Source organism: Delphinapterus leucas, chromosome 4 (genome assembly GCF_059928025.1).
Source record: "Delphinapterus leucas isolate spDelLeu-1000000601 "Yukka" chromosome 4, BTC_Dleu_Yukka2, whole genome shotgun sequence".
Classification (NCBI taxonomy): Eukaryota; Metazoa; Chordata; class Mammalia; order Artiodactyla; family Monodontidae; genus Delphinapterus; species Delphinapterus leucas.
This window is the reverse complement of record NC_143132.1, coordinates 2,108,865-2,393,730: the sequence shown is the minus strand read 5'-3', so window position 1 is coordinate 2,393,730 and position 284,866 is coordinate 2,108,865. Positions and strand designations below refer to the sequence as shown.

Sequence of the window (284,866 nt, the reverse complement as noted above, 5' to 3'; positions counted from 1 at the left end):
GGGATCTTCCCGGATCAGGGCTCGAACTCGTGTCCCCTGCATTGGCAGGTGGATTCTTAACCACTGCGCCACTAGGGAAGTCCACTTGTAGGTTCTAACAGAAAACAGAAGCCAGTTTATTTTGTGAAATTCATGTGTCCCCAGACAGCGCGCCTTGCGTAATTCGTGCCGTGTTTTAATCTCTGCAAAGCTCAGCATTTATTTCCAAACAGTGGCTGGTGTTTGTGTGTATGGGGCAGAAGGAGGGGAGGGTCCCCCCACATTCCAAAGACCCCCAGCAGCCGTGTCCCAGAGCAGAGAGAGCATGAGGTGGAACTAGGTTCGTGTCCAAGTCAGGACAGGAAAGAAGAGGCAGGGACAGGAGGCCCCTCCGCTCAGCCTGCCCCACCCTGCCCGCCCGCTCTTCACCCACCGTGAGCCTGTGGCGATGCTTATTTCCACGACCAACGTGGAAATTCTGCCCCCAAGTGTAGCATCAGCGTCTTTCTGCTCTTGGGGTGCCAAGTTGTCACCTGCCTGGCTCTCAGTGGCACTTGGTGGGAGGTGATGGAGAAGGATCCACCAGGATGGAAGTTGCCGCGGGGTTAACAGGTCAGACGTGAGCTCTCAGGATGGGGCTGTGCACACGCATCTGTGGGTTTGGAGGGTGCTGGGCCCCCGGCTGAGGGTCACGTGCCGACTGTGCCCTTCCCGTCCAGACCTCCCACACCCTTCCCTGCCCGAGGGCAGCCGAGAGATGGTGAAGGAGAAAAAGTAGGCGAAGCTGGGAGGGTAGAACCCAGGCACCACCGCGCAGCTGCCGATGAATTAAGTGATGCAGGCGATGGAAACCGGTGCGTGTGACATCACAAAAAAGGAGAGACAAGCAGCCTTATGTGCCTCTCAGCGGAGACCCCACCGCTGCCTGCGAGGAGGTCTTGCAAGAAAAAAGAAAAAGAACCCAAGATGGATTAAGCCTGCAGAGCTGATGCCAGTTTACAGAAATGCGTCCTTTAGTCCAGGGGAAACTCCACAGGACAAACAGCCTGGTTCAACAGAAACTCTGTAAAAGGAATTCCCTGGCGGTCCAGTGGCGCTTTCACTTCTGTGGGCCTGGGTTCAATCCCTGGCTGAGGAACTAAGATCCTGCAAGCCACTCGGCATGGCCAAAAAAAAAAGAAACTAAACAATAAAAAAAACTCTGTAGAAAAAGAAGAGGTGGGGGCAGGGACCTACGGAAACAGAACCGAGACACCAGCTAGTCTCCATCTGTAGATGGAATTTGTTGTCCCAGGAGACAAACTAGGAGAACGCAGACGTTGCCAGGACAGTGCGGGAAGTGTGATGATCTCATGTATCCGACGGTTTAGGAGCTGTGATTTGGGGTGTGAGAAGGATGTTTATAAGGGGTGTCCAGTGACCCAATTCTGAGCCGGGCAGTTTGCTCCCAAGGATGTCACAGGACCCGGAGAACTAGAGTGGGAATGAGGGCTGGACACCACGTGCGCCATGTCCCCTGACCTCCAGGCTGTGCAGCGGAGGTGGGAGAGCATCCTTGTGGGAAGGACACACTCAAGGGTTCAAGGGTGGGAACCATTGAGGTTGTCAGGGGTTTATCCTATGATTCTTCTTTCATCTGTTTGAGATGTCACCTACTTCTCTGTGAGAAGTAAAAGAAAAGTAAAAGAAATCTTTGGAAAACATATTTTCATGATTTCTGTTTTACTGCCACCTTTAGGGCTTTAGAAATGGGATGTGTTTAAAAAGCCAGGCATTTATATGAGAACAAAGTAATCAATTGGTTATATTATGTTGTAAAATTGAAATCATTTTGCTTTAAATTACCCTGTCCTGATTTATACGCAGAGTCTAAATCTAGACGCAGCATTTGTGTGCTGTGTGGGTCCGGCCCCTCGCTTACTCCCGAACCTACCGTCCACACACGTGGGGCCCTCCTGGGGGTACAGGCTGAGGGGTCCCCTGGGGACAGGGACCTACCCTGGCAGGCAGCCTCCTCCTTGCAAACCTGCCCTGGAGGTAAATGTGTGCGTTCTCATGTTTAACCATTGTAGCTCCCCGCTCCCCCTCGTCCCTTCTTGCCTCACCGCGGTCACCCCAATGCTCAGTATCAGCACCACAGTCACGGCCTCGACGGCCGCCGCTCACCCTGACCCTTGCACTGGACGCCCTGCCACCGCGACACCCACGTGGGAGCCAGGGGGCCGGGGTGCTGAGGGACTGGCCAGGCTCTGGGCATAGCCCAGTGTTCCCCACCCTCCCCTGCCTGGCTGTCCCCCACTCCCGGCCCCCGCCCTGTGTCCTCAGCTCCATACCCACAGGAGGGCAGGGGCCTCTGAAGGCCTCCCAGTCCTTCCTCACCAGCCACTTCCTGCTGCCTCTGCACACAGGAACCCACAGACACGGGAGGCTGGGAGCAGGGGCTGGGCCGCCTCCTCCCGTTTCCAGTAGCGTCGGGGGGCTCAGGCGCCAGCTGGCCATGCCCCTGGGGGTCACACAGCCACTTAGCGGCACCCATGGTTGGGCAAGTCCTCGGGGGAGCCGGGGGAGGGAGCAGGTGAGGGACAAGCAGCCGCCCTGTGCAATGTTCAGGGCCATCAGGGCACGTCCGAAAGTCTTTTGTCCCAGAAACCAGATGATGCAGAGACCACGCAAAAGCTGGTGGTGAAGAGGGAAGCCCACCCAGGTCAGGCAGGAGCACCAAGCAGCCCCCCAGAGGCCCCTCCACGTGCCCCTCCCAGTCACACAGGTAACCACCATCCTGGCTTCTTGAGGTCCATGAAAATTCAGTTAACAATCAAGTTAAGAATCAAAAAGGGAATTTTATTCCAAACTGAGGATTCTAACCCGGGAAGCAGATTCTCAGAAGCTCTGAGCACTGCTCTGCATGCTGGAAGTCCAAGGCACAGCCATATACATTTTCGAGACAAAGGATCGTATGTCAAAAGGACATGCTGGTATCTTGCATAAAGTTCACCAGGGGTACACAGTCCCTGTAGCACGTACCCAGCGAGCAGCAGGTCACCATCACTTCCTAGAGTTCGGAAAGACACCATCCTTCTGAGACGTTACAGTGGCAGCGTCAGAAGGGGGAAGACACATTGATCTTTGCGGTGAGCAGGGCTTCCCACCTTTGAGGAGGTCAGCCTCATGTGCAATGCGGAGGTCCCAACAAACACACAGAGAGGATCTTGCGTTTACTTTTTCTTGTCCTGCCTTCACATATAAATTTTATTTCATCATAGTGACCACCGCCTGTGTGTTTAAATAGGGTCACCACCCAAGTGTGCTTCCCTAGAGCCTGTGGTTTACTCTGGTCTGTTTCTTGTTTTTCTACGTGGTTTTTATTGTGGTAAAATACACATAACATGAACTTTACCATTAGTGGCATTTAGTCCACCCCCAGTGCGGTGCAGCCATCATGTCTACATAGTTCCAGAATATTCTCACCACCCCAAAAAGAGCCCTGCACCATTACCCGTCACTTCCACCCCCAGCCTCAGCCCCTGACACCCAACGAAGCTGCTTCTGTCTCTGTGGGTTTGTTTTTCTGGGTATTTCCTCTAAATGGGAGCGTACAGTATGTGGCCTTCTGTGTCTGGCTTCTTTCACTGCGCAGAATGTTTTCAAGGCCCATCCCTGTTGTCCCATGTGTCAGTACTTCCTTCCTTTTTGTGGTGGAACACCGTTCCACTGAGCCGAGGGGGGGCCACGTTGTGTTTATCCATCAACTGCAGATGGACGCTTGGGTTGTTCCTACATTTTCCTGTTGTGCCCCATGCTGCTGGAGTGTGTTCTTTTCTTCCAGTTTTATTGAGATGCAGTTGACGTACGACACCATACAAGTTTAAGGTGGACGGCGTGATGATTTGACGTACATCCGTCATGAAATGACACGATGAGGTTCGTGAACATCCTTCGTCTCATGTAGATACAGCATTAAAGAAGTAGAAAGAAAATATTTTTCCTTATGATGCGAACTCTGAGGATTTATCCTCAGAGTTGCGAACTCTGAGGATTTATCCTCTGAACAAGTTTCATGTATAGCGTACGGCAGCGTAAGTTATATTTATCATGTTGTACATTATATGCCTGGTACTTATAATGGGAGTTTGTACCTTTTGACCACTTTCATCCAATTCCCCTGCCCCTTCCCACCCCTGGTCACCACAAATCTGACCTCTTTTTCTATGAGTTTGTTTGTTTCTGAAGTATAATTGAGCGACAACACTATGTTAGTTCCTGTTACACAACGTAGTGATTCGATATTTCTGTACATTCCAAAATGATCACCACACTGAGTCTAGTTCCTCTCTGTCACCACACAAAGATGGTCCGTAGGAATTGACTCTGTTCCCCACACTGAGCGTCTCATACCTGTGACTCCTTTGTTTTGCGACTGGAAGTTTGTACCTCTTAACCTCCCTCACGATCTCTCTCCTCCTCTCTACCGGCCCCCCTCCCTCGGCAAGTGGTTTGTTCTCTGTATCTACAACTCTGTATCTCATAAGTTTGTTATGTGTGTTCATTTGTTTTTTAGATTCCACGTGTGAGTGAAATCACACGGTATTTGTCTCTCTCTGTCTGACTTACTTCACTCAGCATAATACCCTCTTGGTTCATCCATGTTGTCGCAAATGGCGGGATTTCATTCTTTTCTGTGGCTAAGCAGTAGTCTGCTGTATATCTATGGGCAGCATATACACGGCTCTTGTTTTGGGATCCATTTAGCCACTCACTTTAACGTCACGCCGCTCCCTTCAGGCCTGCGGAGTTTCTCCTGAAAAGTCAGCTGATAGCCTTGTGGGAGTTTCCCTTGTATGTTATTTGTTGCTTTTCCCCGATGCCTTTTTTTTTTAATTAATTTATTTTATTATTTATTTATTTTTGGCAGTGTTGGGTCTTCGTTGCTGCGCGTGGGCTTTCTCTAGTTGCAGTGAGCGGGGGCTACTCTTCGTTGTGGTGCGTGGGCTTCTCATTGCGGTGGCTTCTCTTGTTGCGGAGCACGGGCTCTAGGTGCACGGGCTTCGGTAGCTGTGGGGCATGGGCCAGCTGCTTGGCCTGAGGTGCCCCGATGCTGTTGTCCACAGGCTGCTGGGCGGGGCCGGGTCCCTGCACTGGTAACTAGAGGGAGGGCTCCACAGGGGTGCCTGCCAAGCACCAGTGCCCACGTGGCAGAACCACCTCCCCTGCTTGCTGTCAGCGCTGTCTGTGTCCCCAGGGTGAGGTCCAGTTACCTCCTGCTTCCCCAAGACTGGCAGGCGGTCTGACCCAGGCTTTTTTCAAATTCCTGCTTCTGCTCTGCATTCCTGAGTGTGTGAGGTTCTGTGGGCCCTTTAAGAGCGGGGTCTCTATTTCCCCCAGCCCTCTGGGTCCCCTGAAATTAAGCGCTCAGTGTTCTGGGGGCTTGTCTTCTCAGTACAGGACCCCCGGGCTGGGGAGTCTGATATGGGGCTCAGACCCCTTGCTCTCTGGGGAGAACCTCTGCCACTGTAGAGATCCTCCCGGTTGCGGGTCGCCCCCCCCCCCACTCCGTCAGGGGATATGGGACTTGACTAAACCACAGCTCTGCCCGCCTCCCGTCTCGTTGTGGTTCCTTCTATGTCTTTAGTTTTAGGAGATCTTTTCTGCTCGTCTCCCGGTCTTTCCCACCGATAGTCGCCCTGTGACCAGCTGTGATCTGGGGGCGCCCGTGGGGCCGGTGACTTCAGGGCCGTCCTGCTCTGCCATCCTTGCCCCTCTCCTGGGAGGACAAGTTTTTGCTTGAACACCTATTTTCAATTCTGTTTAACTATTTCAGGACTGCCAAACTTCTCCCTTTGTTTTCAGATTGAAATGTTTAAGTCCCTCTTCACCCAGAGCCGCCCCCTTCCATCCCTTTCTTTTCCCTACGACTTGTCTCTGGGGGAATCTGGGCTCTGACCCTCAGACTCCCACAGTCAGACTTTGCTGGCTGGTCCTTAGGTGCGGGGCCGTCTGTTGGGTCCATGGACACATCGTTGTGCTGGGGCTTCATCCCTCCTCCACTGTTTGCCCCTGCGCTGTCTGTGAGGCTTCCCATGCGTGTCGGGGACATCTCTTCCTCCGTGGCTCATGGACACATGGAGCCGCGCCCCCGGGGGAGCCCCTTGGCCGTCCTGGGCTGCCCATACCCCCGACCACAGTGCCAGGAACATCCTGGGACACATCTTCACTGGACCAGCACCGTGTGTGTGTGTGTTTGTGTGTGTGTGTGCGCACGCGCATGCACGTGTGTGTGGCATCAGGGCCTCAACCTGGGCCCTGATGGCCTGGTAAACACCCTGGCTGTTGTCTTGGGGTCCTCACAGTGTGACCCTGCTGGGGTGGGACTGTTACTCGTGTCACCATGCATTCTTGTGTTCATACTTTGCATGGGTCACAGGACCATAATACAGTTCAGGTTCAGGGAAACACGTGTGCTTGCGAGTGTGTATCTGTGGTGTGTGTGCATGTGTCTGTGGTGTGTGTGTGCTATGAGTGTATGCATGTGAGTGTGAATGTGTGTGTGTGTGTTTATAGGAAAGCTGGCCTGTCTGTCCTGGAGGTAGGAGGTGGGCGCGTGGGCCCTGCTCCCCCGCCCTCATCTCATGTGCCCTCTCTCGGGATTTTGACACTTGCCATCCGCTGGCCTGGGTGTCTGCCAGCCCCTTCCTGGAGCGGGCCGGGCCTGCAGGGAAGCCGCCCGCCGACCCCCGGTTCAGGCGAGGGTGCCCGTCTCCCCAGCTCCTCGGGCGCTGGGCCCTGGCTGGCTGGCGCGCAGCCTCAGGAGGTCCGCTTGGCGCCTCTGGTGTCTGCACGGGCGGGAGAGCTGCTGGCGGCCCGACGCTTCCTCACGCCATCTGCCTGGCTTCTCAGCAGCCTGATCGCAGCCCGATACCGCCTGGATCACACATGCCGGCGACAGCATCCGGCAGCCGCTGTGACCCGGAGGGAGGGGGAGACCCGCTGATGGGGGGGCTCCCGTTGGACCCGGCGTGAAGGCCCCGGCCGAGAGGCCAGGTGGGCGGCTACCAGCTCTGCCTGGGGTTCCTCCGGGGGCGGCGACTCCTCTTGGGTGGGTGCGGTGGGGTGACGCAGAGCCCCCCTTCTCCAGGCCCTGCCCCGGCGCCCAGGGCGTCTGAATCCCTTCCAGCTGTCTCCCCACAGGCTTCCCGGGGCTGGGTTACTTGACCTCGTGCTGCCCCCGCGCGGGTCTGGCTGGAGAGTTCTCATCTTGCTGCCCTCCAGCTCTCGGGGCCTGGGGCCCCCGGGCCCATGTTTCCTCTGCTGTGTTAGAAACGGCAGGAGAGGGGGGAACGCACACCCCGCAAGGGCGGAGGAGGGGGCGCCGGGGTGAGTCACCGCCAGGCCCAGCGTCCCACGCAGCGGCTCCCCCGGGGCTGGAATGGAGTCCGTGGGCCACGTCCTGAACGGGCTCACGTCCTGAACAGGCTCTGACCCCTCCAGTGGGCTTGGCGGGTTTGGGTTTGAGTGGCCGAGGGCTGTCTGCAGGTGGAGCGAACCCCAAGGGCTCTCAGAACTCATCACCCCAAGTCCGAAGGCAGCGCTGGGTAACTGCTCAGCCCGACCTGGGTCCCAGCACCAGCGCCCTCTCCTCTGTGGGCCGGAGTGGGGCTTTTCCCAGCTACACCTCCTTCTGCCTCATGGGCCAGAGAGGCAACCGTCGGCCCTAAATCCTGTGGGCGTTCAGCGTGACTCGGCTGTAGGCTCGTGACCTTCCCCAGCCAGCGGCCCCCAGGAGGCGGGAGTCTGTCTCCCAGCACTGCTGCCCCATCCCTCCCCACGCTTTACGCATGCGCCCGTCCGGTAACCCCAGGCCCCAGGGCTTCCTAACTAGCAGCTCGGGGCAGGCAGGGCTCGGGCCCAGGAGCCCCCGCAGGACCGTCGGGGCCCAGAGCAGCATCGTGATGCCGGCGCAGCGACAGCCAGACCTGTCTCCCCGTCTCTCGCCTGGGATTGGCAACGGCGCCGGCCTCCGAGGTCGTCTGAGGATTCAGTGAACTAATACGTGTAAAGCACTTAGAAGCACACGGGGTCCAGAGCAGCTGTGGGCAGGTGTCAGCGATTTGATTTTTTATCATTTTTTTCACTCTGCTTGTGCTGAATGGAGGCCGACCTCCGAGCTTGGGGAGGACGCGGGAGGGGCCGTGGAATTGGGAACTGGGGCCACGTGGGAACGTCTGGGACCTTCCTAAACCCCAGTGTGGAAGACGGCCTTTCTCCCAGGGACGGCGGGTTAGGAGAGCGGGGTGATCGGGCAGTTTATTTAAAGGAAGGTGTGTTTCTGGAGAAGCCTCTTGCAACGTGAAAGGACACTCATCGCTGAAGAGAAGAGAGTCAGTTTTACTGCTCCCCCGCCAGAGACGCGAAGTCCATTGGCAAACGTTTCAGCCCACTGTCTTCAACGAAATTTAAAGGCCATGTCCCAGTAGTCTTTTGTGTCTCTGAAATAGTCAGCTATAAATAGTGGGACTGACAGAGCTGGAAGCAGCAAGGAGGGGATGAAGGTGCTCGGAATAGCAATTAACGTGCACGGTGGGTCAGGGCAGAAGGGTCACTGCTGCGAGGGAAGAAAGGACAGAACCTCGTCTCTACTGGCCGCAGGACTCAGGCTCCTAGCCTGCCCAGTGTAGATGGGACTCTCTGTACTGTGCCCTCCCTGGGGCCGGTGGGGGCCGCACCTCTGCCCCCGAGCCCACCTGCCCTCCCCACGGCCCTGAAGAGCTATGTGGCTGACACGTGGCCTGTCGAGCCTGCACCAGACCACGGTCCACCCTACAGCATGGGGGCTTCACAGGATGGGCTGCACAGCAAAAGGACACCCCCTGCTGAGCTAAGCGCAGTGCTTCCCCGCCCACGTCATTTGTTCATTCATTCATTCATTCATTCACTCTAGCAGAACGAGTCAAGGGGTGGATGGTGTGGCAGGGCTGTGCCCTGTGGAGGTGACGTCCAGCCGGGGAAGTAGGTGCTGAGCGCACACGCACATGCGCGGAGGTGCCACGGCCAGAGGGCCGGTGCTGCCCGGCTGGGGCCCGGGTCAGGGAGCATCATCGACTCAGCCCCGTGGGGCGCCTGGGCCTCCGCCAGCTTTTGCCCAGGTGGCCTTTGACCCGGATTCAGTTGCTGGTGAGGACTCTGCAGCCACTGCTCCGGCCCGTGGGCAGTGGGGAGGGGCTCCATGGAGGCTGGCTGCTGTGCACACACATGTGCGTGTATGGACGTGAGTGTGTGCACACGTGTGCGTGTGTGTCAGGGACGCCCAGAGGCAAGAGCTATGGGACTCCAGGGAAAGACCCCATCTCACTTCTCAAAGCCCCCCTGCCACATGCACAGAGAGCTCTGAGCCACGGAGGGACCCCTGACCCCTACTTCCTTCCCTGCTTTGGGGCCTGAGTTGCCCACGGGTAGGGCCGGGGTCGGGGGAGGTGAGTGAAAAGAGCCGGCGAGTCCAGGGCCAGATTCTGCCTTTATTTAAAAATTTCATATTTTGTTTATTGTTGATTTGGGGGCATCCATTTGGATTTATTAAAATATTGAAATAAACATTTATCTCACTGCTGAGTTTTTGGCACCTCCTTAAGTACTTCACCCAAGTAGGCACAGCTCTCCTGCCCGGCCCCGCCCTGCCTGCAGGATCCCTGGGGGACCCTGGCCAGCCTCCCCTGCCCGCATCCCCCCTGCCAGCATCTGGGGGCTTTGTCCTTTATACTCCCAGCCTGGGATGACCTGGTAACGCCCTTGGGCCTAGTGGGATGTGAGGACAAGAGGAGAGGACCCTGCGGTGGGGCCTGGACTGCCAGGGCGGGCAGGGCGCGAGGCCTGAAGTCACCCCCACCCCCGACCCCGGCTGGAGGAGGGTGAGGGCCGGGCCTCCTGCCCTCAGATGCCTGCCCGGCTCCATCAGTTCATTTCCTGAGAAGTAGAAACGAAACGAAACGAGTGCCTCGCCGGGGTAGCAGAAGACAGGGCGCTGAAGCAGCTCAGCAGCTGGCGGACCGCGGGTTGTGTTTTCTCTTTTTCTCCTGCTTCAAGCTCATATTTGAGTTCAAAGACCGGGGCACACAAAGGCCCCAGCAAGTGAACTCAGACCTTAAATGGGAGCGCGAGCGTGAGCGTGTGTGGGCGCACGAGTGTCGGATATAAGCGTGCAAACGTGTGTGCGCGTGGTTGTGAGCATGCGTGTGCAACGGTGCGTGCAGGCGTGAGCGTGTATGAGAGCGTGTGTGGGCGGGGGAGGGCAGAGAAAGGAGCCCAGGAGGAGACTCCGTCGGCCCGACCTGCTGTGAGATGAGGTCTCCTCGGGAAACCGCTCCTCCTCCGTTCCAGTGACGGCCTCGCAGCCAGACCTGGGGCTCTCGTCCACTAAACAGAGATGTTGGCCGTGACAGGCGTTGTGTGATATGAGTCGGCTTCCAGCCGAGGAGACTGAGACCCAGGAGCCGGGGGTGTGACCGTTGCACATCTGGGCTGGACTCCTTACCCCGGGTGGGCTCGTGCGGGCGTGTGGGGCTCCGTCCCCAGCCATGCATTCAGGGCTGGCAGGGCCTGGTGCCCCGTCTCACCTCCGGAGAAGAGGGTTCCTCAGTTGGGGTCCTCGGTTGACAGCTCACCTGCACCTGGAAACACACATGTCAAGTGCTGACACCGCCCCCCACCCCTCATCAGTCTGAAGCCTCAACTGGTGCATCCGGGCTGGGTCGGGCTGCTGGGGGTGGAGAGGGAGCTCTGGCTCCTACACCAGGGTGCCAATGACCTGGCGCTTCCCCGAATACAGATGGGCCCTTCAAAAGACACCGGTGACCAAAAGGAAGAGCCTTGACAAAGAGCCAGCTGGACGAATCGCCGGAAAATTAAGCTGAGCAGAAAAGCCCAATTCCAAAAGGTTACGTGCCTACGATTCCTTTTAGAGAGCGTCCTTAAAATGACCAAATTACAGAACCTTTTAGAGAGCATCCTTAAAATGACCAAATTACGGAAACGGGGAAGGTTGGCGGTTGGTGGGGTTCGGGGGGGCGAGAGTGAAGAGGTGAGGCTACAGAAGGGCAGCAGGAGGGACCTCGCGGGGACGGGAGGTTCTGTGTCTGCGTCAGCGTCACCGTCCTGCTGTGACACTCTTCTACAGTTTGCAACATGTTACCGTGGGGGAAACGGAATAAAGGATCTCTCTGTATTGTTTCTTGCAACTGCATGTGAATCTACTATTATCTTAAAATTAAAAGTTTTATAATAATAAAAAAACAACAAGCAGCCAGGACCACTGCATGTGGGTACCTAGACCCTTCCTGGAGCCCGTGCCCAAGGCTTTCACGGGGCAGGCTCTCAGTCCTGCTCAGAAACTCGCAGACCAAAAAAAAAAAAGAAGAAAACAGTCCTCATTCTTCCATGAAAAAAAAAGAAAGAAAAGAAACTCTCAGGCCTGAGATGCAGGCTGGGCTGCTTGAGACTTGCCCCCAGCAGACGTCTCTTTGGGCAGTGATTGCGGGGGCATCGCAGGGAAGATGAGCTTTTCCTGGCTCTCACCATGTCGCCTGACGTATTTCAATGTCGCCTTCTGTGTGGCGGAGCAATGCAATCAAAAAAAGATCACAGCTGTGCCTCTTGTGCACATCAGAAGAATTCCACAGCTCTGGAGACAAAGCACTGGATCTTTTCTTTTTAATTTTGTCTCCCCTTCGGTTTGTTTCATGTCGACGTCCTGTGCACTTTAAGTGCGTTTGCAAAGACGAGTGAGCATCTGATTCCTGGTTAAGAGCGAGTCAGAAATGGTGCTGGAGGAGAAAACGCATCCCTTCGCTGACTTGGCCATGAACTTGGTGTTCCGCCACCCCGCTTAGCTTGGGGTCTGCCTGGGGCTGCTCCCTGTGGGACCCTCACCTGCAGGAATGTGGCGCCACTAAACACAGACCATCGAGGTGACCACATGTCTCCTGATTTGTCTCACTCTACGGACTCAGCATCCCAAGCAGACTGGAAAGTGCAGAGGAGGTTCCAGAGCACGCTGTTCTGCATGGTCACCTCGGATTCAGCTGACGTGAGAAGGGGATGGAGCCAGAGACTCACGGGGGACCATACGCAGCAGATGCAGAGCACAGAGAATTCCAGCCACGGTGCTGGCAGGACGCAAGAAAAAGCAACCAAGCAAATTCCACCCTCTAATTTCTCCCGGTGGCTTACAGCTTAATCTGCTGGTTTCTCCCCATTTATTTTCTTCTATTTATAAGTTGCTGGCACTGTGTAATTCTATCTGGTGTAGTCACAGAGGAGAATTGGGAATTTGATTTTAGAGCTCTCAGTAGAACAAGAATTGCTGTCATCTGGTCTGTCTGCTTCCTCTGCTTGAGGCCGAACTCACATGGGCAAGAACTTTCCCTGCAGTCATAAGAGGCTTCCATCCCACAAGAAGGTCTCCTTAACATGGAAAGGCTCCCCCTGTTTTCCATCTTAGGGGTGTGTGTGTGTGTGTGTGTGTGTGTGTGTGTTAGAGGGAAGGGGTTGGAGAGGGTGAGGAATATAGGTTTTAGAATCAAAAGTCCAATGCTGGGCTTCCCTGGTGGCGCAGTGGTTGAGAGTCCGCCTGCCAATGCAGGGGACACGGGTTCGTGCCCCGGTCTGGGAAGATCCCACATGCCGCAGAGCGGCTGGACCCGTGAGCCATGGCCGCTGAGCCTGCGCGTCCGGAGCCTGTGCTCCGCAACAGGAGAGGCCACAACAGTGAGAGGCCTGCGTACCGCAAAATAAAATAAAATAAAATAAAAAAGTCCAATGCTTGGCTCTAGAACTTACCTGCTGTTTAAACTTTGGATTCCCAAACACTGTTTGAGAAGGTCACTTCATGTCACAAAATGGCCGCTGGGGCTCCAACCATCACAACCATATTTCAGGCAGGAAGAAGAAGAATGGAGCAAGGAAGAGAGCATTTCTTAGTGGAGGCCACCCTCTATAAGGAACTTTTCTGGAAGTCTCAGCCTGTCATTTATATCTCATTGGCAAACCCCATTGCCGGGGGAAATGAGGAACATTTTCGGAGCTGTGCTCATGGCTGCACCACCAATACTGGAGTTGTGTTAAAAGGGAGGAGAAGAGAATGGATATTGGACAGGCTGCGAGGGGCAAGTTTCCTCACTTGCACATTGAAGGAGGTGCCCCAAGCTTCATCTGTTTTTCTCGGCCCCTATTTGCTTTGTTCACAGCACTAACCACAGCCTGTAACTATGTCTCCCCATAAAAGTGCAAACTCCCTGAGGGTGGGGGCTGGGCTGATCTGTCCCCCGAATTCCGGCCCTGGTCCTGCTTGGCCCACGGAGGAGTGCAGTGTGAGTGTTTGCTGGAGGATGGGTCTGAGCCCTGCCGGCATCCTACCTGATTCAGACCTGCACACGCCCGCCCTCCCCAGTCTGGGTCTGGTTTCCAGCTGGGCTCAGTCTCTGTGGCCACAGAAGTTGAGGTGAAGGAGAGCAGAGCTCTCCGAAACCCACTGACCATCACAAACTCATACTTCGGCAAAGATTTGTATTTAGCCCAAGTGACCACAGCTCTCGAGGAGGAGGGGGCTGGAATAAAGTGGGATCCATCACTGCGGACTAGTTTAGGCTGAGATCCTCCTGGGGAGTGGGCCCCCCTGCACGAGATAAGCAGACTTGGAGATAAGCATTGTCTTTGGTCGCAGATTTAATTTCACATTTCAAATGATGTCAGTGGAAGGCATGAGGGTTTTTAAGGTTTTTTGAAAGTCAGTTAACACACATTTATTTAAAAAAACTACCCACTCTTCACTCCCGACACCCCACACCTCTTCTCAATTTCTTTCTCTTTGGCCGTGCCGCACGGCATGTGGGGGTCTCAGTTCCCCGACCAGGGATGGAATCCAGGCCCCCGGCAGTGGAATCGCAGAGTCCTAACCACTGGACCACCAGGGAAGTCCCACCTTTTCTCAGTTTCCAAGAGTAACCACTGTTTTTTTTTTAAATGGACACTTTCATTTTGCTTTAATCGCCTGTTTGTCCACTGTAGTCTGAGCATGGCCCCTGTTTGTCCTCTGTAGTCTGAGCATAGCCCCGGCTCCGTGCTGTGTGCCGGGATACAGGGGACTGGGATGTAAGCCCCCTCCTCAGGGGCATGGCTGGTTGGGGCGTCCCACACCCTGGAGCAAGAGGAGAAGGGGGAGGCTATCGGGACCACCCAGCAGGGCAGGGGGCGGGGGAAGTTTCTTTGAGGGGGCAATGCCTGCAGGCTGGCAGGAGAGAGCTGAAGTGGGAAGGGAGGAAGCCTTGTTGGAAGCTGTTGGAGAGAGAGGCTGCTGGGCACGGCGGGGGTAAGCAGGGGAGTGTGGGGTGTGACCCGGCAGAGCTCTGTCACCGGGCAGAGCTGCAGCTGTTCACATAGCAGCCAGGCCAGGGAGTCGGGGGAGCTGAGAACAGAAGGACACAGGACTGTCCCAGTTTCCCAGCACAGGCTCTGGTGACAGCAGGGGCCCCAGTGGGGGGACCCCGTTCCCGCCTGGTGCTGAGTCCCTGTGGCCCCGAGCTTCTGGCCGTGAGACAACCCCTAACCCACGCAGCGGGGCATCCTCACCGTGGGTCCGGGCGCGATAACGCCACAGTCAGGAATGGGGAAGATGCACTGCTGATGGCAGTTTCTACCATGAGAACACAGGCTTCTAGAACCCACTACACACCCGGGTGGATCCGGGACGCAGGGGTCCATCCTCCCTCGAGGCCCCAGGCCCGCCGGCTCCAGCTTGGGGCCAGCAGGAGGTGTTTCCCGCACACAGTCCGTTGAGAGCTGTTGTGTTTGGGCCTAAGAATGTCTCCAGAAGCAGTTGCTCCCCACTTTCAGACATGCCCAGCACCCCTGTCCCTGGCAGATCTGTTTTTAGGTTGTTTGGGGCAGAATCAGCTCTTTTGTTCCGAGGACGGACGTCTGGAAAGCAGGCACCAGGAGGTGACCTGCTCACTGTAATGGGGTCTGAGCCCTTAGGATGCAGATGGAAGCTGGGGGGCCGGCCTCAGTCCCGAGGTTTCAGGTTCCACTGCCCCTGTCCAGACCTCCATCGCAGAGGCTCCTGTGGTGAATCTTCTAGAATCCTCCCAAGTTCCTCTTGCTGCTTCCTTTTATGCAAATGAAGAAAGGGGCCCAGAGAGAGACGCTGACCCATCTCCTTTCCCTCAGGCCCCCTCCAGGCTGGGTCTGCCGCCCACAGTGGAGGCGGGGATCCTCTGCTCTGAGGCCTCCTGACTGTGTGTCTGTCCCCCGGTGACCTCGGCCCGCTTCATCTTGGAGAACACGCTGCGATCTGCAGAGAGGGCTGCGGAGATCCCCACAGAGACCCCGGTGGGGAGAGCATCCTGGTCAGAGCCACGCAGAACCCTTAGAAGTGCACCCCCCAAAAGATCCCCGTCTCCCTTGGGGTCCTTTCGTGATCGCGTCGTGAGCCCAAACACAAACAGAGGCCTGAAGCGGTTGTGTGAGGAACCCTAGTCCCCGGGCCCCCAGGATGGAAGGAGGGCTCAGCCCCCTCCGCGGCCCCCCCTGAGCTCGGCTCTGAGGGCTGCTTCTCTCCGTCCTTGGTACACGACGGCCCAGTCAAACTCCTCTTTAGAAACCGCTCTCCAAAGGAGCCCAGAATATCTGTTTCTGGAAGTGTGGGCATCAGGAACTGCCGATGACTCACGGCCCGGCCAGCGTCTCCCTCCTCGGGCTGGCTATTCCTGGCCAGCTTGGTGGTGTGCAGTGTTCAGAAAACCTGGTCAGCCGGGTCCCCTTCTCAACAGGGCTGGCCGTCGGTCAGGTTGTCCTGAGTTCAAGGCGGGCCTCTCGCAACCATGTCCCTGACGGCCAGTGTGTTTCGCGTGATCAAACACACGTTCCCTTTATGGCCAGCATCCTTTGCCCTTATATTTTATGTGTGTTTAGTTGTGTCCCGGAGATTTTTTGAAACGGGGAATTGGAGTACGGAGGTCGTAATAGTAATAGCAGCCTGTTGGTTTGCACTGTCTTCGGGGGCTGTGAGCGCGCTGGGTTCAGCACTTTCGCAGGACTACAGTCGTTGCGGTCATTTCTATCTCAGAGACGAGGGAACTGAGGGTCAGAGTACTCACCTGGCTCTAGGGAGTAGGGGTCTTCAGCCCCTTCGTTCAATCTATTCCAGTGTTCTCACCAATGCGATACAGACAAGAATACCGTAACATACTAATGCTTACCTTTGGGATTGTTCTGAAGGGACTGTTTGAAGGTGACTCACTGAGGGCACACAGAGGCGCTCAGGTGTGCAGGCCCCCCAACACACCCGGGCATTTGAGTGCCTCCCAGGTGTGTGCCCGGTGCTGACTCCGCTGGGATAGTGGCTCCACTCTTCTCTCTGGGGCTCAGGAAGGTCCCCCTGAGCTCAGCTCTTCACCGGATGTGGGGATGGAATGGCGCTGACGGCCGACGGCTGGGAGCATCGGCTCACCCACCGCCGGCCCCCCAGTCACGGGCCTGCAAGGCGGGCGGGACACGTGCAGGCAGGCGGCTGTGCCTGAATATTTGAGTCATAAGCGAGCCACAAAGAGCGGGACCGGGTCGGACCTGGGAATCGGGCTGCTCTGAGGGGCTCTGGAAGGTGGTGCTGGGGGCACCGGCCTGCTCCCCCTGCCCCCCTGCCCCCCTGCCCTTCCGGCCTGGGCCCCTCCTGCCCCCCTGCCCTTCCAGCCTGGGTCCCTGCTCCACCCGCCCCCACAGCAAGCAGCACCTCGGGCCTGGGGTGGTTCTCCCCCGCAGGATGCAGACCCCGGAGGTGGCCCCTGGGCAAGAAATCCAGGTCCCGGTGACTGGACCAGGGTCAGGAAGGCCGGGAGGGGCTCTGGTCATCTCTTCGGCCTGCGAACGCCTCGCCCTCTGGGGCAGGGCTCAGCCTCTAACGGGAGGGGCCCCCTTCCCCGCCTGGGGGTCCTGACCTCCCCTGTGCCCTCTCAGAGCCTCTCAGTCTCTGGCCCTTTGGCCACTTGTCCCCGCAGTGGCCACGCGGAGACCAGCGCTGCAAAAGCAGCCCCTCACTCCTGTCCCTCCTCTCTGGAGGCCGGGGGGGAGGGTCACCCCAGCACGGGGGCCGGGGGTCGGGGCTGAACTTTGTCCTTCAGGCAGAGGGCATCAGAGGTTGTAGTCCCCCCTCCTGGGGCCCACTCAGCCTCTCGGAGGTCTTCTCACGTGGAGGTGTCCCCCTTCCCACCTGCTTGCTCACCTGGGCGGCCCCTCCAGGTGAGGTGTGAGCACGCGGCAGCCACCCCAGCTCTGATGGCTGAGAGCTGGCCACGGCAGACAGCGAACACACTAGCGGGGAGAGAGGAACATCAAATGGTCCTGACTCACAGGAAGCCTCCATCAAGTTAGTTTCTGCTCTGACGTTACGGCCCCAGGCCGCGTATGCTGAACATTCGCGCTCCATCCCCTCCACAGAGGCGGGTTCCACGATGGAAGGAAAGGCTAAGGAAGCAGAAGACGCACCAGGATGGATGACTTTGTTCCTTTAGGACTGAGCGGGCGCCCCCCCTCCCCGTGCCCCTACAGCACCAAGTTCAGGGGAGACCCAGGCCCCCGGCAGGGCTGCAGTGGGGGCCCTGGAGGCGCTGAGGGCTGCGAGGGGAGAACGGAGAGCTGCAGGGAAGGAGATGTGGCCGCGACGGCTACAGGGATGATGGAGCGATGCAGCGGCATCCGCCCAGCGCCAGGGGTGCAGAGCCGGGGGCCTGGATCCTGTGCTGGGCCGACCTGACCCACAGGAGGGGGTGATGCTGGGCCAACGCTGGGGTGTGGGGGCATGGGGAGGGGCCTCGGCATGGGCAGCAAGGCCAGGGAGGGCCCCGGCCAGCTCTGCTGGCACCTCAGGCCCCATCAGAACAGACTCAAATCATCGAGACCTGATCCCTGCGAGGCGGAGACAGGACTGGCTGTGCGGTTTGGGACCCAGTGTGACGTGACATCGCCTGCACGGTGGCATCTCGAGGCCTGCACGTAGTGGAGGGATTATCCTCGTCCTCCAGGCCTCCGGAAGTGGGGGAACTTCAGTCCAGCAGTGCTGGCCACTTCCCACCGGGCCCGAAGGGGGGCGAGGCCCCGTGGCAGCTTCTGAGACTGTGGTGTGCTGAGGTTTTGCAGTGGCAGCAGGTACAGCCAAGCTGACAACCATGGGCTTGTCAACTCCAAATCCAAACTCTCACCTGTGGCTGAGGAGAAAACCCGAGCTCACCACGCAGGTGAGCACCGAGAGGACACGCAGGTCCCCAGGCTGGGGCACCTTCCGCTGGCCCTGCGTCATCCTGACTGGCCTGTCCAGGCCGCCTTGTGAGTGTGCTCCACGACTTCCCAAAGAGGCGACGGTTAATCCACCTGCGTACCGTATACGGAGATGCTGAGCAGAGGTGAATTGCCCAGACTTTCCCTTGGAGTGCTAACAGGTGCCATCATACGTGAGTTTCATTCATTAACCAGTCTTTCTAAAATAGTAATCTTATCGTACACAGTAACTGTTTAAATTGCTGGAACATTAAAAAAGCTAAAACACAGAAGACGATCTTCATCTCGCAATTTAAATCATTTAGTCAATTTCAATCATTTGCTGAGTGAATTCTCCCTGTGATTTCATTCACCTTTTGGTTGACGAGGTACCGCACTGAGGCAGGTTGTCACCAGACGTGGCACCAGAAAGTCAGAAAGGACAATAAAACAGATCAACACCACCAATCCCATCCTGGCTCTTGAAAAGCCACTCAAGAAAAAATGAAAATCCTTCAGCAAAGAACGACCAAGGAAAAAAAATACCCCAAAAGTTTCAAATAGATGATATAAATAAAAAACATTTAGAGAACAAGAACAAGAGAACTTTATGAACAACTTTATACCAACATATTAAAACATTTGAGTGAAAAGGCCAATTCCTAAATAAAACAAAACTCAGATTTACCAGAATTGATACAAGAGGAAGAGAAAGTCTGGAAACTCTGATTGCCGTCAGACATGGGCTCAGCAGTTTCCAAGAAAGCAGCAACATTAAAACTGGCCAGGGCTTGCCTGGTGACACAGCGGTTAAGAATCCACCTGCCAAGGCCGGGGACACGGGTTTGAGCCCTGGTCCGGGAAGATCCCACATGCCGCGGAGCAACTAAGCCCGTGCGCCACAACTACTGAGCCTGCGCTCTAGAGCCCGCGAGCCACATCTACTGAGCCTGTGTGCCACAACTACTGAAGCCTGCGCGCCTAGAGTCCATGCTCTGCAACAAGAGAAGCCACCACAATGAGAAGCCCGCGCACCACAACGAAGAGTAGCCCCCATTCACCGAAACTAGAGAAAGCCCATGCACAGCAGCGAAGACCCAATACAGCCAAAAATTAAATAAATGAATAAAATTAAATAAATTTTTAAAAAGTAAAAAAAATATAAAACTGGCCAGCCAACAACAGAACAGCCCCGGACAGGCTCAGCTGGCTTTGCAGGTGGGTTCTGTCCCACTGGAGGGCTGGGGGACACATGTGCAGACGCACCGGGACAACGAGGGGAGCCCAAGGGACAGCACATCTTTCACAATTTAAAGCTTATTTTTTAAAAGAGAAGAACAGAAATTAAGTCAAGGTATCGGCAGTGTGATGCATGTTTCAGCCTCCCCTAAATGGCCCTGAGCTGGCAGGAATAGTGACCACCACGCTTTGCACACAGTAGGTGCTTAATGTTGCTTTATTGACCAGCTAAAGGAATCAAATTGGAACTGTGGGCAGCGGTCCCCTGTGAACACGACCACGTGGACATGAGACAGCACTGAGACCCACGGAAGGACTCACAGCAAAAGCACAACCTGGGCTCCTCTCCTCCCCCCACGGGAGAGGACAGATGCATCCCTGAGGATGGACTTGGGAGAGGAGCGTCTGCACCAGTACCCTCCAACGAGTGGTGCGACCATGTACACCTGAAGCCCAGTAACGGAGCCAATGGGCAATGTCTTGGAGTAAAGGTGTCCATTTTATCTTTTGTAAAAAAATATTTATTTATTTATTTGGCTGCGCCGGGTCTTAGTTGCGGCATGCAGGCTCTTAGTTGCGGCATGCGGGATCTAGTTCCCTGACCAGGAATCAAACCCAGGCCCCCTGCCCTGGGAGCAGGGAGTCTTAACTGTTGGACCACCAGGGAAGTCCCTCCATTTTAGAATTAACTTTTCTCCTAAATTTACTGCTAGTTTTTACTATCTGACCCCATTTCCCCCCACTCTGTTTGCACAGAGAGGGGTTGCTGGGGGCTTCTGTCTCGGGTCGGTGGTCTCTGGGCAGGTTCTGCAGAGTTGCTGTGTCTGGGAAGCTGGTTGAGTTTTTTTTTTTTTAAATTGAAGTATAGTTAATTTACAATGTTGTGTTAGTTTCAAGTGTAGAGAAAAGTGATTCAGTTATACATACGTACATTCTTTTTCAGATTCTTTTCCATTAGAGTTCATTACAAGATACTGAGTGTCGTTCTCTGTGCCATACAGTAGGTCCTTGTTGTTCATCTGTTTTATACATAGTCGTGTGTATCTGTTAATCCCAATCTCCTAATTTACCTCTCCTCACCCCTGCTTTCCCCTTTGGTAACCATAAGTTTGTTTTCTATGTCTGTGAGTCTATTTCTGTTTCGTAAATAAGTTCATTTGTATCATTTTTTTAGATTCCACATGTAAGTGATATATATTATATGATATTTGTCTTTCTCTTTCTGAATTACTTCACGTAGTATGATCATATCTAGGTCTATCCATGTTGGAGTTTTTAAAAAAGTAATTATTACTCTGCTGGACATTTTAAGAAAGTGGTATTTCTAGGAGAGGTTTTCCCATCGAGACGTGTTTGTGAGGGTCTTCGATAATCTGGAGAGCAGAAAGTAGCGGCAGTAGTTTTCTGTGGCTGCAGAACAAATAAATGACCACAAACGTAGTGGCTTAAAACAACGCAGATTTATTATCTTATGGTTCTGGAGGTCCTAAAGGCAAGGTTTGGGCAAGGCTGTCTTCCTCCTAGAGGTTCCGGGGGACGAGCCCCTTCTTGCCTTTCCTGGCTTCTACAGGCGCCAACCTCCTGGGCTCGTGGCCCCTCCACGGCCAGCAGCCTAGCTTGACCCGCTTGCACCACGTCTCTTCTCTTACACCGACCCTCTGCCTCCCTCTCTCAGAACCCTTGTGATTACATGGAGTCCCCCCTGCCCCCTCCAGCATCTCCCCATCTTTAACTTAACCCCATCTGCAAAGTCCCTTTTGCCCTGCAAGGTGACATTCTCACGTTCTGAGGTCAGGATGTGGACCTCTTTGGGGGGCGTTATTCTGTTCACCATGGAAACCAATTAAACGTGAAGTCAAGTCTCGCTCATCCAGGATGAGGTCGATGCCAAGAGACTGACTCTCTGGGAATTCTTTGGAGACCAAATGAAGAGCTAGTTTTCAATAATCTGTTCTTCCTAAACCACATTTCTCAGCTACACACGTTTTCTCACATTACGTTTCTTCAGCCAAATGAAAGAATACCTGAAAAACGAAAAAGCAATTTGTGCTCAAATCCTGGTGCTCGGTGAGGCGTCCTTGGGTTGCTCCGAATGTAGGACAGACCCGACTCACGGCCCAGAAGCTGTTACCTTTGTGGGTGCTGCTGCCCCCCCTTCCGGGGGTGTTCTGACCAGCACCTCCTGATAAAAATAATAGCTATTTTCTGCACAAGAGAAACATAGGAGGAAGCTGTAGCAATCAGTGGTGTGTCTGTTTTCTTCCTGAATCACCTGAAATGGAAAAATATCACTTAGATTAAAAAATTTTTCCATTGCACAAACTAGGAGGAGATGCTAATTCCTCTTAGAAGGTATGGGCCACTTAGCATATGATGAAACAGACACTTTTATATCCTACTGGGAAGACTCTAAATTGGTTTAATTTTTCAGAAGAGCATCTTGGCAGAACGAATTCAGAGCCTTAAAAAGAAAAAAATTCCTGTTCCAAGAAACGATCCCAAAGAAATTACTCTAGATACCAAAAAAGCATCATGTACAACTTTTGAGAGTGAAAAGCTCACCAAAAAGAAGGAAGGGTTGAGAAAACAATGGTCAATATATTGGATGGAATATTAGGCAGTGACTGGAACTGATGTTTCCAGAGAATTAAGACTAACCCTAACCCAGGGAAATGCATCTTAGTGTGGGTTCCCACCAAAGCTGGCCCAAGGCTCAGGGTGGTCCCCTTGAGGCGGGACGGGAGAGATGGCAGGGAACACTCCACCGAGGTTCGTGCAGCATCCCGTCTCTGTGTTGGAGGGTTGCTCCTGTGACATCAACTCCCCAGTGCTTCTGGCAGCTCCGTGCACCACCCAAGCAGCCTCCAGGGCTGGAGACACCTCAGGCAGAGATGTAAGAAACAGGTGTTGGAACCATCTTTGGGGAAGACCCAGGGCACGTGGGCAGGCACCAACAGGGTTTGCTACAGCATGCTTGAGTCATAAATGCAAGGCTCACAACTTTCTATACACTACTAACAAGCCATGTGAAACAAACAAAAGCTATGCATAGAAAGGGGAGTGGGAAAAAACACACCAGACTGTTAGCAGTGGGGGTCTCTGAGCGACAGCACAGACTGTGGGGGTTTTTCTTTTCTGTTTGTTGTGTCTACTTTTCTGTACTTTCCATTTTTTTTTACAATGAAATTTTATGAGTTTAATAATGAATAAGCTGCACACATGTACACATACATACACACACACAATGACATGGTGTGAGAAATTAAGGGAGACCTAAATATATACCAGGATATATCATGTCCAATGATTTGGAAGACCCAATATTGTTGAGAGGTCAGTTCTTCCCAAATTGATCTACTGCTTTAATGCAAAATCCCAACCCTAATCCCAGCAAGCTTTGGTTGGAGCAGTTGATGAACTGGTTTAAAATGTGTATGGAGGGACTTCCCTGGTGGTCCAGTGGTTAAGAATCCGTCTTGCAATGCAGGGGACGCTGGTTTGATTCCTGGTTGGGCAACTAAGCCTGCGTGCTGCAACGAAAGATCTCGTGTGCTGCAACTAAGACCTGACACAGCCAATAAATAAATAAATATTTTTTAAAAAATAAGGGCTTGCCAATGAATCTTCCAGTCCTGGAACGTGTTATTAAAACAATTAATAAATAAAATGTGGAAATGCAAAGGACATAGAATATCCAAAGCTCTCTTGAAAAAGAACAGTTGGAAGACTCAGTGTTACTGGGTTTCAAGTTTTATGGTTTCACCATAAAACTCCAGCAATCAGACTGCTTAGTATTGGCAAACAATAGACAAATATATCATTGGGGCAAAATGGAGAACCCAGAACTAGACCCCCATTTATACTACACTTGATTTTCAACAAAGGCACTAAAGTGATCTAATGCAGGTAAGAAAGTCTACAACAAACAGTTCTGCAATTACTAGATACCCATGTGAAAAATAATGAACCTTGGTCCCTACCTCACACCTTACACAAAATTAAATTGAGATGGAGCCTAGACATAAATGTAAAACTAAAACTATAAACCTTCTAGGAGTAAAAATAGAAAAATATCTTGTTGACTTGGGGGTAGGCAAAGATTTCTTAGAAAGTACACAGAAAGCAATAGCCATTAAAGAAAATTCAACTTCATTAAAATTAAGAAGTTCTGCTCATCAAAATGCTTCATTAAAAAAATAAATAAGGGGCTTCCCTGGTGGCACAGTGGTTAAGAATCTGCCTGTCAATGCAGGGGTCATGGGTTAGAGCCCTGGTCCGGGAAGATCCCACATGCCGTGGAGCAACTAAGCCTGTGCGCCACAACTACTGAGCCTGCGAGCCACAACTGCTGAGCCCGTGAGCCACAACTACTGAAGCCCGTGTGCCTAGAGCCCGTGCTCCGCAACAAGAGAAACCACTGCAATGAGAAGCTTGCGTGCCACAACTAGAGAAAGCCTGCATGCAGCAACAAAGACCCAAAGCAGCAAAAAATAAATAAATAGATAAATTTATAAAAAAAGAAAAGAAGGAAGCCACAGATTGCGAGAACATATTCGTAAAATGCAAATCTGTCAAAAGACTGGGGTCCAGAATATGTAAAGAACTCCTAAAATTCAACAATATAAAAACAACTTAGTTAAGAAATGGGCAAATGAGGGACTTCCCTGGTGGTCCAGTGGTAAAGAATCTGCCTTCCAATGCAGGGGACACGGTTTGATCCCTGGTCAGGGAACTGAGATCCCACATGCTGAGGGGCAACTAAGCCCACGCACCACAAATATTGAGCTCGTGCACCCCAACAAGAGAGACTGCGTGCCACAAACTACAGAGTCCATGCAACCTGGAGCCTGCGTGCCACAACTAGAGAGAGAAAACCTACACGCCACAATTAGAGAGAAGCCCTCGCACTGCAACGAAGACCCAACACGGCCAAAAAAATAAAGAAAATAAATCAATTAAAAACAGAGAAAGAAATGGGCAAATGATTTGAACAGACACTTCACAAAAGAAGAATACAAATGGTCAACAAACATATGAAAAATTGTTCAGCATCATTAGACATCAAGGAAATAAAAGTGCAAACCACAATGAGCTACCATTACAACACTTGTCAGAATGTCTAAAACTAATGAGATGGAGTTTAGGCAACATCATAGCAACTGCTGATGGGCATGTAAAATGCTACAACTCCTTGGTCAAAGAGCTGGGAGTTTCTTATAAAACTAAATATACCACTCCCCTATAAGCCAGCAATTGCTCTTTTAGGTTTTTTACCAAGAAAAACATGAAAAGATATGTTCACAAAAAGACTCTTGCAGGAATCTTCATAGCAGCTTGTCTGGTCAGTTCGGGCTGCTGTAACAAAGTACCAAAGACAGGGGGTGGAGGTGAGTGGCGCTTATCAACAACAGACCTTTATTTCTCTCGGTTCTGGAGGCAGGGTGTCTGAAGCCAGGTCACGTTCTGTGAGAGCCCTCCGCTGGGCTGAATTCTCACATGGAAAGAGGCCTCTTCCTATAAGGGCGCTGATCCCATCCGTGAGGGCTGCACCCTCATGACCTCATCATCTCCCAAAGATCCCACCTCCAAGTACCATCACACTGGAGATTAGATTTCAACATATGAACTTTGGGAGCTACAGAAACATTCAGTCCACAGCACAGCTTTATTCATAATAACTTCAAATTAGAAAAAGCCCAGGTGTTCATCAACAGGAAAATGGATAAACTCTGCTATATGCATACCATGGAATTCAACTGAGCAAAAAAAAGGAAAGAAGTGTTAATGCATGCAGCAACACTGATGAATCTAAAACCTCTTATACCTTACCCAGAAGTACACCTACGGTATCATTTCATTCATATGAAGTTCTAAGAAGGCAAACAGGCAAAACTAAGCTGCAGTAGAGGAGAAGCAGAACAACGGTGGCCTCTGGTGGGGTGGGTGGGCGCATGAAGGAACCTTTTGGAATAATGATCACATTCTGTACCTTAACTGGGACTTGGGTGGCACAGATGTGTGGATTTGCCAGGAATCAGCAAATTCCATGCATTTTGTTGTGTGTAAGTTTTACTTCAGAAGAACCATTAAACTCTAGTTAATGAAATGCATGCTGAAGTCTTTTGTGGGGAGAAATGTACTGGTATTTGTAACTTACTTTGAGATTCATAAAAATAAGATAGATTGACAGGTAGAAGTTGGGTAGGTAGCTGGCTGGCTATGTGCAATGATCGTTGTGGAATCAAGACAGTAGGTACCCAGTGTGTAATTCTTTCAACTTTTCTATTAAAGTTTAAACTTTTCATACAAAAATGTTAAAGAAAAAAAATGAGACGACAGACGCAGAATACATTACAAGAACCATTTTTAGAAGTTCTATTCCTTGACTGGGAATTAATCGCATGGGAGTGATTTAACTGAGATAAAACCCTTTGGCACAAGAAAATTCTTTGCAGTGTATCAACAATGGCAAAATCTAAAATAACCCAATGTCATTAAAAAAGCATTGTTTAGTACGTAAAATTTCCTCAGCACAGTACAGACCGTGGCAAACACTGTTCTAAATCAGGATCACAAAGACTGTGTAGGAAAAGGAAAAAAATCTTTGTTGTCCTGCAGCCTCGAAAAATCAGGATACAAAATAATTTTCACACAGGTAATTCTATTCTCTTCTGATGTGATGACTAACTTTAGTGTTGTATTTCGATTCCTTTTTCTTTTTTGTGTGTGTACCTATTGTAGATTTTCGGTTTGTGATTACCATGATGTTTCAATATAGCAGTCTCTATATAAACAAGATTGTTTTAAGTTGGTGGTCTTTTAATTTCAAATGCGTTTCCAATATCCTGCGTTTGTGTTCTCCCCTTCTCACAATTGCTGGTTTTGATATCATATTTGTGCGTGGATGATTTCCTACCTTTACTGTGTGTTTGCCTTTACTGGTGAGCTTTTCCATGTGTTATTTTCTTGTTTCTAGTTGTAGCCTTTTCTTTTCAACTTAAAGAAGTTCCTGTAGCATTTGTTGCAAAGCTGGTCTAGTGGTGCTGAATTCTCTTAGCTTTTGCTTGTCTGTAAAGCTTTTGATTTCTCCATTGAATCTGAATGAGAGCCTTGCCAGATAGAGTATTCTTGGTTGTAGGTTCTTCCCTTTCATCACTTTAAATATATTGTCACACAGGTAATTCTAAAATGTGTGTTGATATAAGCAGATTATACAAAAGTGAAAATAGTGTTATATTAGGATAGCATCATTTTTCTTTTTAATGCTGTGACATCACCTTTTCAATAAGAGTATTTTTAAAAAGTAAATATAAGGGGGGCTTCCCTGGTGGCGCAGTGGTTGCGAGTCTGCCTGCCGATGCAGGGGACACGGGTTCGTGCCCCGGTCCGGGAAGATCCCACATGCCGCGGAGTGGCTGGGCCCGTGAGCCATGACCGCTGAGCCTGCGCGTCCGGAGCCTGTGCTCCCTACGGGAGAGGCCACAACGGTGAGAGGCCCGCATACCACAGGAAAAAAAAAAAAGTAAATATAAGGACCAAACGGAAGGCTATACCAGAAAATTATCATTAAATTACACACTAATAGGGAGTTCCCTGCCGGTCCAGTGGTTAGGACTCCGAGTTTTCACTGTCAAGGGCGCGGGTTAAATTCCTGGTTGGGGAACTAAGATCCTGCGAGCTGCACCGGGTGGCCTGAAAAAAGATACATTACACACTAATAGTATTTAAAGGGCGATACTGGACTTCCCTGGTGGGGCAGTGGTTAAGAATCCACCTGCCAATGCAGGGGACATGAGTTCGAGCCCTGGTCCTGGAAGATCCCACTTGCCACGGAGCAATTAAGCCCGTGCTCCGCAACTACTGAGCCCGCGCTCTAGAGCCCATGAGCCACAACTACTGAGCCTGTGCGCCACAGCTACTGAAGCCCGCGCACCTAGAGCCTGTGCTCCACAACAAGAGAAGCCACCGCAATGAGAAGCCCGCGCAGTGCAACGAAGAGTAGTCCCCACTTGCCACAACTAGAGAAAGCCTGCGTGCAGCAACAAAGACTCAGCACGGCCAAAAATAAATACATTTATTTATTTAAAAAAATAAAAGGCAATACTAACCACCCTGTGTGGTCTGTGTGTCGTGTGCCCGTCCCAGCCCATCCATAACCAATGCTGTGGCTGCGCTGGCCCTTATGGTTCTTATGATTGTAAGACACCGTCAGCAACAAGCTCTGGGAAACTTTGAAAGAGACAAGGGTTATCACTTACAGGCCCTGGAAGTACGGGGCCCGTCTGGGGGCTCACAGCGAGGTCTCGGGTGGTAGGGAGAGAGAAGGTTTCTCTAGGTTCCCTCTTTTATTGGGTCAGGATGGGGGGTCTCTCGGGCGCACTCTTCACTGGCGAATTTAAAACACAAGAGCAGGAATTTGAAGCAGGGAAGAGAAAAAACAAGAGGCCCAAATGGTCAGCAATTGAAACCAACCGAGATCTCTAAAACAAAGGGGCCTTGGTACAGGAGGCGCCTGGCTCTTCACCTGGGCGTGTGGCTGGCCAGGTGTTTACACAGATGGCTGTCTGTGAAGCGGATTCCTCGGAAATCCAGGCTTAAATGGGGCACCCTCATCACACAAAAGAAAAGCCAACAGTCAGGGCTGCTCTGCGGTTCCTTCCTGTGAATCTGTGCACAGGCAGTCTCTCAGCAGCAAGGGTGGGTGGCCGTGGTGGTGAAGTGCTCAAACTCAAGGCTAGACAGCCTGGGTTTGGACCCATCTGCCGGCTGTGTGACCTTGGGCAAGTTGCTCAACCTCCCTGTGTCTGTCTTTCACCTGTAAGATGGGAATAACATTCATAATAACACCTACATTAAAGGCGGTCCTGACAGTTAAGCTGACGAACCCCTGCACATGCCTGGCAAATGCTGTGGGTACCCGTTCACTATTAAAGTATTGCATTTGTTTTTGGACTGGGGACGAGATGGAGATTGTTAACGTCCAGGGTCTGATGAACCTGAACCTGATCTGCATTCTCTCCCCTCATGTAACTCAATGCTCTTTCTCCCAAACGTTTTCTTTTTTGGCCATGCCACGCGGCATGCGGGATCTTAGTTCCTCAACAAGGGATCAAGCCTGCGCCCCCTGCAGTGGAAACACAGAGCCCTAACCATTGGACCGCCAGGGAATTCCCTCCCAAACTTTTTTTTTTGTAATAATTTTTTTTAATTAATTAATTTATTTTTGGCTGTGTTGGGTCTTTGTTGCTGTGTGTGGGCTTTCTCTAGTTGCGGCGAGTGGGGGCTACTCTTCATTGCGGTGCTCGGGCTTCTTATTGCGGTGGCTTCTCTTGTTGCGGAGTACGGGCTCTAGGTGCGCAGGCTTCAGTAGTTGCAGCACGCAGGCTCAGTAGTTGTGGCGCATGGGCTTAGTTGCTCTGCGGCGTCATGTGGGATCTTCCTGGACCAGGGCTCGAACCCGTGTCCCCTGCGGTGGCAGGCAGATTCTTAACCACTGTGCCACCAGGGAAGCCCCCCACCCCAAACTTTTAAATTATAAAACATTTCAAAAACGGAAGAGTTAAAAGAATAGTACAGTAAACTGTTGAAACCAGCGGTTCTCAAACCTTTTGGTCTCAGGATCTTTTTAACTCGTAAACATCTTTGAGAACCCCAAAGAGCTTTTGTTTATGTGAATTATATCTCTTGGCATTTACTGTAGTCACAATTAAAACTGGGGAGACTTCAACCTATGTTTACTGGTTGTGCTAAAATAACAACGAAAAACTCATTTCATGTTGATATAAGTAACACGTTTTCATGGAAAATAATTATATGCTCCCAATGAGAAAAACATTAAATAAGTGTGACATTGTTTTACATTTTGTGACCCCCCGCCTCTGCGTTCTGCCTGTTGTAGAATTGTTACTGAACTTGGGTTCGGCTGCTCGTCACTCAAGAATCCAATACTGAGAGACAAGTGTTGGGTAAAAGGAAAGACAGCTTTATTGAGGAAGCTGGCAGTCCTGGGGAGAAAACGAACTCATGTCCCAAAGAACCAAGTCCTCACTCTCCAGGTTTTGCTCAGAGATTCTACAGGGAAAAGAGGAAGGGCCTACGTGCTGGGGAGAGGCATGTGGGGGCGTGGTCAGCTCATGGACCTTCTTCTGATTGGCTGGTGGTGAGGTCATCGGGAGCCAGCATCATCAACCTTCTGGTTCCAACCGGTCTGGGGTCTCCGTGCTGGTGGGCAGCATGCAGTGAACTTCTCCACCTGGTGGGAGTTTCAATGTCTGCAAAATAGCTCAAAGGACGTGGCGCAGAGTATCATCTATAGCCCTTGAGGAGGAACGAAAGGCCCTTGATTTTGTTTAACGGCTAAACTATTATTACTTTGTCTTGCTTGACTGAATTTTCTACATTTTCTCACTTCTCTGATTAAATTCATTCTTTGGAACTCAGGGGAAGGCCTAGGAGGCTAAAGTTTTTTCTACAGACAAGAGGCAGGCGGAGGACATGGTGGGAGGGTCTGTCCCGGGAAGGCCCCATAGGGTCCTCGGTTCCAGTATGTTTTGGTTGAAGTGTATGAAGGGAATCTTGCCTTCCATAGATATGTCATTGGAAAAGGGAGTATTTAAACGCCTTTTCAGATGCCCCTGGGTGTTCTTCCTTGACGTTACACCAGAAGTCCACAAAGTTTCCTTGTAATGTGGAATCTGAAACCACACAATGAATGGTTCATTTTCATGTTCTGTTACGTTAAATCCGTTGGCCTGTCGTACATTCTGAGTGGGCCTTTTATCTGAGCATGATGGTACGAGGCCATTTGGAAAATAGGGGTTCCCTGAAGTGCGCACACCTTCCCAGTGCTGCCACACTCATAATGTAATATCAAATGCCACACTCATTAGTACCCGTGCCCTCCTCGTCAAGAACGTCCCTGAGTGTCAGAAGCTGTCAAGCTCCTAGCGGTAGATCCAGATTTTCTAAATTTTACATTTTTGCTTGAAAGTTTGAATCGTATCATCAACAACAAAAACTCAGTTTTTTCCCTTGAAGTGACCGGTTCACAATTTATTTTTCAGAAAATGTCTCCCCAATACCTAAGTCTGAAAAACCAGCCGTTCTTTCAAGCAAAGCTGATTTCCCTGAGAGCAGAGCCTGGTTCAGCTCACAGTACACACACACACACACACACACACACACACACACACACACACGGCTCTTTTGAGCCAACACAGCCCTTCAGTCTGAAGCAGAAATGCTTTTTTTAAAAAATTGAAGTATCGTTGATATACAGTATCAGTATATGAGTTATGGGTGTACAATATAGTGATTCATAATTTTTGAAGGTTTTATTCCATTTAGAGTTATTATAAAATACTTGCTATATTCCCTGTGTTGTACAATCAGCAGTAGTGCTTTCTGCATTAAGTATTAAAGATGTGTGTTCAAGGGCTTCCCTGGTGGCGCAGTGGTTGAGAATCCGCCTGCCGATGCAGGGGACACGGGTTCGTGCCCCGGTCCGGGAAGATCCCACGTGCCGAGGAGCGGCTGGGCCCGTGAGCCATGGCCGCTGAGCCTGCGCGTCCGGAGCCTGTGCTCCGCAACGGGAGAGGCCACAACAGTGAGAGGCCCGCGTACCGCAAAAAAAAAAACAAAAACAAACAAACAAAAAAAGATGTGTGTTTAAGATTTAATAAACTAATCATTTATCTGCTTCATCAAGCCCTCAAATGCATGGTGGTGAAGAGCCCAGTGTGTACTGGCAGAGTTTGGGGTCATGGCCTTGACTTGTGCTAAATCACCAGCAGTTTAAAAAAGTTATGGTAAAATATACGTAACATAAAATTTACCATTTTAACCGTTTTTTTTTTTTTTTTGCGGTACGCGGGCCTCTCACTGTTGTGGCCTCTCCCGTTGCGGAGCACAGGCTCCGGACGCGCAGGCTCAGCGGCCACGGCTCACGGGCCCAGCCGCTCCGCGGCATGTGGGATCTTCCCGGACCGGGGCACGAACCCGCGTCCCCTGCATCGGCAGGCGGACTCTCAAGCACTGCGCCACCAGGGAAGCCCATTTTATCCATTTTGAAGTGTAGTTCGGTGGCATTACGTACATTCACAATGTTGTGTAAACATCACCACTATTTCCAGAACTTTTTCGTCTTGCCAAGCAGGGACTCTGTCCCCATGAAACACTAACTCCGCATTCCTCCCGCTCCCCAGCCCCGGCCCCCACTCTTCTACCTTCTGCCTTCATGAATCTGTTTTGGTTATTGTAGCTTCGTAGCAAGTTGTGTGTGGGTTCCTTAGCATTTTCCAGACACAAGGTTACGTCATCTGTGAACGGGTGCCTTTTACTTCTTTTCTTGCCTAAACGCCCTGGCTGGAATCCCCAGTACAGGGCTGAATAGAAGGGCTGGGGGTGGGCGTCCTCGTCCTATTCCTAATCCCAGGAGAGAAAGCGTTCCGTTTTTCATCAAGTATGATTTTAGTTGTGGGTTTTCATAGATGTCCATTGTCATATTGAGGAAATTCCCTTCTATTCCTAGTTTGTTAGAGTTTTTTTTTTTTAATAGATCTTTATATATCGGAGTATAATTGCTTCAGAATACCGTGTTAGTTTCTGTTGCACAACAAAGTGAATCAGCCACATGCACACACGTGTCCCCATATCCCCTCCCTCTTGAGCCTCCCTCCCACCCTCCCTATCCCACCCCTCCAGGTGGTCACAAAGCACGGAGCCGATCTCCCTGTGCTATGCGGCTGCTTCCCACCAGCCAACTGTTTACATTCACTAGTGTACATATGTCGATGCTACTGTCACTTTGTCCCAGCTTAACCTTCCCCCAACCCCGTATCCTCAAGTCCACTCTCTATGTCTATCTCTTTATTCCTGTCCTGCAACTAGGTTCGTCAGGACCATTTTTTTTTTTTTTTTTAGATTCCATATATATGCGTTAGCATACGGTATTTGTTTTTCTCTTTCTGACTTACTTCACTCTGTATGACATACCCTAGGTCCATCCACCTCACTACAAATAACTCAGTTTCACTCCTTTTTATGGCTAACATTCCATTGTATATATGTGCCACATCTTCTTTATCCATTCGTCTGTCGGTGGACATTTAGGTTGGTTCCATGTCCCGGCTATTGTAAATAGAGCTGCAGTGAACATTGTGGTACATGACTCTTTTTGAATTATGGATTTCTCAGGGTATATGTGCAGTAGTGGGATTACTGGGTCGTATGGTAGCTCTATTTTCAGTTTTTTAAGGAACCTCCATACTGTTCTCCATAGTGGCTGCACCAATTTACATTCCCACCAACAGTGCAAGAGGATTCCCTTTTCTTCATACCCTCTCCAGCATTTATTGTGTCTACATTTTTTGATAAAGGCCATTCTGACCGGTATGAGGTGACACCTCATTGTAGTTTTGATTTGCATTTCTCTAATAATTTGTGATGTTGAGCATCTTTTCGTGGGCCTCTTGGCCACCTGTATGTCTTCTTTGGTGAAATGTCTATTTAGGTCTTCCACCCATTTTTTAACTGGATTGGTTGTTTTTTTGATATTGAGCTGCATGAGCTGTTTGTATATTTTAGAGATTAATCCTTTGTTGTTTCATTTGCAAATATTTTCTCCCATTCTGAGGATTGTCTTTTTGTCTTGTTTATGGCTTCCTTTGCTGTGCAAAAGCTTTTAAGTTTAATTAAGTCCCATTTTTTCATTTTTGTTTTTATTTCCATTACTCTAGGAGGTGGGTCAAAAAAGATCTTGCTGTGGTTTATGGCATCGAGTGTTTTCCTCGAAGAATTTTATAGTGTCTGGTCTTACATTTAAGTCTTTAATCTATTTGGAGTTTATTTTGGTGTATGGTGTTACGTAGTGTTCTATTTTCATTCTTTTACATGTAGCTGTCCAGTTTAGCACCACTTATTGAAGAGCCTGTCTTTCCTCCATTGTATGTTCTTGCCTCCTTTGTTGTAAATTAGGTGCCCATATGTGCATGGGTTTATCTCTGGGCTTTCTATCCTGTACCATTGATCTATATTTCTGTTTTTGTGCCAGTGCCATACTGTCTTGATTACTGTATCTTTGTGGTATAGTTTGAAGTTGGGGAGCCTGATTCCTCCAGCTCCATTTTTCTTTCTCAAGATTGCTTTTGCTATTCGGGGTCTTTTGTGTTTCCATATGAATTGTAAAATTTTTTGTTCTAATTCTGTGAAGAATGCCATTGGTAGCTTGATAAGGATTGCATTGAATCTGTGGATTGCTTTGTGTAGTATAGTCATTTTCACAAAATTGATTCTTCCAATCCAAGAACATGGTACATTTCTCCATCTGTTTATGTCATCTTTGATTTCTTTCATCTGTGTTTTATAGTTTTCTGAGTACAAGTCTTTCACCTCCTTAGGCAGGTTTATTCCTAGGTATTTTATCCTTTTTGTTGCAATGGTAAATGGAAGTGTTTCCTTAATTTCTCTTTCTGATTTTTCATTGTTGGTGTATAGGAATGCTAGAGATTTCTGTGCATTAATTTTGTATCCTGCAACCTTACCAGATTCACTGATTAGTTCTAGTAGTTTTCTGGTGACATCTTTAGGATTTTCTATGTATACTATCATGTTTGGCAAACAGTGACAGTTTTACTTCTTCTTTTCCTATTTGTCTTCCTTTTATTTCTTTTTCTTCTCTGAATGCTGTGGCTAGGACTTCCAAAACTATGTTAATAAGAGTGGCGAGAGTGGACATCCTTTGTCTGGTTCCTGATCTTAGTGGAAATGCTTTCAGTTTTTCACCATTGAGTATGATGCTTGCTGTGGGTTTGTCATATATATGACCTTTATTATGTTGAGGTAGGTTCCCTCTATACCCCTTTTCTGGAGAGTTTTTTTAATCATAAATAGGTGTTGAATTTTGTCAAAAGCTTTTTCTGCATCTACTGAGATGATCATATGGTTTTTATTCCTTAATTTATTAATGTGATGTATCACATTGATTGATTTGCATATATTGAAGAACCCTTGAATCCCTGGGATAAACCCCACTTGATCATGGTGTATGATCCTTCTAATGTGCTGTTGGATTCTGTTTGCTAGTATTTTATTCAGGATTTTTGCATCTATGTTCATCAGTGATATTGGTCTATAATTTTCTTTTTTGTGATATCTTTTTCTGGTTTTGGTATCAGGGTGATGGTGGCTTCACAGAATGAATTTGGGAGTGTTTCTCCCTCTGCTATATTTTGGAAGAGTTTGAGAAGGATAGGTGTTAGCTCTTCTCTAAATGTTTGATAGATTCGCCTGTGAAGCCATCTGTTCCTGGACTTTTGTTTCTTGGAAGATTTTTAATTATGGTTTCAATTTCATTACTTGCGATAGATCTGTTTATATTTTCTAATTCTTCCTGGTTCACTCTTCGAAAATTGTACCTTTCCAAGAATTTGTCCATTTCTTCCAGGTTGTCCATTTTATTGGCATATAGTTGTTTGTAGTAGTCTCTTATAATCCTTTGTATTTCTGCAGTGCCAGTTGTGATTTCTCCTTTTTCATTTCTAATTTTATTGATTTGCGTCATCTCCCTTTTTTCTTGATGAGTCAGGCTAAGGGTTTATCAATTTTGTTTATCTTCTCAAACAACCAGCTTTTAGTTTTATTGATCTTTGCTATTGTTTTCTTCATTTCTATTTCATTTATTTCTGCTCTGGTCTTTATGATTTCTTTCCTTCTAGTGACTTTGGGTATTCTTTGTTCTTCTTTTTTTTGTTGTTTTAAGTGTAGGGTTAGAATGTTTATTTGAGATTTTTCTTGTTTCTTGAGGTGAGATTGATATGCTATAAACATTCTTCTTAGAACTGCTTTTGCTGACTCCCATTGGTATGGGGTCGTCCTGTTTTCATTGCCATTTGTTTCTGTGTATTTTTTAAATTTCTTCGTTGATTTCTTCAGTGATCTGTTGCTTATTTAGTAGTGCATTGTTTAGCCTCCGTGTATCTGTGTTTTTTACAGTTTCTTTTTCCTGTAATTGATTTCCAATCTCATAACGTTGTGGTCAGAAAAGATGCTTGATGTGATTTCAATTTTCTTAAATTTTCCAAGGCTTGATTTTTGACCCAAGATGTGATCTATCTTGGAGAATGTTCCTTGTGCACTTGAGAAGAAAGTGTATCCTGCCACTTTTGGGTGGAATGTTCTATAAATATCAATTAAATCTATCTGGTCTCTTGTGTCATTTAAAGCTTGTGTTTCCTTATTTATTTTCTGTTTGGATGATCTGTCCATTGGTGTAAGTGGGGTGTTAAAGTCCCCTACTGTTATTGTGTTACTGTCAGTTTCTCCTTTCATGGTTGTTAGCGTTTGCCTTATGTATTAAGGTGCTCCTATGTTGGGTGCATAAACATTTATAATTGTTATATCTTCTTCTTGGATTCATCCTTTGATCATTATGTAGTGTCCCTCCTTATCTCTTGTAACAGTCTTTATTTTAAAGTCTATTTTATCTGATACGAGTATTGCTACTCCAGCTTTCTTTTGATTTCCATTTGAATGGAATATCTTTTTCCATCCCTTCACTTTCAATCTATATGTGTCCCTAGGTCTGAAGTGGGTCTCTTGTAGACAGCATATATACGGGTCTTGTTTTTGTATCCATTCAGCCAGTCTGTGTCATTTGGTTGGGGCATTTAATTCATTTACATTCAAGGTTATTATCCATATGTATGTCCCTATTACCATTTTCTTAATTGTTTTAGGTTTGTTATTGTAGGTCTTTTCCTTCTCTTGTGTTTCCTGCCTAGAGAAGTTTCTTTAGCATTTGTTGTAAAGCTGGTTTGGTGGTGCTGAATTCTCTTAGCTTTTGCTTGTCTGAAAATCTTTTGACTTCACCAAATCTGAATGAGATCCTTGCTGGGTAGAGTAATCTTTGTCATAGGTTTTTCTCTTTCATCACTTTAACTATATCCTGCCACTCCCTTCTGGCCTGCAGAGTTTCCCTGGAAAAATCAGCTGATAACCTTATGGGGATTCCTTTGTATGTTATTTTTTGTTTCTTCCTTGCAGCTTTCAATATTTTTTCTTTGAATTTAATTTTTGTTAGTTTGATTAATATGTGTCTTGGTGTGCTTTTCCTAGGGTTTATCCTGTTTGGGACTCTCTGTGCTTCCTGGACTTGGGTGACTATTCCTTTCCCATGTTAGGGAAGCTTTCCACTATAATCTCTTCAAATATTTTCTCAGACCCTTTCTTTTTCTCTTCTTCTTTTGGGACCCCTATAATTCGAATGTTGTTGAGTTTAGTGTTGTTGCAGGGGTCTCTGAGACTGTCTTCAATTCTTTTCATTTTTTTTTCTTTATTCTGATCCTCAGAAGTTATTTCCACCATTTTGTCTTCCAGCTCATTTATTCATTCTTCTGCCCCAGTTATTCTGTTATTGATTCCTTCTAGTGTATTTTTCATTTCAGTTATTGTGTTGTTCCTCTCTGTTTGTTTGTTCTTTAGTTCTTCTAGATCTTTGTTAAATATTTCTTGTATTTTCTCAATCCGTGCCTCCATTCTATATCTGAGATTCTGGATCGTCTTTACTATCATTACTCTGAATTCTTTTTCACATAGATTGCCTATTTCCTCTTCATTTATTTGGTCTTGTAGGTTTTTACCTTGCTCCTTCATCTGTGACATATTTTTTTGCTGTGTCTCTCTCTTTTTTTTTTTTAATGAGTGGGATTGTGTTCCTGTCTTACTGGTTGTTTGGCCTGAGGCTTCCAACACTGGAGTTTGTAGGCTGTTGGGTAGAGCTGGGTCTTGGTGCCGAGATGAGGATCTCAGGGAGACCTTACTCAGGTGAATATTCCCTGGGGTCTGAGGTTCTCTGTTACTCCAGTGGTTCAGACTCAGAGCTCCCACCACAGGAACTTTGGCCTGACCCTGGGCTCATGAACCAAGATCCCACAAGCCACGTGGGGTGGCCAAAAAAAAAAAAGAACAATAACGAAGTAAAATTAGACTAGGAAAATAACAGATATGTTAGAAAGAATATGAAAATAAAAATATAGACGAGTCAACAACTGGAAAGTACATCAGTAGCACAACAGTAAAAAAAAGAGAAGGGAAAAGAAAAAGAAAAAAAAAAGGCCTTGGCTGTGGGGGCGTGGCCTAAGCGAGGGTGAGGTTTGGGTGGTGGGCAGGGCCAATGCTCAGGACCCACAGGGCTGGAAAAGGCGCTGGGGGCTGTTCGGGGTGGGGCTTAGGCTCAAGGAACAGACGGGGCTGAGGTGTGCCCCCCACCCCTGGTCTCAGAGGGCAGGGACCTCACCTGGGAGCCCAGCAGGCTTCCTGGGCTCGAGTGGGCAGGGCAAATGCCCTCCTCTCCTCTCCTGCTCCTCCGGTCTGGGAGGGCCCCTCCCTCCTGCCTCTCCTGATCTCCCCGGCCTCCCTCCTATGTCGCCAGGACCCACGTGGCCTGGAGGGGGCTTTGGAGGGCAGGGGACTGTCTTGGGAACTCAGCAGTCTCCCTGGCCCAGTGGGCCAGGTGATGGCCCATTCCCGCTCCTCTCTCGCTCTTCCAGAGAGTCCCTCCCGCCTGCCTCTCCTGATCTCCCTGGCCTCAGGGGTGCCGGCCCCATCTGGCCTTCACCTCTCCTCCCCCCTCTGTCCCCCAACATCCTACCGGTTCACTTGGGGGTTCCTCCCGTCTCATTGGGCGTCACAGTTCCCCACCAGCGGCTGGCAGGCGCCCTAGTTGTGGGGAGACGCCAACTCTGCTTCTTCCCACACTGCCTTCTTGACTCCACCTTGTTAGAGTTTTTAATCATGAAAGTTGTTAGATTTAGCCAAATGGTTTTTCTGAATCTATTGAGATTATCACATGGTTTTTATCATTTATTCTATTAATATGGTGTCTTACATTGATTAACATGTGTGCTTTGAGCTAACCATACATTCCTGGGATAGCTGCCATTTGGTCATGGTATAGAATCCTTTTTCTATGTTGCTGGATTGATATGATAGTATTTTGTCAAGGAATTTTGTATGTATATTCATAAGGGATATTAGTCTATAGTTTTCTTGTGATACTTTTGTCTGGTTTGGTTTCAGGGTAGGAATGGCTTCGTAAAATGAGTTGGGAAGTGTTCACTACCCTTTTGGTTTTTTTTGGAAGAGTTTGTGAAGGATTAGCGTTCATTATTCCTTAAATGTTTGGTAGAATTTACTAGTGTAGCCATCTTGGCTTGTCTTTTCTTTGGGGTTAGTTTAAAAAAATTACTAATTCAATATCTTTAACTTGTTATAGTTCTACTGACATTGTCTGTTTCTTCTTGAGTCAGTTTTGGTAGTTTGTGTCTTTTTAGGAGTTGTCTGTTTCATCTAACTTATCTAATTTGTTGACATACAATTGTTCATGTATTTCATAATTCTTTTTGAATTATTTCTACAAGGTCAGTAACAATATCTCCTCTTTCATTCCTTATTCTAGTAATTTTTTTAAAATTTTCATTAGAGTATAGTTGCTTTATAATGTTGTGTTAGCTTCTACTGCACAGCAAAATGAATCAGCCATACACGTACATAGATCCCCTCACTTTGGGATTTCCCTCCCATTTAGGACACCACAGTGCATTAGGTAGAGTTCCCTGTGCTATACAGTGTGTTCCCCCCAGTTCTCTATTTTATACATAGTATCAATAGTGTATATGTGTCAACCCCAGTCTCCCAATTCCTCCCATCCCACCACTTTTATCCTAGTAATTTGGATCTTCTCTCTCTCTCTCTCTTTCTCTTTTTTTGTTCACTCTAGCTAAAAGCTTATCAAAGGGTTGATCTTTTCAAAGAGCCAACTTTTGGTTTTGTTAATTTTCTCTATTATTTTTCTATTTTATATGCTTTCATTTATTTCTTCTCTAATCTTGATTGTTTCCTTCTTCTTGCTATGGCTTGCTTTTGTCTTTCTTGTTTCTTAAGGTAGAAAGTTAAGTTATTGACTTGAGATATTCTTTCTAATGTGGGTATTTACAGGTATAAACTTCCTCTTAGCACTATTTCATTGCATCTCATAAATTTTAGAATGTTGTATTTTCATTCATTTGAAGGTATTTTCTAATTTATCTTGTGATTTCTCCTTTGACCCATTGGTGATTTAGGAGTGGGTTATTTAATTTCCACCTATTTGTGAATCTCCTAAATGTCCTTCTATTAGTGATGTTCAATTTCTACATTCCCAGGACTCTGCCAGAGCATTTCAAAGCCCCCTGTGGGCATCTCATTCCCCAGCTTTTCCTTTTATGTTTCTGTCAACTTCTTGTTTGTCTCAACTGGAAACACTGTCTCAGGCAGCTGTGATGTTAAACAGTTGCCACTGATTCTTTCCAACTTGTTGAAGATAAGTAAGGTCTGATTCAGGTCAAATAAAGACAAGCCCTGCAAGTGGGGGTTTCCAGGGGGCTACCACACAGGTCAAATGATGACACGTCAGGAGTTGGGGTTCTGGTGAGCCCCAAACCGAGTGTGACCCCTCCAGTGGGTGCTAGGCTGCTGGCTTTCATGGCTACTGTGATTTTGAAGGTGTTGGTTTTCAAGCTACTGCAGAGATGAATGGGGGAATGGGACTAGGGCAAGCTGACATAGTACAAAGCTCACTGTTCTCTCTGAGATTCAGCTGTTTTCTTGAATAAATGTTTCTCAGATTGTTGCAAGCATTTGGTTAATTTCCACAGTTCTGAAAAAGTTCATTTTCATAATTTTTTTTGGCCAGTGTTCTCATTGCCTTTATGGAGGAACAGTGTTTTGAAAGTCCTTACTCAGCCATTCTGAAAGCAGCTATTCCTGCTAAAATCTTCTCTTTCTCTAATTTTGATGCAAGGCCAGCTCTCCCTGTCAATAGCCCAGCTCTGGTGGGGTGCTAGCTCAGCTCTATTTGTATGACCAATAGCGGTTGGCCTTGTGGAGTTGGGGGAGGGGACCTGGGGAAGGAAATGGTCCATGGCTGTGTGTCTAGAGGTTGTAGGTCTTTCTGGCACCTCCTGACCGTGCCATCTTCTCAGCTGGTGGATGGTGGCCCATGAGAGTGTGGTTGGGCCATGGTCCTGACGATTTTGTGTCTGTCTGTAAGGTGCCCCTTTCTGATTCCCTTAATGAAATCAAACCCTGGTGCTCAAGGCTGGCCTGGGAAGGAGCATATGTCCAGGAGGTCCATCTCTCGTGCACCTTGCCCTTTTGGGAGCAGGGTGTCTCGAATTTAGCCCACAACAAGCAAAGGAAAGGCATCTGCTAGTGTCACCATTTATTGAAGACAGTGAAGGAAACCCATCGCCAACCTTGGAATGAGGGACCATCATTTCATTAGGGAAGCCAGAAGATTCCCTGTCTTATTCAGAATGGGCGGAGAGCTGGAGCAGAGCAGTGGTGTTTTCAATACTTTCTTCTTATATGGAATGTGTCCCAAAGGACCTGCCATTCGTTTTATCATCAGATCAATTAACCCGAGATGAATTTCTCATGCAGTGTCTTTTCCTCCCTACGCGCATATGTAAGGCTTGAGTCTGACCTGAAACCAGTCTGCTACCCCCTCCTGTGTTTCAGGGAGATAGAGAAGATACAAACACAGCACTTTCTTTCTTCCTCTGGCTGGAAGTCACGCTGCTTTGGAGCATCTTGAGTGTGTCCCTCAGCGGACAGGTGCCACCCAGCACCTGGAGTTAGAAATCAGGCCCAGGACCCTCTGTGGTGCTGCTGGTGGAGCAGCTCTCTGCCATCATGTTGAATGTCACCCACGGGAAAATGCTTAGTGACAGGCCATACCTCTCGGTCCAGGTGTGGAGTGTGGTCTTCCTATGTTTTGCGGACCAGTTCCCCTAGCACTGCTCCTGAGATGGTGTGGAAGTCCCACAGAACCCCATGGAGATGAAACATACCCTTACGGCCAGATGTTTATTTGGCAAACACGTTTTTCAGAAGTTCAATCCAGTGAAAGGTTAATTTAACCCCCTTCCCCACAGGGTTAGGTTAGTAGGAACAGAGGGCTACAGGAGTAGTCAGAGAGCTGTTACTTCTATCTTTGATGGTCAACCTCTAAATAACAACTTGACCTATGGGCTCACCTATGGAAGAGCGCGTCCTATGGCCCTTCACCACCACGTAAGGGGAAAGGCCAGAGCCTTCCTCCCGGTCCGGGGCACGAGTGTGCTCCCCGCCCAATAATGATCTCACTTCTGATGCCTGCTTCCCTCGCCAGCTCCTTCCCCTGAGAGTGGGCAGCTCACAGCAGGAGTGAAGGGAGGGCTCTGAACAAGGCTGTGGCCCCAGCAGGCAACGGACTCGAGCTTATTCACTCGCACTCAAGAATTCAGTTGTGTTTTTCCGAAATGATCGTGAACCAAAGCCGCGTGTTAGGAGACCTCTGCCTCTGTCAGGGCCTGTGGGGTGGAGCCGGGGGAGGGGGGAGCCCACAGAGGTGCGTCGTGTCAGGCCACACTGTGGGGTGCCCTCTCCCTCCCCTGTTTCACCCTTCCCGGCCCCCCACCCCTGTGCTCTCCCAAGCTGCCATGTGTATACAGTGTACATCTTTACTTCACACATTCTACCTTCAAATGATTTGGTTCTACTTCACACACATTGTGAGAACCCTACGACTGTCCCTTCCCCCTTCCTGTTTACAGGAAGCCAGAAGAACAGCCCTACCTCGTGTTCCCTCCCAGAGGGAGAAGGGGGATGATTGGCAGGTAGCACCAAAGACTCCCACAAAAAAGAAGGAATATTTGGGAAAGGTCCTAAGGATTAGAGCTAACGCCAAGCCCAGGAGACACAAATGTACAGCAAACCTCAGCTTAGACTTCCTGACAATAAAATACACATCTATAGAGACTGTATCACCACATCTTTTTATCTTCTGTGTCTGATGCTTTGACATACTGGGGCCTTGTTGACAGTGGAGGGATGGCCCCTCCCAGGTTAGCTAATTCATAGAGATAGTAAACAACTCACCTTCAAATTCTTTCATATATAGACCAACCAATCCAGAGCCCACATCCCAATACCATCCTCTATGGAGCCCTCACTCTGGGCCGCTGTCCACCTGCCCTAATCACCCAGGGCAGGTGCCAGATACCTGGGGACAGCCTCTGCGCCCAGTATCTGCTGGAATGATTCAGACCAGCCAGTCCCAAGCCTGCTGACCCTGCTCACCCATCCTTCCTGTGGAAACCACCATCTAACACTTGCCCACATTTTCCTCTCACTCCCTCTGCCTCCAGACCGACCCTGGTGCTTCTTCATGTGGCCCTGCGTGGTGAGATGTGTCTCCTGATTCTAGGGATCTGTGTGAACAAACAGGCAGACATCATGTCCATGTCTGTGTGTCTTAACATACCTCATTAAAACAAATCCTGAGTGTGCTTAAAACAGAGGCAATGAGTGACCACAAATATCCAAGCACAGTGCCCGGTATGTGTTGTGCTGGGCGCTGGATATGGGGTGAGCTGGAAGGACATGGTCCCCACTGCCACGGGGCTCACATACCATGGGCACAGCTGATAAGCGAGAGGATGGTGAACACTGGGATTTCAGGTCCGAGGTGGCCGGAGAGTTCCCTGAAACCAGGGATTCTTCCCCTGCAGAACTCTGTCCTCACTGAAGGATGCTGAAGGACCCACCTCAGGTCTTTAAAGGGGGATGTTCACAAGCTCCAGGGGACGTTTGAACAGACTTGCTCTATGCCTTCACTTCTCACCCATGGCAGAGCTGCAGTCCCCAGTGTTAGGGGAGAATCTGATCTAGTTAGATATAAACTGCAGTCTCCTCACCCTGTTTAGGATTTAGGAAGTGTACACCAGGCCCTGCTCCAGCGTGTGAGCTCCCAGCCTTCGAACCGGGCTTTAATTTCCTCCTGGGTACCTTCCCATCTACCTTCTGGTTGATTTTCACCTACATGACTGCGAGGTGGATGGAAGGTTAATCACTGAGGCTATAATTAATAACTGTCATTTCCTGTTTCATGGTACATAATTATCATCCTTTCCTTGTTGACCCCAAACCATTTGTGCACATCACTGGAATTGTGGGTGGGAGCTAATTTCATTATGTGTTAGGAGCCACATCTCAGAAATGGGGTAACTGGCATGGAAGCATATTTCTAAATTAAAATATAAAATTTTAATTAAATGAAATTGGAGAAATTCAGAAAACTAAAAAAAGAAAGTAGGTCCGTCTGACCACATGAAGACAATAATTGTGAATATTTTAGCTGATACTCCTTCAATCTTTCCCCCAGATCATAGAATTTTTTGTATTGTTGTAAGCAATTATGTTTACAGATTTTAGCCTTCCTTTAGCATTTGAGATTTTCTGGTAAGCACGGTAATATTAATAATTCTAATGACTGCACGTATTTTATCAAATTGATCAAACCATTCCCTTTTGATACGTACTGTTTTCAATTTAAATTCTGTGACAAACATCTTTGTGTATAGTTTTTTTGGGGAAGCAGAGAATTGCCTTTAGGCAGAATCACAGAGATTTGCTCAAATAGAGCATTTTATTGCTTTTGACACATATCAAACAATTTTTCCAAAAAAATATGCCACATATAGGAACGTTTGAAAATACTTTGTACCAAGTAAAAGGGGTGCAGGTGCTGTTACCAAACTCAGTTTCGGCTGCTCGTCACTCAAGAATCCAATACTGAGAGACAAGTGTTGGGTAAAAGGCAAGACAGCTTTACTGAGGAAGCTGGCAGTCCTGGGGAGAAGGTGGACTCATGTCCTAAAGAACCAACCCCCCACTCCCCGAGTTTTGCTCTGAGATTCTATAGGGAAAAGAGGAAGGGGCTACGTGCTGGGGAGAGGCATGTGGGGGGCGTGGTCAGCTCATGGACCTTCTTCTGATTGGCTGGTGGTGAGGTCATCGGGAGTCAGCATCATCAACCTTCTGGTTCCAACCGGTCTGGGGTCTCCGTGCTGGTGGGCAGCGTGCAGTGAACTTCTTCCACCTGGTGGGAGTTTCCGTATCTGCAAAAGAGCTCAAAGGACATGGCTCAGAATAGTATCTATAGCTCTTGAGGAGGGACTAAAGGTCCTTGACTTTATTTAATGGCTAACCTAATATTATTTCATCTTGCTTGACTAGTTTCCTTTGTTTCTGCATTTCCTTACTTCTCTGATTAATTTATTCTTTGGCTAAAGTTTTTCTACAAAAAAAGAGGCAGGCGGAGGACATGGGGGAGAGGGGTCTGCTCCATAGGGTCCTGCTGGGTTACAGTGCCCCAAGAGGATGGCTGACAGGAAAGGGGAGATGACTCTCCCTGATTCAGAAGAAATGGGACAGTTTGTCTCAGGATGAAGAAACACAATGGACAATATTAAATGTTGCCTGTTTTTTATTTTATTATTTATTTATTTATTTTTGGCCACACCACACGACATGCGGGATCTTAGTTCTCCGACCAGGGATCAAACCCATACCCCCTGCAGTGGAAGCACAGGGTCTTAACCACTGGCCCACCAGGGAAGTCCCATGGCGGACAATGTTAGAAGGAGAAGCAAAAACACAAAAGAAAGAACAAGCAGTGAGGCAGAGGTGTGGGAAAACTTTCTCTGGAGCCTGCCCTGCACCCCAGTCTTGGGGACGAGTTCAGACTACGCTAGAAGTGACGCAGTCAGGATGCTGCAAAATCCAGCCATGCTGGAAGTCTCTCTGAAGGTTGGCTGCGGGCACAGGCAGTGTAGGGAGCTCTGGGAACAGACAGACCCCAGGGTTCCACCTCCCATCTCTCCCGTGTGTCCTGAAACCTTCCAGAAGAAGAAAGCAGCCTCAGGCCAGCCCCGTGTGGCCTGCATAGTCCCAGGCACCAGTTGGGACCCTGCCTGCAAGTGTGGGAAACCCAACTCCAAACGGCCAAGGGGACCTGCTGATGGGCGGACCCAGGGCTGGCAGGCTCTCTCTTCCCGTCTTGGCCTCTGTCTTTCCATCGTTCTTCTCTCCCCTCGCTCTCTCTGTTTCTGTTTTGCTTTCCTCCATGTGGGCTTCACGGTCCTGCCATGTGAACATGTGACAGCCCCAGGAGCAGCCAGCTTCCACTCCTTGCAGCTGGGAACCCAGCGAAAAGAGAGCTCCGACTTGCTGAGACGTCCAACGAAAGTCCCGGAATTGTGTCCCACAGGGCTGGCTTGAGTCCCTGCCCCTTGGCTGCCTTCCCGGTCTGAGCATCGGTGGGAGTGAGTTGACACCAAGTGCACCACGTGGCCTGGGAGTGGGGAGGGTGGCTCCCCCAAATCAGGGACTTTTTCCCCAAGGGATGGGGACAGGACAGCCGTCACCTGGTGTAGCTGCCAAGAGAATGAGCATAGAGATTTTCATCTCTAGGTGCTGAAGACCTAGCCCACGTGTGGGGCTATTACAGTGGGAAGGAGAGCCACGCTTGTTGACCCCTGTTGGCCCTTCTCTCTCTCTTCCCCTCCTCCGGTCGGGGTCCCTATGGCTGGCGTCCGGAACCCTCTCTTAGGCCCTGCCTGGTTCCCAGCCTCTGGACCTCATCTCACAACAGCTTGACCTGTAGCTCCAGGCTCTGCCCCTCTGCATCCAGCAGTCAGTATCTCCTGGGGCCCTGGCCTCAGACAGGCCTGCTTTCGTTGCCCGGCCTGCTCTTTTTTCTTTTAGACTTTATTTTATTTTTAAAAATATCTATTTATTTTCTTTATTTTTGGCTCCATCGGGTCTTAGTTGCGGGTCTTAGTTACAGCACGTGGGGTCTTCATTGCGGCATGTGGGATCTTCATTGAGGCACGTGGGATCTTGTTGTGGCAGGTGGGCTTCTCTCTCTCTAGTTGAGGCATGTGGGCTTAGCTGCCCCGCAGCCTGTGGGATCTTAGTTCCCCTCCCAGGGATCGAACCTGCATCCCCTGCGTTGGAAGGTGGATTCTTTACCACTGGACCACCAGGGAAGTCCCTGGCCTGCTCTTGACGTCCCATCCACGAGCCTGTCTGCTGACCCTGGACCCTGAGCCTGGTGCTGGGGCTCTGTGACCTGCTGCTGCCAGCCTGCCTGCTGCATCCCGGCTGTTTGACCTTGAGTCCCCTTGCTGCTGTGGTACGTGAATGATGACCTCCATCCTGGGCAGGTTCTGCTGCCTTTCTGTCCCTGACAAGCATTTGGTCACAGCTGTGGGGACCCAAGGCCCAGGACTCTCCCGTTGGTGCCAGCCTCACCCCCAGACTCCTTTCCCCAGAGCATCTACTGGGACTGTCTTGTTCATTCCCTGGTGCCCATACCTGGCCACGGTGAGCACAGAGCTAGCTCAGCAAACACGCAGCGTGAATAAATGTCGCAGGATCCGGGGGAGGGACAGCAAGCATGGGGTGAGTTATCTGGAGAGAGAGGGCAGGTCAGAGTGACGTCCAGGCTGACGCTACACGAGCTCTTTGAGGACCAGGCAGCGGAGGGACGGCTGAGGCCCTGGGACTGATCTAGCCCTGTAACTGCCCCACCTAAACGAACCTGGTCCCCAAAGCCCCTCACATTGCAGGGTATTTGACCTCCTGTCTAACGATGTGAGTTGGATGTGAGTTGGGAAGACGTGGGAACAGAACAAAAGATCTGGGCTGAGCGGGGCAGGAAGCTTCTCCCCAAAGGGGAGAGTCCGGAGCTGGCCGTGGTGCTGAAGCCAGGGCTCCCACGCCACCAAGGGGGAGCGTGGAGTGGAGTCCGCAGTAGAAATGCCCTGGGGTCAGGCCAGGCCAGGGCAAAGAGGAGTCACATCTGAGGTCCCAGCCCCGAGGAAGCGTCACTAATCGGGGTCTTCTTCCTCCCGCTGACGTCCTGGTGGGCTTACAAGTTTACTTATATCACAGGTGCTGGCACCAAATCTCACTACAGGAAAACTCACCAGCTAAGAGATGATCAAATTTAACAGCAGCCCGCTGGAGCAGGTACTATTCACAGCTGCTTTTTTCAGAGAAGGATAAAAATTAGACCTTGGATTTAAGTAGCCCCTTCCCAGCTTGCCCTGATGGAGCATCACATGGAATTAACTAAACTAGTTAAACTTTTCTGAGCTGCACAGTAATTTGGGAGAACAGCTCAGAGGCACCCTTGTGTTCCTGACATCTGATTTTCCGAGACTGCCCTATTATAAGGGAGGGAATAAAAAGGGAAGATCCAGCTTAAAAGAAACCACAAAATCTCTTCTTTTTTTATTTTTTTTTAGATATGATAATGGCATCATGTCCATTTTTTTTAACAGAAACTGTTTATTTTTTTAGTCATTATTTATTTATTTATTTATTTTTGGCTGTGTTGGGTCTTTCTAGAAAGCGTGGGCTTTCTCTAGTTGTGGTGAGCAGGGGCTACTCTTCATTGCAGTGCGCGGGCTTCTCATTGCGGTGGCTTCTCTTGTTGTGGCTCGCGGGCTCTAGGTGCACAGGCTTCAGTAGTTGTGGCACATGGGCTCAGTAGTTGTGGCTCGTGGGCTCTAGAGCACAGGCTCAGTAGTTACAGTGCACAGGCTTAGTTGCTCCGCGGCATGTGGGATATTCCTGGACCAGGGCTTGAACCCGTGTCCCCTACATTGGCAGGTGGATTCTTAACCACTGCACCACCAGGGAAGCCCCACACAAAATCTCTTCTATCCAGCAGAATCATTCCAATGTGACTTGAACCTCAGGAGGAGTCTACAGACCCCTCAGCCACCGCAGGAGTGAGGCTCCCCTGTGGGATCCCCCAGGGTAGAGAGCAGTGCTTTATGGTTAGTCCTGACCCAGGCCCACTGGGAGGGGGCCAGGCTGGGACTTTGGCCCTCGGTCAGGACCGAAGTCGAGGGAGAGATGTGATGTCACAGTGTGTCTGAGGAGCGTGGATTTCTGATCGGCCCCTGGTGGGGTCGTGGTAGACCCCCCAGCTGACCTCCTGCCCGTCCACTGTTGCCGAGCGCTGCCAGGTGCCGTGGGCTCAGGGCTGGGATGGGGACATAATGGCAGCTCTGACCTGTCCCCCTCCTTGTCACTCATTATGGGCCGGAGTTAGGACACACGATGCGGGAAGCCACCTCGGGTGAAAGAGAAGCAGGTGGAGGTTTTGCGACCTACAGTTCAGACCACCCCGCGCAGCCCTGTGCGGCCCGAGCTCACAGCGTCCTGTGGACACGGGGACCCACGTGCTCAGGTGCCAAAGCCCTGGCCCAGCAGGCCTGCTGTGAAAGCCCTGGGGCAGTCAACCCTCGTAGGCCGGATGAAGCCCCATTCCAAATTCAGCTCTGAGGCGGAGGCCAATGACGCCACAGGTGCACCCGCGGTGGGGGAAGGGTCATTAGTGCCCAGGCTTTCGGAGGAGAGCAGGGCAGGCTCCTTAGCGGGTTGGATCGCAGCTCAGAGCTGGGAGGGCGCCAGCTGGGTTTTTACTGCTCGTGGGACTGGGGTTGGGGGAGGGTCCCGCTTGTGGGCAGGGGCTTGCACTCTTTCAGCCTCCAGTGCCCAGGGAAGGAGCCCCCAAGGGGCAGTGGGTTGGGGCCGTGGGCGGGCACGGGGACCGCCACAGCTGGAGCCTGGGGACAGACCCTCGGCCCGCAGGATCTGAGGAACCCGCTCCCCTTCTGGGTTTCAGACCAAACGATTCACTTCCTGCTGTCTGCTCCTAGTTTCCTTTTTAAAGATCTTTTGGAAAATGTTAGCAGAAATGAATCACAGCCCCTGTGGAAAACAGTATGGCAGTTCCTTAAAAAATTAAACATAGAAATACCATATGATCCAGCAATTCCACTTCTGGGCATGAACCCAAAAGAAGTGAAAGTGGAGTCTCAAACAGATATTTGTACGCCCATATGCTCACAGCAGCTCTACTGACCATAGCCAAGGGGCGGAAACAACCCAGTGTCCATCAAGGGATAGATGGACAGAGAAAAAGTGCCATCCACACAATGGAATATTATTGCAGCCTGAAAAAGGAAGGACATTCTGATACCTGCCACGACATGGATGAACCTCGAGGACATTATGCTAATGACATAAGCCAGACACAGAAAGACAAATGCTCTCTGATCCACTTACATGAGGTCCCGGGAGGAGTCAGATTCATAGGGACAGACAGCAGGACGGTGGGGGCCAGGGGCTGGGGGAGGGGATGGGAGGGAGTGTTTCATGGGGGCGGAGTTTCAGTTTGGGAAGATGGAAAGTTCTGGAGATGGACAGTGGTGATCGTTACACAGCAATGTGAATGTACTGAATGCCACTGAGCTGGACAGACCTTGAAGTGGGTAGAAAGGTAAATGTCGTGTTAGGTTGTTTTTACCACAGTAATACCGTATGCTAACACATATATATGGAATTTAAGAAAAAAAAATGTCATGAAGAACCTAGGGGTAAGACAGGAATAAAGACACAGACCTACTGGAGAACGGACTTGAGGATATGGGGAGGGGGAAGGGTAAGCTGTGACAAAGTGAGAGAGAGGCGTGGACATATATACACTACCAAACGTAAGGTAGATAGCTAGTGGGAAGCAGCCACATAGCACAGGGAGATCAGCTCGGTGCTTTGTGACCACCTAGAGGGGTGGGATAGGGAGGGTGGGAGGGAGGGAGACGCAAGAGGGAGGAGATATGGGAACATATGTATATGTATAACTGATTCACTTTGTTATAAAGCAGAAACTAACACACCATTGTAAAGCAATTATACCCCAATAAAGATGTTAAAAAAAATAAAAAATAAAAAAAACCAATCAACAGGTGTGTGGGAGGGTTTTCCCGTTTCCAGGGCTGCAGGGTTTCTTACTGTCCCCAACCACCATGTACAGGGAGGCTTGGGGGCCCCGACTCCTGCCCACGGTCACACCAGCCGAGGGGACACCAGCAGGCTTCGGACGAAGGCTGTCTGAGGAAGAGGCCAAAGTCCGGACCCTTGCCCCGGCCCCACCAGCAGGATCGTGGTATCCTTTGGATGGAATCGACCCTGGACCTCCTGGAACTAGCTTTCTGGGGATCAGCCCTGGGAGCTTGTTAGGTGGCACCAGGCTGAGGCCATTTGCATTACAGCCGAGGCACGAGGACTGACTCTGGCCTAAACAGTGGGAGAGAAATTAGCACTTCTGATTTCTGACATTCGCGCCTCCATTCTGTCGTTTAATTCAAGGTTCGCAGGGCGCTTTCCTGCCCGGCCTCACACGCCTTCCCTGACCCAGGCCCTGAGGTCACTCCGCCCTGTGCTAGGACCTTCCTAGGCGTGAGGGCCACGCAGCCCTGAAGTTCTGGGCAAGAGGGAGGGAGGCCTGGCCTGGAATAAGTTCTAAACTCACACAGGCCACATTGTCAGAAACTGTGATGGTGACAGGGAAACAAACAACACGTAGACGTATCTCCTCTGTGCACGCCGGGGACTGCTGGCCCCCCCTCCAGGTAAAGAGTGATTCATGCAGCCGCGCGGCCAGCACCCCAGAAGCCACGGTCTCAGACGGGGCACAGCCCTGGAAATGGGCACAGCGAACGTTGGCGGCTGAGGGGCGCACAGACGGCAGAGAGGCTTCACCGTGGCCTTGGGTCAGGGGATCAGAAGGGTCTGGCCAAGGGCAAACCTGGTCACTGTAGGGGGGCCACCGGGAGGACCAGAGGACGTGGTCGAGCAGCTTCAGCACCTTTCACGCAACCAGTGTTGCCCTGAGTGACTCGTTTTCAGCGGTGGGAAGGAGGGTCTGGGAGGTCCTGACAACCAGAGAGGGAAGCGCCTCTAATTCCCCAGGGTGTCTGAGTCGGAGCTGCCAACTCAGGCCTCACCTCAGAGAAGGAAGCAGCTCGATGCCACTGAGGCCACCGCTAGTCAGTTGGTCACAAGTTCCCGTCAGGCACCTGCTCTGACCGCCTCCCTTCCCCAACGCGCACAGCCAGGCGTCTGTCCTGCCCACCTGATCTTGGCAGCGCCCGTGTCCCCTCCTGGCTACACCTGGCCCAGTCCGTCAGCCTCCCCGTTCCTCACCTGTGCCTGTGTTGGCTAGCTGGGCTAGGTGACAAATGACATGAGCATGGTCACCGCACAGTGTCTGCGGTCAGGGGCCCGGGGTCTCCTGAGCTGAGGTCTAGGTGCGGGCTGGCTGCCTTCTCATCCAGACCCCGGTCTCCTTCCCAGCTCACACGGCTGTTGGCAGAATCCAGCTCCTCGTGGGCCGTTGGCCAAGTTCCCTGCCGCGTGGCCCCTCCCTCTTCAACAGCAGAGCACCGGTCCCTCCTCGAATCCCTCTTACCCTTCCATCTCTCTGACCCTCTGCTGTGGCCTCTGGATCCAGATTTAAAGTCTCCTGTGCTCAGGTCAGGCCCGTGTCCCCATCTTGAGGCCAATAGTTCGGGACCTTGGTTTCATCGGGAGAGACCCCCTCCTAGCAGCCCCCAGGCGAGGCTTTGATGGAGTAGCTGGGAGAAGGGACGTGCAGCCCAGGGTGGGAATCTTGGGGTCCAGATTCAAAGACATGGATTTGAGCTGGCCGATGGGGGCACGCCCACCCTGTCTGCATCGGAAGGAAGGCTGGACCTCCTCATGTGGTTCCCAAGCCTGCACTCGACACGCCCAAGAGCCCCGGGGCTTCATCAGCCCAGAGGTCAGTCCTGTCCCCAACACGACACCCATCACAGCACGTGTGGTCAGACCGGGTCCCATATGCTCTGCCAGGTGTTTGCCCCACAGCTGTGCCTTGGCAGCTCTGGTTTCAGCACCAGCCTTGGGTCAGAACCAGGTCTCTGCAAACATCCGGACCACAGTCCGGGCACCACCTGCCCTGGGTCTTCCCAGCCAGCAGCCTCGCCAGGACCACGCCTGCATCCGACCAGCTCAGCGGCCCTGACCTCAGAGGGAAATGAACGGGAACAGAGTACGGCCCCGACCCTGTCCTGCCAGCAGCCTCTCTGGCCCGGGAGCAATGGTCCTACCCTGCTCGGTCCCCAGACGGGCTCTGCCTACCCTTGGGCCCAGGCTCACCTGTGTCCTACGCTGGCCTTTCCAGGGGCTCTTGCAGACTGAGAAGTCCTCCGCGAGGGGTGGGGACACCTGGCTCCACCTTCCAGAGAAAGGCCGACTCCTCTTTGTAAAATGCTCAGTTTTGTCAAACCAGAGTGTCATGGTATATGCAGCGGCCAAAGCGACAGAACCACAGCAAACTAACGAATCTCTATTCACAGGACTTGGTCCGTGTTGTGGGCTATTCACGCAGGAATATTCCTCACCAGCCACAGGCATTGCCACGGAAAATCTACAGCGTATTGTCAACCCTACAAACAAAACCCAGAGGTTCCACGACACGGATGGTACAATCCTATAGATGATAAAGATGCGAAATTACATCTAAAAGGTCTGAGGGCTGGATATCAAAATTATATTTTCTATTGGTTATGTTTGGGGGCCGAGTTTGGGAAGACTCGTGTTCTTTCACACACTTCTACCTTCCTGGGATTGGGATCGAGAACGGCGAGAACTCTTGACAGGAGCCATCCACTCAGACCCTGGCACTAAGGGACTCAGGCAGCCCTCGCTCGCCCCCAGCAAACTGACAGCCTCTCTCTGCGGGTGTGTGTTTGCTCCTTGTGGATTCTCCCTGCAGCCATAGTTGGGGCTGCCTGGAGCGTGGAAGACCTTCGTCTTCCTTCACCCGCATGATGGTGGTCGCTGGTGTGGATTTGAGTCCACGAATGTTGCTTGAGACCCTCTCGTGGGCTGGCCCTGGTCTAGACACGGCCGTGAAGACCCGCCTTCCCGAATCTCCAGTCCGACAAGGGAGCTGTGGACTCGCACAGCTACGAGGTACCCTGGGGAGGGAGGCCTCCCAGGGGGCTAACCCCCAACGGCTGCGTGGTTACAAGTGCCCCAAGCATGGACGGAAAGAGGCGTGTGTGTGTGTGTGTGTGTGTATTTGTGGAAAATGTATTCCTTGGAGAAGCATGGAGTCCTGGCATCAAAGGACTGGGTCCAAATGATCCCCGTTTTGGTGCTTACTGGTTGCAAAATTTTAGGCAAGTTATATGTACGTGCTTTGGGCCTCCGTTTTCTCGGCTGTCAAACGGGAGTATGATAGTAATAAGTAATATCTACTCACAGAGCTTTTCTGAGAGGCCTGTGCTCAGGTCCATCACCCTCGGCCCACGAGTCTGGATCAACGGTCCTGTCCTCACGTGGGGCAGGCCCTGGGGTGTGGGAAGCACCTCTGCGTCTCCTCCCCAAACTCCCACTGTCACACAGCGCAGGTGGGACCTGGGGAGGAGCTGGTCACAGTCACCGGTGGGGAGGGTCCTCGGCGTCTGCAGGAGCCCCTCATTTCACAAACGGGACCGAGACCCCCAGTGGAACTTCCGACTTTCCTCCAAGGACCCTCAAGGCGAATTCCTGCCGATTCAATTCCAGGAGAAAATTTTTTTCTCGTTAGATGTACGTGTTTCCTTTAAATAGTTAGAAAGCAAAATCCGTGCAGCTGTTGGTGTTTCTCTTCTACCTTAGCTGCCGGGAAAGGCACAGCCAAGGTAAATGCCCTATCGTTTCAACTCAGATCCCCCAGGCTGTCTTTACTAGAAACACTTACTTTCTATGCTTTTCTAGCACTTTTTCTTTTTCTTTTTCTTTTTACAGTTGTTGAAGTGTTTCACTCTTGAAAATGCTATGGCTTTTTAAAAAACTAATTTTTTGTTACCTAAGTGGTATAGAAATTTATTCTCCTTGTAAAAGTTTCAGAATGAACAATGACAGATCAGGGGGCTTCCTGCTTGGTGAAGGCACCCACATGCCGGAGGGGGATGGCACCCCAACTCCTCAGGGACAGAAACTCCACACTCAGGGCGCTAGGACCTCGTCCTGTGTGCCTTCTTGTCTGGCTGTTCATTTGTACCCTCTGTAATAAAGTGATAAATGTGAAAATACCCCAGCAATTACACAGCAGGTTTCCAGTCCCTTTATCACCCCCAAACCCGGTCTCTTCCCTCCAACATTTGAGAGCTTGGGTGTATCTTTCCAGGTCCTTTTCTAAGGGTTGATGTAAGGATGGATACACACAGTATGTACAGTATCCTGCAGGATGAGTTTTTTTTCTTTTTCCATAAATGGCATCGTATAGCCCATATCATTCCGATATTCTATGTAACTCCGTGCCTTGGAGATCGTTTGAGGTATGAGTATCAAACATCACTTTATCAAGTGATGTTTGAACTGACGTCAACAGGTTCAACCCAGAGTCGAAGCCTCCGCCCTCCCCAGCTTCCCCACTGCTGCTCCCATCCCTGCTGTGTACACAGCTGGCTCTCTCAAGGGTAATGTAATCCAGCCAGCGTTTCTATTTTGTCTGTTGCCCTGTGTGCGTTCCTGTGCGATCATACTCTCTGAGGACCAGAACTGTCCCTAAATCCAGTCACTCTCCTTGGACCTAAAAGGAACATTCGATCGAAACAAGCAGCAGGAGAAAGGCGACGCTCTCTGTTAAATTCCCAGCTGAACTCGAAGGGCCTTGTGGTTCCCCAGGAAAGAACAAGTGTCCCCATCCAGCCGCGTGGGTGTCCCTCCCAGGGCCCCGAGTCAGGCGCTGCAGGACCAGCCCCTGCTGGCCGTCTCTGCTTGCATTACCTGTGTCTGAGGATGACCTGGGACGCCCGGACTCGGGGGGGGGCTGTGAGCGAACCGGCGATGCCTGGGGGACTGACACTCAGCAGGGCCGGGACCTGGGGGTTGGGGCCAGAGACCCCAGGGGTGGGGAGCCCTCTGAGTGTCAGGCACAGGTGAGGGGCTGGACCAGGAGAGGGGGCGGGAAGACCTCTCACCCCCGTGGGGACGGTGCTGGGGGGAGGTCAGCGGGATGGAGAAAAGGAGCATGGGAGCAGGTGTGAGAACCACGCTCCCGAGGGACTCCCAGTACAGAGGCCCGGTTCTGGGGGTCATCTGGCCTATGTGGGTTTCACCTGGCGCCCCTCTTTTGGGACAGGTGTGGGAGGGTCTGAGGAGCTGGGCCCCAGCCAGCCCTGGCCCCCGCTGAGGACTGCTTCAGCTGCTTGGCCGGGAGATCTGGGACAGCGACCTTGCAGGCCTGTCACCCTGGGGTTCTGTGTCCTGCGTGTGTGCTTGTCAGCACCTACGAGCAGAGACAGGCCCCGGACAGCGAGGCCCAGGCCGGGGTGAGGCTCACGTGTCCTGCGTCTGTGATCTGTTAGGTGCTGTGGTTGAATGGTGTCCCCCAAAACATGTGTTGAAGTCCTGCCCTCTGTACCTGTGACTGTGACCTTATTTGGAAACTGGGTTGTTGCAGGTGTGATTAGTTAAGATGAGGTCACACTGGGGCAGGGTGGGCCCTAATCCAAGGACACGTGACGGGCCTCCTTAAAGGAGGCTGTAAGAAGACGCAGACGTAGGGAGAAGCCACGTGATGATGGGGGCAGAGCCTGGGGTGACGTGGCCATGAGCCAGGGGATGCCTGGAGCCCCCGGAGCTGGGAGAGGCAGGAAGGACCCTTCCCTGGAGCCTCTGACGGGAGTGCGGCCCTGGGACACCTTGATCCCAGACTATAGCCCCAGACCTGGGGAGGATGGGTCTGGGTTCTAAGCCGCAGTTGGTGGTGCTTTGTTACAGCCCCGCTAGGAGACTCATACCTCAGGTAACTAGTCTCGTGGAAATGGCTGTTCTGCCATATCCTGACCCCGTTCCCACCCCCCAAACATTCCTGGGAATGTTGAAGCACCAGATGGACTTATCCTGTAAACCTGTCCTCAAGGCCACCAGAGTCTAAAACGGACTGAACTGGAGATGGCCGAGGAAACAGGCAGCCGGCGGTGTAGACGCAGGCCCGTTCCCAGAAGAGCCCACCCTGCGGAGGCCTTCCTCCTGCTTTGCCAGCGGGACTCCGAGAGGCCCCCAGTCAGTGACCTTCTCTGGCCTCAGGGGGCCCAGGCCCGGCGGACCCAGCTCCCGCCTGCTTCTGCAGCCCCCTGCAGCCTGGCGTTCATATGGCTCAGCTCTAGTGGAGGGGACCGACCAAGCCCTTTGTCTACATTGGGGGCTGGGTCCTTGCTGGGTCACATGTGTCTTATCAGGAAACTCTCCTGGGCCTCCAGGAGAGTGTGCTGCTGGGGCTACCTCACCCCAAGGTTGGCTGGGGGCTGCAGAGATGGGACAGACTCCTCTGAGGCCTCCCCAGTTGGTGCCAAGGCTCCAGGCCCTCGGGGTGGCCCTGGAAGGGGGTCTGGGTGCGAAAGTGGCCTGCCAGTGGCAGAGGGGAGGACAGAGTCAACTTGAAGCTCAGACAAGGGGGCTTTTGCCAGAAGCCACGTCCTAGCTGAGGGGCCACCCTGGGGAGGGGCTTTACTTATTTGTTTCCCCCTGTGAACCTGGAACCCTGGCCTCCTCCTTCCTGAAACAGACCCCACGTGCAACACACAACTCAACTCCCTACAGAGCTTAGGTGAGACCAGAGGACCGTGACCCCAACATGGTCGCAGGACATCTGAGCCACTCTGACCTTGAACAGCCGCCAGGCCCAGCCGCCCTAGGACGTGAGCCCTCACTCACCTCCAGAAACCGGTCCTTCCAGCGTCTCATGTCCATAGATGCCATGATGCACACACAGGGGTGAGAGCAAGGCTGGATGTGGCACAGCCATAGAGAAAGGCATGTGGTACTAGTTACTTCTGTACCTGAGTCCTTCTCTGATTTCACAAGCGGCATTAATTACTTTAAAAAAATAATGATGTTCGTGAGAGCAAATATTTAGCAGATATCTGTCATTTTATTTAGCTAAAGCCTGTCTGTAAGTTTTTTGTGTTCTAAGTTCTGTAAAACAAACATCATGTTCACATTGGATTCTGTGATAAAATGACACATGCAACAACCCCCACAGGGGCACACAGTCATGTGAGGCTATGGGGCAAGAAGCCAGGGCAGATCAGCGCTGAGTCAGGGTATAGCCCGCAGCGTACGTGGGTGTGCTGTTACCTGCTCACGGCGAGCCAGGTGCAGATGGAAGTCAGGTCGCTCCCAGGCCGCGTGCCCGCCCAGGGGTGGGAGGGACGTCATGCCCAGCACGCGCCCAGGCCCAGGAGCAGAGCCCTTCTCAACAGGCAGCGCGTCCCTCATAGTCAGCTCCAGGGTCAGAAAGTCTAAGCGATCAGCCTCTGATCCCTTCTACAAATCAGAAATCCTGGAAAGCTCACTCATAAATGAGTGAGGCCTGTGTACAGTCTCTGTCTAGACACCAGACAGAAGGGTGGGTTTTACTGGGTGTTTTGGGTTGAACTGTGTCCTCTCACAACTCATATGCTGCAGTTCTAACCCCCAGTACCTCACAGTGTGACCTTATTTGGATATAGGGTCCTTGCAGATGTAATGAGTAAAGACGAGGTCATCCCGGGATAGGGTGACTCTAATCCAGTATGACTGGTGTCCTTATAAAAAGGGGAAATTTGGACACAGAGACAGGAGTACACACACAGATAACTCCATGTAAAGATGGAGGCAGAGATTGGGTTGATGCTTCTATAAGCCAAGGAACCCCCAGCAAGAATTACCAGCGACCCCCAGAAGCTAGGAGAGAGGCCTGGAACAGATCATTCCCTGGCACCTCCTGAGGGAACCAACCCTCACGACACCTTGACCACAGACTGCTAGCCTCCAGACTGTGAGAGAATCAAGTTCTGCTGTCTCTGCACCCCAGTCTATGGTACTTGGTTATGGCAGCCGCAGGACACACACCCTGGGCTTGGTTGGGGGCTCAGCGTCAGAGCGGGGCTGAGTGTGGCCTCCGTGATAATAAAGAAATCATCATGTTTTGTGCAGGAAAAGAAAGAACAGACATGTTTTTCTGTTTTCTTGTGCAACTCTGCAACCTAGGATACTGAATTTATTTTTATTTACTTTTTAAGATAGAGCCTTTAGAGCAGCGGCTCTCAAAACTTGAGCTTGCATCGAATTCCCTGGTAGGCTTGTTGAAATGAGGTGGCCAGACCCCATCCCAGGATCTCTGCTTCAGCGGGTCTGGGATGAGGTCAGAGAATTGCTTAGGGCCCAGCTGTTGCTGTCAAGGCTGGTCTGGAGTCCACCTTTTTAGAACGATCAATGCATACATAATTCAGATCATAAGAGTAATCCCTGACCTTCCCAATGAATGGAGGGAGAAAGGGCAGATAGAGACGGTCATCACCCCCCCACACACACATCCTCAGCGTTATCAACACAGCTGATTTTGTGTAGCACTTACCCCACGCCAGGTGCTGCGTAAGGCCCTATCGACCTTATCTTTTTTGATCTTCATAACTCTCCTATGAGGCAGGTACTTTTATTATTCCCATCGGAATTGAGAAAACTGAGGCACAGAGAGGTTAAGAAACCTGCCTAAGGTCACACAGCTGTAAGTTACAAAGTCAGAACTCAAACCCAGGAGACTGGTCCAGACAGGGTGGAAGCAGGTTGTTAATGCTCTCAGGAGCACATTTCAGAGGGGGTGCCAGAGCCAGGAGGGAGGAGAGGACAGAGGGTGGAGGCTGCTGGGAGGAGCCGGGAGGAGGCCTGCCTGAATTTGAGGCTGGCTCACCCTCTCCGCCGGGTGGCTGGGGAATGCAGTTTTCTTATTCCAGATGCCAACAGAAGCTCAGACCAGTATAATAGTGTTGATTATCTTAGTAAATAGATCATAATTATTTATAATTAGCATTTCAATTTCTGTGAGAAGATTGCTTCTAAATTGCTCGAAAATACTCCTCGAGTATTTTAAACATTCCCTCAGCAATTTTATTTACTCTCTTAATTTGCAGTATGCTGCAACAAGTACAGAAAAGGGTGTATAAAGTAGAAGTAATCAGCCCCGTACCCCGGTGAATGATGACAAGACCTCCAGCCTCTAGCCCTGATCAGTGGTGCCGGGCTGTAACGTTGAACAGTGAGGGGCTGGGTTCAGCTGGGGAGAGCATTTGGGGTCTGTCCATAAACTTCAGGTCACAGAGCAGGCGTCACAGAGAGCGGGCCTGGTCCTGTCCCTCTGCCTATCCGTCGGTGGGGCCCCAGCTCCCCATCACGGCCCCAGCTCAGGGTCCAGCCCCCAGTGGGCGCTCAGCAGAGAAGTGAGGGGACACCCTGGGGGACGTTGCCCACTAGCCACAGTGAGGGATAGCAGGCTGCCTGCCAAGCTGGGGGGCAGAGCCACCCAACGGGGCAGGGAGGGCAGGGGTGCTGCCAGGCAAAGCACCCCAGGCTGGGGGCTCAGACAACAGACATGGATTCTCTCAGTCTGGAGGCTGGATGTCCAAGAACCAGGGGCCGCAGGGCTGGTCCCTCCCGAGGCCTCTCTCCTGGGCGTGTGGACGGCCACCCTCTCCCTATGTCCTTGCATGGTCGTCCCTCTGTGCGTGTCTGTGTCCTGATTCCCTGTTCTCCCCAAGCTGGGCTGGGCTGACCGAGCTCACCCCATCGCCCAGTCCCGGGAAACAGCAAGACCTCAGCAAGGGCCTCAGCCGCTGAGGTCAAACCCCAGGAGCTGACAGCCGGGGCGTCTGCTTTGGGGGACAGGAAGGGGCCCATGGGTCAATGCCCTCTTCTGCCTGCCTCTGGGGACGGCCTCCAGGCACAAGCTCTCCATCTATCCCGTCTGAGGCAACCTGACCTGGGAGCTGAGACACAGTGGACTGCACCCCACATTCCTCCTGTCCCCCCGGCCTCACTTCCTTTTCCCTCCATCCAGCTGCCTGGGGATGGAAGCTCCCGGACAAAGCATCACACCCAAGCCTGTCTCAGCTCTGTGATCCAACAGGACGAGAAAGAGCCAGCCTGGAGAGCCTGGACCACCAGAGCGAGGTGTTTCGCCTAACGCCACAGGCCCGGGGCTCCTGAGGCTTTGGGGCTTGGAGGGACACAGCCGTCACCTTGGGAAGATGAATCAAGATGAGTCCAGCAGCAGCGGGTGGGCTGGACACGACTGGCTGAAATGGAAGGGGCAGGAGGCGCGAACGGCCGCAGTTACAGGAACAGGCAGCAGTGATGACAGTGGGAGGGACGGGGAGAAGGGTGGACGGCGCTCTGGAGGGAGGTGCCACATGATGGACCGTCTGAAGCAGAACTAATAGGTGCATTTAACTTGGACCCACTTCCAGCTGGGGCCCCGGGCCGTCCTCGTGGGCCACACCCTCATCTGCCTGCGTCCTCAGGGGCAGAAAATGACGACACGTTTGCTGTGTCTTGGGGACGCGTGATGAGTCCTGCGAGAGCTTATCTGCGGATAAAGCGCAAGGAGATCAAACCGCTCACAGCGCCCCTCCTTCTCAGCAGCAGCCTGAGGTTTGAACCTGGGTATCGCTGTGGTGCCTCTTTGTCACCCCAAGAGGCAGGGTGGCCCTGTGGTCTGTGGGTGGCCCCTGCAGCCGAGCTCAGCCTCGGGTCGCGCTCAGGAGAAGCGCCTGGCCTCCTCCACCCCAGGCTCCCAGGGTCGAGCTCCGAGCAGTCGGACGTGGACCCCCGCCTGCCAGGGAAGGCCTGCTGAGGCCGCGAGGGCCGTGGCACTCACGCTGAGCTCTGGGAGCCTGAGAGGACCTCGGGGGGCCGAGGGGGAAGCGGGCCACAGCACTGGGAAGGGCCCTGGCTCCCCTTCCTCCCCCCTCCCCCGGGGTTAGCCTGGCGGGTGGGGCGCGTCCTTTACCTGCAGATGCTCCCCCAGGGGCAATGAGAAGAGGGGAGGAAGGGAAGTGGCTCCTGCCTGCAGCTGAGCCTGAGGTTCCAAATGCCAAATGTAGGCGGCAGTTGACACGAAGCGTTCAGAGTAGGCAAATCTACGCAGACGGAGAGCAGATTAGAGGTTGCCCGGGGTGGTGGTGACCCAACAGGATCAATAATAAATGGCCAAGAAGGGTCCCATTGGAGTGATGGGGAGGTTTCACAGCTCGCCTGTGAAGGGTTCCCGCCTCAGGAAGTTCCTTAAAAACCACGGAGCTGTACACTTGACACGGGGGAATTGTATGATATATAAATGTACATCTTAATAAAATTATAAACAATAACTTTTAAAAAATGAGGCTACAGGTTTCAGTCCCAAACTCTCAGTCAACAAGGTTGGACTCAGTGGGACAATGTTTCCTCTGTGTCCTTTTCTATCTCAGTGTTGACCTCACATGAAGCTTCTTCAAACCCGGTCCTTAGCTGTGAGGACAGGAGCCTGCTTGTCAGCCTCTGCCGGCCTTACTTGCCTCATCTGTGAAATGGGACTAGTGTTACGGCCCTCACAGGATGGAAGCGAAGCAGGCCGGCGGGGTAGCGGGGGGAGGGTTGCCGGCCTGGATCCCAGGACCTGGAGCAGACTCAGCGGCTCAGTGAACAGCAGCTGTTGCTGGTGTCGTGACTGTCGGCGGGGGTAGGAGGACCCCACTTGGACGGCACCTGGGGGCTGGCTCCTTGGACCTTCCTGGTACCGTCTGCAAGAGCAGCGTGTGCGCGTGTTTGTATGTGGGGGGTCAGATGGCCGGGGCTGGGGTGATGCAGAGGTGGGCACAGACCTCGAGTTTGCTGTCCCTTCCACCGGCCGTTCTGCACGTTCCCAGCCATCCTTCGCAGCCCTGGTACAGGCCACATTTCCAGCAAGAGGAGACCTCCTCTGCCCTGTGCACTGTGTCCACCTCTCTGTGCCCCTTCCCCACACTTCTTGGATGGATGGATGGTGCACGCGCCCCGGACGGACTGGGCCTCTTGACCCAGTTCCTGGCTTGGTGCTGGGCAGCCAGCACATGATCACTGAGAGCTCCATCCCTCACACCGAGCGGGGGCTCGGGGGAGGGGGGAGGCAGGCTTCTGTCTGCAGCGGGTCGGGGCAGGAGCCGTGTGGGCTGGAAGGGCGCCTGGGGCCCAGCTGTGCTGTACAAGAGCTAGAAGCCCCACCCGGGTCCTGAGCTTAGTCCCACTGATGCATAACTGGAAAGGAGTTAGGGCAGTTTAGTTTAGCAAGTTCTGAGAATCTAGCCCAGTCGGATGTCCCCTATATTATATCCTATAAAACTGAAATTCTTGGAGCAGTGATTCAAGCAGCTTCCTGGTGGAATCAGGATAAATGAACACCACTGGTTTTCATTTCTTTTTAGATCAACGTTAAGGTAGCTCAAATGCTTACAGCACTTTGAAATACATCAGCTGATCACAGCTGTAAAGTAACAAGGAAACATAAGGCATTAGTTATATCTTTCCATCCGTTTTTGAAAGGAGAGTATGCTGAGACCTCTCTTGGTGTGAGCTGGCAGAGGGAGGGTGACGAGCTGGTGTATTGGTTAGCTACAGCCTTGTAACAAACCACCACAAAACTTAGGGGCTTCAAATAACCATCTATTTAGCCCATGATTCTGTGGGTTGGCAGTTAGGCTGGGCTCAGCTGGGCGATTCTTCTGCTGGTTTTGGCTGAGTTCACCAGCATCTGAAGTCAACTGGCAGTCAGTGGCCTTGTGACCGGTGGTTGGCTGGCAGTCCCCTGGGGGCACGGTGGTGACTGGGCTGTGTGCCTCAGTACCCAGAGGCCAGCCATTCATATACGGTAGGATCACAGGGGTGCCAAAAGCAGCAGGACAAGGAGCCCCACATGCAGGTCCTTTTAGAGCCACTTCTTCAGAAAAAAATCATTTATTTTATTTTATTATTTATTTATTTTTAATATTTTATTTGTTTATTTGGTTGTACCAGGTCTTAGCTGCGGCAGGCGGCCTCCTTAGTTGTGGCTCACCTGCTCCTTAGCTGTGACACGTGAACTCTTAGTTGTGGCATGCATGTGGGAATCTAGTTCCCTGACCAGGGATCGAACCCGGGCCTTCTGCATTGGGAGCTCGAAGTCTTAACCACTGTGCCACCAGAGAAGTCCCCATTTATTTTTAATTGTGGTATAGTATACATAACACAAATTTTATCATTTTAGCCCTTTTAAAACTTAGTTCGGTGTCATCATTTAGAGACATCTTGCACTGCCTTTGCTGGAGTCCCACAGCCAAAGCAACTCTCAAGAGCAGCCCAGGTTGAAGGTCATTGAGGAGCAGCCCAGGTTCAAGGTCATGGAGGAGCTGAGCATGATTGCTGCTGTTTGTGCCAAGGGCCACAGCTGGGCCATGGCAGTGCTAAGTGGGGCTGTGCAGCTAGCTCCCAAGGGGGTGGGTGGGCCAGATACCTGAAGGCCACCTTGAGGAAACGTGGCACAGGGTGGCCCTTGTGTCTGATAGGGACAGGGCAACAGGGACCCTGGGGAGTGGCAGGTAGATGGCAGGTGCTTGGATATAGAGGTTTCAGCCAGGGGCTGGAAGCATGGACCTTGGTGCAGTGTCCTAGGGAACAGGCCCAGCAAGGCCGGTGGTCAGGGTGCCACCGGCTGGCCTGGCACTGGCAGGGCACTCCAGCCTGCCTGGGGGTAGACGCTTCATAGGCACTTGGTGAACACCAGCCACAGCCCAGGGCAAAGCCCAGCGTGTGCTGGGGTGGATGGAAGGAGAGGGGCAGAGGCAGTCACTGTGCCGACCCCCACCATGGCGCCCAGGCAGGGCTCAGAGTGGCGGATGAAGGTACCCCCCGTGGGGCAGGAGTCCTACCTTGTGGGCAGGCTCCACGTTCCCTGGTCCAAGGGAGCTGGCAGACGCACAGGCATCAGGTATGTACGGGCAGCTGGGCCACAGGGGGATCTTACATGCAAACCTAATCTTCGAAAGGCAGAAATGTCACTGAAACCACGACCTCCCTCTTACACAGGCTATAACAAAGGCCCGCAGGGTCTGCTATAAGATGGCTGAGCGCTCAGCGGGTGCTGGTGTGGCCCCAGCGGGTTTGGTGCTCACAGTGACAGTCGTCCACGCCTAGGGGCCTGGTGGACCCCCTGGGGGACCTTCCTCTGCAGACATACAGCCCACTTTCACTTCTGCGGGGCCCAGGCAGGGGGCTGGGGGCTGCTGTTCGCTCAGGTCTCTGGGCAGCGACAGCAGTAGATGCTTTGCACTCTTCGACCTCATGACGACTCTGCTCCAGGAATTCTGATTTCTGTGTTCCTCCAGAGGTCAAATATGCCCAGGTCATAAGCTGTGAAACTGGGGGGCCTGGCAGGGGTCTGGCACTGGGGGAGGGGCTGCAGAAGGGGAGAGGCCTGTCCCCAGAGAGATGGCACTCCATCCGAGCAGGCATCCTGCTTGTGGACCAGCTCTCCCTGGAGGGCTGAGAGGGGCGTGGAGACATCCAGGCCGACCCCCCGCCCGCTGGGGGGCTTCCATTCCTGACCCCCTCATTACTCTGCTGAAAGTCTCCGTGGCCAGCTCTAACTGGGGGAAGATTTTTCATCAAAGGGGGGAGTTTCTGTCCCTTTTACTTTTATTGAAATTATTCACAAGGGGTTGAACAAACAAGATCTCCAGCCAAGGGACTTGGCTTCCACACTTCTGGCTGTGTGACCTCACACAAATTACTTAGCCTCTCTGTGCCTCAGTTTCCTCACGTGAAAACAGGGAACAACAACAGTCCCTGCCTCACAGTGATGTTGGGGGACGAAGTGAAAACACGTAGAATAGTGCTGCCCGTTGAGGGGCTGCCGTCAGCGTCAGCATCGTTGTTATTATTACCACACGGCTCTGATTACTCCTGGCCCTGACTCCGACTCGCTGGGTCGGCAGGGGCTGGGACTCTTCCTGTCGAAGGTGATCCCAGGACAGTGTCAGAGGGATGCCCTGGGACTCAAATCGTCATTACTTGTGTTCCCATCTTCTCTTTCCTACCAGATCCCAAATTCCCTTTAGATTCTGTTCCCCGAAGGGTGGCGGTCCCAGCTGAGCCTGGCTGCGGTGGACGGCAGGGAAGGCAGGGATGGAACAGAGGCGCGAACTGACCCGGCCAATTAGCATCTCCGTTTCTGCACGTGAGCCCACTTCTGCTTTCACAACGGCAGCTCCGGGTACAGCTCGTCTTCCCCGGGCATCTTTGTATTTATAAGACACAGGTTACTTTAAAATACGTTTCAGCGTTACATAAGCAATACATGTGTATTGCAAAAAATAAAAATCAAGAGAGAGAACACTCATATTATGGGCTGAGTGTCTGGGGGGCTATGTCCCCCCAGGTTCATACACTGAAGTTGTGTAGTCAGCATGTGTTGAATGTGACTGTTTGAGGCCTTTTAAGAAGTGATTAAGGTAAAATGAGGTCACGGGGCGGCCCTAATCCAATATGACAGGTGTCCTTATGCGAAGAGAAGATGAGGACACAGACACACACAGAGGGATGGCCGTGTGGGGACACAGGGAGAAGACGGCCATCTACATCCCCAGGAGAGAGGCCTCGGGAGGAACAGGCCTGCTGACACCTTGATCTTGGGCGTCCAGTTTACGGAATCGTGAGACAACGAGTATCTGTCATTTGAGCCACCGAGGCTGTGGTACTTTGTCACTGCAGCCCTAACAAACTCAGAGAAGATGTGAAGTGAAGAGAACGCTCATCCCTGCGGACCCCCGTCCAGAGGTCTCTGGGGAAGGCCTCGCGGCAGAGCCTCCCAAGCATGCAAGCAGGTTTGCATCTGCTCACACAGACAGGGCACAGATGCTGGCAGGAGCCGCCCCTGTCCCCCAGCTGAACCGTCCCTGTGACACAGGCTCAAGTGTCCTTCCGGGACCACCACGCCCCTCTGCACCAGCTCTGACAGAAGTCATTCCACTTTAGGGGCAGGAGGCACCAGAGGACTCAGCCGTACCGCCCCCCTCGAAGCCTACCAGCCCTGAAGAAAAAGAACAGAAACTGACTCATTTTGCTTCTACCCAGTTCCTCAGGCTACAGCCCATCCTGATGCTGAAGGTTGGGCTTATTTTCTGATGTGATGTCGTAACTGATGACGGTAGCAACTTAGCCAGAGAGACCTGACACAGAAGGGCGGATCCGGGAAGTGACCCAGACCTTGTCTTCAATGCCCAGGGTGCTGTGCAGACCAGCTCTTTCCCGGTAGCTGAGGGCACTTATCCACACCTCTCTTTTTTATTTCCAGAAACAACCCTTCTTCTGTTATTCTGAATATTTGGGTTTTTAGAATATTGTGTTCCCAGTAAAATCATGTCATGATCTTGTATCTATGCCTAAATCTCTAAGCTTAAGGCATTCCATAGCCTCTCCCCACCTCCCCACACCCATCGAGGTTCACCTCCTCTTATACCAACACAGTGGATGACTTTTTCTGGAACGATTTCCTTGAACCCACTAAAAACAGCACTCGAGTGGTCCCTTCTCCTACTTCTCAGGAATTAGGCGGCATGTTGGGACTGTGAGATGAGTTAGTTTTCCTACATGTATTAGAAACACCAAATCTGAACAGGTGAATTTTTAGAAACAGCATGCACTTTTTTTTTTCTTAACCCCAGAGAACAATTTGAAAAACAATTTGGTGCAAAGGCAAAAATGAAAGTTTCTGCTTGAGTGTGTGTGTCCAGGTAGGGGGAGCGTGGGGGGGGGGAGTGAGACCTTCCTTTGAGAGGCCCTGCCCGCCCATCCTGTGGACTAGCCTGCCCAGGGCGGCAGCTCCCACCTTCACAAGGAGCCCCCCGACTGTATAGATTTGGAGACCCACGGCCTCAGGTCAGAAGAACGTGAGTGTACACATGACGCCACCTTTGTCTTGGTCTCGAACACAATCAATAAACAATCTAGGGACTTCCCTGGCAGTCCAGTGGTTAAGACTCCGCACTTCCAATGCAGGGGACATGGACTCGATCCCTGGTCAGGGAACTAAGATCCCATGCCGCGTGGCGCGGTCAAAACAAAACAAACACAATCTATATGGCCAACAGGCGCGTGAAAAAATGCTTCACATCACTAATTATTAGAGAAATGCAAATCAGAACCACAGTGAGGGGGCTTCCCTGGTGGCGCAGTGGTTGAGAGTCTGCCTGCCGATTCAGGGGACACGGCTTTGTGCCCCGGTCCGGGAAGATCCCACATGCCGTGGAGCAGCTGGGCCCGTGAGCCATGGCCGCTGAGCCTGCGCATCTGGAGCCTGTGCTCCGCAACGGGAGAGGCCACAACAGTGAGAGGCCCGCGTACCGCAAAACAAACAAACAAACAAAAAAAAACCACAGTGAGGTATCACCTCACACCAGTCAGAATGGCCAGCATCAAATAATAAATGCTGGAGAGGGTGTGGAGAAAAGAGAACCCTCCTGCACTGTTGGTGGGAATGTAAATTGATACAGCCACTATGGAGAACAGTATGGCGGTTCCTCAAAAAACTTAAAATAGAGTTACCATATGATCCTGCAATCCCACTCTTGGTCATATATCCGGAGAAAACCATAATTAGAAAAGATACACACACCCCGATGTTTATTGCAGCTCTATTTACAATAGCCAAGGCATGGAAGCAACCTAAGTGTCCATCGACAGATGAGTGGATAAAGAAGATGTGATATATCTATATCTATATCTATCTATCTATCTATCTATCTATCTATCTATCTATCTATCTATATAATCGAATATTACTCAGCCATAAAAAAGAATGAAATAATGTCATTTGCAGCAACATGGATGGACCTAGACATTATAATACTAAACAAAGTCAGACAAAGACAAATATTATATGGTATCACTCACACATGGAATCTAAAATATAATACAAATGAATCTATATACAAAACAGAAACAGACTCACAGACATAAAAAACAAACTGATGGTTACCAAAGGGGAAAGGGGGTGCGTAGGGATAAATTAGGAGTGTGGGATTAACAGATACGCACCACTGTATATAAAATAAATAAACAACAAGGATCGACTGTACAGCACTGGGAACTATATTCAGTATGTTGTAATAACCTACAATGGGAAAGAGTCTGGAAAAGAATAGATATATTCTCATTATATATATATATGTACATCCAAATCACTTTGTTGTACACCTGAAACTAACATACTATTGTAGATCAACTCGACTACAATAAAATTTAAAAAAATAATAAAAATAAATGACAGCTAATAAAAAATAAGCAATCTATAATAAGAATGGAAGAGAAGGGACTTCCCTGGCGGTCCAGTGGTTAAGACTTCACCTTCCCATGCAGGGGGAGCGGGTTTGATCCCTGGTCGGGGAGCTAAGATCCTACAGGCCTTGTGGCCAAAAAAAAAAAAAAAAAAATCCAAAACATAAAACAGAAGCAATATTGTAACAAATTCAATAAAGACTTTAAAAATGGTCCACATCAAAAAAATATATATATATATAAAAAAATTCTTAACAACAACAACAAAAAAGAACGGAAGAGAGTTTTATTCAAGCCAAGGACTCTAGCCTGGGAGTGTAGTCTCCACCGAGGAGGAAAGCATGGCCTTCAGCAGTTGTATGTTGTTTTTGCCAGAATGGAGAACAAACATCAAACATTACAGGGGTATATTCCTTCAGGGTTTCAGAAGAGACACATTAGCACATACACAGCGAGTCAGTATGGCCTTGGCATCTGGGAGGGAAACTTATCTTTGAAAGAGGACCAGCATTCATCCCTGTCTTCAAAGTGGACATTCTTATTTCTGGATAATGCATTGTTTTCTTTAATGGTTAGAGCAGAGGTAATGCATGTTTGCCAGGCCATAAGACAGGTTGCTCTAGTTCACATAAAGTACAGGCCAAGTCCTGTATAAGCCAGGATGGCTTCCCCATACCCCAATCAGTCTGCAGACTTGAGTGCCTATCCGGAGTGCCCTGGTCAAGTAGCACTTCTAAGCAAGGTGTGGGGGGCAAGGTCTCTGTGTCAAGTGGGGTCTCCAGGCAGAACACAGAGCAGGGTTAGGGTGCAAGGGGCTTGGGTGGGGCCACTGTAACATCTGTGAAAGATAAAGGGGGGCAGGACTGGGGGGGGGAAGCCTCAGACCTCCATGCAGCTGACTGAGGTTCAGAGCAAACATTGCCTGGTAGGGGCATCGGGCCACAGGCAGACATGCCCCAGTGCCCCAGCCACTGACTGGTTGGGGCCTGGGGAGCCCCGATCTGCCCCTTGGCCTGCCCTCTGGCCCAGCTGTCCTTCCTCTGGCGCCTTGATTCTCCCATGGGACTCTACAAGGGTATTGATGACCATCCACAGCTAACAGCTCAGCAGGCCCTGTGCTCAGGTTACAGGGCCTCGGTCCCCAGGACAGGATGACCACACACAGAAGCCACTGTCATCGCCACTTGGCCGAGCAGCTAGTACAATGTGCAACCAGATTTGAACCCAGGGCTTCACCCCTGCATGCACAGCTTCCCTGTGTGCTGGAGGTTTGCCGGAGATCTCTCCTGGGCCGGGCACTGGCTTCACCGCTCTTGTGACCTTGACTTTGACCTGCATGCTGGTCAGGCCAGGCATCTCCCCAGAGCCCCCTCTGCATTATATTCTCCACTGACACTCGGATGTCTGATGGGTGTCGACATTCTTGTCTGACTCCGCACCTCTAGGCCCAACTCAGTTTCTCGACAGTCACCTGGAGGGTGGGGCTTGGTGTGTCCTGGGGCTTCTAGTCTCTCTGCTGAGAAAAACCCTCGTGTAATTTTTGCCCTTGAAGAAGCCTATGTTTAAAATTTTAGGGACTTCCCTGGTGGCGCAGTGGTTAAGAATCCGCCTGCCAATGCAGGGGACACAGTTTCGATCCCCGGGCTGGGAAGATCCCACATGCCGCGGAGCAACTGAGCCGGCGAGCCGCAACTACTGAGTCCACATGCCACAACTACTGAAGCCCGTGCGCCTAGAGCCCGTGCTCCGCAACAAGAGAAGCCACCGCAATGAGAAGCCCCCGAGCCGCAAGGAAGAGCAGCCCCCTCTCCCCGCGACTAGAGAAAGCCCGCGCTCAGCAACAAAGACCCAACGCAGCCAAAAATAAATAAATAAAAATAAAAAATTATATATATATATATACACACACACAATTTATTTATGTAAAATAATTTGTCTCCCGAAAACTTTGCATTTATCAACGTTTTCCTATTATGTATTGAAAACCTGTACCGTCTACCCATTTCAGATTAGTATTAACGTGCTGGGGTTAATACATTTCCAGCAAAGTTATTATCTTTGGTGTTGGTTAATTTTTGCATCTTGAGTAAATATAAAGTTTTGTCTTAGACTTTTAAAAATGCCTGAATTAGCCCCAGGGCCTGTGGCTCTCCTGGCACACCCTTGGAATCACAGAAGTCCTGGTGGGAATCTCCTCGCTTTACAGAAAAGGAAACTAAGACTCCAAAGGGCAATGTCCTTGTCCAAAATCACAGTCCAAGGCTGGCTCCAAGCCTCAGCTCTCAGTTCCCCGGTAGGATGTCCAGCTGCTCCAGGAGCCCTCCGCCAGCCAGGCTGGCCCCTCCCCAGACCCGCCTGGACCCCTCACTTTTGCTCCAGGCACCTGAGCTGGTCTTGTCAGGAAAGTTCCCAATGAGAGTGTTTCAGAGCTGGAAAGACTCCTTCTGGGCTTGGGGTGGGCAGCAGTCTGCCGTTTGATTTGGGACCACCTCTCAGTCTCTGGTTTACTTATTTGTGAAATGGGATGCCAGCAAGCTCGTTCTGAGAATTAGAACAAATAATGAACAGAGAAGTCCCTCTCCCAGGGCTTAGCTCACACCTATTTTTGGTACTCAGATCCTACTTTTCCTTGGCTCATTCACGGCAGAAATGCCCTCTGTCTACATACCTGTGCCAAATAATATTCTAGGTGAGACTTTTCCTTTCCCCATTTCAATTCAGCAGGCTAGGGGCCAGAGTTTCTCTCTTAGCAAGACAGCATCCTTACTGGGGTCATGAGAAGCTCCATCCTTGTGGCCGAGTCAGGGCCTGGAGCCAGGCTGCTGGCTCTGCCGCCAGCCGTATACCGGTGGAACAGATGTGGAGCTTTGCTGGGCCTCAGTTTCCACAACTGTAAAATGGGATGCTAGCAGTCTCTACCTCACGGCCTTGCTTTGATAAGTAGGTGAAATAATAGCTTTCAGTAAATCTTAGCGATGGCCACATCTCCTGTCAACATGAACACGTGCACTGCACACGGCCTAGTCAGGAGCTAAGGGCTGCTTGGCTGACTTCCAAGTTCCCTTCATATGTTTACTCTGTTCATATGTTCAGGGGAGATTTTCCAGAGGCAAATTCCTGCTCAGCTGAGGTCTGAGTGATCATAGATTCACAATGACTATAGGTTAGATTGCTCACAATTTATGCTGTTGAGACAAACACGGTCTTACTGAGCTGATCTCAAAGCTCAAAGTAACTATTAAGGGGCCATCGAATGCCTAAATGATGAGATGCCTTTTAATTAGTTTTTTTAAAAAAGTAATTATAAAATGTGTGGGTATGATGCATTTAAACTTTACCACTTAGCATACAATAAAGTTTCCTCACCCCAGCCCAGCCAATGACAGTCTCATGTTTATCCTTCCAGAAGTTTTCTGGACGTGTATATTGCTTTTTGATACAGAAAAGGGATCATTGGATAGAAGATGCTCTGTATCTTCTCTTTATTTTTTTATTTTAACTTAATCTTAGAGATTATGTACTATCAGCATGTATAGAATTACTACAATCTTTGTTTTAAAATAAAAAAATATTAGGGGCTTCCCTGGTGGCGCAGTGGTTAAGAATCCGCCTGCCAATGTAGGGGACGCGGGTTCGTGCCCCGGTCTGGGAAGATCCCACATGCCGCGGAGCGGCTAGGCCCGTGAGCCACAACTACTGAGCCTGCGCGTCTGGAGCCTGTGCTTCGCAACGGGAGACGCCGCAACAGTGAGAGGCCTGCGCACCGCGATGAAGAGTGGCTCTCGCTCGCCTCAACTGGAGAAAGCCTTTGCACAGAAACAAGACCCAACACAGCCAAAAATAAATATAATAAATAAATAATTATTAAATGAATATTCCAGAGTTTATTTAACAAGGTGTCTTGTTGGTTGTTTCTGTTTCTGTTTTTGTTTTTTCCCGTAAATATATGCTGTGTCAGAACCTCCTGTATAGACATCTGCAGATGCCTGTGGGGATTTATCTATAGGATCCATGACTGAAGTAGCAGTGCCGGGCCCAAGGCTTTACAATATTACATTTACATGAACATTGCCAACCATACTTTCTTTTTCAAGGATAAGGGGATTGTGAGTAGAACAGGTGCAGGTATGTTTATTTTAGTCAGGGTGTTTTCTGAAATTATTCGAGGTGGCTTAAAATAAGGCACAGCAGACAGCAACAGCACCTGGTATTGTAAATAGTTTTCGAAGGAAGCTCCTCCAAGCTCAGGAGGTCCACCTTGGACCTGAGGACCCGAGCAGGGGGCTGGCCACACGGAGGTACGGAGTACAGACTGGAGGTGACCCTCCACCCTTGTGTACAGCCCAGCGCCAGACAGCCCCGCCTGGACGCTCCCTCAGGCCCGGGGCCTGGCAGGGGACACAGGCAGCCCTTCTTCCAGGAGAGGACATTGTCAGGGACCGCGGGCGACGGGTGGGGCTAGCGAGGCCGGTTCAGGGCGGCCGCCTCCCACCACCCCAATTCGGGGAGGCTTCCTCCAGGGTCAAATACGGATACAACGTTGCCAGCCGAGGGCCAACTGTAAAGAAGTCAAAGGGCGCTTTACTTGGGTCTGAAACACGACCTCGCGCGGACCAGCGGCTCCCAGGACGTTCCCCACGGCGACCCCCGCGACCCCCCTCCCCGCCCCACGGCGGTAACCGTGGCCTGGGGGGAGTCTCATGCCTGGAAACACCCCTAGTGCGCGCAGCAGGGCCCCTGGGGAGATGGGGGCAGTCCAGGAGGTCCGCACTGTCCGTGGTGCTGCCTGCCGCCCCCCCCGCCCCCCCCCCCCCCCGCCTCCACCGCCACGTATGCCGGCCCACCATGCAGTTCCCCCAGCCCTGGGTCCAGCCTCCAGGCGGTCTGTGCCCCCGACGGATCCCCTCCCTCCACCCCCAATCCAGCCCTCCACCGACCTCGCTGTCCCGCCCCCAAAGTGTCCCGCCGGCCCCAAGCCCTCCGGGTGCTCCAGCCGCGTGCGTTACTGGACACGGGCCGTCCCTTCGCAGCCGGCGCCCCGCCAGGCCGCCCACCCCGGTGTCCCCCTGTCTCCCCACGTGTCTCATGTTTCCCCCGCTGTGCCCCTGTACCTCCCTGTCCCCTTGGCTTATCCCCCCTTGTGTCCCCCCCTTGTGTCCCCCCCAACCCGTATTCCCTCCCCACTGCTCCCCTGTACTCCCGCGTCCCCGGCATGTCTCCCCGCTGTGTCCCCCCCGCACGTCCCGTGTCCCCTCCCCGCGTGTCCCCGCCGCCCCGCGCGCCGGCGGAACTGTGGGATCGCCGCGCACAGGAAGTGGCGGGGCGGCGCGGCCGAGGGCGGAGGGCGGCGGGCCGGGCGGGGCGGGATGGGGGCCGGGGGCGGCGGGCGCCGCACTCGCTGAGGCCCGACGCAGGGCCGGGCGCGCCCAGGGCCGGAGCGCAGCGGCCGGAACGGCCCGGAGGCGACGCCGGGGCCGAGCGCGCGACGAGCAGGTGGCGGCGGCTGCAGGTGAGCGGCGCTGCCCCCAGGTCGGCCCCCCGCCCGGCCCGCCGCCCGAGGTCGGGGCTGCCTCCACCGCCGTCCCAGGTCGCCCCCGACCCGGGCCCCGCGCCGCAGTGGGCCGGCTGCGCTCCGCCCGGCGCGGGGCCTGCGGGAGGACCGGGACTGGGGCCCGCGGGCCCCGGGTCCCCTCCCGGCCTCCCCGGGGCCTCGTCCGGCCAGGCCCAGGCCCCGTCCCGGCCCCGTCCCCTCCCCGTCCCCGCGGGCCCGCCTGCGGCGCTGCAGCCGGGCGCGCCGGTCCGGGCTGGCGCGCGGCCAGGGCCGGGGCACCCCAGGAGGGGCGGGCGACCCGGCTGGGCAAGGGCACGACACCCCCGCCCCTCTCCCCGCGGGGCTTCTCGGGCCCCTCTGCTCCCCGCGGACGCGACGTGCCCCCCCGCCCCCGGTTTCTGGGCGCTGGGGACCCGGGCCCCGAGCGCTCCCCCGACCCTGCGCTCTATCTACGGCCAGGGGTTAGTTTCACTTTTTGCTCGGCCAGGAGGGAGGGCTGCAGGTGGGAATGCGCAGCAGTGGTGGGTGCTGAGTGTTCACATTTGACTTTGGCGCTTGGACCAAAGGCCGTCTGTGAATTTCCACGGTTCCAGTCAGGTGATGGGGTCGGTCAGTAATCCAAGAGCCATTTGGGAAGAAAACCACCGGCACCCCAGGGCTGCCCAGAGCACCCAGGTTGGTTGATCCTGCCCGAGGGTCTCAGGAAGGGAGGCTGTGACTAGCAGTTGAAGCTACCTTGAAAGTATTGTGCTGGTTCCTCTCTTTCTTTCTTCCAACTTTTTTTTTTTTTTGGCTGTGTTGGGTCTTCGTTGCGGTGCACGGCCTTCTCACTGCGGTGGCTTCTCTTGTTGCAGAGCACTGGCTCTAGGTGCGGGCTTCAGTAGTTGTGGCATGCGGGCTCAGTAGTTGTGGCTCATGGGCTCTAGAGTGCAGGCTCAGTGGTTGTGGCGCTCGGGCTTGGTTGCTCTGTGGCATGTGGGATCTTCCCGGACCAGGGCTCGAACCCACGTCCCCTGCATTGGCAGGGGGATTCTTAACCACTGTGCCACCAGGGAAACCCCACACCCCAGACTTTTTTTTAAAGCACACTATATACAGTCTCCTCTAAGAGAATACTAGAGCAGTTAGGTTCCTTTTCATAGGAAATATGATCTCATGAGAAGGAAAAATGAGGTGGGCCGTTGGCCGTGAGATAGACTGGAATGAGAACTGCCAGCCATATTAAGGGTGGAAACCACCCAGAGATCCCAAACCCCGAGCGGTGTGTGGTGGCCTGGCGATGGCTGTGTTTTGAGGGGCCCAGTGATGCTGGACTAAGCCGGGGGGATCCCCTACGTGTTCTAAATTACGGCTCTGCTGGCTGACTGTGCTCATTTAGGGACTGCTAATCAACGTTTTCTCTGTTTAAAAGCTTCATAAGGGACCTCAGTGAGATTCTGAACGTTCTCTAATTTGATCATTTCCTTATTGCTTTCCCTCCCCCTTCTTTGGATCATCCTAACTCCACCCTCGTCTCCTTCAAAGTTGCAGAGTTGGCCTGTTACAACTCACTTCCGTATCCCTTTCTCAGCCACTCTGAGGGAATCTTCCTGATTACATTGTTTAAAAACAGGTGCTCCATGTGATTGGCATTCAGAACGCCTGCACACGTGGCTGAGGGTCAGCATACACAGGGCCTCCTCTGGGCCTTGGAAGGCGCGGGCCTTGGAAAGCGCAGGCCTTGATGTTCCGAACCACACTTCACGGGCACGCAGACTGGCTGTGTTGGCCGGAGCATGCTGTTCACCCCATCTGCATGGGGCCTGCGGGGGCATGTCTGCCAAGAGGGCTGAGGCCGAGCAGTAGCCTGGAGAAGGTGCGGGAGCAGAGGGTTAAAGTCCCTGTCGTAGGAGGTGAAGGGAGGTGCAGGAAGGACACTTGCATTGCCAGGGTGTGGACTCCAGAAGCCGCCTCCTGGGAGGCAGGGCCGGCAGGCTGATGTTCCATGTGCCTGTCCCACGTCTAGGTGCCAGGGCCAGGGAAGCACACTGAAAGCAGTTGTTTATTTTGGAAGTTAGAAAAAGTGCCTCCACCGAAGTGATCTGGGCTGTCCGTTTTTACTCCAGCGTCCCACGTTAACTAGCGTGGGTCCTGATACACAGGGTTAGCCCTTTACATGTGACAACTCTGATGGCACTTCCACCTTGGAAAAGAGTGGTCTGAGAAAACCCAGAGGTTGGGTTACCCCCCGAAGGTTGGGTCGCAAATCGGCGTGGCCAGAATTTAAACTAAGATCCATGGACTCCCACCTTCTCAGCCCCATCTGTCTGCTAAAAGTCTGGAAACACTTTTATCTCTGGTCAAATCAGAGGTAGGAGAGAAATGTTGAAATCAATATAAACAAGGAAAATGAGAAACAGAAATTGTGTTTGAGAAGAGCCAATTTACTGGGTTTTCCGGGGCGGGGTGGAGGGGAGGGTGTGGTCAACGCTTCCAATCGCATTGGACCCCCAAAACACACATCTTCCCCTGGCTTTCAGCCTGACCTAGCGTGGGAGACACGAGAGGGGGCTTCAGTGGAGATCAGTGGCGGCCCCTTGCTGTTAGCAGTTAGCCCCCCCATCAAAGTCCACCTGGGGCAGAAGCAGTGGCTTCTGCTTCCATCTTTTTCTTCCCTCTCTTGGGCCTCATCAGAAACTAATATTTTACTGTTACAAGTTGTGGCGGATTGATATTTATAGAGCAAAGCACTGGATACAATTGGCTACATTTGCCTGTTCCTTTCTTAATGATTTGACTGTATGACATAAGATCTTTAGTTACTCAGTCTTCTCATTGAGAAATGTATGTTACAGTCAGATTGGACTGAATTTTGTAAAACAATTGCTTGGAAATTTCATGGATTTTACTTTTGGTTAACCAAGGAATGCTTGAGGTTTTAAATGAGTTGATTCACATTGTAATGCGAAATGACTCTGACTTAATCTGTTGTTTCTAAAACCACTTCATAATAATCTTAAACTAATCCTAAATTACTGATTTCAAAATGCTGGATTTTAGGCAAACACATGAGTGGTCCAGCCTGGGACAGTCTCTCATTTACTTATTGAGAAGAATTCAGCATGTCCTGTTTATCTTTGTGGAGCAAAGTGCTAGAAACCGAAACACGGATCATCTGGGGGCAGCATCTGTGTTTCTCTTTGGAGGCAGAGGAGCAGATGCCCGGGGAAAGTTGGCCCAAGTCCCCGCTGCAGGGCTGGAGCCTTTGGCCCTGGACGCTGTGCTTTAATTCGCCATGTCTTTCCGCAAGTGCAGCCAGAAGGTCACAGATAGGATACATTTTAAATATTAGTGTTGAAAGAAACTATCCTTCAGTATGTGACAGGCAGACGTCTTCTTCCAGGCAGAAGTGCTTCGCATCACGCAGGACTAAAAACCGAAGCTGAAGCTGGGCGCTCCTGGTGGGAGCTGCCTGCCAGCAGCCGAGAGGCCTGTCCTCAGGTGGCCCCAGGAGGCCATGCATCATTGATGTGGCTCTTCTCAGTTCCCTCTGAAAGTGGGTGGGGAATGAAAGCAGCGATAAGAAGGGTGGTAGTGAGTTCTACCCTGAGCAGCGTTGAGAAGCTGCAGTGAGGAACACCTTTACCCGATCTGCTCTCACGGAGCCTGTGAGCCCCGCTGGCTACATCCCCGGGGGCGGGCGTGGGGTGGGGGGCTGAATTCCAGAGCTCCAGCAATGGGGGTTCTTTTTCTCTTCATCACTCGGTTTGCTGACCTGAAAACTTTATAAGTATATGCTGACGTTCAGTGTGTCCCTGCTTTGCGTCTAGTCTGATGACAATAGCTCCAATTATTGCATCTCCATGAGGCATCTTATGGGCTCATTATGTTGTTTCTGTGAGGACAGGTATTGCCCCATTACACAGCTGGAGGAACTGGGTGGGAGAGCTTGGCCACAGTCCCTCGGCTGGCAAGCGATGCATCTGGATTTCCAACAAGGTCTCATTGAATCCAAACCAACGCGGTGCTCAGAAAACTCAGTCTATGAAAATCTGCATTTTTGAAGCAGAAACTCAGTGACTGGCTTCACAGAAGTGTTCATTTAAAAAAACCTTTTCGCTTGTAGGAGGCGAGACTTGGTGGACTGGGGCCCGGAAACCCCCATTGAAGATGATAGAAACAGGTACACGCTAGAAATGATGTTGCCTGGGGAAGAAAGACATTCCATTTATGCAGATTCATCTGTGCTCAGCTTTTCATTTTCCGCTCAGTAGCGGTAAAGTGAAGAGCTGCCTGTTGGCTCTTGCCATAAGGGATGTGCTGGTGATCGGGTTATGCTTTTCATACATTGACTTCTAATTAGACCATCGCCCCAGGCTAATTGGAGTGACTGATTGAATGAATGAATGAGGATACACATCCTCATGTTCAGAGAGAAATTAATCAGTCGGTATACCTTCCAAAGTATGGCTTGCTAGGAGTGATTTTTGCCAAAATAAGACAAGTCAGATTGTTAGATGAAGCCGTCACCTGTTTGGGTTCCGCGTGAGGAGGACGCCAAGATGGGACGTGCAGGAGGTTCGGGGGGGGGGGGACGCTGTGGGGGCTGAAGGGAGGGGCTGGAGGGGGTGATCCGACCCCTGAGTGAGGGGACAGGGAGCGGGGAGGCCTGGGAAGATGTGGCTCTGAGAAAGTCAGCCTGGGGTCCTCTGGCCCCGCCCTTCGGGCAGTCAGGTCCGGCAGGCACCCCCCAACCCCCAGAGGCAGGTTCTCTCCCGAGGGGAGTCTGAGTGTCAAAGCACCCTGACAGCCTCCACGTTTAGTGACTTGGAGTCCACAAAAGTAGAAATAAATAATCGCAACAGTAAAAGTAATCCCAAACCGTGAATAGTCCCTTGGCCCCCGGCAGTGTTTTGGTTTAGTTTTAGGAAAAGCCCTGCAGTCTGGCAGGTCCCCTTGAGCCGTTATTTGGGCTCCTTTGCTGTAACTAGTGGTGAGCTGGTACACAAAAGTGAGTGTCCAGCGATGAAAGGAAGCAGAGTGCTTCCAGACGGGGGACAGAGGTCAGAGCACACGCTATGTTAGCGCACGACAGCTATTTTCGGCTTCCTAAATCGAGGTGCTAACTACCGTAACTTCAGTTCTAGAACATTTGTTAGAAAATGCTTTGGTGGCCTGCGGTCCAGTTCTAGCTCCAAGCCAGCAGGGTGTTTTCCTGGGGTCCCAACTGCTTTGTACCTGGCACTTCTTTAAATTTTAATGAGTTATTGGGTATAAATGTTTCTACCACTTTGGTAAACAAAGCTATACGTGAAAACTGTACACACAGATCTAACAAGTGCCAGGTAGGGGTGGCCGTGCCAATGAGTGATGACTGTACGTCTCTTCTCTCGGATGTGCCGTGCCTGACCCCCGGCCTCTGACCCCTCTGACCCCCAGCCTCGGACCCCTAGCAGACATGCCAGGCAGGTACGGGACCAAAGTCACTAGCTCTTCGATCTGCTGAGACAAGACAAAAATCTAGATCTTTCTATGCAATTATTTATTTTTAACAAGCTGCAGGCAAACGAAAAAATGTTCCTGCCTGAATTTATCCTCTGGGCCACTATTTTTACAACCTCTGGTCTACACTATTTGTTTAATTTTCAAAATAAAGTAAGTGAGCCAATTAAATGAGGACTAAATGAGCACTTTCAAAATGCATGCAAGAGAAGCAAAACAAGAATAAGAGAAACCCAAGACTTTATGTACAGATGAAAACCAAAAGAATTGTCTTTCTTATCTCAACCATGGCTGCTGGAAACAGGATGGGTTAAGTGATGCTTTGTAGAGGCAAAGAGAAGATGGTACCCAGAGAGGTGTCAGTCTGGGAACAGAGGAACTCCGTGTGTCTCCGAGTGCGTGCAGGAGGCCCTCCTGAGGTCCATGTAAAGACGAAGTAATGTTTACAAAATGCATCCGGACTTTTACCAGAAGGCACTCCTCATCCTGCTCTGTTTTGATGGCATGTTGTGTCCACGCCTCTTGTTACACGTGTAGAATGGGACCACTGGGCGGGGAAGTCCAGGCAGGTTAAAATTTACACAGTGATATTTACACTGGGCTGTTTCCCAGAGTGATGGGAAAGAGACTAAGGGTGTGAGTGGACCCACATACTCCATAGCACGTGGTATTGTCATTAAGTTTTGCAAACAGATTGGATGCAAAATGCTCCTGTCTGATTGTGGCCTGATGTGTGTTTCCTGGTAGATGGAGTTGATACTCTCCTTATATTTACTGGTAGACGTGTTTCCTCCCCTGTGAATTCCTTCACCCATTTTCCTGTTAGGTGATAACTTTCTCGTGCGTATTCCTTACATATAATTCTATATGATGTGTTTCCTTATGTATTCAGGATAGTGATCCTTCGTTGTCATGTGTTCATTAGGTACCTTTCCTAGCCGTGTCTTGTCTTTTTACTTTATTTTGATGAATAGAAATTCTTAATTCAATGTGGAGTTTATCCATCTTTTCTTTTGTGGCCTTTCGAGTGTCGCTGAGAAGTCTTTCCCAGCCCTGGGGTCACTCGTGTGTTCTCCTGCATTTTCTCGTAGAAGTTGTAACGTTTGCTTTCCACGCTGAAACCCTTGGTCCCTCGGGAGTGGACTCTGTGGTGACGAATAGGGAGCTCTGTCCCCATGTGGAGAACAGTTGTCCTGACACCAGCCTCGGCCGGTCGGTCCTCTTTCCCTGCTGACCTGTTGCGCCATGGCGGCCGTGTGTGCAGTCCCCTCGGTTGGCTTCTCTGTCCTGCCGGTCCGTGTGTCTGCGTGAGTGGCACCTGCCCCCGTAGCTGTCTGGACATCCCCCCCTCTACGCCCCCTGCCCCCTGGGTTCTCCAGAGCGCCTGGTTATTCGTGTTCTTTGTTTCTCTGTGTTAAAATCAGCTTGTCAAGTTTCATGAAAAACTTGGTCAGGATTTAGATAGAAATTGCACCAATTCCATAGATCAGTTGAGGGGAATTTCTGTTTTATGGTATTAAGAATACCTGCTGTAAACGTGGTGTGTCTCAACTAATGTAGATCTTCTTAAACGGCTTTTAATAAGGCCCTGTATATACTATAAGTGTACTGTCTTAGACTCTGTGGTTAAATTTATTCCCAGGTGTCCTTATTATTTTTTGTTACTTTCATAAGTGGTATTTTTAAATTTTATTTTTTTATTAAAAATATGTCTAACTCTTGTCGGTGTTGAACAGAAATGCAGTTGATCTTGGATATTGATTTTATATCCAGTCACCTTGCCAATCTCTATTTCTTATAATTTACCTGTAGATTTCGGGGATTTTCTGCGTAGACAGGGAACGGTGATGGCTTCGTTTCTTCCTTATGCCTTAATACTTTTCCATCCTGTTTCACTGCCTGGGCCAGCGCCGTCAGGACCGTATCGAACAGAGGTGCGATGGGGCGTTTCTGTCCTATTTCCTGATTTTCAGGAAATGCTGCTCAGTTTTCCCGTTTGGTGTTGGTACAAACACGGAGACTGCTTAGTTCAGAATCTTCCTATGGCTCCTCCTGGGAACAAAGGAGCAAACAGACGGAAGGAAATAAGAGGAGAAGAGATTCAAGACTTACCTTCACGGGTCATCAGGGAGACGCAAAAATAAAAGCACAGTGAGAAGCCGGCCTGCCGCACCCGGGGAGCCAGAATGTAGAGAGAGTGCCTGGGCCGGTGTGGTCACAGACGTGAGTCAACGGAGCACAGGTGTGGGTGTGGACCGGTGGGCCGTGTCTGCACAGGGGGCTTTCACCTCTAGGCGTACCTGGCGCGTGGTCCCCGGCACGTCTGGGCGCCCGCAGTACGGGCAAGGTGTCCCCAGCGGCACTGCTTACTAACGGCCTCGGGGACACTGCTGGGGGAGAGGCAGGGGTTAGGGTTAAGTGTAAGGCATGGGGGGCGGTGAGAACGCCTTTTCAAATTTCTTGTATTGAAGTGACGACGTACTGGGAGGAGACTCAAGACTTCATGTAAGGGGTGGGAAGGTGCAGCAGGGAGGGGCCACGGTGTGTTACTTATCTCCTTGGATTATGTTTACCTGTTTACAATAACGAAATTATAAAAAAAAGAGAGAGAGAGAGAGAATGTTTATCTTTCTTTAGATGCCCCCTTTCCGGTTAAGACAGTTGTCTTGTTTATACAAATATTTGACTGAAAATGCTTCATCAGAGACTTTTTCTGCATTTATTAAGCTGATTGTATAAGATTTTCTCCTTTGATAGGTTGATTTGGTGAAGTAGATTTTCTGGAAATGTCCCATCTCGGCCATGATATATTATTCTGTATTGCATTACCACGTTCGGTTTGTTAATATTTTGTTTAGAATTTGTTGCACCTTTGTTTAGAAGTGTGCATGGCTTGTAGTTGTCCTTTATTATACTGTCCCCGTCTTGTCTGGGTTTGGTGCTGGCTTATACTGGTTTCGTCATATGAGTGGACAGTATTGCCTCCTTTTCTGTGGTATAAAAGAGCTTCTGTGAGACTGAGGTTATGCGTTTCTTACATAATTTCTTGGTCTGGGCCTGGCTCTCGCGCAGACAGATTTTTACATCCTGGTCGATTACTTTAATAGTACAGATCTGTTCAGCTTTTCCAGCCTTTTGAAAATAAGGTTGGGTATTATTTTCTAGGGAGTGATCTGCATTAGTTATCTGTTGCTATGTAACAAATGACCCCAACACTTACTGGCTGTCAGCAGCACTTAACCATCTCACCGTTTCTGTGGTCCAGGAATCCAGGCTCAGCTTAGCTGGGTCCTCAGGCCCGGGGTCCCTCACAGGCGGTGACCAAGGTGCCGCCTGGGGCTGCAGTCTTATCTGATGGCGCCACGGGGCAAGGATCCCTCTTCAAGTTCATTCATGTTTCTGTCAGGATCCAGGTCCTTGCCAGTTGTTCTGAGGGCTCCCCAACCTGGCAACTTGTCCGTCAGAGTGAGACTGAGAGGGGGAGAGGGAGGGGGAGACACCAGCTAGATGCAGTCTCAGTGTTGTAAACCACATCTCGGATGCCACCTTCCACTACTTTTCTCGTCCACTTTTTGTTGGAAGCCAGTCAGTAGGTCCAGCCCGCCCTCAAGGGTGTGGGTTACACAAGGGTGTGAACCATGGGGGTCATCTTAGACCTGTCTACCCCAGTATCCGTGTCAGTTACGTTGTCAGTTTCTTGGTACAAAAGTCATAATACTTTCTTAATTTTTAAATCTCTACTGTATCTGACATTAAGCTCCCCCTTTCATTCCTAAAATGTTTTTGCTTTTCTTTGTTCTTGATTCATCTTAGCAGAGGCTTCTCTGTTTCATTGCCATTCGCAAAGAGCTGACTTCCAGTTTTATAGATCTTGTCCAACACATCTTTGGTTCCCGTGTCATTAATTTATCCTTTCGTTGTACACTCCCTGGGTTGTTTTTTTTTTTTTCTTTCCTGGTGTTCCCTTTACAGGTTATTGAGTTGAAAGCTTAACTTCTTTTTTAAATTTTTTCTAAGCATAGTTTCTTAATTTTCAGACTTTATTTCCATCGTAAGCATTTAAGGCTATAACCTTCCTTCCTGGTTCTGCTGTCCTGTGTCCTGTATATTTTGGTGTGCAGTAATGTCATTGCTCAGTATTTGAGTTTTTGAGCATTTAAAAATCCTTTATTCTTCTTCTATGACCCATGAGCGATACAGAGGTACTTTTATTTTCTAAATGCACTGGGATTTTAGGTTATATATTTACTGTTGACTTCACCTCAGAAGCCTCGTGGGCAGAGGACATGGTCTGTGTGGCACTGACTGGCATTCTCTGAGACATGGATTACACCCTGTCACCTCCTCCTGGCTCAGGGACCCGCTGTCAGTTCCGCTGTCCTTCCTGCATCAGTAATGTTTCCTCTCTGCTGTGTTTGTGGTCCCTTTTACATCCAGTATTCTTCAATTTTTTTTTTTTTTTTTTTTGCAGTACGCGGGCCTCTCACTGTTGTGGCCTCTCCCGTTGCGGAGCACAGGCTCCGGACGCGCAGGCTCAGCGGCCATGGCTCACGGGCCCAGCCGCTCCGTGGCACGTGGGATCTTCCCAGACCGGGGCACGAACCTGCGTCCCCTGCATTGGCAGGCGGACTCTCAACCACTGCGCCACCAGGGAAGCCCGAGTATTCTTCAATTTCATGGTGGCATCTCTGGAGTGGATTTCTTCTTATTTTCCTGCTTTGGAGTCAATGTGCTTCCTGAGGATAAAGTTTTGTGTCTCTCAGTAATTCTGGAAAAATTTCAGCCATTCTTTTGTTGAATTTTGTTTCTACCTTATGCTTGACTTTCTCACACCATCTTCCAAGCCTCTTCAACTCTTGTTCATGTCTGTCTTTTAGTCTTTTTTTTTTTTTTTTTTTGCCACATTCTGGGTGATTTCCTCAGCTTTCCTTTCCAGTTTTCCAGCTCCATCTTCATCTCTGTCTAACCTGCTGCTTAACCTGCTCATTTCTGTGATTATAGTTTTCATCCTCGAACGTTCTCTGTGGTTCTTTCCAAACCATGCCTCTTCTCTTGCATGGTGTTCTTTTCTTTGCACATATTTCAATTTCCTGTTTTATCTCTAAGCATATTATTCTATATGCTCAAAGAATAATGCCAAAGTAATAAGAGCGCCCCAAATAATACTGAAGTCTAAATGTCTTGGGGGTTGAATTCCGCTGTTTGTTATGCTGCCTCTCACTCCCTGAAGCTAGTTTCTCGTGTGCCTTGTAGCTTGGACTGTGCTCTTGTATTCAGGAGGACTTTGTCTGCAGGTTCCCTGGAGCACATCTCCCTGGACAGGTTCTGCCTTCAGGAGTTCTGCCTGCTTCTGCCAGGAGCCCAGGAGGGGGACTGATCTGGAACCATTATAGGTTAATTTTCTGGACTCATAAAAGGGAACTTCTGAAGACATCATTGACAAAGAAGGAAAATGATCCCAAAACAAAACTCTGAGCTCGAAGAGATTGCTGAGGTGAACCGACACAAATGGTGATGAATAAACAATAATGCAAGTTAAGGAATGCCGTAGGTTCGAGTATACCTACGTGACTGAGCTAACTTGGGGTAAATTTTATCCTGGCCTACAACTGCCTGGTGGAAGACAGTTGTGGTGTCCGGGGAGCTTAAAGCCGGGGTCCCCTCCCTCCCAGTGCACACCTTTATCAAGCGCTTTCACCAGTTTGGGACACAACTGCAAAACCTGTCTCAGATTTTGTCTTCAGTGAACTTAACTTCCCGTCAACTTCTCTGTCATCCGTACAACTGAGGTGGTATCTGCTTTTTTAGAACTGGAGACTAAGCCACCATCCAAACAGTTTTCTTCAAATGACATTTTTGGTAGCTGGAAAACTACCATACATGTGCGGTGTGCAGTATATGCCAGTAACAGTGAAAGGGCGTGTCTTTAAGATGGTTCATACGTTTTAGCGCGTCCGATTTCAAAACTGGAAAATAAATGTCGGGACTTCCCTGGTGCTCCAGTGGGTAAAACTCTGCGCTCCCAGTACAGGGGGCCTGGGTTCGATCCCTGCTTGGGGAACTGATCCCCGCATGGAGGCCGCAACCAAGGAGTCTGCACGCAGCAACTAAAGATCCCGTGTGCTGCAGTGAAGATCCCGCGTGCGACAACTAAGACCCGGTGCAGCCAAAATAAATAAATAAGTAAATAGATATTTTAAAAAAGGAAACTAAATGTGAAGGGAAAGACCATTAAGCATCTGGAATGGTGTTATCTGGGGGGCTCTGCCTGAGGTCGTGTCTGCCAGGGGCCTCCCGTCACTCCTTGTTATTTTAATTACCTGCGAGGCCGTGACCCCAGTTTGCTGTCCTCTCAGCTCCGAGCCCTAAACCCCAGGCCCACAGTTTCCCCCCCACAGGCTGTGTGTCCTCAGCCCAGGCGCCCAATCTCAGCAGGCCTCCCCTGTCCACCCACAGCTGTGAAACACCCCTACCCTCTCCCCGTCTCCTGTGGTGAGGTCATCGCGCTGGCGTCCAAGCCAGGCCCCTGCCCCGCCGTGACCCCTTCCTCCGTGTCTCCCCCCTAAACCCCCACTGTCCCTCGTGGAACCTCACTGATTCCCCCTGAGACAGGCCACACACGGGCTGCTCCAGTGCCCCCAAAGGTCCCCAGGCCTCCGGTTCCACTCCCACCAGATTCCTTCCCTAGGGCGCATTGAGGTTCTGTTTTGGTAGCCCCAGTACTATCCCTGTCACTCCCGGGCTCCAGCCCTGTGGTGATGCCCCACTGACACTTCCTCCTCTTCCTGGTCCTGGCTTCTCCCCCGAGGCGCGCTGCACCTTGGACCTCTCATTTCACCAGGAGGCCTTCCCCATCCTGAGTCTGCGTCAGAATGCACACGCACGCTCACCTGTGCTCACACGTGCACACACATATGCTCACATATACCCACGCGTGGACCACGTCGTACAGGCTGTCTTTGTGGCCCACTTTCCTTGGTTCACGTCACACTGCTGACCTTTGCCATCTGCCCCTGTCCCTGGGTAAAGACCGCGAGGGCCGTGCTCGACTCCGTTGTGTGGACAGTGATGCCTGCTGCTGGCGGCACCAAAGCTGTTTCTGTTTCCCTGTTGGAAGTCCGGCGGGCACCCTGCACGGCTCTTCCCTGGTCGGCTTCCTGAGGGCAAGTCCTCCGGGGATCGCTGAGCCAGGGTCCTCACGGCCAGAGACTTCCGACCCCTGTGGCCGACTTACCCCCAAAGAGACCATGCCTGTTTCCACTCACACCAGTAATACTTGAAAGAGTAACACCATTCTAGGTGCCTAATAGTTTTCTCATTTCCACTTTATTTTCCAGTTTTGAAATCCAACCTGCTAAGGCTCTGTCCCTGCGTTTCGCTGTGCAGTGCAGCAGTAGGCAGTAGCATAACCGACGCTGTCCCCTGTTTGTTAAGGCCCGCAGTGCAAATACATGGCAGGTGACTGGCCTTCCCCTGTGGGAGCTGCGGGACGGGCCCCGGGCTCGAGTGGCTCCCAGGAGGTGACTTCATGACTCTCGGTGGTGGCCCTCTGCTCCTCATGGCTCCCCCAGGGGCTGGTGAGGATTAGAAAACATCACGTGTGAGGGTACTTTATAGAGCGGTGGCGCACACGAGGCACCGCACTCGTGTCGGAGCAGTGATGCGGCGCCTGGGGGTGAGTGGCGAGTCTCGGCAGGGCTGCCCGGGGACAACAGCACGTGGACGAGCGACCCGAGGCCATGAGCGCTTCAGGGAGGGCAGAGTTGGACATGGCTGAGCTCTGCACAGGCTCGTTCCCAAAACGGCCACCGTGTCCTTAGGCAGCTGACAAGGGTCCTGGCTGCCTCTCGTCTGGTGCCCCTCAGGTGCAGAGCAAGAGAATGGTGGTTTTTGTCCGTCCGCGTTGCTCTCCGTTTTTGCAGAAGCCTGTGGCAGAGGCCTTAGGCTGCGTCCTGCTGTGTCTGGCGCGTTTCTGGAACACGGGAGAGGCTGCTGTCCACCAGCCCGCGCCCAGACCGAGGGCTTGTCTAACATCACAGAAGTGCTGGCTTTCTGTGCCAACTTGACATGTCCCTCGGTGCTGAATCATTTCATGGCTCAGCACATTTGAGCGGAGCTTCTTTTCCCTCTAAAGCGTCCCTGAGGGTAGCAGGGATGCTGGCCGCCGAGCCTCAGGGGCCACCTGCCCTCTGTGTGGCGGGAGCGGGCAGGGCACCTCGTCCGTCTGTCCCTGTGTGGCTCTGAGGTTGCTCCTCGGGGGTGCGAGGCTGTGTTTGTGAATCACTGGGAGAAAACCAAGCCGGGACTTTGCATGGAGTCTTGATTGTTTAATGCTGCGAGCTCAGTTTCAGGCTTTTGGTGGAGTGGGCCTCAGTGAGCCTGCCCCGCTTTGTCATCAGGGACTCTGATGGGCTCAGAGTGGATACGCTCCCTTTCTCAGCAGTTTTCTTGCCATTTGTGTGTGTGTGGGGGGGTGTGTGTGTCACATACACACCTGTGGCCCTTTGAAAATAAATGTCAAAATGTGCAATCACATGTATGGTAGCACAGTTGTATTTAAAGCAATGACTTTTGCCAGTTATTCTTTTTATTCGCACTCACATACATCCACAAAAACCCGGAATAAGCACATAGGTAGAGGGCGGAACCCAACCCCGGTGCGCTGACATGCAGGGAGCAGGCGGTGGTGGCCTGGACGTTGCAGGTGAGCTGTATCAGGCGTCGTGTCTAACTTGACACGTGGGACAAGTAGCAGTATGTTAGCTGTGCTCAACGAGAGAGATTTGTTCCAGGCTTGGGGTTGTGTTTACAGGGTTGACCCTTCCAAACTGGGTGATGGGGGGACGGGGAGAGAGACACAGAGACAGGGCAGAGGCAAAGAGAGACAGGGAAGGGGAGAGGGAGAGAGAACATGATGAATAAGAGAGAGGCTTCTTGTAAATAAGACTTTTTTAGGAAGAAGAGAAAAGTGAAGAGGAAGTGAATTGCTAGGTGTTCGTGCTTTGTCAGGTATAGTGTATTTATTTCCAGAGAGGGATTGGTTTCTTCTCCTTCCAAATTTTATAGAAGGAAAAGAAAACTGGAAATATTTAATAATTTTCTCATAATTGTTATTTGTAACTTGTTGATTATATTGTACTTCCAGGAATGGGTTAGCTTCTTTTTTTCAAATTAAGAAATGCTTTAGTATATGAAACACATAGAATACTGAAGCCCCTGTACCTACCGTCCAGTGGAGGAATTAACCATTGCAGACACTTGGGAAGCCAAAGAGTTGGTGGAACTAAAAATTTCTAAAATTCTTAACATGTAAGCAGAAAAGGGAATGAGAGGCAAATAACAGCAAGTATGTTGTGTCTGAACCTGTGAGGCCATGAGGCCATGAGCCACAGAGCCACACAGCCAGAGACGTGGCTGGTCTGGATTGAGACGTGCTGTTAGGGACGAATGCACACTAGGTTCACAGACTTAGTGTGACAAAAAAGTAGAATATCTCACTGATTCTTTTAGATTGAATAGACGTCAAAATGATAATATTTTGGATATATTGGGTTAAATAAGTGTATTATTAAATTATTTTTGCCTATTTCTCTTTTTTATTGAAGTCTAGTTGATTTACAATATTGTGTTAGTTTCAGGTGTACAGCAAAGTGATTCCATGTTTTATGTGTATGTATACACACACATATACACACACACACACACACACAAACACACACACACATACTTTTTCTCAGATTCTTTTCCATTATAGGTAATTACAAGATATTGAGCAGAGTCCCCTGTGCTGTACAGTAGGTCCTTGTTGGTTATCTATTTTATATATAGTAGTGTGTACCTGTTAATCCCAAACTCCTAATTTATCTCTCCCCCTCTTTCCCCTTGGTAACCATAAGTTTGTTTTCTATGTCTGTGGGTCTATTTTTTTTTTTTTAGAGGTACACGGGCCTCTCACTGTTGTGGCCTCTCCCGTTGCGGAGCACAGGCTCCAGATGCGCAGGCTCAGCGGCCATGGCTCACGGGCCCAGCCGCTCCGCGGCATGGGGGATCTTCCTGGACCGGGGCACGAACCCGTGTCCCCTGCATCGGCAGGCGGACTCTCAACCACTGCGCCACCAGGGAAGCCCCTGTGGGTCTATTTCTGTTTTGTATATGAATTCATTTGTATCACATTTTAGAGTCCACATATAAGTGATATCATATGGTATTTGTCTTTCTCTGCCTGACTTACTTCACTTGGTATGATAATCTCTAGGTCCATCCATGTTGCTGCAAATGGCATTATTTCATTCTTTTTTATGGCTGAGTAATATTCCATTGTCTGTGTGTGTGTGTGTGTGTGTGTGTGTGTGTGTGTATGCATGTATATTTCAATATATACATATATATATCAATACTATACATATATTCTTAAACCAATGGTCTGTTGGACACTTGGGTTGTTTGTTTCCATGTCTCGTTTGCCTGTTTCTTTTTCCTTTTTAATGCGGCCGCTAGGAGATTTAAAATTGCATTTTGGCCCCTGTCGGCTTTCCCCTGGATGTGCTAGTTGTGGTTCTGAGTGTCCTCATGAGGGTGGAGCTGTATGACCTGGGCGGGTCCTTCATCTTTGGGCCCCATGCCCCAGGAGTCACGGGAGGTTTGTCTAGTGTGTAAGTCTCTACCCTGCGGGACCCCATGCCTCTGGCCAAGTGCCCTTAATACACGTGAAATGCTCAGAACAGAGTCTGGCAAATACTAACCACCAAGTGTGTCTCATATTATTATTAATAGAATATTTGGTAAGATCTTCTTTGCTGTATAGACATGGATTTCATAGATCGTCCACACCCAGAATTTCAAAAGGATGAGTGTTCCAATCCGGAAATGCCTGGGCGGGTCAGAACCCCGGCCCTGGTGGCTGTCGCGTGGTAGGGGGACAGGCAGAGGACGCCCCCAGGCGTGTCTCCCGGGGAGGTGGTTGCTTTCCTGGACTGGTCAGCATGTGCAACAACCAGGTCGTGGTGTTTGCTCCAAGTGGGGTCGGGCCGTGAACTCTGAGGGCGGGAGTTCGGGGAGACCCGCCCCCCAAAACCAGCAACAGGCACCGACCCCGGTAATGCAATCGCTGTGCAGCGAGCGGGAAGGTCCGGGGGACCCGCCGGCCTGAGAGCCCCTCGGCGCGGCCCAGCCCCACCCTCGTCTGTCCTCGGGGCCCTGGGGCTGGAGCCCGGCCTCCCTCTGTCCTTGCTGTGCGGCCCACGAGGGCCCCGCGGAGGCTGTAGAGCCGGAGGGGCAGCGCCTGCCTCTGTCGCGGGAGATTGTGCGGGGACGCTCCGGAGGAGAGGCTGGGACGCACGGGGCTCCTCGTCCGCTCCTGGCGGGGATTCTGGGCAGCGCCGGTGCTCAGGGCCCCCAGGGTCTCTGGGAGGGACGCGCCCGGAGCGCGGTGGCCGTGGCTCTGGGCTCCTCAGGCCGCTGTAGTCCCGCTGGGAAGGCCAAGGCCATCAGCCCCGGAGCAGCTGCCCCTGCCGCTCAGCCGCCGGCCCTTGAGGGTCTGCCGTGGTCCTGCGCGCAGCCTCTGAGGGACCCGGGGCCCTGGGGACCTTCTTCTCTTTGCCGTGGGCGTGGTGTCTGTCTGCTGAGACACCCTTGACCCAGCTGGGCTCCGCTGTCACCAGGCATGTGCTACGCTGTCCCTGACAGCCCAGAATAGTCCCCGGGCTGGGGGCCCCTCCCCCTTCCCTCTTCTCCCACCCCACTCTTCCCCTCCCCCCTCCTCCCGTCTGTGTCATGAAGCCTTTGACTGTGAGCCGGCGATGGGGGGTAGTACCTTTCTCAGCACATAAGCTTTCGTGGCCAGCTCATCGCCGGAAACATGTCGAACGTGAACCTCGTGTTTGTGTACCTGCTACTCATTCTTCCGTATGTTCTGCGGCTTCTCAGTGGAGTGCGATGGTCTCCGTAGCTGAGCGACCCGCAGCCCGTCCCGCCCCTCACTGGCCTGCGTGTGCTGTGCGGGCACCTTGGGCCTGGACGGGGCGCGTGGGCGGGCATGGCCGGGGCTGCGCTCTGGGGCAGCTGAGGGTTGACCCGGAGCGCGGGCCTGGCCTGGGTTGGCATCGGCCGCTCGTTGTACACTTTGACTCTCTGTCTCTGCCCTCCCTTCTCCCCCGTTACCCTTAATAATCAGCTAACAGTGATGCTCTGTGTTTTCTTCAGAAGCATGACCTTCACCCCCAGAGACCTTGTTGGAATGGAGGCACTCGTCTTACTGAAGAGCAGGGGTTTGCTCCAGCCAGGGAGCGGGCGTGGCAGTGGGACTGGGGTCTGGACAGTGTCCCCTGGCCCCGCAGGTGGCATGGGGCTCGGGCCCGAAGGGGAGCCCCGGGTGTCCGGACACCCTGTTCGTGCACAGCTTGCTCTCAGTCTCCACCGCGGCGAGATTAGATCTCCAAGCTCACACTTGGTTCTTGAATAACCAACTTTCAGTTAAATGTCTTCTCCACTCGTGATGGCAGGTTTCTTACACAAGCCGATTTGAAGGAGACGTTGTCATCCTGTCCTGTGGATCTGAGGGCCCAGGCTCCAGCCGGGCAGGCCCAGGGGTGCCAGGCGTCTGCGAGGGTGGTGGTCCCCAGGTGAGGGGCGCAGGCAAGGGCCTCGGTTTCCAGGGTCCTGGGGGCGGCTTGTCACTTCTGCTTCAGGTTTTTAAAGTTGGCCTGTGCTTTGGGTTTTCTGTATCTTTTTGGTCAGTTGCTCTTCCTAGGAATTTGTCCTGTTAGCTCTGTTTTCAAGTTGATTGCTCCAAAGCTGCTCATAATTCCCTCTTAAAAATGTCCGCAGCGTTTGCTTATACCTCCTCCTCCCTGCTCCTGATGCGGTCCATGCCATCTCTCTGTTTATCTTGATTCTCTTAACAGAACTCTGCCACTTGTACTGATCCGTTCAAAAAACCACCTTTGTGGTTTTCTGTATGCTTTTTATTCCATTAATTTCTACTTTCTAAGTTATTTCCTTCCCTCCTCTTGATTTACTTTCTGTTTTTCTAACTTACGTTTTAGGTCATTTGTTTTCAGCCTTCTGAAATTTCTACCACACACTTAAGTATAACCTTTGATCCCTTTAAGAACTTTTAGCGGCAGCCTATAAGTTGTGATGTGACACATTTTTGTTACTCTTCCATTCAATAGATTTTCCAGTATCTAATTGATTTAATTTTTGATTGTTGATAACTGTTTTGAATTTCTAAGCATAATGGAATTTTTCCAAATATCTTTTTGTTGCCTTTTTTTTTTGTTTTTTTTGCATCGGTACATTTTGGTCAAAGAATATACTCGAATACTGATGCCTGTCTTCTGAAATTTGTTAAGACTCGTTTTATGGCCCAGCATACGGTCAAATTTTGGAAATGCTCTGTGCGTCTTTGAACAGACTGTATTCTGCAGTTGGTGAGATTAGTTTTGGTAGGTTCGTTATCATGCTGTTTAAACTGTCTATGTTAGGCCTCGGCAAACTGTAGTGCATGGGCCGAATCTGGCTCGCCACTTGCTTCTAGAAATAAATTCTTATGAGATCACATCCACACCTGCTGGTTTATGTCTATGACTGTTCTGCACTGTGACTTGGTTGAGTAGTTTCAGTAGAGACCGTTTGGCCGGAAAAATCTAAAATATTTACTATTTGGCCCCTTCCAGAAAATGTTCGCCAGCTCTTGTATCCTCGTTGACTTCTTGTATCTATCTGTTTTATCAAATACAGAGAGAGGTCCGTTAGACTCTCTAGTTTTCACTGTGTGTTTGCCTATTCTTGCATTTCTATCAATTTTTAAATTGAATTTTTTAAAGTTAATTAATTTTCGGCTGCATTGGGTCTTCACTGCGGTGCACGGGCTTCTCATTGCGGTGGCTTCTCTTTGTTGCGGAGCACGGGCTCCAGGCACACGGGCTCAGTAGTTGTGGCTCATGGGCTCTAGAGCGCAGGCTCAGTAGTTGTGGCGCACGCGCTTAGTTGCTCCGCGGCATGTGGAATCCCAGACCAGGGATCGAACCCATGTCCCCTGCGTTGGCAGGCGGATTCTTAACTACTGCACCGCCAAGGAAGTCCATCATTTCTATTAATTTTTGCTTTGTATGTTTGGGGCTGTGTTATACTAATGACACCAGTTTTAAAATTGTGGCATCTTTTTTATGAGTGAAGTGTCTGTCATATGAAGTGATTGGCCATCTCTTCTAGTGTGTTTTGCCTGTACGTCTGCTTTGTCTGAAATTCATGTAGCTGAACCTTTGGGTAGTACTTGCCTTGTATACTCTTTCTATTCTTTTATTTTTAACCCTTTTGTATTTTTATGTCTTAGATGTACCTCATAAACAGCATATAATTGAAATGGTTTATTTAACTGAAGTTTGATAATCTCTTTAAAATATTCTGACAATTAAAATTTTTTTAAACTGGGGTCTTTATTTGGTTTACTTTAAATGTCATGACATAGATTTGAGTTTAAATCTACCATCTTATATTTTACTGACTGTTTTATCTGTCCTATGTTTATTTTTTCTTTCCTTCTCCTTTCTTGCTTTTTATTGAATTGATGATGGATCCTTTCTTTTTTCTTTGTTTCTTCCTTTTTTTTTTTTTTGACCACTACCACTAGGAAGTTATAGACTCTTTCTGTTCCTTTGATGGTTTTCCCAGAAATTACAACATTCTTACTTATCAAACGTCTAAAATTAACTAGTACTTTACCTTTCAGGGGGGATCCAAGGACTGAGATCACCCCTAACTTTCCCTTCCACCTCATGTGTTATTGTGTATTTGATGTTTTTAACCTCACAAGCCTCTGTTGCTAGATCCTTAGTGTTACTTCTGTTTTTGATTTGTAGATATATCTGCCACTTTCTTTGCTCTTTATTCTTTTCTCATCTTTGACTTTCCATCTGAGATCACTTGAAGTGTACGTGCATTAGAAATTCCTTTAGTTAGATTCTGATGGTGGCAAGCCTTCCCCACTTTTGTTTAGTTTTCCCTGCTCCTTCAGAGACGCATTTGCTGGTTGTGGAATCTGGGTTGCCAGTCGGGTCCTTTTATCACATTGATGACAGCCTGTGCTGGCCATCGACATCCTTCATATGCGAACAAATCATTGTCAGGCTGTCTCCCCTTTGCAGGTAATCCGCCTTTTTTCTCTGGCTTCTGAGATCAAAATTAAAAGCCTTTGTTTTTCAAGAAAGTGAAAAGACAACCCACAGGATGGGAGAAAATATTTGCAAATCACACATCTGACAAGGGGCTGGTACCAGAATGTAGAAAGAGTTCTGACAAGGCTGAGCGATAGGTGCCTGAGTGCCAGTATGGAACGTCTCAGGAAGGGGCAACAATGGGGAAGGCCCTGCCACCTGCCGCTGGTTCTGAGCTGCGCCCTCCTGCCTCGTGCTGTCGCCCCCGCCCGGACCCCCCTCCATCCACCCGCGTGCAGGAGAGTCGCTGGTCATCTTTCCAGACGTTGCAGCCATCTCCATTCTGTGCAGCTGCAGCCTCTGCCTCTGACGTGCTGATCAGCGCTTCTCAGCTGAGGTGCAGCGGTCACGTCCGCTAGCGCTGCCCACTGTGGATGAGTGAGAAATGCAGTGAAAATGCAAGATCCCAACATCCACAGCTAGCCACGGTGGGATGAAAGGGACCAGACCGCACATCCCACCTTAAACAAAGGAAAACAAACAGAAGTGTGTGAGGCTACCGACTTCACACATGCACAGCAGGGGCACCGGACGGTGACCCCACGAGAGGGTGTGAGTGGGGCACCCCTCTCCCAGCTTATCACCTGCAGCGGCCAGCTAAGCACAGGGAGGGCAGGTGGAGACGGAGGCTGGCGTTCAGGGACTCCGTGAAGGCTGGAATTTGTGGGAATACTGGAGAGGATAGGACTGCGTGACTCAGGAGTTCTAGAGAGCCGAGAACGGTACCCCCCGGCTCGTTCTTAGACTGTGGTGATCTGCGCACGTGTGTGGGACGCCACCAAGGTCGGGGGAGCCTGGAAAGGGGTAGATAGAACCATTCCCTCAGTTCACACGGGCTGTGAATGAAGTTGTGTTCTCACCAGCCAGGTGGAAAGACCTCACAGCTCAGAGGATGTCGGGTAGGCACCTCAGAGGCCATCGCCTCCCCCGCAGATGCAAGCCTGCTCAGGACCCACAGAAACAAAGCTTGGGAAGGTCAAACAACTCTGAGAAAGTTAATGACACTCCCAAACAAAGCCTGACAATACTTGAGGGACCACAACAAGCTCATCCCCCCACACGCCATGTTCACAGTGTCCAGGAGCCAAGCAAAAATTACTTGTCATGCAAACAGGTGGGAAAACATAACCCAGAAGTCGAGAAAAATCAACTAGAAACAGATCCAGGTGGATCCACAACTATCCATATGGCAGAATTAGCATAGAAGGATGCTAAAAATGTCTGTTATAAATGTGTTCCATGTGTCCAATGACACAGAGAAAATATGCACAGAATGAGGAGAAAATAGAAGATATAAAAAAGACCCAAATCTTCTAGAGAGGAAAATGCACTGGGCGGGGTTCATAGTGGGTCAGACACTCAGCCCCAATATGTATCTTCAGTATTCTTGAAGACATATCACTAGAAACTTTCTAAAATGAAACACAGGAAAAGGGCAGGGAAAAAAAACAACAGCATCAGTGGAACCATATAAAGAGGGATAACAAACATGAAATTGAATTCCAGAAAAGAGATGTGTGTGATGGAAAATATTTGAAAAAAATAATGGCTAAAATTTTGCAAATTTGATGAAAACTGACTTTCAAGAAGATCAATAAATCCCAGGCAGAAGAAACATGAAGAGAACTACACCCATGTACATCAGAATCAAATTTCTGGGAATCATAAAGGCAGAAGATCTTAAAAGCAGCCAGAGGCAAAATCCTACACTGTACAGAGGAAACAGAGGTGAAGTCACAGTGGACTTCCTGTCAGAAGTGGTGCAATTCAGAAGAGGATGGAAGGGCATCTTCAAGATACAGAAGGAAAAAAAGCTTCAGCCTACAATTCTGTAGCTAACAGAGTCTCTTTCCAAAGTGAAAGCCAAATAAAGACTTTTTTAGACATTTAAAAGCTGAAAAAAATTTATCACCAGCTGACTTGAACTCCAGAAAATATAGAGGAAGTCCTCTGGGGACAAGGAAAGTGACACCAGACAGGAATTTGGATCTGAAGGAATAAAGAGCAGCAGAAATGCAGGAAAATGTAAAAGACTTTTGTCCTCTCATTTTAAAAAGTCCTTTAGGGCTTCCCTGGTGGCGCAGTGGTTGAGAGTCCGCCTGCTGATGCATGGGACATGGTTTCGTTCCCCTGGTCCGGGAAGATCCCACGTGCCGCGGAGCGGCTGGGCCCGTGAGCCATGGCCGCTGAGCCTGCACGTCTGGAGCCTGTGCTCCGCAACGGGAGAGGCCACAGCAGTGAGAGGCCCGCATACCACACACACACACACACACACACACACACACACACACACACACACACAAAGTCCTTTAAAAGATAATTTACTGTTTAAAATAAAAGTACTAACAATATTTTATAGAGTTTATAAGTAGAAGTAAGAGGTATGGCAGTAGAAGTGGGGAAATGGAAACTAGTAAAATTCTTAAAATACATGAAGTATTATAATATTATTGGAAAGTAGACAGTGATATACTAAAGATATACATTGTAAATTCTAGGGCAACCATTAAAAAAACAACAAAGAGGTATAGCTAATAAACTAATAATGGAAATAAAATGGAATCTTAAAAAAATCCCTAATCCAGAAGAAGACAGAAAAAAGGAGAAAATGAAACAAACAAATCCAGATAGGACAGACAGAACGATAATAGATTTAATCCCAACCATATCAATAATCACATCAAATATGGACGGCCTGAAAACTCCAAATAAAAGGCATCTTGTCAGAGTGTCCAAGCAGATAGAAAAGATTAGGTAAAAGTGCTTTCCACATTAAATATAAAGACAGAGATAGGGTAAAAGTAAAGGGTTGGAGAGATAGATACCATGCCAACATGAATCACAAGATAGCCCAAGTGGATATATTAAAATCAGACACGTTATATTTCAGGACAAGAAATATTGCCAGGGAAGAGAATGTCTCCTCATAGTGATAAAAGGGGTCGGGTCATCAAGAGAACGTAATATATTGAATATATGTGCGCTTAACAAGAGCTTCAAAATAGATACTGCAAAAACTGATAGAACTGAAAGGAGAATTAGACAAACCCACAATTACAGTGGGAGACTTCAACACTCCTCTTTCAATAACTGACAGAACAAATAGAAAATCAGTAAAGATAGAGAAGACTTGAACCACACCATCAATCAGCTTGACTTGACTGGTGTTGATAGAACACCCATCCAGCAACAGCAGGGCACATCTTCTTTGCAAGTACACACGGAGCTTTCACCAAGGTAGACCAAATTCTGGCCCATGAAAATAACCTCAGTAATTGAAACCATACAAAGTATTTTCTGTGATTAACAGAGAATTAAACTAGAAGTCAGTAATTGAAAGATATCTGGAAAAATCCTCAAATATTTGAAAACTCAATAAAGACACTTTTAAATAGTCCATGGTCAAAGGAGAAGTCACAAGGGAAGTTTGATAACATTATGAACTGAGCGAAAGTTAAAACATGAGGTATCAGAATTTGTGTAATGCAGGGAAAATAGTGCTTAGGCATCTGTAGCATTAAATGATCGTATTAGAACATAAAGCAGTCCTCAAATCAATGATTTAAGCTTCAACCTTAAGAAAAAGTAAACAAAGGAAAGAAATAACAAAGAGCAAAAATCAATGAGATAGAAAACAAACAGTAGAAAAATATCAATGAAACTGAAAGTTGGTTCTTTGAAAGAATCATTAAAATTGGTAAACCTCTAGTTAGACTGATCAGAAAAAAAAAAAAAAAGGAGAGAAGAAAAACTACCAAAATCAGAGCTGAGAGGGGAAGAGTCACTAGAGATCCTAAGGGAATACTCTGCAATGCTCCATGCCAGGAGATGTGACAACACAGATGAGAGGGACATATTCCTGGAGCAAAAGAAATCACTAAAACGTATTCAAGTCAAAATAGATGACCCAAATAACCCTGAATCTATCAAAAAATACAATTTGTATATAAAAACCTTCTAACAAAGAAAACTCTTGGCCCAGATGACATCATTGATGAATTCTTTCAAACAGTTAAGGAAGAAATAGTACCAGTTCTACACAAAGTCCTCCAGTAATTAGAGGAGGAGGGAACACTTCTTAGCTCATTTTATGAGGCCAGCATCGCCCTGGTACCAAAACCACACAGATATGGACCGATATCCATCATGAACAAAATCCTGCCTGAATTAGAAATTTTTAGCAAACCAAACCCAGCAATATGTAAACAGTCTAGTGCACCATAACCAAGTGAGATTTATCCCAGGAATGCAAAGTTGGTTTGACATTCGAAATCAGTCATTATAATTCACTTTATTAACAGACAAAAAAGAAAACCATATGACTATCTCAGTGGTGCAAAAAAAAGGCATTTAATACTCATTTGTGGTTAAAAAAAAAAAATCTCTCAGCAAACCAGAAGTAGATGGCCTCAGTCTAATAAAGGGCATCTATGAAAAACCTACAGCTAACATCCTACATAATGGTGAAAGACTGAAGCTTTCCTTCTATACTGGGAGCGAGGCAAGGACATCTGCTCTTATTCACCACTCTTATTCAACATTATACTAGAAGAATAAGGCAAGAAAAAGAAAGAAAAGACATATAGAAGGGGAAGAAAGAAGTAAAAATATCTTTACTCACAGATGGCATGGTGGCCTATGTGGAAAATCCTAAGAAATGCACAAAGTTACTAGAGCCAGTAGGTGAGTTCGGTGAATTTACAGGACTCAAGGTCATTATAACAAAATTAATTTTATTTCTACATACTAGCACCGAATAGTTAAAAGCTGTAACAAAACACCATTTACAGTAGCATCAAAAATATGAAATTCTTAGGGATAAATATAACAAAATAGTGCCGAGAGAGATTAAAGCAGACCTAAATAAATGGGGAGCTATACCATGTTAATGGACCACAGGACCCAATGTTACTAAAATGTCAATTCTACCAAAACTGTTAAATAGATTCAGTGCAATGACAATCAAAATCCTGGCAAGGGGGCTTCCCTGGTGGCGCAGTGGTTGAGAGTCCGCCTGCCGATGCAGGGGACACGGGTTCGTGCCCCGGTCCGGGAAGATCCCACATGCCGTGGAGCGGCTGGGCCCGTGAGCCATGGCCGCTGAGCCTGCGTGTCCGGAGCCTGTGCTCTGCAACGGGAGAGGCCGCACAACAGTGAGAGGCCCGCGTGCCACAAAAAAAAAAAAAAAAAATCCTGGCAAGGCTTTTTGTAGAAACTTACAAGCTTATTCTAAAATTTACATTGGAAATCTAAGGACCTAGGAGAGCTCCAATAATTTTGAAGAGGCAAAGAAAAGAGTGCCTGGCTTTAAGACTTCCTCTACTTCTGTGGTAATCTAGACGTTGTGGAACGGCACAAAGGTATACATGCAGATCATTGGAACGGAGTAGATTCCAGAAACTCGCCCACACATTTATAGTAAATTGATTTCCAACAAAAGTTTCAACATAATTCAATGGGGAAGTGATAGTATTTTCAACAGCTGGTGCCAGGACTATTGGACAGCTATGTGCAAAAACAGTGAACCTTCGCCCAACTTCATCCCATATTAAAAAATTAACTCCGAATGGGCTGGTCGCCCAGACCTAAATATGAAAGCTAAAGCTATAAGGTTTATAGAAGAAAACAAATGTTGTATTTGCATACAGTGTAATATCATTCAGCCTTAAAAGCAAAGTTATGACACATGCTACGACATGAATGAACCTTGAGGACATTATGTTCAGTGAAATAAGCCAGACATAAAAGGACAAACACTGTGTGATCCACTTACATGAGGTCCCTGGAGGAGTCAGATTCATAGGGACAGACAGCAGGACAACAGTGGGGGCCGGGGCCCGGGGAGGGGATGGGAGGGAGTGTTTCATGCGGACAGAGTTTCAGTTTGGGAAGATGGAAAGTTCTGTGGATGGACAGTGGTGATGGCTCCCCAACAGTGTGAATGGACTTAACCCCACTGAACTGGACACTGTAAAATGGTTTAGATGGGGATTTGTATATGTATTTTACCACAGTTCAAAACAAACAAAAACAAGGACTAAAATTAGCCAGCCGGCCTGGGTTTGGCTTTATCAATGGCAGACTGGGCTGGCCTGGCGGGAGCCCCTCCTGCAGGCTTAGTGGGTTTGGGAGGGAGGAAAGTGCAGGCGAGGTCGGCACAGTTGCTGTCCCGGGAACGGGAGCCTCAGCGCCCAGAGGGGCCGGGAGGCCTGGAGGCTGTTCTGCGTCTTGTCCATCCACCCAGGAGGTGGCCTACCTTCTGCTGTTCCTGCGAGCCTGCAGGCGAGGTTGAAATTGCTCCGCGGTCCGTCCTGGGGTGCGGTCTCTGCATCTCTGTGGCTTGTTCATTTATGGGCCGTCTGTTGGGCCTCCTTATCAGGCGGGGGGAAGTAACAGCACTTGGAAAGTCCTGATAGGCTGTGTCCCTGGTGTTTGCTTAAGTTAGTGGACCATTCGGGTCATCGGGACCTGAATCGAGTTCATTCATAAGTGTCTGCTTCCCTGATGTGCAGGCTTTTTGATTTTAAAGTAACTGCGCGTAGTTTATTCACTGAGTATTTTTCCAGTCCTGCCTAAGTACCTTTGTGTTTGTCTTTAACTCTCAGGCCTTCAAGTTGGAAACCTCTGAGGACGATTGCTCACCCCACTGACCCTGCTGACCCTGGGCCACGGTGAGTCAGGAGAGGGAGGTACCTGATGCCTGAGCCGCGTGTGTGTGTGCGTGCATGTGTGTGTATGTGCGTGCGTGCTCCCTGGAGCAGCCCTGGAGTGGGTCCTGCCCCAGTGGTCTGGACCTGACTCTGTCGGCAGACACAGAAGTCTATTGCCTTGAGAGGCAGGCTCGCTGATCCAGCTTCAGTGACATTGAAGGGACCGAGCAGGGCACAGCTGGACCTTAACACATTGTTGGATTTTCTTAAAGGGGTATACACTTTAAAGTTTTCTTACAGCCAAAGAATATTTATTATAATCAGAATACAAATGAAAACGTCCCGGTAACGCGGTTCCCCTTCTGTTTCTTCCTGGAGGGATGAGTGAAGGGGCCAAGCTAAAACTGCTGCTGGGTGGAGGGCATCTCGGGAAGTGAAGAATGGGCGTCCCCCTAGCGGAGCTGGACCCAGCTTTCGTTAGCAGACCTGGAAATCCGTGAGTCTTTTGGAGATGGACGTAGCTGTCCAGCCGAGTCGTCCAGGGCTGGACTGTGACCCGGAGGTCAGGGAGCATGTTTGCCATCAGGATGTTCTGCTCCTGTAGGTAGCTCCTCCGGGAAGCCCAGTGGTAATGGACAGCTGTGGCAGAGAGCCCTGGTCAGGTGGCCTTGGTTCCTCCGGGGCTGAGGACAGAACCTGGCCGCAGGGTGACCGCCAGTGACCCGGCCCTCTCCCGTGCTCCCGTGTCCTGGCTTCGGGCCGTCCAGGACCTGCCTTTCAGGCTCCAAGCTGACCTCACCTTCTGCGCGCAGATGCGTTCTCGGGGATCTGCCGCGTTAGGTGACCGAGTGACAGGTTCCTTTTGTATTAATCCAGCCTTGACCAGAAGGCCTCCCCCTGCCATTTCTTCTTTGGACCCAGGAGACATCTGTCACTCCAAGTGCTTTCTGCAGAGGGCGAATGCAGCCATTAGGTTTGGAAGTTTACAAGTTTCACTGCAGGATCCCAGCTCTCGGTGGGCACAGGCAGCCTCCCCTCATGTGTAATAGTTACACGGTGTTCTGATAGCGACTAGCCTAGCCGGTTAAGAACAAGCTCTGGGGATGTGAATAGGATGAATGCAAGCCGGTGTCAGTCGCATACTTTTTATAGTTATGACTTATTGAAAATAATGTTGCTTAAATATATGACTGGAGCACTGCAGTTAAAATTACTTTGTTTAGTGTCTCTTTATAATTATTTTATTATGAGTGCTTATTGGATAACTGGAAATATAAATATGACTACATGGCAGCTCTCAGCTACCTGTTCTCTGAGCACCTCATCTCCCAACATTCTGAATCAACAAAAGTTTATTTGCTTTTTTTGCTCATTATTGATTGAGTACACAGCTTGTGGTTTTAGCTGTTAAATTGTTGCAAGCTTCTGTTCTGTGCAAAAGAATATCAAACTACATTGTATCCTAAAGTTGAGCTCTCCATGTATTCCTTTCCTTTTATCATCTGGCTGTGGGTGAACTATACTTGGGGCTAAAAGGATTCTCTCCCTCATAACTGCCACTGCCCAGGATGTGGCCTGCGATGGCCACGGGGACTGTGGGTGGCACCAAGAGCCTTTTGATGTGTGAAGCATGTCGTGTCGTACGTGGTAGGAATGTGTGGTCAACACTGGTTTGTTTCTGGAGGAGAGTGACCGGGGGCCCTGGTCATCAACCAGACCTCTCCCAGAAAGACGGGATTGGGGGAGGTTGGAGATGGAAATCAGTTTGCTCTCCCTCTTTTGTGGGGACGGGACCTCAAAGTTCTTTAGCAGTTGAGGGCTGGGAAAAGGGATGGGGAGAAGAGTGGCAAGTTGGAGACGTGCTTTTCAGCTCTGGGACAGTCAGATTTATAACCAAGCATCCAGCAAGATTAACTCAACATTTACAAAAATAAATGACTTTTCAGTTACGCATGTACGACTTACCATTTTTTAGAGGCAGGAAAGATATCACCCCTCCGCCCAAGCTAGTCATCATCAGTATTGAAATTTAAAGCAAATCATTCGTTTGTGACTTGAACTGGCACCTCTCAAAAGACGTCCAAATGTCTAATAAACACCTGAAAAGATGTGCAACTTAATTAGTCGTCAGAGAAATGGAAGTCACAAACCACAATGTGGTTTGATGAGTGGAAGGATGAGGTGAGTGGACCAGAGTGGGGGGCAGCGGGGCGCATCCATCACTCTTTTTTTTTTTTAACTTTATTTTATTTTTTAAAATTTATTTATTTTACTTTTGGCTGCTTTGGGTCTTCATTGCTGCGCGCGGGCTTTCTCTGGTTGCGGCGAGCAGGGGCTACTCTTCGTTGCGGTGCGCGGGCTTCTCATTGTGGTGGCTTCTCTTGTTGGGAGCGCAGGCTCTAGGTGCACGGGCTTCAGTAGTTGTGGCGCACGGGCTCCGTAGTTGTGGCTCATGGGCTCTAGAGCGCAGGCTCAGTAGTTATGGCTTGCGGGCTTAGTTGTTCCGCAGCATGTGGGATCTTCCTGGACCAGGGCTCTAACCCGTGTCTCCTGCACTGGCAGGTGGATTCTTAACCACTGCGCCACCAGGGAAGCCCCTCATCCATCACTCTTATCATTGCTGTTATGCATGTCGGCTCTGAGCTGAGCACTTAAAAATCCCTCACTGTTCAGTTCTCTTCCTAGAGTGCGGAGCGAATGTTACTTGTGTTTTTCTGATGAGGACGCAGCCTCAGGATGAGTCCTTTGCCTGTGCTCACGAGTGGTCCCCTGGGGTTCAGAGCTCTGCCGTGCCCCGAGGGCAGGTGTGTGTGGTCCTGTCCCTGCCGGCCCCTGGCACCCTGGTGGACACTTGTGCTGGTTGTCAGGTCCTGTGCCAGCCCTGCAGAATGTGCGGTTGCTGCCCGGGAGGGAGAGGCTGGGGGAGAAGCCGGGAGAGTGCTAGGACTTGGGCTGCGCGGACCCTTGGGCTCTGGGACCTGAGAACGCCCGCCTCCAACGTGGCCTTAAGGCAGCATGCTTAGTGGCTGGCTCTGTGGCCCCCTCACTGATGAAGGGTAGAACAAACAAAACATCTCTCCTACATAGCTTATTGCAATTTTAGCTCCCACGAGTTTTCCGTTAACTTTTCTTACAAGTTTAAGATGACTGGAAGGTTTTCCTTAGTCTTTCTTAGGTACTGATGCTGAAACAGTGCCTTTCCCTCCCCCTCTGTGGCCCACGTGGACTGCAGACTCAGAACTCAGTCCAGGGGGTGGGGGAAGGGGGACAGGGGGAGGGGCTGCGAGGGCGGTCAAGGTGGGAGGCCCCCGTGTGCAGCCCCCTGCATGGCCGTGTTTGAGGACGGGTTCTCTTTGCTCTAAAGGTGACACGAGGGGCTGAGCAAAGGGCTCAGACTTTGATGGGCCAAGTTGTGTCTGGAGGAGCCTGGTATCCTGCAGGGTAAGCTTTTTCCCTTAAGAAACAGTCTTAACAGCGTTCAGCATAATTGTTTAGACTTCGTAACCACTGGAGAGACAGAAGGTTGGAGCTTTACAAGCCAGCAGGTAATTTTTTGTTAATATTTAAATTTTAATTTAAGAAGTGATATGTGCTTATAAAAATTAAACACAGAACCAAATCTAATAAGTAATCAAAATTCCATTCTTTACTCCATCGCAAATCCCACCCTTTTTCCTGGAGGGAACCACTAAAAATGGTTTGTGGTTTATCCTTTCAGAGCTTGTCAAAATACACTTAAGAACACACGGGCACAGTTTCTAAAAATGTGTTTATGTGTCATGATATCCATCTGTGCAACTTAATTTTAACTTGCTTGAGGGTCTTTTACTACACATAGATCTACCTCATTTAAAAAGACTTAGCTTCCTCTTTTATGCGTGTTCTAAAGAGCATGGCTGTATATACGCATATGTACACACACACGCACACGCTTTATAAGAAGTCTGGGTGATAGTGTCAGAGCACAGTTACCTGGTTATCAGTTTCTTAGAGCCAGAGTGTGCTTTCAAGACTTGAGATGTGTTTGTGTGTCTCAGAAAGTGTCATAACTGGCACACTCATTCTTGTATTGAGGGGCTGGGGGGAGGGGTTGGGTGAGTGCAGTGGGGACAGTCCTCTGGGAGGGTGATAATGGGCCTCCAGGCTCTGCAGTATCTGAGCGGCCCTGCCCAGCCCAGATGCCTGACCTGCTGGAAGGTGGACTTTGCCCCCTGCCCGTGTGGAGTCTCTGGCTGGTGCTGTTTGTAAGTTGGAGGGGTGGGCGTGGGTAGGCTCTACAGGGACAGTGGCCTGGGCCGGATTCCGTTTCCACCGAGGAGTGTCTGTTTTCTGGAACATTCCAGGCCACGTTCCTGTCGCTGGTAGACATATAAAGGGTTGTGTGCACACGTGGTTACATGCGCTTTATCGCCTGGTCACCAGTGTTCGGTAGCAAAGCCGGGTCCTTCAAGTATCTAAAGTGCAAGCACAGCAGAAGCAGAAACGGGCTGGGGCCTCCGTCTGGCTCTGCTTGGCCACGAGGCCACCGTGTCCCACAGATGCCGTCTGCCTGGCTGTTCCTTATCTCTCGGTGAATAGAACTGAAAGTGGGAGAATACTCCTGAGCCAGGCGCCGTGCCTGAGCACCAGGACACTTGCCGCCGGCTGGCCAGCTCTGCTCCACGGGGCCGGAGCAAGATGAGCGGGGATGGGCGTCCGGGGAAGCGCCTTCTGGAACCGCGAGTTCCTGCTGCCGGCTTGCGCACTTGCCTCTGGCCTTGCCTGAGGTTGTTTCACACTGGCTTGTGTGTGAATTGAATTTAGGAAGCACGTCCATGGAAACATGGAAACCCCAGGACCGAGGCAGGCGAGGGACAGTCCAGCTTGCACAGCCCAGCGCAGAGGCTGGAGAGAGGGCTGGCCCATGAGCGCCTGTCGGGTCGCGCACGTGTGGCCCCTTCTCGGGTCTAGGGCTGCTGTGCTGTCTTCCTGGTTCCCCCAGCGACGTGAGCTTCTCTCAGGGGAGCTGCTGGCTGGGAGCAGACCCGGGAGGAGGGAGGCCCTGCCCAGCTGCCCACCTGCCGGAACCCTTGCTGCCCCCTTGCTATCACCAATAACCTGCCTCAAGAACTTCCTGGATTTTCTGTGTAGACAGTCATATCACCTACAAGTGACGAAAGCTGGTTTCCTTCTTTTTAACCCTGATTTCTCTTCTTTCTTTTCTTTTTTTTTTTTTTTGCGGTACGCGAGCCTCTCACTGTTGCGGCCTCTCCCGTTGCGGGGCACAGGCTCTGGACGCGCAGGCTCAGCGGCCATGGCTCACGGGCCCAGCCGCTCTGCGCATGTGGGATCCTCCCGGACCGGGGCATAAACCCGAGTACCCTGCATCGGCAGGTGGACTCTCAACCACTGCGCCACCAGGGAGGCCCTCTCTTATTTCTTTCCTCGTCTTATCACCGTGGCTGCAGTGAGCTTTCTGGGGAGTAGGGGCCTTGAGGCAGGACGTCCTTAAACAGTTGTGGGAGGTGCTGAGCAACTTCAGCTGCTTTTCCTGAATCTCATGAAATAATCGTGTTGTTTTTCTTCTTTTGTCTCTGTTGACAATCACTAGACTAATTGATTTCCTATGGTAGACCATTCCTGCGTCCTGGCATAAACCAGATTTGGTCATGATGTTTTGTTTTTAACTATGTGACCGGAATCGGTTTGCTAAGGTATATTTATTGAGAATGTCCGGTCTGTGTTCACGCATCTGATTGGCCTGTTAAGTAACAGGCGTCTTGTCTTTTTCCTGATGTTTGCTGGACGCCTCTCGTGTTTCTCCATTAAGCAGATGCTGATTTGGAGTCTTAGATGTTACCACCTCGCGGAGAAGTATATGGTGAGCGTGTCATCTTAGGGGAAGCATATAATGCGTGTATGTAATAATTTTAAATTGCTCCTACTTTATTGAGTGCTCTCATCAGGGAGTGGGGTTAGATTTTGTTAACTTCCCTGCCCAGAATTCTTTTTAAAGAAATATAATGGATTTTATTAATAGATTTCCTACTGTCAAACCATCCTTGCATTCGTGGAGCAGACCCCACTTGGTCATGATGCATTACCTTTTTAATGTGCTGTTAGATTCTGTTTGCTAATTTTAAAGGAATTTTTGTATTTATATCCATCAGTAGAGCAGTGGGTCTGAAAATTTTGGTCTCTGTACACTCTTAAAAAATTATTGAGGACCCTAAGAAGCTTTTGTTTTTGTGAGTTACTTCTGCTGTGGTTCTCAGCTGGGGTGATCCTTCCCCCACCCAAGGGGACATTTGGCAACACCAGGAGATGCTTTTGGTTGACACAGCTGGTGTGCTGGGGTGTCTCTACTGGCATCCAGTGGGTAGAAGTTAGGGATGCTGCCGAATATCCTACAATGCACAGGACAGTCCCCTGAAAGAAGAGTATCTGGTCCCAAATGTCAATAGTGCCTCAGCTGAGAAACCCTGCTCTTGATAGGTAATCGTTTAGAAATCAACACAGAGCACTAAAAATTTTTATTTAATAATTCATTTAAAAGAGCAGCAATAGGGCTTCCCTGGTGGCGCAGTGGTTGGGAGTCCGCCTGCCGATGCGGGGGTTCGTGCCCCGGTCTGGGAAGATCCCACATGCCGCGGAGCGGCTGGGCCCGTGAGCCATGGCCGCTGAGCCTGCGCGTCCGGAGCCTGTGCTCCGCAACGGGAGAGGCCACAGCAGTGAGAGGCCCGTGTACCCCCCCAAAAAAAAAAAAAAGAGCAGCAATAAACCCATTACATGTTAACATAAATAGCATTTTTAATGGAGAAGAACTATATTTTCCAAAACTGAAAAAAAATGTAATGAGGAGAGGGCCATTATTTTATATTTCTACAGTGTAATTAATCTCTCAGGCATCTGACCTAATAGGAGACCCCTGAAATACCTGCTTCTGCACTCAGCCTGTTTTACTGTGTTGTTTGGTGGAGCTATGCGATGAAAACTCTGCTGCACCAAGTATGTGCTTGGAAAACAGATGACTCTCAGACCGCCCCCACCCCACCCCAGGGTCCTCATATCACACTTGAGAACTGTTGGTTTAGACAAGTCCCCTCTTCCTGCTTTCACGCTCACATCGTGGATTCAGCATCACGCTTCCTTCATAAAAAGGCGTTTGGGAATTTCCTTCCTTCTCTGTGTTCTGGAGAACGTTAAGTTGTGTCAAGATAATCTGTTCTTACAGGACTGGTAGATTTCTCCTCTGAGTCATCTGGGTTTGGTATCTTTTCTTAGAGGTAACTCTGACAGACAACTCTTTTAATTCTATAAAACTAGGTCTGTTTAGACTTTCTATCTTTTCTGTGGTCACTGCTTCTCTAAATTTTTTTCTCTTAGAAAATTATCCACGTCATCCAAGTTTTCAGCTTTATTTGCATAGAGATGTACAGTTATTTCCGTGATTTTTTAAAAACTTTATTTTTCGATGGTTTTTCTCTTTTCTTATTTTATGTATTTTTATTGCCCTGGGGGTGTATGTTTTATTAATTTTTTTGAAAACGAGTTTTTAACGATTTAACTATTATATGCTTTTTTTTCTAACGCATTTTTTGTTTTTACCTTATTAATTCTTTCAGTTACTTTTGTTATTCTAACTTTCTCAGTTGGAGGCTTAACTCTCTTATTTTCATGCTCTCACTTCTAAATATTTAAAGTATTTAATGTGATAAATTTTCCTCCAAGCACGGCTTTAGTTTCCGTTATGTTTTCTAGAAATTCTGCAGTTTGGGTTTCTACTTCCCCTGGAGAGGAGCGTCTAAGAGGAAAATATTCATGTTTGGGGCGGACGGTGGGGTGGGAAAGGCCTTTTCTGTCTCCTGATTTCTAAGCAATATTGTCTGTGTGTTTCTTTTTTTTAACATCTTTATTGGGGTATAATTGCTTTACAATGGTGTGTTAGTTTCTGCTTTATAACAAAGTGAATCAGTTATACATATATATATGTTCCCATATGTCTTCCCTCTTGCGTCTCCCTCCCTCCCACCCTCCCTATCCCACCCCTCCAGGCGGTCACAAAGCACCGAGCTGATCTCCCTGTGCTATGCGGCTGCTTCGCACTAGCTATCTACCTTACTACGTTTGTTAGTGTGTATATGTCCATGACTCTCTCTCGCCCTGTCACAGCTCACCCTTCCCCCTCCCCATAACCTCAAGTCCGTTCTCCAGTAGGTCTGCGTCTTCATTCCTGTCTTACCCCTAGGTTCTTCATGACATTTTTTTTTCTTAAATTCCATATATATGTGTCAGCATACGGTATTTGTCTTTTTCTTTCTGACTTACTTCACTCTGTATGACAGACTCTAGGTCTATCCACCTCATTACAAATAGCATCATTAATCATTAGAGAAATGCAAATCAAAACTACAATGAGATATCATCTCACACCAGTCAGAATGGCCATCATCAAAAAATCTACAAACAATAAATGTTGGAGAGGGTGTGGAGAAAAGGGAACACTCTTGCACTGCTGGTGGGAATGTGAATTGCTACAGCCACTATGGAGAACAGTATGGAGGTTCCTTAAAAAACTACAAATAGAATTACCATATGACCCAGCAATCCCACTCCTGGGCATATACCCTGAGAAAACCATAATTCAAAAAGAGTCATGTACCAAAATGTTCATTGCAGCTCTATTTACAATAGCCCGGAGATGGAAACAACCTAAGTGCCCATCATCGGATGAATGGATAAAGAAGATGTGGCACATATATACAATGTCTGTGTTTTAATTACTGTTTGGGATTTGTTGAAAATTTCTTCGTTGCTTAATTTATGGGCACTGTTCGTGAATGTTTCTATGAGCAATTGAGAGAAAGTGTGTCTTCCCTTATCAAGTGCAGGATTGGCTACCTGTCCTGAAGATCCACTTCATATGTCTTGCTGCTACATCGTCTGTGGTCTCTCTTAGTTCCTGACCACTGTTCTTTCTTGGATTAAAAGAGATGTGCTAACACCTATTATTAGCATGCTTTGATTTGTTTCTATGGCATCCCTGTAATTTCTGCTTTATGAAAATTAAAGCTGCATTATTTGGTACATAGATATTAAACTTATATCTTCCTTGAGAATTTTAGTTTCTAGAATGATCAGTAGTCCTGCTTTGTCTCATTAATTTCCCGTGCCTGATACTTTATTCTCTGATATCAAGATCTTGAACCCTGTTTTTTGGGCATTTCCCAGTATGTATTTATTCATTCTCTTCGACCCTGATGAACTGTTTTGGTTGAGGTACTCTGCTACACCTAGCGGAGCTGAATTGTTTGTCACAAGCCAGTTTGAAAATAGTTCCCTTTTGGTAGCTGAACTTAGCGCATTTGTATTGACTGATATGATCCATGTGTTTGGATCAGCGCTGTCCCTATTTTGTGTATTTCAAGGGTAAATACAGGTAGAACGGTGCCCGTACATAAACACACTCACTGGTTCTGTATGTGGCGTCTGTTCTCAGCCTTTCTGGTGTTTTGTTTTGTGTTTGGCAGTGCTGACCCGACAGAGGGGAAAGTATGTTTGGCCTTAGTGGCCACCTACTACGAGGAGCTTTATGTCAGATCCTGGGTCCCCTCCTTCTGGATAATGTCTGTTGTTTCTCTACTAGGAGTGACAGTAAGATGCCCGGACACCTCCCCTCCCTGCGGCGTTCCCCTGCCTGGCACCTGCTCCCGACGCCCCTGCACGCGGGCTCCCTGTCGGTGTACCTGCTTCTGCCTGCCCCCCTCCCTCCCCCGCCTGCCCTGCTTGGTTTCCGTCCTGTCGGGTCCGCCGTCTCCACCTGGTCTTCTCTCTCCCCTGGAACACGCCAGAGCTCCTTCTGGTGGCCAGGGTGTGTCCTCCAGCCGCGTGGTGGGCACCGGTCTAGAACCGCTTGTCCCCATGTGCCAGCCCCCTTCGTGGCTTAGGGCCTCTCCGCTTCGAGTCTGCTTCTCCCTCTTGCTGTGCCACACCAGCGTTCTTTCTGTGGGTGTTTGCACGTCTTTCCTTTGCCTTCGTTTTCTTTCTGTGACACCGCGTCTTAGCTTTGTGTGTCTCCTGTAAGTCTAGCAGACAGCTGGAGTTTCAGACTGCTCTCTGTACGTGTTGTGATCAAGTGATATACTTGTTCATCACTGGTAATGAAGGGCTTTCTACGTCACTGTCATCACGTCATCATTATTCACCATCCTTTTTCTTTGCTTTCCTGCCTGTTCTTGAATTTAGCCTGTTAAATCTGTTCATCTGTTCCTCTCTGTGGAGTGGTACCCTTCTGACACTAGGATGCCTGGAGACCGAGATAAAGGGCATCCGTGTCTCTACTTTCTTCCCAAATAGCGTGAAGACCTGAGAACCAGGATTTGGGCTCACGATGTTTTCACAGCCTCATTTCTGGGCACGTACAGCACCGTGCCGGGCGTTGGCACCTCTGCTCTCTCAGAGTCCCTTCCGTGGCCGGACAGGCTCTGGGCGTCGTCTGCAGACGAGGGACCGAGGGACCGGGAGCTCGGGGAAGTGATGCTGGAGCAGACGGCAGGACACATGGGCCCCGACTGTGTCACTCCCTGCCCACTTCTCCTTTCCACCCTTGCCCTCCCCAGATGCTCGACCTGCCTTTTTTTTTTTTGCAGTATGCGGGCCTGTCACTGTTGTGGCCTCTCCCGTTGCGGAGCACAGGCTCCGGACGCGCAGGCTCAGCGGCCATGGCTCACGGGCCCAGCCGCTCCGCGGCATGTGGGATCTTCCCGGACCGGGGCACGAACCCGCGTCCCCTGCATCGGCAGGCGGACTCTCAACCACTGCGCCACCAGGGAAGCCCCGGGCCTGCCTTTTTATCCTGTTCGTTCTCTATCCCACATGCCCACACAGTTCTGATTGCAGCAGCCCAGCGGGTGCTGACGTCCACGACCAACCGTGACCACCACATTCACCCTCGCCCGCACCCCCGAGCCTGGGGACCCTTCCCAGGGCAGCTTCCCCCACCGGCTCATTCTTCTGTGGGCGTGTGTGTGTCCCCCTGTGGGAGGGTGGGGATCAGGGCTGCCCGTCCCATCCTGGCTCTGTGATGCCAGGAACTTGGCTTTATCAGGGCTTTATCACGGACCTCGGAGCAGCTCTGTTTGGCCGCCAGCCCCGCAGCTTGTTTTCAGTTGACGGTTGTTCTTCTGTTAATCAGTAACCAGCCCCCGGCTGTTGGTTCTCTGAGGAGAGTCTCCAGGGGTCATGCTTGTGACCCCTGACCTCTGGAGTCTGGGGATGGGCCGGTGGGTGTCTGGGGAGGTAGGCGTGTCCACAGCCACTCCGCAGGACGGGTGTGGTGGAGAGCATTCCAGGAGCGCAGGGGGACGTCGCGGGAGACCAGCGGTAGGTGCAAATGTCAGGAGAGTCCTTTATGATTTCTCTGTATCTTGATGCTGTTTTTGTGAAGGTTTAACAAACAATTCATAGATTGTTGTGAGGATGCAGGCTTCTTTATTTGGGGTAAATGCTGTCTAGTGAAAACGATTTCCCCTTTAGTAAAAGAAAATCCTCACACCCGGGATCTGGGTGTGGGGAGCGAAAACTTGAGGAAGGAGGGAGTTCTGGTGGCTGGTGCCGGCAGGACGTGGGGGACATGGGACATCCATTTGGGTGTTTTTTCTCTGCTCTAGGTACCTCGTGTTGGACGTGCTAGAAAAATACCTCAACCAGCAAGCAACACGTGTTGTCTTTCTTAGAAGCCGTGTTGCTCATAAAGGACCTGCGGTTTAATGCTTTGCAGTAAAGACAGACTCTGATCTGGGGTTTCTGGGGCCGCTGGGAGGGTCTGTTGCTCTTTGGGTTTGGAGCCTTGGTGTCAACTGTGGTTTGTCAGTGAGGAGAGGACCCGGTCACCATGACCGTGCACCTGCCCAGGCCCCTAGGCGGGCCGCCCCTGCAGGAGGTCAGGTGCCCAGGTGGGGGAGGGAGGCGCAGCGCCAAGCCTGCGGCGCGTCCATCACAGATCGCGTCCAGCAATCGCTAACTGTAGTGGAGGCCACATGCCACGTGCCGCTTGGGGTCGGGGTGGGCGAACGCCTGCAGGCCTCGCTGCTTGTGGAGGCCACGGGCCCCGGGGAGGCAGCACGGATCGACGTGAGATGCGCGCGAAGCCCCACCTTCAGGCCATCTGTTCCTTGTCGATTTGTAGGGCCCTTCTCGGTTCCCAGGGCGACGTTCCACTGGGCGGTGGCGCCGATGTGACGGTGCAGACAGACAGACACCAAAATGCCGGGTGACAGGTGCTGCAAGGAGCCTAGCTGGGGGTGTGGCAGAGTGACGGTGGGGTGGACGCTGTGGGGGAACAGACAGCCCCTCCCGGGGGTGGGGGCAGGAGGTAAAGGGCCGTAGCAGGAGCGCGCTGGAGCGGGGACAGACGGGCTGAGGGACGGCAGGACGGACACAGCATAGCTGGTGGGGGGGCAGGGGAGTACGGACAGCGGGCCCAGCAGCCAGGCCGGGGGGTTGCTCTCGGTTCAGTGGGGCCCCCGGCAGAGGCCCGGCACCCTCATGGTCTCACCGGACAGCGGGGGCCCCCGGCTCGCTGCAGACGGCGGTGGGGCGTGCGTGAAGGTCGGGAGAGGGGCAAAGAGCAGCCCGGCTTGCGGGGTGGGGTGCGTGCGTGGTGCACGCGTGGGCGGGAGGGGCACCTTGGCCGAGGGCGGGGCGGGGGGCAGGTGTGTGGAGTGTCGCCCCCCCCCACCGTGCGGCGTGGCCACGCCGGTATGGAGCCACGTGCCGCCGGGAGACGCTGCTTCTGCCGGTGCTCCACGCTGGGCCCGCCTGGCAGGACGTCTGTCCAGTGTCTTCCGCCACTTCGCAGGGTAGCCATTTTCCAGGAGCTGCGCGTACCCTTGACCTTTGGGCTGAATTAGGTGGAAAGCGGGTGGCCTTTCCCCGTTTCTTTGTCCCTCCTCCTCACTGCTCTCCATGCCTTGGCGGCTCTACACTGCTGACCTGTACTTCTTCTTTCAGTGTGGGGGGCTGGTCAGGCCCCAGCTTTCAGTCTCCAAAAGGAAGAAGGAGGAGACGCCAGCCACGGTCTCTTCCCGGATGGCCCCCTGCCTCCTCGGGGGCGGGTCCAGCGGCCGTGGGCAGCAGCTCCCTCTGCCCTGGGCCCTGCAGCGGCTGCCCCAGGCCGCGCTCCTGGCCGCTCCTGCTTTCCTGGCTCGTAGAGCACAGAGTTTGGGTCACTGGTGAAAAGCGCCCCTCCCTGGACCCAGGCAGGAAGCAGGATCCTCCCTCCCGGCCTCCTTGCAGCTCCTTCCTGGCCAACTGGGCGGGGCTGAGGGCAGGAGAAAAGCCACCTCCTGGGACTCTGGTGCATACCCTGCTCCCGAGGCAGGGTCCTGCAGGCCGGCCCCCCAGAGCCCACAGGTGAGGGCGGGGCTGGTGGGCCCCTCCCCAGCAGAGCCTTCCTCCTTCCTGCTTGTGGGGAGAGAGGATGGGAGTTCAGGGCCGCGCATCTCAGGCCCACGGTCTCCAAGTCTGCACCCTCTGTGGGCTCCCCTCTTCCTAGGCTCCGGCTGCAGAAGAGTGAGGTGGGGTTAGTTGTTTATCCAGGGACCCCTCCCCACCTTGGCTGGCCTCGAATTTTGAAAATTTGCTCCTTTTTAACATACGGAAGGTCCCGCAGTTTGTCTGTCCTAAGCCTGAGCTTCAGGAGACGGGCAAGGACCGGGGACATTAGAGTTCTTGTTTTGATACGTCCTGTGCGCGACTGCAGTGCCTCACACTCGATGCTGGAATCCGTCAGGCTGTCACAGCAGATTAATTTCTGGGTCTGTAGTGCCTCCCTGGTCAGGGTGGTCGAGAGCTTTCTTCTGCCACAAGTGTCATGTGAGTAACAGGAACGGCAGAGCCCGACGGTCCAACGTGGCATCCCGCGGCCCATTGAGAGCCGAGGGGCCGCGAGAATTAAAAACATACGCGGACTTCAGAGACCCAGACAAAGGGGTGATATACAACATCTCATTATTGCCTTTTTAATGTTGACTGCATGTTAAAACGATGGTATCTTGGCTATACTGGGTTAAATAAAATACATCATTAAAGTGAATTTCACCTTTCACTTTTTAAACGTGGAAGTAGAACATATAAATTACACGTGGGGCTCACGGTGTCTCCCTGGGCCAGCCCGCTTTGCCTGCGCCGGACTCTGAGTCTGCTGAGAGGGAACGGGGGCCGATCGGCTGTCACTCCTGCTTCCGCCGGCTGAATGGCCGTTTCTCCGGCCATGAACGCATCCCTACGATGAGATACTCCGCAGCTGATTTTACAGGAATGAAATCGGTGATGCTTATGCTAACGCTGCTGGGCCCTGGGCCTGTCCCTCATCCAAGTACTTTGCACAATTCGCTCATTTCATCTTGTCTTCCCCACTGTACAGATGAGGAAATGGAGGCTCAGAGAGGTGCACAACTTTCTCAGGGTCGCACAACTCGTTGGTGGCGAGGCCGGGCTTCGAACCCAGGTAGTGCTCTCTGTGGTCTCCACTACCTTTGCAGAAGAGGAGAGGTTTGTACTGACCCGAAAGACTCTCCTGCTGTAGCGCTTAGTCCATTCAGGCTGCTATGACAGACTCCCATAGCCTGGGGGCTGACGAGAGCAGACCTTTATTCTCCCAGTTCTAGAGGCTGGAAGTTCAAGATCGAGGTACTGGGACTTCCCTGGCAGCGCAGTGGTTCAGAATCCGCCTGCTAATGCAGGGGGACACGGGTTCGATCCCTGGTCCGGGAAGATCCCACATGCCACAGCTACTGAGCCTGCGCTCTAGAGCCCGCGAGCCACAACTACTGAGCTCACAAGCCACAACTACTGAAGCCCGCGCGCCTACAGCCCGTGCTTCGCAACAAGAGAAACCACCGCAATGAGAAGCCCGTGCACCGCAACGAAGAGTAGCCTCCGCTCGCCGCAACTAGAGAAAGCCCGCGCGCAGCAACGAAGACCCAATGCAGCCATAAATAAACAAATAAAAATTTAAATAAATAAATAAATATAAAGACATAATTTAAAAAAATAGAAAGATCAAGGTGCTGGCAGATTCGGTGTCTGGTGAGAACCCACTTCCTAGTTCACAGACGGCCATCTTGGCACTGGGTCCTCACATGGTAGAAGGGGCAGGGAGCTCTCTGGGGTCACTTTTATAAGGGGCTCCACCCTCATGACCTAATCACCTCCCAAAGACCCCACCTCAAATGCCACCCCACTGGAAAGGACTGAGATTTCAACGATGAATCTGGGGGGAGACGAAACCATTCAGTCCATAGCACAGAGCATGGAGGGAGAAAGACAAGTTACAGAGTCCACAGTATCACAAAGTGTGATTGTTTGAAATCACCACATTTGAAAACTACAAGCGTCAGAAGAAGAGACATCAGACTCCACAGCCATCGGCCTGGGGGTGGGATGGGGCCGTGGCAGACACTTCCCTTCTTACTGTGCACTTCTGCATGGTTTCACATTTTTACAGCCCAAAATTTATTACTCCCTACTCATTTACAGAATCTTGTTAATTTGCAAAATCTTTTAAAAAACAGAGTTCAGAAGTTGGGGTGTTGTCTACTGGAAACATTTTGCTGAAGCTGGAGAACTGGGCGGGCAGTTCTCCCCCAGGCTGAGAGGTGCAGCCTTGCGTGTCCTGCTGAGTGGAGGGTCCAAGGAGTTCCCCTGCCCCTCAGGCCTGGTTTTAGGAGTCAGTGAAACAAAGCTACTTCTCTAATCTTCTACTCCACCACCTTCTCTGCTCCCCGCAGAGACTAGCAGGTTTCTTTGCAGCTGTGAGGCTCAAATGTTCTCAGATCCAGTGGAAATCTGCCTTTCAGTGGATGTGGGAAAAATAGGCATTTCCCGAACGTTTTGGTTGGTTTTTGCTCCTTGCTGTTTAAGACGCGATTCCTACTTCTGGTTTTGCAGTTAGCTGGCCTGGCTCCGACTCCTGACCCTGCTGCGTGTTCGCTGTGTGACTCTGGGCAAGTTGCCTAACCTCTCTGAACCTCAGTTCCCTCATCTGTAAATGAAGCTCCTAGGAGTGCCCGTGTCCCGAGAGAGCTGAGAAGAGTGAGGGAGCAGACTCGCAGAGGCGCCAGGACGCCCAGGGACAGTGACCTGCGTGCAGGGCGCTAGTTACAGACAGCGGTCACGGTCACCAGGCAGGACCGTGAACTCCAGCTGGTGTTAGGGCTGTGGCCTGAAGTTTTACAACTCAGGTTCCCCCTCCAGTGAGCTGGGAGGGTGGGGGGGGGCCCACGCTGGCCTGCTGCTTGCGGCAGAGGCGGGCGGGTCTGCCAGTGCGTCCAGCTGCCGTCCACTGGCCGGGCCGCTGAGCCACCTGTGGATGCAGCGGGCTTGCGTGATAGCCACCCAGCCAGTGGGGGCAGCTGCCCCCAAGGGAGGAATGAAGCCTGTCTGCAGGTGAGGGGGTGCTTCGTGGTTCCATCCTTTCAACTCAGCAGCCTCGAAGGGCCTTCTCTTTGCCACTTCCTGGAGCTCAGAGCAAGTTGGTGGCTGTGTGTCCCATTTCTGGGAGCAATGCGGGGATGGGGACGGGCACAGGGGAGGGGAGTTCCTCCCCACTGTTGGGGATGTGGGAGGTTGGGGTCCAGCCCAGCTCCCTCCTCCTCTTCCTGTGAGAGGCTGCCCAGCCCCCCACCCAGGGCAGGCATTCTGCCACTAAGAGCAGTACACTGTGTGCGGTGCTGTCGTGTGCTCGCTCTTCTTCTCACTGAATACATCCAGGGTTGGATAAACCCTTCCCAGGCTGCTTCAGGGTTTCTGTCTACACGTCATTTGAATGGATGCAAAGCATTAAGGCACTTGGGCACATCCTTGTTGTAGACACCTGGCTCGTTTGTGTGCTCCGACATCTGTAAGCATTGCGGGAAGAACCTTGATGCTTGGGGCATTATGACATTTACAGCTTCTCGTGCTTGTTTTCTTGCACTGGGATAACTTTCACCAGGAGGTTGTGAAGACCTGAGTGAGGGTTATGTACACCCCTGCCTGGGGACGGGGACCCACAGGCTGCGGTGTCCGTATGCCGGTCACTTAGCTGCAGGTTAGATAGAAATTTTAATAGTGATTTTTAGTTGAAATGGTTAGGAACAAAGCAAGCTGATTCATGAATTTTAAGAATCACGATAATTGTTCAAAGAGATTTCATGACTGAAAGGACATTTTGTTTAAAAATTGCTTTCCCTGTAGGAGTTTTCTTTCTGGGATGAGTTTCAAACGGGTGGTACTAGTTCCTGGAAGCTGTGAGATTCACTAAGAAGGGTGTACATGTGTGTGTAAACTCCACGCAGAATGCTGGGCTGTGCAGTGTTATCTCATAATGAACTGAAATCGTCCACACGCCAGTTCTCTTGCTTACTGTGCTGTCATTTTGCTTCTTGAAGGGCCACCAGGTAGTTCTTGCAGGTGCGTCCATGCTCTGTGCACGTCTTCCTCACCGTCACCTACCACTGAACTGTAAGTGCCTTTGGAAGGCCTACCAACCAGTCCCGACAAAAATAAGTGTGTCCCCATTATCTGAACGCCCGAGGTGGCCGAGGGCCAGAGAGCCTGGTCCTTAGAAGGCTTTGCAGGCGGACCGTCTGACTCAGAGGGAGTTGCTCATGTAGCCCCCCTCCCCACGGAGCAGAATTTTCCCAGGACACCTACTGTGGTTGCCCCCTCTGCCCTAGTTCACCCGACCGGCCCGCACAGATGCTGCAGAGTCACTGCCGCTGCGCGGACGGCGCTGGGGGAGTTCTGAGCTGCTCCGCAGCACTGGAGACCTGGCCTGGCTTTCCTGGGCTCACACCTCAGGCTGTTTACCCGTGTTTGGTTTGCATAGTAACCCGTGTTCTCCAAGGTCCCAGTTTGGTTTGGAAGGGTGTTGTATCAGTGGGTCCCTGAGAGCCCCGGCGGCCTCCTTCCTGGGACCTCTGCCACCACCGGCTTGTTTACCCCAGAGCTTTTCACGCGTGGGGTTTATCTTTGTTATTTACGTATTTATTCGTGTATTTAAAGCTGTGGGAGGGCAGATCGGGTTGAGTGAAATATAAAACCTCCAGGTGAGAGGGCAGGAGGTCGCCTCCCCCAGGTGCCACTGTGTGTGTGTGTCCCAGGCCGGTTCCCAGCAGAACGCGTGGACGGGCCCTCCTCCAGGACGCGTGGATGGGCGTGGGTCGGAGCATCTTCTCTGGGAAGTGCTTGGGTTGCAGACGCCGCAGCTGCCTGCTTCCTCTGGGACCAGTGGAGAAAAACCGAGAAACTCACGCCCTTTCCAGTTTCTAGCTGCCTGCAGACACCAGAAGCTCAGTGTCCAAGCGTCAGCGGGAGGGATGCCCTGGGCACGGGAACGAGGTGCGGGGGGCGGGGAGGGGGGAGGGTGTCCTTGGTGGGAGGGAGCCCAGCAAGGCCTTCAGGGGCCCGGAAGCCATGAGTGAGTGCTTTTGGCAACGCGTCTCCCCCAGCTCTGGTGCCCAGCTAACTGGATAAACAAGCCCTGAGCCGGCCCTCGCAGCGGGCTGGCGGCATCTCGGCAGCAGACTCCGGGAGCGAGAGGCCCGCCACCTGGGACAGAGCAGAGGAGAATCCGAGCCCTCTCCTCCCCAAACCCGGGCCTCGTCGCTGCCCTTCTGCGTGTGCGTCCGTCCCATCGTCCTGAGCCAGGGTGCCGGGATTGACACAGTGTCTTTGGGGAAACTGGGCCAGAGGGTGATTGACTGCCATTTAACAAGCGTCTGAGGCATGGAGACGTGGGGACCAACTCCAGGACATCCCGGCCCCTGGGGACTGCAGGAGACAGGATAAGCCCAGCTCACTCGTTCCTGGGGCGTCTTGGGTTGGACCGGCCAGCAGGGGACAGCGATGTGCTCAGAGCCCACCTTGACCAAACAGGTTTCAAATCCTGGTGACCTTGGGCAGAATGCTTTGGAGTGGGCAGCAGTACGGTGATCGTTCAGTGAGTAATCCTGGTACAGTACCCGTCAGTTAGCGTGACCTTGGTGTGGCTCCCGTGGCCTCCCACCCACGTGTCTCGGCATGGTCTACTTTCCACTTAACTCTTGGCTCCTTGTTTCTGGGTCAGGAGCTTGTGGGCCTGCGGATACCAGGGAAGGGGTTTGCCTCTTGTTAGGGCTCTACCTCGCCTGCTGCCTTGCGGGCCCTGCCAGCTGGCCTGTGGTCCTTGGTGTCCGCCACCGTGGGCAGGCAGTGTGGGGTATCCTGCTGGAGGAGGGGGGCCAGCGGGGATGACAAAGAGGGCTGTTTGAAGCTACACAATAATAACTGCATATTCTTCACATGTGCCCGTGTGTGACGGGAGTAATGATTATTAATAGTTAAGCAGGAATAGTTAGTTACACCTTGAGTTCTGCTGAGCTGCGTAAGAAAGGGAACGTGGAAGTGTCATGAGAAGAGTCATCTAGTCAGAAGAAAGGTTTCACCAAGTTTGTTTTTTTGCGGTACGCGGGCCTCTCACTGCTGTGGCCTCTCCCGTTGCGGAGCACAGGCTTCAGAGGCACAGGCTCAGCGGCCATGGCTCACGGGCCCAGCTGCTCTGTGGCATGTGGGATCTTCCCGGACCGGGGCACGAACCCGTGTCCCCTGCATCAGCAGGCGGATTCTCAACCACTGCGCCACCAGGGAAGCCCTTCACCAAGTTTTTAAAGCATTCCTTTTATGTTGCTGCCGTACAGAAACCACCAGGAAATTCTAGCAACATTTTCCCTGGTCTTTGAATACTTTGTATAAATCAATAATTTTCAGGTCCAGGGAAATAGAGCCATTATATTTCTGTGCCATTTTCTTGTGTAGTATTTGTTCTCCTTAACTTTAAAGAAGAGACGTGGAGAACCAAACCCGAGTAGTTATAGCGAGTGACGCTGGCCTGTGGGCCGCTCTCAGCAGAGGACGGAGAGGACGCTTCCCTCCGTGGGTCCCAGCCACGCACAGCCATGCAAGCACAGACGGGCCCCCCACGGCGAGTCTCCATTCAGCAGAAACGCTGCTTATAGGAGGAGGGTTTTGGCAAAATTCCTATGCCAACCTTTAATTCAAAATAAATAAAACCGGGCTTCCCTGGTGGCACAGTGGTTGGGAGTCCGCCTGCTGATGCAGGGGACACGGGTTCGTGCCCCAGTCTGGGAAGATCCCACGTGCCGCGGAGTGGCTGGGCCCGTGAGCCATGGCCGCTGAGCCTGCGCGTCCGGAGCCTGTGCTCCGCAACGGGAGAGGCCACAACAGTGAGAGGCCCGCGTACCGCAAAAAAAAAAAGAAATAAATATAAATAAATAAAACCAAGTTACTGAACGTTCTAGGTTTGGTGTGTTTTACACAAATCACGTAAAGGGCATCATAAAAACCTGCTGCAGTCCCCATGTCCCACGTGGTCAGCGCAGCCAAAACCAGGGTTGAGGTTTTGCTTCCCCCCTGCTTCTAGCCTGGAGAGACACCTCGGGTATTTCTTTAATCTCTGCTGATCTGTTGCCTCCAAAGGAAACGATTTGGGCACAATGACGATGTCATCATAAGAGCTAACTGCCTTTGGCATTTGCCGCGTCAGGAATTTCTCCGTGGAGACCTTGACATAGTAAAGTGGTCACTCCCACGTTACAGTGGAGGAAACTGAGGCTCAGCCGGGAAGCGGGGGCGGGGTGCAGGGATCGGAGCCCACTGACAGCACGTGTGTGCTGTGCACCTCTCCCTGGGGGCTCTTCCTAGGATGCGCTGAAGACCCCAAAGGTCCGTAGCCCAGAGGAGGGCAAGGGCCCGGGCCGCATCTGCCAGTGAGCCGCCTTCCCCAAGCCGGGACTTGGCAGGCATGGGACCAGTGGGCTCAGCCTGACTGTCCTGTTCTGTCCCCGGCACGTGGCTGGGAGTCTGGGCCCAAGGGACCATGTAAGGCCCGGGGCCGAGGGCAGGCCCGTCACTGCTCCCCAGGGTCCAGAGTCCAGCGCAGAACAGAGGAGAAGCAGACACGGCACAGCCCCTGGAGGAGCCCCTGGGGATGTGGTCTGAGGACACGGGCTCAGAGGAGACTGCGTGGGGTGTGCAGGGACCCCACCCCACACCGGTCACCCACCCGCCTGCCCCCCGAGCTTGGCTCCAGCCCTGAGAATGCAGCAGGAGGCTGGGGACAGGACAGGACTTGGGAGCATCCCCAAGGCCTGGAATCGAAGGTGACCGTTGGGATGCTGGCAGTGGCAGCAGGGCGGGCCGTGGCCTGATTTCGCTTCAGACGAGCAGTTAGTTCTGGCTGCGCATGGAGAAGGCCTGGAGAGCCTTTCAGGAGCAGGGCAGAGCCAAGTGGGGCTCAGGAAGTCCTCACAAATAGCCTTTTCTTTTTTAAAATTTATTTATTTATTTTTGGCTGTGTTGGGTCTTCGTTGCTGCGCACGGGCATTCTCTAGTTGCTGTGAGCAGGGGCCACTCTTCATTGCGGTGCATGGGCCTCTCACTGCGGTGGCTTCTCTTGTTGCAGAGCACGGGCTGTAGGTGCCCAGGCTTCAGTAGTTGTGGCTCGCAGGCCCCAGAGCACAGCGTCAGTAGTTGTGGCGCACAGGCTCAGTAGTTGTGGCTCGCGGGCTCTAGAGCACAGGCTCAGTATTTGTGGCACCCGGGCTCAGTAGTTGTGGCTTGCGGGCTCTAGAGTACAGGCTCAGTAGTTGTGGCGCATGGGCTTAGTTGCTCCGGGACATGTGGGATCTTCCCAGACCAGGGCTCGAACCCGTGACCCCTGCATTGGCAGGCGGATTCTTAACCACTGCGCCACCAGGGAAGCCCCCCAAATAGCTTTTCAGATGGTAACTGGCCTCAGGGGAAAGGTTGAGTCCAGGTGCTGCCGGTCAAGGATCAGGTCAAGGGTGCCTGCCGCCTTCCCTGGAGACCCGGGAGAGCCCTCCGCTCAGTGACAGGTCACGACCTCACGGGCAGCATCCTTGCCGTCCCACAGGCAGACGCACCCAGGACTCCAGGGTCTCAAGCCTGCGTCTGCCCAACTTTGGGGGCTTGTTCTGCGGACGTAGATCACTGGGCAGCTCTGGGGGAGGAGGGCTGTGTCATGACTCATTGGGAAGGCAGAGGTGCGTCCTCTTCTGGGGCTCCGCGCGTCTTCCGAGGAGCTGGCCTCCCAGCTCAGCAGCTCCTCCACTGCTGTAGGGATTAAGGGCTGGAAAGCCTTAGCCAGTGGGACTGTGCTGGGCAGTGCTTGGAGCCCCGCCCGTGGGCTCAGTGGACGAGTGATGACTGCCTCCTCCCCTGGTAGCTTCTTAGGCCGGGAGCCAGAGGCTGGAATGGCAGGACTACGCGTCTAGAAGGAGCCTTACAGAGCCTGTCCAGAGGCCCCAGGTCAGCTGCCTCAGGTCACGCGGGGATGTTCACACCCCGCAGACTCACTGTGGAGCTCGGGGCCCGAGCAGGCTTCTCCAGCTGTGGGTGCCCCCACCGTGCAGGGTGCAGGGCTGCGAGGGGGCCAGGCAGGCAGCAGCGGGGTAGCTGCCAGTTTGGAAGACGGTGTTTTGTGCCGAGTGCCACAAAGGTGGACGGCATAACGACTGCCGTTCCATCCCAGTACAGCGTGAAGAGCCCTCAGAAAGCCTTTCGCCACTCCTCGCGCATCTGTGCCCTGAGAACGGGTTTCGCGGGGGACACCTCTGCCCCTGGGTCACCTCATGTCACCTCGGCCCCTCGTTGCAGGTTCAGACATCGCAGGCTGGGGAGGCATCAGAGGACAGCAGCCCCCAGTTTGCTTGTTCCCTCATCCAGTTCATTCCACACCCTTCCCAAGAGTAAGAGGGGCAACTCCTCCCCACGGTTCTTTGCAGAGACGGTGCCGGAGCGGCTGTGCACCCAGCGCCCAGACTTGGAACTGGGTGGCACGTGTGGCCTGGCGTCCGGGTAGGGGGCTGGGGAGCCCGTGAGCCTGGACCCAGCCCCGCATAGAGGACCTATGCCTGTCACCTTTCCAGCCCGGGGGCCGAGCCAGGCCCGCCCGTCTAGCTCACCACGTGACCTGCCCCAGGCCGGGTGGGGTTGGGGGCGTCGTGCTGTCGGGGTTCCCGCATGTGCCCTCCATCCACAGTCAGGTCGGGGGCTGGGGGGGCCCCGCTGACCTGTCTCCTGGCCGAACCCCGTGACGCCACCTGCTTACGACGGCTCCAGGCTGCAAGCCGCTTACTGGATTAGTGTGTGCCCGCAGAGACCCCGCCATGGCCGAGGAGAGGCCCGCATTTTCTGTGTGGCTCCAGAGTTCCGTTTGCATCTGCGCTGGCCGCTGAGACTCGCAGGCCGCTGCTGGGAAGGCGGGACCCAGAAGTGGTGTCCCCTCTTTGCGGGGCAGATGGTCTGGGTGGCTGAGGCCCAGGCAGTGTGGGCCTGGCCGTAACCCCACTTCTCATCCTCGGCTGGAGGCTGACCCGCCCCCGCTGCCAGTCTCCTCTCACCGACTTTCAGAAGGATCCGAAGATGCTGGCCAGCTACTCGGCCTGCCTGTTCTGGGGGGTCTGCACCGCCCTGCTGGCCGTGGCTCTGGCCTATTATTTCTACTGGTGAGCATGGCCGGCGCCCGGGCTGGGCTGTCCCGGGGGCAGGGGGCGGGCAGGGGAGAACATGCTTATGCTTTTGCTGCGGCTCTGCCCCCTCTGCTCTCCACACTGACAAACAGTCCCTTCCGTCGGTGGGGGCCTGGCAGCAAACAAGGCAAGCAGGTCACCAGAGCCGGCTGCGTCTCCGCGAGGCGAGGCTGCCGCGGCTGCTAATGTACACGGTGGTCTGTAAATTAAGTGGAAAACGGGTAGTTTCCATTAAAGGGATACCGCTCGTTGTAGCTGTAAATGACGAGCTGGCTTATGGCAAATCACTCGGACCCTGTGCGCAGTCGCGATGGGAGTGCCCACCAGTTCTTGCCGTGAACGCAGGGAGGTGGCGAGTCGGAGACCACACCCGCCTGGGCTCCCGACGCCCCTTTCCAGCCTGGCCCCTCACGAGGCTGGGATCGTAAACGGGGCCTGTGAGCTCCAGGACCCCAGTTTCCGTCTGGAGAGCGAGACACCGATGTCCTGTCTCTGCAGGTGACAACCTCGAGCAGGGGGCTGATGGTGATGCCACGGAGTTCAGGGAGCGACCCACACAGGGCGGCGCCCACCTGATAGTGGCAGCTGGCAGGGCGGCCGTGCGGAAATCCAGACCCCAGGTCCGGGGCTGACTTGATTTGCTAGAGCTGGAGAACGGGGTAGCTTCCTGTGAGGAGACATCTGCTCTTTTGAAGGTTCTGTCCCGGGATTATTTTTGTTTCCTCCCTTTTTGTACTTGGCTGATTGGGAATTCAGTTCTCTGATCTGGAAGCTTTCTGTCCCATAGATCTGATTAATGCTGGTTCTGTTTCTGATGACGAGGAGGGGCCAGGCCAGTAGGCAGGGGGTGGGGGGGGGCCCCCAGGGCAGGCTTGTCCTTGGCCCCAGGCTCTGCAGCACCACCCCCATCGTTAATACAATTTACAAGTGAGGATTACACAGAACCAAAAGATAAACACATGAGTGTGGGGAGGAGTTAGCCCTAATTCCTAATTAGACTTCTGTCCCTTGTTAAATGGGTTTCTGGCCTCTTTTGAGGGTGAGTAGCAGCCGTTGTTGGCCAGGAGTGGCCCCCATAGGAGGGGTGACCCCCATAGGAGGAGTGACCAGTAACGTTACCACAGACTCTGAGACACTCCTGAGGGTGAAGGACCACGGCACAGGTGTGCAGTACCACTGCCCACAGGTAGCCTCCGCGGGGGGCCGGCTCCGGGCCCCTGGGGTGGGTGGCGGGTGTGTCTGTTGCCCCGTCTTCATGTCATGGTGAGTCCAGGCAGGGAGGGGGCAGTCTGTGCACTTCTGCTGGGCGTGGGGCAGGGGAGGGGCGGCTGGTTTCTAGTCTGGTCCGTCCTCCCACATTCCCTCCACCGACACTCGTCCCAGCCACTCAGTGGTCGCTTGATCCACAAACAGGTAGAGACCCAGTTCAAGGAACATTCTTGAAGCAGCCATGATCCGACCAGAGAGTCTGGCAGCCCCTGTCGGGTCCCCGAGGCTGAGAACTGAGAGAGGGTGTCAAGGTTGTCATTCTCTGGGTCTACAGAACTGTCCTCCCCAGCCAGTGCTGGACTCCAGCGCTGCCTTTTCCGTGGCCATTGTCCCCAGTGACCCCGCACCCTGCTCCGGGCGGGCACTGGCTCAGCGCTGGCGGAAGGCCTCCTGCAGAGGGGCGACTAGGGGCTCGCAGCTCACTGCACAGATGCAGCCCAGCTCCTGGTCGGAGGGTGTGGGGAGGAGCGTCCTGCTCCGCGAGAGGCCGGCGCACCTTCGTGGACGCACCTTTGTGGACGTGCGCACACTTCAAGGACAGGGTGGCGGCCTCCGTGCTGCAGATCATGTAAATCTCGGCTCCCCCTACTGGGAGCAGCACGGGAAGTCCAGCGGGAGGGGCCTTCCCCTGGCGGGCACCGGGTGGCTATAGTCACAGCTGCCCGGGACGTCCCAGCACCCAGGACAGAGGCCTCACCTCCTCTGGTTCTCTCCGTGGGCAGGGACTCTGGCCAGAGCGGGCTCCATCTGCTGCTGGGTGTGAACCCGTCACTCACAGGGGCGCTGGACGCGGCCAGCATGGTCTGGGGGAGAAGTCGCCCTGCTCCATGAAGGGGGCCCCTTTTGAGGCTTTATGTGGGGGAGTCTGGTCTGGCAGCCCTGCGGGGTCACAGAAGGTGCCACGCGGACCCTCTGACCGGGGAGTGAGGTGGGGGAGAGTCGCCTCATCTGGGCTCCGGGGCCAGGATGGAGCCCTGCTTTTCTCAGGAAGCCTGGCTAAGTTTGATAAGTTTCCCTCCCTGTTGAAGTGTGTTTATCGCTCCGGGGTTTTGGGGTGTTTGCGGGGGGGAGAAAAAAAAAAACCTAGCGCTGAAAACCTTGTTTGAAATTATAATGGTAGCTGTTTTTCATGTTAGTTATTTATAACCATGTCCAATAATCAGATTTCAACCACGCCCTTCGAAATGAAATGTGTAGAGAATAATTAAAACCTCATTAATGTAGAGCGAGGAGGGAAAGTGAGTCTGAATTAGTGAAACTGGCGAACAAGAGACACTAAGAGCTTCACTGAGCTCACAGTTTGGGAAGTAACTGGTCAGCCCATCTCTTCGCTGCCGACCGTCTCAAGAGTGTGTATCTGTTATCTTCAGCATGGAGTGGGGCACCCAGGATTCCCCAAACTAATGTGGCAACAAGACCCTCTTGTGCAAGCCGTTTCTTGGGGTTAGCAGCTGAATTATGCGGTCTTACAGACGCTCAAAATGATTCAGATATCTATAATTTGTAGGGAAAATAGCACCTTTGTTTGCTGACCTGGGAACTTGAATGCCCTTTAAAACTTGGCTTACAAAGGCTGTTTCAGACCTCAGCTGTTTATAAAGAAAGGAGGAAGGGAGGCTTCTTAACCCTTAGAGCCAGCCTGTGCCACTGCGCGTAAAGGCTGCCTCATCGCCATCTTCAAACAGATACAGAAATTCAAAAGGATCATGCCACCTGCTGAGGCCACAGGCACAGGACAAGAATGCAGTCCTAAGGCCCAGTGTCAACACACTCCTCCTTCTTGGTGGAGAAAACCGTGGCGGGCGGGCGGGACCCTGGGCACTGAGGGTGGACGCTGACGCGTTGACAGAATTCATCTTCAGAGTCGCCACTGAGAATGAGTCCTTGGCTCGTCCCACAGAGTTTGCATGTGCCTCTCTCTCCTGACTTAAGCTTTATCCAGCTCCCCGACAGATCTTTGCTGAGTATCCACCGTGCCCCAGGCACTGTTCTAGATTTTTGGTGATCAGTGTGTAAGATGGACCAAACCCCCATCGTCATCAGCGGTACCTGTCCACTCCTCACGCTGAGTGACTTAGTCAACTTACGTGCCTCCCACCTTCTCTCCAATGCTGCCACTAAGTTTTGTTACTTGTACTATTGTTTTTAGTTATTTTACTGTTCCCTTAAAACTGTAATGTACTCAAATTTCCACTTTTTGTTGGATCAACTTAGACAACAATCTCTAGACCCCCATTATGTAAAATAATTGGGGTTTATGATGTTCATATTCTGTTGTGTAATTATAATTAAATTCTCCATGCTTCTTTCGTAGGTTGATTGTAGATATTAAAAGTCCAGAAACAGCACATTCACAATAAAATTCTTAAAAATTTGTTGCTGCAGACGCTAAAAAGGAAGAACTAGAAATCTAAGTGCTTAAGTCTTTGCTGCTTGAAGGAGGAAGTTTTAAGCACTTCGTTAAACCCCCCTGTTAATTTGATTTACATTTGGGTCACAGTTTCTTTGCATAGCATTTTTATTACTTGAAAAATCTTAATTGGTTTGTTTTTTTATTTTTATTATTATTATTTATTTATTTATTTGCGGTACGCGGGCCTCTCACTGTTGTGGCCTCTCCCGTTGCGGAGCACAGGCTCCAGATGCACAGGCTCAGCGGCCGTGGCTCACGGGCCCAGCCGCTCCACGGCATGTGGTATCTTCCCAGACCAGGGCACGAACCCGTGTCCCCTGCATCGGCAGGCGGACTCTGAACCACTGTGCCACCAGGGAAGCCCATGTTTTTTTATTTTTGAGAAAAGAAACATATTCCTTCTTCAATACCAAAAACTTCCAGCTCCCTAGTTATATTCTTTGTTGAACAAATTCTATTTTCTTCTTGAAAGATTTCCTGTTTTAATTTGGGCCAGTTTCTTTCCAGGCCATCTATAAAGTTGTTATCCTGGCATTTCTTTTCATTGCAGAACTGCCTGTTTCTTCTTCTTAAATTCCATGTCTTCCTCTTCATTAGATTCCTTCTTGTTTTGCTGGGCTACATCCTCAAATAATCTTTTCACAAAGGACGAGTGGAAGTTAAATTTTCTGAAACCTCGCCTATCTTGAGGTTACCATAATTTTTGTCTTCTTCTTTGTGTGGGTCAGCGTCCTGATAGAAAACAAATGTGTGAAGGGAGGCTTAGTAAAGGGGCTGTTTACAAGGGTGTAGGCAGAGATTAAGAAAGCAAGAAGAAGGTAAAAAAGAACTTGAGTTAACACGTTCTTGTAGATAGTATGACTTATTTCAGCACACTTTTTGTGGGGAAGGAGAGTCCAGGGGAAAGTAGGAGGAGAATCATGGAATTAAATTTTACTGTTCTTGGTCCCAGGGTCCAAATTCTGTGAAATTTGTAAAGTGACCACATTTTGGATTGTTCACGCATCAAATCGTCGAGGAAAAACCTGCTGTGTTCCACTGCTATTGACCTAAATAAAGGTTTCAACCTGAAAGCACTTAGGAAGCGGACGCTGCTGGTAGTGAGATAACCATTTCGATACATTTAATATGACAATAAAGCATTTGTACTACGAATGTATTATTATTTCCTGGTTCAGTCAATAGACCCATCACTGCTATGTATGTTACAATTTAGAAAAATCCATAGAATGGGAGTGAGTGAGCTGTGCAGGAGAGAAGAAAGAGCCTCTCAGAGAGGGCGATCGTTCCCGGTGCTTCTTCCAAAGGGAACTGGACAGAGCGCGTGGCCGTTCTTGCAGGGGCAGGGGCCGGGGCGGGGCGCGCTCCAGCCGTGTTGGGACCTTCCGTCAGCAGCGCCAAATGTAGAGGACTTGGAGTTTCTATGCTGACTGGAAGGGATTAAAAACTTCTCAAGCAATTTAACACTTTAAACGTTGCAAAATCATTGCCACCATAACGGGGTATCATTTAGTAGATGAAATTAATCCTAGTGAATCTTTGCCATTTCACGAATTTAGTTTTCTTTTCTTCCACTCAGTGCATTATTCTATCTTGATACTCGGTCTTTCTGTCAAGTAGAGCATCGCATCCTGAACTTAGGTGGTGGTCTGTACCACTCTCTCTTAGGATGCAGAAACAATGACTGCCCACAGCAGGTGCTTCGTGAGTATTTACGGATGAAGGAGAAAAGCCCAGCGCTAGGAAGAGCTAGACAGGTCGTCACCTGTCTTCCTGCTCAGGCTTCAGTATTAACTCTCTGTCACAGCTGGGCACATCTGTAAAGGTCACCAGATTCCCTGGTATCTCTTTCCATGGCTATATTAACATTAAACTCAGAAAATGTTTTATCTATTGTGCCTTCTAAATATTAACAAATTTTGTTACAACTCATGTCTTTGGAAGTAGATGTGTTACCTTACATAATGGGGCTATCAGTGGGAGGTGTGTGGCTGGTACGTTCACCTACAGGATTCGTCATCAATTCCCGTGCTGTTTCTATCGAGTGCTGGGTGCTGGGCGAGATCGGGGCGGAACGGCAGCCAGCCTGCTTGCTGCAGGTTTGCCCCGACTTTTAGGGAAGGACACTGTGGGACTAGGTCTGCCCTAGAGGCAGCCGTCGTCCCTCAGCTGCTGACCTGTCCTCCCCGAGCAGGGTCATCTGAAAGTGATCACAGCAGGAGGTTGGTTCCCCCCCAAAAAGAGCAAAAAGCAAGGCCTGTTCCTCAGATACAGCCGTGCTCTTTCTAGGGTGCCCTGCAGGCCTCTGATTGCGTCGCGTCCAGTGGTCTCGTCCAGTGGTCTCAGGTCTCCTCCCCCACCCCACCCCCGGATGCGCCCACGTTGCCCGCGACCCAGCCGTCCTCAGATGCTGCTGTCGGTCTTGCCTGCTATGGAGAGGCATCCTTAGGGTAAACTTGAGAACAAAGGGCTTTGGTGTAAACTTTTGGGGATTGGGGGAAAAGCAGAAGAAAGACAAAGCCTGAGAAAGGGATAAATTCATGTTCAAGGAAATGAAGTGAGGAAGAATTTAGGATTTACCTGTCTGTTTATAGATCACCTCTTACCTTCACAAAAGGGTGTGAGGGAGCCAGTGGAACTGCCCATAAAATCTCATCAGACTCCACTAGCGTTTCCCAGTTGTACTGGAAAAACTGATTTCAGGGTGAGAAGCTCCGTTGTGGGGATGCAGCAAGGAGGGGGCGGCCATCGGTTCCTGGCACCTGCCCCCCAGGCACAGGAGAGGTCTCCCCAGCGTCCAGCGCCCCCTGCCCCGCCTGGCATTTGTAACCTGAGCGTCCAGGTGGGGCAAAGTGGGGATGGAGCAGCTCTGGGGGCAGGAGTGGGCTGCTGCCCTGTGGCCTTGAAGGCTGCTTGTCCAGCCCCACCACAGAGGTTTTCCACTTTCCAGTCTGGCTACTGGTAGGAAAGGGAGGGGGAACTCAGGGCTTGTCTCCCAGGATCCCAGGGTCCCGGGGTCCCGGGGTCCCGGGGCGACGCCTCTGCTCTGCGTCAGGCCGTGTGCAGCAAGTGGGTGCGCGGCGTTCGTGACAGTCTTCGTTTCACTTTCTACCTAATATCTGATTAACGCTCTCGGAAACCATCCTCTACTTCACACCGTGCGTGTCTGAGGTGCTCTGAGGTTGTGCTCCGGCCAGAAGCTCAAATGAGAGGCAGGCTGCTGAGTGACAGGAGACCCTCGTTCTCCGGCTTGGGGTGAGTCTGACCTCTTCCGAACGCCTCTGGGTCGGGGCTGCTCTGGGACCCGTGAAGCGGGCTGTTCCTCCCCTCTGGACAGAGACCGAGGTGGACATTTGAAACCCGTCGTGTTTACTCCATTTTGAATCCTACTTTTTTTTGTTTTTTTTTTTAATTTTATTTTGTTTATTTTTTATATAGCAGGTTCTTATTAGTTATCTATTTTATACATATTAGTGTATATATGTCAATCCCAATGTCCCAATCCTACCTTTCTAAAACTCTTTATCTTTTTAAGTGTGTGAAACATGATGCCTCTTTAATGGCAAATGTGACAACATTTTTTATCTTTGTAAGTGGCCTTGTTCATCCTTTGAGATTTGTGTTCTGCTTACTTAAAAAGCACTGTCAATTACCTATAGACTCTAGAGTTTGTGTAGGAGAAGCTTTTCCCAGACTCTCTCAGGCATGCTGGTTGGGAGTCATGGAGAAGAAGCCTGCGGGAGGGGAGACTCCCTCCGCACTGGCAGCTCTGGGACCCCTCACGCCCTCCCCAGCTGCGTGGCCTCCTTTGACCAGCTCCTCCTGGGTCTGTCCCCGGGAACCCCGGGGCTCAGTTCCGCCCCCTGCAGGTGCCCACCTCACCCCACATTTTTTGTTAATTGCTTGTCCTGTGACCTCACATCTCTGATGGGGTCAAGAAAAGTCATGAACTTGCAGTTTGTCTGGCTTTATCTTGTTGCAGGCTGGGAGTGACAAGCCCTCTGCATTCCTAAGGGAACACCAGGACTCGATGTAACTTTTTTTTTTTTTTTTTTTTGCGGTACGCGGGCCTCTCACTGTTGTGGCCTCTCCCGTTGCGGAGCACAGGCTCCGGACGCGCAGGCTCAGCGGCCATGGCTCACGGGCCCAGCCGCTCCGCGGCATGTGGGATCCTCCCGGACCAAGGCACGAACCCGTGTCCCCTGCATCGGCAGACGGACTCTCAACCACTGCGCCACCAGGGAAGCCCTCGATGTAACTTTTTAAATTGTGAAATATATTGTACATGTAGAAAAGTGCATTAACAACCAATTTACTGAATAATTATAAAGCAAACTCCCATCTGTTTCTCTAAGAGTAAAACGTCTTTATTATAAAGGGCAGATCATTGTCACAAAGTTACATCCGAGGCAAGTTAGCTGTGCCTGTTTTATGTGTGCACGTGCACACGTGTGCGTACAGGCCAGGCAGCCACCTTGGTGTGAGGGGTGCCCGCTGTGTCCTCAGGCCTAGAGGCTTGTCACAGGCCTACTGTGCAGTCATCAGGCCTGGGAGCTCTTCACGTCCCTCCCACCCTGCACCGCAAACCTCACCACTGCTCGGGCCAGTAAAACCATCAGAACAACCTCAGAAAGACGGAGGATTCTGGAGCTCTGGTAGGTGGGGTAGGTGGGGCCCGGAGGTCCCTCTCATGCCTTCTCACCTCACCGTGGCCCGTGGCCGTCTGTCCCTGAGCTTCTGCCCCAGCCCCCCTCCTCACCCAGCCGCCCCTCTCTTCTTGCCTGGGGCACCGTTTCCACAGTGGAAAGCCCCCTAGGGACATGACAGCACTTCCCCACCCTTGTCCTCAGTCTGTAGTTCCCAGGCCCTTCTCCTAGCCTGGCGGGGAGCTTCGGCCTCCTTTGGAGGGGGCCCGGGGGCCTGGGGACCCTTTGATCCATCAGGCTCCTCCAGCAGCCCGCGGTCAGGACAGTGCTGGCTGCGCGTGGCCCCCGCCCTTCAGCCTGGGCAGCCAGTTATCTGTCCGGCCTTCGCTAGCTGCAGCAATGCCCCAGGTGTCTCCGATGGGACCCGGAAATATGGGCGGTTTCCTTTGTCCTGAGTCGGGAGCCCTCCCCCGCCAGCCTGCACAGCCCCTCTGCAGCCAACGGCACTGGCCTGTCCGGAGTTTGACAGGGTTTTCAGAGTCTTAGATGAGACTGTCAGGTAACGTGCTACATTGGCTCTCCTGTAACGTTGGTCTTTCAGGAAACTGGTCGTTGAGGCAGCTCGTAATGACACGTGAAAGGCAAGAGCTTCAGGAGTCACACTGCTGGTGTCGCACGTGAACGCGGTAAACACGCGGCATCCCTTTAGCCAGCTTTGCCGGAGCATCGTGTGTTATGTGCGAGACCTGCGTGCGTGACAGTGCCAGCAACGGTGAGGGTGCGCGGGCGGGGGTCTGGGCCGCAGGTAACAGAAGTGGTGGTTGAAATACCCGAGACTCGTGCCCCCTCTGCCTCTTGCTGTGGCAGCTGCCGGCTGCTCGCCAAGGCCGCCGCCCACAGCGTGGGTCCTTTCTCCCCTTGCTTGTCCCTTCGTGCTCCTGACGTGGCTACCATGGATGCCCCTTACTCACTCAAGGAGGGCCAGGAGCAGAGGGGCAGCATGGTGGGCGGGGCCTGTCTCTGGTCCAGGAAAGCAGACGCCTTCCTGGGAGCCCCTGAAGGCCCCACTGCCTGGAACTGGGCCATCCCTGGGGCAGCCGCTCCAACTGGGGACAGGGTTACCTTTATGGCTTAGATCTGGGGCTGGGGGTCGCCTCCCAGGGCCCAAGGATGAGCGCTGCTGCCATGGCCGAGCTCTCTCATGAGGGGCGGTTGTCACGGAGGCCTGGAGGGGCCGTTTGGTACATCCTTTCATGATACCTTCCTTACCCCTTGGTTGAGAGATACGGAATGCCAAAAGAGTTTCATGAACCCAGTGATGGTTTTAAGTTAATTGTATCCTATTTTTTTTTAAGATTTTTTTTTGATGTGGACCATTTTTAACATCTTTATTGAATTTGTTACAATATTGCTTCTGTTTTATGTTTTGTTTTGTTTTGCTTTTTTTTGGCCGCACGGCATGTGGGATCTTAGCTCGACCAAACCCGCACCCGCTGCGTTGGAAGGTGCAGTCTTAACCGCTGGACTGCCAGGGAAGTCCCAACTGTATCCTATTTATTGCGCATACAGTAGAAATACAAGCCTGCCTAAAGGCAAGTGCGAAGGAAAGCCAGGCATGTGGGACGTGTCCTGTGCCGTCTGCTCAGCCTGCAGCAACGCTCAGGCCACACGGCTTCCAAGTCTCCCACCAGCGGCTGCAGGCTTACCGCTCTAGGTGCCCAGGGACTCCAGGAGGCGAGGTCCACACTCTTAATAGCAGAGGCTTCGTTGTATGTGATCGTATCTTGCAGGCTGTTCCCTGGTTCTTTTTCATGGTTGTCTTGGTTTTCTTTCCTGTTTGTTTCTCCATGTGGACTGCAGAATCAGCATTTCTAGCTCCAGGGCTGAGGGATGGGGGACCTGTTGGTATTTTAATTAGGATTCAGTTACATTTATAAATGAACTTAGAAAGAATGGCTTGTGTAGTATTTATGTATTGCTATCTGAAAAACTACCTCAAAAGGTTGTGATTGAAAACAACCACTGTTTTCTTAGCTCACAGCTGTGGGTCAGCACTTTGGGCTGGGCTCAGCAGGGTGGCTTTCTGCTCGTCTCACCTGGGGTCATTTGCAAGGCTGCGGTCAGCTGGCAGCCTGCCTGGGGCCGTGGGTCCATTTCTGCTCCATGTGGGCCCACCTTCCAGCTGGCTGGCCCGAGTTTCCTCCTCTGGCGCCTGGAGGGTGCGCTGGAAGCTGCAAGGGCTCTGAAGGCCCAGGCTCGGGAGTCAGTCGTGTGATGCAAGGCCCGCCCCAGTCTGTTTAGGGCTGAGCCCTGTCGCCAGCCTGCGTTCCGGGGCTGGGAAGCCGACCCCACATCTCGATGGGGAGAACAGTGCTGCTTTACCAGGGCGTGAGTGCAGGGGGCAGTGTCGCCCCCTGCCGCACAGTGTTTTCCCATTTGTTTAGTTCTGCTTTTGTCTCTTTCTGGATATTCCAAGGTTTACCCATATAAACCTGTTTATTCCTTCTGAAGTTCGTGATTAGGTATTTTGTCTTTTTTATTGCAAATGTACACAGGGTCTTCTCCACTGTGTCTTCTGTTTTTGTGTGTTCACGTGGAGGTGTGCCCACTGGGCCACACTCCCTGGTGGCCTGGACATACAGCGGGGCTCTGTGTCCTCATCGCTCTGGTCACCAAGGGCTTGGATTGTGAGTTTGCACCCCTCTTGCTTTAGAGGAAATCCCTAGTCCTGGACTTCCAATTTTACCCCTTTCTACCTGCTAGAGAGGAACAATGGAGCAACGCAGGAAGCCATGCATTGAAGATGGCAGGGCTCCTGGCAGCCTGGGCCGCAGATGACCACGGTGGGCGGAGCTGCCAGGCTGCCTCTTCAGTGCATGGCTTCCTAGGTTGCTCCATTGTCCCAAATAACCATCTGGGGCCAGCGACCTGGGTCTGTTAAGTCAGAAAGAAATAAACTTCCCTGTTGTCTTAGTGCCTCCTGATTGCTTCAGGTAGAACTAGTTGTTGAACATGTTGACTTCTGACGTTGTATTCGTTTCGTCCCTTTCAACGTTACTGTCGGCCCTTACTGTTCGCAGGGGCACTTTGGTCGCGGTGGGCTCTTTGGGGTCTACACGGCACGGACCCACCAGCTGCGAGCAGGGGTGATTTTACTCCTCCTTTTCAGTCTTCAGGCTCGTGAGGTTGGACCAGCAACGCATGATTATTAGCCAAGAAATGTCATATTTTTCAGCCTTATTGAAAGACAAGGTGGTCCCTGTAAGTGAATTTACCCAAGAACTGAAACCAACCCCTTTAAACCTCAAAAACAGGATTGTGTTGGTCTAATCTAAAACTTTTGTTAGACTCATGAAAATCCTTCTCTGCCCCTCGGCCGCCATCAGTACTGTGGTGAGTGGCGCAGCCCCCCTTGCGCGGGGGCGCGGTCAGGGTGGACAACAATTGCTGCATTATGTTCTCATTCGTGATGCCATCGTGGGGCCGCTGGGCCTGCGAGCTGCCCCAGCCCCGGATGCCCTCCAGGTGGTGCTGTCTCCGGTCGCGGGCTTGCCTCTGCCCTCGTGCTGCCGTCAGCGGGATGCCTGCCTCCAGCGCCTGCCGCCCCCTCTTTTCTCATCTGGCACTTCGGCTTGGCCGTGGGCCAGGAGACCACCCAGTCCCACATGTCCCAGCTGTGTTGACAGCAAGAGTGAGGAGGAGCCCATCTAGGAGCTAAGGAGTCCCTGTGGGTGACGTGTCTGCGTCCCTGATACCCGGACTGGCTGCCCAGAAAGCGGTGGGGGTTTATTCCCATTCTTGGCTATGTTCTGAACAGTAGACGTTGCCACCTAAATTATCTTAAGATACTTTAAAAATATTAGAGATAATGTTCTCTCTCTACTGTCCCTTGTTTCCAACAGTCAGTCTTGTTCATAGACTTTTTCTCTGGTGTTTCCTGACTCGGAAACAACAGAACTATTCACACGCAAAACAAAAACCTAGGGCTTGCCCCCAGTTTGCCCCCCATGCAGCCAGCCAGCGTGGCCTTTCTGTTCTGCTGCCTCATAGCAGACCATGTCTGCTCTGCTTACTGCACACATAGGCACTCAAATATGGGACAGATGGATGGGTGGGCGGATGGATGGATAGGTGGATGGATGGGTGGGTGGGTGGGTAGATGGGTGGATCGATGGGTGGATGGATGGGTAGATGGGTGGATGGATGGGTGGGTGGGGGGAAGGATGGATGGGTGGACGGATGGATGGGATGGGTGGACGGGTGGGTGGATAGATAGGTGGATGGTTGGATGGATGGATGGTGGGTGGGTGGATGGATGGGTAGGTGGGTGGAAGGATGGATGGGTGGATGGATGGATAGAAAGGTGGATGGATGGGTGGACGTATGGATGGGATGGGTGGACGGGTGGATGGATAGATAGGTGGATGGATGGATGGGTAGGTGGGTGGGTGGATGAATGGGTGGATGGGTGGATGGAACAAAGGAAGGAAGAAGGGAAGGTAACAGCCTTGGTTCTCCTTCATTATGGACTTTGAATTTGGATCACATATAACTAAACCGTTCTTTTAATCCTATAATCCAGACTTCCTATCTAGAACATCAAAAACGAGGCACTTTTGGTAGGTTTAATGTCTTCTCCCTTCACCAGCCACTGTGCTCAAGGTCAGACCTGCTCTGGAGAGACTGCCTGGATGGGGCAGGGTGAGGCTCCCGGGCTCTGACCTCAGCTCCGAGAGGTAGTTGGCCCAGAGTGGTTATCAGTGGTGATGCCTTCTCCCTGGATCTCAGGAGCAGGGCAGCAGGTCAGCTGAAGTGGCGTCCCCCAGAGCTGGCCAGCTTCTGCCCAGTGGAGAGCCACAGCACTGGATGTTTCAGGCTGGGGTGCAGTTTCAGGCTATCAGGCGCTGTTCCCCCAGCTGTAAGATTAGACCCCGCGTTGGCAGAGGCTGGAGGGACTGACGTGGGCCCTGTGTGTAAATGGGAGAGCGGTCTTCCACGTGCAGAGAGAGCCATTCACCTTCCCGGAGTGCAAGGAAGCACTCTGATGGGCCCTCGACTACAACTTCTGTTTCTGTGGAAAGGCTTTGTTGGAAAGATGGGGGTTTGGGCAAAGATGGGGGTGTGCCTGGTAAGGAGATCTGAAGACCACACCATCTGCCGGGCTAATTCCTGAGGAAGAGGGACAGAGGGACCAGTGCCGGCCCTGTGGGCATCTGGGGCAGGCCCTGAGGCAGGTGCAGGGGACGTGAGCAGGGTGAGGCTGGGCCAGGGTCTGCGGCAGACCCCGGGCCTCCTGGGCAGCAGGACGTGGGAAGGGGCCTGTGCATGCCCAGAATTACGGGATCTGGGAACAAGGCCTGCATACTTCTAAGAGCTGTGTTCCTCTGTTCCGGGGCCCTGACACACACCGCAGGCTGCGGGCTTAAACAACAGACATCGATTCTCCGTGTCCTGGAGGCTGGAAGGCCGAGGCCAGGGTGTCGGAGGCTGTGAAGGAACAAGCTGCGTGTAGAGACCGCCTCCACCCATGTCCTCACACGGCCATCCCTGTGCACGTCTGTGTCCTAATCTCTTATAAGGCTGCCGGTCCAATTGGATTAGGGCGCACCCAGTGCCCCCGTTTAACTTGATTTCCTTTGTTGAGACCATATTTCCAAACACAGCCACAACATACCCTTGTGAGGGGACACAGTTCACTCATAACAAGAGGTGCCAAGGCCGGGGCTGGCAGTGGCGGCGGCAGAGCCCAGCAGCGGGCCGGGCCCTTGGCGGGATAGTGGGGAGGTGGTCCAGGCGCTCCTGGCTCCCAGGTCTCCCCTTCACCACCCTGAGCCCCGAGCAACGCGGCCACGGGAACTGGCTCAGAACTAGCAGCAAAAGCCCTGGAGGGACAGTGTCAGGTCCACGAGGGTCCTGCTTCTGGGGCAGGGGGAGGGGGCAGTGCTGGAGCTGGGAGGAGGGTCTGGTCTGGCTCCCGGCCCTTCCTGCCCCACCGGAGCTCTGGCAGCTCCCGAGAGGCCCCGGTCACTGTCTCTCAGAGGACGCGTGTCGTGTTGCAGCTCTGGGAGCTTTACTCACCTGCCCTGGAACTGTGGGCAGCACGGCTCTGCCGAGTGCCCGGCCCCTCCCCCTCCCCCGGCCGGCCTCTGTTCTGTGCCCCTTGTCCCCAAGTGGCAGCGCCACCCTCTGTCTCCCCTTTGGGGAGGGTGAGTGCACCTCGTCCCCTGCCACGAGAAGGTGGGGTCCCGGCAGCTTGTACGGGGCCACAGTACCCTTAGGACCGGGCTGTGCAGGTGCCAGGCTTCTGGAACGACCTAAACTCTTACCTGAGGACGGGACTTGGGCTCAGGTTTCCTGGCCAGCAACAGCATCTGAGTATTAATGAAAAGGGGCCAATGTCTTTTACTTTAAAATAAAACTTTATGGAACAATGGCGGTTACCTTGGGGGTGTCGGGGGATGGATGGATACCAATTATGCCTCATAATTTCTACCTTAGATGCGTTCTTTTATTCTAGGACGTATCACGTGTCTTCTAGAAGCTTACAGCAACGTCAGTGGAAGAGCTGCGTGTTGCTGCAGTTTTGAGGCATCTCATTTGTGTCGCGAGGTTAAGTGCATCACACAGGCAGGGGTAATGGGTCCCTACAGCACCCATTACAGGGCGGTGGTTATGGGTCAGAACAAGCTCTGCCCACTTGGCGCTCAGGATGTGAGAGTTAGGCGGGAGGGGGCCTTGATGGAAACTGGGGTCGGAGGCGGTTGGGGGTGGATATCAACTCAAACGTCTCCCATCAGATTGGGGGGTGAGCCCAGCAGGCTGAACTTTTGCCTTCAGACACCTAGGGGCACTGCCTTCCCCAAGCTGTGGCAGGAAGGGGACAAGGGGCAGTGCCCCTGGTGGGTGCAGCCAGGAGCCTCCAGCGTCATCCTGAGCGTGAATTAGTCTCAAGGAAGCAGAGTCAGACTGCGGGGTATCTACGGGACAGCTGTCCCAGGCTCTTCCAGTGGGAGTGGGAGCGTGAGTGTGGTATAGGTCAGAGGAGAACAGGGGCGTGCGATCAAACGCCACACCGGCCCTCGACCGGGGCCTGGATGAAAAGAAGTGACACAGGCCCTTTTGGGGAACACAGATGGGATATTTGGTGATATGCTCACGTCAGTGTTAAATTTCTCAGATGTGATCATGGCGTTACGGTCAACCAAATGCCCAGATTCTAAGGTGACATAGGCTGAACTGCTTAAGAGCGGATTTTCATCAAATATTCCAGGAGAAGTTTTTAAACTTAAATTTAGCCTATGCACAAGAAATGTCAAAATGAAATTTAAATATTCATACATATTTTTGTTACATAATGTTAGGTTAAGATGACTGGTAAAAGACTCAATCATAATAAATTGTATTACAGTGAGATCCTGTAGAGGACGTACAATGGAAATACAAATTTTTTTTTTTTTTTTTGCGGTACGCGGGCCTCTCACTGTTGTGGCCTCTCCCGTTGCGGAGCACAGGCTCCGGACGCGCAGGCTCAGCGGCCATGGCTCACGGGCCCAGCCGCTCCGCGGCATGTGGGATCTTCCCCGACCGGGGCACGAACCCATGTCCCCTGCATCGGCAGGCGGACTCTCAACCACTGCGCCACCAGGGAAGCCCTCAAATTGTGAATTTTAACCTTCTCCCAGGCTGGCAACATGCGGTCGGATGCTCCCTCTGATGCTGGGCAGTGGTGGCTGCAGCCCCGCCAGCCCCGCCATCACGAGGGTGAACAACCAGTACACTGACGACCATGCTGGACCCAGAGAGCCACTCTGTTTTTCGCTTTCACTACAGTATTCCATGAGTTACAGGAGACACTCACTTTACTATAAAATAGGCTTTGTGTCAGGTGATTTTGCCCAACTGTAGGATAATGTGAGTTTACACCGAGCACGTTTAAGGGGGGCGAGGCTCAGCTTTGATGTTTGGGAAGTTAGGTGTATTAAATATATTTCAACTTAAGATATTTTCAACTTACGATGGGTTTATTGGGATGTAATCCCGCTGTAAGTTAAGGAAGATCTGTATGTTTAAAAGTTCACAGTATGACAGAATTTATGCCCCTTGCATATTTAAACGTGGGTTTCAAAATGTAGGAATCAACTTAGAATTGTCTGATGATATATATATATATTTATTATTATTTTTTTTAATGTTTTCAGGGGCTGCACACGAGCCAGTGCTCCTGGGGGCTGCCGAGTTGATGCTTTCCTGCTTACCAGTCTGCAAGCCTTGGGGGAGAGCTGGGGAGGGTGTGGGCTGATTGGGGAGCAGGGTGGGTTCTGCGGGGGTGGGGGGGCTGGTCAGCCCTCCCCCACCGTCATTGAAGGTCCTCCAAGTTAGCACGTGTGACTGACGTGTTACCAAGACTGTCAGGCCCAGCTGGGTCAGAGGTGGTAGGCCGAGAGGCAGCGATGTCCAAGCAGATGGTGGGCACTGGGTGCTCTCGTGGCGGGGGCAGGTGGGAGGGGCCTGGCCTGCAGCTGCTGACGTGCCTTAGGACGGCCCACAGGGAGCAAGGACACCAGACCCACCTCTGGGCATTGGGGACAGACTGACAACCAGGGAGGACAGCCGACTGCAGCCAGGAACCCCGGCCAGGCTCACCTCCAAGCAGGGCTGAGGGGCCGTTCCAGATGGGGGTGCGGCTCTCTGGGGCCTCTGGGGACGGACTTCCTCGACCAGAGATTCAGGAGATGGACCGGGGACTGGTGCTTGTTAAACAGATTCCCGAGGGAAGGCCTGTGTCCGCACAGAGGTTGCACACCTGCTGCCGTCGGCAGGTGAACAGGTGAGCGGACAGACTGGAGACCGCCCTGCCATCTGAGGCTGGACTGCAGATCCCATGCGGGCCTCTTTATGTGAACCTCTAGCAAAGGAAGACTGATCCCGTGTCAGAAAGCGCAGAGGGGCTGCCAGGGACTGGGGGGGCGTGGACGGGGCGGGGGGGTGATGGAGCTGCTTTGTCTTGATCGGGCAGCGGTCTGACAGGTGCCCTCACACTGCACACGTGTGAGTGATGCCTCTGTGAAGCTGATTCTCCAGCAGGTCTGGCAGGGACCTGGGGAACCTGCTTTTAACAGCATCGCAGCTGATGGGCCGATCTTTGAGCTGGCTTTTGGGGACCCTGGTTATTGTGGCCCACACGTTTATTGTGCCTGACCCAGGATGGTGGGGTGGGGAACAGCCTGGTCTCCTGGGGCCGGGGGTGCAGGGAGCCTGCCGGGTGGCAGGTGCGGGTCCAGATGCCGGGCGGCAGCGTCAGGTCTGGTCAGAGCCGTTATCTCTGGTCCCAGAAGGCAGCTGGCCCCAGGCCTGGCCTGGCTGATGTGTGAGTCTGTGCATTACAGAGGGGTCCCCGCCCACGGGGGCACAGACGCGGGGCTCCCTGCTGGGATTGGAGTCCGGCCCTCCTGCTTTGCGCCGCGTGGCCCTGAACAAGTCAAAAAGCCTCTGCACTTCCTTTGCTCGCCTGTCACACAGGGGCAGTGACGGCGTCCCCCGGGGCAGTGACGGTGTCCCCCGGGACAGTGATGGCGTCCCCCGGGTTCGTGCGAGTTTAGGAGGCGGTGGCAGGAAGCGTGTGCAGCGCCGCACGTGCGTCCTCTCGGGGTCAGAGCTTTGGACACGAAGGCGGGGTCTGGGGCCTCTCGGGGGCTGTGGGCATCAGAAGGCCTGCCCGGGCCTGGGGGGCCGGCTCCCCTGGGGACTCCCACACCTGGCGCCAGGCCTCGGCTCCTTCCCTGTCCTCCCGGGCATCCTCCCCACGTGGCTGCTGGCTTATCCGCCACCCCCGCCCCTCACGCAGCCACTCGGGGGCCAAGGGCGGACGGAGGGCATCCTCTGGAGTCACGTGGCCTCATGTCTGGCACAGCAGCCAGGCCCTTGTGCCCCGGTGTGCCCAGCGTGGCCACCCTGGAGGCCTCTGGAGCCCACTCCACCCGCATCCCAGAGAGCGTGGGGCACGTCTCTGGAGGACCCAGCCGCGGTCGAGGCAAGCAGCCACCAGGCTGTGACGTGGCCGGCTCTGAAAGTGCCAGGGCTCCGTCACAGCCGTCTGCTTGCTTCTGTCCACACGAGATTCCAGGGCAGCTCGCGGAACAAGTACAGCCATGAAATGCGAGCCTCTGGCTTCATCTTTGAAACCAAGAAACCAGTGTTGAAGGGAAGCGGGAGAAGCTGGCTGAGTCCCGAGGGGTCACCGCTTCTGCGTTAGAGACCAAAACAAAAGCCTTTCAGCTAAAAAAGGGTACAGCAGCTTGGGAGTTAAAAGACAGTAGTTGAAATGTTTTTATAGAGATTGAGTGTGCAGTTTTGATCTTTTAAGTAAGATGCTAAAAAAAGAAAAGAAAAATTACCCATCATGCCTTTACCTAGAGATACTCACTATTAATATTTGTGTGCATTTCTTCTAGTCTTTTCTTTCTTCCTTTCTTTTATGCATGTGTGTATAAGTTGTGTGGTGTGTATGTAATGTGTGTGTGTGTGCATGTGTGTGCGTGTTGCGGGTGATGCCTGCGTGCACGGTGTGTCAGCTACCCCGTCCGCCCCGTACGTACGTCGCTCTCGGGAGGGAAGGGCATGAGGACCCCGTGGGGGGTAGCTGCAGATCTGGGCTCTGGCGTGAGCACTGTGGACCCCTCCTCCGCCCGCAGCCCCTCACCCCTGGGGTCCCTGGCGCCCCACCTGACCGCCGGCCCCGTCTTTGCAGGACGGCCGTTCTCAGTGAAGGGCCCTGCACTCGCTACTGAGCTGTGGCCATGGGCCTGCTTGCCTTCCTGAAGACCCAGTTCGTCGTGCACCTCCTCATCGGCTTCGTCTTCGTGGTGAGTGGGCTGATCATCAACTCCATCCAGCTCTGCACGCTAGTCCTCTGGCCCGTGAACAAGCAGCTGTACCGCCGGCTGAACTGCCGCCTTGCATACTCGCTCTGGAGCCGTGAGTACCACCCGCGTGTGCACGGCGGGGATCGGGGGGCCGCGGACAGTCAGGACGGCCGCCTTTCTGCTGGATGGTCCCAGACACACCAGTGCAGGGCCCCTGGGGTGAACGCCTGTGGTGGTGAGACGAGATGCAATGGGCTGGCTCTCGCTCCCCGGCAGGAACCGGGGGCTGCTCCTGGCCAGTAGCTGTAGCGGGGACGGGGTTTGGCCCGAGCTCTTCACCGGGCTGAACCACGTGACGGCCCAATCCCTGAGCCTCTGGACCCACAGAGGTGGCAGTTCCACGTGGCCTCACGCGGTGCTCTGGAGAGTTGGAAGCGAGCAATGATAAAGTCAGTTCACCGTGACCAAGCCCTAACAGCTGCCGCCAGTACGTGGCCAGTCTTGGGTCACCAGACCCCCAGTCACCCCCACACCGGAGCACAGTGAAGCTCCCCTCGGGCGGCCTGTCATCACCTGTAAATGTTGCGGTACCTCTCTGCAAAAGGCAAGGACTCCCACCCGTCTCTTAATGTATGTGTTTAGGCATGTACAGGGGTTACCGATACGCCCTTGTGATGTGTGTGCATTTGTACGAACAGAATCAGTCTTCACCCATCAGCTGGACAGAGACTTAGAAGCTGCTGACGGGGGGCGTGGGGGGCCGCTCGCCCTGCAGGTTGGGGTCACGGGGCACATCTTTGGACGGCAGTTTGCCGGTAGCGATGGACAACTTAAACGGTTCTATTTTTTGACCTAAATATTCCACCAAATAAGAATGTAACCTAGAAAGATGTCGGCAACAGCACATATGCCTGAAGATATTCTCACGTTACCACTTTTATAGTAACATAAGACTAATGTAAAACTGAGCAGCCTAAATGCCCATTAATGGAAGCTAACTGTGGAGTGTCCACTGGATGGAATCCCACACGGCCACTAAGAACAACAGGGAGAATCTCTCTGTCCTGATAGAGAGCCAAGTTCAAGATACATTTTTAAGTGAAAACGGAAGCGATAAAACAAAGCACAGAGGGTGCTCTGCATTTATTTATTTTTAAGACACGTGTGTGACATGTCTGCATTTGTGCGTGGCCACCCCTGCTTAGAGAAAGCTGAAGGGTGAACAGAAAACGTAACTACCCCGGGAGTGAAGGAAGGCGGGGACTCATGTTTATTTCATACTGTGTGCTGTGTACACTTCTTAGCATAAGAACACGTTTCTTTTACAATGAAGAGAAAATAATACACATGTTACTTCCTATGGGAAGTGGTGAGTCTGTGTGCCTGTCCCTGTGACCCCTCCCAGTGCAGGAGCAGGGAGACGGCAGCTAAGTGGCCGTAGGAGTGTCCACGCCCAGGTGTGTGCACCCCCCCCCAAAAGGTGCGGCAGCCCCGCCTGTGCTTCCAGCCATAACTAGTCTGAACTGCAATAAATAAATAGCATAAACTGAGATAGTTTCCTAAATAAAAGGCCACCTTTGTGTGTGTGTGAGAAGGAGAATTAGAAATCCTATCATATAGGACATACAGGTGAGGTATTTACGAGTATCACCCTCGTGGGAGGTGAGTACATACCTAAAGGGCAAATGCCAACTCGATGAAAATCATAGACTCCACCTCCAGCAGTGTTCTGAAGTTAAAACGCTACAAAACAGCCAAACTCTGGCGAATAAAAATTGTAATTATAATATTTTTTAAAAGTAAAAGCTTAGTGAATGAATGTTACAGCTTAAATTAGATACAGATTAGATACAGCTAATGAGAGAGTGAGTGAACTGGACATTACTATGAAGAAATCATCCTGATTGCAGTAGAAAGACAAGATGAAAAATATAAAACAGGAGTTAAAAGATGTAAGGGGAGAGTGAAAGTCTATGAAACAGGTCTTGGACTTCTGTACCCAAGGAAAGAATAAGCAGAAGCTCCATTGGAGGAAATGATGGCTGAGAATTTTCCCGAACGGATGAAAAACAAGATTCTGTAGCTCTAGGAAGCAAATGTATACGAAGCAGGGTACGTAAACAGAAATTCACACTTAGACCCATCACAGAGAAATCACAAACCACCAGAGACAAAAAGAAGATCTTAAAAACGCCCAGAAAAGAAAGCTAGAACACCTACAAAGATTGACAGACTCCCAGCTGACTCGGCAGAACGTATGTTATCAGAGCCAGAGGCAGTGGGCTGTCTCCAGCCTCGGCCTAGAGCTCTACCTCCAGCAAAGTGACCTTTCAGGACTGAGAATGAGATAAAACAGGCTGAGGGAAACAAAACGTGAGTATATCGTCACCTGAAATTTTTTTAAAGAGTATTCTTTAGTAAGAACAAAAGCCATCAGAGAAAGTAGGGTCTGAGTTACCAGAAAGACTGGTGGGCTGAGAAATTGGTAAGTAGGTAAATCTAAACAGTCATACAAAATAATAACGATGCCCCAACCCGCGTGGCTGAGAGCAGACAGGACCAGCGGCAGGCAGTCTGTCAGTCAGGAGTGGGGACAAAAGTTAGGACTCCATCATTCTTGTATTTGTCAGGAAGACAGCAGAGATCTTTCCTTAAGACTGTTAACTAAGTATAGGGTAGAAAACAGAAATCAAACATAGCTTCTAAACTATTTGAAAAAGATGGATTAAAACAGCAAAGACAAATTCATTTTTGAAGGCAAGAAAGTATAAAAAAGCATAAAAATAAGAAAACTTGAGGTAGAAGTTACACTTGAGGTGTAAAATCCTCCAATATTTGGAAGGAACACAGGTGCCCACTGAACCCACATGCCGTGAGAGTTTCCCCCAGGACCTGGTGAATTTGGGGGGCTTCTCCACTTGTCCATTTCTTAAATACACGAGCAGGAGTCCTTCCTGGATTTGAGCTGGTGAAACCTTTCCCCGATTCCGTGGGCACGTGGGGTGAGCGAGAGTCACACAAATGTGTCAACCAGCGGTCCCCAACCTTTTTGGCACCAGAGACCGGTTTCGTGGACGACAGTTTTTCCGCGGACGGAGGGCAGTAATGCAAGCAATGGGGTTTGCTAGCGGGCCAGCCGCTCACCTCCTGCTGTGTGGCCTGGTTCCTAACAGGCCGAGGACCGGTACCAGTTTGCGGCCCGGGGGTTGGGGACCCCTGGTGTAGACGACCCTGAACCACTGCTTTCTTTTCAGCTCTGCGAGCATCCCTATGTTCATTCTGTGTTGCCGGTGTCTTTTGCTGTCCCCCCGAGCCCAGGGTGACTCGTCGTCCTCAGGCCCGAGGAGTCTTCGTGCTGTGTTAGGGGCACAGATGTGGAACCAGACAGCCTGGCTGGGGCCCTGGCTCCCTGCTGACCTCAGCCAAGGCTCTAACCCTTCTCGCCTGTGAAATAGAGACAGCGCCTCTCAGCTGGACCATCAAGATTAAATTAGCACATAGAATGTGTGTACAACACTGTTCAATAAACGATTACTATTAGTAGGCAAGTTTGAATTTTTCAAAAACTCATTCGTTGGAATGTGCAGAGCATGGCTTGCTCATGTGTGTTAGGGCAGGCATATGTTTGAATGAAGGAAATCACAAAAAAGGTCCTCATTCAAAATATTCTCCAAATTGACCGTGAGCACATTCATGGCGCCAGCCCTGGCCGCGTGTGTAGCGATCTACGATCTGTGATCTACGAGAGACCGATGTGACTGGAAATGCACTGAGCAGCCCACCGGGCCATGCTGGCAGCTGGTGGAACAGAGCTGCCTCGACACGCCGCTTTCCTGCAGGCAACCCTCTGCTGGGCTTACTCTCCAGGCAGGGTGGGGGGGGGTGGGTAAAATGCCTGCAGGGGCTGCCTGTGCTGTCTTCAGTTCAGTCCTGCTCACCAGCCCCACCTGGGCCAGACCTCTCGCTGGACCAGAAATGCCCAGGTCCCAAGTGCGGCCAGGGGAAGGCACCCCGCCCGCACCCCATGAGCACTTTCTTCCCTGCATCCTGGCTGCTGGCCAGAGCTCCCGCCCATAGAAGCCAGCCGTGTAGCGAGGAGGCCGTGTACCCGTGCAGGCCGCCCAGGGATGAGCGCACAGTCCCATGCAGTGGTCCTCGTGTGCCTGGACGGTGCCACGGGGTCGCAGCTCCGGCGTCCTTTCCACCTGTGAGTGGCCAGCGGATGTGGTCCGTCCCCCGCAGGTGGCAGCTCTAAGCCAGCACTGTGGTGTCCAGCAGCGTGATTTGCAGGTCATCCTGGGAGGCGGTCGTGGAAACAAGGAGCCTTTAGATGCGGCGTCAGTGCCCACGTGAGTGAGGCACGTGTTGTCAGGCCTAAGTGAAGAAATGACTTTGAAAGGTAGCTTTTTTAGAAAATTCCATGTCTGTGGGGGTTTTAGACTCGCACCCCTACTCGCTTCGTCCAGGGCTTCCTCCATCACACACAGGGACGGCCTGGAGAGCCGGGTTCACTGGGGTCCTGAGCACCCCCTGCAGGCTCTGCATCCTCCCCAGAGGACGGCTGAGGTCCCTGCTCCTTGGACGAGGGGCCCGCAGGTCGGAGCAGCTCATCCAGGCCGCCCCCCTCCCTGCCGGGTGATTTTTACGTCAGTGGGTTGAGGCTGTATTGATTCCTCTCAGACTTGTGGTGAGAAAGCAACGCAGGATTTCCCCATCAAAGAGACGGCCACACCTCAGCGTTCACTGCAGCATCGTTCACAGTAGCCAAGATGTGGAAACAACGTCAGTGTCCATCAACGGACGAACAGATGGGCAGAATGTGGTCTCTACGTACAAGAGAATATCATTCAGCCTTTAGAAAGGAAATCCCGCCGTATGTGACAACATGGGTGAACTTGGAGGACAAGATGTGGAGGAGCCAGTCACAGAAGGACAGACTGCACTTGTCCTCCTTATATGAGGGGCCTAACGTAATCGAGCTCAAGGAAGCAGAGGAGAGAATGGGGGCTGCCGGGGCTGGGGGAGGGGAAGGGGCGAGCGCTGTCAGATGGGTGTGCAGCGCCAGTTACACACAGTGAGTAAGTTCTAGAGGCCCGCAGTTACCAGTACTGTACTGTCCACTCGGAATCTGTGAGGAGGGTAGGCCTCAAGTTAAATGTCCTCACTACAGGCTTCCCTGGTGGCGCAGTGGTTAGGAATCCGCCTGCCAACGCAGGGGACACGGGTTCGAGCCCTGGTCCGGGAAGATCCCACATGCCTCGGAGCAACTAAGCCCGTGCGTCACAACTACTGGACCTGCACTCTAGAGCCTGCGAGCCACAACTACTGAAGCCCGTGCGCCTAGAGCCCGTGCTCCGCAACAAGAGAAGCCACAGCTCGCCTCAACTAGAGAAAGCCCACGCGCAGCAACGAAGACCCAATGCAGCCAAAAATAAATAAATAAAATATATGCCCTCACTACAATAATGAATAAACCCTTCCTTGTTCCCAAGCACACTGCTTCAGAAGCAATGGTCTCAGCCACAGGCTCTTACTTGACCAGCTGACACATGGAGGTTCACCCAGGCCTCCGTCATCGAGAAAGGGACAGGAACAGGCCATCGCCGAGCTGCACAAAGGCCTGTCTCAGCCCTGGCCCCCGCCGCCTGGGTGGGGTGTTCACCAAGCCCCCAGCAGCTGCCTGGGCTTCCGGATGGACGGCTCAGCCTAACCTCGGGCCTCTTTATTTCTTTTTTCTTTTTCTTTTAATGTTTATTTATCGGGCTGTGCCGGGTCTTAGTTGCGGCATGTGGGATCTAGTTCCCTGACCAGGGATTGAAGCCGGGCCCCCTGCGTGGGGAGTGCGGAGCCTTAACCGCTGGAGCACCCGGAAAGTCCCTGTTTCCGTCTGCTTTGTAATTCTTAAACAGCTATCGGGGGGTGAAATTCACCCATTTAAAGCATGCGGTCCGGCGGTTTTAGTGTATTCATAGAGTCATGTGCCCATCAGCACAGTCTAATCATAGAACATTTTCACCCCATGAAGAAGTGGTCACCCCCCCATTCTGCCCCCTCCCCAGCCCCGGCAGTCACTATTCTGCCTCCTGTCTCGGTGGCTTTGCCTCTTCTGCACATTTCATGCAAATGGAACCATGCAGTGTGTGGTCGTGTCTGACTCCTTTCACTCGGAGCTCAGTGTTTCCAAGGTTCGTCCACACCGTAGTGCGTGTGAGGCCCACGTTCCCGCGTCACTGAAAGACGTCACCCTATATGGATACGCACTGCCTGTTCACGTGAGGCCCACGTTCCCGCGTCACTGAAAGACGTCACCCTATATGGATACGCACTGCCTGTTCACGTGAGGCCCACGTTCCCGCGTCACTGAAAGACGTCACCCTATATGGATACGCACTGCCTGTTCACGTGAGGCCCACGTTCCCGCGTCACTGAAAGACGTCACCCTATATGGATATGCACTGCCTGTTCATGTGATGCCCACGTTCCCGCGTCACCGAAAGACGTCACCCTATATGGTTACGCACTGCCTGTTCATGCATCAGTTGACACACATTTGGGTTGTTTCCCCTTTGTGGCTTTGTGAATAACGCTGCCATGAAGTTTTTGCACAGACATCTGTCCTCACTTCTCTTGGGCATCTACCTAGTGGTGCCATTGCTGGGTCCTCTGGTAACTCTGTCTGGAACATAGTTTTCCAATGCGGCTGCACCTTTTACGTCCCCACCAGCAGCGTCAGGGGTCCTAGGCACCCTCTCCTCACCAGCACCTGCTATCTACTGTCTGTTAGATGACAGCGTCCTGGTGCGTGTGACGTGGTTGCCTCGCCGTGGCTTTGGCCTGCACTCTCCCGACGACTGGTGATGCCGAGCATCTACTCGTGTGCTTGCCGGCCATCTGTAAATCCTCTTTGGAGACCGTCTGTCCAGGGCCTCTTGTCTTTCCATTCCTTGGGTCTTTATTCGTGCCTTGAATGCCGGCTGGAAGTCGCCAGGCTAACAGGTTCATCCCAGGGGGGGAGTTTGCCTCTGTTGACCTGGCCTGCGTCCCCTCAGAGCCCTCTCTGGTCCGTTGATGAAGCTTATGGCGAGCATGTCCTGGAGCTGACCTCTTTATGACCCCTCCTCGGACTGCCCCGAGGGTAGGAGGGACCGCGGTTTGTGGTTCGAGAGTGTTCAGGTATTACCTGAGAGTCGGCCTTCCGTCCAGTCCCCGCCTTGTGTAGAAAAGGAAGTGCAGACGCCAGCACATGGGGTGGAGCTGTGTGTCCCCCAACTTCCACCCGGGCTGGTGGGGACACTAAGTGGAAGGAGAAACCAGGCCCCATGCCGAGTCCCATCCAGTCCCCCACAGCCCTGTGAGGAAGCCACTATTGTCTCCTGTCAACAGGGAAACCGAGGCTCAGGCAGTCAGGCTCAGAGCCCACTGTCTAAGCACTGGGCTGTCCTGCCCCATCAGGCTTCCCTGGCCTCCCTCCCCAAGGGCCAGTCTCCGGAAAACCGATGGCTTGGTGTCCAGCAAACAAAGGACAGGCTGTCTGGTGGGCGTCCTGAGCCTGGGAGCCATACTTCCTGGTCTGAGGCCACCCTCCTCGGGCGCCTGGCCGTGGTGGGTGTGATGCTGGCTGGCTGTGGGCCTGCAGCCTCCCCTTCCTGCTCTGCTGGGGACTGAACGTGTGCTATCCCGTCAGTGCACAGCACCTGTGAGAACTGCAGTCGGACATGACGATAAAGGTACCCACCTAAACTCTTGTAAAGAGTAACGTGGGTAAGAGTTACAGTACTTAACGTACATAAACTGAGGACCCCTTTGTAGCCCGACGAGGACCCTAGTTTATTCGTCTATTTCTGTGTTTTTAAGCTTCCTCTGAAACTTCCCACAGAGCCCCGGGCTCAGTGTGCTGGGCTGAGATTGGAACTCCACCACTTTTTATCTGTGCTTTGGGAATATAATAGCACTAACTCAAGCCGCCTGAGAAGTAGATGACTTAACGTGTGTAATTTACATAGCAGAGCACGTGGTGTCCTGCCGGTATTCAGTAACTTGTGGTTGTTGATGATAATAGTAATATAACGCTGATGGTGTATTCTCTTAATAAGTGAATGCTTTGCTCACCATGCCATCCTATGGGACATTTGATTTTTAAGAAAAAATGTTTTAAATCAAGTCCTTTAGATATGTTGGTCAGAAAAACTTCCACCTAAAACGGGTTCCCTCCTCCATCTCTTCTGCGTTCATTTGACTTCTCCCCTGACTTTTGCTTAGAGAAGCGTAATTAGAATTTCAGAAAACTTAATTTTAAACATAAACATAAACCATCAAAACTCATTTCTAGCCGAAAATGCCAGTCGGGCTGATACCGTACAAGCCCTGCCCACGTCAGGGAGCAGAGCGGGGGGGGGCCCCGGCCCGGAGTGCGGTGGTCTGCACCTCGCCGACGTCCCTCCCTGTGTGTCCTCAGAGCTGGTCATGCTTCTGGAGTGGTGGTCATGCACGGAGTGCACCCTGTTCACCGACCAGGCCACGGTGGGCCACTTCGGGAAGGAGCATGTGGTCATCATCCTGAACCACAACTTCGAAATCGACTTCCTCTGTGGGTGGACCATGTGTGAGCGCTTTGGCGTGCTGGGGGTGAGCGATGTGGGGTTCCCGGGAGGGAGTGGGCTGTGAGATGCGGGGGTCGCAGGAGGGTGGGGTAAGTGACATGGGGTCCCAGGGAGGTGCTGGCATGGCTCCCTGGGGTCTGGCCTTCCCTCTGGTTTAGCCCCTGGTCCCTCCAAGCTAGGAGTCCCAGCATGGCTGACCTCAGGGCACCTGGGACTGCAGGCTGCCCCCAGCTGCCCCAGGGCTTGCTCATGAGACCAGGTGTTACTGCGTTTCCTCTCAACTCCTTCCTCCCCCGCTTGGCTCAGCTGCCTCAGATGAGACAGGACGAGGGGTCCCCTGCGGTGGAAGCGCAGTGCATGGCGGCCCTGGCATCTTCCTCGGGGAGCCCCGGGCCTGGCGGCCAGCGCAACCTCTAGGTCCTTGGCTCCCGTGCTGCCCGCCTGCCCGCGCTTTCCCCATCTGGTGGCACCTGCACTCTGGGTCCATGCTTATCTAGAGCGTCACACTCAGAGGCGGGGTCTCCCGAGGACAGCCAGTCCTGGGGGCGGCCTGCGGGGGCGTGCCCTCGGGGACCTGTGGTCCTGATGCGCCAGCTGCTCTGCCCTCCCCCCAGAGTTCCAAAGTCCTGGCTAAAAGGGAGCTGCTTTACGTGCCCCTCATCGGCTGGACGTGGTACTTCCTGGAGATCGTGTTCTGCAAACGGAAATGGGAGGAAGACCGGGAAGCTGTCATCAAAGGGCTGAGGCGCCTGGCTGACTACCCCGAATACGTGTGGGTGAGTGAGGGGTGAAGCCACACGGACTGTGTGGTCTTGAGCCTCAGGGGCGCAGCCTGAGTTCTTAGTGGTGAGCCGGCAAGAGCCTCTGAGCACCAGGGAAGCTGTCTGAGGAGGGCGGGGCCCCGCCCCTCTGAGCCTGCAGGCTTGGGAACCCCTCTTGGACCACCTGCTTCCACCTGCCCCAGGTGGGACCCGCCACGCCAGGGGCACCGCCGCCCCTCACACCCGGCCCCACTCAGAGCAGAGCCTGCTCGGCTGAGCCGGAGGCTCCCTGGAGACGTTAGCGGGCCGTCTGCCCAGCGCCCAGGCTGTTCCGCCGAGTCAGGGCTCAGGACAAGCCCTCGTGAGCGATAGTTCTGTGGGTCGACGTGGACTTCAGTTGTTAGAAGGTTTGCGCTGCACTTAAAACAGCCACCCTTCAACGGCAGGGAAGGGCCCTGGAGGCCGGGGCCCTGGTGGTCCCTTCTGAGCCCCTGGATGGAGTGTGATGGATTTGATGGACAGCCATCTGAAATGATCGGTATCGATCGGTTTGCATATCAGTTCCGGTCTCTGACGGCAGTTCCTTATTTGGTGTCTGTAACTCACCAAGGCAAAGGGATAGAAGACTTTGTTTTCCACTCGCCATCGGAAGGCTGCTGCCTAGGGATACCTTGTCCCACTCTCTCCGGGAAGTGTCTTTTCATTCGCTGAGAACAGGTGCAGGGCTGTTGCTGTCTGTGAAGGAGTCGTGTGCGGAGTGCGATTGCGGCATCTCTGGTCATGCCCCGCTCTGGTCGCTGGGGGGCGACATTTCCACAAGACTTTGCCGCCAGGCGGGGGCACGTACACGGGCGATAAGGAGCCTGTCGGGCTCCAGTCCCGGTCGCCAGCACCGCACTGACCTCCGTCCCCTGTCTGTGTCTTAGTTTCTCCTGTACTGTGAGGGCACGCGCTTCACGGAGAAGAAGCATCGGGTCAGCATGGAGGTGGCCGCCTCCAAGGGGCTGCCCGTCCTCAAGTACCACCTGCTGCCTCGGACCAAGGGCTTCACCACCGCGGTCCAGTGCCTCCGTGGGACAGGTAAGAGCCACCCGCTGGGACTGTCTCCAGCCCAGGCTCCAAGCAAAGCAAGACGTGAAGTCAGTGATTTGCCAAAAACCAGATCAGTGAGTTCCGTGTAAAATACAGGATGCCAGTGGCGTTAAAGGGAGAACTGAGTACTCAGATTTACATGTTGTAAGATTCTCGTATCATTTTTTGAGGTGATAAAATACTAGTTAGTGGGAAACAACTAAAATGATAATAAAAAAGGTATATAACTGAAAACCTTATTAAGGAAAAAATATATATCCAGTTAATCCAAAAGGAAGGCAAGATGAAAGGGACAGAGGACAGGATGGATAGGAAACGGTCGCTTTAAACACGAACGTGCCCGTAAGTACGGTAGATGTGACTCAACTAAATGCCCCAATAAGAGAGGAGAAGTGGCAAAAGGAGCAATCCAGGTCAGGAGCCACGGTGGCCCTGCTACAGGATGTCAGCTGGCACCTGTCACCCTCTGCCCCTCTCCCTGCAGTCGCAGCTGTCTACGACGTCACACTGAACTTCCGAGGAAACAAGAACCCGTCTTTGCTGGGGATCCTCTACGGGAAGAAGTACGAGGCGGATATGTGTGTGAGGTGAGCAGACAGGTGCCCACAGGGGCGGGGCTGGTAGGTGGGTGGGACTGGAGCCAGCTCCTCCCACCTCCTGGCTGCCTCCCGGCGGCCCCCATGTGGAGGTGGCCGGCATTCCACCCTCCAGGGCAGGCATACGGTGGGGACAGTACAGAGCAAAGGAGTGGGTGCGACTTACAGGAGGAATGTTCCAGAAGCTCCAAGGGAGGCGTGACCCCTCCCACTGGAGGGAGCAGAGGCTTTTTGGAGGAGGCTTCTGAGCTAAAACTTGGACAGCAAGTAGGACTTTAATAGACAGGAGAAGGACAAGCTGTCCCCGTCTGAATGGGATGCACGTGTGTCCCCCTTTTCATGGTGTACAGCCACGCAGACCACCTGGGAGAGAAGGTGGGGTCAGGGCCACGTGCTGGGCTTCGGGCTCCTGGCTGCCTGGTCTGAGCTGGGCGGTTCCACCCAGCCAGCCTCCACCCCATTGGCTCAGAGGCAGCCCCGCCCGAACTGAACTGGTGAACGCAGGGCAGCCCTGGATGGCCCCCGTGGGACACTTTAGGATGCCCCAGAAGCGAAACTCAGCCCGAGGAGGGGCCCCATATGGCCCTTAAAATGTCCCCGGGTCATCAGAAACTATTCCCGTTGGTCTGTGCAGTGAGCATTTATCGCGTGTCTGCTGTATGCATAGGAAGGGGGTAGAGGGATCAGAGAGAAGGGAGCTTCTGAAAGGATTCACTGCTGCAGAGGCAGAAACCTGCTCAGCGGGCGGGGCTCCAGGCGCCACTCTGGGAGCAGAGGAAGGGAAATGACAAAGTGACCATCTTTCTCTCCAGTTTGTTGGGCCATAATGGGAGAGGCCACCTGCACCCTGTCCTCCCACCTCCGGGGAAGCCCTTGCGGCTGACTCTGCCCCCTCCCCGCCCCACCACGGTGCTGACCTTTCACCCCTGATAGAAACCCTGCATCTCTCTGAGCTGATCAATGTAGGGTGTCCCTCCCGAGGAACATTACGGCCTCACGCTGCACTGCTTATGGAGTGACTTTTGCTGGCACTGGTGGCTTTGGCCCAGAGGGGCAGGGATCTCAGGGTCAGAGGGGAACAGAATCCCTTTGGGGTTCCATCCCCAGTGACTCGTGGTCTTGGTGAAATGTCCAGATGTCCAGGGCCACCGGCAGAGCCTGAGGCTCCACTGGGAGAGCGGGCTCCATGTCTGTAACACAAGATCAAGGTCAGGGACTAGGGCTGTGGCCGGAGGTCGCTGAGTCTCTCCCCCACGCCACTCTCTGACGCTCCATGTTTTCTGCCTCGTGAAGAGAAGATAATCCACCCAGAAGTCTTTTTACCTTAAGGCACAGCCTGGGGGCTGCTCTATTCATTAAGTGGTGCTCTGACCTGATTCCAGCTCCAGGCCTAATTCCAGGCAGGCCTTCCAGGTCCATGTGTTGTCTGGATCGTCCTGTTTGAACTCGCCAGTCTCCTGTTTCACTCACATGTGCCCAGAAAGGCAGGACGTTCCTGTGTGTATAAACCGCATAGCCCCGTCTCTGTGTCGGCCCCGTGTCGGCCACTGACCGCCACCGACTTGGTGTCCATCCTGCTCAGTCTGACCCAAGGAGGCTCTGACCGGCCCTCTTTCTTGAGAGCTTGAGCCAGGACAAGTTTAAAAAAAATACCACTCAGTTCTCCTGCCCCAGTGTAGGAAGTTTCCAGGAATAATTCTGTGAAGATAAACAGGAAGCTGGGTGGCTTTTTCCCTCTGACGTTCACAGAGGACTAGCTCAAAGTCACTGTAGGGTCTCTTATTCCATCCGGGGATCAAGGGAGAGCCCAGGACCCTTGCCCTTAGCTCTCTAGAACCCCTGGCCGGGGGCTGACCACTGGTGGCCAACAGGGAACGGGTGATTTTTCTGGGGCCCTGGATGGTCCCGGTCATCCTCACGGGAGCCCTCAGAGGCAGATCCTGCTCTTGTCCCTGGCTAGGAGGGCTCTGGCAGCCTTAGCCACCCATGATCAGAGCTGGTAGGTGGCAGAGCTGGGGGAGCCCGCCTGGTCCAGCTGCAGGCCAATGCTCACACCACCCTCCAGGCTATAGCGCCCCTCCACGTGGGCACCCAGCTCCAGCTGGAGAGGAGTGGTGCTTTAATCTGCTCGTTTTCCCCTTCGTTGCAGAAAATGTGAGGCTATATTTCACCCAATCATATTTTAATAAATATATTCTTAGAGTTTCTGAAAGTTTCAACTTACTGTTTTGTATTACCAAACGGGTGTCTTGAGTAAAAGCAATATCCCAGTGAGTCCAAAACATACCTGTAATCAAAGAAGACAAGGTTCCCGTGAGCCAGTGGAGTTGTGCCTCATTTCCCCGGGGGCCTGAGACTGGGCCAGGGCCTTGGGGATGGTGACTTGAGGCTCTCCTGTGTCCATGCTGGCAGTTGGGGCCAGCGTCCTCAAAGTGGAGTCAACTCCAGAGTTGTATTTATGTTTTATCTCATCATTTAAAACTCTTATTTTATATATTTTGTCCTGCATATAACAGACATACAACAGAACCTGTATGTGGTAATGTGAAATCAGGGGAGAACAGTCACGTGAGTTTGACACTTTGGGCCATCATCCCTCTGTGGACAGACCCCTTCCAACTTCCTTTTCTTCCTGAGACGGCACCTGTGGCAAACCCTTCAAGCGCTACTTCTCACCGTGTACTCCTGGAGGTCCCCAGCACCTTTCGGGTCCACAGAGTTAAACCGTTTTGTTTACTAGGAGGTTCTAAGTCTTCTTCTCTCCTCTGAGCGTACAGCGGAGTCTCCCAGAGGCTGCGTGACATGTGGCCCAGCATCGCTCGGATGTCTGGTTGCGTGTGTGCTTGTAAAACTGGGAAGTTTTACAAGATGGATGGTAAAGATGGATAGGTATAACCCACAAAATCCAAAGTTCTCAACTTTTAGAGACAAGAAGGTAGGGCTTTGGGCTTTTTCGTGGCGCAGTGGTTAAGAATCCGCCCGCCAATGCAGGGGACATGGGTTCGAGCCCTGGTCCGGGAAGATCCCACATGCAGCAGAGGAACTAAGCCCGTGCTGCACAACTACTGAGCCTGCGCTCTAGAGCCCACGCGCCACAACTACTGAGCCCGTGCGCTACAACTACTGAGCCTGCACTCTAGAGCCCGCGTGCTACAACTACTGAGCCTCGCTCTAGAGCCCGCGTGCCACAACTACTGAGCCTGTGCTCTAGAGCCCACGAGCCACAACTACTGAGCCCGTGCACCACAACTACTGAGCCTGCTCTCTAGAGCCCGTGTGCCACAACTACCGAGGCTGTGCGCCACAACTACTGAGCCTGCACTCTAGAGCCCGCAGGCCACAACTACTGAAGCCTGTGCGCCTAGAGCCCGTGCTCCGCAACAAGAGAAGCCACCGGAATGAAAAGCACCACACCGAAGAGTAGCCCCTGCTCACCGCAACTAGAGAAAGCCCACGCGCAGCAACGAAGACCTAACACAGCCAAACATAAATAAATAAAAATAAATTTATTTTAAAAACCAAAAACGTTGAGATCCCTAAAAACATGGAGATTTGCCTCTGGCCGTGGACTTTTCTCGTGGCTCTGCTCTCACCCTGGGCCCTCTGAGGTGGGCAGCCAGCCCCCGGGATGACCGCGGTCCCTTGTTAAATTACTGTTGCTCACACGTGCGCTCAGCGGCCCCTCCTGGCGATCCCGAGGTACTACAGTTGCCGTAGAAAGCGGTCCTTGCCCTCCTTGTGTTGTTACCGGGTAGACGCCTCCCCTCGTGGGGCTGGTAATTCAGCTGGCGATAGGGCTTGTACAGAGGTCAGTGTCATCATTGACGCCAGCCGTTTGTTAATTGAGATTAAAGTTTCGAAATCTCTACTGCTTTTCATACTTGAAGCAAATGGATTTCATTTGTGAAACACAAACTCTTCTTTGCCTCATAACAGACACTCAGCCGTGGTCACTCCCAAAGAACAAACTATTAAGAAAGACCAAAACTGCTTAATGAACGGTCAGTTTTCCCAACGGAGCTGGGGGCGCAATCTGCTCGGCTCCGTGCTTCTGGGTGTCCCCGGGCGAGGCTTCCGCGCTCCCGGGCACATGAAGCACCTCCCGGCCCCTCCGTGGTTCCCTGGAGTCCCACCGGGCGTGGGGGAATGCCCAAGAAGTTACTTTGATGTGTGTGTGTCTTTAGAAATTGAGAGTCAGATTTGAATAGAAAAGGCAGGGCTGACAAGTAACCCTGATGTATAATGATTTATTTTTCCTCTTTTCAGTTTGATGTCATCTGGTAATTCAATTTGCTTTCAATCTTCTTAATAAAACAGGAGATTTCCTCTGGAAGAGATCCCGCTGGATGAAAAGGAAGCGGCTCAGTGGCTTCATAAACTCTACCAGGAGAAGGTAAGGGCGCTCAGCTCTCCCCACACCCACCCTCTTCTCGGGGCCTCACGAAGAGGTTTCAAAGGGGCAGCTAACAGGGCAGGCAGGTAGCACATTGGCTTCCTCTGGAGACGGGAGTGCTGTGCCACTCTCAAATTCTTCTTTCCAATCCTCTTCTTCGTCTTTCATTTTTCCTAACTTTTGAGGAATGAACAAACTAGAGAAAAGTGTAACGGATATCATAATGCTTGTATAACCATTGGCAATAACATTTTATCACATTCGTTTCATTTTTTCATGTAAAAGAAATTAGACATGTAACACGCATTATGTGCGTGTGTATGTGTATATATATGATTTACTAGGTAAGGCACAGTATAGATGATGCGGCAGGCTTCTTACGATAACCCCACCCGGTCCCCCCCATCCCCCCAACATGCCTCACCCCTGCCTTTATACGGTGTGTATAAAGTTTATTGTATGCACACAAACAAACAGGACACTAGGTTATCATCTTCAACAACAGGGGAGGCTTGGATAATCAGAAAGTCCTTCTAGGATAAAACACGTATCCTTTTAGACGCATTGACAAGTGCTGAAGAAAGCAAGGGAAATCTCTAGGGAGCAAAAGAGGAGGTGGGACTGAAATCCAGGTGGGAAGGCTGTGAGCTGAAGCTCCAGGAGTTTGCTGGTCCACCCAACCTGAAGGCTTGAGTTTTAATGCCTACACGGAAGCAGAGAACAAAGATTTGACCTCACTTGGGGCTGCAAGTTGGAACTGAAGACCCTGATGAAGCTGGGACCCTCTGGGAGTTTTGCCCTCAAGTGGTTAAACTGGAAAATGTAACTGCCAGCATAGGAAGTGACTCTGAAGGTGCCTTCCCCCCAGCCCTCCCACCCCCACCGCCCCCCTCGCCCGGTCTCTAAACGCCTCCCTGGTAATTCATAATCACAGTCCTCACGCACCTGTGGGGGTTGAAGTCATACTAACAGCAGAGCTCAGAGGATCCGCATAAGAAGTGGTTTTAGGTGAATCTCTCTAGAGCCCCTGAGAAAAGCACGTGGAAAACTAGAAGAACACGACTCCAAACCTAAGCTGCCCGAGATTTCTTCAGAAAAATTCTGCTGGAGAGGCACTCATAACCAGAATCCACGATGGGAGAGTACAACAGACAAAGAGAAAAATTAAACCCTCCCGAAACTTCAGCTAATGGAACTGCCAGGGAGACTCAAATCAGTATGTATGAAATGATTAAGCAAAAAAGAAGGGATTGAAAACAGAAGAACAAGACCGATTAAAAAATGAGACAGATTTGAGAAAAACCAGGTAAAATGTGTAGGCATGGAAATCTACTAACTGACGGCAAAATCTTAGTTAACAGATGAGACACAGCTGAGAGATAATTAGTGAGCTGGCAGGTTTTGAGGACGTTACTCAGAATGCAGCACAGAGGAAGAGAAAATGTAAAAAGGAAGTTTAAAAGATCCAGGGGATAAGCAGAGGTCCAGAGTGTAACAGGGAGTCCAGAGGAGAAGGTGGGAAGAATGGTGAAGAGCAGTTGTCAGAGATCACCATAATACTTCTAGAATTGGGGCTCCCCTGGTGGCGCAGTGGTTGAGAGTCCGCCTGCCGATGCAGGGGACGTGGGTTCGTGCCCCGGTCCGGGAAGATCCCACGTGCCACGGAGCGGCTGGGCCCGTGAGCCATGGCCGCTGAGCCTGCGCGTCCGGAGCCTGTGCTCCGCAGCGGTAGAGGCCACAACAGTGGGAGGCCCGTGTACCGCAAAAAAAAAAACAAAAACTTCTAGAATTGATGAACATGGGTTTCGTCAGCTTCAAGAAACCCAAGTCTGGAACAGGATAGATAAAAAGAATGTATATAATGTACATATATGTGTGTACACATATGCACACATATACATTGTACAAACATACACAAGATAGAGTAAACCCAGAGAGAGAACAAAGAAAATACAAAGAGCATAAATTAGTTAAGCACAAAGCAAAGCTACAAAAGAGTGAATCTACTGCACCAAAAGCTTTTCTTTAAAAATATTAATAAAATAGAAAGCCTTGGGCAAGACTGACCAATTAAACAAGAGTGCCGGCATTAATGGGAACAAAAACGGTGACACAACCAAAGAGCAAGGAGTGAAAGTAGTAGGAGAGCAGTATGACAACTTTATGCTCCTACATTTGAAAACTGGGATGAAATGTGTGATTTCCAAGAACAATAGAACTCTCCAGAAGAAAAGGAAACCTAAATAAAAAGGACTAGAGTGTGTGTGCGTCACATGGCGGATGCGCAGAAAGACGTTGTGTGCACGAGGCTACAGAAGACAATGCATCTCTGGATCAGGGTCAGGTTTTAAAAGTTTGAAGGGACTTCCCTGGTGGTCCAGTGGTTAAGAATCCACCTTCCAATGCAGGGGACGTGGGTTCGATCCCTGGTCAGGGAACTAAGAACCCACATACTGCGGGGCAACTAAGCCCGTGTGCTGCAACTACTGAGCCCACGGCGCCCTGGAGCACATGCGCCACAACTAGAGAGAAGCCTGTGCGCCGCAACGAAAGATCCCACGTGTCACAGCTAAGGTCCGACGCAGCCAAACAAATAAATATTTTTTTTAAAAAAGTTTGAAACTCTTACAAAAGTGACATTTGCAATCAACAGTATTTGTTTAGCAGGAAATGAGAAATAACCCAGAAGTGCATTATTAGGAAATAGATACATTACGTGTGTGTATTCATTTACCTGTGATTCAGTTAAGATGAATGAACTGCGCATTATCAATCTAGATGAATCTTGAGAAAGTAGGTGTAAAGAAAAGCAGATTGCAATAGGCATATAGTGTGGCGCTATTCACAGAAAATCACCAAGCGCGGGCGCAGTACCGTGCATTATCGTAGAGGTACCCGAGCACAGGGGTGCAGGTGTAAGCCCTTCCTGGGGATGGAGACCACCCGCTGAAGTGTGATGACTCCTGGCGGGGATGGGACCACAGGCCTTGTCTTCATCTCTAAGGGTTACTTTCTAAAACAACCTGATGCAAATACAGCAAGTGACATAACTGATTTATTTGGGTATTTTCTATTATTTGCTATGTTTTTCCATAATATTGAAACATATACATTTTTTATCACTTTTCATGTCACTTATATTGTAATTTGCATCAGGGACCACACTGTGTGTCACGTTCTCCCATTTATTCTGTTTTTAGTGACCATTGTTCGTTACATCTTTCAGCGTTGACATAGCTTTAATTCACCCCTTTAGATGCTGTGCTCCACCGTGTGTTTCCCATGTGATGACGCCCCGTTTTGGCTAGTCGTCTTCCTACCTGTGAACATTTATGAACTATTTATGAACTTTCTGCTGTTCCCCACGCAGCAGGGCACGTGTGGGAGCGTTTCTGCCAGATGTTAACGCTGTGACTGGTGGTAGGAGGCTCTGGTCCCTTGTGAAATGTCTCTAAGTTGTGCTTCAAAGAGCCTGCCCGTTATGTCCCCAGCCGAGCACGAGAAGCCCTTTCTCCCCGTCTTGTGAGTAGGGGGTCTGCACTGCCTTCGGCCCCATTGCCCCCTGCCAGGGAATACGCAGACCCTGAAGCAGCCGAACTGGGTGCTTTGGTCCTGCTGTAACACACGTGTTTCTGGAGACACTGACGCCTCTGGTCACTTACCAGTGAGCTCCGGCCGTAACGTGGAAACAGACCTCGGTGTCACCAAAGGGCCTTGAAGGTCATTCCAGACAGTTTCCCCATTTTGCAGATGTGGGAACTAAGGCCCTGAGGAGGAGGTGACTATCCTCTGGGTGGAACTGTCCCCAGGTCTCCCGGCCTCTGCCCCCCGCTATGCTCCCCCATGCTTGCTGTGCTCACCAGGTAGGGTCGGTGAAGGAAAGGGGCCTGTAATGACAGAGGGCCTGGAGCGCCCGAGGGCTGGGGCGAGGGAGGGACTGGAAAACGGTGAGGGAGGCTGGAGGTGTTGATGGTTTAGGTGGGGTCAGTTTCTCTAAAGTTCCACAATAAGCATGTTCACCAGAGGTTAGAAAGAGGAAGGAGGAGCTTGGTGGAGCGAGGCACCAGGGTGAGGAGAAGGGACGTGATGTCTGAGTGACACAAGCAGCAGTGTGTGTGGCAGGTCCCTCCCCAGGAGAGCAGGGGTGTGTGTGTGTTTTATTCAGGTGATCAAAAGGCCTGTCACAAACTTGGTGCAAATCTGTAAGCACAGTGGACTCTCCTGCGGGGCTAGGTCCTGCCTTCTTGTCTCTGGGTGGCCTCCGGGCCCGGTTCACCTGACCCGTGAGCTCGCCGAGAGCCCCAGGGCGCCCCTGCTTCCCCCCCCCACCCCCCACCCACCGACAGGTGCTCCAGGAGCAGAAGGAGGGCGTGGCCCGTCTGCGTGGGGCAGGTGGTCAGAGCGGAGCTGGCCGAGCGAGCGGGCTTGAAGACGTTCTGGGGCTGCACAGGGGAGGGCCTTCTGGTGGGGGTTCATGTGGTCGCCCGGAGGGTACACACGGGCATAAGGGTCGCAGTGGCTCCTGACCACACAGGACCTGTGGTGCCTGCCCCGTGCCCCGTCGACCAGCAGGGACAGTTGGTGCCTGACCACAAGCCGGAAGAGGCTGCGAGGCTGGGTGTTTGTTAATCCCCCTGCCCTGTTTTTATGTAATACACAACACAGCTGTAGAAAGCTAAATGCAGAAAATAAAATAGAAAAAAAACGAGGACAGGTGAGATTTACTCCCCCGGGTAACTCAGATCGTGTGGGTGTGCATCTTTCCAGACTCTGTCCTAGACAAATATATAGGCGTACATATTTTTACTTAAGAGGAATTGTGTGGCACTTAACTTCTTTCAGAAAACAAACTATCGTGAGTGTATCTCCTTGTTAGCATGTGACGTGTCGTGGCCACAGAGAAATCTATGTCAGCGTCGCAGTTTCTCCGGCAGCTGGTGCTCGGTGTTGAGCGTGTGTCCCGTTTCCCTGTTGAGGGTGCTCTCATGTCCTCACCCGGTCCTCTGTCCTCCCATCATTAGCCACCAGGACACGGAGGAAGGAGAGGTTAAATAGCTTTCTGTGGGTGACAAAACCAGCGGCGGGTGACGCCAGGCCGCTGGACTCCCAGCAGGTAGTGGCCGCCACCCTCGCCCTGGAGATGTCACAGGAGACAGTGAGGGGCCGGCCGACAGCGCAGTCCTGGGTGTTGAAGGTGCGTGTCGTGCACCAGGCACCGGCTGATAATTTTCCTAGGAAAGTTGCCCTGTCGAAGGGTTTGTATTTTTCGAGCTTTTGGTACAGGCCACCGAGGTTCTCCACGAAGGTCATGCGAACTGCATTTCCCACCCGCAGCCTGCATGGCCCGTCCACTTTATTTATAGGTCGAGTCACTTTTCACTGTGGGGTTGTAACAACAGCACACTGGTCGACTGTTTCAGGATGCGCTGCAGGAGATGTATAACCAGAAGGGCGTGTTTCCGGGGGAGCAGTTCAAACCCGCCCGGCGGCCGTGGACACTCCTGAACTTCCTCTTCTGGGCCACACTTCTCCTGTCTCCTCTCTTCAGTTTTGTCTTAGGCGTCTTTGCCAGTGGGTCTCCTCTTCTGATCCTGACGTTCCTGGGGTTTGTCGGGGCAGGTAATGAACGGGCGTGATGGCGCGGCTTGAGGTTGGGAGTCTTCCATGTGCCGGCTGCGGCGCCCAGGCCTGGAGATGGTCACCTGGGAGCCAGGATGCAACCTGAGCCTTGCCGGCCTCAGAGAGCTGCTCTGGCCACTGAGCCACAGGGCCGTGAAGGCCACAGCCAGATTCCAGGGCCATCTGTCCAGAAAGCTGGCCGGCCATCCGCCCGCCTGGCATCTCCTTCTAAGAGCTGTGTGGGGAGGGCCTGGGCCACCGGTTTGAGCTCGGGCAGTTAGTGGCGTGGGCTGGTGTGATGGGCTGAGGTTCCCAGGACGCTTTCGAGGCCCTGCAGCCCTGAGTGCACTGCTGGGCACCCGGTCTGTCGGGCACCTGGCTGGGCACTACGGCCCTCAGCCCTGGCTGAGAACTGCACCCCGCAGCGGGTGCACACTCCCCCGGGCTGGTGGGGGAGCAGAGCTGGCCGCCTCCCGGGACAGGCTGAGTGGGCAGGGCAGGGAGGGGCAGAGGAGGGGAGAAGGCCGGCCTGCCCCCCCCAAGGGAAGTCTGAGGCCGAAGGTCTGCCCGCCCCCATGACGATTTTTCCAGCTTGCCATCAATCAGTCTAACCTCACCTGTTTCCTATTTTAAAGCTTCCTTTGGAGTCCGCCGACTGATAGGAGTGACTGAAATAGAGAAAGGCTCCAGCTATGGAAACCAAGAATTTAAGAAAAAGGAATAATTAACGGCTCTGATTGAACACACATACACCTGACCGTGGTATCCGATTAACTCAATTAAAAACAGAACAACACACACAGAGCGGGGGGTGGGAAAAAAAGACACTTAGAAACTATTTTTCTTATTAACTGGTGACTAATATTGACCAATAAAACTTGAGCCAAGAGCAAAGCAGTCGGAAGGCCTGCAGATGGAGACAGACGCCAGCCTCGCACCTGCGCGTCCGCTGCCGGCAGAGCGGCCCGGGGGACCCGCTCCCGGGACAACGGGTGTCACCGCTGCCGTCTCTCTAGAGCTCTGCCTGACAGGGAGCTTTTGGATGCTTTCTCTTCTCACACTTAGATCCAGTTTTTGGTTTTTATCCGTTATCTCGGGAGTTTCCCCCTGCCCCTCGTCTCCTCCCCTGTTCTCCCTGCAAACTCTCTTCCCCCGTCGCCCCGGGGACGGTGTGCGCGGGTCCCGGCGTCCCCAGAGCACCCGCTGGTCCCGACCTGCTGGCACCTCGATTCCAGGCGATGGGGGCGGGGCCTGGGGACGTCCCCTCGGCGACAAGCACACTGGACGGGGCTGGCGGCGGGACACGCCCCCTGGTCGTTTCCGGAGCGTCCTCGCGCTTCCCACCTAAGCCTGCCTGACACACCTTAAATCGGTTTTAAAGCGAGTGGAGCCCGAGAACGCGGTGAGATGTCGAGTCCTTCCCGTGCCTGGAGCTCAGCTCCTCTGTCCCACCCGGTCACCCCGCCGGGTGCAGGGCGGCCCCCTCCCCAGCCGTCCGGAGCCGGAGGCGCTGTGTGCCGGGGAGACCTCCGCCCGCAGCCCGCAGGACCGTTGGATTTTTGAAAAGGCAGTGTCACCATCACCCTGTCTTCTAAAGGAGACTGTTAACACGGAGCTTTTAGAGATTTTATTTTCACAGTTGATCTGTTGATGGCTCTCAACTTCCTGATGGAAGCTGGAGGTGGTGAGCCTTCCCCTCCGCTGCCACCCCCCTTCCGAGCAGATGCACTTGTCCTGGGGGAGGGTGACCGGAGTGCCCTGACCTCGTCCCCTTCAGCCTGCTGCCCTGGTGGGAGCCGTTTCTTCCTCAGAGGGAGGTATTTCGTGCGCGTTTGGCCAATGGCCTGGCCGGGCTGCTGGGCAGAGTGGGGGGACTGGGACGCCCTCCCCGCTCCCGCTGGAGCCCCGCACTCCGCCAGGCCATTCCACCGTCACCCTGCCTGCATCGGACTTTCGTCTTAAACGTTCAACTTGGTTTTTTTAAGTCACATTCCCCTCATCTTTTTTAGCAAGGGAAAGAAAACTAATGGGTGTTATCTCTGATAATACTGTAACCAGCGTTCCGGATAGAGGCAGGTTGAATTTTCTAGGGGAAAAGATGGAAGAAAGAGGCATGGAAAACATTATAAACTAAACTGGAAAAATGCATTGGCCCTAAGTATGCATTCTGGGGAGACTTATGGAAACAGCATATACCCTTCATAATGACACTACTGAATTGTGCATGGTAACCTTGGTGAAGGGACCAAGGTCACAGGGAAGCGAATCACAGTTCTGGGCTCGCTCATGAGTGGTAGCGAATGCACACAAGTCCTCATGAGGTTGAAAGACAGCTTTGAAGTGCTTTCTCAGAAGAGAGCTTCCCTCTGCCACAAAGCACGCCTCCCCCTTCCCTTGGAGCCGAACCGAGCAGGGGGGCTGCGGTGAGCGGCTACCTTAGATCTTACTTTTCTTCAGTGTACTGCTCACCTGTCTCTGTGTGTTTACGTCATTTGCTAACTCACTAATTCCTAAAAATCTTAAAGGAAAAAGTTGAAGGGTACTACTGTGAAGGCGTATTACCTGGAAAATGCAAATTTAGATCTTTTACCATTGAATTAATGGTTCTTGCTTCCCAGCTAAGTTCCCTCCCCTTGAAATTAATACACAATGTGTAAATTCTATATTGAGTCAGTGATGAGCTGTGAAGACTCCTAGATGAATGGAGATTGAGACCACGTGTAGGTTTTAAATCTCAGTGACCTCCTTCTGATTTAACAAAGATTAGCTTGTGCGTTTGAATACCAAGCCCTCTGAGAGCAATAAAAACTACACCATGAATGTTTGGGTTTTTTTTTTTTTTTTGGAGGGGTGGATTTTGCTTTTCACGCACTTCAGAAGGGAAGGGGGAGGCTCCTTGCATTTTTTGAATTAATAAATCTCAGAACAGTGTTTTTCTTATTTCTTTTCCTTTACCCCCTTTTGTTTCTGATGTTACCATTGTCCAAATTCAGGCTGAATGTTGGGGCAGTCGTGCTTGTCATAGTCGGGGAGGGTGTGCTCTAGATTGAAGTCGTTGGCAGCCTACACGCTAGGCCCTGGGTTGGGCGGGGCAAGGAATTTCTGTGGTGTTTGCTGACCTCTCTGCAGGGAAGGGGTCTGCTGACCTCTCTGTAGGGGCAGCCTCCAGGGCCAGCCCCCCTCCCACTGGAGATGTACAAAGGGCGGGGCCCCAGGCCTTGGGCCCCTCCCACAAGTGCCCGACAGGCTGAGTTCTGAGCCGGGGTGCTGCTGGCCGGCGTGTTTCTCAGCTCAGGTCCCGGTGCCATGTCTTTTGTCACCTGCACACGTATCTTGGTGCAGCCTGGCGAGTAGAGTTTGGCTTCTGGGCCCTCCCCGTGTGTCCAGCAGTCCCCTCTGGGAAGTTCCAGGGGGCTTGTAGGGTGCCTGTGGCATTTCATGGTGACCTTGTGACAGCTACCAGCACCTGGGGGCTTTCTGGTCCCTCTCGGGGTCTTTGTGACAGCACTGAGCAGAGATGGCCTCACTCCTGCAGGTGAGCAGACGCTGGGGAAAGGCTTACCTGGTCGGGGAGACCACTGACAAGAGTTTTAACCCCAAAGAAAGAAGTGATGCCGGTCATCCGGTCTTTGGTGACGGCGTACGGGATGCATGGCCCTGTCTGTCCACAGCCCCTGCCTGAGAAGCACAGAGTCAGGCCGAAGAGTGGTCTCTACACAAACCACTCAGCAATGACACAAATCAGCGGCGTGAACAGAACTTTCTTGCAAAGGCAGTGCAGGCATGATCGCCAGTCAGTTTGGAATCTCCACCACGTTTGCCCCGTCCCCCCCGTGTGCACCGTGGCACACGCTCTTTGTCACACTAGTTACTGAGCACCGAAATCGCTCTGGGGAGAAAGCGGTGCATGCAGTCATGTGTAGGCCAAGAGCCGTCTCCAAGCTGTCCGCGCCCATGGGACCCCCATTTGTGTCAGATTTGGGGTGAAGAATAAGTATCTCTCTGCATGTTGCTTTGTCTCTGCCCAAGACACCTGTAGACAAGCCAGATAGAATCTTCTCAGCCCAACTGACTCTCAGCTGAATTGTCCGACCCTGTGTGTGAACTCGTGCTGCAAATTTCTCACCCACAGCTGCATGCAGCCCCGGCATGCGACACACCGGGCAGTGGTGCCACGTGGCTTTCAACCCTCTGCAGTGTAACCGGGCTTAGGGTTAAAACCATGGGCCTGACGTGCCTACCTGCCTTCCGTCTGGAGACAGCATGTCCCCGGCCCACGTGTCTGCCCCTCTCTCTAGCAAGTTAGCTCCCAAAGCAAAGGCAAGCCTCTCCCCAGCACCTGGGCGTGGCCCATGGCGCCGGCCACACCCCGGCCACGGCCCTGACTTGGTCCCACGAGGTGAGTGGTGCTGCCGGGTGTGCACAGATGTTCACGCGGGTTCTGCATCCTTGCGTATCAGGGCCAGGACACAAAAATGCAGGGGCGTGTTTTGGGTAGGAGCTGTCACACTGCACCCCACTTGATGGAAGGGGTGGACACACGTGAATTAAGTTCACTGCAGGCCTCAGCCACTAGCTCACTCGGTGGCGATGGTGGCGTTTCCCACAAAACGCTCTGGAAATAAGAGCGCTTCAGGGAGCCCAGGAAATCACAGGGCGGCTGACACCTGGCAGCAGCCGCGTGTTCTTTTCAAAGACAATTGAATCGCTTTAAAGTTTTAAGCTTTGTGATGACAAGTTCACTTGGAGTTTTCTTTTCCCATAAACTTTGCCGTTTCTTAACTTTTTGTTGCAAAAGTATTTTGGACAGAAGTTGAACTGTGAACGAGATACTGACATGCACTAAATTGTATTAAACTGGAGTTACTTGATACCATGAAGAAATGCATCTGATCTACTTGTATTTATTGTCTCAGAATTGTACGTGGTGACAATCAAATAGTACTTGCCTAAACGCCAGGAAACTCATCGGCTTCTTAATCGTAAGGGTCGTCAGCAAGTGCTGTAGCTGTAAATGAAAATGTCTCTCTTTGGAAAATCACACCAACCATCGACTCAAATGTGTGGGACAGATGTCGGGGTTCTTTTTCTATTATCGACCCTCTGCCGCACCTGACCGTTGGCCAGCTTCAAAGGGTGATACATTGTATACAGGGTGCAAATGTATTATATGGATGCTTCCTTTTGTACACTTCATTTTTACAAATTTGCTACAGCTTTGTGTGGTTGAGGAGAGCGGTATTTTTGGTCTGTGGGAGCTTGTGGGGGGAGGGAGTGGGGGGAGCTATAATTTCGACTCTAAAAGCCTGTATCCCGAAAAACTGGCTGCATTTGCCGTGCGCTTGCGAAGGTCACTTTGTACGCAGGCGTGCTTGAGCCTGCCTGATTGGCAGTATTTTCTAGATAAAATGCTGTGGCCGTCATACTTGTTGATTAAAATTGCTGCTGTGAAAGAGGGGGATAAAATAACCCCGCTATAAGAAAAAGTGACTGACTGCCTCCTTCTGTCCCTTTGCTTCTGGTCTGCGGAGGGTCTTCCCAGGGAAGGAAAGGCCCTCCAGGCACATCCTGGCCCGCGGGGTCCTCGCCTGAACAGACCCTCACGAGGCTGGAACTGTTTCTCCGAGGCTGTCGTGAGGACACTTTCTGAGCCTTTCCATTTCATGTCAGTTGCTTTCGGAAGGGAAATCGAGAAGGAGAGCAATCGTCAGGTGGAAACAAGGGAGAAAATTCAGTTGGTGCATAAAGCATGCTAAGTGACCCTCTGCCTAAAAACGGGTCTTAAAAGCCATCCAGGACTAAAGGTTTCCAAAGTAGGCATGTATATATCAAAAACTATTTTTTTGTAAAAACAAATGCATTCTGTGGAGAAAACCCAGGAGCGCTTTTTCTTTATAAAGAAAAGAACTCTTGTCAGAACCAAGAGCTAGTTCAGGGTCTGATTTGTCTGTCTTGTGAAAATAAATCGAGCTAAAAGAACCACGGTGTCACTTCTGCTCTGGGAACGGCCCCTGAGTATGTGCTTTTGTGCTCTGGGGCCGGTGCCGGCAGTGGGGATGGGCCCACGTCTGCCCTGAGACCTGGGAAAGCCGGGCTGGGACCGGCGCTCCTGGCGCGCACACATCTACCCACGATGTAGCTTTAAAAATATATCCTGAATTCAGAGCATGCGAGTACCAGCACATGCCTACAGGCCCCCCCCATACACACGTGTATTGGCACACACACACGCACACACACAGGGACACACACACCCCAGACAGCAAGGGGAGAGCTTGGGGTGGTCATACAGGAACAGCCCCACTAGGAAATGGGATGACACCCCAGGCCTGCGCTGGGGGCTCCCCCTCCCGTGTCTTCTCCCAGCGTGGAGCCTGAGAGCACAGCCTGGTCCAAGTGGCCGCCCAGCAGCGGGTCTGAAAGTGCTCCCCAAAGACTGAACCCACAGTGGGGAGATGGAATTGTCCTGTGACAGCTCAGAGGAAGGGGGCGATGTTGCGTGCTCTGGGCTCCAGATCCACCAGGTGGTGGTGATGGTCCACCTACAGGAGCCCTGACATCCTGCCAGGGGTCAGAGACGCGGAGGGACTCCAAGTACTGTGAGGCCGGGAGCCGCGGGGCAGGGGTGCACTGTCTGAGAAGGTGCTGCTCGCCTGCCCCAGGGGTCCTCCGGCTCCCCCCACCCCAAGCTCCTCAGTCATGGCTCAGGACCAGAAGACCTCTGGGACATAGTTGCCCCGCAGACTGTGCTAAAACATCACCACTTACTGGTAAAGGATTCTGCTGATGTCTGATGAAACGGTCGGTCCCACCTGCCCAGGACTTTGTAAGAAAGCTGACCCACTGGGCCAGCCCAAGGCCTTGGAAGGCAGGGCGGTGGCTGCCCCCCTGGGACTGTGCCATCTGGACACAACACGGAGCTGTGCTCCTGGGCTCAGGATGGACCTGCAGTGCCCAAAGTCAGCCGGGCAGGTAAGCGCTGTCGGCCACCCCTCCCGCTCAACCCTGTTTTCTGTGGCTCCAAACAGAAAATAGGGTTTGGGGCCAGCCTGCATCAGCTCCTTCTCCAGGGAAAGATTTGGTGCAGAAGGAGGTGGGCGCTATGGGCCCTGGGGAGGCTCAGGGTTTGGGGGGGTGCGTCCGGCATGGGGCTGCCCCTGGGGTCACGCAGGACTCCGGGTTTGGAGAGGCGCCCGCCCTTGGTCGTGGGAGACACGTAGTCCAGACGCCCCTCCTCAGCCCCGCTGTTCCCCTGGGACACCCCGCACATCGCCAGTGTCCTTGGCGCCCCAACGGTGCTGAGTCAGGACAAGCGTAAGGAGAAGCGTTTCTTCGTGGTGGCTCAGTTTGCTGCACACTCTCCGGGACCCGATGACCCGCAGAGCTGCTGGGGGTGGAGGTGAAAGCACAGACGTGCCGTCCCTGCCAGCCCGCACGGCAGGCACGCCGCAGAGTCCAGCCCTGCGCAGGGCCATCCGGAGTGCGGCTGACCCTTCTGTTGTTCCCACGCCCTGTCCCCAAGGAGGGAAACTCATTTTACTATCCTGAACGCTGTTCCCACTTAGATTTTTTTTTTTGGCTGCACCGCGTGGGATCTTAGTTCCCCGACCAGGGACTGAACCCACGCCCTTGGCAGCGAGAGCACAGAGTCCTAACCACTGGACCGCCAGGGAAGCCCCCCCACTTAGACCTTTTGCAGTTCCTTTTCCAGTGTCCTTAGCACGAGTGAATTCCGCCCTCTGTCACAACCACGTGTTAACAGATCAGCGCGTGGAATCTCCCGGGGAGACCTCCACTTGTAGGATGTAAGTGACCCGCGCGGCATCATTGGGCATTCTTCCTGCTCGTCCCAGAAAGGGCTGCTACCCCACCCCAGGCGGGCGCTGGACTATAGTCTGGAGGTTGAAGGCCGCCCTTCCCCAGGACACGGCAGCAGCCAACAGAGCGGACGCCTCTCGGCCAGGACCTCCAGGTCTCCAGGGTTGGGGGAAGCAGGGGGCCGGGAGACGGACCTTGGGTCTCAGCTAACAAATGGCTCCCGGATCCCTCAGGCCTGCAGCACCCAGAGAAGCAGGAGAGCTGGCCTCGTGCCGGGCATGCCTGGAGAGGCCTGTGCTATTGGCTCCGTCCCAGCAGGAGACAGACAGAGACCCGCCCGCCCAGTCAGGAGGGGTTAATAGGGGGGCCACTCCCAGACACGGTGGTAGCCGGTCATCACTCAAAGGCGGCCAAGGCAGGTCTTCGTCCGCGACAGCTGCTGCGGGAGGGGGAGAGCCAGGGAGACCCGAGCCCTGCTCCCCACGCCAAGGCAGGAGGCTCCGGAAGGCTGGGCGCCCCAAAGGAAGGGCACAGGGTAGGGCTGGGGCCGTGAGGCCAGGCCACCTGGGCGAGCTAACTGGACGTGCCGGAGGCACCCTGCGGACAGGAGGCCGTGTTGGCCTGGAGCGAGGGGCCCGGAGGGTAGGCCCTGACCTCCCCCGGGACAGGACGGGACGGGACGGGAAGGGGAGAGCGTGGGGCGCCCTGAGTGTTTGCTCCCTGGTCCTCAGGGCAACGGCGCAGGGCGGGGAGGTTTACGTCTGAAGGTGAAGGGTGGAGGAGGATTTGTAATCACAAGCCGGCTAGAGAAACCGCCCTGAGAGGGGCTCTGGGGGGCCCCCGCCTATCGCCAGGCGGGGTTGGAACAGGCAGGGGCCAGCAGAGCCGGGTCAGGCTCAGTGTGGGCTTTGGACAGAGCCGTTGGTCCCAGAGTCTTTGCAGTTCTCACCACCCTGCGGAAGGAGCTGGGGGACAAGGGCCGTCCTGCTAGCTGCCCCCTGGCGTGGCCCATAGGGGCACGGAGCCCCTGAAGCGGGGTCACCGGGGCTGGAGAGCAAAGGGAAGCCAACCTGCACAGAAGCTGCCAGAGGGAACTTGGGAAGGTCACGGCAGAGTGGGAAGGCGGGGAATTTCCAAGGGGCATCGCTGCACTACAGGGGAGGTCCCCCGCAGCACGCGTGGCCTGTGCTCTCGCTCTCCCAGGGCTGTGCTGAGTCGCCCGAAAGGCCTGGAGCTGGGGGGGAAGCCCCAAGATGAACTTTGGGAAGGAAAAAGAGCTGAAGTGAAAACGAAGCACCCCCAGGAAAGCAACCATGCAATCAATTTCCAAGCGTTTGAAACAGACAAAATACGGAAAGAATAGTGAAAAGAATGCCCGTGTGCCCGTCCCTAAACCATGCAGCCTCGGGCGTCCTGCGCATCCTAGCCGGAGGCCCATCCGTGGTGATATCCGTGGGCCAGGCCGTGTTCTGGGCGCTTCACACGTTGTAACTCAAATGTCCCATCAAACCAGGAGGAAACACTGCCACAGTAGGTGGCAGAGCTAGAGGGGCCGGGCCGTGGTATCCCGGTCCTGCAGCCCCTGCCTTCCATGGGATGGCTCTCAGGACGTCACCCAGGTGAGCGGAATGGGGTCGCACTGAGGGCTCACCCTGCATTTTGCTGTCCTCATGGTCCAGCGTTGCTGCCGTATCATGCTTCTTTGTGTGAATACGTCAGAGTCTATTTTCCTGTTGGCCTCGCAGGTGCACCATTTTTGGCTGCAGTGAATCTTCCGTCCACGTTTCCCTGCGCTCTGGTTCTGGTGCGAGAGCCTCGGGCGTATGTTTGGGGCTGGAACGGCTACATCGAGGAGGAAGGAGGCCCTGCTTTCCCAGATCTTCCCTTTGTTCCCAACCCCCACCCATGGGTGTGCGGTCACAGGTCCACGGCGAGTGTAAGTGCTGCCCCTACAGGGGTGCGAGGGGTCCCGTGTGGTTCAGCCTACGCCTCCCTGACCACTGGGTTGGGGGGGGGGCGGTCCAGCCCCAGCACATGCGTGTTAGCTGTGGGAGCTTCCTCTGCAGAAGTGTTGTAACTTCCCTCCCTTTTCGAATTTGTTGCTGGCCTTCTGTTTATTGATTCCTGGACTTTCTTTATATAAGTCGGATGCACTCATTTTTTTGGCGGTGTTATTCATTACCAAAGTCTTTTCATTTCTGCTTTGTTTTTTCCCTTTATTTTCGTGTCTTTTGATGCACAGAATTTTTTTCATTGAGTGGAACTGAATGTGTTCATCGTTTCCTTTGTGGTTTGGGACGCTGTGTGCCTTGCTAAGAAATCCGTTCCCTTCCTGAAGTCATAACTGATTTTCTCACACTCTATTTTGAAAATTGTAATGTTTAGCTTTGAACCGAAATCCACCTGGAACTGAATTTGGGGGATGGCAAATAGAAGTAAGTATCCTAGGACTTCCCTTGTGGCACAGTGGTTGAGAGTACCGCAAAAAAAAAAAAAAAGAAAGAAGTAAGTACCCTATTTTATTTTACGTTTTCTGCCTGGGGAACAGGTCACCCCAGGACCATTTGAAGATCCTGCCCTTTCCCACTGGTCAGCAGGGCCCCCAGGGTCACCGCAGGCCTCCTGACGTGACATGCGGGGTCTGCTCCTGGGCCCTTGTCTCATGCGGTTGGCCCACCGGCCCCGCGTTTCTGATGGCTGTGGCTTCACAAGTAGTCCAGGCATCTGGTAAGGCAAGCCCTTGTTTTTTATTCTTCAAATTTTTCTTGGTTATTCAACAACCTTTATTCTTCCACACAGATTTTAGAATCAGCTCCTAAGTTCTATTTAAAAACCAACAAAACCTGTTGGAACTTTCACTGGCATGAGGCTGGATTAACTCGGGAGGACGGCCGTTTCCAACATCGATTCTTCCTGTGTGTGAACATTCTGTTCCTCCTCTCATATAATCCTCTTTCATGTCTTACAATAAAGTTTTATGATTTTTCCGTACAGATTATGCACACCTCTTGTTCATAAGTACCAGCCACCCATTCTGGGCTGTAGAGTCTTATGTGTGTCCCTTAAGTCAAGCTCGCTACTTTTATTTTTGCAATTTTCTGTATCCTTGCTCATTTCTACCTGATAATCTATCATGAAGAGAAGGGTATTAAAATTCCACACAAAGTTGGCATTGTCCATTTCTCCTTGAAGTTCTATCAATTTTTGTTTTCTATTGCTTGGTGCCTATGAATTTACAATTATTTTCTTGGTGAGCTGCTTTTTGCTCTAAATCGAATCTAATGTTAATATAGCTACATATTACTTTTCTTGCCTAGTGTATAATTTTTCCTTCCTTTTAACTTATCTGTGTCTTTATATACATATATATATATATATATATTTTTTTTTTTTTTTTTTTTTCGGTACGCGGGCCTCTCACTGTTGTGGCCTCTCCCGTTGCGGAGCACAGGCTCCGGACGCGCAGGCCCAGCGGCCACGGCTCACGGGCCCAGCCGCTCCGTGGCATGTGGGATCCTCCCGGACCAGGGCACGAACCCGCGTCCCCTGCGTTGGCAGGCGGACTCCCAACCCCTGCGCCACCAGGGAAGCCGTCTTTCTCGTTTTTACCCCCAAAGTCACTGTTGCTATTTTCAGAGAGTTCCCATTTGCCTGGATTTCCCCGCATCTGCAGCTTCTGGGGTCCTCGGCCCTGTTTCATCTTAGGACCCCACCCTGGGCTCATTCTCCTCGAAACAAACCTTCGGGAACTTCCTTGAGTGGGCCCGGTTGTAGTAAACGTCTCAATTTTAGCTTTTCTGCAAATGTCTTTATCTCATCCTGGTTTTGAAATGGGAGTTTTAGCTGTGCGGTAATTACAAGGCATCATTGCTTTCTCTCAGTATTTTAAGACATTTTCCACTTTTCTTGCTGGGAGGTCAGCGGACCGGATCTTATCGTTCCCCCACCACCACCAGTTGCTAATCCGTCCTTTCTCTCTGTCTGATCTAAAATTCTCCCCGCTCTTTGTCTTCGCTGTCTGTAGCGGCACTAGAATATGTCTGAGCATGAATTTATTTTTATCTGGCTTGAAATTTGACTTGCCCCTTGCATCTGAGAATATACTCTTTTATCAGTTCTAGAAATTTCTCAGCCATCATCGTGTTTCACATATTGCCTCTGTCCCATTCCCTCTCGCCTTCTCTCTGCAGCTCCAGCCAGGTGTGCTATACCTGCTTTTCCATTCCCAGGTCTCAGACCCTCTTTCCCGTGCTCCACCTCTGGGTCTCTGCACTGCATCAGGGGCATTTCTGTCCATCTGTTGGTTTGCACATTCTCTCAGCAGCCACATCTAATCTGCTCTCTAAACTGTCCACCGAGTCTTAAAATTTACATTTTCATCACTATGTTTTTTAAAAGGGAAAAAACACTTCTCTTTTTCATATAGTATCACGTTTCCGCCTTGTGCTTTTGCTGTTCTTTCAACACTTGAAACATTTTGTACCCACGAAACCACGAATGGCTAAAAGACCCAGAGTCCCTGAGTCCTGGAAATACCCGTCCTCACCCAGCACACGCAGGGCCAGGGCGCTCTCTGGGGAGGTACCGCCTTTCTTTCATTATGAGGCCACTGGCATGAGGAACGCTAAGTGACCGGAGGTGGCCATAGCTTTGTTTCTGTGCAGTACTTAGTGTATCCCCCATGGAGCATCCTCCACGTTTCCCCCAAACCAGAACCTGTAATCCAACAGGATCTAAGGTCGCAGGGATGAGAAGCACACATTTTGCAAGTGGGTTTCTGGGATCGATGGTGAGAGGACCCAACCCTACCCCCCACCGTGGGTCCCCAATGGCGTATTACTGGGGAGTCTGGCTATGGGGAGACATGACTGTACATTCTGCTCTTGGCTAAATACATAGACCGTGTCCTGGAGCTTAACGCCCTACCCCCGCAGTCGCTGAGCCTTGGCTCTGCAGGCCATTTTCTGGGGCTGGCTGCCCTGGGGGATGGAGAACCAATGACACAGCAGTGGTCTCTGTGGCCACAGCTCTCCTGCTGTGAAGTGAGTCCCCGATCTGAGGCTGTGATGCGTGAGTTCTCCTGACTGTGAGCTCGGAACTTCAAGAACCCTTGGATAGCGGTGCGGGCCCAGGCCCTGGAGGCAGGGGAGCAAGCCCCTGGCTGGAGCTGATGTCACCTCTGGTGGTGATGACTCACTGCCCTCTCCAGTGTGGATGGAGGTCTCCTGTCACCAATCTACCCCCAACTGGCTGGTTGGGCGCCTTGGGAAAAAGGCCACTGTCATGGGCTCAGCATCAGAGTCTTCTGCTGGCGGGCTGGACATTCGGCCACATCATCCTTGGAGAGCGGGGGCACGAGCTGTCTCGTGCAGTGGCCGGTGAGTGAGATGCTGACCCCTGCCCGATGGCCCGATGAGCCATCTGTCCACCTGGTTTTTCTCTGCGATGGATGTCCTCTGTGGACGTTGGCGGGACACAAAGATCCACGTGTGTTGTGCCCCCCTTAGACCAATCCACTTTCCCTAAGGCATCCCATGGATGCCTTTCCCCCGAACCTTCTGGATCTGGTTTTCCGACTTTGCTGCTTCCAGGCAGCTGAGTAGTGAGTGAGCCAAGCCATTCATCGCTGCCCAGAAGTCCTCCCGTGGCATCACCTCAAGCCACCCCTTCCTCTGTCCAAAGGCACGGCACAGCGATCTCTCTAATCTCTGCCCACTGCTCTTCAGGGCCACCTGCGTGGGCTGGTGTGCAGTCGCTGTGCATGTTCCTTTGGCGCCATCATACGAGGCTGAGCCACTCATGAATCAGACCCAGGATGCTCCCTCTAGTAGCGTCTTGGGACTTAGGGGACACCCCCAAGGGGCAAGGTGTGGCTGAGAGGGAGGTGTCAGGGTGACAGAGGTGACACGAGGGGCGGGACCACGGTCTGTGTAACTTCTTCGTGCTCAGGCTTGATACCAAACATCCCATTTCCATCTTGGGACAGACGCTGCTGCCCCTGCCCATCCTATGACCCAGTGGTTTGAGAGCACCTAGCTTGGGAAGGACGGTTCCAATCACACCTGACATCCCATGCTGAGGCCATCAGGATGTACCAGGACCCAAGACCCGCTTGGCAAACCGCGTTTAGTTCCCTGACGCAGAAGGCATGGCATCACTGCAGAATCCTAGGGTCCTGGGCTGCGACCTTCCTGTGGGGCTGTTCCCGCTGCCACCAGGGAGCTGAGTTTGGTGGAAGCATCGTCGACCACCATACTGGCCGTGGAGGGCGGCCACCTGAGCTTCTCCACGACGGCAGTGCCCCACGCTACTGCATCCCCTCTGCCTTAGTGGAGTGGGGGGGCCTCTGACCTTCCTCAGAACACTAGTCAGATGGCGGGTTCTCCAACCGCACGTGGGAATCTGCTAGAGCTCTTCGCCTCCTGAGCCTCCAGGCCCCTCCCCCACACCCTGCCCCGGTAGTGCTGGCATCTCCATGTGCTACAGGGCGTCACCATGGCCATGCCCCAGGGCAGCCCGTCCACAGCACGTCAGGAGCACCCCAGACACCCCACCCAGCACGCTGGTGATCCCGAGCTCTGGGGCAGAGTGCCCAGCTCCACAGCCTCTTCCCTCCCCGGCCTTACGCTCTGCACCCCTGCCCCTACCGTCCAGTCCCCTAAGGACCACTCCCACGCGGGAGCCAGACGCTGCACCGAAGCAAGCAGAGCCCGCGTTCCCCTGCTCAGGTTAGGCTCAGGCTAGGCTCAGGCCTGGCCCTCGTGGCTGTTCTGGAATCAAGGACTGGTGGCAGCTGGGGGCCGCCTGACTCAGGGAAGGCCTCTGCGGGTCTCCAGGTAAGGGGGGGGTGCCCTCCCTCATACGGGAGAGGGAGGCTGCTTTGCCGGCCCAGAGCTTGGGGCAGCTTGGGGTTCACGACTTGCAGGCAGGTCTGGTGTGCTTTTCGCTCCTGAGTCTCGGGCTCCCGTTCCCACCCCATGCCTTGTTGTCAGCACAGGAGGCCCATCAGAGTCGCGTGGCTAGATCGCCTTGAGGCTGTGCCTCTCTCGTGATTCAGGTGACCAACCATCCCAGTGTTCCTGAGACTGTCCTGGTTCTAGCCCTGAAAGTCCCACATCCTCGGAAACAAACGCCTCGGTCACGGGCAGTTAGTCACCTGGGCCCGATTTTCAGGACAGGCCAATTACAAGTGGGGTGACTGACTGTCCAGGGACAGAACCCGAGAACCCCGCTGAGGGCCCGGGCCAGTGCGCTGCCTGAAACCAGAACTGGCCGGAACCATCGTCATTTAAATCGGGGAAGCATCTCATCACTAACACTATGTTCAAACAAGGGGAACCCGAGGACCCCAAGAGTAAGCAGTAGGTGGTTTCATTTACTTTAAAAATGCCGAATTAAGAATTAACAAATGCACAGGGAGTGAGACTGGTTAGTTCAGGAACCGAGGCTAGATTCACCCGGGGGACTCGACTGTGTCCCCGGGGCAGCGTTCCTCTCACTCGTAACCTGATTTGCCAGCAAAGATTGAGAAGTCATGTGGGGACACGGACACAGCGAGGATAAACACAGTGGCCTGTTTCTGGAGGGGTAAAACCACATCCTGCAGCCACCCAGGGCCTTCCTGGCACGCAGCTGGCGCGTCCGCGGCCACACAACCCGCTTAGGGGGTGGCCCAGACTAATGGCCACTTAAAAATGCATGACCCCGGCTCCGGCCAGGTGCTGGGTGGTGTTGGGAGGCTCAATCCCTGAGGTCTCTCCAGAGGACCCTGGAATCAGCATCTACTCCGCCTCCTGCCGCCTTCCCTTCGCCGCCCCCCCCACTCGGGGCAAATGCTGCCGCCCTGAGCTTTGTCAACGGCTTCTCTCATCGCAGGGGTGTCTGCCGAGCGAGCGGGTTTGAGGGTCTGCACGGGTACACGGCACCAGGACGGACCCCGGGCTGCCAGGGCTGAGGCTGCTGTTCGGCGCATTTCCCACCCAAGTGCACCAAGCGCGTCAAACATACCGTTTCCCATCCCCCCACCCCCAGCGGCTCCCAGCGAGTCCCAGCCTCAGGTTAGGCTGCAGGACCTGGCTCTGGCAATCCTGCAAGGCGCCAGGGTGTGGGCCACCGTGTGGATTGGGGTTGCAGCTCCCAGGCTGGGGACGGAGGCTCCTCTCAGGTAGGAGCTGTCTCTGTGCATCTCTGCTTTCAGAGTGGCCCCTCTGGTCTGAGTCCGGCCTTCTCTTGCAGGACTTTGCCGTGACCAGCGCAGCCCAGAGCACCCTGCCGTCACCTCGGGGCTCCAGCCAGCCATGCTCTGCACCCAAGCCCAGCAGGTGGCGCCTTGTCTGAGTGCTTAGTCACCACAGAGCAGAGCCCACTCTCATGGCGTTAGCTGCAAGTGATGGGACCCTAACAGCGGCTAAACAAGGGGTGAGTCATCGCCCGCAGTGAGAACAGGGCCAGGTCCGTGCTGACCTGCTCTGCAGCTTGCCAAGGTCAGGGCCGGCGCGTCGTCTGTGCAGCCAGCGCAGGCTGGAGCGCAGCTGGACACGTGCACGCTTGGCCTGGCAGCGTCCACGGCAGAGGCCGTGACGGGCTGTGGGGTGTCAGCCGACCATCTCCCCAACGTGCACGGCCTCCCAGCACCTGTGTTCTCAGGAGGACTGCCTGGAAGGAGTCTGAAGAGTCCAAAGCCCCCTAGGCTGAACCTCCACTGGTGGAAGTGAGTCCTGAGCAAACTGGCTGGCGAGGAATTTGGGAAGTGAGGGGCCCGTGGGCCCAGGACCCTCCAGTGACTGACAGCAGGAAGTGACAGCTGCCTGAGAAAGGCCGGATGCAGCAGTTGCCGTGGTTACCATACACCCTCTGTCAGGGACACAGGGGCCGCGCCGCTGAGGAAGGGGCCTGCCTGCTTTTCTCCCGCCGCGGAGCGCAGGCTCCGGGTGCGCAGGCCCAGCGGCCACGGCTCACGGGCCCAGCCGCTCCGCGGCACGCGGGATCCTCCCGGACCGGGGCACGAACCCGCGTCCCCAGCATCGGCAGGCGGACTCTCAACCATTGCATCACCAGGGAAGACCCGGGCCTGCCTGCTTTTAAAGACAGTCCTTAAGACATCACTTTATTATAAAGAACCCCAAACCCACCCGGTTTTATTGAGTGGGATGTCTGTCTGCGTGTAAAGTTCAGATGAGAAAAGTCCCTCCATTTCCAGGAGGGTTCTTAAATGAGAGGAAAGGTTAAATACAGTCAATCCAGTTTTTCTGAGTACTTAATGCACTCGCCCTATAACCCAGCACGCATGGAGAGGTCCCAGTCTCCCAGGGCCTGTCTACTCGTGTCTCCTTCCCCTACTCCCCGTGGACAGGCAGGCCCGGCGGCCACAACCCTCCTCTGAGCAGCTGGCGGTCTGACCCGATGGTGCTGAAGGCCCTGTCATTTTGACGGACACTGCGAGTCCACACCCACGGAAGTGGCTGCCTTGCACGGGAGGCCACCAGCATTGCACGGGAGGCCAGTTTCCCACCCTGTCACCCATTCAGTGTGGTGTCAGACTGGATTTTTGCCACTTTGATGGGTGTGAGATAACAGAAAATTTATATTGGGCTCTGTCCTGTGTTCATGGAACAGAGCTCCTGAAACCTTTGTAAATTCCCAAGTGATAAGAGCAACAGGAGCATCTTTTGTCCCAATGAGGTGACTCTGGGTGGCTCCTGGGTCGGGGCAGGTCATCAGAAAGACCAATCCAGGATGAGAACCTTGGAGTTTTCAGCCCTGCCTCCCATCCTCTTAAGGGAGGAGGGGGCTGGAAATGGAGTTAATAATCGGTCACGCCAATGGGAGGAAGGCTCCTAAAATCCCACTAGTGTGGGTCTGGAGAGCGTCCAGTTTGGTGGACACATCCACATAATTGGAGGAGTAATGCACCCCAACTCCCCGGGGACAGAAGCCCCTGTACTCAGGACCCTCCCAGACCTCGCCCTGTGTATCTCTTCATCTGGGTTTTCATCTGTGTCCTTTATCATATCCTTTAATAAACTGGTAAATGAAAAGGAGTGTTTCCCTGAGTTCTGTGAGCCACTCTAGCAAATTATTTGGACCCAGGAGGGGGTCACGGAAACTTTCACTTGGTGGCCAAGTCGGGCAAAAGCTATGGGTAACCTGAGGACCTACTTCTTACAAACTGGCCTGGGGGTGGTTCACGTCTTCACCTCTTTTTATTGGGTTTTTCTTTTTCTTCTTGGTTTGCAGGAGCTCTTTATATATTATATACTGGGAAGATTAGCCCTTTATGATACATGTTACCATTTTTTCCAGCTTGTCTTTTATCTTTTGACTCTGCTTATGATATTTTTTCCCAGGCATGTGTTTTTATTTTTACCCAAATTCATCAACCTTTTATTTTTTGGTCTCTGGATTTTGACACATATTAGAAAGGCCTTCTTCACTCCAGGGTCATAAAGAAATTTGTTGTGTTTTCTTCTAATGATTTCGTGGTTTCACTTTCTACGTGTACATTTTAAAAAATTCGTTCATTCATTTTTGGCTGCACTGGGTCCTCGTTGCTGCGCGCAGACTTTCTCTAGTTGCGGCGAGCAGGGGCTCCTCTTTGTTGTGGTGCGCGGGCTTCTCATTGCAGTGGCTTCTCTTGCTGCAGAGCACGGGCTCTAGGCAGGCAGGCTTCAGTAGTTGTGGCACACAGGCTCAGTAGTTGTGGCTCACGGGCTCTACAGCACAGGCTCAGTAGTTGTGGCACTCAGGCTTAGTTGCTCCACGGCATGTGGGATCTTCCCGGACGAGGGATCAAACGGAATCCCTGGTGGATTCTTAACCATTGCACCACCAGGGAAGTCGCTTCTACATGTAAATTTTTGATCTCCCTGAGGCGAGGATTTAATCTGATCTTTTTCTACTTGGGTACTTAGTTGTCCCAACATAATTTATTAAATGTCTGTCTATTTGATGACTCTTTCAAATATCTGATAAGCCTCCCAGAAGCTCTATAATTGGTATTGATTCTATTTGATAAATAGATACAATGGAGATAAGAGCTATTTTGTCAGTGGCTGGGATTCAATTAGATACATGTATGTAAATCCCTTAGCACACAGTAACTGCTAATAGATGGTATTTTTAAAAATCACTGCACTCAATGAGAATCCCTCTGAGACACAGAATCACAGAATCAGCCCGGGTGGTGTGGCGGCCACAGGGCAGCAGGCAGATAAATGAACAGGAAAGTCTTCTTGCTTGTGTTGTTGCACTAATTCGGCCCCATTGCTGAAAATAGTTATAAAAAGAACAGAAGTGCAATCTGTGCTTCTTTATTCAGTGCCTCTCAGTCTCTCCTTACACTTCCAAACGATTTTCATTTAAGTCCACTTTTTTACCTTTTGATTTGAAATTCCAACTTTATCACATACTAAATCCCCATACGTATTTGGGTCTATTTCTGATTTTCTAATTTTGTTCCACTGTTCTGTGGGTAGCGCCTAGTCCCTTGCACTCGTTTTAGTTATTAAGGCTTCGTGGAACACTTTGCAAGGGTGCTTTAGGGTTTGCTCGTTACTCTTCTTTACAGGGCTTTCCTGGCTGTCCTCTTTTGTTTAGTTTTCATATCATTTTTTTGAAATCAGCTTTTCTAGAAGCAGAGAAACAAGCTTGTTGGTACTTTTAATTGTAAGGCTTGCATTAAATTTAGAAGTCAATTTAGGGAGAATTGGCATATCCACGATGTTGAGTTGTCCCAGCCAAGAGCATGCAAATCAACTTTGGGGTCTTTGAAGGTTTTTCTCGTACGTGTTTCGCACATTCCTTGTTACAGGTATTCACAGATACTTTATCTTTTTTGTTGTTGCTATTGTGAGGTTCTCTCTCCCATATCTTCTACACGGTACACACACACACACACACAATCTGCCGATCACTATAGACATATATGAAGTCTACTGTATATTAACACAATATTGATTAATTTTAATATATTATTAATTTTAATATATTTTAATTTATTTGGGGGGGCTTTTTTTTTTAACTTGCTCCAGTTTATTTTATTTTACTCTTTTGTCTGCATTGGGTCTTCGTTGCTGTGTGTGGGCTCTAGGTGCGCGGGCTTCAGTATTTGTGGCACGTGGGCTCAGTAGTTGTGGCTCGCAGGCTTTAGAGTGCAGGCTCAGTAGTTGTGGAGCACAGGCTTAGCCATTCTGCAGCATGTGGGATCTTCCCAGACTCGGGCTCGAACTCATGTCCCCTGCATCGGCAGGTGGACTCTTAACCACTGCACCACCAGGGAAGCCCTTATTTTAATTTTAAAAGAAATCCGCTAAACTCTCTTATTATTTGTGCTCATTTAAGATGGATTCTTTATTGAATCTGATTTCCAAAATAGTGATCGTTTTCATGCCTCTAATTTCTTTCTCTTGCCTGATGGTGCTGATGGTGGGTATCTAGTTCAGTGTTACACAGGGGTAATGGTATTGGGGATTCCTGTCTTGTTTCTGACTTTAATGGGAATAAGTCCAGAGTCTCCTCATTATGTACAGTGCTGAGTTTGGGGCTGGTATTTATATGAGTATAATGTTATACATGTTGCTAAGTTAAGGAAGAATCCATCAATTCCTATCTTATGAAGCATTTCTTTTTAACTTCAAGAATGACTGATGAATTTGGGAAATGCCTTTTCTGAATGAATAGAGATAATCATAAGGGTTTTATGCTTAAATCTATTAATATTATGGGTTATATGAATAGATTTTCTAATATTAACTTGCTTTTTCACTTCTGCTTCGAACTCTACTTGATAATAGATTATTCTTTAAGAGTTGATGGATCGGACTTCCCTGGTGGCAGAGTGGTTACGAGTCTGCCTGCCAATGCAGGGGACACGGGTTCGAACCCTGGTCGGGGAGGATCCCACGTGCCGCGGAGCCACTAAGCCTGTGCACCACAACTACTGAGCCTGCGCTCTAGAGCCCGCGAACCACAACTACTGAGCCCGTGCGCCACAACTACTGAAGCCTGCGCACCTAGAGCCTGTGCTCCGCAACAAGAGAAGCCACCACGATGAGAAGCCCATGGACCGCAACGAAGAGTAGCCTCCGCTCGCCGCAACTAGAGAAAGCCCGTGAACAGCAACGAAGACCCAATGCAGCCAAAAATAAATTAATTTAAAAAAAGAGAGTTGATGGATCCTATTTGCTAATATTTTATTTAAGGGTTTAGCATTGATATTTGTAAGTTACACTGATTTCTCTTTGTGTGCCGTCTTCATCAGGTTTTGGCATCAATAGTACACTTCTTCAGTTAAAAAAAAGTTGTAAGTTTTCCTTCTTTGTCTATGCTATGGAGTAGTTTTAAAGATGGGTAGACTTTCCCTGGGAAACTGTCTGATTGGGTGGGATTTGGGGGGTCTTAAACTACTTTTTCTATTTCTTATTTGGAAATTATCTGTTTGGTCTTCCTATGTTTATGAGTCAATTTTTTCCTAGAAAATTAAATTTCATCATGGTTTAAATTTTATTTTAAACAAATAGTTGCTTAAATTAATTAGTACAAATTAGTCATTTAAATTAAAGACATTTTTTTGTCTCTGTGGTTATTTCTCACCGTGTCATTTTTATTTTGTGTATTTGTACTTTCTCTCCCCTCTTCCTTCACCCAATTAGCTAGTCACTTACTTGCTTTTTCCAAAGTGCCAGATTATTTTTCTACAGCTTTCTATTTTCTCACTTCTTTTGTCTTTATTAACTACTTCCTCTTTTTTTTAAACATCTTTATTGGAGTGTAATTGCTTTACAATGGTGTTAGTTTCTGCTGTATAACAAAGTGAATCAGCTATACGTATACATATATCCCCATATTCCCTCCCTCTTGCGTCTCCCTCCCACCCTCCCTATCCCACCCATCTAGGTGGTCACAAAGCACCGAGCTGATCTCCCCGTGCGATGCAGCTGCTTCCCACTAGCTATCTATTTTACGTTTGGTAGTGTATATATGTCAATGCTACTCTGTCACTTCGTCCCAGCTTACCCTTCCCCCTCCCCGTGTCCTCAAGTCCATTCTCCACGTCTGCGTCTTTATTCCTGTCCTGCCCCTGGGTTCATCAGGACCATTTTTTTTAGATTCCATATATATGTGTTAGCATACGGTATTTGTCTCTTTCTGACTTACTTCACTCTGTATGACAGACTCTAGGTCCATCCACCTCACTACAAATAACTCAATTTCGTTTCTTTCTATGGCTGAGTAATATTCCATTGTATATATGTGCCACATCTTCTTTATCCATTCAAACAATGATGGACACTTAGGTTGCTTCCATCTCCTGGCTATTGTAAATAGAGCTGCAATGAACATTTTGGTACATGACTCTTTTTGAATTATGGTTTTCTCAGGGTATATGCCCAGTAGTGGGGTTGCTGGGTCGTATGGTAGTGCTATTTTTAGTTTTTTAAGGAACCTCCATACTGTTCTCCATAGTGGCTGTATCAATTTACATTCCCACCAACAGTGCAAGAGGGTTCCCTTTTCTCCACACCGTCTCCAGCATTTACTGTTTGTAGATTTTTTTGATGATGGCCATTCTGACCCATGTGAGATGATACCTCATTGTAGTTTTGATTTGCATTTCTCTAATGATTAGTGATGCTGAGCATCCTTTCATCTGTTTGTTGGCATTCTGTATATCTTCTTTGGTAACTCCTTCCTTCTCTCCTATCAGTTATTTTTGTTTTTCATTTACTAATCTTTTAATTCAGTGATGAATTCATTTGTTTTCATTCTTCCTCTTTTAAAAATTGATATATTTGAATTTAAGGCGATGTGTTTTCCATGAAGCACTGCTCACAGGTCCTAACATGTAGCGCTTTCATTATCTTTGATTTTTAGGAATTGTGCAGTTGGCTTTATATTTGCCTTTGACCCAAGTTGTTTAGGAAAAAAATTGTAGATTTCCAGGTAGGATGCCTTTTCTGTTTCCTTATTTTGTTATCAATTTCTGGTGTTATTGCATTATGATCAGAAAATCTTGTATTTTCCTACAGTTTGGAAAGTTACTGAGGTTTTCTCTGTGGCTAAGTGTACGGTCGGCATTTGTGAATGTTCCAGGGCCACGTGGAGAGGTGGTGCCTGTCCCTGTAGCTATGCTGGAAATGCCTCCCTCACGTCCGCCTTACTGATCATCTTGTTGGGCTGTGAATATGGTTGCTTTTGCACTGGTTCTGCCATGGACTAAGAGGCAGAGTCAACGCCCCTCTTACCAACAGAGCCAGCCTTTCTCTGTGTCTCCCGACATGAGGATGTATCTTTTGGGGGGTATTTTTTGGCCATGCCGCGGCATGTGGGATCTTAGTTCCCTGACCAGGGATGGAACCCGTGCCCCCTGGAGTGGAAGCGTGGAGTCTTAACCACTGGACCGCCAGGGAAGTCCCTGAGGCTGTATCTTAAACAACCGTCTACTCCTTTCCTCCATGCAGTAGCCTTGAAGAAAGAACATGCCCTGTCTGAGGTTTCTGGGAGGACAGTGTATCTTCCTTCGCCCTCGCCATCTTATCTGGCTGCCTGGGTCTGTAGAAATCTCTGCAAAGGAAGGGCAGGGGCAAGGAGAAGCCAGGGGTCAGAGGTGGCCGCTGGGCCTGGGGAAGCAGCCCTGGGGCCCAGACGGCAGCAAGGACCCCAGAGACAACAGCAAGCCCCTCGTTCAGAAAACCTACCTGGGGCCTCTGTGCCAGCTGCAGCAAGAGCAGGGCAGACAGACACTGGCAAGCTCACCACCGACACTGTGTGGGCCCAGCTCTGTCGCCTTCTGTCACCTTTGTTCTGGAGCTCCTGGCCTGTCCGGTCAGGGACAGCTGGCAGAGACATGAGGGTGGCCAGGCCATGCCAACTGCCAGGCCTCCTTCAGGGCCATGGTCTTCAAATATTGCTTCCACATTCATTAAAAGATTCAAGGGGAAAAAGTGTTTTCTATTTATTAAGTACTCTTGATGTTCAAAACAAAGCATTTGGGGACTTCCCTGGTGGTCCAGTGGTTAGGACTCCGTGCTTCCACTGCTGCGGGCATGGGTTCGATCCCTGGTCGGGGAACTGAGATCCCACAAGCTGCAAGGCCAAAAAAAAATTTTTTTTGAAATAAAAAAACAAAGCATTTATTACGCGTGATTTTTCTGAGCCAGCCAAGTTCCTGGTCAGCACACTAAACATGTAACATTTAGGTAATCAACGAATCACTGCTTTTCAGTGACCAGGCCATGGATGCGTCTATCTCAGACTTTAGGGCAGCACGCCTCCTTCATGACACGGATCAGGCTGCGTCTTAGGTCAGGTCGGGCGTGAGCCAGACTTGGTGCAGGTGGGTTTTCTTTGTCGGTGGCCCCAGAAAGAGGAGGAAGAGCGTGGGGGAGGAGGGCAAGGACCAGGCGTGCGACGGTGACAGTCGTTGAGCTCACTGTCTCCGTGGGCTCGACCCGCCACCGGGCCCGCTTGGGAGCCGTGTACCCCACACTGTGAGGTTTGCACATTGATCCCCCAACTCATTGAGGGAGGGCCTGATGGTGTCGGTTTCCCACCACTTCCTGCTCAGGCTGCACTGGAGGCCCCAGCGGGTCCTGGAGGCGGGACCCTACGCGTGCCAGGGCCGCCCAGCTGCAGTTGAATCAGAGCGAGCTGCGGGCATGGGGCCTGGGGCACTCTACGTGGCTGCTGGAGTCTGAGTCACCACGCAGGCCACTGTGAGCGGAGGATTATGGGGGAAGAGACACACCCGGAGATCTGGGTTAGCTGACCCCGCCCTTCCTGCTTATGCCCATGGAGCTTGGTGTCTTTGGAGGCTGGCATTCTGGGCGGCTCAGCCTTCCCGCCCACCACTCTCTTCTGCCCCCGGCTCCCGGTATTAGGTGTGCCAGTAGCTGGCACGAGAGCCACGAGCCCTGCTCCCACAGCTGACTTCTGCCACCGGGGAAGAGGGCGGCCCCCTGGTGGAGCAGGTGGAGGGAGGCCGTGTGGGGCCCTCCTGCACGGCGGTCATTCCTGCCCCTGCCTTCTGTCCGCATCCGGCAGGGACCCAGGTGAGGGACAGGAGGTTCGGGCACGGAAAGGCCTCTTGGGGGATAACCTCAGCTTGAAAGGAGAGGGCAAGAATCCAGGCTGTCAGAAAGCCAAGAAAGAAGCAACTGAGCTAAAAATAGGAGCATTAAACAGAATGTCCGGAAATGCCATCCACAGTGCCAGGTTTGATTTCATTGTTGCTAATTATTTAAGTCACATTATGCAGAATAAAACCTGGGAAGAGGATACTGTGTCTAGACAAACAAATGTGGAAAGTGATGCACAAAGCCAGTAACAGTGAACAGTGACCTGAGCCCATTATTGAGACTACGAGGAGGGCAGGTGGGCTGGGGCTTCCTCCCGGTTTGTCCCCCAGCTCTGCCCTTTAACCCGCTGTGCCTCGGGGTCCTCCCGGATAAAATGGGATGAGGTGAGGCACCACCTCCCGGAGCTGTGGCTTCCGGGAGCTCCCGAGTGCCACTCACCGTGTTCCCGGAGAGGCCCAGCACCAGGGGCTGTTCTCTGAGCTGCCACCGGGTGAGCACTTCCTCTGTCTGTTCCTCTACTTCCCCGTCTGTGAAATGGAGATAGGAATACCTGTCTCAAGGATTCTGAGGGAATTAATTGCATAGCACACATGTTTTGGAGGGGAAAGTTCTATCACGATCCCTGCTTTCAGCTGAGAAAATTGAGGCTCAGGAAAAGGGAAGAAAACCAAGTATCCTGCTCAGAATCAGCTACCTAGCCAACGGTGCGGTGCGGCTCTGTTCTTTTTTGTATACAGTCGGGCTCCTTACAGACAAGTGGAAATGCAGATAAGGTGGAAAAAGGGCGAAGTCACCGCCAGGGCAAGACAGTTGGATGCATTTCTGTCCAATCTCTTTTGAAATAGTTTTTCTTTTCTTTTTTTTTTTTTTTTACTTTTATGTAGTGGTGATCATATCACACTTCATGTTTGTTAAAGACTTTTTTTTTTTTTTTAGTATTTTAAAAGCCAATATTTATTCCTTTCAAAAGGCTCCAGAGACTTTAAAAAGGTCCAAAGGCCTTAAAGATATCCAGGTTTCAGATGATAACAGGCAGGCACTGACTGTTGGTTTCTCTGTTGCTAAAGCCACAGTTTCAACCTGTTTAATTCTATCCCTCCAAGATTCTTCCAGCTGGGGAGTGGCAGATTCCTCCGACTTTCAGCATACTTCATCAAAAGTACCAGGCCAATAAGGAGGGGAAAAACAGTGCTAGTAGCGATCATCGTCATGGCAAGGAAGAAAGTTTTATGATCCAGGAATCCAATTTAACAATCAACATTAGGGCTTCCCTGGTGGCGCAGTGGTTGAGGGTCCGCCTGCCGATGCAGGGGACACGGGTTCGTGCCCCGGTCCGGGAAGATCCCACATGCTGCGGAGCGGCTGGGCCCGTGAGCCATGGCCGCTGAGCCTGAGGGAGAGGCCACCACAGTGAGAGGCCCACGTACCGCAAAAAACAAAAACAATCAACATTATACGATTTTCCAGACTATCATAAACACCTTCTAAACACTATTTTGATGGTGACATAACTGTTCATCAAATAAACACAGCATAATTTATATAACATAGTCATTATTATTTATTTTCACTGTTTTCAATTTTTGGCTACTGCCAACAATGCTGCCACGTGTGTTTTTATCCATAAAGGTTTGGGAGAGACTGTTTCCTTAAAGAGATCTAGAAATGGAATTGTTGGGTCAGAGGATGAAAGGGTGCTACTGCTGTTTAAAAAGGTGGCATCTCAGAGAATCCACCGAGGCAGAGAAACCACTGTCCAGGTGTGCTGGGCTGCTTGCTTTCCCACACCCTCACCTTCCTCAGCCTCCCCCCACCCCCAACCAAGTTTTTATTAATTTAGTAGAAAAAAATTTATATGGCATTTCCTCTATGACTCATGAGGGAGGTTATTTCTCCACATAATCATTACTCCTCCTATTTCCCTTTTGTGGACTATTTGCTCCCCTGAGGCTACCATTTAGGGAAGGCTTGGTTAAATGTAAGGAAACACCTGCCCCAGAGGCTCAGGACCACTCTGCCTTGCCCTGCCGAGCGCTGCCCATGGCGATGTTCCTGAACATCTGGTGAGCGAAGGAGGTGCAGTAAGAGGAGCTGGCATGCTGTGGAATGGTAAAAGCAATACACAGTTTACCTGGTGGATTCTTTGGAAACTCGTGTGTTACATCTTGAAAGTCAGTTGAGTTTATCAAACTTCTATTTTGAGACCGTGTAGATTCATACGCAGTTGTATGTAGAGCTCCCATGCACCCTTTATGTAATAGGGAAAAACAAATCTGACTTCATACTGGATCTTTCTTTTACTTTAATCTTTATGTTCTATTGCTTTTGCCACAAGTTAATCAGTAAAAGGATGTTGCCTATAACTTAAGGTAAACATAATGGCCCATCTCTGGGAACCCTGCCTCCCATGCATGAGCTTAAGCTAAAATACCTTTACTTCAGTTCAACAGAAACACCCTGACCAGGCCCACCTGTAAATGGCTGCAGGAAAGCAGAAATTGACACATCCCCTCCGGGAGTCTGGCTGGAACCAGGAAATATTTGCAACAACTTAGGGCCTTTACAACTTTACCTCCTCACCTCTCCCTCTTTGCTCTATAAAAGAAACTAGCATCCAAACCTGGGCAAGACGGTTCTTTGGGACACTAGTCCACCCTCTCCTCTGTCTGCTGGCTTTCCCAATAAAGTCGTTATTCCTGCCCCAACACGTCATCCCTCGATTTATTGGCCTGTGTGTGGCAAGCAGTACAAGCTTGGACCTGGTAACATTTACCCAGGTTCCCCCAGTGGCAGCGTCTGGTAAAACTCTAGCGCAATATCACATCCAGATGCCAACACTGGTGCCGTCCAGACTCACAACATTCCATGCACACAGGTCCCTCCTGCTGCCCTTTTACAGACACATCTACTCCCTCGTTACCCCCACACGCCCCTTACCCCTTGGCAACCAATAAACTGTTCTCCACATCTATAATTTTGTCATTTCAAGACTGTTCCATAAATGGAATCATATAATATATAAGCTTTGGGGGTTAGAGTTTTTTCTTTTTTCTTCTTTTAAAAAAAATATTGGCTGCGTTGGGTCTTCATTGCTGTGCGCGGGCTTTCTCTAGTTGCAGTGAGCGGGGGCTACTCTTCGTTGCGGTGCATGGGTTTCTCATTGCAGTGGCTTCTCTTGTTGCAGAGCACGGGCTCTAGGTGCGCGGGCTTCGTAGCTGCAGCACGCAGGCTCAGTAGTTGCGGCATGTGGGTAAGTAGTTGTGGCTCGCGGGCTTAGTTGCTCCGCAGCATGTGGGATCTTCCCAGACCAGGGATCAAACCCATGTCCCCTGCATTGGCAGGCGGATTCTTAACCACTGTGCCACTAGGGAAGTCCTAGAGTCTTTTCATTCAGCATAATTTTGTCAAGATCCATCCAGGTGGTTGTGTGTATCAATAGTTCAGTCTTTTTTGTTGCCGCGTGGTCTCTCACAGTACCGATGGACCATACATTGTTTAACCAGTCACCCGTCAAAGGACACCTGGGTGGTTTCCAGTTTCAGCTACCAGTGATAAACCTGCTGTGAACATGTGCTGGCTCACCTTCGGTTTTAGCACGGCCCTCTGTGGAGAGGGCCTGAGCAGTGGGGCAGAGCAAGCCCAGGGCAGTGTTCCCTTAGACAAAGCATTTGCAGTACCCCAATACATAATTGAACAGGCTCTCTGCAGCCTGAAGACAATGTAACGGGCTACCAGGAAAGACCATTTGGGCTCAAGTTCCAGCAACCTTTAAAAAACCAAATGCTGTCTCAGCAGAAAAGGATCTGAAAGAAAGAAGAATGGACATCGATTAATAGAAATAGCATCATTTTCACCAATATTGAAAGGAATTGCTAAGCCAGTATGTATGTTGAATTCAAGCATTTTCTAAATTGCCATGTGAAAAAAATAAATCTCTGATAGGTCTTCTTGGGGGAAAAATAGCCCAGGAGCCCCCTTACTGCCCTTGAGCCAGAGTGTTGCCTGGGATAGAGCGCAAGAGCTTCGATCTCCCCTTCCCTCCATCCAGAAAGAAGATTCTTCCAAACAAGAGTTGGCCAGTGGGGCCAGGCCACAGCATTGCCGTGAAGGAAGAATTGTTAGTGTCTGTCTTCTCAGAGTCTCTCTGGACTTAGTTCTCTGTTAGAATAAAGACGTGGAGACCTGGCCTTGGAGTCTACATTTGGTATCTTCTGTTTCGTATTTTATTTTTGTTATTTGAGTAGATGTAAAGTGATATGTCGTTGTCACTTTAATTTGCGTTTCCCGGATACCTAATGGATGCTGAGCATCTTCTCATGTGATAACTGGCCATTCGTGGTGGTCCTCTCTCTCTTTTACCTTTTATTATTTTTGTATTTTGGCCTCACCGCGTGGCACGCGGGATCTAGTTCCCTCGCCAGGGATTGAACCTCTGCCCCCTGCACTGGGAGCGTGAAGTCTTAACCACTGGACCGCCAGGGAAGTCCCTCTGTAGGTATTCTACTGAGGTTTTCCTGAGTCTCTCGATCTGTAAGTCAAGAATTCAACGCTTTCCATCAGACTTGTGGATCTCTGCCCTCTTCTCACTGCCTTCCCGGTAAGCCCTGTGGAACCGCATCCAGCGAGTGCTGAGCGTAGCTGAGGCCGAGCCTTACACCGAGCCCCGCGCAGACTTCCGGCTCTCATCCTTACCTCCTGCTCTGCTGCCCTGCCTCACAGGCTCCAGCTGTCCTAGACCCCGACCTCTGCCTGCTCACCCAGCCTCAAAGCACAGCGCCGCACTGCGCACACGCACTTAGCAGCTGTGCTCACACTCAAACCGTTCCACATACATTTGCCTTATTCCATCCGCAAAGGTTACCCCAAACCCACTTCCCTTGCGTAAGAAATGTACATGCAGTTAAAGTAAGGTTCTATTTTGTGGCATTCCCAGAAGGTGCCTACTCCGTGGAAGGCCCTGTGTGGCTGGCTGTTGGGGGTGGGGACACAAGTAAAAGGCAGCCCCTAGTTCAAGAATTCTACAGCGTCACGGAGACAGGAAGCTAGTGTTGTGGTAATGCAGAGAAGGGTGGTTGCTTCCAACCGCGGGGCAGAGTTTGTGGGAGTCGGCCTCTCAGGTGCGCCTTGAGGAGGACAGTGGTGCTGGAGAGTCTAGGTTGTATTGAGAAGGCATATAATCTTGTTCTACTTCATGGCAGCAATATTACTTCATAAAACCAATGTAACGACAAACACAAGACCAAGAGTGTTGCAAGGGGTAACTGCCATTCGCTCAGTGGTGGGAATTAACCCGGTGTCCTAATGATTCCCCCGAGGCATCAGGCCTCTGGTAGAAATAACAATGCTAGGCTATGGGCGGCAACCCACACAGGTGAGAAATGGACACGCTCGTGTCCACTTGCTGATGTCGGTGACTCCCGGGGTCCATGTGTCGGTGTCAGCGACCCCCAGGTGGTCCCCCTGTCCGGATGTCTGAGACCCCCGGGTAGTCCCTGTGTCCGCACGCGGCTGTCAGCGACCCCCGGGTGGTTCCACGGGCTCCGGGTCAGCGACCCCCGGGGCCGTCCTCGACGTCGGGCACGCCTGCGGGCGATGCTTGTGGGCGCCCCGCGGCGAGTCCCGGCTGCCCTCCCCACGCCAGCCCTGTCCGCCCGAGGGCGCCGGCCGGGGGGGCGGTTCCCGGCCGTCCAATCCCTACGGTAAGGGACCCACGCGTGACCCACAGCGGCCCACGTCCGGCCCGCGCGGACTTCGGCCGCGAGACGCGAAGGATACCTCCGCCGACACTCGCGCAGCCTGGGCCGCCTTTCCGTCGGAGGACCGAGTCCGCGCGGTGGAAAGGCCTCCCCTTTAAGGCGCGCGCCCCGGAAGCGGTACCACCGCGCGCCGGCACCGGAAGCGGGTGCGGCCGGCGGGCGGCGACGGCGGGCGGCCGGCGACTGCTGGCGGCCGGCTAGGGAGCTATCTCGAGCGGCCGGGCGGGCGTCGCTGTCGCGGTTGCGGCGCCGCTTAGGCTCGGGCTGGCCCGACGCGGCTTCGGGCTGCCCATGGGGCGCAGGAGGCCGGGCCGGTGACGCCGGACGCCCATGGACGCCCCTGAGGAGCCGGTGCCGCCGGTGATCTACACCATGGAGAACAAGCCCATCGTCACCTGTGAGTGCCCGGCGGCGCGGGAGGGGGCGGCAGCCGCGGCGTGCAGCCCGGCCCAGGTCGCCGGCCCCTCGGCCCCCGCGGCCCGGCCCCCGCGCTCCCGGCCGGGCCGCTTCCTGGAATGGAGGTGTGGCCGGGGCGGCGGCTGCGGCGGGGCCCTGACCCCGCGGGCGACCTCCGACCTCCCCGGGGCCGACCTCGTATCTCTCTCTCCTGGAGGCGACCTCTGATCTCCTCAGGGACGCTCTTCTGGTTGTCCGGCTGCAGTTGGACAGCGCCTGGGGCGCGCCCCGAGGGGGCGCCGCTGTGCGCCCCGTCCGGATGCAGGCTCGGCAGCTTGCCCCGCGCGGGCCGGTCCTTCCCGGCGGGGACGGTCTCCTCCAGGCGCACTGTTTCCTCCGGTCCCGCAGAGGGTCTCCCGGCTCTGCGAGCGTGGACGAAGTTTGCGTGCGGTTGTCGTGTTTGTTAGGAGACGGGGGTTTGTACTAACGTGTTAAGTAGTGGAAGACTCAGGAGACCCGTCGGCCGTGCCCAGCTGCACTTGCCTGGGCACAGCGGCTCTGCCGGGCCGGGACCGCGAACCAGGGCTCTTCCCCGCAGGCCGCTCAGGCACTTCCGAGACGCTGGCACAGAGCAGAAACCCATTTCACAGATGAGGCTGCAAAGGTTCGATGAGCTCATCCATGCTCTGCACCACTGGACTGGTGCCTCTTCATTTTGAGTGTCGGGTTTTTTTTTGTTGTTTTTTTGTTTTTGGCGCCACATTTACTCATCCACAAAGGAGTTGTTTTTCTGTTACAGAAAAATTTCCTCTAAGTTTTACAGCCATAACTTCGGAATTAAATACTTTCAAAAACACTGAGCTTATGGAAAGTGTTGAAACGTTGGCTGACATTTTGATGACTTGCAGACAGGTGTTTCAGACTATTAGGATTTTTGACCTCTGACAGTGTCCTTATCTTCAGTTAATTTTTTCAGATGGTGTTCCACACTTTGAAAGGAAGCACTCTTTCTACAGCCACATCTAGGCAGGCACTTAGCCCTTAGTAGATGGTTGTGTAGGTCTTGAGCCTTCTCTTGTTTCTTTCTCTCTCTTTCTTTTACTCTCCTTGTATGCTTTCTCTTGTCAGATCCCTGAGAAATTGTATATTTAAAGTTGAAGTCTGTTGTTTTATCTTTAGGTGATACACTTTCTCAGGGAAGGGGACGGTGTCACATCTAAATTTGGACACTTGCATGGTTCGAAGCTGTTTTCTCTTTTCACCAGGACAGCTGCAGGTCTTGCTCACTGCTGCACTTTAGTCGAGGGAACAGGTGTGTGTAGAGCTGATCTGGAGGCCCTGAGGTTAATTCCCAGGTGCCTTCTGTACCCTCAGGGAAGAGGAGCCAGGCTCGGAGTGGTCTTCCTGTTAGGTTTCAGTGTCTTCCAGACGCTGGAGACTCCTCCCCACGTGCCCTGCACACTGTGAGTGCTGGATCAGTATTGCCTGTAGAAACATTAACAAGTCTAATTATATCTCATACATACCCCTTAGCTTACATCTCATAGCAGTGTTTCTGTGGGCGTTATGTAAATACATATCTGAAGAGAAAGTTCAGCCTTGGGTTGGGTTCAACCTTGACTAAACAGGTAAATTGTTATCCTAGTAGTGTTTGAGATATGGGCCTAGTGTTTAGTTTCATACCCGCATGCATGACAGACAGCTAAAGGATAGTTTCCTTTTCTACAGATTTATTGTAAAAGCTATGTTGGTGGAGGTTTTTCCGGTGTTTAAAATTGTTGTCTGTACTGATGGTATCTCTGTTTTAAAAGGCACAACCATTCATTCATTGGAGTCTCAGAAAAGAAAGTGGCTTCAGTAAACTTTCAGAGAAAGTTACCTTAAAAATTTAAAAAGATCCCTTTAAAAGTTAAAGATTTTTTAAGTTTTAGGAAGGCTGACTTCATTTTGGTGTGTCTGGGACTGAAGCTGCGGTAAAGCACTTGCTGTCCTGGTTTCATGTTATACTTTCTTTATTTTGTTCCATTCTTTCAGCTGCACATGTGTTGAAGGGAGCCGCTAGTGTAAGCAATGTAGACAAAGGTAGTAAGAAAATTGCTTTAAAAAAATTCATCTGGAGGCTTTGCTGTTGTGTACATAGCTCCTTTAGTATGCAGCATTTTAGTTTTCAAAAGTCTGTTTAATACTTTTCCAGCCATTGCACCCTGAGGAGGCCTGTGTTTGTTCATTGTAAAATGAGAGCAGAGTTTGTGCTTCTTTTCAATTTTTTTCATAGGCTTTAGGACGTTTTACTTTGAGTGAAAGCGAGTTGTGTGTCAGCCTTTCTGAGAAGAATGTAGAATGTTACCAGTTCAGGTAAATTTAGGAACTGTTCATCTGTGGCCATGAGAAGAGTGGAAAGTCCCCAGAGATTAGGGGTAAACAGAGTACATCATTGCTTGAAAACCTTGCTAAATTATTTTAATAATATTCTGAAGATACCTAAGAGTTTTAATGGCCTTTAGTCCGTAATTAAAATTTCCCGAAGCTGCTGCCTAACTGCCTCTGGTGCAGAGTGACTACCTCTGTGGAGGATCTGCTTAGACTCCAGGCCTGGTGAAGCTTCTGAATACTGGAGGATGTGTCTGAAATGCACGGGGATGTCCACTGCGCAGTCTGCGGTACTAGTGGTGTGATGACATTGGGCGATGAATCACCTGGTCATAGCAATGGGAATACCTGTAGTATAACTGCCTAATCATGAAAGATGCACAGTGAAACAAACAAATCCAGCAGATCCATTTGATCTAAATTTAAGTTAGAGCTTAGATTTTTTTTTTTCAACCACTGGATCAGTTCTCTGCTTTGGAATAAAGACCGAGGTTTCTGACCCAAGGGTATGTTAGGAAAGAGATGTTCCTTTCCCAGCTGTCTCATTTAGCAGACAAAGCTATTATAATTCCACTGATTTGTGGCTTTTCTTTATTGGCTGTTGGCATCCTACCTAAGATAGCACATAACTATCAACGTGGAATTGTGTAGTATCTGAAAAACAACAGTGTTCATTCGAATGGTCTGTTCTCACCCAGTCACATCGGATGGTGCTGCTTTAATTTTTCTCAATCTCTATATTTAGGGTTCCGGATCTGACATCATGAATTTTCAAAGGGGGGAAAAGGCAACAAAACTAAGCAGATCCGTAATGCTTTTTACCTGGTTGGGTTTTGGTTTTTCCCCCCGTAGGTTAAAGTTTTTAAATTTGTACACTGCAGTTTTCTATCAAGCGCGAACGTATGGTGCTTGTGATTTAACCACTCTTAGTTTCATTGCCAGAAAAGTAACTTAAAATGCCCTCTTTTTAAACCGGTGCACATAAGTGCAGGCCTTGGTCCATAGTGAATCCTTAAGCCAGTAGGGAATCAGCTATTGAGAAGTGGCAGAAACATTTCTCCTTAGGAAACCTCAGTTCCGTGGGGTGTATTTGGAGGCCAGGGACTAAGGCATTAGTACCTGTACTTGCTTTGATTTAGAAATCACTTCAGACTTCCCTGGTGGCCCGGTGGTTAAGAATCCGTCTGCCAGTTCAGGGGACACAGGTTCGATCTCTGGTCTGGGAAGATCCCACGTGGTGCAGAGCAACTAAGCCCGTGCACCACAACTTCTGAGCCCGTGCTCTAGAGTCCAGGAGCCACAACTGCTGAGCCCACATGCTTAGAGCTCATGCTCCGCAACAAGAGAAGCCACCACAGTGAGAAGCCCGTGCACCGCAACGAAGAGTAGCCCCCGTTCGCTGCAACTAGAGAAAGCCCGCGCGCAGCAACGAAGACCCAACACGGCCAGAAATAAAAGTAAATAAATAAATATTTAAAAAAAGAAGAAGAAATCGCTTCTACCTGTGCGTGGTTAGAAACAGGCAGGACTTACTGTGTGACTACTTCCTCGTCTGTGAAATAGGGACAGGGATGGTACCAGTCTCAGAGGGTTGATATGGGGATTGAATGAGCATGTGTAAAGCACTCGGAAGAGTGATGGATGTGCAGAAAGAATGTTAGCTACTCAGGAGAGACTTCTCAGTTTTCTCTGTTCGTGGTGGTCTTAGTGTCTTCAGTAATTTTTTCATGGCACCTCTAGGCTGAAAAGAATATTTAATAATTCCATTTATTAAGTAGTTAGGTTCAAATAATTTTATTAAGTATTATGTCCTAACAGTAGTTATTTGAAAAAAAATACACATAAATTGGAGGAAAATTTTTGTTTCATTCTTAGATATAACCACAATAACATATTAGGGACGGCCACACCTGTTGGGCGCTGCGCAGCTTCTCTAGCCTGGGAATCCGATTGGACGCCACTGCTTTGTTTATTTGACTGTGGAGGGGGTGATTCTTGGTCTTCTATTACAGCAGTTACCCTGTTTTGTGATGATAATGATGTCACTGAAAGAACTGTAGCACGATGTAGTATTGAAACTGATGAACTCAGCTGGGGCCTGGGACATCTTCAGTATTGCTGTTTCCCCTCAAAAATTTGGAACACCCCTTGGGCCCTCTCTGGGTTTGCTGCGGTACCCTGAGCACCTGGGCACACATTTGGGAACCCATGTTACTAGTATGTTAGCCCAACTCTAGGGTGGATTCAATTGAACCAATAATTCAGAAGTGAAAAGCTTCCTTTTCCACTTGAACGTCAGCTCGTGTGCCTGATTTACAAGACGTGTTTCTGAAGAGTTTCTAGTAAAGTTTGGTTTATGCAAATGAGACTCAGGGGTCTGATTTTTTTTTTTTTTTCATTTAAGCACTGATGAATCTCTGAAGTAATCAAGCATGGCAGACATAACACATGAGCCGGTCTTTCCCTAGAAAGGAACTGACAGCATGGTGGTTGGTCCACACAACAGGAGGTAGGAAAGGCCACCTTGGTTACCTTTTATTGAAAAGGCCAGTGACTTACTGAAGAATTTTTTGTCTAAAAAAACTATTTTGCCAGTTGACGGAGTGGAGTCTCTTTTCACATGGATTGCACAACTTGGTGTGTGGTCTCCCAGGGGCTCCCTGTTGATCTCGGGGCCCTCTGCTCTGGCCTGGGGGCTTCGGATCTAGATGACAGACCACGGGAGGGGGACTGCGCAGCCTCAGATTCTCCTGATCACCCCTCTCTCTCACAGTCTCCCGGCGTTTGCCCACAGCCTCTTGGGCTTTCTCTCCTCCCTTTATATCACCTTTCCTTCTGTCCTTTCCTCCCTTCTGCCCCTGCCTTCAGTCAAATCGTTCCTTTGGAACTGCTCTTAACATGAATTTTAAATGTATTCACAGTATTTTGCACTTAGAGAATATTTGGTTTTTAAATTTAAAATTGATGACCTTGTAGTCATTCCCAACTTCTTTTTTCTCTCACAGCTGACATTCAGTCTACCAGCAAATAGCATTCTGTCTTTGAATTGATCTAGAATTCAGCCCCTTTTCCCCACCTTCACTGCTGCTCCCCCAAACCCCGGCCCCCTTCATCTCTCCCGGGGACCCCAGCAGCCTCCCAGCTGGCCACGCCATTTCCAGCCTGGCCCTTGAAGCTCGTTCTCTCTGGGGTTGAAGGCAGCCTCTCTAAGAAAGAAGTACAGCATGTAATTCCTCTGCTCAGGACCCTCCAGGGGCCACCCACCTTCTCAACGTAATATTCCCAGACCTTCCCATGGGCTCTGAGACCCTCTGCAGCCTACCGCCCCCTGGCCCCAACACTGGCCTCCTGGCTGTGCCTTTAACCACTTGGTCCCTACAGCCCCTGTTCCCGTGGTGCCCGCATTGCTTTCCTGACCCGCTGGGTGCTTCCCTCCCGCTCCCTGGGCTGCTCATGTGCCACTTCCCAGCCCTGCTTAGGGTTTGGCATCGCTTCGACTTTATTCAGTCTTATTGGCTCAGCACCCGCATGATAGGACATTTGTTTTTTCATGGTTGATTGTTTCTCTTCACCCCTAACCCAGGCTGCCCGCCCACTGGAATGTGAGGTTCAGAATTGCGGGAACTTTATGTGTTGTGATCACTGCTGCGTTTCTGGCACCTGGACGGTGCTGAGCACGTAGTTGGTGCTCGGTACATATTTGTTGAAGAAATCAAATCAATAAATGAGTGAACACTACTGTAAAGGGAAAACTGTGTTATATGTCATTGAATGCTTCCATAAGGTAGGCGCTTTTGATGGTGTAAAGTTATTTTCTTTAAGTACACGTCTTCATCAAGATCATTTTGTTAGAATTTGAATCCTGATTACTCAGACTTGTTTTTAGGTAAACTGCTATGCACTTAGTTGTTTTTTTTTTCTTTTTGATACTGGGACATTCTCTGTTTGGAGTTTTTGAATTGAGGAAATACATGTTAATCCAGTAAAAGCAAAGCTCAGTGGTATGGTAGGGACCATAATCTTTGAAATGGTCCTTCGGAGTTGTGTTCAGATATGTTTTCTTTACTATAAGTCAACAGAAATTTAGCTATGACCAAAACAAAGCATTCTCAGGTTGATGATTCAGCTTCTGCTGTGGAACATTTAGGATTGAGGGACTGTCAACCTGACATTTGGATGAAGCCTTGAAAGAAGATATAGCTGTAACTCTTCGAAATGAAACTTTAACCTTAAATGTGTATAAATAAAAGCAGGAATACATTTTCATTATAAAGAATGGAATCTAGAAGTGTAATTGCTGGGTCAGAAGGGGGGAGCAGTTTACATTTTGAAACCTGCCCCTGAATCACCCTGTGAAAAAGCTGTCCTCTGAGATATACTCTGCCCCACTGGATGGGAGTCATCTTTTTAATCTTTGCCAGTCTGATGGATGACTTTTTCTGAACAGCTTTATTAAGAGCTCTAACCTACATACTATAAAATTAATATCCATTGTACATGTACAGTCCTCTGACTGTTAGTAAATATTCAGAGTGGTGCAGCTATCACCATAATTCAGTTCTAGAACATTTCCATCACCCCAAGAACTTGTTAGCAGTCAATCTCTGCTCCTATCCCCAGGCCTAGGCAGCCACTAATTTGCTTTCTGTCCCTATAAATTTGCGTTTTATAGACATTTCAAAGACGTGAATCACGTAATATGCTGTCTTCTGTCCGGCTTCTTTCACTCTGCAGTTTCTGAGGTTCATCCGTGTTGCACCAACTATAATTTGCTCCTTTTTTTTATTGCTGACTAGTATTCCACTGTGTGGATGGACCACGTCTGGTTTATCCATTCGCCAGTTGATGGACATTTGGATCGTTTCCAACTTTTTGTCATGAGTAATGCTGCTCTGTACATTTGCATGAGTTGTAAGGTTTCACTGTATTTTCTTGATATATGTGCTTTATCAGATAGATGATTTGCATATGTTTGGTCCTGATCTTTGGTTGTCTTTCAGTTAATGTATTTTGAAGTACAAACATTTTAAATTTCGATGAAATCCAGTTACCAATTTTTTTTTTTCCTGTGGATTGTACTTTCAATATCATACCTAAGAACTCTTTGCCCAGCCCAAGGCCATCAGAGTTGTTTTGGTGTCATATACCTGACAATTAGTGAGGTTCTTTTTATGTGTTTACTTGTGCTTGGACCTCTTCTGAATTGCCTGTTCATCTGGGTTTACTTTGACATATGAGAAGTGTGGCCAAAAACATACCTAAAAGATGAATTGGTATAGCACTAGGAAAGACTACATTCTATTTTTGTATTTTATACCATATGTATTAGTTTTCTAGGGCTGCTGTAACAAATTACCAGAAACTGGATGGCTTGAAACAACAGAAATTTATTCTCTCACCGTTCTGGAGACCAGAAGTTGAAAATCAGAGTATCAGCAAGGCTGTACTCCCTCCCAAGGCTTTGGGGGGGGGGCGGGGTGGGAATCTTTTCTTGCCTCTTTCCAGCTCCCAGAAATCCTTGGCATTCCTTGGCTTGTAACCACATCACTCCAGTCTCTTCCTTGTCTTCACACAGCTTTCTCTCTCCCTGGGTTTTCCCTTCTGTCTCTTGTCTGACCTGACAAGTGACCTCTTGTCATTGGACTTAGGTCCCATCCATATATGATCTGGAATGATCTTATTTGAGAGCCTGAGCTTAATCACATCTGTAAAGACCCCTTTTCCAAATAAGGTTCATTCTCAGGTTCTGGGGTGTCAAGACGTGGACAGATCTTTTGGGTGCCCTGTTCAGCTCCTTCATTACAGTGTCTGCATTGGCATTCAGGTGCACGTCGGCCAGCATCCATCGTGTGTCTTTGGTTTTATGTCACTTCCTCTGTCCTTGGAGGCTTGTCCTCATTGTGCTCCTGACCAAGGAGCAGTTCCCTGGTATCTGGAATTTTGGGCTTGAGATGTTGATACAAGGTGGGATGATCTCTTAGGAAAAGATGAACGTTTTCTGCAATCTTTCTTTCCCTCTTTTTTCCCCTAGGGAAATAAATGCTTTTGTCTTCCTGCACAAGTGTTACATGATGTTTCATCCCTCAATATTATTTTAGGCCTTTGTTTGCAAAATTTTTAAAAAAGTGAGCAGAGAAATTATGAAGAAGCTGACAGTAGGCTTAGAGGTTGGTTTCACCACGGAGTGGGATATGTTTGGAAGTTTTTTTACTTTTAACAGATCTGTTAGTGTTTGGAAGGTGTTGCATAAGTTTCAGAGCTGAAATTTTAGGTAGAGCCTTGGAACTAACAATAACACCTGTGGTAACAATTTTTACTACATCCGTAGCTCACCGTTTGTAGGCACTCCTAGTCTGGCTGGGTCAGCCCAAAAGTTTCTAGGCATTGAGGTGCACAGTGGGAAGGGCCGTCAGGTCATTTTGAGGTTGAAGACCCGAGGGCCAATTTCGCTGTGCCTGACCAGGACCCCTCAGTGTCTGGGAGCGCGGCGAGGACCTGCAGCAAGGTGGCGCCTCCTCCGCCCCCACCACCTTACCTAGTGGTCGGGGCGTCAGACGCTGCCCACCCACGGAAAGGGGGGATTGTCCCTGAAATTACCTCTGAGAGAAAGCCTTTGCCAGAGAGTTAAGTAAAATAAAAATATCTCTTCCTTCAGTTCAGCAGTCGAAGAACTGAGTAGGGCAGCCGTACTGGAAATTTTTAGTGTAATCTTACTCATTCTAAAATTAAATTTATGCTCTGAGAACTTGACAGCCAGCACCGTCATTGCATCTGCTGTAGGATAGCCTGTCCTCTGGGGGCCCTGAATCGTCTAGTGTAGAACATGGGGGAGTTGGGCTAGATTTGCTGTCAGCGAAGGTATACTCAGCACCTCTTCTGTGCCAGGCGCTGTTGCAGGTGCTTGGGTTACACCTGTGAGCAAGACCCCAGCCCTCTTAGAGCTACATTCCGGCAAGAGGAGATACACAGTGTACACACATAGTAAATTAGGTAATGTAATAGGTGATACGTGCTAGGCCAAAAAGGAGAAAGAGAAAAGGGTAAGAGAAATGGCAGAAGTGTTAACATTTCAAACTTTTTATTACAAAAACTTGCAAATATGTAAAAAGAAATAGAATTGTGTGAAGAAACCTTACAAACCTATCGCTCAACTTCAACAATTGAATGAATGTCAATCTTGCTTCTTTATACCCCCCATTCCTTCCAATCCTATGTTATTTTGAAGCAAATCTCAGGCATCACACATTTATCGGTAAATGTATGTGTTACGGACTGAATATTTGTGTGCCCTCCCAAATTCATATAGTGAAGCCCAAGCCCCTAATGTGGTGGTATTTCTGGGAGGTCATCAGGGTTGGCTTGGGTCATGAGGGTGGGTACCTTATGGTGGGGTCACTGACCTCATAAGAAGAGGAGAGACTGGGGGGCACTTGCGCCCTGCAAGTCAGGAAGGAGAGCCCTCCCTGGGAACACGGTCAGGCACCTTGCACTCCAGCCTCCAGAACGCGGAGGAAAACAATTGTGTTGTTTAAGCCACTCCATCTGGGGTGTTTTGTCATGGCAGCCTGAGCTAAGACAGTATGATCTCTAAAAGACAAGGACTTCTAAAAAACATAACTGCAAAACTTTTGTGGCATCTAAATAAAACAATTCCTTAGTATCAAATATTCAGTGTTTACATTTCCAACATGTCTGAAATGTCTTTTTTTAAAAAATTCTTTGAATTATTTAGTATCCAAATAAGGTTTTTAGATAAATGTCTTGTCTCTCCTGAAATCTTGATTTCCCCCCTCATCCCTCTTTTGTTCCTTGCAGCTTCTTGAAGAGCCCAGGGGGTGTGTCTTGTGGTCCCCTGCCTGGACTGTGCCAGCTGTGTCCTGTGGTGTCCTTGAACCATCCTCTGTCCTCTGTTTCCTGTAGGGTGTCAGAGCCCGAGTCTGGGTCAGAATGCAGTTTGGATTTTTCTGGCAAGACTTGCACAGGTGGTGGTGTGTTCTTCGGTCAGCAGGCGCAATAATGTCTGGTGCTCTCTCTTTTTGTGATGTTAGCAGGTATTTATTCTCACATCATTAATTCCCTAAGGGTTGCAAAGCCGTGCTATTTATTCTGATTTTACCGTTTCTTCATTTATTATCTGAAAGATTTCTGTAAAGAGTGTGTATTTGTACACACACACACACACACACACGCACATTTGTTTATGTTATTTGGTTACCCAGTGGTATAGTTTGTATAGGAATGGCAGACCAAATGCTTGATTCTTCTTTACATAACTTCTCAAATTGAGTTAGTTCACTAGTATTCTTCATTGGTGATCAATTAGCTTTTACTTATTTTTATTTTATTTTTGTAGTATCATTATGAACTTAAGGATTTAAACACACTTGGTTGGTTTCAGTCCATCGCACTTGTTATCCTTACTGATGGGCAGGCTCCCTCTTTGCCAGCGGGCTTGTGAGTGTAGGAATCTTTGTTAGTTTCCTTGCTCTCTGGTATGACGCAATGTTCCAGACTCATTTTGTGCATTTCCTGTCCTGGACCTGGAGTAGCCATTCTCCAGGGAGCCCTGATTCCTTCTAGTGGGAGATGGTATCCGGAGACCCCAGTCTGTGTGCTTGGGCTTCTAGTTGCTGCTGGGCTTTTTCAGGGGGCAGAGCTAGGAATTTAAAGGTGGAAGCACATCCTGAGTTCACTTTGATCTTTTCAATTCAAATTCAGGACTTCAGGGTTTTATTTAACCGCTCTTTCCTCTATATTTGCTTTCTTCCTGCTCTTTTATATTTTCTTTCTTCCAGTTTTCAGGGATGCTTGGGGATGATAGTGTTAGAGCGAGGTTCTCAGACTGGATCAGAATCCAGTGGAGCGCTCGTTGGAACCTGAGGCAAGGCCCCACCACAGAGTTTCTGACTGAGCAGGTATGGGGTGGGGCCTGGGAACCAGCACTTGTAACAAACGCCCAGACGATGCTGGCGCCGCAGCTCCAGGGAACTGCTTACTCCACCTTCCACAGCCTCTGAATAACACTTTAACTCTGCCGTCAACAATGTGACTCGTGAAGATAGACTTAAAACTTTTTTAGTAGTTCTTTGCGGCATTTGGATATGTTACCCAACTAGGAATGAATAGTCAAATTTCTACCAACTGCACATATATTTAATAACCTCATTTGTTTTATTTTTTCCTGATATTTTTAGGGAAAGCTTTTTAAAAATTTAATTTGTTTTATAATTGTATAAAATACTTACATGCTTCCAAAGGCAAATCTACCAATACGATACATTTAAAACAATCTAGCGTATACCCCTGTCCTATCTACCGTATCCCTGCCCTTACCTAAATAGTCTCCTTCTATAGTAGACATTCATACATATTTGTATTTCCTTTTCTTAGGTAAGAGATTACAAACTGCACACACATTTTTCCCACTTCGCTTTTTTTCCCTCAGTGTTTCCTGGTGGACATCGCATGTGGAGATCTTTCCCATTGCTTTTTTTTTTTTTTTTTCGCGGTACACGGGCCTCTCACTGTTGTGGCCTCTCCCGTTGCAGAGCACAGGCTCCGGACACGCAGGCTCAGCGGCCATGGCTCACGGGCCCAGCCGCTCCGCGGCATGTGGGATCTTAGCGGACCGGCGGCACGAACCCGTGTCCCCTGCATCGGCAGGCGGACTCTCAACCACTGCGCCACCAGGGAAGCCCCTGATCCTTTCATACTTTTGTGTTAGGACCTTCACAAAAGGTTTGTGAAGTTTGTATGTTTAAGTATTGGTAACAGTCGGATGCCAGTGACAGAAAGGTGCACTCTTGTTGGTGGAAGGTCTTCTGGAACCTGTGTTTTCAGCCAAGCTGTGTCAACACAGCCACTTCAGATTCCTTAGGAAACAGTAAAATGAGGAAACAGAGAAGCAACTCACAGCGGCAGCCAAGAACGTTGAGTTCAGAGTGGGCTGCCCGGTGGGGCTTGGCCCAGCTCTGGTGCTTGGGAGCCGCTTGACTCAGCTGGGTGGGCAGGTGCTGGGTGCCTGGGCCTCCACGTGTGGGGTGGCCCTCAGTCCCGGGGCTGCTGTGAGGGCTCAGGGCACCTGTGCAGAGTGCTGTCCGAGAATGCACGGTAAACAGATGGGCCCTCTTTTAACTTTTGTTAGCTAGTTCTCTCTCTATAGTTTAGCACATCCTCCCGGATCATCAGATCAGATTACATAGTTTTTTTTGGGGGGGGGGGGCGGCAGCACAAATCAAATGCTTTTATTTTTCCCTTTTAAGTCTGTCATACACTTTTCATAGTTGTGTCAGTTTTTTGCGGCTGCTGTAACAAATTACGTAGACGTTGTGCCTTAAAGTAACACAGAGATATTCTCTCAGAGCTCTGGAGACCAGAAGGCTGACGTGGGTCTCCTTAGGTTAAAATCAAGCTGTGGGCAGGGCTGATCCTTCCCGAGGCTCCAGGGGAGAATCCGTCTCCTGCCTTTTCTGGCTTCTAGAGGTGCCCACGTCCTTGGCTGTCTGGGCCCTTCCGCCTTCAAAGCCAGTGACACCGGTTCAGTCTTTCTCGTGATGCCATCTCTTTGGTTGTGGCTCTTCCGCCTCCCTCTTCCCTACTTAAGGACCCTTGTGAGTACAATGGGCCTGTCCAGATAATCCAGGATCATCTCTTTAAGGTCAGCTGACTAGCAGCCTTAATCCACCTGCAGCCTTAATTCTCCTTCGCCATGTAATGTAACATGTTCCCAGGCCCCAGGGAGTAGGCCAGTTACGTAGATTTCCAACTGCCCGTAACGTGTGTCTGGGAGAGAAGCATTGGAAGTAATGATTCTATAAGTATGGAAACCCTGTGTCCTTCCCAAATGAGAGGTGGCTTTTTTCAGTTTCCCCCGAGGCATAATTGGTAGCTCTGGAGCATTCAAACCGCATTTGGTAACTTACGCTACTTTTTCTGCAGACTGTTTAGTGCCAAATTCAATCTTATGTCATAACCAAGTGCTAAAATCTTTTAAAAATTATTACATAAACATTATAGGAACATTAGCAACAACAAATGTAGTGCTAAAATCTTTTAAAAATTATTACATAAACATTATAGGAACATTAGCAACAACGAATGTATGGCTTTTTGAACATAGATACAAACATTTTTCTTCTAGATTAAGAGATTATGTGCCTTTATTTTAGTCTACTTTGGACATTGCACATTCCTGAGATGCAGACTGTGAGCCCCTCTGTAATCTCCTCCTGCTAATGGAACCACTTTGCACGGTTTGGTTTGGATGTAGATTTTCAGGAGGAGGAAGCATTCACTGCTTGTTTATCTGCGGGAGGCATTTTCACACAGAGCAGGACTGTGGACTCAGTTCTCTGCTCTTTAAGTATCAACGTAAGACTGATTCTGTTCTGGTTGCAGTTGACTGTTAAGAATTGAAAATCTGAATTTTAAAAATGCTTTGACACTAAGTAACTTTGTGGATTTGCAGTTCTAGTGGACCCTAAAGTAAAAGTTCTGTGCGTAAAATGATTGAAAGTTTTCATTGCTCTTTAGGGTGGTGAAGGGTGCAACAGATGACGTGTGACTGACAGTTTGTGACTGGCCCTGGCCACGGCCGGCCGAGGTGGGTCTGCCGCATCCTCACGGGTCTGTCTGGGCCTGTTACTCAGCTTTGCTTAGACTCTCATCTTAGTGATAGCATCTTGGGTCTGAAAGACTGTCTAGCCTACACGTTTCTATTTTTAGTTATAATCGACTTCTTTGAAAATTAGAGTTGTTTCAAAAATAGCCATCTTTTTACTGTTTTAGTGTTGGTCATCTGAAATCCAAATGAGGGAATTCCCTGGTGGTCCAGTGGTTAGGACTCGGCGCTTTCACTGCTGTGGCCCGGGTTCAATCCCTGGTCGGGGAGCTAAGACCCCACAAGCCACACAGCGTGGCCAAAAATAAACAAATAAATAAAATCTGAATGATACATCTTTATCTGTAGTTATTTCTGTTTCTTTGGACACGTGTTAGTGTCTTTTTACTTTGGTAAAAGTTAACTACTTTATGATTGTCCTTCTGTTTTAAAAATTTTAAGAAAATGTTAAGCTGAGTTTGTTGAAATATGATCCATTTATGCTTAAGTCACTGAAATCATCTTTCTGAATTCTCCCCCCGCCCCGTGTTTAATTAGTTCTTATCTGCTTTTAACAAAGTTTAAAATTACATGATTAATACATGAATATATGCTTCTAAAAATCTCAGAGCATGCAGTCATAATTCAGGAAATAGCGACGGTCTGCATCAGTCATCTGACTGCATGGAACAGCAAATCTAATCACAACTGGCGTAAGTAAGAAAACAGGTTCAGATAATCAGAAACCCGGGGCTCTGCCCCCCTGTCTTGGGGAGTGTCTGAGCTGGGCTCTCCTCAGCCTTTGGGCTTAGGCCCAGCCTGGGGTCAGGTGCCAGCAAGCCTGGGCACCATCCAGTCGGAGTGCATGCGTCCCTCTGCAGAGCAAGGCCACTGTCCCCTGATGTTTCCCTTTACGTTTGAGTGGCCCCTCTGCCTGTCGTCAGTCATTGCTCCTGCCTGGGTGCTGCCACGTGCCGGTGCTGATGGTCCGCAGACGCCCCTGGAGCCGCCTGTGGGTGCCCTGACTTGCCCCATCCTCCTATCCACGTGTCCCCAAGTGAGTGACGAGACGCACACACACACGCAGGGAGAGAGAGATTTATATTGGGTTGGCTGAAAGGTTCGTTCCGTTTTTTTTTCCATAAGATGGATCTGGTAGCGCTTAGTTGTCTTTAACTTCATTTGAAACAATTTTGTACGATTGTATTGACAGCTGTCATTATCGGCATGCATTTAAAAAAAAAAACTTACCAAAATTGGTGAATTTTTGTGTAGCCATTTTAATATTGAAGATGGAAGAAAAACAGCATTTTCGGCATATTATGCTAGATTATTTCAAGAAAGGTAAAAACGCAACTGAAAACACAAAAAAAGGTTTGTGCAGTGTATGGAGAAGGTGCCGTGACTGATCGAAATGCCAAAAGTGGTTTGCGAAGTTTCGTGCTGGAGATTTCTCACTGGATGCTGCTCCACGATTGGGTAGACCAGTTGAAGTTGATAGTGACCAAATCGAAACAATAATTGAGAAACAATCAACGTTATACCGTGCAGGAGATAGCCGACATACTCAAAATATCCAAATCAAGCATTGAAAATCATTTGCACCAGTTTGGTTATGTGAATCGCTTTGATGTTTGGGTTCCACATAGGTGAAAAAATCCTCGACCATATTTCTGCATGTGATTCTCTACCGAAACATAACGAAAACGTTCCGTTTTTAAAACAAGTTGTGATGGGCTATGAAAAGTAGACACTGTGCAGTAATGTGGAATGGAAGAGATCATGGGACAAGCGAAATGAACCACCACCAACCACACCAAAGGCCGGTCTTCATCCAAAGAAGGTGATGTTGTGTATATGGTGGGGTTGGAAGGAAGTCCTCTATTAAGAGCTCCTTCCGGAAAACCAAACAAATAAGTCCAACAAGTACTGCTCCCAGTTAGACCAGCTGAAAGCAGCACTCGACGAAAAGCGTCCAGAATTAGTCAACAGAAAATCACATAATCTTCCATCAGGATAACACAAAACCACATGTTTCTTTGATGACCAGGCAAAAACGGTTACAGCTTGGCTGGGAAGTTCTGATTCATCCGTCATATTCACCAGACATTGCACCTTCAGATTTCCATTTATTTCGGTCTTTACAAAATTCTCATAATGGAAAAAATTTCCATTCCCTGGAAGACTGTAAAAGGCACCTGGAACAGTTCTTTGCTCAAAAAGATAAAAAGTTTTGGGGCTTCCCTGGTGGCGCAGTGGTTGAGAGTCCGCCTGCTGATGCAGGGGACGCGGGTTTGTGCCCCGGTCCGGGAAGATCCCACATGCCGCGGAGCGGCTGGGCCCGTGAGCCATGGCCGCTGAGCCTGTGCGCCCAGAGCCTGAGCTCCGCAACGGGAGAGGCCACAACAATGAGAGGTCCGCGTACCGCAAAAAAACAAACAAACAAAAAAAAAACGATAAAATCTTTGGAAAGATGGAATTATGAAGTTGCCTGAAAAATGGCAGAGGTAGTGGGACAAAACAGTGAAAACATTGTTCAGTAAGTTCTTGGTGAAAATGAAAAATGTATTTTATTTTTACTTAAAAACTGAAGGAACTTTTTGGCCAGCCCAATATTAATGGGATTGTGCTTTGAATTACCTTTACAAATTATTTTGATGTCTCCCCTCTCTCACCAAAAAAAAAAAAGAAAGAAAGAAATCTTAGTTGTTGAAATAAATAGTCTGAGTTGACTCTTTTAATAGGCCTCTTGAGTAAGAAAAATAAACACAGCAAGTTTCTGAACAGGGTTCTCTGAACACATCAATCTTAACCCTCATTTTTGCTTCTAGTAGCTGTTTTTTAACAACTGAATCCTTACTGGGTTTTCTCATGCCCCTGTTGCCCATGGGATCAAAACAAAGTGGCTCTTACAATTCAGACCTCAGAACTCGAATGGCTTTTCTGCTAAGTGGTTGGGCTATTTTGGGGAGCTACAAAGTATACACTGTTAATTTAATTACCTATCTCATAAGCCTAGATTTAATTCTTTCGGGGTTTTACACCTAAGCTCTTTCCTGTCCCTCTCTTTTAGAGCTCTGGCTCTCTGTAGCTCATTTTCAAAGACATCTCTATTTTTCATAATACTCAATATAAAGACATAGGAGTATTATCATTAATAATAGCTATATATTCTGAGAAAATCATGGAGGCTTTTCTTCATGTTCAATCAATGTAGAATTTCAATGGGTGAGAAGAATTTGACCTTCAAATGTAAATCAGGGGTGCTGTATCAGTTGGCTAGGGCTGCCATAACAAAATACCACAGACTAGGTGGCTTAAACAACAGAAACTTGTTTTCTCACAGTTCTGGTGGCTGGAAGTCCAGATCAAAGTGTTGACAGGGTTGGCTTCTGAGGCCTCCCTCCTTGGCTTGGAGGTGGCCAGCCTTCTTCTTGCTGTGTCCTCATGCGATCTTTTCCCACCCCAGAGTCTGTGTATCCACATTTTCTCTTATAAGGATTTCAATCAGATTGGATCAGGGCCCATTCTAACCCCCTCATTCTAACGTAATCATCTTTTCAAGACCTTATCTGCAAATACAGGCACATTCAGAGGTACTGGGGGTTAGGATTTCAACATATGAATTTTGCAGGGACGTGGTTTAGCTCCTAACAGGCGCTGAGATCGAATGGTCACTTGTTAAGTCCCCAGTTATTGTCAGATGACGTCTTTGCCCTTGACAGATGTGCTAATTGACCTATAATCTTTTAAAATTAAACTTAGGACACAGATTAAAGATTTATTTTATGATTGAATATAAGAAAAATTTTTACTTTATAGTCTCCACTTAGACAAGTTTTATAAGTTTTATATCGTATAACAGGATTTCCTGTGGGGGACACTTGGGAGTGGGTGTGTAAGAGGCACTTCATTTGCTTACTCTGTACATAGGTTTTTCTTTTCTTTTCTTTTCTTTTTTCCCTTAACATCTTTATCCGAGTATAAGTGCTTTACACTTGTGTTAGTTTCTGCTGTATAACAAAGTGAATCAGCTATACGTATACATATATCCCCATATCCCCTCCCTCTTGCGTCTCCCTCCCACCCTCCCTGTCCCACCCCTCTAGGTGATCACAGAGCACCGAGCTGAGCTGCTTCCCACTAGCTATCTGTTTTACATTTGGTAGTGTATATATGTCAATACTACTGTCTCACTTTGTCCCAGCTTACCCCTCCCCCTCCCCGTATTCTCAAGTCCATTCTCTACGTCTGCATCTTTATTCCTGTCCTGCCCCTAGGTTCATCAGGACCTTTTTTTTTTTTTTTTAGATTCCATATATATGTGTTAGCATACGGTATTTGTTTTTCTTTCTGACTTACTTCACTCTGTATGACAGACTCTAGGTCCATCCACCTCACTACAAATAACTCATTTTCATTCTTTTCTATGGCTGAGTAATATTCCATTGTATATATATGCCACATCTTCTTTATCCATTTATCTGTTGATGGACACTTAGGTTGCTTCCATGTCTTGGCTACTGTAAATTAGAGCTGCAGTGAACATTGTGGTACGTGACTTTTTGAATTATGGTTTTCTCAGGGTATATGCCCAGTAGTGGGATTGCTGGGTCGTATGGTAGTTCTATTTTTAGTTTTTTAAGGAACCTCCATACTGTTCTCCATAGTGGCTGTATCAATTTACATTCCCACCAACAGTGCAAGAGGGTTCCCTTTTCTCCACACCCTCTCCAGCATTTATTGTTTGTAGACTTTTTGATGATGGCCATTCTGACCGGTGTGAGGTGATACCTCATTGTAGTTTTGATTTGCATTTCTCTAATGATTAGTGATGTTGAGCATCCTTTCATGTGTTTGTTGGCAATCTGTATATATTCTTTGGAGAAATGTCTATTTAGGTCTTCTGCCCATTTTTGAATTGGGTTGTTTGTTTTTTGGATGTTGAGCTGCATGAGCTGCTTGTATATTTTGGAGATTAATCCTTTGTCAGTTGCTTCGTTTGCAAATATTTTCTCCCATTCTGAGGGTTGTCTTTTTGTCTTGTTTATGGTTTCCTTTGCTGTGCAAAAGCTTTTAAGTTTCATTAGGTCCCATTTGTTTATTTTGGTTTTGATTTCTATTTCTCTAGGAGGTGGGTCAGAAGGATCTTGCTGTGATTTATGTCATAGAGTGTTCTGCCTATGTTTTCCTCTAAGAGTTTGATAGTGTCTGGGCTTATATTTAGGTCTTTAATCCATTTTGAGTTTATTTTTGTGTACGGTGTTTGGAAGTGTTCTAATTTCATTCTTTTACATGTAGCTGTCCAGTTTTCCCAGCACCACTTTATTGAAGAGGCTGTCTTTTCTCCATTGTATGTTCTTGCCTCCTTTGTCATAAATTAGGTGTCTGTGTGTGTGGGTTTGTCTCTGGGCTTTCTATCCTTTTCCATTGATCTATATTTCTGTTTTTGTGCCAGTACCATACTGTCTTGATTACTGTAGCTTTGTAGTATAGTCTGAAGTCTAGGAGCCTGATTCCTCCAACTCCGTTTTTCTTTCTCGAGATTGCTTTGGCTATTTGGGGTCTTTTGTGTTTCCATACAAGTTGTGAAATTTTTTTGTTCTAGTTCTGTGAAAAATGCCATTGGTAGTTTGATAGGGATTGCATTGAATCTGTAGATTGCTTTGGGTAGTATAGACATTTTCACAATGTTGATTCTTCCAATTCAAGAACATGGTATACCTCTCCATCTGTTTGTATCATCTTTAATTTCTTTCATCAGTGTCTTATAGTTTCCTGCATACAGGTATTTTGTCTCCTTAGGTAGGTTTATTCCTAGGCATTTTATTCTTTTTTGTTGCGGTGGTAAATGGGAGTGTTTCCTTAATTTCTCTTTCAGATTTTTCATCATTAGTGTATAGGAATGCAAGAGATTTCTGTGCATTAATTTTGTATCCTGCTACTTTACCAAATTCATTGATTAGCTCTAGTAGTTTTCTGGTAGCATCTTTAGGATTCTCTGTGTATAGTATCGTGTCATCTGCAAACAGTGACAGCTTTACTCTTCTTTTCCGATTTGGATTCCCTTTATTTCTTTTTCTTCTCTGATTGCTGTGGCTAAAACTTCCAAAACCATGTTGAATAATAGTGGTGAAACTGGACAACCTTGTCTCGTTCCTGATATTAGAGGAAATGGTTTCAGTTTTTCACCATTGAGAACGATATTGGCTGTGGGTTTGTCATATATGGCCTTTATTATGTTGAGGTAAGTTCCCTCTATGCCTACTTTCTGGAGAGTTTTTATCATAAATGGGTGTTGAATTTTGTCAGAAGCTTTTTCTGCATCTGTTGAGATTTTCATATGATTTTTTTTCCTTCAGTTTGTTAATATGGTGTATCACATGGATTGGTTTGTGTATATTGAAGGATCCTTGCATTCCTGGGATAAACCCCACTTGATCATGGTGTATGATCCTTTTAATGTGCTGTTGGATTCTGTTTGCTAGTATTTTGTTGAGGATTTTTGCATCTGTGTTCATCAGAGATATCTTTTTTTGTGACGTCTTTGTCTGGTTTTGGCATCAGGGTGATGGTGGCCTCGTAGAATGAGTTTGGGAGTGTTCCTCCCTGTGCTGTATTTTGGAAGAGCTTGAGAAGGATAGGTGTTAGCTCTTTTGTAAATGTTTGATAGAATTCGCCTGTGAAGCCATCTGGTCCTGGGCTTTTGTTTCTTGGAAGATTTTTAATCACAGATTCAATTTCAGTGCTTGCGATTGGTCTGTTTATATTTTCTATTTCTTGCTGGTTCAGTCTAGGAAGGTTGTGCTTTTCTAAGAATTTGTCCATTTCTCCCAGGTTATCCATTTTATTGGCATATAGTTGCTTGTAGTAATCTCTCATGATCCTTTGTATTTCTGCAGTGTCAATTTTTACTTCTTTTTCATTTCTAATTCTGTTGATTTGAGTCTTCTCCCTTTTTTTTCTTGATGCCTCTGGCTAATGGTTTATGAATTTTGTTTATCTTCTCAAAGAACCAGCTTTTAGTTTTATTGATCTTTGCTATTGTTTCCTTTATTTCTTTTTCATTTATTTCTGATCTAATCTTTATGATTTCTTTCCTTCTTTCCTTCTTTCTTTTCTTTCCTTCTTCCCTCCTTGGGGTTTTTTTTGTTCTCTCTCTAATTGCTTTAGCTATAAGGTTAGGTTGCTTATTTGAGATTTTTCTTGTTTCTTGAGGTAGGATTGTATTGCTATAAACTTCCCTCTTAGAACTGCTTTTGCTGCATCCCATAGGTTTTGGGTCATTGTGTTTTTTTACTGTCATTTGTTTCTACGTATTTTTTGATTTCCTCAGTGATCTCTTGGTTATTTAGTAACGTATTGTTTAGCTTCCATGTGTTTGTATTTTTTACATTTTTTTTCTGTAATTGGTATCTAGTCTCACACCGTTGTGGTTGGAAAAGATACTTGATACAATTTCAATTTTCTTAAATTTACCAGGGCTTGATTTGTACCCAAGATATGATCTATCCTGGATAATGTTCCATGAGCACTTGAGAAGAAAGTGTATTCTGTTGTTTTTGGATGAAATGTCCTATAAATATCAATTAAGTCCATCTTGTTTAATGTGTCATTTAAAGTTTGTGTTTCCTTATTTATTTTCATTTTGCATGATCTGTCCATTGGTGAAAGTGGGATGTTAAAGTCCCCTACTATGATTGTGTTACTGTCGACTTCCCCTTTTATGGCTGTTAGCGTTTGCCTTATGTATTGAGGTGCTCTTGTGTTGGGTGCATAAATATTTAAAATTGTTATATCTTCTTCTTGGATTGATCCCTTGATCATTATGTAGTGTCCTTCTTTGTCTCTTGTAATAGTCTTTATTTTAAAGTCTATTTTGTCTGATATGAGAATTGCTACTCCAGCTTTCTTTTCATTTCCATTTGCATGGAATATGTTTTTCCATCTCCTCACTTTCAGTCTGTTTGTGTCCCTGGGTCTGAAGTGGGTCTCTTGTAGACAGCATATATTCGGGTCTTGTTTTTGTATTCATTCAGCCAGTCTACGTCTTTTTGTTGGAGCATTTAATCCATTTACATTTAAGGTAATTATCAACATGTATGTTTCTGTTACCATTTTCTTAGTTGTTTTGGGTTTGTTTCTGTGGGTCTTTTCCTTCTCTTGTGTTTCCTGCCTAGAGAAGTTCCTTTAGCATTTGTTGTAAAGCTGGTTTGGTGGTGCTGAATTCCCTTATCTTTTGCTTGTCTCTAAAGGTTTTAATTTCTACATCGAATCTGAATGAGATCCTTGCTGGGTAGAGTAATCTTGGTTGTAGGTTTTTCCCTTTTATCACTTTAGTTAAGTATGTCCTGCCAGTCCTTTCTGGCTTGCAGAGTTTCTGCTGAAAGATTAGCTGTTAACCTTATAGGGATTCCCTTGTATGTTATTTGTTGCTTTTCCCTTGCTGCTTTTAGTATTTTTTTCTTTGTATTTAATTTTTGATAGTTTGATTAATATGTGTCTTGGTGTGTTTCTCTTTGGGTTTATCCTGTATGGTATTCTCTGTGCTTCCTGGACTTGATTGACTATTTCCTTTCCCATGTTAAGGAAGTTTTTGACTATAATCTCTTCAAATATTTTCTCAGACCCTTTCCTTTTCTCTTCTTCTTCTGGAACCCCTATAATTTGAATGTTGGTGTGTTTGATGTTGTCCCGAGGTCTCTGAGACTTCAATTCTTCAATTCTTTTCATTCTTTTTTCTTTATTCTACTCCCTGGCAGTTATTTCCACCCTTTTATCTTCCAGCTCACTTATCCGTTCTTCCACCTCAGTTATTCTGTTATTGATTCCTTCTAGAGTATTTTTAATTTCAGTAATTGTGTTGTTCATTACTGTTTGTTTGCTCTAGTTCTTCTAGGTCCTTGTTAAATGTTTCTTGTATTTTCTCCATTCTGTTTCCAAAATTTTGGATTATCTTTACTATCATTAATTTGAATTCATTTTTTAGGTAGCTTGCCTGTTTCGTCTTCATTTATTTGGTCTTGTAGGTTTTTACCTTGCTCCTTCATCTGTAACATTTTTTTGTCGTTTTTTTTTTTTTTTTTTGATGGGTGGTGCTGTATTCCTGTCTTACAGGTTGTTTGGACTGAGATGTCAAGCACTGGAGTTTGTAGGCAGTTGGATAGATCTGGGTCTTGGTGCTGAGATGAGGACCTCCAGGAGTCCTCACTCCAATTAATATTCCCAGGGGTCTGAGTTTCTCTGTTAGTCCAGTGGTTTGGACTCGGAGCTCCCACCACAGGAGCTCGGGCCTGACCTCTGGCCTGGGAACCAAGATCTCACAAGCTTTGTGGCACGGTAAAAAAAAAAAAAGGAAGGAAGAAAGAAAAAAAAGGTACAGTACAATATCAAAGAATAAAAAAATAAAATTGGAAAGATAAAAGATATATTAGGAAAAATAAAACTATAATTGAAACAACTGCAACAAAGTAAAATAAAACCACAACAGAAAAAAGAAAAAAAAAAAAAGAAAGAAAAGGGGGGGTGAACAAGACAAAAGGAGAGATCACTAACAAAGTATAAAGAATAAAATAAAATTAGAAAAATAAAAGATTTATTAGGAAAAATAAAAGAATCAACAACAATGAATCAACAAGGTGAAACAGAACCCCCATCTAAAAGAGGAAAAAACAACAAGAAAAAGAAGCCTTGGCTCTGAGGGCGGAGTTCAGGTGGGGGTGGAACTTAGGCAGGGGCGGGGTTTAGGGTGGGGTGGGACCTAGGCGGGTTGCGGGGTGACGTTTGAGCATGGGGTGGGGCCTCTGCTTAGGGCGGAAGGGGAGATGCAGCACGTGGAAAGGAGGGCCTCTGGAGTGTGGAGCTCCGGAGTCTGGAGGTAGGGCCCTGAGTAGGATTGTGTAGGTGGGACTTGGTCCCAGCGCCTTGGAGGGAGTCTCAGAGGGGGTCTCCGAGTGTAGGGGCGGGGCTTGGGCTCTGCACAGCAGGAGGGAGGCTGGGAGGGCAGAGGATTAGGCCCGGGAGCCCAACAGGCTCCCTGGTGCCTAAGTGGACAGGGAAAGTGCTGGCCCCGTTCCCTTCCGTTCCTTCGCACCCCTCCCCACCATCTCCCGCGGGATCTCCCCTGTTGCTGCTGGACCCCTAACCGTGCATGGGTGGGTCCCGCCAGGTGTAGGAACTCCTCCTCTCCCCCAGCTGCCCCTCAGGGGTGCTGGTCCTGGAAGTCTGGCCTTTACTTTTGCTCCCCCTTCCCTCCCTCCCATTCCCTCGGGACCCTCACAGCTGAAGGAGGCCTCGGTGGGCACAGGATCAGGCCCGGGATCTCATTAGGCTCCTGGGCAAGGGAAACCTGGCCACTCTCCCTTTTGATTCTCTGCCCTCCCAGTGGTCCCCCAATTTCCCCCTTCAGGTGTGGGATCCCTTCCCCTCCCCCAGCCGCCCCTCAGGGGTGCCAGTCCCCTCCTGCCTCCACTTCTCCTCCCTCTTCACTCCCCCCATGCCCCATGTCCTACCCGGTTGTTGGGGGTTCATCCTGTCCCCTTAGGTGTCTGTGGTCCCCCACTGGTGCCTGGTAGGTGCCCTAGTTGTTCAGAGACACGAAATCCACGTCCTCCTAGTACACCATCTTGACTCGGCCCCCTGTACCTTTATGTGAGACTTTATTGCAAGGACCATATATATATATATATATATATATATATATATATATATATATATAACTAAGTGAAAGAGGAGAAAGCTTCTATGTGTTTGCCCTAATTACTGTTTAGCAAAGTGTAGTGATTTTTATATGTTAATCTTAGAACCTTTAAAAGAGACAGCAGGAGTTGGCACTCAAAGATAAGGAATCTGAAGCTAACTGAAGGTTTTCTTATTTTGATTTCTAAGACAACTATCAAATAAATGAACATGATGAAAAATGAGTTAAAACATAAAAGTTGTTTTTATGTCAACAATAAATTATTAATAGTAACCCTTATTAAGGATTTTACTTTGTTTCAGGCCTTGTTCAGAGTTATTTGTGTTGACTCACTCAGTCTCACCACAGCCCTGTTGGGAGCTATTCTTATTTTCCCATTTCACAGATGGTCTCCGAGGCACAGAAAGGCTTGGTGGTCTCCCCATGCTTACTCACCTGGTAGCTGGTGGAGCTTAGGTGGGAACCAGGCCATCAGCCTGTCAGCATCTGTGTCCAGTCACTGTGCCCCACGGCCTCTCTGATAAGCAGCTCAGCTGCCCAGAAACACCGCTCCTCTCAGCAGTCACTTGACAGTGTTATGTGGTTTGGGGAAGGTTTTGTTTTGTTTTGTTTTGTTTTGTTTTTTGCGGTACGCGGGCCTCTCACTGCTGTGGCCTCTCCCGTTGTGGAGCACAGGTCCCGGACACGCAGGCCCAGCGGCCATGGCCCACAGGCCCAGCTGCTACGTGGCATGCAGGACCCTCCCGGACCAGGGCACGAACCCGCGTCCCCTGCATCAGCAGGCGGACTCCCAACCACTGCGCCACCAGGGAAGCCCCTGTTTTGGTTTTTTGGGGGGGCTCATGATAGCAAAATAAGCAAATGTGTTAATGGCCTACATCAATCTCCAATTATTTCTTTAAGATCAATAGAAAAGCAAGTGGAAAATGGTTTTGCTTAAAGTTAGAGGATCCTCTGAGTATAAGAATTTGAGTCATCTACTGAAAGGTTCTTTTTAAGCCTAAGTGCGATATGGTTATGCTATCATTTTATGAGAGCCAAGTGGATTTTTCAGTTCCGCCAAAGCTAGGAGGAAAGAGCTGAATTAACAGCTTAGCATGTGAATTCAGACACTCCTGGGTTCCTCACTGGTCTCCACAGCCAGCCAGCTTTGTGCTCCCCCTTCTTGGCCGTGAGGTCGGGCCTGCCTCCAGGACTTCCCGTGTGGACTCGACGAGAGCAGGCGTGTCCGGTGTCCTGGGTGGCACGGGCACAGAGAGCGTACTGTACGGCTCGGCTCCTAGTGGCATTTGGGTGCGTATCGAGCTTATTTTGGTGAAGAAACTCATGTTCACTTGTCCGGGTTTCCTATTCTGCCTGGAGTTTCATGGCTGTTTTGTCCAAGATGAAGAGAGCAGCAGCGGTATGAGCTGACGCAGGGGTGAGGCTGGCTGGAGCTGGGCCCGCTCTGCCTCTTTAGCTGTCAGACCCCGGCAGGTGACTCCACTTTCCTGACCCTCCCCCTCCTCCTCGTGGGGAGAATCTTACCCACCTCAGAGAGGCCGGGCGAGGGTTAGTTAGGTCACATGTCGAGTGCTGGCTTTTCTTGAGACCACTTATTTAAAGATATGAAAAAATCTTGTTTTGTGATGTCATTCTGCTAAATTATTAAGTTGCCTAAAAATACCAATTAATAAATTTTAGAGTCCATTTTTCCTATATTTACCTTAAAATGCCATTTTTATTCCTGTTGTAGGTGCTGGAGATCAGAATTTATTTACCTCTATTTATCCGACGCTCTCCCAGCAGCTTCCAAGAGAACCGATGGAATGGAGAAGGTACGGTGCCTCTGGTTTTCGCTGCATCTCCCTCCTCGTTTTGTAGGCATTTGTGTGAGCCTTAGTTAAAGGCTAAGTTCTCAGGAAACTGAGTGGAGCCACGTAATTGTGGACCTTCTTCTCTAAGGAATGTGTTGATTTTCTTGACAAGACATAGGATGGTAGAAATGGGACACTTCTTCTGAGCTGAAGGCCCACTTTTGTAGGAATGGCTTCTGATTCCTCATGGCATTTTGGAAAGGAGACGCACACTCTGATTCCACATTAGAGCCGGTGCCTCTGTCTGCTGTCTTATGAGGCCTTCTCTCTGCCCTGAGCTCCTGGCTCTTCTCTTAAGGGTGAGAAAGTGCACAGAAAGATGTTACTTAAAAATTATGAAGGAGGGGCTTCCTTGGTGGCACAGTGGTTAAGAATCTGCCTGCCAATGTAGGGGACACGGGCTCGAGCCCTGGCCTGGGAAGATCCCACATGCCACGGAGCAGCTAAGCCCGTGCGCCACAACTACTGAGCCTGCGCTCTAGAGCTCGCGTACCACAACTACTGAGCCTGTGTGCCACAATTATTGTAGTCCACACACCTAGAGCCCATGCTCTGCAACAAGAGAAGCCACTGCAATGAGAGGTCCGCACACTGCAATGAAGAGTAGTCCCTGCTCGCCGCAACTAGAGACAGCCCACGCACAGCAACAAAGACCCAACACAGCCAAAAATAAAAATTAAAAATAAATAAATTTATTAAAAAAAATTAGGAGGGAAACCAGATCAATCCTCCTGTTTGCCCTATTGTTTGTAATTGTTCCTCTAATGACTTGTTCTGAGGAAATAATTGACTTTGAATTATCTTACTGGAAGACTAATTTCTGGTAAGATTAGATATTATTTGTAGAAAATGTTTGGGTTGTGACTTGTTAATACTGGTAATCTGATTTTAACCAAAGTGTATGAAGAATTTCCTGTTGTTACTCATGTTCATGTAATTCTGATACTTGCTATGTTATTCCTTTCTGATCACCAGTTTGTAATCTACTAACTTGAAGAGTTAACATTCTAGATGACTTACCCAGGCTCTCTATTGAATCTAGTCTAATTTTTGTGCCCGATTATAGTGTTACAAGGAATGTATTTAATTACCTACATGTAATATGAAGAGTGTACAGAATGTGGGAGAATTCTCTTACAGAAAAATTATTCAACGTCTCAAGAGGCCCAGTGCTGTGAATGAGAGAAAATAGTCCAGCAAACGGAAGAGTTTAATACCTGAAGAAATGGAGTAATCTGTAAAGGGTTTCCAATAGTATACGTTACTTAAACATTCAGAAAGATAGAAGAAACAGGAAAGGGGGTTATGAGGAAAAAAATGAAATAGAGACACTGCATAGATTTAACACATATTTTCATCTCTTCACCTTCTTGAAAACTAAATGAGAAAAGAGAACGAGAAATATTCAAGGACAGAGGAGGGCAGAAGTGGCGGCAGCAGAGATGTGGACGCCTCTTTGGGAGAAGGAGGATGGACAGAGGAATAGGAGGGAAAGCTGAGCCCTTGTGTCTGGAGAGGTGGCTCCCTGAGAAGCAGGCGAGTCCCTGACAGGTGATAGGGCCCGGGGCCCAAGACCTTGGTAGGCAAGGGGTAGAAAGGGGTGACAGAAGGCCTGGGCAGGGTTCCCTCTGCCGTGGGGTGTGTGTGTGTGTGTGTGTGTGTGTGTGTGTGTGTGTGTGTGTGTGTGTGTGTAAAGCTCTTTAGTACTACTTGACATGTTAAAGTATATATATATTACTTTGATAAAATGTTAAATTAATTGATTAGATCTTGGGGTGAAGCAGAAACTTTACTTGATGCAGTGAACTGCTGTGTAGCTGAAAAGCAAAGTAGTGAGTTGGGAGATTGCGCTTGGAAACTCTGGGGTTGAATGCTGAGAGCTGGAGTTGGAGGCGTGAAAGGAAAGCTGAGCCGTGAAGGCCAAGTCCAGAAGTTTCAATGTCCCTGTAGAAGATGTTTCAGAAGGAGAGTATAGAGAGGGTGGAGGACAGGTGATACTTGGAGAACTGGCGTCAAAATTCTCCCAGCAGTGAGTTCAGAGATTGCAGGGGCCGCTGAATGTCAAGCAGAATGAAAACAAAACAAAGCAAACAAAAAGCCACGCAAAGCAACAGGGAGAAAAGAAAAACCGCATTTGCAGCCTCTAACGGCATTTAAAGTGTAGCATAAAATATAGCATTTAAGCAGGGCCTTGAGGGCAAGTACCTCTGAATCTAGAGTTCTGTATTATTCATACTCATACAAGCGGGAAGACTGCCTCAGCCTCCCCCGGGCCTTGGGAGAGACAGGATGCCAGCTGGGCCCAGTATGGCCGGGGGCCCTGATCTGCCACTCTGGCCGCATGGCACCACACGTGTTCTCTCCAGAGTGCTGTTCACATCGTATATTTGCTGCTTGCCACCAGATGGAGATCGTTGGGAAACATTTTCAGACATGTATGATCAGAAACTGTGCTACTCTCTGTGAAATAATTAAGGAATGTATCTCAAGAAAAAGGAAAATGAACCATGAATTCACAGGATAAAGGAAGCAGCGGCCAGCAAGCAAGTCATAAGTGCTGTGCTACATTGTGGTGTCAGTGCTTTTACGAATCAAACGATCTAAAATGTCAGGTTGGAGGAAAGCAGAGAGCAGGCAGTGCACTAGCTTCGTCTTGTTCAAGGAGAGGCAGACGTTTACTGCAGTATTTGAGAGGGAAATATAAGTTTATGCATGTTAAAAATTAAAATGTAACCAACAGCAGAAAAGAAATAGATGGTTAAGCTTTCAAACTAACAGAGAAAAAGGATGGAAAAAGAAAACTTGGTTAATCTCTCAAAGGACAGAAAAAAATAGCCTGAAATAGAAAATTCACAAGTTCAAGCATAATCACATTAAATTTGGTTGGTTTCAGCTTATTAATCACAGACACTCCTTAGCTTGGATAAAAAGTACAAAATCCAGCTATAGACATTTGAAAGAGATACAACTACTAGAGGTGAAGAATAGAGGTATGGAAAAAAGATGCATGTAGCATAATTTATTTTTACAAGTATAATAAAAACAGCACCCATACCCTCTGATAGCCATAGATTAGATGAGTGTAGCTTGTGGGATTGCTCTATGTGTCCTTTGTTCTTGGGTTGAGAAAAAATGGAGGAGGGTGGTTACCACTATTTTATTTATGCTATGTGAACGAAACCTGTTCTTTTTCACCAGACAGTTCTCTTTTTTGGATAATACGGGTTGTCACAAAAGTATTAGAGCAGTTTAAAGCTTTGATAGCTTCACACAGCACTTTTGACAATTGGGAGACTCTTTTCTTCTTTTATAGTGATTGTAGGTTAACATCCATTTTTCCCAGAAGTCGGTGTTGCAAGCAAAGTAAAGCCGACAGATTTATGGGGAGCCTTGACATGTCCATGTGGGCTGTGTTTAAACTAAGTTACAGCGTCTTTTCGGATAGCATATGTAATAGCTACAGTTCAGGCTTAGTGCCCTATCTGTACTTCTGAACTCATAGATGTGATTAAATTGTTGTTGTCGTTTTCTCCTTTTCTTTCTGCTAAACATTCTCATTTTTCTCAGTGACTTGTTAAAAATTGTTTATAGGTCCTATGGCCGAGCTCCAAAGATGATTCACCTAGAATCTAACTTTGTTCAATTCAAAGAGGAGCTGCTGCCCAAAGAAGGAAACAAGGCTCTGCTCACATTCCCCTTTCTTCATATTTATTGGACGGAATGCTGTGTAAGTATTCACTTAAAGGGAAAAGTTACAAGAACGTGTCTTAGAATGGGGTTAAGATTCAGAGGTCTGGGTTTTGCTAAGACAGCTATACTTTTTGAAATTTACTTTTTAATTTTAATTTTTTGGTAGTCTTCTCTTTTCTCCATCCTTCAGCCAAGCACGTGGCTTTGCCGTGGCCTATTTTCTGCTCTGGCCCAGCGTGGGGCACTCGTGGTGATCACCAAATATAGTCTTACTTGTGTTTCCAGTTCTTGTGAGCCATCTCACTGTAGCCTAGTGGGCACTAGGTCTTTTTAATATTTACTTTCAGCTTTGTTTTCATAACACCCTGTACTCACCATCATGACAGTTACTGTACTTACAAATCCTTGTTTGTCTCTGGTTCTGGTTTGCGGGCTCTCTGGGGGCAGGGGACTGTGTCTCCTAACTCACGATCCGTGTCTGGTGCAGGAGGTGCTCTGGGACGCCCGTCGAGTGAGGGGACGCTGCAGCTGCGGGCACTGTGGCCTTCACTCGTACTTGGCAGTTCTGTGTTCGTGAACCCATTCTTGACGGAATTATTGTTTCATGAACGAATAGAAAATTCTGTGGGTCATTTCTTCCTGTCTGTTTGACTCTAATAAAACAAGCATTTAGCAGTATACAAAATATATAAATCGTTACATACTGTGACATTTTAACTTGAAACTGAGGATGCAGAAGTAGTTTTTGTAGTTTTAATGAGAAAGGACTCAGAGCTCACGCCTGTTCTCCCCTTCACCCCGTGCACCTTTTGCCTTTGCTGACTTTGCTTTGTAGCCTTTCCCAGTGGAGTCACGTGGGATGTGCTTCCTCCCGAGAACAAGTGTGATAGCACATGTGAGATGCTGTCCACCAGGGGAGCTCGTTGGAGACTCGGTGCCCAGGGTTTTTATTGGACCAGGCACATAGGCAGCCTCCGCCTGACACACAGCAAAACTCCAGGGGTGGCTAGACTCCCGGGGGAATGCAGATGTTCAGCATAAGCCATGTTGTTTGCACAGTTTATGCCCAGGGAGGCACCCCTATCACACAGTCACGGGAACCCCTCCAAAATCCAGACCAAATTTAGCCCCCAGTGATGATTCTTCCTGCACCAGTCATTACCAAGGCTTGCACATACCACTTCCCCCAAATTTATCAGTCAGCGCTCTACTCTAGGGAAGAGCCTGTGTGGGCTTCTGTTTTATTTAGTGCTTTATAGTCAATCATCCTTACTTATTTTGGTGTTCAAGTTGTCCCAGATTTGGCCAGTGAGTCACTTCAAGCTGGCTCCTGTGCCTTTTGAGCACTTTCTAGCACAGCAAGGTGTTCTGGGTTCTTGTCCCTTTGCTACCCTTGTACTGGAATCAGCCATTTTTTCACAGAGCCCTGGTTCCCCTGGCACTGTGGGAGGGTCCCCGCTTCTATGCCTTTTGTCTACACAGGGCTAGGGAAGCATGTGTCTTAGAAATCATGAGTTGATACTGATGCCTCTGATTTTAGCCTCCAACCCCACAGGGCTCTTTCTTGCCTTACCCTGTTCCGTGTTTGTACCTACTGGCTCTGGCGCACCAACACATTCGCTCACCTGCTCAGTCCTGCAGTATGCGTAGCATAGTTTCCGCATTGCTCCACCTGTACTACAGCCAGGGACAAACCTGCTCTGAAGAGTGCAGAGTTTGTTTGCAGTTCATGCTTCCCCTAGACTGACAGTCCACATTCGCACCTGGTCGGGCTGGTCCTCTCTCAGGGGTCATTCTCTTCAGTGTTTGCCTAGTTGCTCTGGCATGTTTATTTTTCCACATGGATTTTAGTATCAAATTACTTTCCTAAGTATTTTACTTTTTAGTTGCTATTGTCAACGGGGTTTTCTCTCCCATTATATCTTCTAGTTGGTTATTTTTTTTTGTATATGAAGACATTGATTTTTTTCATGTTAACCTTGCTGAATTCTTTTATTGTTTGAGTTAGTTTTATCATTGGTTCTCTAGGCCCCAAAGTCTGGGGTTTTCCAGATATTCTATCCTGTCACCTGCAGAGAGTCTTATTTCTTCCTTTTCAATTCTTATGCCTCAAATTGCTTTTCCTGTTGTAAGACATTGTCTAGTAGCAGTGGAGACAGTGGGTATCTTTTCCTTGTTCCTGACTTCAGTGGGGATGCCTGTGGTGTCTCCCCACAGTAGTGCGCTGGCTATGGGAATAAGGTAAATTTGAGTGAGTGTGTGAAGGAACTTCCATCTGTTCCTATTTTCTCGAGGGTTTTTATTAGGAATACACTGTTGAATCCTGTTAAAGCCTTTCTCATACCTGGTGGAGATAATCATATGATTTTTCCCACTTATATCTACTAATTTGTTGAATTACATTAATGGGTTTCTAATTATTGAACCATACTTGCATTCCTGGTATATTCCACTTGGTCAGAGTATTATTTTCTTAATGTGGTATTGGCGTCTGTTCACATTATTTAGGAGTTTTTGCATGTATCAATATATTCACAAGTGATTGGTCTATAACTTTTTTTTCTGCTGTGTTTATCAGGTTTAGGTATCAATGTTATACTTGATTCATAAAAATAACTTGGAAGTTTTTGTTTGTTTTCTATATCTGAAACAATTTACGTAGCACTAGTACTATCTGGTCTCTAGGGTTAGCTAGAGTTCTCCTGAGAAACCATCTGGACCTGGTACTTTCTTGTGGAACAGTTCCTTGATCACTTTCTGTGTCCCTTCCATGGAAATTGATCTGTTTCAGCCATTTGTCAATTTTGATAAACTATATTTTTCTTAGAAATTGTACATTTCAGTTTAAAAATTTCTTTTCATTGAGGTGTATGAAGTGGTCTTTTTTCAACTTTCAAAATATGCCCTGGGGCTTCCCTGGTGGCGCAGTGGTTGAGAGTCCGCCTGCCGATGCGGGGACACGGGTTCGTGCCCTGGTCCGGGAAGATCCCACATGCCGCAGAGCGGCTGGGCCCGTGAGCCATGGCCGCTGAGCCTGCGCGTCCGGAGCCTGTGCTCCGCAACGGGAGAGGCCACAACAGTGAGAGGCCCGTGTACCGCAAAAAAAAAAAAAAAAAAAAGCTCTGTGTCAATAGTTATTTCCCCATTGTTATTTCTTATTTTGTATATTTGTGTTTTCTTCCTTCCTTCCTTGATTAAATTAGTTGTTTCTTTTCCCCCCAGAGAAACAGGAGTTTTATTTATTAATCTGATATACTATTAGCACGTTTTCTATCTCATTAATTTCTGCTTCCATTTTTATTTTTTCCTTCCTTTTGTTTTCTTATAGTTTACTTTGTTCTTTTCCTAGTTTTTTAAAGTTGGGAATGCATTTATTTTCATTCTAAAATTTTTTAGTGATATAGGTCTTTAAAGATGTAAATTTAAATATATTCCCGTGTTCTGTTACTATTTTTCAGAAATTCTCTATTTTCTGTTTGTATCGCCCCTTACTCAATAGTTTAACAGAAAGTTTTTTAATCTCCAGAAGGAAGTTTAAAAATTTTTTCACGTTAACATTTCTAATTTTATTGCATTGTGATTAGAGTGGTGTTTTTAATATTTTCTGCTATTAGGAAAATGTTTTTTCTTTGTGACCTAATAAAGTCTTTGTGGATGTTCCATGTGTGCTTGAGCATGTATTTTCTTTGTTTTTAGATTGTAATATTAAATATGTACCCATAAGAGCTTGTACTGATTATGTTGCTGAGGCCATTTATATTTTGTTTTGTCCACTTGATCTATCTTTAACTGACAGTGGTATGTTAAAGTCTTCTATTATTAGAATGTTTCTATTTCTCTTGCATCTTCTGTAGTTCTGTTTTATATAGGTAGTTGATGTATTATTTAGTGCATGAATATTAATAACTATTATAATCTTTATGGAGTGAAATATGTCATCAAAAACATGGTTTCTGAGTAGTGTTTCATGTTTAGGAAGGCCTTGTCTATCTGAAGATAATAACTGATTTTCTCCTATGTTTTCTTTTAATATTTTTATAATTGTGTTTTATATTTGGATCTGTGTAGCTTCACGTTATTTTTGTATATGATAGGAGCAATGTGGGTTCAGTGTCTAATTTGTTGTCTAAATGGGGAGCAACTTGACCTAATATCGTTTCGTAATAGTCTACCTTTTCCCCACTTACTGAAAATGTCAACTTTAATTAATTAATTTTTACTTATTTATTTATATTTTTTGGCTGCATTGGGTCTTCGTTGCTGCACGCAGGCTTTCTCTACTTGCGGCGAGCAGGGGCTGCTCTTCATTGCGTTGCACTGGCTCCTCATTGTGGTGGCTTCTCGTGTGGAGCACGGGCTCTAGGCACGCTGGCTCAGTAGTTGTGGCACACGGGCTTAATTGCTCTGCTGATGTGAGATCTTCCCAGACCAGGGATCAAACCCATGTCCCCTGCATTGGCAGGCAGATTCTTTTTTTTTTTTTTGCGGTACGCGGGCCTCTCACTGCCGCGGCCTCCCCCGTTGCGGAGCACAGGCTCCGGACGCGCAGGCTCAGCGGCCATGGCTCACGGGCCCAGCCGCTCTGCGGCATGTGGGATCTTCCCGGACCAGGGCACGAACCCGTGTCCCCGCATCGGCAGGCGGACTCTCAACCACTGTGCCACCAGGGAAGCCCCTGGCAGGCAGGTTCTTAACCACTGCACCACCAGGGAAGTCCCATCACCTTTATCTTAAAGCAGTATCCTTTATGCACAATATTCTGGACACATCAGTTCTATTGATCATCGTCTGTTCTATGCCTGGACCAGACTTTTAATTACATTTAATTACATTTTTATAATATGTATTGATATCTGTTCTTTTAAAATAAATCTCTTGGCTAGCATGCATTTTCTCTTTCATATGAATTTTAGAATCCGATTGTTAGGTGTACAGATTTTATTTTCCAGAAACGTCTGTACCAGTATCTCCCATCCCTCGTGTTCTTCTCTGCACGGCAGTGACATTCCTGCCATGAGAGCCTGGGCCTGTGTTTCCTCCAGTTGAATCTGGGTGGGTCTGACTGGCAGAGGGGAAGCTATGGCTCTTGAGACTGCCCTAAAAGGGGCTATATCTTTTGCTGCGTCCTCTTGGGATGCTTGCTGTCAGATCCCAGCCACCATTCTCAGAGGAAGTCAGTGCCCCTGTGGGAAGGCCATTTGGAGGTGTGCACTCCCAGCCCCAGCAGATGCTGTCAACAAGCTAGCGTCCATCAGCAGGCCTGTCACTGCCTTCTCTCTCCCAGCCTTCCAGTGCCACAGCTGACACCGTGTGGGGCAGACGAGCTGTCCACCAGATCTCCAGGGTGCAGGTCTGTGAGCAGATCTTCTGGACCACTGCGTATTGTAGTGGTTCGTTACAAAGCCATAGGTGACTGGAACAGTGACTGAAAAGAAAAACACAAAAGACTGAGGTGTTTTGATTGGGATTGTCTTGGGAAAGTTACACGTTCATCTGAGAAGAATTTTAATGATCATGAATCTTCTCCTCCGGGAACCTGGTTTGTTTCTCCATTCTTTATGGCTTTTTTATGTTTTTGTAACGTGTCATAATGTTTTTCATGAAAGTCTTGCATTTTTTTGCTAGGTGTAGTTTTTGTGGGCATTATGGATGATGGTGTTTTGTTTTCCTTAAACTTGTTTTCTAGTAGGGAGCCTGTGGGGTTTATTTGTTTTGTTTTTTTTTTGTTTGTTTTTGTTTTGGTTTTGGTTTTGGTTTTTTGTGGTACGCGGGCCTCTCACTGCTGTGGCCTCTCCCGTTGCGGAGCACAGGCTCCGGACGCACAGGCTCAGTGGCCATGGCTCACAGGCCCAGCCGCTCTGCGGCCTGTGGGATCCTCCCGGACTGGGGCACGAACCTGTGTCCCCTGCATCGGCAGGCGGACTCTCAACCACTGCGCCACCAGGTAAGCCCTTTTGTTTTGTTTTATTGATAGTTTTTAAAAATTTTAATTACTTAATTAATTTTTTTGGCCGGGTTGGGTATTTGTTTCTGCGCGCCAACTTTCTCTAGTTGCGGGAGCAGGAGCTACTCTTCGTTGCGGTGCGCGGGCTTCAGTAGTTGTGGCACACAGGCTCAGTAGTTGTGGCTCGAGAGCTCTAGAGCGCAGGCTCAGTAGTTGTGGCGCATGGGCTTAGTTGCTCCGTGGCATGTGGGATCTTCCCGGACCAGGGCTCGAACCTGTGTCCCCTGCATTGGCAGGCAGATTCTTAACCACTGCGCCACCTGGGAAGTTCCTATTGATAGTTTTGATTACCATCTGTTAAGAAAATTTTTTGGAGCAAGTTGACAATGTTTAGGAGTTTAGATTTAAAAGTAAAACTCTTTGTTATGTTATTCCACTAGTTGCTTTATGGTTTATAGCAGCGGTCCCCAACCTTTTTGGCACCAGGGACCGGTTTTGTTGAAGACAGTTTTTCCAAGGACCAGGGGTGGGGTGGGGGGATAGTTCAGGTGGTGATGCGAGTGATGGGGAGCGGCAGACAAAGCTTTGCTCGCTCGCCCGTCGCTCACCTCCTGCTGTGTGGCCCGGTTCTTAATAGGCGTGGACCGGTACCAGTCCTTGGCCCGGGGGGTTGGGCAACTCTGGTTTATAGCATACACTGTAAGTTGCACCTCTTTCCTTCAAGTCATATTATACTACTTGAGACATAGTTCCTTCCCTTTCCATACTTGTAACTCCCTTCTCCGGCTTGGAGAAGCCAGGCACTCATTATCCTCCATATGTTTGCTTATTGGAATCATTGCTGCCTGTGAACCTTCTCCTGTCACTGCTGTCCTGCTGCCCTGTGGCGTGGGTGCCCCCCCGCTCTGGGGCTGATGCTCTGCTGGATCACCCCCTCCCCACCTCATGTGACCCATGACCCCCCCTCGGAGGCCCTGTTTGCCCTAATTGTCCTGGGACACCCCAAGCCAGCCCCCAGTCCTTCGTCATCTGCGCTGTGATGCCCTCCTCACCTGGCTTGACTCTGGTGCCGAGGCGGCTGCTCCCCACTAGGACCCCCTCGTCCCCCTTCCTTCCCTGTGATGGCGTCTTCTGCTCTTGGCTGTGGTTTCCTGAGAGACCCTTAACCTCAGTGGCTCAGCTTGGGTTCCTCTTCTGCAAAGTCAGTCTTTTTAGGAATGTTTGCTGTTTGCTCACCGTCGTGAGTGATGGACTGGGTTCTGTCCTCCCGATTCCGCCAGAACTTTGGGGGACTCTGTCCAGCTGGCCGCTCAGCGAGGCCTCTTCCCGAGAGTCCCCGCAAGCTGCCCCAGAATGTCCCCAGGAGAGGGGCTGGTGTCCCCTTGGGGTGCGGCCACCTCTCCTCAGTGTGGATTCTGGTGAAGGGTGCCCTGAACTGGCCCCGGGATGACCTTAGAGCTTGTCAGGGCTCCTCACCGCCCCTTGTCCGCCCTGCGATTTGTGTCTGCGCCTTGATTTTAAAGCTGCCGGGCTCTGTGGCTGCAGCCCCCTGGCCTTTTGGTTTCACTTTCCAGGCGTCACGCATCTGGGTTTCGACAGACACCAGCATTGTAAAATCTAAGCTTCCAGTTCGAAGCACTGCCATTGTATGGCAAATATGCAGTATATGTGTATGTTACTGTTGGATATTAATTCACAGAAATGAGATTTTTGCAGGATGGTTTTCCTTTTAATTTTTAACCCAGAGATCTTCTTCAGATTGTACTTATTTCAAATTTAAACTGAGGACATAGCAGTTTAAAAAATTTTTAAGTACTGCCTTTTGGAACTTTTCACTTATTAATTAAACGAAAGGAGGGACTTGATACAGAATTTGAGATTTAACTCATTCATGGATCAATCACGAGTGTTACTCGAGAGAGACTAAAAAATCCAGAGAAAATATAAGCAGGATAGTAAGGAATCTTTCTATTAAAAGAGGGGAAAGCATATATTTAGACAGTAGCTGTTAATTATAGTTTCCAAAGGTTTTTAAGTGCCTGATATTGAAATGAGTTAAGCATCTTGGTTTTTTCACTCTGAATCTGCTTAGTGGATTTATGGAGCGTAACGTCAGTTGTAAATAGAGTTACAAAGCAAGGAAGACTTCTGTTTCCCTGCTTCTCCCTGGGAGAGAACCGAGGCTCGCCTCGTTGGTGTTCGCGCAGGCGGGGTGCGCTCTTTAGCAGGCTGGTGTGTGGTGCTCTGAGTCAGGAGCAGCTTTGATTTTTAGGCCCAGGCCGGCTCCCCTATCGATCCATGTGAATGAGAACAACTTTCAAAAGCCCTAGAGTGTCCTCTTTACTCGGGTTCGCCTCTGAAGCTGCCTTGCCCCTGACGTGGCCTGCACGTGGCACTGAGGTTAGAGTGGTTCTGGGGGCTCCACAGCCACTCGCCTCTCCCATCAAGGCGGGGCTGTGACCGTGTTGGGACCCTGTGGTGCTTGGGCCCATGGCCTCTGGCCCTGCAGACCTGGGTTTTAAAGTCCCAACTTAGTTAGCAGACTGTGTTGCTGTGGGCAGCTTGCTCGGCCCTTGCCTCTCCACCTCTTCCTCTGTAACGCTGGAAGACCTCCCCTCGGCGTCCCTGGTCTTGGGGACAGCGCACACCTGGGGTGTGGTGCTGAGCCTGCCCAGAGTGCCAGCAGCCAGGACCAGCGCCGGGCTTTCCGTGCAGCGTCCCCATCCCGGAGCAGGAAAGCGCGCTGTCTTCTGTTATTGGACACATTTGCCATATACACTAAAGGATATTAATTAACCTGCTTTCACAGTGAATTATTTATTTTCAGGATACTGAAGTGTATAAAGCTACAGTAAAAGACGACCTCACCAAGTGGCAGAATGTTCTCAAAGCTCATAGCTCTGTGGACTGGTTAATAGTGGTAGTTGAAAATGATGCCAAGAAAAGAAACAAAACCAACATCCTGCCCCGGACCTCTATTGTGGACAAAATAAGAAACGATTTCTGTAATAAACAGAGTGACAGGTAAGTGTATGCTTCATTTTACCTCCTTGGGCTGATGTCTGGATGATACAGTTTACTGGCTTCCGGGTGGTAGTAAATATTTGCTGTGTGAGCACCTGTCCGATGCCTGACACTTGAGCATGTGATGGGTGCTGAGGAGAAGACTAGGTCCCTCTCCTCGTGGAGTTCCTGGCCGGCTGGTGAGAAGCTCTGAACAGTCATCTGCAACGGGTTACCTGGCCGGGAGGCCCCGAGGCCTGGTGACCGTGGGAGAGACCACAGTGGGTCCCCTTGGAAGGCTGGAGATGGGTGTTAACACAGGAAGGGCTCTGAGAAGTCTGCAGCCTGTGTACAGCAGGGCTCCTTGGGCGTTTCTTGGTGCTGGGACCCTGTGTTTTGTTTACCTTAACACCTAGTAAGAGTTCCTTAAGACAGAAGTTATAAAATGCTGGTTTAGTCTTCTTCAGAAACTCTAAAAGGGAGCCTGAGACTTTGGTGGCTACTTCAGCACCTGGACTTACTTTCCCCTCTTGCACAGCCATGTCTGCGCCCTGTTCTCTCCTGCTGGTAGCTCACTTCCTGTCTCTTCGGTGAGTCCATGCCTAGCTGTGCCGGCCAGTGCATCTCAACACCTGGCCAGTTTTAGTCTGTATCTGGTAGTTTAGCACTTGAGGTGCTGGGGATGCGGTGGTGAGCCTCGTCCCTGCTCTGATACTGTGTGGTCTAGCGGCAGAGGTGGGCATTACTTCACACCCAAGTCATCACACTTGTGGTCACCGCAGTGGCAAATGCTCAGACAGAAGGTTCCAGAGTGCAGCAAGAGCTGGGAGTAGGGGAGCTGGCCTGCTCTGGGGGCTAAGAAATGAAGGACGTGCGAGGAGTTAAGGGAAGAGATCCTGGGTGTGTGCGGCCAGGAGTCCCAACCAGACCCTGCCACGTGGCTGCCACTTGACCGCATCCTGTGTCAGGTCCACCTGATGAGCTGACAGTTCTTCGGGGAGGGAGCCATGTGTGGGCTTCCTTTCTGTGTTCCACACAACGCTGGGTACACAGTAATGTTCAGACTTGCTGTATTTAAAGTTTGAATTAGATGGTTGAGCTTACACTTTATCTTAGGGAAATCTCACTCAATCTGGACTTCTGGGGATTTTTTTCTGTGGTCTGTTATTCATACATTAGTTATTTCAAAGGAATCAGTTTAACATTCTGCTAGGTGCTCCATTACTGAGTGTCCTTTTCCTCTCTGTGGTTAGGTGTACTAACATTTTTGTTCTGAAAGAAGAGTGGACGGCCGTAAGGCCTGTAGGGAAGGGAGCAGCTTTACCATCTGAGGGGAAGTGGGCCGCAGGGAATGCTGAGACGGGGGGAGCCCAAAGTCAAACCCGAATGGCCTCTGAGTGGTGTTTTTTTGTTTTGTTTTGTTTTATTTTGTTTTGTTTTGTTTTTTAATTAATTAACTTATTTATTTTTTGGCTGCATTGGGTCTTCGTAGCTGCACGCAGGCTTTCTCTAGTTGTGGCGAGCAGGGGCTACTCTTTGTTGCAGTGTGCGGGCTTCTCATTGCGGTGGCTTCTCTTGTTGCGGAGCACGGGCTTCTAGGTGTGTGGGCTCAGTAGTTGTGGCGCAGGGGCTTAGTTGCTCCGTGGCATGTGGCATCTTCCCAGACCATGGCTCGAACGCATGTCCCCCGCATTGGCAGGAAGATTCTTAACCACTGCACCACCAGGGAAGTCCTTGAGTGGTTTTTAATATAACAAAAGAAGTCATATTTGTTTGGGATTTTGTTAAGTAAATAAATTGGTACTGATGGGGTGTGTTAGTCTAAACTTACGAAAAGTTCAAATTGTGTAATAATTTTTTGAAGTGCTTATTGATTATTTTTGTCTACGTTATAATTTTATCTAATTTCCAAAAGTATGTTTCTGCTAGGCCCATTTAAAACTAACTTGCTTTTAATGACTATTCTTTATACGAAAAATTTAACTTACTAAAATTTTTAACATTTCATCTTCAATATTTAGAGATGCCTTGTAACATTTTGATTTTCATGAATTTGCAAAGCCACCTTTGACAAATCTGTACTTAAAAGTATAGATTTCACTTAATACAGAATGTTTTCTTTGAACAGTAAATGTATTTCTACACTATTATTGTTAGTATATAGTAGTCCATAGTATTAATGCACTATAAGTTATTTATACAGTCCTCTGCTGGACTTATAAGTTATTGCTTACTTATTATAAAATTATAAACATCATTCTAGCTCAGATGTTATCTACATCCTTAATTATTTCCTTAGGATAACTCCCTAAAAGGAAAATTGCTTGGTGAAAGTTTTTGTGCATTTTCAGGCTTTTGCTAAGTGTTGCTGAAGCAGAGGGTCGTGTGTTAATTGTCTGTGCCAGCAGCGTCCCCGTGACTGGTGGAGACCCCGGCCTGGAGCTCCTTGCCATGCAGCCGCGTGCCATGTGGACGCTGCTCTACTCCAGATCAGACTCCACTAGGCCTGACTTGAGGAGCTGTTTTGGGTTCTCCCTTTCTCAGTTAACTACGCTCGATGTGAATTTCTGAAGCATAGTTTGTTGTATTAATTAATAAGAGAAGAAGAAGATGTAGTAGAAACAGTAAATGTTGAAGGGCATAAGGGATAGAGAGTGTAATGAATATATTGTCTGATAGATAAGCACCAGGTCACTGAAGGAAAACATCGTTTTGGTGATTGGTGTTTGTGTCAGTTTCCTTTTTCATCTACCCCTTGTAGGTATAGAGAACTCTGTGTCTGGTCAGGAATAAACAGGGATTATAATCCTTGAGAACGCCTTAAGGAGAAACTACTGAGCTGATAGACCCTCGCAGCTCATATAGTGAATAAATACATGTGAGTCCTTTGAGGGAGGGGGCTTAGGAGTGAGCTGACTGGACCCCTTTATCTTACAGGGGAAGAAACAGAATCTAGTGGGGATGGAATGACTGGATTAAAGCCGGGCCACCGACTTAAAAATTTTCTTCTTGGTACTGATTACTCACCTGGTGGACCACCTAGACTATGGCTGTTTCACCCTTTGTCCACTGTTTTATAATCCATAGCTTTAGTCCTCCCTCCAAGAGGTATGATGGAGCTCAGAGAAAATGAAACTTAGAATCTGTTCATTTTGCTACTTGCTGGTAGTTCAGGTAAAATATTTACAGAGGAGGAATGTTGAAACTCATAGCATCAATATTTAAAAGTTATTTCTGAGTTCAGATTTATTCATCTTTCTGAATTATTGTTATCAAGGATAAAGAAAGTTACCTTTTCCAATCTCTCGGATGAATGTGCTGCCTTTTCCAAATCCATTGGAAACACTTCTAATTTTATGCCTTTGATATTTTTACACCATGCATACAAAGTCTTTTTGTAGTGAAATTGTATTATACCTACAAGTCAAGCAATATCTTTCTAAGCCTTTATTTATCAAGTATTTATTAACGCTGCTCTCGAGGCGCTCACAGTCTGGTGGGAGAAACAGACCAGGAAAGAGAGGAGGCGTTTCCAGGGCGCACTGACTGCTGTGGTCGTGGAATCGCAGTGGGTCCAAGCGCAGAGCAGCGAGGGCGGGGCTGGGGGAGAGGTTCAGTGAGGGTGTGTCGGCTGAGCTAGGCTGTGCGGGGAAGGTGCTGGGTAAAAAGATGGGAGAGCATGAGAAGCTGAGTGGGCTTGAGCTGGAGATAGTAGGAACCAAAGCTGGACAGCTGGGTTGGTCCGTGTTGTCATGGGCCTCGTGTGCCATGTGAAAGCATCTAAATTTTAGTCTGTCAGTTGCAAGGAACCAAAAGGTTTTTGAAGGGGGCAGGGCAAATGGGGTTTGGGAACTGAGTGAGATATGATCAGCTTATTTTCCAGAGAGCCCTGGGGACAGGATCTAAGACTCAGGACTCATCGTAAATCCCTCTCCCCCTTTCCAGTCCATCCTACAGCAGCACTCTTGAGAACAGCATTGACTGCTCATGTGGCATTAGATCAGTTCACGATGAAGCCTTTTCCCGATCTGATTTCTCACCACCTGCCTAATGTTTTCTACCCATTAAAGAAGGAAGGAAGGAAGGGGAGGGAGGATGCCAACCTGCGCCCCAGGAAAGTGGTAGCCGGGGGGAGAGGGGGGCAGCGGTTCTGTGCTTGCGGTGGTTTCTCCACAGTCCGTTCATCTCTCCACAGGTGTGTCGTGCTCTCCGACCCCTTGAAGGACTCCTCCCGAACTCAGGAATCCTGGAATGCTTTCCTGACCAAACTCAGGACATTGCTTCTTATGTCTTTTACCAAAAACCTAGGCAAGTTTGAGGATGACATGAGAACCTTGAGGGAGAAGAGGACTGAGCCAGGCTGGAGCTTCTGTGACTATTTCATGGTGCAGGTACTTGGCTGATTATATAGAACTCGGCTGTTTCCTTCTTCTCTCGTTCCCTTTCATTCTTTATGAATAAGGCAGCTCTCTTGGTAATTCATATTGACATAGTTTTTAAAACCAAAAGACAATACGGTAGGTAACAAATGATGCTTCATTCTCTTGGCTTCTTAAGCAGAGGATCAGAGATGGTCTGCTGAGTAATCATTCTGTCAGCCGCCCTGCTGCTTCAGAGCTTGGCATCTAGCCTTTTATGAAATGGCCTTGTTCTCAGAGTCCTTCTGGTTTTGTTAGTGTCTCGCGCCTCCTGGAGTGTCTACCGTGGACATGGCTTAGGCAGAGGACTCCCAGCAGTCGTGATGATCCTGATGATAAAGACGTCCACTCCGTGCCTGGTGCTGTGATTAAATTATGACTTCCCAAGAACGTTTCCTCTGTAGTTTTGTTTTATAACCTTGGGTTCCAATAAAAGATTGTCTTAAGCTGGTTTCTTTACTCTAGTTTACAGAAGCATGGTCTGTAATCAACTCTCTCTTTTTTAAAAAAAATTATTTATTTATTATTACTATTTTTTTTGGCTGCGTTGGGTGTTTGTTGCTGTGTGCGGGCTTTCTCTAGTTGTGTCGAGCAGGGGCTGTTCTTAGTTGTGGTGCACGGGCTTCTCATTGTGGTGGTTTCTCTTGTTGTGGAGCATGGGCCCTAGGTGCGCGGGCTTCAGTAGTTGTGGCTCGTGGGCTCAGTAGTTGTGGCTCGCGGGCTCTAGAGCACAGGCTCAGTAGTTGTGGCTCACAGGCTTAGTTGCTCCACGTCATGTGGGATCTTCCCAGACCAGGGATCGAACCCATGTCCCCTGCATTGGCAGGTGGATTCTTAAACACTGTGCCACCAGGGAAGTCCCAACTCTTTCTCTTTTAAGAAGAAAAGTCTTAAGAGAACAAAGCGATGTGTAATAGAGTAGTTTGGGGGAGGAGACCTTCTTAACACTGCGGAGTGATAAGAATGTTGCTGTTAGGGTTCCTTGTTCTTGTTCACCATGTTTTGACTGAAAAAGTGTAATTTTCATATTTAAACATCACTTGTATATTAATCACTGAAGAAATAATGCATTTTGAATAAATAAAAGACCAATTCTCATTAGAAATTTTGAAGTTTATCCCTTATTCTGATGCTTCTGCCTTAGTGGTATTTGGATGATTTTGGTCACTTAAGGGAATTTGAATGTGTTCATAATTCCCTGTATGATTGACCAATGACAGATCTTTCAGATTTCCCTGTCTCTTTACCCTTCAAGCTTATTAAACTTATTTTTTAAGAGTAACAAACCAGGGAAGAGGGAGTCTAAATGAACCCAGTGGTGCTGGTTTAGAATCAGTGTGAACCCATGGTTGGATGGCTGCTGGCTAGATAGATTCACAAATACAGAGGTGTGTGTAGGTGAGGGTTAATACATATACATATATTTCCTTGCTCTCTCCTCTGATGGGGCCTAGAAAAAAATGACACCTCAGTAGCAATGAACACACTCAGTGCCAAGATCTTGGTTTCTAAACTTCATTCTCCAATAAAAGGTGCCAGGGCTCCTGTGGAAGTGGTTGATTCCAGGGCTGGGGTGGGGAAAATACAGTATCGTGTAGAACCAGAAAGTTAAGAGGTGCACAAGGGAGGTGGAGGTCTGTCAGCAGAAGGTATGCACCACCTCCAGGAGCCCCCTCAGTGGCCAAAGTGGGAGCAGTTTGTGCAGCAGAATAAGTACTAACAGACTTGGGTTTCAGCCTGGGGGGTACAATTCATGTCCATGAGTCTATATAGATATAAATAAATAGGTAATTGGAGGAGAAGATTCTGCTCCTCCATACAGCAGAATTCTCCTGAAAAAGTGTGTGTCTGGGGGCAAGGGAAATACGGAGGACGAGAGGCTGACCAGTCAGGCCCAGTCTGCTGGTGGGTCACGCAGAGACTCCGGGGATCATGTTGGTCGTTCCCTGCTTCTCTCTGGTCTTCTCTCTGTGTGTGCATAAATGTTGACATGTGTGGTCATTAAATTGATCTTTTCTTGGTATAGCACAAGCGTTATTCATTATGCTGCATGCTTTTCTCTGTTGTAATCTTTCATAGCTACTTGTTTCAAAACACTGATTTATATTTTTGCTTTTGTTTTTTAACTTTTTTTGGGTAAATAGGAGGAACTTGCCTTTGTTTTTGAGATGCTACAGCAGTTTGAAGACGCCCTGGTGCAGTACGATGAACTGGACGCTCTGTTTTCTCAGTATGTTGTCAACTTTGGTGCTGGGGGTGAGTAATGAAGTTTTAGAAACAAATTCTTTTCTCAACATAGCTTTCCCCACTTCTGAATAGTATGGAAGCTGCTGTTTATTTACCTAATGATTAAAACATCTTTTGTTGTTGTTTTTTTAAAAACATTGTATACAGTATATTCCCATGGTTCCTATAGGAAATGAAATGAGAATTGAGAATTAGTCACTTACACTTGTAGAAGAATCTTGAGGAATGAAAGTGTCTAAGAAGTTGCTTTTTAGATATGAAGTGTCATTTCTACAGCCTACAGCTGGTTAGTGATGCTTCTGATTCTGTGCCTCCTTGCTAGCATGAGAGTGGGAATCTTTTTCTTCTGTTGAGAGCTTGTCTTTGTAATATGTGAGAGTTCATCACAGTGAGTCCTACACGACACCATTGTAAAGGGTGTTCATCTTTCTTTTAAACTTTTAAATGATGTCTTAAAGTCTTCTAAAAATACAAAACTAGCACAGTGACCCATATACAAAGAAAACGTTTTTAATTGTGCTCACCGTTCTTTGCTTGCTATTTATTTTGAAGGAAACGGCATCATATTATCATGACCTTTGTCTGTAGCTTGTTGTTCTTACTAACAGTCCATCACAGGCATCTCTTCAAGCTAACAGATCAGGTTCTAAGTTATCTCTGATAAGAGCTGCAGAGTGCTTCATGGTGTGGATTCGTTAGACTTTATTCAGCCCACTGGTGTTGGACATTTGGGTTGTTTCCGCTCTTGCTACCACAAGCAGTGCTGTGATAGACATCTTTGTTGGGGCTTCTTTTGAGAACCCTCGTCACAGTGTCTGAAGAAAGGCATGATTCCAAGGAGCGACCGTAGTGTCTGCTAGGAGACCTGTAGGAAGTGAGGTGCTGGGATAGTCAGCGTGGGCTGTGGGCACCGCCCTTGTTCTGGGAGTGATGAAATGTCACCCATTGAGTCCCACTCCAAAACAGTTTTTATGCAGTTCAGGTTTGGATCTCCTTACTTTGCTGAGACACAAACATAAGCATATAACCAAAGCAAAGTATTCACCAATTAAGTTTTAAACGTTTAGAAGAGGTAAAATTCCATTTCTTATATCTTACATTTCCATATGATACATATATATATCTCAGATAGCTCACATGTTTCTTGCATTATGTTTTACATAATTTCTTTGTTCTCTCAGTTTTAAAATAAACCTGGGGCAATTTAAAACCAAAAGTAAGCCTGGACCAACTTTAGCAGCTAAATAATATTGTTCATTTTTGTTCATTCATACAACAGATACTTCTGAGAGCCCACTCTGCGCCAGGCCCTGCTCTAAACAGTAGGGGGCAAAACAGAATTCCTTCTTTTATGGAGTTTACTTGAAGGGGAGACAGACACGGAAAAGCCAAAGTGTGACTGGAAGTCAGGTAGTGAGACTAGCGAGTGTGGCCTGCAGGAGAGCGCACAGGTGCAGGGGCAGGTGGCGGGAGGTGCCGCTCAGTGCCACACCGATGGCCGGGAGGCTCTCCGAGGAGAGGCCTGACTGAAATGTGGGGGGAGCCAGGAGAGTGCTGGGGATGGGGGCCCCGGCAGAGGGACCTGCTGGGGAGGGGACCCTGATGGGCGGGGGACACCTCACTTAGTGGGCACTGAATCAGCTGAGTCTAAGTTCAGATCAGTAAAGGATGCGCTGCTGTATTTGGCACGTCAGACATATGGTAACGTAAGTGTGCCAGTGTTGAGTCACTTCCTGAAGAGAACGTAGAATTAGGTGGCTGCGACACCTCTCCTTTGGAGTGAGAAGGGTAGATTAAAAAAATTTTCATAAAGATTGAGTGACTTGTTATTGTAGATTCTTATATTTATTTTAAGATCACATTTGAGTCTTAGGGCTGTAAGTTAAAATCGAGGAGTCTTATTGGAAATTTTTGACAGTTAAAGAATTTTTCTCCTCTGCTTCCTGCCACTACATCTTCCTTGTGCCTGCCGTCCCTTCCTGTAGGAGCGTGACTCAGGTATTGACATGGTTGAGTTGAGACAGGCGTGAGGCTTAAATAAGTCAGGAAAAGTGCGGAAATGAAGGAAGATGAGCCGCACAGCACATTCAGCATGCTCCCGCCCGGGCCTCGCCCCTCCTCCTGGGGCCGGCTGACTGCAGAGCCTGAGGTGTCCCTGACCCTCAGCCTGGCCGCCTCTGATTGCATCCTGACCTGCTCAGGACCTTCTGGGCCTGGTACGGCCTTGTGCCCCGTGGCCGACGTCCTGCCCCCAGCGCTCATCACTCGGTGCCAGGTACCCAGTGGGTGTCCTTGCGGTCACCACCCTGTCCCGCATCCCTAGACAGGGTCCCCGCAGACAGAGGGGTGGGCCGGCGCTTCGGGCCTCTCCAGTAGCTGAGCCGTCTGTCGGTCCACTAGGGCTCACGGTCCTGCACAGTGAGGTGGAGGAATCTGCAGTCAGCGCCTTTCACGATGTGTGTTTGTTTAGATGGTGCCAACTGGCTGACTTTTTTCTGCCAGCCGGTGAAGAGCTGGAATGGATTGATCCTCCGAAAGCCCATAGATATGGAGAAGCGCGGATTGATACAGAGGCAAGAAGCCACCCTGTTAGATCTGCGCAGTTACCTGTTCTCTCGCCAGTGCACCCTGCTCCTCTTCCTGCAGAGGCCGTGGGAGGTGGCTCAGCGCGCCCTAGAGCTGCTGCACGGCTGTGTGCAGGAGCTGAAGCTCTTGGAAGTGAGTGGTCTCTTTTCCCCGTTTACCCGCTTCCTGACTGTTGGCGTAGAAAACGCGGAACCTTCCATCCCAGGCATTGAACTGTATGTGCTTAGGAAAGAGTTTTCTTTTTGTGAATGTCCTTAATTTTTACTATATTATTTGCATACTTACTCTTTACACTGATTAATTAATTGCTCGAAAATGTAATTTCTGCTCTCAACACGGTGGAGCTCACTCACGTTGGCCCAAAGCGAGCCTCTTAGATCACTTTCTTTTTAAGGTAACTTTGGCTTATTCTGTGGGAGCTGGTCTTCACCGATAAAGATTAATACATGAACCTGGTGGACACACAGAATTAGGTTTTGTAGGTAGGCCTTTGTTTTATTTCAGAACTGTCTTTGCAGATACATGACTTTGCCCATGAGCACACCGGTAGCAATGTGAGTGATACACAGCAAGCTGTGCCACATTAGTTAGTAGCACGAAGTTTAATGGAGGTACGTCATGAGTACGTGTGTGCATGTGTGTATGAAAGAAACCAGTTAGCGACGCTTTAAGTTGTTTATTTATAGTGAAATATTTGTCTTTATAGACTGATGTCCCCCAGGGCTACTGAACTCTTTTCTTGCCATAGCATCATAAACATTTTAGTGAGGTAAGGGAACTTTAATGACTGTCCAGTATGAGGGTTCTCACCTTTTTTGTTTCAGTGACCTCTTTACACGGAAAAATGCACATATGCACATACAAAATGTTACATATAATTTCAGAGGATTCATAGACACCCCCATTCCCTGGTAAAGAACTAAGTGGATGGTCTAACTCCATTTTATAAATGAGGAAAGTGGGTCTGGAAGTGGTTAGATGACTTATAAGTAACATAGCTAGGCACAGAATCAAATCCTCCAAGCCAGGCTACTGTCCTTTCTGTCGTGCTCCACACCAGGGCTCGCAGGGGCACAGTTACAGAAGACCCAGGGTAACCGGCGCTAGGGATGGTTTTCATATTATAGTAATTTCTGTTTTGTGTTCCCTAGAAAACTAAATAACAGGCTCAACACTTAGTGTGAAATGACCTTAAGAGATCTACACATTTTTTTTTAAAACCCAAATGAAGAGAAACTGTTTTAGTTAATTTCTAAAGAAGAGATGCCTAGCCTAGCTGAGTCACGAACTTGAGAATTTAAGACTTTTTATCAAATTATTTTTTTTCCTTGGACATCTAATCAAGTGTATGAGGAAAAATAACACTTTCAACCTTGAGATGATATTCTTGTGGCTGCCTGTCACTGAGTAGATTTCGATAATCTGCTTTGGCTACTCCTATGTAGCTGTACGGACTGGGGTGGGCGGGGGCTTTGCTTCATCAATGGGGCAGGGCCGCCTGTGTTCATGGGTGCCTAGAGAGTTTACTGACTTAGAGATTTTGTCTTGTTACTGGATTGGGGAAAAACATGGGATGTGTATTAGAGTCCAAGCAGTTCAGCCGTGGCGCTTTCAAATTGGGGTCACCCCAGGAGGGACTTTTAGGACGTGCACAGGTGGGGGGCAGGTGTGGGAAACCACGGACAGTGGTCGGAGCCAGCCTCTTCAGTGCTGGGCCCAGCCGGTCACAAACTCTCTTTTTCAAATTCTTTTTCTTGCCTTAGACGGTTGACTAGTCAGTCAACTGCCAGGCTGCAGAGAGACGAGGGAGCACCGGGGGGCCTCTGGCTCTGCAGCAAGGAGGAGGGTGCCGCCCACACTTCTTTCTCCTCCCCTCCAGGCCTTCTGGAAGCTGGAAGGCAGGGCGCCCGGGGACGGGGTACACTCAGTTCCCAGGCAGGCGGCCGGGACAGCCAGTGTGGAGCGGATGCTACTGGCATCTTTGCCTGCCGCATGTGGGGACAGTGTCCTACTCACTTGCCGTGCAATGGGTCCCCTGGCTTGGCCTGTGTCCCGAGTTCTGTAGAAGTCGCTGGAATGGGTCAGTTTTCACCCTCTTGGCTGGAAAGAGAACCGAGTGAGTGGTGGCGGGCGGCGTGAGCGGGGCGGGGGCAGCGGCCGGGACGCCTGTCGTCCAGGGCGGCTGCTGCCGTCCCGGGTGCTCCCTGCAGATCCCGTCCCGGCTGGCGCTCTTCCCTTTCCTCGCTCCCTGCGTGAAGGCTCTCCCCCTCTCTTGGTGCTTGTCTGCTTCTGCTGCAGGGCGAGCAGGGTGCTGAAGTTGGGGAGGGAGCCACACTGTGGTCCCCGAGGACACGACTTCCCGTTCTCTGTCCCCCTTGTGCTGTGTGACCGTGCCCCGCTTGGTGTCCCCTGGTGTCAGGGCAGCAGACGGGGCAGCCGGGCCCGTTGAGGTGCCTCCTCAGCCACCATCGCTGGTCCCTGGCATGCCCCGGGCGTGGCGCTCCTGTGGGGCCGCCTGTCCTGTCTGCTGTGCTTCAGAGGTGCCTTCCGCTCTCGCCCCAAGCCTGGCTCCTGTCCCGAGTCAGGCACCCTTTGTGAGGGGCAAGCTGCAGGGCGACAGTGCAGCTCGGAGGCCAGCAGCGTGGGCCCCAAGCAGCCCGCTTGCATGGGATGCCCCCCGCCTTCCCGCTCGGCCCTGCGGATGGGCGCCCAGCAGTGGCTGCCTGTGGTTCGGGGACCCACGAGGTGACGCGAGTTCAGGGCGGTCAGCCTGTTGTCATCCTTCAGGCAAGTGAGGACGCTCCTTACTGGCGTCTTCTTGGCTCTTTCTTTCAAAAGGTGACACTGCAGAGGGCACGCAGAGCTTCACACACAGAATTCTTCTCTCAACTTTCTCAACTGAGATTCTTTGTCTAGGTAGTGTGGGGGCGGGGGGTTGTTACATCTTAAGCTTTGCAGTTGGCAGTTAACCCGAAAAGTTTATTCTTAGAGTTTCTTCAAATTTTTACGGAAACAATGAAAATTCAAGACTCAGAATTGTTTACTTTTTCTGTACATTTGATGGTACCCTCAAAACTAGATTCATTTCCTATGTCTGGCTAGCTTTCTGGTGATTATTTTTCACAGTCACGTCCACGGCCAGAGGCCGGCATGGAGCCTTGGGTTCTGCTGCACAGGGCCGGGCAGAGCCGCGCGGGCACATAGGCCAGGGCGTCAGGCAACGCGCAGGCTGAGTCGGTACGTGGTTCTTCTAGGGTTAGGCTACGGTTGTTCATCCTTTTAAAGCCAAAAGCCTAAGTATTGCAGCCGTCTTGTGTGTTTCTCGTTGTAACATTCCTTCTGCAGAAAATGCTGTGTGTGTTTGCTCTTGTGGCTTGTAAAGCATGCCCTGGGAACTCCCTGGTTGGCTTATCAGTTGATTTAAAGCATCTTCTCTGAGTAGGAGGCACTGTGGTGGCCAGATGCCAGCTCTGGGGTGGGGCCTGGAGTCACACCCCAGGGGTGCTACCTAAGGCCTGGGACCAGCTCCCCGATTGCAAATGTGTGAACATGGAAATTGTACCTACCCCGTACAGCTGCTGGGGTCAAGGAGTAACACCTGGAAAGTTATGTCAGTTCTGTGTGAGCTCCAGTGACTCCATTACAGAGTATTTCTTTTTGTCTGCAACGTTTAAAAGATGTCGCCCCGCTTTACCAAAAGTTGAGTATATTCTCTGTATAAATTTGGAAAATACAGACAGATATACAGAAGAGAATGTCATTGCTTATTCTAAAGCAAGAGGTTCCCTTTTTGGTCTGTGGCCTTTCTGCCTGGAGAAGAGCTGCTGTTTATTTAATTGGTCCTGTTTCGGACATTTGGATTGTTCAGCAGTGTCTGCAGTTGCAGGAGTGTGTATCCTTGTATGGCATCTTTATGCAGTGCATTCATACAAGTAGAATGGCCAGTTCAAGGATGCATGTGTCTTTAATGCTTTTAGCGTACATCGCCAAATTGCCTTCCAGAAAGATCTTCCCATTTTTAGTTACAGTAGCAGTGCTGTTTTCCTGCATCTATGGTAAGAAAGAAAGAAACTTGTGTGTATATTTCAATCTTTACCAGATTGGTAAACGAGAACAATATAAGGAAGATACTCTCTAGAAGGCCGTTTTATTTTTGTTACAATGACTGCCCAGAGGATTTCTGTTTTGATGTGTTCGCCTCAGTACTGACTTATATTTTATGAGCTTAGGTTCTCATTATGTTCACAGACAGGGCAGGCCAAGGGGGATCGGGACTCTTCAGGACCTAGAGACACAGGCCAGTGCCGGGCATGAGAGGCCACTGGCCCAGCTGGCATTGCTGTTCCAAGGTTCAGGCCCCGCAGGGGACAAAAGCAGAGGTGTAGCCGAGGGGCGGGCCTCGGGGTCGTCGAGTACTTGCTGTGTACCAGACACTCTGCCGGGCTCCTCCCCACGTGGATAGGTGGGGTCCTCGTGGGACCTGGAGCCCTGAGCACCTGAACCGGGAGAGCAGCGGGAGCCGACAGGAGGAGGTAGCGGCCCAAGGTGTCAGCACCGGTGAGAGCCAGTGGTTCGCAGGAACGGGGAAAGCATTCGAGGAGGAACTGCCCAGTTCCATTCAAGAAACAGTTGCTTACCTGCTGGGCACTGTGGTAAACACAGTGGTGGGGGGAGGGCCCGCAAATGCGGAAGAAATGGGTCCCACCCACCCTCAAGAAACCCACATCGGGGCGCGTGGGGCCAGCAGGTGAGCAGACCGTCAGAGCCCGGGGCTGCCAGGCAGTGAGAGCAGAATGTTTGGAGGTGGCGGGGTGTCAAGCAGGGAGGGGCAGCTTGCGTGAGCGTGTCGGCAGCGCCTAACGTGTGCCAGGGAAGGTCTGCAGAGGTGGTCTCGTGTGAGCTAGGTTTTAAAAGATTCATTCATTCAGCAGTTATTCGTTGAGCACCTGTTTTGTGCCAAGCAAGCATTTATTCTAGGTACCGTGTTTTTAGCAGAGAGCGAGACAGACCAACCCTTGCCCTGTGGAGGAGCTTTGGTTTTCACGGGCTGAGTCAGGATCCACCAGGTGGACATGGCTTGGGTGGCAGGTGCAGAGAGAGTAGAGTGCGTTTCAGGCAGAGAATATTCACTGTTACTTAAAGAACTCTAAAGGAGCTTAGCCTTGCTAGAACTTAAGGGGTGAGCCAGGGCTTGGAGGTGAGGCTCCAGAGGTACTGGAAGCCAGGTTTTGAAAGTGTACGTCATCTGGAGGGTTGGATTTTATTCTGTAGCTATTGGGAAGCCGTTGCTGGGTTTGAAGCCAGGGTGCGTTCAAGGTGTTAGGACCTGGAGGTGGAGGCGGAGAGAAGCGAAGGGCTAGGAGGAGGCGTGGAGAAGAGTCTGAGGGGAAGCCGAGGCCTGAGCCCAGGCGCTGGGGTAGAGCCTGGGTATATGAGGTGAAACTCACTCAGTGAATACACGGTTACGAGTCAGCCGAGTCTCACGCCAGCCACGAGTGATTATTATTCTATGAAAGATAAAACAACAAAGCTTCTGCAAGGTAATATGGGAGAGCATCTTTACATGCTTCAGGTTACCAGGTGTTTCTGAAACAGGACAGAAAGGCACTGGCCAGAAAGGAAGTGCATGGAAATCAGAGCTTCTCTTCATCAGTCAGCACCACAGAGGGGGTGATGGGGCCGCAAGCTGTGCGGTCAGGAAGGGCTCTTGCCCAGGATATGGGAAGAGCTCCTGCAGATCAGCTAAAAAACTGACGAATAGAAAATAGGCAAATGAAGCTATCCAGATGGCCAGTAGGCATATGAAAAGGTGCCCCATCTCATTAATTATAGTGAAATGCAAACTTCCACCACAGTGAAGCCCCCCCAGTGGCTGAAGTGGAAAGACCTGACAAGTGTTGGTGACGGGGGAGGAGCTGGAACTCCCTCCTTGACGAGGAGACTGGGAGTTGGCGCCACGACTTTGGAAAACGGTTCGGCGGTGTCTGCTGGAGCCAAACCTGTGCGTGCCCTGTGAGCCGGCAGTCTCCCCCCAGGTCTGCACGGAGGGTGTTCACAGGTGTCCAGGAGACAGTGCCGGGATGCTCGTGGTGGCGTCGTTCGTGACTGCTAGAACCGGAAATAACCCAAATGTCCATCACGTACGAGGGAAACGGTGACTGCCGTCCGTTCAGACAGCAGACTGGCGTCTGGCAGTGGGAACAAATGAACCCAGAGTCTCATGAACGTAAAGTGTAGCTGGAGCAGTCAGACACCGAAGAATACCTACCTGTTGATTTCATGTACAGGTGCAAGAGGAAGCACAGATGTTGTGTCAGGAAGCGTGTGGCGGCCGCGACCCTCCAACGGGGCGGCCCCGTCAGTGTTCACGTTAGGACGCTGGGTTTTTCGGTATTTGGGTTATATTTAAAAAGGTAGTTTTAGCAAAAGAGAATGAAAAGAATGCCTTTAATTGTATGCTTGGAAAATGGTAAAGCGGCTCTTGCCGTGACCAGTAACACTGATAGCAGAAGAAGAGAGAGGCTCGGAGAAAACTAAACGGTGCGTGATAAGGAATCAGTTTCGAAATGTCTGTTGTTCACGAAGGAAATTGTCCAGAGGGACCCGGAGCCCATGGAAAGGCGCCCACGCCCTTCCTGTTAGGGTGTGTGAGCTGTGAGACTGCGCCGCACGGTTCCGGCCGGGGCTTGGCCCTCACGCGGGGGCGGGGCTTGCTCTTTGCCAGGTGCAGGCAGCGTGGGTGCTGGGGTGGGCGGCCTTCCCAGGGACACGGGCTGCCGCTGTCTGTAGATGTGTGGCTCCTGGGTGAGAACCCTGTGGGCTGTTGGCACCCCTCGTGTGTTTGTTGGAGTGCGTGCGCCCACCTCGGCTGCACGCCCTGCGGAGCTCGCCCAGTTTGATTGCGGGGAGGCACATGCTCTGTCCAGGGTCCCCGAGCTGCATCCTGCCGACCAGCTGTTTGTGCGTCCCTTTGAGGGTGCTCCACTCTGGGCAAGAGAGTCAGTTGTACCACTTGATGAAAGTTGCTTCTGGTCATGTAATATTTTTTATACTGATTTTTTTTCAAAGGATCTAAGCAGTTTGTCTCATTTTTCAAAGACTGGGCAATTTAGCGTTTATAGGAACATTTAATAGCATTCTCTGTTCTCTCCAGTTGGTGCCACGTCCTTTTGTTTGTGTTCAGGGTGTGTGGAAGGAGTCCTTCTTACATAAGTCAGTCTCATGAGCTTATGCGGCTCTTCCCTCGCCACCTGATGTAGCAGCACCTCTTCCTTTCCCACTTTGAATAGGACTAATTAGCATGTCTCACCAAAGCTAGGACACCAGTTGCAAGACACCTCACGATATTAGTGCCACCAAGAGGACAGTCTCCTCCTCTGAGTGTGAGTGTTAAGATGCCCTTGACTGTGAGGCATCCCTATGTCAGAAACACTGAAACGTAGAAAAGAAGTCCGTTTTAGAATCAATCACATACAGTAGATGCTTTTGAATTTCTGATAACATTTTATTGTATCTCTAAGCAACAGGTGCTCTTTTTTACAAACATAATTACACTTAAAAATTAATAGCAGTTCCTAAATATCATCTAATATTTACTTAATATTTAGATTTCTAGCGTTGAACACGATCTTCTGAAATGTGATCAAGTGGTCATCTGAGGTCTTAGCTTCCCACCCTCACCTCATATGCTCTTTAAACTGAGAGGTGACCAGTGTTCAAACGTAGACTAAGTGAAGACAGTCGCCTTTTTGTAGGCTTCTTTTGTTAATAAGCTTTTAAAGTACATGATTGCAAGTTACATCCCTGCCAAGTCACTCAGTATCATCAGAAATATGACACCAAATAGTGTATTTGGACACAGATCGCTCCTTTCCTCCCGTAGGTGGCCTGCTCTACAGGTCCCGTTTCTCTTTCCTGTAGTTTTGCAGAGACTGGGTAGCTGCTTGGAGGGGCAAAGGAGGGTGAGCGGGCGCAAGTGCTTCCCCCAGCGCTCTCCTCACACGCCCGCGCCTGTGCCCCCAGGTCTCCGTGCCGCCCGGTGCCCTGGATTGCTGGGTGTTCCTGAGCTGCTTGGAGGTGCTGCAGAGGATAGAAGGGTGTTGCGACCGGGCACAGATAGACTCAAACATTGCCCACACTGTGGGTCTGTGGAGCTACGCCACAGAGAAGGTAACTGCCCCAGTGCCGATGTGGGCCTCGGCCGGGGCTCTGCCTGCGGGGCTGGGGGACAGAGTTAGCTGTTTGGAGAAGTGCTGCTCACCTGGTCCCTGCACAGGCAGCTCTGGCTACTTCAGGGTGCGTCTAGGAGCAGCGTGGATGCAGTCGTTCCCTGCCAGTATCGCTGTATCTGGCAGACATCAGGTGCTCGCTGGCGCTCGTGCTAAAGGCAGGCTTCTGCTCCAGGAATGGGTGGGGGGACAAAGCAGGGTGAGCGTGCAGCCGTGTGCAGAAGTGCAGAAAATGACAGTAGTCTCGAGCGCGCTGCAGGAAGGCCTGCCGGGGGAGGGGTTGAGGTGGGGCAAGCTTGGGAGAGCGTGGGCGAACAGCACAGGCTGGGGGTGACCAGCGTCAGAGCCGCTCTGAGGATTATTACGTAGAAGGTTTGAGTTTGAAATGATCCCAGTAAGATATATTTTCATATCCAGATGAGAATCATTTGGATAGGAAAGCTAAATTTCTTCTAGTATTTAGATGGTTTTAACTTCATATTTAAATTTGTAAATTCTCTGCTGACTCTTACGGCAAATTAATTGAAATTTGGGGTTTATCTCAACAGCTAAAGTCCTTGGGCTATCTGTGTGGACTTGTGTCAGAACAGGGACCTAACTCAGAAGACCTCAACAGGACGGTTGATCTTTTGGCGGGCTTGGGAGCTGAACGGCCTGAAACAGGTACTTTTTGAGATGTCCCCGTACACGTGGTGGAAAGCAATGAGAATGTCGGCTGTAACTGGCACATATAATTTGGGTTCCGTGATATAATTACTCACCATTTGGGAAATTACACTCATTATTAGCTGACCAGATTAATACATAGGATATTTTAGCTTTTAATAGCATAAAAAAATGTCAGAAATAGTTTAAGAAATTGTGGGACTTGCCTGGCGGTCTGGTGGTTAGGACTTCGTGCTTCCACTGCAGGGGGCGTGGGTTCCATCCGTGGTCAGGGAACTGAGATCCCGCATGCCGGTGCGGTGTGGCCAAAGGAAAAAAAAAAAAAGAAAGAAATTGTAGCGATTCTTAAAAATGTGTCTGAGTTTCTTGTAGGCTTAAATGAGCTGATCATGCCTTTTTACAGACCACAGTGAAGTTTAAATGCACCAGTCTTCCTCGGAATTAGAGATGATTATTCTTCTAATGATATGGCCAGACAGGTCCTTTCATTGAGTAAATTACCCCCTAGGTAATAAAGCACTTTGAAAGGAACGTTACTACTACTTGTAGGTAGGAACACCGTGATGAGTATGATTTAGCAAAACTGTTGCTGAAGTAGAGCATACCTAATGGCCTGAGAGGCGTCTTGCTGGATTCAATCAGTTTGTCAGGGAAGATGCGTTATGTGTATATTACACTGTTTCCACCTGAGACCACATCAAATATTTTGGAAGTAATTTAATTTATTGTAGTATTTGTAACACGTACTTAAAAAATTCTAGTCTCAATTAAAGATAAAAGTATTACTTGAAGGGTTTAGACTATTTCATGAGTATATTAATTAGACAAGAATGTAAGTAATAACGTAGTTTCAGTTGGAATGGGTGGTTTGTGATTTCCGTAAACATCAGACAAAGTCCTTTACCTGTGACATTTGAGGTGCAATGTAAACTCATATGACTGGACATAATGAAGATGAATAAGGGCTCTTATTTCTTTCTGTTTAAGCCAACACTGCTCAGAGTCCGTATAAGAAACTCAAAGAAGCGTTATCATCAGTAGAAGCTTTTGAAAAACACTACTTAGTAAGTATCACAAACCTTCCCTGCCTACCCATGGCAGAAAGCCCCTCTCTACTAGACTTTGCTGCTTTGTGACCTTTTGAGTTGGGAATGAGCTGGTATTTGGAACCTCCTTCTTGTTGGCCTTTGAAGTTTCTTTGGTACCCTAGGGAGTTGTGCATGAAACCTGGAATAGTTGGTTTATTAGTACCCATGGCACCATAATTAGGCATAAAAGCATCTTTGGATATTTATAATTTTGTTCACAATGGTATTGCTCATTCAGTAGAACAGAAATTGTAAGAAAGGATAGTGAATGGTTTTCTGTGTACAGAGGAACAATTTGAACCTGAACAGAGCTATTGTACTTGATTTTAAAGGACTTAAATTTGGGCAGTCTTAGAAAGCAGTGCAGTAGACAGTCGGGGGACCGCCTGCCTTCCCGAGTCACGGTTAATTCAACAGCATTTGATAGTGGTCTATAATACTGTCTCTGTCATCCAGAATGTGAGAAAAATATTAAAAATGTTACCCACAGATGGAAAATACTTGGAAAAAAATTATTCTGTGCCTGCTGAGTTCACGTTTCTTTTAGTATTATGATTTATAGTTTATGTACAAGTCAATGACTTTGTATAAATCACTATTACATAAAAACTCAAATAACACAAAAAGAGATACAAAGTAAAAAATTATGTTATAGTAATAAGGAAGTCTTTTGCTTCAGCCTTGGGTAAATAAATGTAGGATTTGTCTAGCATTAAATTTAAAGTACAGAATTATTTGGTTCTTTGCTTTTCCGCAGGACTTGTCCCATGCCACCATTGAAATGTATACGAGTATTGGGAGAATTCGATCCGCTAAGTTCGTTGGAAAGGATCTGGCGGAGTTTTACATGTAATTGATTTTGAACTTTTCTTTGAATTTCAGACATCTCACGTGTAGTAAGAGGTTTGTTATGTAGGAGCTAATATGAAGTGTACGTAACCTTGTAGAACAAAAAATGTGAACTGTTAACCAGTCATCATTTCTTAAGAAAATTTCTTTGAAAACCAGAGTGAGTTCAGCTTATTACCCTTAATAATTGTTACTGATCTTTGTGTTTCTTTCATTTAATTAATTTAATGAACTTATATGTAAATATTATATACATTGTAGATAATATATATACTGTTATATGTGATACATAGTATGTGTTCTATAGCATTTTCTCTAGTTGCTGTTAAATGCCTCCTCAGAGGATTGAAAGCCTCGATGTCAGTGACGTGAAGCACGTGATGTGTCAGGTCCGTGAGAGAGGGCTGAGCCTTGAGTGCTTGTGAGCTGGGGTGTGCAAACACTGAGCATTTCTAGTCTGGCTCCAGCTTTGGAGTGGATTCCAGAGAAAAGACTAAAAGCGTGGCATGTTTCTCACGTGTTTGATAAAGAACCCCTGCTGGCAGTGTAACTGCTAGTTCAAAGCACTGGGAAGAGATACAGATTATGAGGGAGAAGACGTTTACATTTTCTCAAAAGAAATGTGTGTTTGAAATGGTATCTTGAAATCTGTAGTTAGTCATTTCATTAGATGAAACAAGGAAGAATAATTTACTTTAACTGACTGCAGGGCTCTGAAGGGATTTGTAGATCATCTAAGTGACCTTCCTAGTGTTTCAGGTGTGATTGGAGCAGGGAGTCAGTTGCACAGCTGAGTAATGCTGGGGCTGGAGGTCGGCTCTCCTTAGTCTCCAGCTAGTGTATCTGATGACTAAATCAGTAGCCATGTCCTCAGGTGCTGTGAGCTGAGGCTTGGAGCTGCAGTGGGGTGATGCTGGCCTGCTAACTGGAGACTTGGGTCCTGGTTCTAGCTTGACTGTGCACTAGCCAGGTGACCCTCGGCCTGGGTCTACGGCGACTGGATGACAAATGCCCTCCCTTCCAGCTCTACAGTGTAAGAATCTTTGGCTGGAGATAGTAACTGAAGAAGTATATAGAAGGTTCTGACCCCTTTAAAAAATGGGGGAGGACTTCCCTGGTGGCACAGTGGTTAAGAATCCGTCTGCCAATGCAGGGGACACGGGTTTGAGCCCTGGTCTGGGAAGATCCCACATGCCGCGGAGCAACTAAGCCCGTGCGCCACAACTACTGAGCCTGCGCTCTAGAGCCCGTGAGCCACAACTCCTGAAGCCTGCGCACCTAGAGCCCGTGCTCCACAACAAGAGAAGCCACCTCAATGAGAAGCCCGTGCACCGCAACGAAGAACAGCTCCTGCTCGCCGCAACTAGAGAAAGCCCACATGCAGCAACGAAGACCCAACGCAGCCAAAAATAAATTTATTTTTTTAATTAAATAAACAAAATAAAATAATGGGGAAGAGGACCATAAAAGTCTAGAGAAACCGACATATGTAACTGATAGGTTTAAAATTTATTTGAGAATTTGGGAACTCTCATTGCTTCAGAAGTAAGCCTGGGATGTTGTCCCAGCGTGCTTAGAGAGCGAGTGCTTGTTTGGTGTTGGCCTTCGTCCCGTGAAGTCAGTAGCCCCAACCCTCTGGGAAAGGCCGGGGCATCCATGTTGTCACTGAAGCTTTGGCAAGCTCTCATTAATTGGGTTTTAAACTTTGTTATATTCTGAACGTCTTGAGGGTTTAAATTTGGGTGATAGGTGTTGATATTTAAATTCCTCATAGTTCTCTGTAAATCTTTGAAACCTGCTCAGCGCTTTTGCCTGAGTTTCCAACTTGAGTCAAGCTCCCCTGTCGGCTGGCCTGTATAGGCCACTCTGTGTTGGCCTGTCCTCAGCAGTTAGTGTGGCCCCGAGCCCAGGTTTCGAAGCTTCCTCCATAACTAGTTGTGTGCCTGTGGACAAAGCCTTCTGCTTTCTTCACGCTTGGTGTTCTTAGGTCAGCTTGAAATCGTGAATGATGCCCTCACGTTCTTATCTGGAGATTCAACTCTGAAGGCTCTCTGGCAGTGTAGGACGCTGGGCAAGCAGCGTGGGTGGGATTCTCAGCCTGAGCGCAGTTCTCAGGTCCAGTTAGGTGTTCCTGATTTCTTGTTCTTTCTTATACGGAGGGGTGGTCAGAGAAGGACTGTCTGCAGATGGCACCAGCTTCACGGTTGTGGGGTTGTCGGGGGTGGAGAGCAGGCCGTGAAGGGTTATGTCTGAGTTTGTTGATTATCACGACCCATAATGAAAGCTTCTGTTTGTTGATTTGCAAGGAGGAAGAAGTCTCCCCAGAAGGCAGAAATCTATCTTCAGGGAGCCTTGAAGAATTACCTGGCTGAGGGCTGGGCACTGCCTATCACACACACAAGGAAGCAGCTAGCTGAATGTCAGAAACACCTTGGACAAATTGAAAAGTATCCTTTAAGTTGAATATGTTCATGAAGTAGGAGGATTGCTTTCTCTCTGTATGGCCCACCATTGAGGGTTTAAGGAGCACCTGATAACTAGGAGAGAAAAGCCTGCCTCAACACACGTACTGTGTTGGATAGAAGCTGGTGCCTAGTCAGCGTATCTGACCTCTGCTTGAGTTCCTAACACCCTAGAAAAAGGGGAACACCCGTCGGGATGCACCCTCTGGGGACTGGAGGGGCTGTGTGCGCAGTGCCCCAGCGCGTGGTCCTCTCAGGCCCCTTGACCCTGCACCCAGCTACCTTCAGACCAGCAGCCTCCTGGCCAGCGACCGGCACCTGACTGGCAACGAGCGGGAGTACTTCTGCAGAGAGATTCTCAGCTTCGCCAGCCAGCAGGCAGGCAGCCCAGGTAAGGCTTGTTTTCAAACATTGCTATGAAAAATTTCAGATGTCGTAGAAAAGCGAACACGATAATACAGCGTGTGTACTCTATACTGACCACCTAGATTCAGCAGTTGTTAACATTTTGCCATGTAGCAAACGTGTGTCTGTATCTTTCTTTTTTCTTTTTGCTGAACTTCAGAGCAGCTCCAGACCCTGGAACAGTGTAGCATCTTCTGAAAACAAAGGTGATCCCCTAACCACCCTGCCCACAGACGGACAAGGTTCTAAGTCGGGCTACCAAGTTAGCCCCTCTTCAGATCTCCCCCATTGTCTTGAAAAGTGTTTTTACAAATTATTTTATATTCAAAATAATTGGACCCTACTTGTCCAGTCAGGGGTCACACACTGCATTTGATTGTTGTATCTCAGTTCTCCTTTAGCTTAGAACAGTCTTTCCATCTTGTTTTCTTCCTCTTTTCCAGACACTGACCTTTTAAAATACAACAGCTTTATTGAGATAGGGTTCACAGCGTGCAGTATACGACTCTGTGGCTTTTGGTGTCGTCACAGACATGTGTACCCGTCCCACAGTCAGTGTTAGAGCATTTTTATCACCCGAAAGAAACCCCACACTTATTTCCTCCCAACCTCCTCCTACCACCCCCCATCCCCCCAAGTCCCCGGGAACCACTGATCCACTTCCTATCCCGAGTCCCCAGTAACCACTGACCCACTTCCTATCCCGAGTCCCCGGGAACCACTGATCCACTTTCTACCCCGAGTCCCCGGGAACCACTGATCCACTTTCTATCCCGAGTCCCCGGGAACCACTGATCCACTTCCTACCCCGAGTCCCCGGGAACCACTGATCCACTTCCTACCCCGAGTCCCCGGGAACCACTGATCCACTTCCTACCCCGAGTCCCCGGGAACCACTGACCCACTTCCTACCCCGAGTCCCCGGGAACCACTGACCCACTTCCTACCCCGAGTCCCCGGGAACCACTGACCCACTTCCTACCCCGAGTCCCCGGGAACCACTGACCCACTTCCTACCCCGAGTCCCCGGGAACCACTGACCCACTTCCTACCCCGAGTCCCCGGGAACCACTGATCCACTTCCTACCCCGAGTCCCCGGGAACCACTGATCCACTTCCTACCCCGAGTCCCCGGGAACCACTGATCCACTTCCTACCCCGAGTCCCCGGGAACCACTGACCCAGTTCCTACCCCGAGTCCCCGGGAACCACTGATCCACTTCCTACCCCGAGTCCCCGGGAACCACTGACCCACTTCCTACCCCGAGTCCCCGGGAACCACTGATCCACTTCCTACCCCGAGTCCCCGGGAACCACTGATCCACTTCCTACCCCGAGTCCCCGGGAACCACTGATCCACTTCCTACCCCGAGTCCCCGGGAACCACTGATCCAGTTCCTACCCCGAGTCCCCGGGAACCACTGACCCAGTTCCTACCCCGAGTCCCTGGGAACCACTGATCCACTTCCTACCCCGAGTCCCCGGGAACCACTGACCCACTTCCTATCCCGAGTCCCCAGTAACCACTGATCCACTTCCTATCCCGAGTCCCCGGGAACCACTGATCCACTTTCTACCCCGAGTCCCCGGGAACCACTGATCCACTTCCTACCCCGAGTCCCCGGGAACCACTGATCCACTTCCTACCCCGAGTCCCCGGGAACCACTGATCCACTTCCTACCCCGAGTCCCCGGGAACCACTGATCCACTTCCTACCCCGAGTCCCCGGGAACCACTGACCCACTTCCTGTCTCTGAAGATGCGTGTTCTGGGTGTTTCACGTAAATGGAATCATGCAACATGTGTTTTGTTGTGACCGGCTTATTTAACTCAGCACAATGTTTTCAGGACTCAACTATGTTGTAGCGTGTCAGCATTTCATTCCTTTTTGTGACTGAGTAATATTCCGTGGTATGGATGGACCACACTGTGTTCATCCCTTCAGCGGTTGTTTGACAACAGGGTTGTAAGGCACTGACTTTTTAAAGACATCGAGCCACTTGTCTCATAGACTGTCTCACCGTCTGAAGTTTCTTGAGTATTTCCTTATGGGAATGTCCAACAGCAAGGTAGATCTCAAAGTCTTAGGTTCAGGCTAAATGTTTTGGCAAATATACTTTAAGAATTGCCACGTAGTAAGATTAACTTTATTGTAATATTTAGCTTCTCGTGTTCAGTTTATCAAGAAGAGTATTTATTTAAAATAGTCACTGTCTTAGCTCGAGCTGCCATAACAAAATGCCGCAGACTGGACGCTTCAACACGGGTGTTTATTTTCTCACAGTTCTGGAGGCTGACATCTGACGTCAGGATGCCAGCAGGGTGGCTTTCTGATGAGGCCCCTCTTCCTGGCTTGTCCCTTCAAGGCAAGGGGCGGGGGTGGCGTGGAAGGGAGGTGGAGAGAGAGACTCAGAGAGAGGGAGGGAGGAAGGGGGTGGCAAGGGAGATGGGGGGAGAGGCGGAGAGGGCTGTCTGGTGCATCCTCCTACAAGGGCATGCATCCCTCATGACCTCATCAAACCCTAACTGTCTCCCAGAGGGCCCACTGGGGGGTAGGGCTTCCACTTAAGAATTTTGGCGGGACCGCATTCAGTCCATAGCGGTTGCTAACTGCTTGAAAGCCAGTGTTTCCAGAGGTTTTGGCTTTGGGTTGCTGTGGTCGTTGCCTGCTGGGGTGCGCGTCACACACATCAAGCCATCTGCATGGGTTTCTCGGGGGCAGCGTGGTACTGATTTGTGTTTTAGAGCCTTTAATGTGCCCAGACTGGTCATTGTAGAGCTGTGTGCCGAATCTGCTGTGTGTGGCACATGCGTGAGACTGTGCAGTTAACGCTTTTCCTGCCAGCTTTCCGTGGCGTCTCTGTGAAGAAAATACTCCGTGATTGTCCCTGTTTTCTTGTGATTTTATGGCATCAGTCTCGGCACCGTCTTCCTTACCGGTCAGTCCAGTGGCCTTGTGGATGTTCTAGACACACCAGTGCTTGTGGAAAGGTAGTTGGAGGATGCAGTGGGTTCTTCCCTGACGGTGCCTCTGGGGCTGGGGACCTGCTGCCCTCCTGGCTTCTCACTTCACTGGCTGGCCTCACAGGGTGGCACACACCTGGGTTCATTTCCAGATGTACAGGGCGGTTTGGGCATCTTTACTGGAGAACCTTTCTGTGCGTGGGAAGGTGGTGGAATCCCCTGAAACAGCTCTAGGAATTGGACTTTACAAATCTTGTTTTGAAATTGAGGAGTTAGTTGGCCTGTATTTCTCTTGGGTTTGCCAAAACAGAAGTTAGAAACCTTAATTTCTTCAGGTCTTATGATTTCCAGGAGTTATCTAGGCATGTGTTTCTGTTCTCTTTTTGACAAAATAACTCTTTGGTGTGTGAAGATGGCACAAGGTTGGGAGGGTCTGAACCATCTCTTTTGCACGTTATTGCTTCCCGCGGGCCTGATGGTGGCCCAGTCCTGCAGTCTCTATAGCATCTGGAAGTGTGACTTAGGAAGTAAAACATGGTACTGTGTATTTACAGGTCACAAAATAGTACTCCCTATGCATTCTTTTGCACAACTGAGAGATCTCCATTTTACCCCTTCCAATGCTGTGGTCCATGTGGGTGGTGTCTTGTCCGTGGAGATAACCGTGTGCAGTCAGATGCCTGTGCCTGTCCACGCGGAGCAGATTGCCATCAACGTCCACTTCAGCATCGAGAAAAACAACTACCGGAAGACTGCCGAGTGGCTCACCAAGCACAAGACGGCCAACGGGATTGTCAGCTTCCCGGCAGAGACCTCGCCTTTCCCCACATCCCAGAACAGCCTGCCTGCGCTGGAGCTCTGCGAGATGTTTGAGAGAAGTCCTTCCGACAATTCCTTGCACACAACAGGGATTATCTGCAAAAATGTCCACGTGCTCCTAAGGAAGCAGGAGAGTGGCGCGTCCCTGGAAGCGCCCTCGGGTGCCGCCCTGGAGGCTGGGGCCCACGTGCTGAAGTGCACCGCCGTGACCCTGGAGCCGGGGCCCAACGCAATCACGTTCAGGACGCAGGTGTGTGTTGGGCGGGTAGTTTTCTTCAGGGGGGGCCGGAGCGGGTAGCACGCGCAGGAACCCTCTGAAGAAGCTGGGAATCCAGTAGACGTCTCTGTCCTGTTAACCTGGCTTTGATTTTTATCCTTAAAGAAAAACAGACTGATGTTTTGAAAAAACCTTTTGTACTTACATAGTTGTAAGGCAGTTGATAAATTTTGAATGAAGTTCTTGACATGGGTAATTATTTGTGTTCTCACTGGATTTAGTTGGACTTTTTCCCTTTGTGCTAGAAAACACCCTCATTTGCTAAAAGGAGGAAGTTTCAGAGAAGATGGCGCTTTCATGTTAAGCTCTCTTCTCCTTTTGTGGCTGCACGGATGGATGTCAAAACAGTTGTCTCTGGCCCGCTCTGATACAGACCTTCCTCCAGTGCAGAGGCTTCTGTTAGCTCCGCTGACCCAAGAGGCCAGTGGAAAGTACAGCTATTTGCCACGTGTGTTTTTAGTCTAGTCTTAGAGCAGGTCTTAGATTTCATGCTCCCTGCCTCCATTAAATACCTTTTGCAAAGAGAAAGCCACAGATAAAGCTTATTAAATTGAGAATGCGTTATTAAGCGTAAAGTCAAACTTAAGCATCAGTTACTCAGAAAGTCCTCGACTGAGAGATGCTGAGGGATCTTTTGAACAGCCCGCGTGTAGACGTGTTAGCACAGAGCAGCAGGATAAAGAGGGTGAGAAGAACGGTCACTTCAGAGATTATGGCTCAGCTTCTCCTTGAGAAGCTCGTCACTGCAGGAACGGGACGGCTGTGCGAATGCTCGGTTTTGCCCCCAGGCCAAGGAGCCGGGAACCTACACGCTGCGGCAGCTGTGCGCCTCGGTGGGCCCGGTGTGGTTCGTCCTTCCTCACATCTACCCGCTGGTGCAGTATGACGTGTATTCGCAGGAGCCGCAGCTGCACGTGGAGCCGCTGGCCGGTGAGTGGGCCGCGGGGGCTCTGCGGGGGTTCTGCGCTGCACTTGGCTCCTTTAAGGGAGCACGTGGAAGGAGGGCTCTCTGCAGCGTCACGCTTGCGGCCCTCTGTAGCTGTGTCCCTCTGTAAGAGACACTTTGGGGAGCATTGTGGCGATTTTGCCTGGGAACTGACTCTGGCTCTTTTGTTCATCTGAATATTTGCTTTTCTGTAATTGCTACTTTCATGTTTCCTAAACATTAGCTGAGAAAAAGGAGCTAAATCTCAGCTGATGTCTACTGCAGAGAATTTCATAAGTAAATGCAATTTCCTGCTTAGACTTCCATTTCAGAGGCCGGATGCTAGATTAGTTAGGGTCTGTGCTCAGATCAAAAGGCTTTTCCTTTGAAAGTGTTGATTAACCTTGACCCCCGGGCATGGCATTTGGGAAATTCAGTGCTGCTCTCCTTTTTGTTAAGTCCTACAATTAGGAGGAGTTGGTGTAAACAAATTATTGAAGACCACATGGCACTTCAGTAAAACACTAAGGAGTGAGTGTCGCTGTGGTTTAGGCTAGAAACAATGGATTTATTCGCTTGCTGCTTCCATTTGAGGAAAAAAAATCAAGGAAAGCGTTTTCTCTATCTAATCTCTCTAAACTACCTATTTCTATGCTTTTAAGCTTCTCCCCGGCTACCTGGAAAGGCCCTCAGGTGCGGAATACAGCAGTCTCTCAGTGGTTCTTCCCTCAGAGAACCTTTTTTTTTTTTTTTTTAACATCTTTATTGGGGTATAATTGCTTTACAATGGTGTGTTAGTTTCTGCTTTATAACAAAGTGAACCAGTTATACATATACGTATGTTCCCATATCTCTTCCCTCTTGCATCTCCCTCCCTCCCACCCTCCCTATCCCACCCCTCTAGGTGGTCACAAAGCACCGAGCTGATCTCCCTGTGCTATGTGGCTGCTTCCCACTAGCTATCTACCTTACGTTTGGTGTGTATATATGTCCATGCCTCTCTCTCGCTTTGTCACAGCTTACCCTTCCCCCTCCCCATATCCTCAAGTCCATTCTCTAGTAGGTCTGTGTCTTTATTCCCGTCTTACCCCTAGGTTCTTCATGACATTTTTTTCCCTTAAATTCCATATATATGTGTTAGCATACGGTATTTGTCTTTCTCTTTCTGACTTACTTCACTCTGTATGACAGACTCTAGGTCTATCCACCTCATTACAAATAGCTCAATTTCGTTTCTTTTTATGGCTGAGTAATATTCCATTGTATATATGTGCCACATCTTCTTTATCCATTCACGCGATGATGGGCACTTAGGTTGTTTCCATCTCCTGGCTATTGTAAATAGAGCTACAGTGAACATTTTGGTACATGACTCTTTTTGAATTATGGTTTTCTCAGGGTATATGCCCAGTAGTGGGATTGCTGGGTTATATGGTAGTTCTATTTGTAGTTTTTTACCTTTTGTGAGAAAGGCTGAGCCCTGCAGCTGGGAGAGCCTGGGAGGTGCTGGCTCACGCCCCCGCCCTGCCCCAGCCCACACTCCCTTTCTCACCTCCTGCCTCTCCTCCCTCTCTCTCTCTTCTCTGTTATTCCTCCTCCTTGTGTCTTGTCTTTTGCCTTCTTCCTTCTGCCTTCCCTGGAGCCGATTCTTAGGAAACCTCAGCCCGTTCCCGCCCCCCATTTCTATCCAGGAGAAAGTGTACCGTATCTTCTGTCGAGCTGCTGTGAACCAGAGATCTGGAAAGGCCAGAGGGAAATCTGAATAGCAGCAGCACATGCGGTTTCATTACGTTTTTCTTTAGTGTCGTTATCTGAGTTTCTCTCAATAACTGGCTAGCGGGTAGGTTTTGAGACCCTCGTAGACACGGTTGCCACCACAATCGCTAACTCTCTAAACTGAAGTGGTGATAAGGTCCCTGAGGCTCTCAGATTCTCTTGTGCCTAGCGAGGACCCCTCAACGCTGCAGACCGTGTAACTGAGGTGAGCGCTGAGGGTGGACAGTGGGCGACCTTATGGAGTGTGTGCAGTGAACAGGTCGCCTCTAGCAGCAGAAGCAGCGCTCTTTAACTCACGGTAGGCCTTCCATTGGCGCTCTTGGTTGGCAGTGATGCTTATTGCTGTCTTCTTCCCTTTAGATAGCCTTTTGGCTGGTATTCCTCAGAAGGTCAAGTTCACTGTCACTACTGGCCATTATACAGTAAAAAACGGGGACAGCCTTCAGCTCAGCAATGTAGAAGCCATGCTCATCCTGGGTCATGAAGAGAACAGAGCAGTGATCTACTCCAACATGAGAGGTAAGGCAGCAGTCACCTGGCGAAGGTGGATTCTTGGCGTTGTCATGCACCGTGAGGATATAAGGAGCCTGTCATCCCTGCCTTCCTCAGGTGGCGTCTGAGGCCCGCTTCTCCTTGCAGCTCTTTCATGGCCATGTTCCACCTGTAGGTGGATTGTAACCCTTCCCCTAGGTGGGGCGTTACCTTGGAGGGGAATAGACTTAGAGCTGTGCACGCGCTCAGTGGCCGGTGGTGCTGACCTCGCTGTGGTCTCGTGATGCAGCGTTACTGCCTGGGCTCACGCTCCATGGCGATGCCCTGCTGGCCTCCGGCCTCCTTCCATCCTCTTCGACTTTCCTCAGCAGAAAGAAATAGCAAATGAGCCTTTTAAGACACTGGTTGGAAGCCCTAAAACAGTCCCATCTCCCACAGTCCCCAGCCACGAGGTCTGGAGAGGGGAGGATGCAGCTCTCTTTCTCAGTGGGAGTTGGTCTGGCGGTGGGTTGGAGTGGGAGCATGTCCTGTCGGGACACCTGCGGTCTCGGGTGGGCTGTGCGAAGTGTCTCCTTTCTGCCTTCAGACTGAGCACGGTGACGGTTCTCTGAGCCGAGCTCAGCTGCACAGCCTTCGTGCAGTGCTGCTCTGTCTTCGGGGGTTTGCTCCTGAGTTTCCTGTCTCCCTCCCTCTGCGATCCTTCCCAGTTACACTCTTCCGTGTGTGTATGAGCAGCAGGAGCTGGGCTGGAACTTCATGGGCCCATCGCCCGCTGGAGGGGAGGGAGCCAGGACACAGGGAACTGTGTCACAGGCGGCTTTTCCTGTCTTCCCTAGAAAAGGCTTCTGACGCTGCGCTCCGGGTTCAGTCGTCTGACAAGGTCACGAGCATCAGCCTGCCGGCTGCGCCTGCATACCACATGATCGAATTTGAACTGGAAGTTCTCTCTTTACCTTCAGCTCCAGCAACTGGAGGGGAGAGCACCGTGCTGGGGATGACAGAGCCCCATGGGAAGCATAAGGACACACAAAAAGGTGGCCACTGCATGGCTACCATGGACCACAAAGTAAGGAGGGGCTGGGACGGTGCAGCGCTGTGGGCAGCCTCTGCGTGTCCCACTTGCTTTGAAAGACAGTACATACAAGATGACTTCTGTTGGGGTGGCAGGTTTCCAGTCCCTGTACCACAAGCTCGGGTTGGGTTTAGCATTTATGGCTGTGAATCACCCCTTCTTAGATGAGGGGTGCATCTTGCAAAGACAAAGACAAGCTCTTAACTTTTCTGTCCCAACTCGAGGAAGGACGGTTTATTGTAAGAGATACAGTTTTTGCTTAGAGGGCAGTGACTTTGCCTCTGTGGTCCATTTGTCCTAGTGATTAGGCTAGAGGGAGTTCTGTGTCTTGGTGTGCTTTACTTTCTGTTCCCTGAAACATCACATCATACTTAGCAAGGAAGAAGTGCTAAGATTTTATGCTTTGGTGCTGGTATTTATTGACAGTTATTTGAGAGATCCATGACTTTGATCCTAAATCCACAGTCCGTCAGCTCACAGAACCAGCCACTAGCACTAGCATCATGCTTTTTCTGAGTTTGTCCATGTCTTATAATACAGATATCAGTTCCGAGGGCTTTTGGACAACCCAAGGGCAGAAGTGTGTGCTTGTGGTCCCATGGGACTGTATTTTTTGCATACTGTTAAAAGCTGCTGCCTGAGGGTCTGGCTTCCAAACAGCCTGAAGGTAGTTGCTGAGACCCTCCCCTTTGGGACACTGACAGGTCTTGGCACACCCTCAACTCCTGGGAGCCACTAGAAATACAATAGGCTGCTTGGACAAGCACAAAGGTTTGAGAGACAGCCAAGAGCTGGGGCAGAGTTGAACAAGGTTTATCTCCTACATGAGGCCACTCCTTCAAGACTGGGAGAGGTGGTCATTTTATCTACTGTACAGAAAGTGACACAGACCAGCAAAATGAAGAAACAGAGGAGTATGTTCCAAAATGAAAGAACAAGATAAAACCTTAGGAAACAACCTTAATGAAACAGAGATAAGTAATTTACCTGGTAAAGAATTCAAAGTAATGTTCATAAAGATGCTCATCGAACTGGGGAGAAGAATGGAGGAAAAGAGTGAGAACTTCAACAAAGAGATAGAAACGTATAAGAAAGTACCAAATAGAAGTCTCAGAGCTGAAGAGCACAGTAACCGAACTGAAAGATACACTAGCGGGCTTCAGCAGCAGACTAGATGAAGCAAAGAAAGAACCAGTCAACTCGAAGACAGAGCAGGGGGATTTGTCCAATCAGAGTGGAGAAAAGATTGGAAACAATGGAAGATGGCCTAAGGGACTTATGGGACAACATCAAACAGACAGACATTCACATCATAGGGGTCCCAGAAGGAGAAGAGAGAGAGCGAAAGGGGCAGAAATTTTATTTGAGGAAATAATGGCTAAAAACTTCCCTACCCTGGGGAAGGAAAGAGACATTCAGATCCAGGAAGCCCAGAGAGTTTCAAACAAGATGAACCCAAAGAGACTCACACAAAGACACATTATAGGTAAAATGTCAAAAGTTAAAGACAAGGAAAGAATCTGTTATGTGCAAGAGAACCCCATAAAACTATCAGCAGGTTTTCAGCAGAAACTTTGCAGGCCAGAAGGGAGTGGCACAGTGTATTAAACTTGCTGGGGGAGCGGGTGGCGGACAAACAACTTGCAACCAAGAATACTCTGTGTGGCAAAGTTATCCTTCAGAATTGAAGGGAAGATAAAGAGTTTCCTAGACAAGTAAAAACTAAAGTTTATCACCACTAAGCCAGCCCTACAAAGAAATGTTAGAGACTTAGTTAAGATGAAAAGAAACTGTGCTAATTAGTAACAGAAACACATGAAAGAATAAATCTCATTGGAAAGGTAACTATTTGATAAATGTAGTGGATGAATCACTTATAAAGCTGGTATGAAGGTGAAAAAAAGCAGTAAAAATAGCTGTGATTACAGTAATTAGTTAAGGGATACACAAGATAAAAAGATGTAAAATGTGACATCTCAAAAACAAAGTGTTGGAGGGGGGAGTTACAATGTGGAGTTTTAGAATGGGATCAAACTTAAGTTGTTATCAACTTAAAATAGGCTGTTATAGATGTAAGTTACTACATATAAACCTCATGGTAACCACAAAGCAAAACCTATAGTAAATACACAAAAGATAAAGGAATATAAACATACCACTAAAGAAAGTCATCAAAGCACAAGGAAGAGAGCAAGAGAAGGAGATAGGAACAGAGGGGAACTTTAAAAACAGCCAGAAAACAATTAAGAAAATGACAATAAGCACACACCTATCAATAATTACTTTAAATGTAAATGGCTAAATTTTCCACTCAAAAGACAAAGTGACTGAATGGATTAAAAAATCAGGACCCATCTATAAGCTGCCTACAAGAGACTCAGTTTAGATGTAAGGACACACAAACCGAAAGTAAAGGGATGGAAAAAGGTATTCCATGCAAATAGAAATGGTAAAAAGCTGGAGTAGCTACACTTATATCAGACAAAATAGACTTTAAATCAGAGACGGTAGTAAGAGACAAAGATGGGTGTTATGTAATGATAAAGGGGTCAATCCAATAAGAAAATACAATGTTCATAAGTATTTATGCACCCAACATAGGAGCACCTAAAATACAAAGCAAATATTAACGTATCTAAAGGGAGAATAGCAGTGTAATAATGGTACGGGCTTTAATACTCCACTTACATAAATGGATAGAACCTCCAGACAGAAAATGAATAAGGACACATAGGCCTTAAATATGTTAAACTAGAGGATTTAACAGACATTTACAGAATATACCGTCCCAAAACAACAATACAGATTCTTCTCAAGTACACATGGAATATTTTTCAAGATAGATCATACGTTAGGCTGCAAAACAAGTCTTAATAAACTTAAGAGGATTGAAATCATATCAAGCATCTTTTCCAACCACAAAGGTATGAAACTGGAAATTAATTACATGAAGAAAACTGCAAACTGCACAAATATGTGGGGATTAAACAACATGTTGTTGAAGAACCAGTGGGTCAAAGAAGAAACCAGAAGAGAAATAAAAATCTACCTTGAAACAAATGAACATGGAAATGTAACATATCAAAATTTATGGGATGCAGTGAAAGCAGTTCTCAGAGGGAAGTTCATAGCAATAAATGCCCTCCTCAAGAAACAAGAAATGTCTCAAATAAACAACCTAATTTTATACCTCAAGGAACTAGAAAAAGAGCAAAGCTCAAAGTTAGTGGAAGGAAGGAAATAACACGATCAGAGGAGAAACAAATGAAATAGAGACTAAAAAGATAATAGAAAAGATCAGTGAAACTAAGAGCTGGTTCTTTGAAAAGGTAAAATTGACAAACCTTTAGCTAGACTCACCAAGAAAAAAAGAGGACCCAAAATCAGAAATGAAAGAGATGTTACAAGTGACACCACAGAAATACAAAGTGTCGTAAGAGACTAGTACTATGAACAATTACATGCCAGTAAATTGGATGACCTGGAAGAAATGGATAAATTCCTAGAAACATACAACCTACCAAGGCTGAGTCATGACGAAATAGAAAATCTGAACAGACTGATTACTAGTAAGGACATTGAATCAGTTTTCAAAAAACCTCCCAACTAACAAAAATCCAGGACCAGATGGCTTCGCTGGTGATTCTACCAAACATTCAGAGAGTTAATAGCAGTCCTTCTCAACCTCTTCCAAAAAATAGAAGAGGAAGGAACTCTCCCAAACTTGTTTTACAGGCCTGCATTACCCAGATACCAAAACCAGACAAGGATGCCACAAGAAAAGAAAATTACAGGCCAGTGTCTCTGATAAACATAGGTACAAAAATCCTCAACAAAATATTAGCAAACCAAATTCAACAAAACATGAAAAGGATTATACACCATGATCAAGTGGGATTTACTCCAGGATTGCAAGGATGGTTCAACATCCACAAAATAATGTGATACACTACATTAACAGAATGAAGGATTAAAAATCATGTGATCTTGTCAATAGGTGCAGACAGAGCATTTGACAAAATTCAACATCCATTTATGATAAAGATTCTCAACAAAGCCAGAACAGAGGGAATGTTCCTCAACATAATAAAGGCCATATATGGCAAGCCCACAGCCAACATTGTGATCAATGGTGAAAAGCTAAAAGCTTTTCTTCTGAGATCAGGAATAAGACAAGGATGCCCACCACTTTTATTTAACATAGTATTGGAAGTCTTAGAGCAATTAGGCAATAAAAATAAATAAAAGTCATCCAAATTGGAAAGGAAGAAGTAAAACTGTCACTATTTGAAGATGATATGATATTATATAGAGAAAAATCTAAAGACTCCAACACAAAAAACTGTTAGGACTAGTAAGCAAATTCAGTAAAGTTACAGGATACAAAACCAGTACACAAAAATCTGTTGCATTTCTTTACACTAACAATGAACTGTCAGAAAGAGAAATTTGGAAAACAATCCCATTTTCAATTGCATCAAAAAATAAAATACCTAGGAATAAATTTAACCCTGAAGGTAAAAGACTTGTTTATTGAAACTCAGAAGACATTAACGAAAGAAATAGAAGACATAAATAAATGGAAAGATAGTCTATGCTCATGGGTTGGAAGAATTAATATTGTAAAATGTCCATACTACCCAAGGCAGTCTGCAGATTCAGTGCAATCCCTATCAAAATTCCAGGGATTTTTCACAGAAATAGAAGAAACAATCCTAAAGTTTGTGTGGAACCACAGAAGACCCCAAATAGCCAGAGCAATCTTATTTTTTTTTTTGACTGCGTTGGGTCTTTGTTGCTGCCCGCGGGCTTTCTCTAGTTGTGGTGAGTGGGGCCTACTCTTTGTTGCAGTGAACGGGCTTCTCATTGCGGTGGCTTCTCTTGTTGTGGAGCACAGGCTCAGTCGTTGTGGCACGCGGGTCCTAGAGCGCGTGGGCCTCAGTAGTGGTGGCACGCAGGCTCTAGGGCGTGCGGGCTTCAGTAGCTGTGGCGTGCGGGCTCTAGAGCACAGGCTTAGTAGTTGTGGCACACAGGCTTAGTTGCTCCGCAGTATGTGGGATCTTCCCAGACCAGGGATTGAACCTGTGTCCCCTGCATTGGCACGCGGATTCTTAACCACTGCGCCACCAGGGAAGTCCCCAAAGCAATCCTGACAAAGAAGTACAAAGCTGGAGGTATTATGCTCCCTGATTTCAAACTGTTAATATATTACAAACCTACAGTAATTAAAACAGTGTGGTACTGGCATGAAAACAGACACATAGATCGATGGACCAGAATAGAGAGCCCAGAAATAAATCTACACATATATGGTCAATTAACTTATGATGAAGGATCCAAGAATGTATAATGAGGAAAGGACATTCAGTAAAGGTGTTGGGAAAACTGGAGAGTCACATAGAAAGGAATGAAACTGGACTTTACACTGTACACATAAATGAACTAAAAATGGGTTAAAGACTTGAAAGTAAGACCTGAAACCATAAAACTCCTAGAAGAAAACACAGGTAGTAAGTTCTTGACATGGGCCTTGATGTTGATTTTTTCAATCTGACACCAAAAGCAAAAGCAATAAAAGCAAAAATAAACAGCTGGGACTCCGTCAAACTAAAAAGCTTCTACACAGCAAAGAAACTATTGACAAAATGAAAAGGCAGCCTACTGAATGGAAGAAATATTTCCAAATCATATGTCTGATAAGTGGCTAATAAACAAAATGTATAAAGAACTCATATAACTCAATAGCAAAAAAAACAAGCAATCCAATTAAAAAATGTGCAGAAGATCTGAACAGACATTTTTCCAAAGAAGATATACAGAAGGCCAACAGGTACATGAAAAGATGCTCAACATCACTTAATCATCAGGGAAATGTAATCAAAACCACAATGAGATCATCATCTCACACCTGTCAGAATGGCTGTTATCAAAAAGACAACAAATGATAAGTGTCGGCAGAAAGGGAACCCTCATGTATTATTGGTGGGGATGTAAAGTGGTGCAGCCACTGTAGAAAACAGTGTGGAAGTTCCTCAAAAAATTAAAAATAGGTCTGTCATACAATTTAGCAATTCTACTTCTGGGTATTTTTCTGAAGAAAACAAAAACACTAACTCAAAAAGATACCTGCACCCCCGTGTTCATTGCAGCATTATGTATAATAGCCAAGATATAGAAGCAACCTAAGCATCCACCATGGATGAATGAATAAAGATGAATACACACACACACACAAACACACACACACACACACACACAGAGGAATATTATTCAGCCATAAAGAAGAATAAGTCTTGTCATTTGCGACAACGTGGATGGATCTAGAGGGCATCATGCTAAGTGAAAGAAGACAAAGACAGATACCATGTGATCTAACTTATATGTGGAATCTAAAAAAGTAAAAATAAAGACCAAGCTCCTAGATAAGGACATATTGGTGGCTGCGTGAGGCGTGGAGTAAGGGTTGAGAGAAATGGATGAATTGTTTTTTTGTTATTTTGTTTTTGTTTTTTAGTTTAAATAAATTGAACAATTTTTAAAAAAGAAGTGAATGCACAAAAGCAGTAGGATGAGAGGCTAATCGAAGCAGTCATTTCAAAGGGATTGTGGCATAGAATACCAGGCAAGGCAGGATCTCAAAAAGAATGTCTTAATTTTCAGTCCTTGAAATTTCTTCCCTCCTTATCTGATACAGAGTTCAGGAGGCAAAGATGCTACTTACAACAATAAGCGCACGTTCTGTACTCAGTACATTCCTTTGTGGGGGGAAATAAAATACAAGCTTGGGAACTGGTTTCTGCCCTTAAGGAAGTTAATAGCTTATTGGTCCACACGACAGCCCCAAATTGGTTTGCAGTTCTGTATTCAGTGTCTTGTGGATTAAGAGTTTGGGTGATTCACTTGATTTGTAATAGTTAATGATTGGTTAGTGTCATCTGCACGTGAGTGACTGAAAGCACTTTGTCATAACCTCCTGCACATTAAAAACACACGTGGCGTTGTGGCCACACGCCCGTGAGAATAACGGGGTAGGGTCTGCGCTGCGGGCTGCGGCGTCTGCTCAGAGCGGTTGATACTGTGCCGATGGCTCATTTATCTCTCCTTTGTTTGTGTATATGTTTAATGGGGTTTATCTCTCTGGATAAGAAATGGTAAAGACATCAAATGTCTAGGAAATGGGCAGCCACCACAGATCTGGATGGATGGTGGTGGCGGTGCCTGTCCCGTGTGATGAGGGGTCTGAACGCCTGTCCCCCGTCTCTCCTCAGGTGTCCATCGATTGCCCGTGGTCCATCTACTCCACCGTCATCTCGCTGACGTTCAGCATGCCCTTCAGGACCACGCACTCCCTGCTGTCATCCGGGACACGGTAAAGGACCTCAGGCCCCTTTCCCAGGCTCCCCTACCTGCAGGCCCTACTGTTCAGAGCTTGGCTTTGGTGATGCTGAGCATGTTTGGTGATGCATGTTTTCTCATGGCCATGATGCCACTGTCCACCTGTTAAAATTCGCAGTAATTCCCTGGGTCCTATAGCGCCCAGCCCATACTCAGATTTGGTTTGTAGGATGTGGGATTCAAACACAGTCCCCTCTGTTTCTGAGATCCCGTCTCATCCCTCCTCCCCCCGTTTTCAAGCCATTGGCCCGTTGCCAGACTTGGGTCAGTTGCCATTCTGGATTCCCCTGGTCACGTCCTCGGGGGTCTGTGTAAGTAGCTCCCTGTCAGCTGCTGTCTGTCACCTCTAGAGGGGGGCTTGCAGTCTCAGCACTCCCGACTCTCGGTCAGGTCCCTGTGTTGTGGCTGTTTGGCAGCACCCCTGGCCCCCCGCTTTCTGCCAGGGGCACTCCTTGCCCTCCGTACCCTTAGTGTGAGCCACAGATGGCCCCAGACATTGTCCCCAGTTGAGATCTGCTGCTTTAGAGGCTTGACTAGGTTCAGGTTCAGTTTTTGGACGAGGAAGTCTGCAGGTACCATCCTGTGCTTCACCTGTCCCCGCGTCAGGAGACGCAGTGTGTGGCGGTTAAAAACACCAGCAGCTCTCCAGAGAGCCTGGGCTGCTTTATTCGAGCCTGGCTTTTCACAACTCCTCTTTACGTGTACCAGAAATAAAAGTGAATTCTGTGCTGACCTTGTTTGTCAGTGAGTAACCGTTACTTCCGTAGATGAAGAGTAATCGTTACTTCTTCTTCCATGACTCATTGCAAGCTATTGTATGTTTAGGAAAATCACTTACAGTCGTGTAATAAAGTATCCAAAACAGAATATTCTTAGACCCATTTTTCCTAAGAGATAGCTTGCATAGAAAGATTTTTTTTTTTCTGACACTTTTACATGTGAAATTAAAAGTAGAAATACATGTTAACAACTGGTTCTTATTTTCCTGTGTCACTTTTTTGATTCCTTACAGAACATCTTCTTAATACAGCCAAAATGTATTTAATAAAGTTCTTAAATAGCAAAATCTTATTATTTTTCTCCTTTAGGAAATATGTTCAAGTGTGTGTCCAGAATTTGTCAGAACTCGACTTTCAGCTGTCAGATAGTCATCTTGTGGATACTGGTGATAGTACCGACCTGCAACTAATACCGCTGAACACGGAATCCGAACAGGTAACCGTTTCTTAGAACCGAGCACAAACCTCTGAGGAGAACAAGAGTGTAGTGATGTTGATGGAAGTGACCGTGTGCTTCAGCTGAGCCCTTCCGTGTAGGGAACGACCTTGCTGGTGGTCAGTGGGAAGCACGCGCTGACATGCAGCTGTGTTGCTGCGATGTGCATGTTTGCGGTTCGCTGTGGGCCGAGTTGCACAGCACATGGAGTAAGAAATAGGTTGATATTTGTATTTTTAGAAAAATTAAATCTTACATTTGTCAGACTCCACACACAGATTTATTCCAAGCTTGTCCTGATCAGTCTCATGCTGATTGCGTGGACGCCATCATCGCCAGAAACAGTGGCTGCCGCGTACATGACTGCCTTGCCCAGCGACGGGCTCTCAGGTGTCGGGGTAGCTTTGTAAAGGAGTCACGTTCACGTTCACACTGTCTGGCTGAATCCTGGCCCTGTTTTTTCTGTTCATTGGTTGCGTGTGTTTTTAGACAGTCAGTGCTGAGTGTTTAGAAGATCAAAGGTTTTCTTAATGGATGTCTGATCTTTAGCATTTTCAAAGGGTTTTTCCCAGCATTTGACCCATTTCAAATGCTTCCCGGGTCTGTCACTGTGCTTATAGGTATGGACTGTTGGCCCGAGGTGGTGCCAGCTCCCTTCCTCACTTCACTTAGTGGCAGATACACAGTAGTTGGCGTGGGTGTAAGGATGTCCCTTTAACTGTCTGATGACATTTCCCACTTTGGGAATGTATGGGATACTGAATACTAGTAACTGCTCTTCATGCTTTTTAAAATAATCCCCTGTGCTGTAGAGCTTATGGAATCACAAAGGCTGAGACCCTTTTGACCAGTTCGAGGCAGTCTTCCTCGAGGGCAGCTGAGGGCAGTGCTGGGGAGGTGGGCGGGGCAGTGCAGGCGGCGTGTGGGGAAGCGGGCCCTGGGGGACCGCCTCCCCCGACCCTCTCGCCCCCCTGGCGGGAGGCGCCCCCGGGACTGAGCGCCTGTGTCGCGTGCGCAGGCAGTGACGGCCGACTCCCTTGCAGCGCATCCACAGCAGGCAGGCGGTGTTCTTTGTCTGGGAGCTGAAGTGGACACAGGAGCCTCCCCCCTCCCTGCACTGCCGGTTCTCCGTTGGATTCTCCCCAGCTTCTGAGGAGCGGCTGTCTGTCTCCTTAAAGCCCTATACTTATGAATTTCAAGTGGACAATTTTTTGGTATGTATTGCCTTATTTTCTGGTGGGCTTGTGTGGTGGCGAGATGGAAGAAGGCATCATATTCTTTACCTTCTGTAAATCAGACAAAAGCTTTCAATATAATGAAGCAACCAGTCGCAGAAAAGAGCCAGCACTTGGGGCCTGGAGGCCCTGACTGGCTAGTTACAGCCCGAGGTCCGGTCCGGTGGCGGGTCTGACACTCGTGCCCTCCTGCGCGGCTCCCGCTGAGCGCGGTCGTCTCCAGAGACAGGACCCCGCCTCTCCTCCCTTTTCTCTGCCTTAGCGCTGACTTAGTCGTGTCCTGCACCCGTTTCTTAGAGTCCTTTTATCTTGAGCATTAGCTGCTGTGTCTCTAGTTTTTTAGAAGAAAAACTGAAAGTATTGTGGAAACTTACTTAAAGCAGATTTTCTTTAACCTGCACATTAGGTGTGGAGCTAAAAGCAGCCTAGACTTAGGTGAGTAAAGGCAGTAGTTGTGTTTTGTTTCTGTACTGAGATGATTGGGTTTGGTGTTAGGTAAATCAAAATGTGGATACACAACTTTGGGGTGTTCCCTTTTCTTCTCTTTACGACTGAGATCGTCAAACACTTTATTTGAGAAGGTGTTTGTATAGCTCTTGACGTTAGCAATTTTTTCAACACCTCCTTCCAACCAGAAGACTATTTGTTTCGACCCTCCTGCTTCCTTGAGCTCTCCTTATTAGCCTTAGAGTTAAACATAATCACTAGCATAGTTCCTCGTTTTGTTGGACAAACAGGTGCCTTTCTGCTGTGTTGTTCACAGCAGCTGAACATTAAATTATTCATGTGGTAAAGAGTCTGCAAACATTTCATCTGGTTTCCTTACTGCAGACGATTAACGCTAGTTAGCAGTTTCCACTATTTTCTGTCTTTCTTGCTTCCTTCTCAAATTGAGCATAGGAAAAATTTTCCTTTCGAACTGAACAAGCTTAGTTACAGGCCAGAGAAAAATACCTGGTGGATTGCTGTCTTCAAAACCGGTATTCTGAGGATAAGAAATACAGACACCACCTTTCTTTCTGGGCTGCGCTGGGTCTTCGTTGCTGCATGTGCGCTTTCTCTAGTTGCGGCGAGCGGGGGCTACTCTTCGTTGCTGCTCACGGCCTTCTCATTGCGGCGGCTTTTCTTGCTGCGGAGCGCGGGCTCTAGGCACGTGGGCCCAGTAGTTGTGGCTCTCGCGGGCTCTAGAGCACAGGCTCAGTAGTTGGGGCGCATGAGCTTAGTTGCTCCACGGCATGTGGGATCTTCCCAGACCAGGGCTCGAACCCGTGTCCCTTGTTTTGGCAGGCAGATTCTGAACCACTGAGCCACCAGGCAAGTCCCCAGATACCACGTTTTTTAAAAAGCTTCATTGAGATTTGATTTCTATACCATGAAGTTCACCCATTTGGAGTGTGCACGTCAGTGAAGTTAGCGTGTTGACAGAGCTGTGCTACCGGCACCATGATCGTGTTTTAGCACACTTTTCATCCTCCCAAGAAGAAGCCTGTGCCCCGTTCACACTCACCCCCTCTCCTTCCTCTTCTCACCCTGGGCCACCCCGATCCAGAGGCAAGTGTGCCTGGGCTTTGCCTGTTCAGGTGCAGTCGTGTTATGTGCGATCCTCTCAAGACTGGCTGCTTTCACGTGACAGGATGTTTCCAGAGCTCATTCATTTTGCAGCATGTTCAGGACTCCATTCTTTGTTGTGGGTGAATAATATTCCATTGTGTGGATAGGCCACATTTTGTTTTCCATTTACCTGTGGCTGGACATCTGGGTTGTTTCCACCTTGGGACTGTTATGAATAATAATGCTGTGAAAATCCTTGTGGAAGCTTTTATGTGTATGTATGTGTTCCATCCTCTTAGGTAAATTCCTCGGTGGAGTTGCTGGGTCATATGGTAGCTCTGTGTTTAACTTTTTGAGAAGCTGTTAAACTGTTTTTTAAAGAAACATCACTTTATATTCTCTCGGGCAACCTGTGAGGGTTCCAGTTTCCACACTCACACCAACACTTGTTCTTGCTGCCCCTTGATCACAGGCATCCCAGTGGGCGTGAGCTGGTCTCTCATGATGTCCCATGGTGTTCAGTATCTTTCCTGTGCTTTTTGGCCATTTGTGTGTCTTCTTGGAGAGATGTCTATTCATATCCTTTTCCCATTTTTTAGTAGGCTTGTCTTTTTATTGAGTTGTGTGTGTTTCTCTGTATGTTCAGTCCCTTATCATACATGTGACCTGCTGATATTTTCTCCCATTCTGTGGTTGTATTTTCACTTTCTTGATGGTTTCCTCTGAAGCACAAAAGTTTTTAATTTTGGTGAAGTCCAACCTTAGTCTCTTATTTCTTGTACTTTTGGTGTAGGATCTAAGAAATCATTGTTTATCCCAAGTTCAAAAAGATTTCCTCCCATGTTTTCTTCTAAGAGTTTTATAGTTTTAGCTTTTACATTTCAGTCTACGATCTACTTTGAGGTAACTTTATGTGTGGTGACAGGTGGCGGTCCAGATTCATTCTTTCCATGTGGTGCCCCTATGCCGTTCGTTGAAAAGACCCTTCTTTCCCTGTTGGATGGTCCTGGCACCCTTGTTGAAAATCTGCCGAGTTGATTTCTGGGGAGCTTACTTCTAAGCACTGTACCCGCAGCCTCCGTGGCTGCTGTCAGCAGGCCCCTTGCTGCTGACTTAGGCTCAGCCGCCCCTCCTTCCCGAGAGCAGCCCGGAAGCCGTGTGCAAGGACACACACTTAGGAGCGCAGCCACCTCGTCACTCTGTCACTTGGAGCTGCCTCTCCAGCTCTCAGCACAGTTGCGCTCGTCTGGCCGCCCTCGCAGCCCTTGCGGACCGTGCGGGCTCTGGCCGTGAGCTTCTCGGGCCAGAGCCTCTTCCATCGGCCCCTTTGGTGTTGCTGTTCTCTCCTTCAGAAGGGGGGCAGCCACGTGTGGGGGGCCCGGGCTGTGATCCCTTGTGCGGGCTTGAGGCCTTTGTCCCGGGTGGTGGGCAAGTGTGAACACGTGCGACTACCAGACAGGTCACGGAGAAAGAAGCATTATGGAGAAGGTTCATTATGGACCTTTCCAAGGAACTCCTGTTAATTTTGCTAGTTGTGATAATGGCATTGTGTTTTGTTAAGAAAACGTCCGTACTGTTTAGTAACACATCCTGAAGTATATATGGGTGAAGTGCCAGGTCTGGAATCTGCTTTAAAGTAGCCTGGGCAGATAAATCAATGTGGATCGATGGATGGCGGAGGCTCCTGAAGCAGAATCTGACCCTGACTGTGGGTGACAGGCCCATGCAGGGTCACGGGCCGTCCTACCTTTCTTCTCCTGAGATGCTTGCACGCGTTCTCGTTAGGAAGAGAGCTTAAGGCTCTTGAGGTGGCGCTTCCCGAGGGCATCATCTCTACAGGGAGTCAGCGGTCAGGGGCAGCGAACGCACAGCTCCTCCTCTGGTCCGTTCTCTCTCGAGTCTGCGGGCGGCACCGTGGTGGCCCCAAACAACATTTCTTCAGATGGCTTATGTCTCCTGTGCCCTTCTCTCTCCTTTCTCGCCCAGACCTTATACAGTGTGAGAGCGGAGATATCGCCCCCTCCAGGGACAGAGCTCTGTAAGACAGGCTCGCTCTGCTCCTTGGAGGTGTCCATCACGCGGCTCTCGGACCTCTCGGACGCGGACAAGGATGAGGCGCTGACGGAACGTGAGGACTATTTTTCAACGAAGCTTATGTACGAAGGTGGGTCTAGAGGCTGCTTTCCACTGGCTGTTGTGCTCATCCCTGCCATCCACAAAGTGTAGTGTTCCTCGTCTGAAGAGAGAACGTTCTAGTATTGGAAAGAGCACGTTTGAATGTTCCAGTGTATGATATGGTCCTGGGCCCACGGGATGTTGAGCCTGGTTACTGTGGAGTCGTTCTCCTAACAGCCATTCGAACAGCCTTGGGGCTCAGGGCTGAGCACACAGTGGTGCCTAGAGCTGCCCTGTCCTGTCTACCCGTGAGTCAGGCCCATCCCCCCGGAGCAGAGCCCAGACCCCGTCGCTGAGCAGGCCAGGCGTCCTGTAGTCATGCTCCTGCCCTTTCCCTCCAGCCTCCTTTCACTCCCTTTCCCCTCACCCGCCACCTGCACCCCGACCCTGACATGCCCGGGCCCTCCACCCTCCCCAGTCTCTGCCAGACACCCCTTTGCAGCCCCCCTCCTCCTGGGCCTGGGCTTCTTCAGTAGTGGTTCTCAGGTTTTGGCGTCAGGACATTAATGCTCTAAAAGTAATTAAGGAGGCAAATATTTATTTACTTATTTTAAAATAATAGGGAAGCCATTACCTGATAATACTCTTGAAAAAGAACTATTTTCCAGAACAGTAAATAGAGCGAGAAGAATGGCGTTTTGCAGCCTTTCAAATCTCTTTAACGTCTGGCTCATGGCAGGTACTGAATTTTCCTGTCCGCTGCATTCAATCTGGTGATGTCCCGTACTGGTTAAGGTAGATGAAGAAACTCTAGTCTCGCACAGATTTGTAATCGGTAAAGGCAGCACTCTCTGAACAGCCTTCAGATAACTGTGGATGTTCTCTGATACTCCACCAAAACTCAACAAGCGGTAGTTTTTGACAGCCTGGTTACAACGTGGAATCTGAAATCACATGAGTGAGCGTTTCGTGCTGTCTCATTCAGTCCTTTCATCTGCCTTGCATCTTGGAAGGATCTTTTACCCGGGCACATTTTGTAGCCCCGCGCCTCCGTCATTTGCGAAACACGGTTCCTGAATTGTGCGGCCCCTTTCGTTGTTCAGGGCACAAACTTGTGCTGGCCTCAGGCTCACGCTGGGCCCATCACGAGAGTCTTGGAGTGCCAGGACCCTGCCAAGCTCACAGTGGCAAAGGCAGGTTTTCCAAAATGCTAACTTTTGATCAGAGTTTTGAACTGTATCATGGGCAACTTCTTTGAAGTGCCAGGCTCATGCCATTCATTTATAAGCAGGCGTCTGCGTCTGCCGGATGCCTGAGGCTGACGAGCTCGCTGGTGAGGCCCCAGCGAGCTCAGTGGCCTGGCGGCCTGTGCTGTGTCCAGGCCCACTTCCCATGTTACAGGAAGCAGGGTGACGGGTGCACGGACCTCTCTCTACTATTCTGCAAGTTCTTGTGAGTCTCTAATCATCTCAAAATTAAAGTTAGAAAAAGAGATGTGTACGAAAGGGTTGAATTAATAAAATTAAATTGATTTTGACTGCTTCATGAGGGCATCCTTAACTAAAACTGGCGGTCTCTTCCTGCAAGTCTGTGATGGCGAAGAACACAATGCCTGGACTCTGAGTACACGTGGGGCCCCAGCTCACACTCAGGCCCTCGCGTTTCCCACCAGAGGGCATGTCAACACTGAGGAAGGCAGGAACGTGCCCTCACCGGTGCCCTGAGGACCAGCTCAGAGAACCACTGCTCCGGTGTGCCCCTCCGCGATGCTGCTTTGCCTTCTGCCCATCCTCCAAGGCCCCCCGGCCCCACCTGTGGGAAGTTCGCTCTCTGCCACCCCTTCTTTGCTCGTGGAGCGTCTAGTCATGGGCTCCTGGGCTCTTGCTTTGTGTCCCATGGCAGGGATGCTCTGACCTCTGTGCAAGGTCACCTGCTGCTCGAGGACAAGCAACACCTGTCCTCCTTAACTTCTGAATGACTGCTCAGTTAGGTGTTCGAATCGCACTGAATTACATCCCAGTTGTGGTTTAAGTTAGTGTTCGTAATAGCACCTGCCATATAGGAAGCCTCTCCGAGGTACGCGTAGAGGAACTAAGTGCTTTACCTGCATCTTTTCTTCCCGTCCCATCAGAGGCTTCTTTGGCAGAGTTGGGGTCAGACCCACCCCCAGAGGAGCCAGCTTCCCTGCCCTGCCCCCATTCTGCAGCTGGAGCGACCGTGCTCTTGGAGCACCACACGGCGCTTTCAAGGGGATTTGAATGCAGAATTGAATCACTGCTCATTTATTAACTTGAGGAGGAAAAAGTGATTTTTCCCTGTGCACCCAACCTGTATCTTCCTTATTAAATCAGATGTGTTTTACTTTGAGGTGCAGTTACAAGGCATCGAGATACAGAGTATACGCTCCGGTTCTGGACTTCTCATTGTGGAGTGTGAGACTGTTGATGTTTCTTATTTTGGTGTGAACACTGAAGGTCCTTTTCTGGGGTGAAAACGGTGCTTTCCCTCTTTGTTTCAGTTGTCGACAACAGCAGCAACTGGGCAGTGTGCGGGAAGAGTTCCGGGGTCATCTCCATGCCTGTGGCTGCTCGGGCCACTCACAGAGTCCACATGGAGGTGATGCCCCTCTTTGCGGGTTACCTGCCCCTCCCCGACGTCAGGCTGTTTAAATACCTGCCCCATCACTCTGCACACTCGTCACAGCTGGATGCTGGTAAGGACTGTGCGGTGAAGGCACCGCCCTGTGGGCGGGGCAGCTCCGTGCGGAGCGGCCGCACACCAGCATGGGGACAGGCTTGCTGCTTGGCAGCCCGTGTCCAGGGCCAGACGCTACTCAGGGCTACACGTCCTGAGCCCTGGTCTGGAGAGCAGTCCGCCCAGGACCCAGGCGCTACGTTCTCTTCAAAGGCGAGGCCGCCTTTGACATCCTTGTGCCCTGAAGGGTGACTCGGGAGGCTGGCGGCTCCCCGGGGTGGGGAGAGGGCGGCGCTGGGCGGCCTCCATCTCACTTCCTGTGCGCTTTCCAGATAGCTGGATAGAAAACGACAGCCTCTCGGTGGACAAGCACGTGGACGACCAGCTGGACAGCGGCAGCGTCCAGAGCAGGGGCAGCACGCGCTCGGTGGCCAGCAGCGAGCACAAGGGCTTGCCCATGCCCCGGCTCCGGGCGCTGCCCCCCGGCCAGGCCTTCAACGCCAGCGCGGGCACGCAGGTCCTGGTCATCCCCAGCCAAGACGACCATGTTCTCGAAGTCAGCGTCACGTGACCACGCCCAGGGTTCACAGTCCCCAGACCGGCCGTGCGCGCGTGCGCGTGCGCGTGCGTGCACGCTTGAAGGGATCCTGACTCGATTGTAACTGTCTCGCTCTAACCAGACTTTTGGTGATTCTGCCTGGCCGTGGACACATCAGAGAATTTCAGTGTACAGCAGCTGGTCAGCTGAGTTGCATCGTTACTTGTGTGCTGTCTGGGGTGTAAGATGCCTTGTTATTTTCTCATCGCCCCGTGCCTGTGCTGCTGTCCTCCCGTGTTTGCCCAGAGCCCCGCCTTTTCCCTCACCCTCTGCTCAGGAAAGAGCTTCTAGTGCTCTCACCTGAGCAGCCTGTCATCTGCTGGTTCTCTGTGGAAGCCCAAGGCTCTTTCAGGTAGACGCGCAGCAGGCCTTGCAGGCTTGTTAGTGACACGTGTGTGCCTTTCTGGTCACACGGCTGCCCGATTTCTGGACCAGGTGGATTTGTATGTCTCCTAAGGGGTAAAACACAGTCCTTTACCTCAGATCCTCTAGTTGTGCTTTTCTAGAATAACACCCTTTCTGGGCAGGGGGATGGCGCTGGGGGGTGGGGTGGGGAAAGAACAAAACCCCTTCTGTGCCTTGGGATGTCAAACTGGGCGGACCTGGAGCATTCATCAGCTGGAGCCATTTTAAAGGTACTTTAAGACTAGACCAGGGCATGAGAAAGAACTCGGTGTTGAAATAATTTGGAAGTAAATGTTTCTGGAACCCTTTCTCCCTTCTCCCCCGATGTGGATTAGGTATTATATGCACATGGAATTAAGTATGTATTTATTTTCATTGTCATAGTGTCTGTGGGGGTTAGTACGTTGTTTTTCTCTCACCTTTAAACTTAGTCTTTACATGTAACTGTATGATGAATATTTTTCTTTTGCACCTTAAGTCTCAGAAATTAAGAGGTTCCATTTAAATGACGATTAGAGGGGTCTTCTCAGTGTATTTCTAGTCTGGTTGTAGGAAGGATGAAAGTCTTGGACTGTTATTCTCTGCTGTCCACTACATTGCAGTCATACCATGCAAAAGGATTACTCTGCTCTAGGTTGTACATTTAATTGTACATATGGTCGATTTATTATTTTTAAAAGTACAAACTAACTGATGTAATGTTTAAGTTGCACCAAAAATCAAGGACAAAATAAACATGTGTTTGTTTTTATTGGTGTGAAAGTCACAGCTTGTAAATAAGTGTTGTATGTATTAAACCTTTTCCAGCTCTCCAAAGTGATGTATTTTTGTACATAAGAAATAGAGAACTCTTAATTCACTGGGAAAGTGTGGTTGGAATTGAACTTGACCAGATTAATGCGAATGTAGCCGGTCCAGCAGAGGGTGGGGCCTCATGAGTAACCTCAGACGTGTGAGCGGTAGGGAAGAAGGAGCCTTCTGCAGCAGCTGCCACTGTCCTGGCATATATGCCACTTGCTGGAGGCGTGGGGCAGGAAGGCGCAGGGCAAA

General features: G+C 50.0%; 2 protein-coding genes across 14 annotated transcripts; both read left to right on the top strand.

Moving 5' to 3' along the window:
- The first annotated feature begins 73,758 nt into the window (after positions 1-73,758).
- On the top strand, positions 73,759-186,804 carry AGPAT3 (1-acylglycerol-3-phosphate O-acyltransferase 3). Of its 5 annotated transcripts, none has more exons than XM_022597128.2 (10): positions 73,761-73,915; positions 101,259-101,324; positions 143,952-144,178; positions 152,522-152,691; positions 153,281-153,442; positions 154,354-154,507; positions 155,004-155,106; positions 159,433-159,508; positions 164,929-165,127; positions 165,763-175,938. In XM_022597128.2, the coding sequence occupies exons 3-10, from the start codon at positions 144,001-144,003 to the stop codon at positions 165,849-165,851; spliced, it is 1,131 nt and encodes a 376-aa protein (XP_022452836.1). In that variant the 5' UTR covers positions 73,761-73,915; positions 101,259-101,324; positions 143,952-144,000; the 3' UTR covers positions 165,852-175,938. The 5 variants fall into 5 exon arrangements, with proteins under 5 accessions (XP_089766256.1, XP_089766257.1, XP_022452836.1 ...); XM_089910129.1 differs by lacking the exon at positions 73,761-73,915 and adding an exon at positions 77,664-78,119; XM_089910130.1 differs by lacking the exons at positions 164,929-165,127; positions 165,763-175,938 and adding an exon at positions 162,765-164,919 and having other exon boundaries at positions 73,759-73,915.
- A 9,117-nt stretch (positions 186,805-195,921) lies between these two features.
- TRAPPC10 (trafficking protein particle complex subunit 10) lies at positions 195,922-284,632 on the top strand. 9 transcript variants are annotated; one of them, XM_089910122.1, is made up of 24 exons: positions 195,922-196,173; positions 222,576-222,657; positions 226,288-226,423; positions 235,158-235,354; positions 239,529-239,724; positions 241,896-242,007; positions 244,469-244,716; positions 252,505-252,519; positions 252,607-252,753; positions 253,361-253,475; positions 254,466-254,542; positions 255,324-255,415; positions 257,722-257,862; positions 258,156-258,268; positions 261,802-262,316; positions 263,132-263,273; positions 265,405-265,563; positions 266,496-266,602; positions 273,877-273,977; positions 275,092-275,218; positions 276,262-276,432; positions 279,991-280,168; positions 282,638-282,832; positions 283,146-284,632. In XM_089910122.1, the coding sequence occupies exons 1-24, from the start codon at positions 196,107-196,109 to the stop codon at positions 283,382-283,384; spliced, it is 3,672 nt and encodes a 1,223-aa protein (XP_089766248.1). In that variant the 5' UTR covers positions 195,922-196,106; the 3' UTR covers positions 283,385-284,632. The 9 variants fall into 9 exon arrangements, 8 of the variants coding, with proteins under 8 accessions (XP_089766248.1, XP_089766247.1, XP_089766249.1 ...); XM_089910121.1 differs by having other exon boundaries at positions 195,923-196,173; positions 266,373-266,602; XM_089910123.1 differs by lacking the exon at positions 265,405-265,563 and having other exon boundaries at positions 195,923-196,173.
- Positions 284,633-284,866: the final 234 nt, after the last annotated feature.

Coding starts and splice junctions, on each gene's coding strand:
- AGPAT3 (XM_022597128.2), top strand. CDS start 144,001: ATGGGCCTGCTTGCCTTCCTGAAGACCCAGTTCGTCGTGCACCTCCTC. Junction 153,443..154,353: donor ACTACCCCGAATACGTGTGG/GTGAGTGAGGGG, acceptor TCTGTGTCTTAG/TTTCTCCTGTACTGTGAGGG. Junction 165,128..165,762: donor CCTGGGGTTTGTCGGGGCAG/GTAATGAACGGG, acceptor CCTATTTTAAAG/CTTCCTTTGGAGTCCGCCGA.
- TRAPPC10 (XM_089910121.1), top strand. CDS start 196,107: ATGGACGCCCCTGAGGAGCCGGTGCCGCCGGTGATCTACACCATGGAG. Junction 257,863..258,155: donor CACCTTGGACAAATTGAAAA/GTATCCTTTAAG, acceptor CCCTGCACCCAG/CTACCTTCAGACCAGCAGCC. Junction 275,219..276,261: donor TGAACACGGAATCCGAACAG/GTAACCGTTTCT, acceptor ACTCCCTTGCAG/CGCATCCACAGCAGGCAGGC.